General features: G+C 44.2%; 2 protein-coding genes, 2 long non-coding RNA genes and 1 pseudogene across 16 annotated transcripts; 2 read left to right on the top strand and 3 right to left on the bottom strand.

The window, feature by feature from the left end:
• Positions 1-31,536: 31,536 nt before the first annotated feature.
• On the top strand, positions 31,537-32,249 carry LOC100430618 (small ribosomal subunit protein uS11 pseudogene; annotated as a pseudogene).
• Positions 32,250-57,833: 25,584 nt separating this feature from the next.
• LOC144333701 (uncharacterized) lies at positions 57,834-75,172 on the bottom strand. Of its 2 annotated transcripts, XR_013402643.1 has the most exons (3): positions 65,940-75,172; positions 64,868-64,965; positions 63,251-64,257 (listed from the first exon to the last, which is right to left on the bottom strand). It is a non-coding gene; the product is annotated as an uncharacterized LOC144333701 (long non-coding RNA). The 2 variants fall into 2 exon arrangements; XR_013402642.1 differs by having other exon boundaries at positions 57,834-64,965.
• Positions 75,173-146,156: 70,984 nt separating this feature from the next.
• On the top strand, positions 146,157-147,287 carry LOC144333698 (uncharacterized). Its single transcript, XR_013402635.1, has 2 exons — positions 146,157-146,223; positions 146,761-147,287. It is a non-coding gene; the product is annotated as an uncharacterized LOC144333698 (long non-coding RNA).
• Positions 147,288-163,877: 16,590 nt separating this feature from the next.
• Positions 163,878-212,275, bottom strand: BCL2L11 (BCL2 like 11). Of its 12 annotated transcripts, XR_013402630.1 has the most exons (6): positions 208,733-209,039; positions 207,794-207,930; positions 207,524-207,613; positions 182,193-182,296; positions 178,429-178,553; positions 163,878-168,212 (listed from the first exon to the last, which is right to left on the bottom strand). XR_013402630.1 is itself a non-coding variant. In XM_077958994.1 (5 exons), exons 2-5 carry the CDS (start codon positions 207,915-207,917, stop codon positions 168,114-168,116), a joined length of 417 nt encoding a protein of 138 aa, XP_077815120.1. In that variant the 5' UTR covers positions 207,918-207,930; positions 210,477-210,721; the 3' UTR covers positions 163,878-168,113. The 12 variants fall into 12 exon arrangements, 7 of the variants coding, with proteins under 7 accessions (XP_077815120.1, XP_014968606.1, XP_077815119.1 ...); XR_013402632.1 differs by lacking the exon at positions 208,733-209,039 and adding an exon at positions 210,477-210,721 and having other exon boundaries at positions 207,524-207,930; XR_013402633.1 differs by lacking the exons at positions 207,524-207,613; positions 208,733-209,039 and adding an exon at positions 210,477-210,721.
• Positions 212,276-213,654: 1,379 nt separating this feature from the next.
• Positions 213,655-288,011, bottom strand: LOC144333642 (acyl-coenzyme A oxidase-like protein). The gene is given in 6 exon segments (XM_077958760.1): positions 213,655-213,853; positions 213,855-213,995; positions 237,069-237,170; positions 282,702-282,772; positions 286,570-286,683; positions 287,873-288,011. Coding segments are annotated over 6 exon segments (627 nt in total). The 3' UTR covers positions 213,655-213,793.
• Positions 288,012-288,358: the final 347 nt, after the last annotated feature.

Genomic DNA, 288,358 nt, shown 5'->3' with positions numbered 1-288,358 from the left:
AAGACAGTCCAATTTAATTGGGAAAGTCTCCAGACTCAGCTGGAGCTACATAATCTGTTTCTCTAAGAAAGAATTTTTCTGTCCATAAACTCATTGTGTTAGTCCATTCTTGCATTGCTATAGAGAAATACCTGAGACTGGGTCATTTACAAAGGAAAGAGGTTTACTTGGCTTACAGTTCTGCAGGCTGTACAGCAAGCATAGTGACTTCTGCTTCCGGGGAGGCCTCAGGAAGCTTCCAATCATGGCAGAAAGCAAAGGAGAACAGGTGTCTTACACAGCAGGAGCGGGAGCAGGAGCAAGAGAGAGTGAGAGGGGAGGTGCTTCACACTTTTCAACAACCAGATCTCGAGAGAACTCGCTATCATGAGAACAACACCAAGAGGGTAGTGCTAAACTATTCATGAGAAATCCACCCCCATGATCCAACCACCTCCCATCAGGCCCCACCTCCAACACTAGGGACTACAATTTGACAAGAGATTTGCTGGGGATGCAAATCCAAACCCTATAACTCATTCTTTTCTTCCTTCAATCATTCAACCGACAATTGCTGAGCAACTTCTGTAGGTCAGGCACTGTGCTGGGGGCTGGGAACCAGTGGGAGTAAATCTTATGGGTCTCTGCCTTTGTGGAGATTCCAGAGTAGGGCTACCCAGATGTTCTTGCATTGTGCACAGTGCAGAGACAGGAGGCTCCGGGATATTCTGGCCTAGGCAACTCTAACCCTGAAAAATGAACAAGCCCATCACATTCTATTCATGTGTTTATAGTTTACCTGAAACCTCAGCTACTCCACAGAATCAGATCTCCCCGCAGCTGCCAAAAGTGTCCCAAGGGTTAGCACTGACCAGCTTGCTGGGTTTGGAGGAACCACAATGCACCTGGTGCAGCACTCTTCCTGCTAGCTGCTCTGAAGTGAGCTCCTACTGATTCTATTCAGTTGGACACTCACATTCAGTGAGTCCAGGAGTTTTTCATGCTTTGAGCATTTTTAAGAGTCTGCTATTTGCCCAATTTTGTGAGGGGCACTCAGGATGTATCAGTGGTTCAGGCTGACTTGGTTCCTGCACAGGGGAAGACCCACAAGACCAGTACCCAATGCAGGGATGGCATGGATGGTAGGGGAGGCTTGGAGGCCCTAACCCACTCTTGAAGGGATGACAGAAGCCTCCCAGGCTGGCATGGGAAGGATGAAAGGAGCAGACAGGCCAAGGTAGAGGGAAGTGAGTCCCAGTTTGAGCAAAGGGCTGGAGCAAGAGAGAGCCTGGTCTCAGCAAGGATCTGAAAGAACCTCAGGGCAGGGGCCAAGGGGTAAGGGTGGCAGGGCAGAGGCTGTGCCAGAAAAGGTGAGCCTCACTCATCCTAAACTCTGTTCTCGATTTGGGGTGGAAGTGTCCCTGGAAAGGCAGGTCAACAAAGGAAGGAGCATGAGCCAATTCTCACCACACCCCTTGTGCTTCAAGTCCTCTCTTGGGTCGGTTGGTGCCATACAGGGACCCACGCTTGAATGGACTTCCCTTCCCACCTTTCAAACCTCTCCTGTCACTGAGGGGGGTACACTACTGGAGCCTGGCAGAGGGAGCCTGTGCTCAGGGGTTATGCACAAACCTCACACCCATGTTTATAAGGCCTTTCCAAATGCTGGCCCAGTTGGTGGCACCAATCCTTGTCCTTCCATGTAGCCAATAGTGGGCTAGTTGGCAGGTGCATTGCAGGCGCTCAGGGCTGTAGACAATGCAGGCTTTAATCCCATGAGTGGGGTCAGTGCCAAGTCTAGAATTCAAGGATGACTCTTCACCCAACTGACACTCTTACCCAACAAACCAATGAGAACAACTTGAGATCTGGAGGCCCCGTACTTGGTATCTGTCCACTCTTGCATTTGAGTAAGGAAGTGGAGGTCACAGGCTCACATCATAAACTTTGTACTTTATTTGAAACACTTTTGTGGCTCTGTTGGTAGCTCCAACACCATACTTAAGCTTACTTCAAAATGGCTTATACATCTCTATTTTCCTTGAAGTACGCATACAGATAAAAAAAGATGGGGTGATTTTTTTTTTTTTTTTTTTTTTTTGAGATGAGGTCTCGCTCTGTCACCTAGGCTGGAGTGCAGTGGCACAATCTCAGCTCACTGCACCCTCTGCCTCCCGGGTTCAAGCAATTCTCCCACCTCAGCCTCCCAAGTAGCTGGGAATACAGGGGCATGCCACCACACCTGGCTAATTTTTGCATTTTTAGTAGAGATGGGGTTTCACCATGTTGGCCAGGCTGGTCCCAAACTCCTGACCTCAGGTGATCTGCCCGCCTCAGCCTCCCAAAGTGCTGTGATTACAAGCGTGAGCCACTGCACCCGGTCAAGATGGGGTAATTTTGATGTCCAGATACAAGTTGTCATTTACGATGACAGCTTTGATTGTCATTCTGTGAAGTCCTGCTGAATATTAAAAGCTTACAGAAAGCAGCTTTTCTCCCCAAGGCAAAAAAAGCCCTTCGATCTGTGGTGGGACTTTGCAAAAAGCTGAGCTGCCACTCAAACAAATAACTCCCTGCTAACTGCAAGTTTCTGTCTTGTTTATGGAGGGCCTGTTGAGAAGGCCCTCCAAACCCTTGGTTCCAGGGTCTGACGAGGGGAATCTGTCATCATTCATTGCAAACTCCATCTCCACCCACTGGGCTGAAGACCTGTCCAGGGATGGACCAAGAACTTCCTCTGGGGTGGCTGTGCTCATGGACGCTAATTTGATAATTTCCAACCTCCCTCATTACCAAGATCCCCTTCCTTCACCTGTGAACGCCAAATTCCATCTTCTTCTCTTCCCTTCTGTGTGACAGAGTGGGGAAAGATGGGAACTGAGGGAAAGCAGAGGAGAAACTCAGTCCCTTGAGAGACGGGAGCTGATGGGAAGGAGGTAGAAACTTGGTCCTTTAGCCAGGAGGCTCTGCAGGCTGATCTAAGGTGATTTCTTTCTTTTTGGAAAGCTCCTATTTCATGGAGTGAACAGGTCCAAGGACTGCTCTGGACCACTTGGTGATCCCATGGGCCGGAGTGGGGGTACAGGACCCCAAATTAAGTGTGTGGAGGGGACTCTGAAGCAGGTGTGAAAACCAGGAGAGGCGGGAGGAAAGACAAGGGCAGTGCGTCAAGACCACAGAAGCGGGCCCGACTGGCCTTCCCACACAGTTACTTGAACTGAGCTCTCTATAAGTACACATGTGCACACACCAAGAATAAGCTGGACAAATGGCAGCAGAAAGAGAAAGAACAAAAAAGAGAGTTGGCGAATACATCCATAATCACTAACGCAGCCCTGGAAAGAAAAGCAAAAAGAAAAGGCAAACACCGTGGTGTGCAGCTCTTATTGTCTAATAAAATAAAATATACCAATTCTTTGGAGAATTTATTTTTTCTGGAAATAAATTCTTGGAAGAATTTATGCGACAGAACACCCCAGGGGAACATCCTTGTGTTGGGAAGGAGGCCACCTCGTCTGGCGGCCTCAGGCATTCCGATGATGCAGGGGAGGGGCCCAGGCAGCTGTGCTGGTCCGAGGGGCTCCAGGGAGAATGAGCTGTATCCTTGGCCAGAGGATGTTGCACGTCCTCTGGGGGGATATGATGGGAGAATGATGGGGGGAGTTGGGGATATGCCCCCCAGGGATTACAAGTGGAGGCTGGGGACTAGCACGGTCAGTTCATTGTCGACTATGTCCTGCCCCAGAGACAGGGCACAAGCCCATCCTTAGGGACCCACATGAAGAGGGGAGGCAGGAAGATTCAGGCATGCTCTCTGGCCTAGACTGGCTGAAGGAGGGAGATTTTAATGGTTGGCATAGGTGGTGAGGGGTCCACCAAAGGTAGGAGCGCATCCCTGGGGCTCTGGGAGGAAGAAGCATCAGGACTGCAGCTCCGGCCTCTTCAGGCTCAGGGTCCTAGGGTAGAACAAGGCTGGAAAAGTGGTGCACAGAGGAAAGAAAGAAAGATGGGAAGGGAGAATGGACAGGGAGGAAGGAAGGGAAGGAGGAAGAGGAAACAGAGGGAGAAAGACATGGAAAGCTGAGAGGACAGAGGGAAAGGCAGAAGGTAAAGGAGGCACGGCCAAGGCTGTAAGGAGGAGTTCTGCTTTTATTCTGCTGTCTGGCTTCATGCCATTGCATGGCGCCCTGTAAAATAAAGATGGTACCTCCCAGGGCTATTGGTTTTTATCTTAGAGGACCCTGCGGGGAGATGTGGAAAGCTGTTCAAGTTGCAAGCCTTGGGAGCTGACTTTCATGATGATTGCCGTCTAGGGCTGTTCAAAGTTAAGATGACAGATTGGCAGAGTGCAGGAAGGTGAGAGAGTGTTGGGGAAGTTGTCCATACAGGGGACCATGTAGGGTTTTGTTGGGAAGATAGACCTGGGTGGAAGTGAGACTGGTGGGTACCACAGATGATTCTAACTCCTGCACCTTCCCTTGTCCTTCCAACAAATGCATCACGCATGTAACACAGTCATAAAAGCTTGCAGGGAGGAGAAAAGAGAGATATAAATAGACCAAGGGAGACAGGGTGGAAGGCCTTGCTGTGGACAGTGAGGGAAGGAGGTCCTGCCTCTCAGCCACTGCCCTCAAGGCTGCTTGAAGCTCCCATTCTGAGATGCCCACCTGGCTGAGAGGCTGCTGCTTCTCTGTTCCCCAACTTCTCCATCTGCTGGTGCAGCTCGGCCTTGCTGTGCTAGGGGGGAACCCACTGGGAGGGTCTTGGCATCCCCAAACGGGGCCGTCCTGCTCAGACATTGGGTGGATGTGGAGGGAGCTCAGCCCTTATTCCTCCCCAAACTCAAGTCTCCAGGACAGCAAGTCTCCCCACTCCACCAGGAGAGAGACAAGGAGAGCTAGGCAGCTGCCTCCACCAAGCCTTCTCCCAACCACGGTCCTTCACTTCTACCAGGACAGGACAGCCCAGCCTCCCAGGTCCCGGGAGGACTCAGCATGACCAAGGCCACCCAAGAGGAACCACCAGCCTATCCCTGAAAAAGCAAAGACACTTTGGGAAACAGAAGAGTGTCTTAAAAGATATCAACTTTGACTCAGAGATTTCAAGAAGACGCTCTATCCAAAAACCAAAGAAGAAGTGTCAAAGCTGTGGTAAATGTTTGAAAGAACAGCCACCTTGATCACATTTTGAGTAAATTGTGAATTCCCTCTCCCTGGCTCTTCCTCATTCTTCTGTATCCTCCCCATTTCTTTACTGAATTTATAGCAGACTGAATTTGGAAGTGGATTTGAATGTTTAAATATATGAGACACTCTTTGTTACTTTGGAATGTGTAAGGTATTAATATTCTTACATTTTGATTTTTTAAAGGTTCACAGAAAACTGCAAGTTTCATCAGGAAAAAAGTTATCTAGTTCTATTCAAAATAACATCTTACGGAAACTTTCAGGGTTTCACCAGACAAAATGTCCCAGGCTTTGGTTTTGCAGTTGGTGTCTACAGCTGAGCATAGTCCTTGAAGTAATCATGACTCAGGTTATTCAAAATAAACCCTTCAAGAATTGCAAACTCTCCTCTCAGCGCATGCCCTGTGACCTCCATGTCCCTCCATTACATCTGCTCAGAGTAAGGCCTAATGCAACTGACTCATGGGGGAACCACAGGCAGCAAATGGCCAGAGTTCATACAGAGGGATGAGTGCACTTCACCTGCAATGTGACTCAGCAGGCCAACAGATGCTATCAGGGAAGAGCACTAAAAATCAAAGGGTGGCTCGCTGCATCTCGGCATCTGTCCGTGAGAAACATGATGCCGTGGTTATTTTGTGATTTTGGTGGTAGGCTGCTGGTCAGGTGTCTCCAAGCAAGTTGGTCAAAATGGAAACAGTTGTTTCTTTGAGCAGGCAGGGGTCAAGGCTGGTCTGGAAAAGGCCTAGGCAGCTGCACCCTCTTGAGCCACTGGCCAGCACCTGTGCCCTGTTTGGGGCTTTCCTCTGCCCCCAGGAGACCCTTCTCCATGCGGGTGCTGCGTGGCACCAGGCATGAGTCTGAAGCTCCTTCTGCCACAAGCACCCTCATTATTTGTGATTGTGCAAAAAGGGAAGTCTCTGCCAAGAAACTAACCAAATGTTAGTGCCTGTTCTCAGGACTTCCCATAACCCTGCTCTGCTTGGATTCCTTTCACCCACTTTGAAAGCAGCCAAAGGGTTAAGTCATCCTAGGTGCATCTCAAAGCATCTCAAAGCAGGGCTGTGAGCAGCAGGAGTTTGAGCTTTGTTGCAGTTGCAAGTTGAGTGTGAGAAAAGACATTCAGGCACAGCTTATCTTTGAATACACACACAGGAGTATCAGGAGCAGTTAGAGATAAACAGCTGGCTAATAAGCGTGTGTAAAGATGCTCAACGTCATTGGTCATTAGGGACAGGCAAATCAAAACCACAGTGAGACTCTGCTTGACTCCCATTAGGATAGCAGCAATACAAAACAAACAAAACAGAAGATAATTAGTGTGGATGAGGATGTGGAAAAATTGGAAACTTCAGATATTGCCGTTGAGAATGGAAAATGGTACAGCTGTTTTGGAAAACAGTTTAATATTTCCTTAAAAAGTTGAACAGAGAATTAGCACATGACCCAGCAATTCCATTTTAATGTTTGGACTCCAAAGAATTTAATGTTTAATGTTTGGACTCCAAGGACTCCGACAGAGACTAGTATGCCAATATTTATTGCAGCATTATTCACAATAGCTAAAAAAGTGTAAACAACTCAAGTGTCTGTTGGCAGATGAACAAAGTGTGGTAGGTACACACAATGGAATACTATTCAGCCATAAAAAAGAATCAAGTTCTTATATATGCTACAACGTGGATGAACCTTGAAAACATGCTAAGTGAAATAAGCCAGGTACAAAAGGACAAATATTGTATAAAAACACTTATATAAGGTACCTAGATTAGTCAAATTGGTTGAGACAGAAACTAGAATCGAGGTTGCCAGGGGCTGGGGAGAAGGGAGGATGGGGGGAGTTATTGGTTAACGGGTACAGAGTTTCAGTTTGAGGTGATGAAAAACATTTTGGAAATAGTGGTGCTGGTTGTACAACATTGTGAATGTACTTAATGCCACTGCATTGTATACTTAAAATAAATGGGTTAGGGGCATTTATGGATTTTCCTTTCATAGTAGGTCACTAAGAACATGGTGGGAGGAGAAGCCACTGCTTTTGTAGACCCCAACTACCCCAGAGCTTCATTCCTCACCAGGATGAATGACAGGATTCTGGACTAGAGCCACCTTGCCTGAGCCACCAGGGCATCCGGGGGATCCCTGTAAGCAGGGTCAGGGTGAGCACCCAGGTTCCACAGGGCTCTGTCCTGGGCAGGCCAGCAGATGCAGTGATTGCAGATCCTCCTTGTACAAATGGAACAGGCACGTGCATTTGCAGCACACCCAGAACTCCTGGTCACTAGTGTACTTTGAAGGATCAGTTGTCTCCCAGGCAGGGAAGGTCCCCCAGATATAAAATACTCACCCATTTAGAGGAATGACAACAGCAAAGGAAACTATATTCTGCTAATTTACTGGTAAGAGAGGAAAAACTCTGTCATGCATACACAGACAGGGGCTCTGCCAAAAGAGAGAGGCAGCAGATACAGATATTAGCAAATGACTGTCCTCTCCAGAAGAAACACACCGGCCAGGAACCGCCCTCACACCTGTAATCCCAGCACTCTGGGAGGCCAGGTGGTAGGATGGCTTCAGATCAAGAGTTTGAGACCAGCCTGGGCAACATGGCAGACTCCGTCTCTACAAAAAATGAAAAAAAAAAAAAAAGAAAAAAAAATAGCTCAGTGTGGTGGCACACACCTGTAGTCCCAGATATTCCAGGGGCTAACCAGGAGGATCTCTTGAGCCCAGGAGATGGAGGCTGCAGTGAGCTATGATCCTACCATTACGCTCCAGCCAGGGCAACAAAGCAAGACCCCATCTCTTTTAAAAAAAAAAAAAAGAATGAAAAAATGAAAAGAAAAAAGAAACACACCATTTCACCTGCTTGAAGGCCAGTGCTTCTCTTTGTTGTGCCCCATGACACTATACCCAGGCCACTGCCAGGGACCCTGGGGCGCTTATAGTGGCTTACTGAAGGCTAGACAGTATCCCTTGGCAGTTCCAGTTAGGATTTTATCATCATGAGAAAGAGGCGTCAGCTCGCTCAATGGAGCAAACTGGAAGGTAATGAGGGGCTCAGGGAACTTGTCCTGGGAAGGCAGGAAGCACAATCCTGTCTCATGGCAGAGGCCATCAGTCCAGGGTCCCAGCTGGACCTGCTGACCCTCTGTCCCTGTCTCACTCATTGAAGATGCCGCCCCTTGGGTGGGGGCCTGTGAGCCAGGGTTACGTCACCTACCCTACCCTGTGTGACCACAGGCAAGGATAGACAGGATTTCACTTCCTAGACTTCCACGATGGAGGCCAGGCACTAAGATTATTCTGCCACCGACACCAAACACAGTGGGGGAAAAGCCATCCCCAAAAGGAAACTGGGGGCCAATAGGCAGGGGTGGATGTGGGGCACCCCAAAAACCAACACACAGCCACCGACCCCATCAGCTATGATTTACATCCATGCCCCTCCTGGACCAAATCCCACTGCCCTGGGCATCAACGGGCAGGGCCCACACAGGCTTCATCGATGTCTCCTATCCAGGAAGCGGAGGGTCTGTTTGTGCATCTGGAATAGCTGGTGCCTAGTAGAAAGTCAGTGCGGTTTTGGCTTTGGCAGAGCAGCCCAGGCTCTCTCTGCATTCCCACAAATCGAGGCAGCTCTGCTATGTTACTCTCATGGTTTTGGCAGCTTTGGCTGCAGGTCCTCCTGAGGCCGGGAGACCGCTGGGGCATATCAGTTGTTGGGGGCTGTGCTTCCCCAGGGCAGACGCATGGAGAGGCTCTGGGGCAGAGTGACCTCGGAAGTTCGGTGATGTCACCCCTTCTCATGCAGCTAATCACTGGGTCAGGAAACGACTCTCCTGGCATGAACCTGTTCCTGGTCTTAGCAACCTGCACATTGTGCTGGTGCCAGGTCAAAGGCAGGGCAGGAAGCCAAGGGATGGGGCAGGCCTGGGGGGCAGAGAAGGGCAGGTAGGTGGTATGTGGGAGGCAGGTGAGGGTGGAACATGTGTATTTACCCAGGCAAGGGTCCGGCCAGGCTCGCAATCAGGAGAGGGAGAGAAGAGGCTGACTCCAAGCCAAACCCTTCACTGAAGGAAATGCACCAACATTCAGAGGGTTCTTGTTTAGTAGATGAACAAGCAGCCAAGCATTGGCTTTCCCCAAGGCAGGGACATAAGGCCGGTGAGCAGCTGAGCCAGGATTTGAACAGGAGTTTTGAACAGCAGTCCCCCTTGGTGAGGCAGAACCAGATGAGGATATGAATGGGGATGGGTTAGGATGCTAAGGAAGGGTGGGCTTGCTTGCAATGGGGAGAGGCCTTACTGAGAATGAAGAATTGAGGGTGGGGATTGCTCCCCCAGGGGGAATGGTTTCAGCTGCCTGAGTTTTTATCTCACCCCTTCTTACCTTCTCCTGCAATGACTGACCAACTTCCACTTCAAAGAGATCTTTGATTATGACTCCATGATATCAGTAAGCCTTCAAGTCAGTGAATTTACCTTCTAATGGTGATTGGAACTCAAAGCCAGTTCACAGCTTGACCTGCATACATCAAGCAGGAGGGTGACTATCAGATGTGTCATCATGCGGGAGGAGAATTTGTTCAAGTAGGGAGAGAGGACCTCAGGAATGGGCCTCTTGAACGTCTGTAGGTGCCTGAGGCTGGAAGCCACACCTGGCCTCTGGCCTTCAGGACAATCCTCAAGAAGGGATTAGGATGAGCCCACCTGGTTCTCAGTTGACTGATTGGTTAAAAAATGTGAACACCAAATATGAATTTGCTTTGTTTTTATCAATTGATTCTATTTGGGGTGGGGGAGAAGGAGAAACATCTTAAAAGTTAAAATAAAAACCTAGTGCTACATTGCCAATTTGAAGATGAAGTAATAAAGAACTATCCTGGGAGGGAGAATCATTTCTGATGAGGTTAACATTACAAACAAAGCGTTATGCATTTTTAACTCTCAGTGGTTAATATTGGGAAAGTGTCTGGTGGTCCTTGGGGTTTAGAGTGCTGTCTGAAACCTAGAGCTGCCTGGTTGTGGCCAGTTTTTGTTTTTAACCACGAATTAAGCTTGGATCATTCAGAACAGACTGACTAACTCATCAGGGAAGCAAACTCCACACGCCCAGAGTAGTCTTGAGTCTTCAGTCCTGGGTCTCAGCTTCATTCTGTGTTTCTCAGGCACTCACACCCCCGTGGGGTTGGTTCTCCAAACAAGCCCTTAGGGAAACCAGACCAGATGTAGGGATTAAAGATCCCGAATTTCAGCAAAGTTAAATAATAATAATAGACATAAAACAACCAACCAACACCAAAAGACGTAGGTGTGAACTGTGCTAATCCCAGCAGTGGAGAGGAAAAGACCTTTGGTGATGGCCCTGATGGATGGAGGACAATGGAATGCTCTAAACACAAGGCCTCAGGGAGCAACCTAGGTCGTCCTCATCAGAGCCTGCTCTAGTTTGGGATCCAGCAGGAACCTCAAGAGCCTCCTTCACTTTGGGGGAGATGACCGAGACTCAGAGCCCCCAAGCACACCTGGGGACAGTCCCCACTCTTCCCTGTGGTGGATCTGGGGCATTTCTATACTGCTGTTTGGGAGAGCATCCCAGATCTAGTGCCCTGGCTGGGGTGGATGAAGCCAGGGCACTCTGGCTGGTGGAGGCAGGAGAGGAGGCCAGCCAGGCCCCGAATGACCCCGCATTGATGGGATGGAGAACGGACCCTTTCTTTCAAGGTGCTCAAATGCCCCACATCACTTCTGTGAAAACCCAAACACAGGAACCACCCCTCTCAGCCGCTACAGGCCAGAAATGAAAATTACTGCAATCCCCAGGGGCCTGGGAAGACCTCTGCTGACATTCCCTCTGACCACTGTGACGGTGCCCCCTTGGGCTGCCTCCCCCACCGCCTATGAAGAGCGTTCCGGCCCCAGGCTCCCAGCGCCTGCTCCCCTGCCCCCATCACTCCACGCCCCAGGGACCTAAAGTAGAAAAGCTTAGTTTTCTCCCTGTTTGGGTGCAGTTGGGATGATTTTTAATACATTCCTTTTTGCTCTTCATCAACTTCAAATGTCTCAAGATGTCCTGAGGGCAAAAGAGCTGATTTAGCTCTCAGATTAGAAGACAGTGGCCTAACGCCTCACTCATTTTGAAATACTGACATTAACGGGGAAAATTACTCAAGCTCTCCTGTTACTTCCTGTGCTTAATTAAGTGGCTCTGCAGGTGACTCACTCCCTTATTTTTCAGAATGACATCAGACTTATTTTCCATTTTAATAGCCTGGTTACTTCATTGATTTTTTTAAAAATCCAATTTCACTTTCTAGTGAGATTTCTTTATCTGATTTTTTTCTCCACACTAGGAAATGCTAGGAAACTCTCATAGTGGTAAAACTTCAACTTATGAATGCCTCAATTTTTTTTTTTTGAGTCCAGAGCCCCAAATCAGAATTTAAAGAAGAAATTAGAGGTGTAATCTTTATTTGCTAATTACCTAAGTAATTTCACAAAGTGTTGGAGTTGTTAATATTATTAACTCTTCCTGAGAAGAGGCCCCCGGGGCCACCAAATGTGTACTTTGTCTTTGAGGTGGGTCTGTGTCCCTGCAAGAAGCCACATCTGGCTCTCAGCACCCTCCACACCCACAGAAATGCCTCCACCTGTGTCACTTTCTCCATCCATTTGAGAAGGAGGATTCCAAACTCAAGCTTGTTTTGAGCTCATCCAGTATGCATCGGGTGGTGATAACATGTATTAATCTGGAGGTCATTTTTTCTTGCAGTTTGGTAAATTCTGTTGTCTGAAGGGAGACATGAGAATTGCTCATATACTATGCTTTGCACTCATAGGTTTGTGAAGCAGCAGATGCAAAGGTTTCACATGGTGCTTGGCATTTATTTATTGTTTATTTTTGTTTTGGTTTTGGTTTGTTTGTTGGGTGTCTGGGCTGGCGAGGTGAACTTCATTTTCTGCTTTATCTGAGGGGTTTTCCTCCATTCAGCCCTGACTCAGTTTCCCCATAGGAGCCACACCGGTGAGGGCAGGGAGAGGGTGCTGGTTCTGAGTCAACTTTGCATGGAAGGCCCAGCAGACCATGCTCATTACTTAGAGCCAGCGTCATTGGGAAACTCCGGCACAGACCTGCTAGACAGCTCCCCATGGTGCCCTAGCCTTCTCTCCCGACAGGAGTGGCCAGGACAGGGAGCAGAAGGTGACTGCTGTACTGCCCAGAGCTCTTCCCTCCGGAGGCTCAGCGAAACTAGAGAAACTCAGTGGACACACTACAAGACTTCAGAGATAGTTTTAGTAAATCCAGGAAGAATCAAAGATATAAAATATGCAGTAGGCTCTCACTAAATGTTAATTTTCTTCCTTTTTTAATATTTGCATTGTGATAGTTAAATTAACGACTGCACAACTGGAAGAATACACACCCTAATGATTTTTTCCCTATAATAAAGGTGTCCACTATTTTCTGTCTACCTTCTTGAATGTCCTGCTTCCTCTAAAGAACTGAGAAGACTGATTCGACACTAACATCCATTTGAAGAAAAGCTACATCATGATAAAATTTGGCGTGGGCTATTCTTTCAAAAAGTTCTTTCTGAACCATCAACTGTGACCATAAATTGCACTAGGCAGGAGGTGGTGCTGGAGGGACAAAGAAATGCCAGCCAGTCACTGCACTGGAGTTGCCAGCGATCACACGGGAAGGTCACTAGTCCAGAGAGATGGGTAGGACAGAGACGGGAGCACATCAGAGGAGCCCAGACGCTAGTGCACGGGTTAAGTAGTCTCTTACACATCTGGTTAAGATCACCTCAAATTGCTGTGGGGCTCCATAGCTCTCTACAGCCCAGTTCCAAGCTTCTGCTCTCACTGGATTAGTGTCACGGAGACATGGTCCTCTGCATTAGCTGGGCTCTCTATCTTGGGTGACATCAAACCTAGAGATGGACTCTAGCCCCTCACTGATAACCTCATAAAAACTCAGTTTCAGATTTTTTGTGTGTGGATGGAACAGACTTTACCGAATGGTGGGTGAATGGTGGGTGAATGGTGGGTAAGGGGGTACCTGGTATTAAGTGAATAAATATGGGGGGAGTTAGTCGCAGGACTTCACATTGAGATTTAGAGTCTGGCGTCTTTGTTCTTGGAAGTCTTCAGCTCCTGCCCGATCCCTGAGGATCTTCCCCTGGACGACTGATCTTGTATCATCGCCCTCCCTCCCCGAGGGAGCAACACAGAGTGGCCCGGGTGCACTCTCATGACGCCTCCGTTAATCCCCCCGGCTCAGGGAACTTCCAGCCCTGCCCACAGCAGTGGATGCCTTCAGTGCATCTCAGTCTTCCACCCCCAAAAGCTGTGGGGATGGTGGTGGGGGATCTCTGTGCGGGATCACCCCTTTCCTAATACCCCTTGTCCCAGGAGATGGGAGGATGGAGACATGGCCATTGTGGGAATGAGGTGGCAGGCTTCTCAGGACATGAGCTGTGTTGCTCTGCCTCCTTGGGCCTCATGGCCCCTGTTCTCCCTGCTGAAGTCGATGTTCTGGCGGACCAGACTGTCCCTTGGCCCAGTTCCTGGAATACCAAGTAATTAGGTCATCATCAGGGCAGCGGAGGCCAGCCTCTGATATTCTGCAGCATCTTACTCGCTCTTGGGGCCTCTGTCTAATGGGGCCACATTGCCCTTTCTTTGCACAGCTGGCTTTGTGCTTGCTACTAATTGTTTTTTAAACTGAGCAATCCATTGTTTAGAGATCACACATAAGTGGGAAATTATAAAGAAAAACAAGTGGATGGCCGACATAAAAATCAGGATGGTTGCTGGCCCTGGTGAGGAAGGGAGGAAGACACCATGTGGGAGAAGCACAGGACCCTTTTGTAAGATGCTGGTTTTTTTGTTTTATTTTGTTTTGTTTAGCATTGGATGTGGATACTCAAATGTTCTTCTTATGATTATTCTTTAAACTGTTCAGCTACATTTTATACAGTCTTCTGTATGTGTGATGCATTTTATAATATGAGTGGTATATTTCACAATCAAAATCACTTTTAAGAAGCTCTTTTGCCATGGCTAACTCTAGTTTGCCATTTCCCCGGGGCCGGCCAGCCTGTCGGAGCAAGGGGGGGACCCGAATCTGCCCCTGGCACTGTCTCTCCTGCCCTCCATGACATGCTCAGGTCACATCCTGTCCTGCTTTCCATTGCCTGTGGCCATTATCACTTGCCAACATTCTGAACATCCCACTGCCTTCAACCCTCCCCACTTGTTCAGCACAATATGGAAACTGAAAAAAAAAAAAAAAAAAAAACATGAGTTGCAGAGATCCCTGCTTCCAGAGGGAATCCATCTCCATTGTGAGTCTGTTCGGAAAGGCAGGAGTGCTTTCTGATGTAGGGCGCTTATCACTTTAGCACACAGAGGGCTGCGTAATGGCCTAGAAAGAGCCTGAGCTTTGGAATCACAGAGCCTGGGTCTGCTCAGCTCTATCCCTTATGGGCGGTGTGGAAGGTTCTTCCCTCCCTGCTTTCCCTGACTAGGCTTAACTTCCCCCTGAGCCCAGGACCCTTGTTACTCTTGTGCCCCAACCTTCAAGTCATCTTTCCACCACCTTCCTTCTGCAGCTTTCTCAGGTCATCCGCCCCATGGAGGTCCCCGTTCAGTCCTACCTTGGCCTTGCCTTTCCCCCGCCTGTAACCTTGGTGAACTTTTCACAAGAGTCTACGCAGTCTTCTTGTAAGCAGATTAATGCCAAGGAAAAGTCTTGGTGAATGCATGTCCCACCTACCACCTCCAACCTTACACAACTGGCTGGGGCAGTGGGTGCCAAGAATACCTCATGGCCCTTCGGACCCTGAACCTGCTATGGGTCCCACTGGCCAGACACGTGCTTTCTCTTTGGAAGTGCTTGTCTCAAACGTAGACACATTGAACCAAACCAATGGGTGTGGGCTATTGGAAGGGGTGCACAGATTCATTTGTTGGTTGCAGCAAATGCTTGGTTTGGCAAATGCTTGAGGGCCTTCTGGCTGGAATTGCTCCCCTGCATGTCTGCGGATGTCTCGTGAGGATCTCAGCTCAGGTAGGAGAGGACAGGGGCTATTGGTCAAGCTTTCCCAGGCCACCCCATTCCCTTCTTCCATGCAAGGCAGCATGGTATGAATGCTTCAGATGGGCCTGGGTGCAAATCCTGCCCTTGTCGCTTTCTCACTGTGTGATCTAGGGGAAGTTGCTCAGCCTGTCTGAGCCTCAGTTTCTTGAAGCGTCAAATGAGGATGGCAATCTCTGTTTCTCAGGGTAAGCAAGGAGCTTAAATGAGAAAATTGAGGTAACCCGTGGGCACAGCACAGGGCACTTTGTGAGCAATCAGTAGGCGTGGCTCCTTTCTCCTCCCCTCTGCCTTTCTCTCCCCGCTTACCCCTGTAAAGTAGCTTCACCTCTCAGAAAGCAGCCAAGATTGTCCAGTGTCCCCCTCATTCCCAAGACCCCCACTGGCCCCTCACCCAGTGGCCTCTCAGGGAACTCCCCCGTCCTCAGAAGTCCTATCCCAGCAGAGATGGAATCCACGTAGCTGGCCCTTTCTTCCACACGACCCTGCCAGCGCAACCCTTCCCCGTATGATTACAATTTGTTTCTGGTTGTTTACCATGAGAAACTCACTGAAGCAACGAAGGCTTCCTAGGTGCTTCTGAAGAAGCAAGGTAAATTTTAGAACTTTGGTTTAAAAAAAGTGCTGCTCTGTGCAGAGAAGCCCGAGGAGAGAGCCCCGATGGTAAGGAAGCACAGGGACCCAGCTGCAGGGCTGGTGGAGGGCTCCTTTTGCAGACCCCTGAGCTTGGAGCACAGATGGGCAGCACACAGGTGAAATGTGATCGTCTATGGGGCTGTGTTTTCTGCGCCAGGAAGAAAGAGTCAACGACTTAATTATTTGGTCATGGTTTTGTACAAAGCCTGAGAGGAGGAAAAAGGTTCCTTTTTGAATAATAGACAGGAATTACAGCCTGAAGGGAGCTTGCTCAGGGTGGGCGGGGCTGCGGCTGTCCCATTGACATCAGAGAGGTGCTGCTGTCTCGAAGCCTCCGCCCTCCTCTGACTGGCTCCTGGCCCCAGCTCCTGCACTACTGTGGCCTTTTGGCTCAGGCACATCCTTCCTGGAGACTGGAACTCATCCCCCGACATCACCTTCACAGCCAGGGGGCCACCCAGGCAACGCAAGCCTCCATCTGGGGAGGCCAGCCATCTCCAGGAAAGTTGGGGACCAAGAGAATCGTGTGACTTTAGACTCTTGGTAGATGCTGCCTGACCCTGGGCTGCCTGGGGCACTGCATCCCTGGTGCCTGGCACTGTGCCTGGCACACAGTAGGGTTATTGTCTCTGAGTAGCTGGCTGAGTGTAAGTCAGAGCTGGGAGGCACTGTGGGCTTTCAAAGTCAAGGTCACGTGGCTCATTAGGGACAGTGCTTGAAACATTTCAGTGGGGATTCGCCATTCAGTCAATAGATTTTGGGTAAGCATGTATTATGTGCCTGCCACTGTGTTAGGAGCTAAGAGTACAGTCAGGAACAAAAGAGCATTCAGTGTACTCCAGACAGATGTTAAACAAACACATAGAAGCCAAATTATGTACAGTGCTAAGAGGAATGGCATCCAGGCCAGGGCAGGGTTCTCCCAGGTGGTGGCATTTTCGGATGAGTAGCACTGGCCACGTGGAGAAGTGAGAAGAGGGTCTCAGGCGAGGGAGGGAGCAGCTTGTGCAAAGGCCCTGGGGAGGCCTGCACTGCAGGAACTGGGGAAAGGGAAGTGTGGTAAGAGGTGAGCAGGAGAAGGACCTGATGGTGAGGATATCACAGTCTGATTTTCATTTTTTAAAGGACACTTTGGCTCCTGCAAATGTGGGAGGGGAGAAGAGGGGCATGGGTGGGTCCATGGGTGATGACTGCAGGGGATAGTGGCTTGTGGTGCCCTGTCACTCACCAGATCAGTGACTGTGGCAAACAACTGGCCTCCCCAGCCTCAGCTTCCTCCATGTGACTTGGGGACACATGCTTCACAGCACTGTTGTGGGGTGTATATTCTTGCAAGGGGCTGATGCTGGGAGGGAACCAACACTGCCACTCTTCCCACGCACACCATCCTATGCTCTTCCCATGCACACCATCCTACGCTCTTCCCATGCACACCATCCTATGCTCTTCCCACGCACACCATCCTATGCTCTTCCCATGCACACCATCCTATACTCTTCCCATGCACACCTTCCTATATTCTTCCCATGTACACCATCCTATGCTCTTCCCACGCACATCATCCTATGCTCTTCCCATGCACACTATCCTATACTCTTCCCATGCACACCATCCTATGCTCTTCCCATGCACACCATCCTACGCTCTTCCCACGCACACCATCCTATATTCTTCCCACGCACACCATCCTATGCTCTTCCCATGCACACCATCCTATGCTCTTCCCACACACACCATCCTACGCTCTTCCCACGCACACCATCCTATATTCTTCCCACGCACACCATCCTACGCTCTTCCCACGCACACCATCCTATGCTCTTCCCACGCACACCATCCTTTGCTCTTCCCATGCACACCTTCCTATACTCTTCCCATGCACACCTTCCTATACTCTTCCCACACACACCATCCTATGCGCTTCCGACGCACACCATCCTATACTCTTCCCATGCACACCATCCTATATTCTTCCCATGCACACCATCCTATGCTCTTCCCATGCACACCATCCTATGCTCTTCCCACGCACACCATCCTACGCTCTTCCCATGCACACCATCCTACACTCTTCCCATGCACACCATCCTATGCTCTTCCCATGCACATCATCCTATGCTCTTCCCATGCACACCATCCTATGCTCTTCCCATGCACACCATCCTATGCTCTTCCCATGCACACCATCCTATACTCTTCCCATGCACACCATCCTATGCTCTTCCCATGCACACCATCCTACACTCTTCCCATGAACACCATCCTATGCTTCCAGTGGGAATATTCACAACCTGGGAAAGCTAGACTTTACACACTGGCTTTTCTTCTTGTTTTAAGGTAGAGAGAAATTCTTAATTGTAATGTGGTCACGTGTGTCAGCCTTTTGTCCCTTGGTTTGTGCTTTTTGAGTCTTCCCCAAGAAGTCCCTCCTTCTCACCATGTGATCATAAAGGTGTTCTCTCCTGACTGGAAAGTTTCACTTTTCTACTTAGGTCCTTGAGCCATCTGGAATTTGTGTCTGATTCTGTGAAGTCCAGCTCTCCTACTGCCTGGCTGGGAGATTTGGAGCAAGTCGGGCTCCCTGTGTCCCCAGCTAACAGATGAGAAGATTAATTAGGCCATCTGTGCAGCGTCTTCGTCACCTACAGGTGCAAACATTCAGTATTCCTTGCTGCAGCCTGTGACCAGGGTGATAGTCCAGTTGGCGTGATAATAAAATAATCCCACCGACTTCCATGCTGCAAAAACGCAGCCACACTGACACAGTATTGGCTGTCCTCCCCAGCTCTCTTCCAGAAACAAAACAAAGCACCCCAGAGCGGGTTTCCCAAGGCCCACTCATGGCCAGAACTTTGCTTTAAATCATTCCCCTTTGACAGTTTAGTTTTAACTGTACTGCATGTACCCAAACCAAGGATGGGAGGAGAAGCCTCAGTAACTAGAATTGTTATTAAACCATATATTCAACTCCACTGGCATTTCTGGAAACCTCTACCTAAAGGACGTTTAACTTGTCTATTAAAATATTTCAGACTTGCCCTGAAGGAGGCTCCAAGAAGTGCCACAACTTTGCAGGTTAGTGACCACCCAGATGGAAATGTGTCTCTGGAAGCAAGTGGCTGGTGTTAGAAACACACACACACACACACACACACACTCCCATAAAATCCGGTCTTCAGTGTTCACTCTGATTATTATAATAATCACTCAGGATGTGAGACTCTGTATTTAGTCAGTTCTCTAAGTAGGACCCAGCCCTGCTGTAAGAGCACATGGGAGGGATCTGTGAAGACCCCATAGAGGAGGGAGAGCCTGACTGAGGGGAGCCAGCCTTCACAGGGGTCCCGGTGGGGATGCAGGCAAGAAACTCAGCCCAAGCTCATCTAAGGTGGAAGGTATGCATCTGAGCAAGATACAGGGGCAGGGAGGGGTGGTGTCCTACAGTTCTCAAGGGCCTGAGGAGACCAGGAGCAAAGGTGTCTGCCCATCAGGTCCCCAGGTCCTACCAAGGCAGAGACCAGCTGGTCTCTCTGTCCCAGTAGAAAATTCCTCTGGAGAGGGAATCGGATTGGCTTGAGATCTGTGATTAATTTTATGTGTCAACTTAACTGGGCCATCAAGTCCCCAGATATTTGGTTAAACATTATTCTAAACAGGAGGCCGGTACAGTTGCTCACGCCTGTCATCCCAGGACTTTGGGAGGCCGAGATGGGCAGATCACAAGGTCAAGAGTTCAAGACCAGCCTGGCCAACACGGTGAAAACCCGTCTCTACTAAAAATATAAAAATTAGCTGGGCGTGGTGGCGGGTGCCTGTAGTCCCAGCTACTCGGGAGGCTGAGGCAGGAGAATGGCATGAACCCGGGAGGCAGAGCTTGCAGTGAGCCGAGATTGTGCCACTGCACTCCAGCCTGGGTGACAGAGCAAGACTCTGTCTCAATAAATAAATAAATAAATAAATAAATAAATAAATAAATAAAGGTTTTCTGGATGAGATTGCCATTTGAATGGTAATGGTCTGGGTCAAGCAGATTGCTACTGTGGCAGGCCTCATCTGATCAGTAGAGGCTTGCGTACAGCAAAAAGGCTGAACTTCCTGAGGACGAGAGGGAACTCCCCTCTGCCTGACTGCCTTTGAACAGGGACGCTGGTTCTTCCTGGGTCAGGAGCCTGCTGGCCTTAGAACAGGAGCTACACCATTGGCTCTTCTGGGCTCAGGACTTTGGACTCAAACAAAGGCCTGTGTAAGAACTGATGTCGAGAACTGATCAGTTCTCCTGGGTCTCCAGCTCTCTGGCTGTAGGTCTTGGAACTTGTCAGCCTCTGTAATCACATGAGCCAATTAACGCACATCCTACTCTTCTCTCAGCTCCGTTTCTCTGGGGGACCCTGACTAATCCAAGGTCCCACAGAACACAGGTGACTCCACGAGGCTCACCTCTGTGGGTGGGAGAGGCAGTTCCCAGACAAGGGAACATCATGAGGGGGGCAGACACCCAAAGAGGCCTACAGCGGCCATTTCACTCCAGGAGCAGCGCACCGCGCAGCAGGGCCCTGAGCCCCTCTGACCAGCGGTCATGGGAAGGGGCTGCATCCCAGATATGTGATGATAGCCCATCCCAAGGCCAGCTCAGAAAATGCTAGGATTTGCCTTTACCCCTGGTGGGATCATGTGTGTGAGGGGAGCAAGTGGGAAGGAGACTTTGGACCCCAGGCCCTGTCCATCAGCCACCCCATGGCTGAGGGGTCACCCCCATAAGCTCTTGAATGCCAGCCTGAGGCAGTCTGGGGAGACTTTGTGATGCGGACAGAGCCCCTCCTTCAGGGAAGTTTCTAGACTGGGCTGTGCGCTTGGAGCCACTGTGCTGGGCACAGTCTCCACCATTTGACCATGGGCTCTCCACCGTGTGCTCCTGCCTTAGAACCAGCCTCCTTCTCTGTAAGTGGAGATGGCCCTGGTGGCCCAGGTATGATGGGCCCCAATCAATGACACCTTCTCCCATCCACCTCTGAGCTAGCGGGGAAATAAGACACAAGAGTGAGGCAGGAAAAGACCAAAGCAGGAACAGCCAGGACCCCTCCCAGTCCTCAGGGAGCCCCTCGGCCCCTCGCCACTTTCAAGGCCAGGGATGAAATAAGTTTGTTTGTTTCCAGATAAAGGTTTATTTCTTTCTGCTTAATTATTTTTCAAAAATTTGATTTTATTGTGCTAAGAACACTTACCATGCGATGTCCCCTCTTAGCAGATTTCTAGGGGCACAATACAGTCTTGTTAACCGTAGGCAGGTGCCATGCTTCATGGCCGGTCCCCAGGGCTTATTCATCTCACTGCGCTGAAACTTGAGCCCCTTTGAGCAGCAGCACCTCAGTCCCCTCCCCCAGCCCCTGGCAGGACCGTTCTCCTGTCTGTTTCTACGAGTTTCACCATTTTATTTACAGCATGTTGGTGGAATCAAACAGTATTTTGTGTCTGGCTTCTTCACTTAGCACCATGTCCTCCAGGTAGATCGATGTTGTGGCATGTGTCAGAGTTTCCTTCCTTTTTGAGGCTGAATAATATTCCATTGCATGGATACAGCACATTTTCTTTATCCAGTCATCTGTCGGTGGACATGCAGGTTGCTTGCACTTCTTGGCTATTGTAAATAGACTTGTAGGAGCATAAGGATGCTGACTGTTTTGGATAAATGCCCAGAAATGGGGTTGCTGGATCATATGGTCGTTATCTTTTTAAGTTGTAATACATTTCATCTCTCACTCCGGCCATGTCTGAGCTTCTCCCTTGATAGAGGTAGAAAGTTCCAGAGAGGCCCAGGCAGGACCAGCAGTGAGAAGGTCTGAGCCTCCTTACCAGGGTATTTCTCTCCCATGGGCTGCCTCTCACTAACTGCACAGCTGAACCACATGTCCCTTCCCAGGGCTGCTGTGCATCACACACTCACACCCACAACTCGCTCCATGTGTGTGGGGTCGAAGAGTGATCCTGTATCTATATCCATCCAGAACCTCAGAGTGTGACCCTACTTGGAAATAGGGTCTTTGCAGGTGTAACTCATTAAGACAAGGTCATATTCTTCATACTGGATGGCCATAGTACATCAATGCCTAGTGTTCTTATGAAAGGAGAAAACGGCAGGGCCAGGTAGCTCACACCTGCAATCCCAGCAACTTGGGAGGCTGAGGTGGGAGACTTGCTTGAGGCCAGGCGTGCGAGACCAGTCGGGGCAACATAGCAAGACACCATCTCTAAAACAATTTTAAAAATTAAAAAATTGGCTGGTGGCACATGCGTATAATCCCAGCTACTGGGGAGGCTGAAGCAGGAGGATTGCTGGAGGCCAACTGGAGCTGCAGTGAGTCATGATCACACTGCTGCCCTTCAGCCTGGGCTGCAGAGCAAGACCGTGTCTCTATAAATAAATAAATAAATGTTTTAAAAAGAGAGCTAGGGTCTGTCTCTTCTCTTCTCTCTCTCTCTCTCTCTCACACACACACACACACACACACACACACACACACACACAGAGGAGGGGATGTGGTGTGGAGACAGAGGCAGAGATTGGAGTGACGCAGCCACTCCAAAGAGTGCCAAGGATTGCAGGCAACCACCAGATTCAGGAGGAGGCAAGGAAGGACCCGCCCCTGCAGGTTTCAGAGGGACTGTGACCCTGCCGCCATCTTGATCTTGCACTTGGAGCCTCCATAGCTGAGACAGAGTAAATGTCTGTTGTTGTTAGCCACTCAGTTGGTGGGCATTTGTTACTGCAGTCCTGGGAAACCAATGAGCCGTCCACTCACTCATACACAGCCTACTTATATTTTACTGGTGCTTTCTGCTAACTCTTCTCCTTTCCATCTACATATTTCTTCCTTCCAGAGCTCCCTCACCTCCCTCAAGAGGGGCTCTGTGGCCAGGAAACTTTTAATGAGATCTGGAAAAAGTGTTACTTGCACATTAAATCCATTATTTTGTGAATATTATTGCTTAAGACAAGCTGAAGTTTAAAAATGAGTGCTTTCAAGTTGATCGGAAGAAAAATACCAAGTCAATGGGGTGCATGGTGACACATGAGTTGCTGAAATTTGGGAAACACTGGAATGGAAGACACAGCATTGATTCAGGGTCTGTAATCCTGGGTCCAAATTCTGCTTTCCCTACTGGCGCTGGGACACACAGGCATTGTTGAAGTGCTGGACCCCAGATTTCTCTTCTGTAAAATGGAATCACAGGGTCTAAATTGGAGGCTTTCTCTGAAGGATGAGAACAAAGGTAGACTGAGAATGTTCCTATCATGGTGCCCGGCGTGAGCAGATTCTCAGCAGATGGGTCTGGCCGCAATCCGCTGAGGGCTCTCCTGCAGTACCAGCAGGGATCCTAGTCATTGTCCCCATCACTCCTGTCTGTCTTCATCCAGAACCTTGTCTGGATCCTGGGAGGAAGCAAACATCTTCTGATGGGAATGTGAGGCCCTGCCAGGTTGCAGAAGCAACTGGAAAAGGCCAGGTGTCCCTGCCCACTTTGTGGGCACCTCATGATAAATGATGGCTCTCATTAGCCCTAACTCCTCGGGTACCTTCCTACCCGGCGCCATTATGCTGGGACTACCCTCTCACTCTGGGAGCTTCACGATAAACCTGTCTTGGCTTATCCTGGATGCCTGTCAGCTCCTGGCAGGGTGCAGGCCGCAGGGATACCTTTTGCATCATGAGATTGTGCAACTTGGGAGGCTGAGGTGGGAGGCACGCTTGAGGCCAGGAGTGTCCTGGCAAGTTCTGGCAAGTTCACGGAAAGTTCTGGCAAGTAGGCAGGCCAGCCTCTTGCTTAGACGGTGCTAAAAGGATTCTTCTTCATCATCTGCCAGTAAGGAAAGTGGCCATCTTGTTCAGAGGATGGAGTGCGGCATCCACACAGCTACCGGCATGAACTTGGTGAGTGGAGGCCACCTACATTCTAGAGCCACAGGGTCCCTGGAGCTATTGGCTTCTTGCCTGAATGCTTCCAGGTTTCCCAGTTTCTGGAAGCCCTGGTTGCAGTGTGCCCTTGTGTGGCACCCAGCACGTCTGGAAGGGCAGCCCGTGGGTGTGAGTCTTGGAGAGTGAACATCCCTATAAGGACTGACTCGTGACCCCGACTTTATCACCAAGGGGCCTCTGCAGAGACAGGTCCTCAAATCAAGAGCCAGGCAAAACTGCATAGAGAGAGGTTCTGGGGGTACACTGGAAGGAGTGGACGATGGTCAACTGTCCCCACTCATTTCATGAGGATTCTCCACCTCCCACAGCCCCTGGCATGGGGAGTGCAATGTAACACAAAAAAGAGAAGGCAGTGAGCAGGACCCCCTCTTCCTGCAGCCCCAGCTGGGCCACCTGCACCAGTCTCTATGCATCTGGGGTTGGGGTAGGTGGGTTCTGGCTGGTTTATGGAGAGCCTGCTCCTCCATGAGGCCCGTATCTGCTATTTTTCCACGGCATCAGCATGAGAGGTTTCTGGTTTTATGTATGTATTTTCTGGCTCTGGCTCCTGGTCTGCATTTGTATGCACAAGAAGGCATAAAAGAGTTAGAGCACTGGGTTTCCAGAGACATGTGTCTGGCAGCATTCAGGAAAATAACATTATAGCCTAGGAATCCCATCACACACATGTGCACACATGCCCACACGCAGGATCATGGTATGTTGGCAGGAGTGCAGTTCATGCCCATGAAGGAAATGGAAAACACTTGTTGGAGAGAAAACCCATCTGCTGGCATACTATTCCCATCACAGGAGAGGCAGAGCCTATGATTGGTGCCTCACTGAATCACAGGATGTGTTTTATTTTATCCCCACATTATGATGGAGGGCCATGGCTGCTGGCTATGTCTATTTCTTGTGCACAATATAGACCACAAGAGAGAATAAAATAATCTCAAAACTACAATGTGGAAAAAGCCTGCCAGCTAGAAAGGTGGAGAAGCTATCTCCAGGAGCCAAGAAAATCTCTTCAAGAAAAAATAAAAAAAGTAACCCACTTTACTTTTTCTCCAAACTGACAAATTTGACTTGTCAGATGTAAGTTCAACTTGTGGACAATCCACTCAAGACTGATAATCGCCATAGTAACTGCTGTGTCACATGATCACACAGAAGCCTAGAGACGGGGAGAGCGGCTTTCCAGGCCACTTTTCTTCTGGTAAATTCTGTGATGTCAGCCTAATTAGCAGGAATGGAATCAGGACCTTGGTTGAAGTAATTGGCAGCCATTCTTTTAAAAAGAACAAAGGTATTTTAGCACCTTCTCTTCCTATTTATGGGGCTTGTGCCAGGACCAGGAGGGCTCTGGTGTGGAGTCTCCCTCACCCTTCTTCCTAATTGGCCAAGCTCCAAGCAGTGCCTCTAAGTTGTGGTTCTTTGTAGAACCATGTCTGGAGAAAAACTCGAATTCATCCCCTGAAGTTTTCAAAATATCAGAAACTTGTGAGAGAGGGGGCCAGGAATACATTTCAGAGCTATCCCAATTCTTCTTTTTAATTAGTATTGTAAATTTCAACTTCTTTCATTTCCAACTGCTTCTCCCTGCAAAATAAAGGTATCATGTCTTTAAAGCTCTCCATCCATGACGTTTTGTTCGTATACTAGACAATGCCATTCCCTTCCCAAGGCACATCTCTTTTAGTTGGGTTTAATTTGAGATGCCTCTTGCCTGCTAAAAACATTGGTGACTTGCCCCAGCAAGGAGGTGACAGGGCCACTTGTCCACGTTGGTCCCCTCCAGTGGGGCTGAGTGGTCACCACCTTCAATGGCTGTATTTCACAGGAAGAGAACTGCCTTCTTCACCGCCGGGCATCAGCCTGTGGAAATCTGTGCCCAGACAGCTCAGGTGGCAGCTTATCCAAGTCCCCAGCACCCAGCTTTGTCTGCCCCAGGACAATTGCCCCATTGTCTTCAGGCTAATGAAGTTTCTGGTCAAAACAATGATTTCAAACATCTCTTGAGCCTCTCTGCCCTCCATCTGGAACAGACAAGTACACCAATCCCTTCAAACCTGCCTCCTCCAAGTGCATTCTGTAGAGTTAGTGCATGGGGGTGCATTTTAATCAACCATGTTGGCCAATGCTACCTACCTGGAGTGAGCCCAACCCCCAACTAAACTGTGAGCTGTGGAAATGAACACACGCCAGCCAAGTGAGGAGCAAAGCCTATTGATTCAGAACTTGTGCTAGTGACGGAGTTGGCCATCATCCCTTGTGTTTTGGCAGAAACTCAGAGGGAAGCAGGGGAGTGGGAAAGCCTCAAAGAGGAAAGAAAGGAAGGCTTCGGGTGTGCCCTGAGTGGAGGGTGTTGGCCTGGGGAAAATGAAGGTGGCTACAAGAAATGGGACCTCCCGTGTGATTGGTTAGGGAGCACGTTTGGCTTTCTTCCATTGGTCCTAAGTTGGAAGTGGTGACAAAAACCTAGGGAATCAGGCCAGGCGTGGTGGCTCACGCCTGTAATCCCAGCACTTTGAGGGGCTAAGGTGGGCAGATCACTTGAGGTCAGGAGTTTGAGACCAGCCTGGCCAACATGGTGAAACCCCGTCTCTACTAAATATACAAAAAATTAGCCAGGCATGGTGGTGCGCACTTGTAATCCCAGCTACTTGAGAGACTGAGGTGGCAGAGTCGCTCGAACCTGGGAGGCAGAGGTTGCAGTGAGCTGAGATTGAGCCACTGCACTCCAGCCTGGGGGACAGAGCGAGACTCCATCTCAAAACAAAAACAAAACAAAACAAAAATACCTAGGGAATCAATCAGTTATTAATCGAGTCCTAGAATTTTGGGTCTGATTGCTATAGGAGCTGTCGTTTGGCTTCTGGGCTGATTCCTACAGACTGTGGGTCAGAGTTCTGTCTTTCTACATGGTCTTGACATTGTCTGTCTGTATGTTGACTCTCTCATTGTGTACAGGCTGTCTTCTCCCAGCCTGCTTAAAATTAATAAGAGTTTGAACAGACAAGTATGCGGAGGGAACATCATCATTTGTACAAATAGCCTCAGATGGAAATTCTGCATGCCTTTGAAAGAAAGTTTGAGAGGTAGACCTCAACAGCTTCCTCGGCCCAGCTGAAGTCTCTCTCCCTGAAGGCACATGCACCTTTCTGAGCCATTGCTGGGAATTCAGGATTGTGTGCTGGAGGCCAACATTGGGTATCCTGAGTGGAAGCCATGAACTGGGGCAAGTCCTCCTGGTACACACACACCCAGCTTCTTTTTCCTCCCTCTTCTGCCCTATCCCAGGGAGCCCTCTTTGCACCAGCCCACCCACTGGCCAAACTTCAGGGTCTTGTCTTCATACTTACTGCTTTTTTCTAAGGGAAAAGTTATGGAGAAGGCAGTCAAGGTTCATTTATTTTTAACCAGGAGACAATGCCCCCAAACAAGAACTGAGTCCCTAGTTATGGAATGTCAGACACCTTGCAGCAGGTGGTGGTTCTGAAACACCCGGATCCAGATGGCAGCCAACTCCACCCACATGTCAGGCGGGTGACTGCATTTCCAGACATATTCCTTGTTTAGATGAGGAGATTCTGCCCCCACTAACATTCCTTCAAGTAGCAAAATGATGCTAGATCTTTCCAGAGGTCACAGACTGAAGGCTTGGGGGCTACAGTCTGGAATGTGTTTTGCTTGGCACACATGCATTTTAAGTTGTTTAATGAACTATCAAGATGTAAAGATCAGGAGCTGACCTTTCATGTTAAAAAGAAAATCTATATTTTCCAACTACTCTTGGAAAATGGGATGCTCTGGCAGCACTTGGACATCTTCCCACCTGCAGATGCTCAGCAGAATGACAGCTGCCCTGCAGAGAGGAAGCACCTGTTCCCTTCCTTACCACTCTCCTCGTCTGGCCTGCAGTTTCCTCCTGTGTGTCACAGTTATGGACTGATTGCTTGTGTCCTGCCAAATTCATATGTAGAAATCCTAACCCCCAAGGTGATCATATTAGGAGATGAGGCCTTTGGGAGGTGATGAGGTCACAAGGGTGGGGCCCTCATGACTGGGATTAGCACCCTTCTGAAAGAGACCCCAGAGAGCTCTCTCACTCTCTTTCCACCACGCAAGAAAATGAGACGTTGAAGTCTTCAACCTGGAAGAGGGTCCCTGCCAGAACCTGGCCATGCTGGGACCTGATCTTGGACTTTGAGAACTGTGAGAAGTAATTTTCAGTTGTTTACAAGTCATCCCATCAATGGTATTCCACTATGGCAGTCCAAACTGACTAGGCCACTCACCTTCTTGGCCCAGTGGGCATTTGATCCAGAATAACTCATTACTGTCTGAGGAAAGCCCCACCATCTCTTTTCCCAGAAGTTTTTGTTTCTGGTGGCTTCATGGGGGGATTCCAGGCACAGTAGGGCCAAGCGATGGGTATAGAGCGACACTACACCTTTGACTTGGCTTCCTGGGGACTTAGATGGATAGGTGTGTTTCCTAGGAGCCGTCTTTCCTGTCCTCACCCCTTTTCCCATGAGAAATGCCTCCTCTTGCCTCAGAAACAAAGGAAGGGGTCAGTTTCTGCCAATGTCTGCTCAGCCCAGAGCGAATGTCTGAGAGATTCAATGTGAATGTGCCGGTTGCCTGCTGCAGATCAGGCTTGGTAGGTGTTGGTAGGTGGTTAAGGTTGAGTTTCAGCATCAAGTATGAGTTGTTACTGCTCAGGGTCTCAGTTTTCTCATCTGTAAAATGGGAAGATTCCTAGCTCTCAAATTTATAAGGCTCCACTGGTCATGTGTAAAATGTGGCAATTAGGGAATACTGTTGGCTGTTAACTATATTCACCAGGACAGGCTGGTTATGCTCTGGTAAAAAATAAACTCAGACTCAGTGTCTGCACCCAGCACACATTTATCTCTTGTGCATGCTATATGGCCATCTTGACTCAGCAAGGTTCTATTCTGTGTCACTTTACTTAGGAGGGTTGGATGGAAGAATCCCCCACAGTAGTGCTGTCAGTCTCTATGGCAGGGGAAAGGGGGCATGGTGTATCAAGCCTTGGGCTTGAAGGTCTATTCCCAGAAGAGACATCATTACCGCAACTCACATTTCATTGGCCAAAGTGAGTCACAAGCCAAGTTTAACTTCAAGGAGTGTGGCCCCAAGCCTCTGATTCTAAGTGCCACTGTCTTAAGGCATTTGAGCTCCTGTAACAAAATACTATAAGCTGGGTGACTTATCAACAAGAGAAATTATTTCTCCCAGTTCTGGAGGCTGGAAAGTCTAAGACCAAGGTACTGGCAAATTTGGTGTCTAATGAGAACCTATTTCCTGGTTTATAGATGGTGCCTTCTTGCTGTATCGTTACGTGGTGGAAGGGGCAGACAGACTCTCTGGGGCCTCTTTTATAAGGGCACTGATCCCATTAATGACAGCTCTGCCTTTATGACCTAATCACCTTCCAGGGCCCCCACCTCCTAATGCCCTCACTGGGGGCTAGGTTTCTCCATATGAAGTCTGGGGGGACACAAATGTTCAGACCATGGCAGCGCTCTCTTCCCTCACAGCATGGCTGGCTCTCCAACTACAATAGCATGCCCCATGGCTCACTTCCAGGGAGACTGTCTGGAGAGGTTTGTCCTAAGAGATAGAAGAATGCATCCCGCCTCAAGTTTTAGTTCCACAGGTTCACCCAACAGGGAGGTAATAGTTACACATTCTTAATGAAAAGACCCAAAAGCCCAAAACATCCTGTACTGCAGCATATAAAGCATCTTCTTCAGACCTGGTCCAAGACTACTCTGGGATTTTTGGGTCAGAAGAGAGCCAGAGCCTATTCAGCATGCTGTTTGACTCTGGTCCCAGCAGCCACCGCCATGTTAACAGGATGAGCAGGGCTTCCTTCAACTCAGGGTTCCCATGAAATTAAAAAGAATTCTCACCTTGACTTGGGATTGGGATTGTTGAACACTATTGATACTTCTTCCAAGGTCTCACAAGAGTTTGCCTCCTCTCATCGCAATGTGAAGACCTCTGTGGGGGAACAATTCATGGGTTCTTGGGGTCTTATAGGGGATGACAGAGAAGTGTCACCCCCACCCAACAGCCTGACTCAGTCTACTCCTCAGGAGGAACAGAAAGTGGTCTCCCTAGTGCCATGAAACCCCAAAAAGTGTCAACCAGTATTAAAGGCCTGCCTGATATACAACCCTCAAATGCAACACAGTGTCCATCTGAGGCCACTCTAAAGAAGGCCAGGAAAGGTTTGCTAAGAAGGCTGTGCTGTTAAAAACAGAAAAAAAAGACCCTTACCCCATTGCTCTGTGCCTGGTGGCTATAGGGAAATTATTTCACAAAAAAAGAAAGGGAAAAATAATTTTCAAAAATGATTTAAGAAATGCTGTCAAAGATAGCAAAGAACAAAGAACAGAGCCCTCAAAGAACAGGGCCCAGGACAGGATAAGCACTCAATAACATACAACACTGTAGTGCTGTTGAGTGCTAGCTGTTGTTGAATGCTAGCTGTTGTTGAGTGCTAGCTGTTGAGTGCTTGTTGCTGAGTGCTAACTGTTGTTGAGTGCTAGCTGCTGAGTGCTAGCTGTTGTTGAGTGCTTGTTGTTGAGTGCTAGCTGTTGTTGAGTGCTTGTTGTTGAGTGCTAGCTGTTGTTGAGTGCTTGTCCTGCCTGGGCCCTGTTCTTAGCCTTTGAGGTACATTTCTCCATTTAACTTCCACAATAGCCCTGTTAGGCAGCTAGTATTATTTCTGTTTTACAGATAAAGTTTGGTTTTAGCTCAGAGTGGTTCTGAATCTTATAAAAAGAAAAAAAACATCCCCAGGAACTGAATCAGCTCCAAAATAGCTCCATCTTAGGCTAAATATGGGATGTGACAAAGCCACCATCAAGCTAGGCCCCCTGTCCTGACAGCTTCCCACCCCTTCCCTGCCCCCCTCACCCTGCTTTCCAGGGAGGGGTGGGCATCCTCTCAGTCCCATAATCTGTGCCAGGCCCTCATATGAGGACTTGACAGGATTCAGCAGAGATGCAGGCCTCTGCTCTGCTGATCTCTTTGCATATAGTAATTTAATGAAGCCAGAAACTGCATAGAGCTAGTAATGGCACAACCAAGCAGCTTAAACTTTGAGCCACTAAACCATGCTGCCTCCTATTGTAATACGATTATATTATAACACAAGTTCAAGAGACCACCCACTGCTTTCTTTATTGGATCCTTCCAATAAAGTGCCGTGCTAGTAGCACAATTCCCCACGGACATAGAAAATAACTATTCTAAAATAAATCCGAGGGCACACCCAGCCACAAAGTGGGAGGTGTATTATACAAATGCAACCAGGGCCCCTGGATCTGGCAGCTAGACCCACAGCAACAGCCTGTGTTTTTTCAGGGCTAAGAATGCACGGCTCCGACACGGAGAGCCTCTGAGCTGCCACAAACTCATCAACACCTCCCTATTAAAGGCCATTCTGACCACCCTTGGTGTTGAGTTTTCCTCGGAGAGTAGTTGAGAGCTAAGGTAGGGTGGAGAGCCAAGAGGAGGCAGGGAGAGCCAGAGATGGCAGCTGGCAACAGGACACAGAAAGAAAAGGGACTTCAAAGACAGATCTAAGAATTCACAGGGCTTTTTGGTGCAGAGTCTGGAGATGATGCACAGAAATGATACCTTGAAAGGGGAAGGAAAAGAAGGAAGAACAGGTCATCAGCCCTGGAGCTCAGGAGGCTGAAGGAGAGAATGTATTTGACATCTATCATATCTTTGCATCCTTCAGTGACACATTTGTCCATGTCACTGATCTTTCTGGCAAAAAAAAAAAAAAAATGTGCTGTGTGACTGGTGGGATGAAGGTAAAGGCTGGTCAGATGAATCCTCTCCACATGCTGCCACGCTGGCCACCCAGGATGTGGTCTATGTGGTCTAGAGGTGCAAGGAGCCAGGCATCACTGCCCTACATCAAACTCCAGGCCACAGAAGGAAATAGGACTGAGATCCCTGGACCTGGAGCCCGCTTAGGTATGAAGATCAGGTGCATTGAGGATGTCATTCCCATCTCCTCCAACAGCACCTGCAGGAACAGGGGTTGCCATGGTCGCCATCTGTGAACAAGACTCCTCAAAATGTTTTCTGTTAATAAATTGCCTTCATGTAAACTAAAAAAAAAAGAGAGAGAGAGAGAGAGAGATAATTGACACAAAATGACGCCCAGTCTTGGTCTGCATGGTGAAGGGCCCAGGACTGATGGGCCGGCGCTCATTTGCATAATGCAACACCAGGGAGAGTCCTGTCACTTGCCCTCCTGAGTCCTGAAGAAAACCCTTCACTCCAATTCCCTGTGCATTGCTTCTAAAGGCAGAAAATGTGTACAGTTCTAGAATTACGGTCACATAAAATGCTAGAAGAATAATGTGCTTTATTTAAGTGCTTAGAGGTTCCCCCTGAAGTTTGTGTTACCTGGAAGTTGGCGTCAGGGAAACACCTCATGGGCCTTCTCTCAAGGATAAATGAGATGCAGGGACAAGGAAGGGAGAAAGGTCATTTTAACATTTTATTCACAGTCCCTGGGATTCTTTGGAGAGCACCTTAGGGATGTTCTTAACCTGAGTCCTCTTACTAAGTGTAATCACACAGTCTGCCAGGCTGGTATTAGTAACCCTACTTTGCAGCTGAGGCAACTACAAGAGATGACCTTTCCGGGCTGGTGGAGTGGAATTCGTCACGTACTACATGCAGTCATGTACTGCAGTGACCAGTCCAGGTCCAATTTCTTTGACGGTATCATTGACGGGGTAACAGGGGAGAGGCAAGTGCAAGAGGAGAAATGGGGTGAAAACCCATTACAGGGAAGCTTGAGCTGGGGCAGGATCGGGGAGCCAGGGTATGGGGCATGGTTGGGACTGAAATCCTTGTTAACACTGGCTTTAGCAAAAGAAATGGGCACCACCATCCCAGAGGACTTCCAGAAGATTCCTCTCTTCCCCACAGCTGGGCACAGAGCCTTACCTCCCCTGCACCCTGGCCCCGTCTCCCTATTTGGCAAGACTCCCGTGTCATCTGCTCTTCTCGACTTCAGCTCCCTCTTGGCACTGGAAATACTAAGGGAACCCAGCAGTCACACAGGATTCTAGGAATTTCTCCTTTCCAACTTCCTGAACTGGTTTTCAAATTCACCTCAGAGGTCCCTTTAAAAATCATGTTCCAAGGCTGGGCACAGTGGCTCATGCCTGTAATCCCAGCACTTTGGGAGGTCGAGGCAGGAGGACCTCCTGAGCCCAGGAGTTCAAGACCAGCCTGGGCAACATAGTGAGACCATGTCTCTACAAAAAATAAAAGATTTATCCTGGTGTGGTGATGTGTGCCACTGCACTCCAGCCTGGATGACAATGACAGACCTACTTCAAAAAACCCACGCTCCACACTATCAGGGGGTCTGCCATCCACAGATTCCAGACAGGGGGTTCCATCGGCCAGGCAGGAACGGCATGGGCAATGTCAGTAGCCTGCACATCAGATTAGCTTCTCTGAGGTCACAAAGTCACCTGGAAGTGGGGAATCCATGAGGGCCAGGCCCTCCACAGGAGGACACCTTCCCTCCCCAGGCACCAGCCTCCCTGACATGGTTCCCTCCTCTCAGCCCTGGCCCACATGTTCCTGCCGAGGTAACATGTCCCCTGACTCCATGTTAGAAAACCATAAAGCCCCCAAGAGACATTTCTAACAATCATCTAAATATTGACTTTCACTTTATAAAACGTATAAAACATAAAGAACACTTGGAACAGCCCAGTTTTAATGCCACCAACTTTTGTTTTCCAAAGAACAATTGGTAGACTTGGGCCCGAGGGGAGCAGAGCCCCGACTCTCAGACAAGGAGCCTCAACAGCGATTCCGTATCTTCGAGGCGGCAGAGGTTTTTGGTGAGCTTGTGTCATTTCTAAACACGGTGGTGAAGATGGGATCCTCTTCATTTTGCAAATGAGAAAATGGAAGAGCCCGAGGGGAAAAGGGCCTCTCTCAAGGTGCCATGGTGAGAAGGAGGCAGAAGGAAGAGGACCTCACCCTTGCCTTGATTCCACTGACTGGTGTTTATCGCGCCATGAGTGTCTTCAGGGAGCAGTCGTTCCCACACTGGAATGTTGACATGAGGAGCAAATGTGATGCCATCATGTAATTCCAGTGGTGGCTGGTCATCCCCTGCAAGGCTGAAATGACCCTCTCTGTTTCAATGCTAAGGAAGCAGCAGCTTTCCTCCCACTCCCACACAGGACGTGTGCAGCATCTTCAAGTCCCTGCCTCGCGTTTCTAGGCCCGTAGTGGGCTCTCCATGGTCAGGGAGTGGATCTTCCAGTTAGGTATTTTTCTGAAGCAACTGTCATTCTTTGCTTTTTGGAGCAAGACAGATTTTTAAAATCCTCTGGGAGAGCAAGAGGGTTGGCCAGAAAAGGCATGAAGAGTGGGAGAAGGGTGCATTGTGGACCCGTCTGAGCGTAGGAGTGTCCCGATAACCAGGAGACTGAGGAGCAGCATCCGCTGTCCGCCTCAGTGTTCTAAATGTATGAAACCTAGCAAGGTAATTGCATGGGAATAACACACTGTGAATGTTATGTGGGATTTGAAATTGTCATCTCAAGAGTGACCGGGGGGAGGGAGGAAGGGTGAACTCTTTCAGTCTAAAAGCTATGTTTTAAAAGGGAGGGTTAGACTAGGTTTGTTTTCTGCAGTGCATTTCCTCTGCAAAAAGGGATTTTTTTTCCTACTTTTTCTGCTGGTGGACATTTCCCTTGGGGGAGCCTGGCCAATGAAAGGTCACTCAGAGATCAGTCACTCTCAGGGATGCCAGGAGAGCCGGGCAGACACATGTCCTAGTTTTCCCGGGAGCAGACTGAGTGAACCATAGGAGGGTCTGTCTGATGTTTATCTTGGCAGAATTCTCAAATGAGTTAGCAAATAGTGGCTGGAGATAAACTGAAACTTTGAGCAACCTCTGGACTGACTCTGATTACCCTCCACACCGCACCTGCGCAGGGAGGAGAGACCAGAAAGCCAGTAGCAAACAGTACACTTTTCCAAGAATCAGAGAGGAAGGAGTTGCTGATGCCCTGCCGCAAAAACAACCTCAAAATTCCCCTGAATACAGACCCATGGGAGCTGGGGTCAAGGTGGCCTTGCACTTCACCGAGGAGGTGTCATCACCAAACGCGCTGGACATTGGCTACCTATGGAAGAAAGATTAAGGACTGAAAGAAAATAGTGGCGAACATGCTTATGACATGGAGGTAGGAAAGGGAAGACCTTGAGCAAGACACAAATCACAAAAGCAAATAGAGAAAGAGTGATGTCTACCTTCAACAAAATGTGAGACTTCTGATTCAAAATCAGAAACCTCTATAAGCTAAGATAAAAGACAAGCAACAGAGTTGGAGAAGATATTTCTAAGATATTTGTATGTGTGCATATGTATATGTATGTGTGTAATGTGCTTATACATATACATATAGATAAATGCGTATGTATACACATGAATTCTGGATTGTTATCTAGGCTCTATGAAGATCTCCTATCTATTAATAAGAAAAAAGACCAAGATCAACAACCTCATAGACAAATCGATAAGGAAGATGACCAGCTAGTTCACAGAAAAGAAAATGCAAATGGGAGTGGGAGGGCCCAGAGGAACTCTTGCTTTATCTAAATGGTTTTCTGCAGTGTATTTCCTCTGCAAAAAGGGATTTTATCTAAATTGTGTTGATTACGAGAGCATACACTTACATTAATTTTATAAGTAAAAAAAGAGAAAAAGTACCTGAAGATTAAACGCAAGCAATGTGATGTGTTAATTTGCCAACACACGGGAAGGGAGCTCTGAGCCTGTAAAATATGAGCCCTTTTGTGTGAAACTGAGCAGATGAGGAGAAGTTTCAACAGTCCTAGAGAAGAGGATGGCAGGGGACAGAGAGCCAGGGGACAGGGCAGGGAGGATCTAGGAGGGCACCCAGCCAAGTGGCTCACTGCAGCTGGTGTAGGGCTTAGCTATACCCTGGGGCTGCGTGCTTAGCACAGTGTGGTCAGATGAAGGTGGCAGGGACTCTCCATTTGAGTCAAAGTGACAAGCAGAGCCCCAAGTCCCTGGGAAGGATGAAATCCAAATTTAATTCCCTTCTGAGCAACATTCTACAATCCGTGCTTCATTTAGATATCTGTAAGCCTAAAAGAGCTGGAAAAAACATTTTATTTCCCCTTCCAATGTACAATTTCTAAGACATTTGAATTATCGATGCTGAAGTTTCATTGAGAATGGGCTGAGTGTCCTGTTTTCAGCCTGAAAACAAAGCCTCAGCCACAGTCTTCATCTCATCCTCTTTTTGTTTATTTTCTTTTTAAAAATTTCCCCCATTTCTTTGTTCTTTAACAAAGAGTTGTGTGCATCTTCTGAGCTCCAAGTGCTGCACTGGCTTCCGGGAGACAATGGCAACCCAGGCCCTGACCTCATGGCGTGACCGAAGGGAGGGTCTCAGCCAGGAACGTGAGGGACACCAGGAAGAGGACATCGGTGGGCAATGGGGTCTTCCTTGCGGGGGGCAGGTGGGTGTGTGTGGTGTGCTTTCCTAGCAGCCCACGGCCGCTGGCAGGGGCCACTGCGGGCAGACCGGTGGTCCAAATTTATGCCGGCAAAAAGCAAATCCTGATGCCTTCCCAATCATGGTTCCTTCAAAGGCTTCAGGGTTTCTTGGGAAGGGAAAAGAACATTAGTTGAGCTTCTGCGGTGTGCTGGGACTGTGCTAGGAAGTTTTACAGATGCTAGTTCATTTAGATTGGATATGCCTCCTGGAACAGTGTGCTGTCCCTTATGGAAAATCAAAACAGTCATTGCATTTCTGTGGTGTTCACAAGGAGCCTCACTTCTGGGCTCAGGCAGGCTGAGGAGTTCCAGGGCTGAGGATCAGACTTGGTGACTGAGCAGGAACTGTCATCCTTTTTCTCTTTTGAGATATGAAATTTGCTCCACATCTCAGAAGAGTGTGTGCCTCCATCCCACACTTGGGACAAGCACTATTGTTCTTTTTTTAAAAATCTGTAGAACATATTAAACGCTCTGCTTTCGTCACGGGTTAAATCACGCTGGGGCAGCAGGCTTGTGGTGTAAGAGCGGTGCTCTGTGCGTCCACTAGGGCTCCCCTGTCGTTCCAGTTGGTCTCCTTGCCACGCCCCAGCTCGCTGCCCCCAGGCTGTCTTGGAGAGACACGTTTGTGTTTTGTAATAGAGCATGTCATGCACTATTATATGGAGATATTGTATAAAGGAGCCCACACGACACAAGGAAACCAGGAGAAATCAGTCCTAGAAATCCCCAAAGCTTGGAAGCAGGGACATGCAAGCGAGGTACAGCGTGTGCTATCAAGTGGCAAGGTCCTTCCGGTCAGAAAGCCGCTGTTGTCATCGGTTTACCAGGTGCTGGGATTAAGCACATCTACCACTTAGAAAATAATATAAATAAGAACCACGGTCCAAATCCAACATGGGTCTCCCAAATTCTCTAAAATGTGGAAGTTCACAGATCTTACTCTCTCTGTCCTTTCTCTCGCTTCGAGGAAGTTGGGCTCCTGGGCACTGTCTCCTCAATCACGCCCAGTACCTGTGTACAGGTGCCTCCCCTTCTCTCTGGAGCATCGGGACTGGATGGATTGGGAACAGAATGGAGCTTTGATTGATCCTCTTGTCCGCACTTGTGCCTTTCTACTCCCTGTGGTGGAGGGTGTCAGTTTAGTCTCCCTGTCTTCTCCTGGGGTCCCTCCAGCTCCTGAATCCAATCCTGCTCTTCCCCTGCATATTCTGAGTGGCCTGCACACTCTGGGCTCTGTCTCCTTGACCCCTGGAACACCACCTGTTTGGTTCTTAATAATCCGGAGCCTTCCCACCTGGTAGTAGCACTGACATCATCCTCTTCATCCACTGGAAGCTTCCAGATCCTGGCCCCCCAACTCATTCTCTCCCCACATGGCTTCTGCAGAAACACAACAACGTGTACTGCTTATACCATTCTTGCACCACTGTGTGCCAAATGGCTGGCCCAGAGGATGACTGAGTAGGAGGTCAATGTATGCTAGGGGAGGTGTCGAAGGAGAAAATTTCCAAGAGAGTGGGAACCCAAGGAAGGCTTCTCAGAGGAGCTGGAACACATTGGGGCCTGAAGGAAGTGGACATTTCGATGAGCATAAAGACTGCGGGGGTGGGGGGTCCAATCTTTTGGTTTCACTGGGCCACACTGGAAGAAGAAGTGCCTTGAGCCACACATCGAATGCACTAACACTAATGATAGCTGATGAACAACAACAAAAATCATCGCAAAAAGTCTCATAATGCTTTAAAAAAGTTTATGAATTTATGTTGAGCCACATTCAAAGCTGTCCTGGGCCACATGCAGCCTGCAGGCCGTGGGTTGGACAGGCTTGAGCTAAAGCAGATGTGTTCTGAGCTGGAGAGAAGGCCAGCCCCATGGTTCATCATTCGTGGTATCACCAACCAGTGACATTTGGAACAGTTGGTGGGTGCAGGCCCTGGGAAGGGCAATAGTAAGAAAAAGCTTAGAAAAGAAAAGGAGGAGGAAGAGGGGAGTTGCGGATCGTGGAGGGCCTTGAAAGTGAGACTGAGGGTTTGGACCTTACCACTTGGGCATACTACCAAACAGGAACCCCTGTCACTGTAATTTCTGATGATTCCATCTTCCGTCTTTGGGAATAACAATGGCATAGTCAACTATTCCGCTACAAAAAGAGTCCTTAGGTTCTTTAACCATGTGGGACATCTTGTTTTGGCATCCACGCTAGTTCTGTTATAGCCAAAGCTGGGGGTGTTGGGGAATGTCACATGCTTCAGGGGTATCTGTGTAGTGTGCATTTTACCCCGCTGAGCTCACAACTTTAATGTGTGAAGGTGATCCTCCAGTTAAGGAGGACAGAGTTGGTGCCCCTGCCTGTACTATCCTACGAGAGCTTTCTGCTTTCTGTGTCACTCTGTGGGTTCCCCATGGACCCCTGTAGTATTTGCCTAATACTTTGGAACCAACAATAATAACTTATGAAATCTTTATTTCAAACACAGCTTGAATTTCATCCATTTTCATCTTACCCAAAGGGACAGATTCTCTAGTCCTCAATCTGGATGGTCAGAACGGAGAAATCCCCTTACCTCCAAACACAGGCCTTTTATTTTGTAACCACTGTCTGTCTGCTTTTCTGTTTTGGAGTCTCCCGGGGTGATGGTGCCGCCAGATAAAAGTTGTAATGAGAGAGGGAGAGTGGGAGGGAGAGTCCGGTGACAAGGCAGGGCGGAAGGTAAGCAGAGACCTTCTCCAATCAGAAGTCTTGAAGTCAGGGCACGCAGTAGGTCTGCAGAATGACTCAGAACCAGCCTATGAATGCTGTCTATTCATGGGTCCAGGCTTTTGTTAAAGTCTGGGCCTGCATTTTAAAGAGGGAGTCGGGGAACTGGCTGGACTGGTCTGACAACTAAGGAGTGGTGAACACTTCCCCCAGGCTAGTACTCAGGTGGATGAAGTCATCGATATTTTCTGGGCAGTCCTAATCTGTGATTAACTTTTATCTCTGCTGTGAAATAGCAGCCTTCTTTTCAGCCTGCTAACAATAAGTTAACCTGGCTGTCCGGCTGGGGGATATTTTATGCAGAGGCATATTTGAGAAGCCATGTGGGACTCCTGCCCTGGAGAGAGCCCAGAGTGGAGGGAGGGGTCTGTGTGGTGGGGGGAGTCTTCCCAGCAATGGTCCTTGTGATTCCAGCATACACTGATGTCCTGACTTCAAACTCAGCTTACCCAAAGCAAATGTCCACTTTCTTCCATATTCCCTTCTTGTTTAAGGCCTCACCACTGACCAGGAAGTCTTGATAGAATCATCTAGAAATTCTTAAGTCCTACCTCATCCAACCTTGTCTTGACTCCTGCAGTGAGCACAGCTGCCCTCCCCTTCGCTTCTCTATGCCCTCACCTTTTCAGGAGCCTCTTAATTTCTCAGTCCACATCATCTCTCAGACCGCCAAAGCCAGAGTTATTTTTCTAAAAGACATTTGTTCCCATTGTTCCTCTGACTAAAGTTCCTACTATGGGACACTTGCCCTTGGCACTCACGGACCTTGTAGTCAGGCTGAGAACCTCAGGTTCTCAAACTCAAGACCATGGGGAATGTAACAGGTGAATCAGGCAGGTGAAGTCCAGGACTCTTTTTGGTCTATATTTTGTTTACTCAGTTTTGATGGAGACAAGCATACCAGAAAATTCACATTTCTCTTAACTCTAGCAGTAGACAAACAACAGAGCAAGCAGGATGTGACCATTTATACAGGCCTAACTGTTGGGGGAGGCAGTAGGGAGTGGTGGAGACCAGGGACAGGACTAGGGCTAGGGCAAGGCTAGGAAGGTGCCCAGGATGCATGTTTTAAGGAAGCACTCACTCTTGGGGCTTTGCAAGTACAAGGCTAGCACTGGGAGGTGAGTGCCTCCTTAAAGTTGGCTCCTTGGGCCTTGTTTGCCTAACCTAGTCGGGCCTTGGTGAAGACAGTGGAGAAATGGAGCATGGACCTGCCCAAAGGGATGGCTGCTGATCAGCTTCATCCAGCTGTTGACAAAGGCAACACCATGGCCCCAATTTTGCCAAGTCTTTTCAAACATTCTGTGGGTGCTTCCATCATAGCTCTTATCACCTGGCAAGGGAGCTGTCTCCACAGGTAACCTTCTCACTAAGTGGGGGTGTGTGAGGCCAAGGAGCTTTGGTCATTCCCCTGTGTGATACCAGCAGTGAGCACAGAGTAGGTGCCCTGCAATGTCAGGCAAACAAACAAACAAAAAAAGACTTTGGAAACAGAGTTATGTTATGGAACTAGGATGGGTCTTGAGTTAGCCTCACTCTTTATCCAAGGAATGGTTGTTCAGGGCCAGTGGCTCAGCCCTAGGAGCACTGACTGCTTCAAGACAGCAGCCTGCTCTGGGATGCCAGGGATAGTCCACTCCTGATGGCAGACTCCACTCTTCACGGGGCTCACTCCCTTACTCATTAGGTCACAGAGTAATAGAAAAAGGCAGGAAAGATGAAAAAAAGAGAATTTAAAAACAAAACACAGCCAGGTGTGGTGGCTCACACCCGTAATCCCAGCACTTTGGAGGCCGAGGCAGGCAGGTCACCTGAGGTCAGGAGTTCGAGACCAGCCTGGCCAACGTGAAGAAACCCTGTCTCTACTAAAAATGCAAAAATTAGCTGGGCGTGGTGGCAAGCACTTGTAATCCCAGCTACCAGGGAGGCTGAGGCAGGAGAATCACTTAAACCCAGGAGGTGGAGGTTGCGGTGAGCTGAGATTGTGCCACTGCACTCCAGCCTGGGTGACAGAGTGAGAGTCTGTCTCAAAACAAAACCAAAAAAATACCCCAAAAAACCCAAAACACATGGTAGCAAAATAATAACAAACTGAAGTATGTCTGTAATGACAGCCAATGGAAACTTACCTACTCCAAGACAGAAAATGATCAGATTAGATTTCTAAAAAGTCCAGATACATCTTGCTTCCAAGATACCATCTAAGATGAAATCACACAGAAAGGCTGAAAATAAAGGAACGGAAAACTATACACTATTTAAATGCTAGCAATAGCAGACAGATTATAATAGGGGAGAGACTACATAATAATCAAGGCACCAACCCACTCAGAAGCTGTCACAGGCCTAAATGCATATGTGTCTAACACACACACACCTCAAAATATAGTGAGCAAATTGGCAGAACTGCAAGTCTAAGATTTCAACCCATTTAACTTTATCAAAAGTTGATAAATCAAGCAATTTAAAAAGTACTAGGTTATGAAAGATTTGAAAAACAAAAGTAACAAGCATTATCTAATGGGTGTGTGCGTGTGTAAAACTTTGCGGCCAAAGATAAATGGTCATCATAGATCATTTAAAAACAGATGGTGATACATAGATTATTTAAAATTTTGACCACATACTAGGTCGCAAAGAACACAACAAATACCTAGAATCATCAAAATAACACAGATCATATTCTCTGAACACAACCCAATTAAATTAGAAGTCAATACTAAAATACAGTCTCAAACTCATGTATGTGGGAACTCAAAAATTCACTCCCTAGTAACTAATAGGCTGAAGAAGAAATTACAACAGAAATGTATTTGAAATAGACTGAATAATAAAGCATTATGAATCAAAGATGTGAATAGCAACGAAATGGATATCTAGAGGGGCCGAGTTGGTGGCTCATGCCTGTAATCCCAGCACTTTGGGAGGCAGAGGCAGGCAGATCACTTGAGCCCAGGAGTTTGAGACCAGCCTGGGCAACATGGCAAAACCCTGTTTCTACAAAAAATTAGCCGGGTGTGGTGGTGAGTGCCTGTGGTCCCAGCTACTTGGGAGACTGAGCTCGGAGGATTGCTTGATCCCAAGAGGTAGAGGTTGCAGTGAGCCATTATCATGCCATTACACTCCAGCCTGGGTCACAGAGTGAGACCTTGTTGGGGAAAAAAAAAAAAAAAAAAAAAAAAATATATATATATATATATATATATATATATATATATATATATGGGTAAATTTATAGCCTGACATGAATTTATTTCAAAATCATGAGAGGTTTAAGCGAGCTGAGTGCTCAAAATAGCGATTGTAAGGAACTTCCTTGATGTGATAAAGGTTATCTATCAAAAGTGTATAGTAAATGTTATAATTAATGATGAAACTTTGGAAGCATGCCCATCAGTATCAGTAACAAGACAAGGATGTCCATTGTCAATATGTCCATTCATCAGTATCCTGGAAACCATACTGAGGGCAATGAAACAAGCGAAAGAAATAGGAGAATAAGAATTTAGAATGAAGCAAGAATATTTCTATCTGCAGGAAATATGATAATCTGCATAGAAAATTCAAGAGAATTTTCTAATAAACTATTCAAATGAAAATAGAGTCCAACAATATATATATACACAAAATTGGGTACAATTTATATGTATTACTTATAACCAATTAGGAAATATAACAGGAGAATGAGTCTTATATTTCAACTAAAGCTATAAGATCTTTCTGCATACATTAAACAAAATATGTGCACATTGCTTGGTTTTGATTTTTCTTCATTCATTTGGTTGGTTTTAGAGGAAACTTGGAAATACAGCTGAGGGTCATAAAAGAAAATATGAGTGAGTGGAGTGATTCACCATGTTCTTAAATGGAAAAGCTAGTGTTGATTTAATAAAGATGTCAGGCCTGGCGCTGTGGCTTACGCCTGTAATCCCAGCACTTTGGGAGGCCGAGGAGGGTGGATCACGAGACCAGGAGTTCAAGACCAGCCTGGCCAACATAGTGAAACCCCGTCTCTACTAAAAATACAAAAAATTAGCTGGGCATGGTGGCAGGCGCCTGTATAATCCCAGCTACTCGGGAGGTTGAGGCAGGAGAATTGCTTGTACCCGGGAGGTGGAGGTTGCAGCGAGCGAAGATCGCGCCATTGCACTCCAGCTAGGCGACAGTGCAAGACTCCATCTCAAGAAAAAAAGAAAGAAAGAAAGAAAGAAGATGTCAATATCATCTCCTAATTGTTCTTTAAATTCAATACAGTTCTATCCAAAATCTTGAAGGGAATTTTTGTGTGTGTGAAATTTGACAAGCTGATAATCATCAAGACTAATTATACATTTATAATAATTAACATAGTATAATATTGATATATAGATAATGAATAGATCAATAGAAAATTAGAGAACTCAGAAACTCACCTGTGCATCTGTGGAAATTTCATATATAACAGAGGCGTCATTACAGATCAGTAAAAAGAAGGGGTGGACTCATTCAAGAAATAACTTAGGAAAAATAGGTTATCCATACAAGAGTAATAAAATTAGATCCTTATATCAACACATATGTAAAAACAAATCCTTGGTTGATTAAATACCTAAGTGTAAAAAACAACAACTTCAAATAATTTAGAAGAAGATGGCCGGGCGCGGTGGCTCAAGCCTGTAATCCCAGCACTTTGGGAGGCCGAGGCAGGCGGATCACGAGGTCAGGAGATCGAGACCATCCTGGCTAACACGGTGAAACCCCGTCTCTACTAAAAAAAAATACAAAAAACTAGCCGGGCGAGGTGGCGGGCGCCTGTAGTCCCAGCTATTCGGGAGGCTGAGGCAGGAGAATGGCGTAAACCCGGGAGGCGGAGCTTGCAGTGAGCTGAGATCCGGCCACTGCACTCCAGCCCAGGCGACAGAGCGAGACTCCGTCTCAAAAAAAAAAAAAAAAAAAAAAAAAAAAAAAAGAAGAAGATATAGAAGACTATCTTTAAGAACTCAGAGTAAGAAATTATTTTCTTCAACTATATACAAAAAGACCCTTAATGCAAAAATTAATAGACTATTTGGTTTAGTAAGTAGGGTTGTATTTTAAAGTTTTTTAATTGTTCATAAAAAAATGTTAAATGTCAAGCCAGAAACCAATATTTGCAATGCAGTCATATAACTGACAAAGGCCAGAATCCAGAATACATGAACACTGGCAAGTCAATGAGAAAAAACAAATAGCACAATGGAAAAAATGACCAAAAGACATGAACAAGTTACAGATGAAGGCAGCTCAAAGGGCAAATGAGCATTTGACTAGAAGATTACCTCTTAGTAATCAGAGAAATAAGCAAACAAAAAAGTATGCCACCTGTGTATTAGGGTTCTCCAGTGAAATAAAATGAATAGGATTTACATGTATATAAAAAGAGATTTATTTTAAGGAATTAACTTCCATGATAATGAAATTCAATATTTCCTCCATGATTATGGAAGCTGGTAAGTTCAAAATCTACATGCTGGGCTGGCAGGCTGGAGACCCAGAGTGAAGCCAGTGCTACAGCTCAAGTCAAAAGGTCATCAGGCTGAAGACCCCAGGAAGAGCTGATGTTGCAGATGAAGTCCCAAGAACAGTTTGCTGGAGAATTTCCTCTTGTTCAGGGAGCTCAGCCTTTTACTCTATTCAGGCCTTTAACTCACTGGAAGAAGCCCACTCAGGCTCTGGAGGGCAATCTGCTTTACTGAAAGACCACCAATATCAATGTAAATCCTCATCAGAAACACCCTCACAGAAACATCCTGGCCAAGCTGACACTAAAAATCAACTACAGAACCTCCAACACATCAGACTGGCCAAAATGTTTGTCTGCCACTACCAAGTGTTGACACAAAAGGCAAGCATAAGAAACTCATACTGGGCTGGTGAGGATGTAGAGCATGAATGTAGACTGGAGAACCTGTCACACATGTGCACAAATATTCACTGCATCATTGTCTGTAGTGAAAAATTGAAAAGGAACTGAAAAACAATCAGTAGAAAATAGACAATTCTGATAAGGTTCATATGACAGAGTATTATACAGCAGTTAAAGGAGTTAGAGCAACAGGTATCTGCATGGATAAATCTAAAAACAATCATGAGTTTTGGGAAGATAGATTCAACAGGACAGATTTCCATAAAATTGAAAACTTACAAACCAATACTTTATATTACTTAGGAATGAATACTGTAGGAAAATCTAAAACACAGGCTTGAGATTAATACACAGTAAATTTAAGGTTGTGGCATTTCTGAGGAGTAGGGAAAGGGAATGAGATCAAGGAGGCCTTCAGCTGTGTCTGTAATGTTTTATGTATTTTTTCTAAAGGCTTGAAACAAATATGGCAAAATATTAAGATCTGATAAAGCCACGTGGACATATGACATTTGTTATATTTCTCTCTATCCTTATTCATGTGTTTAAATAATTCTCCAAAAGCAGTGTACTGAGAGTTCAGCCTGTCTCCTGAGACATTCTAGGAAGTTATGTGCAGGAGTGGAGAATGATTCTTTGGAAGAGTTAAGTGTCCTAAATGCCAGCCAGGCTGTGACCCCAGGACAGAAGGAGAGTGGGGGGGGTCCTTCTTGCTTGCTAGTGACATTCTGCACCAACCAGCACTGCAGGAGCCCCAGGATGACAAGGAAGGAGAAAACACAGGGGGTGACAGATGCAGTGGACCCCTATGTGGTACATTGGGTGGTGGAGGCTGGGTGTAAAGCACATGATGGGTGCAGGGAGACCAGCTGTGGAGGCTTTGGGTACTGTGATAATGACCATCCAGTGTGGCTGTACTTTTCTCTAGAAGAGGGTTGGCCTACATCCACTCCAGTGGATCCACATTCCCTCCCAAAAGACCAATAGAGAGTGAAAGATTTGAGTCACCTGTGTGGGTGGCCCTCAAGACCCCAGCAATGAAAACCCAAAGGAGTATCACAGTGTTTTCTGGCAAGAATTGGCCACTGCTTAATTGTCTTTGTCTGATTTTTCCTAGCAACCTTGTCTTTGACCTCGCCTGGCATCCTGTGTGGTCATGAGCCACAGAGATGGAAAAGGCAACGTGGTAGAGGCAAGAGGAGGCAGGAGGTGGAAAAGAAGGACTATCAGGTGATGAGTTCTGCCATCTCTTACCCTGAGTTTAGCTGTGCTTTGTTTATAAAAAGTACTGTTTTACAAAAAGTATTTGATGGTACAAAATATTATCAACATCATTCTTAGATGGTTTAAGAAGTAAGAAAAGGATCGTGGTGGTAGCAGGAAATAAGACAGAAATTTTCCATGGGGGCTGCAGGTCTGAAGGCACTGGCAGGTACTGCAGGGGGCTTCAAGCAGGGTCACTTGATAGGGCCAAAAATCAGTAATGTCTACGCTCATCTCCAACCTCTGCTGAAGGAAGAGGAAATGTTTTGAAGTATTTAGATGCATTTTTTTAGGTGCGTTGTTTTTGTTGAATTTGGACATGAAGCCAGCCACAGCCAGCTGTCTCTCCCGTTCCGGTGGGAAGGGGACCATGTGAAGCACCCAAGATGTGAACCAGGACTCAGTTCACGTTTGGGGACCCTGATAGCCTCCTCAGATGCCCCTGCAGAAATCCAGATTGACCCCTGAGGCTGAGCTTTACTCTCTGCAGGGATGATTTCCATTCAGTCTGGGATGGGCCGGGGAAACCGCTGCTCACCCAAAGTGAATTTAAGGGTTCCCAACAGCAATTTATCAACATTTTCATTGTAAAGCACAGTGAGAGCAGTGAATTCTGTCCATTTTGTGAGCAGCAATTCTGGATAAGGCGGGAGCCCCACTGCATTCAGAGCAGCTCTGGGAATGAGGGAGGAAGAGACAACAAAAGGAACAGGAGCCTTCCAATAAGCCCAGACGTTAGACCTAAGCCTTGTCCCTGTCATAGCCTAGTCATTATTGATTAAAGGGTGGACATCAGATAGACCCGAGAGGAACAGCCCCACCAATGTCCAGAGCAATGAGGCCCTCACTCTGCCCTCACCTCTACCAGTGTCAGTTCTGGGGAATTTCTGAAACACCATGAATGCAGAGGTGTGACTCAGCAGGAATCACAGGTTGTCAGATGACAAAGCAGTTGGTATTAATAAATTGCTTTGAGTCTGGAAACAAAGAAAGTGGCCTTTTGGCCGGTAGTTAAGGACAAGTGAGAGTCTTCAGGTCTTTCCCAACAGATGGGGTGAGCCAGAGAAGTGATAGAAAGCCAGCTAATGAGACATTTGCCACGTGCCATGGGGCCAGAGGGATGCTGAACCTAAATAAGAAAAATGTGTGAAGCACCCAGGATGCGTGCCGGAGCTCGGTTCACATTTGGAGAAGCCACTCCATAGCCTCCTCAAATGCCCCAGCAGAAACCCAGATGGGAATTCCCCAGCGCTTCCCCCTCAGGTTCCAGAGCCTTCCACCGAAGTGGCAGTAGACAGAGGGAGCTTCTCTCTCCCCACCTACGTTCCCTCTTGCTTTGGTCCTGGCCTCAGTTTCACCAATATCTAGAGGCTACCAGTCCCTAGAAGTCAGGGGGAGCTGGGACTTTCAACAGTAATACCTCCATGTGCCATTAGTTCAATCTGTAGATTGAAATTGTTTTAGAATGAGATATCAAACATATTTTAATCAAAAGACCTCTGTAACAACCACATGTGCTCTGCATCAAAAGTCTGTCTTGGGCCAGGCATGGGGCTATGGGCTCCGGCATATGTTATCTCATGGAATGGCCTCTTACCTAGGTAATTTACCACCATTTTTACAGATGAGGAAACTGAGGCTCAGACAGGTGGCAACTTTTAATCCAAATCACACAGCAAAGTAAGTGCAAAGCCAAATTTTATCCAAAGCTGTACTGTACTGTACTGTATGGCAATAGAAGGGAATATCCACTTTGAGTGTGAAAATACTGAGGTTACATATAAGTATTTAAACTGAATCATGCATTTGCATGAAAATAGAAATTGTGTTTCCTACACTTTTATACGCCTTGAAAGTGCGTCACTAGAAAAAGAACTTAGGAAAATGAGCAGGTGGATATTTGGTACAGTCCCCAGTAGAGGGGCAAAGAGGTCCCTGTCTTGGCTCTGATAAGAGTTTTAAGGGAACAGAGTTCAGGAGGACACCAAGGCCTGACAGCTTTGCAAGTACTCTTCATTTGGCCAGGAACCATGTCACATTTCGTTTTGATTTATTTGGCCTTCCTCTCTCTAACTGATCCAAGCTTTATTAGGCTGTGCTCAGAGAATCCTCAACCTGCTTTCTACTTTGGGAACTTATTTACAAGTTATTTTCATGTCATCTGAGGGTTATTCAGCTCATTGTTCTTCAACATCTTGACACATCAAAAACGGCTCACCCCCAGCCCTAGTCTCGCGTCCTTTCTCTGTCACTAGATTTTGGCTGTGTGAACGCATAGACACCGCTGAATTCTTTGATACTTCAGTAGGACAATAACAGAGGCTGTGGTGTCTCCTGCCCTTTCCCTGGTTTTGGTCAAGAGGAATGAAAGACTACAGAAAGGTGTGGAAGAAATGCACACAATCAAAACTGTAAGGTTATTCAAGAAAATCTATGGTTTTAAAGCCAGAAAGAACTGATTCAAATCATGGTTTCATCACTTCGTACTTAGAAACTCTGAGGTTGTTACTAACCTCCCTAAGCCTCTGTTTCCTCCTCTGCAAATGGCAACAGTAATACCTGTGCAGAAGGGTTCCTGGGGTTCCTGAGGCCCCATGCACTGTGGCCACATACTGCTGCACAAGGGCCTGCCAGCCAGCTCACAGCCATTACAGCTGCGCTCATTCCCTTCCCCTCTGGTGGCCCTCCAGGATACTTAAAAATATAATAATAATAATAATAATAATAATAATAATAATAATAGTATTTGGACAAGAAAAACAAACAAATAAAATAATCCACAAATGCCCAAATACCACTGCCTGAGATTCTGATCTTATTCAGGTGGACAGCAATAGATTTGGAAGTTTCCTGGGTGATGCTATGGTGCTGCTGGGTGGAGCCCGTTGCTAACTAAAGCTGGACCGGGAGGCTAGAGCAAGCTGAGCGGCTCAGCACTGGGGTTGCCCCATGCCCCTGCTCCAAACATATAACTCCATTTGGCTCTCCCTCCCTTTTTCCCTTCTTTCCTATTTGAGACAGGGTCTTATTCTGTCCCCCAGGCTGAAGTGCAGTGGCATGATCATGGCTCACTGCAGCCTCCACCTCCCAAGGACTACCAGTGCATGCCACGATGCCCGGCTAATTTTTGTATTTTTAGTAGAGATGGGGTTTTGCCATGTTTCCCAGGCTGGTCTTGAACTCCTGGGCTCAAGTGAACCGCCCACCTCAGCCTTCTGAGTAGCTGGGACTATAGGTACCCATTACCATGCCCAGCTAATTTTTGTATTTTTTGTAGAGGCGGAGTTTCGCCATGTTGCCCAGGCTGGTCTTGAACTCCTGAACTCAAGGGATCCACCTGCCTCAACCTCCCAAAGTGATGGGATTATAGGCGTCAGCCACCGCACCCGGCCCATTTTCTTTCTTGTTTTTTTAAAATTTCCTTTGAGACAGTTCCACTCTGTTGTCCAGACTGAAGTACAGTGGTGTGATCATAGCTCACTGTAACCTTGAACTCCTGGCCTAAAATGATCCTCCTGCCTCAGCCTCCTAAAGCATGGGAATACAGGCATGAGTCCCCATGCCTGGCCTGGCCTTCAGTTTCTCTGCTGTAACACTGGATTGTCCTAGAAATCCTTTTCCGAATTTCTCACCCATGATATCTGCACCTTTCTCATCTTCACCAGAATCACCTTGTCTTAACTCCTTAACTCTTCCTGCTTCTTGCCAGGCTAAGAAGCTATATTAGTTATCTATTGCTGTGTAACATGTCATCCTAAAACATGGCAGCTTAAAACAACAGATGTGTGTTATCTCACACTTTCTGTGAGTCAGGAATATGGACACGGCTTAGCTGAGTGCTTGTAACTCAAGACTGCTCATGAGGCTGCAGTCAAGCTGTCACCTGGGGCTTTGGTCCTATCTGAAGGTTTACTGGCATGGGGGCGTCTGTTTCAAAGCTCACTCATGTGGTTCTGTCCTTCCCCACCTGGGCATCTCCACAGCCTGCCTTGTGACATGTGGCTGGTTACCCCGGGGTCTTGTGACTCTAGAGAGAGTAAGACAGAGCACCCAAAATGGAAGCCACAGTGCTTTTTATAACCTGTGAAGATGTAACATCTCAATACTTCTGCCCTATTCTAGTCATAGAAGCAAGTTACTAAGACTGGTCCACACTCACAGGGAAAGGATGACATGAGGGTGAGGATACAGGGAGGGTGGGGGGTCATCGGGGCCCATCTTAAAGGCTGCCTTCCACAGAATCCCTAATTATTTCTCTGAAAGTAAAAGGAAGAGAGAGAGACACCATATTCTACATTTCTGCTTACCTCCGTGGTGGGGCTGATGTGCGTGGTTTTCATGGCTTAAAAAATGCACTCCATCTCACTGGGGGTTTCCCAAATGGTCATGTGAAGAGAGGAATTGCTCCCCAGAACCTCTGGGTCACCTCATTTGGCTGATGCTTTTCCTTCCTCTCCACAGACGTGCTCTGGGTAGAGGGAATGAAGCCTTCAGGGTGGACCCTGGAGGGCTCTCCCAGAGGCTTCTATCTGAACCAGTGGGCTTAAAAATGAGCAGGGAGGACCTTCACGAAAAACACTGTCAAGTACTGTCTCAGTTTGCTCCAGCTGCTGTAACAGAATACCATAGACTGGGTAGCTTGGGAGCAATAGAAATCAATGTCTTGCAGTTCTGGAGTCTGGGAAGTCCAAATTGAGGTGCTGGCAGATTCTGTGTCTGGTGAGGGCCCACTTCCTGGTTCACAGACAGCTGGCTCCTCGCTGTGTCCTCACCTGAAGGAAGGGGCAAGGCAGCTCTTTAGTGTCTCTTTTACAATGGTACTAATCTTATGTGTGAAGGCGCCACTGTCATGACCCAAGCACCTCCCAAAGGTCCCACCTCCAGGTACACTGGGGATTAGGCTTCAACACATGAACTTGACGGGGATCACAAACATTTGGTCTATAGCAAACACCCAACATAGACCAAGCCCCATGCTTCTCTGGGCTTGGGGGCGCTGGGATACCAAGGTAAATTGGGCCTGGGCTCTATGGCAAGCTGGTGTGATGGTTGAGAGAAGGTCTAAGAGGTCAATAAGGGGTTCTCGCCTGGCACGGTGGCTCATGCCTGTAATCCTTGCACTTTGGGAGGCTGAGGTCGGAGGATCATGAGGTCAGGAGTTTGAGACCAGCCTGGCCAACATGGTGAAACCCTGTCGCTACTAAAAATACAAAAAAGTAGCCAGGCATGGTGGCACACACCTGTAATTTCAGCACTTTGGGAGGCCAAGATGGGTGGATCATGAGGTCAGGAGTTCGAGACCAGCCTGGCCAACATGGCGAAGCCCCGTCTCTACTGAAAATACAAAAAAGTAGCTGGGCATGCTGGCACATGCCTGTAATCCCAGCTACTCGGGGGGCTGAGGCAGAAGAATTGCTTGAACTCAGGAGGTGGAGGTTGCAGTGAGCCGATCATGCCACTGCACTCCAGCCTGGATGACAGAGTGAGATTCCGTCTCAAAAAATAAAACAAAATAAAATAATAAAATAAGGGGTTCTCATCCTAGTGCTATTCTCAGCTGAGTGACTTTGGGAGAGTGACTTGACCGTCATGAGCCTCAATGTTCAAAGGATCTTTATGATTGTGTCTGTGAAGCCCTCTGAGTCACCTCTGAGTCTGAACATCCATCTAGGTGCTCCATCAGCAGTGGGTATTCCCAGTGCTATTGCAGAGAAACCCTCTAAACCCACCTCTCAAACTGGGCCAGCCTGGAGACTGACCCAGTGGGTCTGGGTGCTGACTTGAGCACACATGTACCCCGGCTCCTCAGGAGACTGTCATGCACCCCAGTGGCTGGGAACCACTGGTCTAGAGAGTGAGCTGTATCAAGGAGCAGTGGCATGTGGGAAAGTGAGCAGGTGCAGGTGCAGGTGGACACTGGGCCAAAGTGAGGCATGTCTGGATTCAGGGCCTCATTGGCCAACTCTCCTAGGACCTAAGAAGGGAAAGGAGCCTAAATAGAGGGGCCAATTTTTTTTTCTTTCCAACTTTTATTTTAGGTTCAAGGGGTATGTGTGCAGGTTTGTTACATGGGTACATTGCATATCACAGGGTTTTGGTATATAAATAATTTCGTCACCTAGGTAATCAGAATAATACCCAATAGGTAGTTTTTCAGTCCTCACCCTCCTCCCATCTTTCCCTCAGCAGCAGTCCCCAGTGTCCTCTGCTCCCATCTTTATGTCCATATCTGCTCAATGTTGAGCTCCCACTTATAAGTGAGAACATGCAGTATTTGGTTTTCTGTTCCTGCATCAATTTTTTTAGGATAATGATCTCCAGCTCTATCCATGTTGCTGTAATGGACATGGTTTCATTCCTTTCTATGGCTGCACAGTATTCCATGGTGTATATGTACCACGTTTTCTTTACCCAGTCCACCATTGACGGGCATCTAGGTTGACTCCATGTCTTAGCTATTGTGAACAGTGCTGTGATGAATATACGCATGTGTGTGTCTTTACGGTATCACATTTTGTATTCCTTTGGGCATATACCCAGTATATGGGATTGCTAGGTCAAATGGTAGTTCTAGTTTAAGTTATTTGAGAATTCTCCAGACAGCTTTCCACAGTGGCTGAACTAACTTACATTCTCACCAGCAGTGTAGAAGCATTGAAGGGCCAGTTTTAAATCCTAGTCCCTTCCTGATGCTTTATTCATGCTTTATTCCTGCCTCCTGTCACCCATCTCAGGAATGATTCACCCAGTCCCTTGCTCCTGGTTGGAAAAACCTTTTAAGGAAAAGTCGCTAATCTGGATTCATCTACACGTAATTTCACCCATAGAAAGTCTCTTGCTTTTCACAGCCATTTGCTACCCACCCTCCACTTCCCCCCACCCCTCAGACTTCATGCTCGAGTCCTGTTTGCCAAATGGTGGGATCCTGTTGTGTCACCTCAGTCCCCTCTGAGGGGCAGTCGGCTGGCTGGAGCAGGAGGCTGCTCAATCCCACGCTGCAGGCTCCCGCACAAGGTCAGATGTGCAGGCCTTCGTGAAGTGAGCGTTGAGGGTGGCGTCATCCTGAAGGTTAACGCTGTAGCGGGGAGAGTGTGGGGTTGCAGGCCCCTCTCCCTCCTGGTGCAGTAACTATCTTGGGTAATTCTTTTATCCTCTTTTAGAAAATTTTTACATCCACAAATCAGAAAAGGAATGAGAATCCAACAAAGTAATACATGTGGAAGAACTCAGGAAACAGTGTCGTTCCATAACAACAATCAACACGGAGCCTCTGCTAAGTGTCAGGCCACATTCTGAGCACAGCAGAGACAGGAGTGAGCGAAGCCACCACAGAGTTCACATTGGAAAAATGAAACAAATGAGTGACGAGTGTCACATGGGGTAACAAGCACGGTAGGGGAGACAGAATCAGGAGAGTGTGTTTAATAGTAAGAGGTTTGGGAAGGAAGCCGGCCCAGACCTGAGTGAAATGAGCCATGCTTGTGCCTGGGGAAAGCAGGTGCCAGCAGGAGGAACAGCAAGCCCAGTCTCCTGAGGTGGGGGACATGGGGCATGGCAACAGGCTGCACAGGAGCTCTGCTCTGGAACACGTGATCCAGGCACAACCAAGAGCGTTGGTGGCACCGCTTGAACGCTTGCAGCCAGCTCATGACAGCATTTAAAGTGTCTTTGCTGATTGGTTGGAAACAAGATGTAAAAATTGCTCAGTGAGAAGGTGATATAGACCACCAGCCTAACTCCAGTCCTCCTCGGGCTTCACCCCCCGCCTCCCAGCTCATGTCCCTCACAGCAAACTTCTCACTGCTCCTCAATTTCTCTCCAGCCCCAGTTCCTCTGCTGAATACCCTCCTGCCCCATCATTGTCCCTGTTTTCTAAGAACCAGCTCAAACATCGCCACCTCTATGGAGAGTCCCTCCTCCTGGGGTTCACCCAGGAAACTCCACCCAGTCCTTCTCGCACCCTGGGAACATTCCTCCATTGTAATCCTCACTGCCCTGGGCCCCTGGGATGCACTCAAGGACCTGTCTATCATCCGTATAGTGTGACAACATCTATTTATTGTTTCCGTACCCTGTTTGGGCAAGGAAGCAGGAGGTGAGATTCCTTGGATGAAGAAGAGGTGAGTCCCCCTGTGATGTGAGCCAGTGAATGGTTGTTGTCAGCTCAGAGTCATTCCAAAATACTCCTAATACATTTCTGTTTTGATTGTATCTTTATGAATTAGTGGTGATGTTTATGCCATTGCAGAAAAAAAAAAAAAAAGAATGATGCTCCGTTTCACAGCTTTCAGAGCTGGTTTCACACACACTTGAATGGTCCAGCTATTTCTGACAGCTACAAAACACAGGTGCACGCACCACCTTGCCTTCTGGGAAGCTGTAGGAGACACGTTACCTCTCGACAGGATAAACAGCCACACACTAGAGGGTAAAGGCAGGGCGAGCTTCACCCCAGCACCTCCTAACCTGGCACAGGCTTGACCACATGCTACTTCAATGACTTCTTTTTGAGATCAAACACCTGCCCAGCACCCCAGTCTCCTGCCTTCTTGCTTGGAGCCTGCATCTCAGCTTCCTCAGCAGCAATGAAAAAGGAAGCCAACCCCGACCTGTAGAAATAGTGTATTTCCTCAATTCCAAGGCACACAATTGTTCAAATTTTAATTATTGTGAAATCAGGATGTGTCTTACAATTAGTCGGTACACTATATGTGTACTGACTTTTTTCTTTCATTTTTGTTCACCCCCTACGAACTGTTCTTAAAACAATGGTGTGTCGTACAATTGATGACATCTTAGAATCAAAGAAAATAGTAGTTAAAATCAAGGGGTGGCAATTTAAGGTCCACCCATGTCAGACTTCTCAAAGTCATTGTGAAACTATGTTTTGTTCTGGTGTGTGTGAACCCAGAGAGACTGGATTCCTAGATCTCTGAGGCCTCCTGGCCAAGCCAGGCGCATGGGGAGACAAAGGGTGAAGCATGGTCCCTACCGACTTGCTGGTCCTGCCAGCTCTGCCACTGGCTTTGTGATTTTCATTCCTGAATTCATAGAGATGGCTGCCAGCAACGAGAGGTAATCTCAGGACACACAGGCCTGGGCTAGGCCTTGGAATATTCCGGAAGTCAGTGGCCACAGTTGTATCAAGCCAGACGGGACACATATGGGAATACAATTACAGCAAAGCCGGCAAGGCTCGGTGAGGGGCAGAGGGCCCGGCCACATGAGGAACCAGCGCCGTGAGCAGGCCCAGGTCTGGGTGCTGGCTGTGTGTCCTGCACAGCCACATCTCCCAGAGTGCATTTGTCACCATCCACTCCAGATGCCCCTCGAACAAATGAATTTCACAGTCGCAAAGGGCTGAAAAATGCTCTGTGACCTGGCACCCCCTTGGGGAACCACAGTGCATTAAAGGCTCTGAGAAGTCCTGCAGTAAAGAAACCTGATGAGTTTTTGTTTAAGTTAATGCTTTCCAAACTTATTTGATCGCAGAATCCTTTTATTCCAGTAACGCTTTTTACAATCTTAAGATGTGGGCCGGGCGCGGTGGCTCAAGCCTGTAATCCCAGCACTTTGGGAGGCCGAGGCGGGCGGATCACAAGGTCAGGAGATCGAGACCACTGTGAAACCCCGTCTCTACTAAAAATACAAAAAATTAGCTGGGCGCGGTGGCGGGCGCCTGTAGTCCCAGCTACTCAGGAGGCTGAGGCAGGAGAATGGCGGGAACCCGGGAGGCGGAGCTTGCAGTGAGCCGAGATCGCGCCACTGCACTCCAGCCTGGGCAACAGCGTGAGACTCCATCTCAAAAAAAAAAAAAAAAAAAAAAAAAAGATGTGAATTTTCTGCAGAACAGCCACTTGGGAACAGGCCTGTCTTGTGCAGAAATATGAGGGACTGGGAGCCAATTTCGTCGCTCCCTCAGTTGATTATGAAAGATGAAAACCTAGAGTGGAGACATAAATAGACTCTCTCTGGGGTCCCAAAACATGGCCCTGGCTATGGACATACTGGGGAGTGGGGGGATCCACTTGCCTGCTGGCCTCTTTTGGGCAGTCAGTATTGGTTGCCCAGGTATCCCCAGGGCAGTAGCTGCAGCACTGGCCTGATGGGTGTGCAAGCCAGCTGGTGTGTCCAGCATGGTCTTGGCACACTTGGTTGTTTTGGAAAGGTCTTTTCTTGAACAGGAACTTGCATACTCAAAAACAACAGCAAAACACAAGGCCACACTCACCCCCGAGGGTAGGTCCGTAGCTCCTCCTGCACACCCAGGAAAGATCCTGTGGAAACAGAGTACCGGAGGATATGGGATAGGAGACAACAGAGAGGAGGGCTGCTTCCTGAATTTGGGAAACACAGCTGCTACTTCAGGCCCTCCAGATACTTGAAAGAAAAAATGATGGAAAGCAGTAGCTGAGAATTAAGTTCTTGGTGACCACTGGCTGTATGCAGTACAAATAGGACTAGAAAGTACTACAAAGAATGCAAATCCGTCTGCTGCGCCCAGCAACTTCCAATTGGTGAAAGGCTATGTCCCTGGAGAGGTAATAACTGCCACTGCAAGAAATTCCTGGGGTCCAATCCTGAATTCTTCTCTCAACAGCAAGATTCTGGGAAAGGGAATCTAGGTTGTTCATGGAAATTCAATGGAAGAATTAAGGCAATTAAATTTTAAGTTTTGCAGGGCTGATCGACAAGAGAAGAAGGGAATCATAGGCAATGAGCACAACTAAAACGAAGGCACAGAAGCAGGACGGTCAGGCTTTGCTCAGAGAATAACTAAAATGAGAGAAATGAGCGGGCGCGCCAGGGTCCTGGGAGACAGTGGGAGGTGGGTCACAGACAGCAGGCTGAGGAGTTTGGATTTGCTCATAGAGAAGTATCTTAAACGAACAGATTCCATGTCAGGTGAGGTCTCTTGGCTTCAAGAAGCTGGCAGTCAGGAGGGAGCGATCAGATGCTGTGTGGGAGTTGACAGCATCTGGGGGAAAGAGGGAGGATGTGGGCAATGAGGAGTTTTTCAGTGGGTGGTGTGATTGTCTGAGGGAAGGCCATGAGCAGACAGAACTGAGGCAGGGAGTGGGAAGCCCACATGTCAGGCCCTGGGGTTGGGTCAGGAGAGGTGGTCAAGGAGGGAAAGGAAGGAGAGAAGACAAGGAGAAAGGAAGGGAAGAGGGAGACACCTCCCTTCTCACTGGTGTCAGGGTTCTGATTGTGACTGGGCTTTGCATAGAGCAGGTGCAACCCGCACATGATATTTTGCCTGAAAATGTGTTTTTCTGACGTGCACAGTAATTTTCAAAAGCAGGAAAACTTTATATAGATATCCAGATTTCTCTAGATAAATGGAAAGGCCTGACCTTCCTGGACCTGCGCCTGGCAGTGCCACCTGGAGCTGGTCGCAGCTGCTCCCGCAACTCCTGGACTGGGCGCTTCAGTTGGCTGTGGTCCCCACCCTTCCTACTGCCTCACACCCAGGCCGCTCCACTCACATCCACTGACACCCTCTGCCTGGCCCCAAGGACACTGAAGTTTGCAACCTAGATGCAGATTATGTGCACGCAGGGCTGCCATTCACAGGAGGGAGATGGTCAGTTGGGGAGGAGGGTGCTGAAATCCAGCTTGCATGCATGCCCATGTTCTCTGTATGTCCCAGGGAAGGAGGTCCCTTCTGTATTTGCACAAAGACATCATACAGGCTGAAAATGGCCCTGCCCGCAAATTCTTCCGAAGGTGTGTCTTCTCCATTGGTCACAATGCGCTGTGCAGCCCATGAGAATAAGACCAACTCAGGGGAGCTGAGAGCGAGAGGAGACTGCATTCTCAGACACAATTGTCCAGACACTTCCTTTAAAAACTACATGCCGATGCCCAGTAATGCTCAGCCTTGGAAAACAGTGAGTGTCTCATCAAGCCATTTAAAGCAGGGAGAACATTTTAATTGGTTGCAAGGGCAGGTGTAATTATTTACAGCATACAGAGGTTTTCCTTTTGAACCTCGCAGCAATCACGTGCAGTGGCAATTTTTCTTTCCCTATTTTGCAGATGAGGAAATGGAAGCTTACAGAGGTTAAGTGATTGGCCTCAGGCCATTGCATTTAATACTACTAATAATATTAACAGCCATAGTTCACCCTGGGCAGGCCTGAGTATCTCACAAACATTCGCTCATTTACTCCTCACCCCGTGAGAGCACTGATGCTACTTTTTCCTCTCTCCCAGAAGAAGACAGAAGCCTAGGAGAGTCTGGGCAGACTCCAAAGCCCGTATTTCTAGTCCCAACATGAGACACCCCCATTGGCCCACACCTAAAGGCAAATCAGTCAACTAAAATCCAGGTCTTCAGTCTAGAATCTGTCACTCTTATTCCTGCATAATTTTTAACACTGGACTCACGGTGCCTTGAGCTGAAATGGTTCATGCAGGATATATCAAAAATCTGAGCATTAACCAGAGTGTTTGTAATGACAAGGAATCTGTGCCTTTTCTATGAGACACACCAGCTCTGTGTTTGACTCTGGTCAGTGTAGGCGTTAACTTCTGATCTGAATCAGCCATACCTGGGTTCCAGCCTCGCCCTGCAACCCACCACTGGTGTGGTCTTGGACCCATCACCTGCCTCTCAAGGCCTCATCTTCTCCCTCTGCGACAAGGGCACAACCACAGCCCCAGTGTCATGGCAACACATGGGTCAGGCTCAGGTGTGGAGCTTGGCAATCAGCTGACGATGGCAGGGAGGCTCTGCTTCCTGTCCCAGGCAGAGGGGATGGCACAACCTATGAGTAATGCAGGTTTGAGTGCTGAACCAGTTCAGAGCAAGGCTGGGAGGACCTGCGGCAGGGATGCAGGGGGTGGCTCCTTCAACTTGTCTGCAGCACAGCCACACATGCCACCAGTGTGGGGAGGGAGCCCCTGGTCACTTTCTGCTGGGGAGCAGAATCACTGAGGAAGGGCCCAACGCCAATGGGGAAGAGGCCTCCCCCACAACCCTGGGCCTCCTGCCCACTCAAGCCACTTAAAAATCCATACCGTGCCCACAAGCCTTTCTAGTCTCCATGTCTCAGGAAGGCCCAAGGCAGTAGGTGGAGGTGGGCACATGACAGGGCTTTCTCATTGCCTTCAAACAATGCCATGTGCTGGGCCATGTGTTCTGCTCTTCTAGAAGCTTCTGTGTCCCAGGCCAGGTGGGTGCTCATTGTGTTCCCTCTGTCTCTGGGATCCCCTCCTGCTCAGGATTTAGGGGGATTGGGAGCCCTGTGCCCACCTGCCAGCTCCCATTTACTCACACCACCCTGCAGGCTGGAGGCTTAGCCACTTCCCAGGAGGATCCTAGAAAGGATATTGGTCGCCCAGCTGTTGAACCTGCTCCAGCATCCTTGAGGGCCTTGAAAATCTATTTTAGGCTGGGCACCTATAATCCCAGAAATATGGGAGGCCAAGACGGGTGGATCACCTGAGATCAGGAGTTCAAGATCAGCCTGGCCAACATGGTGAAACCCCCTCTCTACTAAAAATATGAAACTAGCCAGACATGTTGGCGCATGCCTATAATCCCAGCTACTCAAGAGGTTGAGGCAGGAGAATTGCTTGAACCCAGGAGGCAGAGGTTGCAGTGAGCATGAGCCGAGATTGCGCCATTGCACTCCAGCCTGGGCAATAGAGCGAGACTCCATCTCAGAAAAAAAGAAAATCTTAAAAAAGAAAGAATGCCGCTGTCATGCAGAAATACCTCTGACAAACATGAGGCCAGCTAAGCTGGGGTGGGGGCCGGGTGGCAGCCTCTGAGGAGGCCTCTGCAGTCCTGGGTGGATGGCTTGGGTACAGCCTGTGAATATGAGAAGCCCTTGGCCGCTGCACATGGCTCAGTTCCCACCATCATGCGTCAGACACTGGAAGATAGTAGTTGGAGCTGCTGGACAGAGCTGTTTTTTCTCAACCAGACAGTATCCAGGTGCCTGTCCCTAGGCAGAAGGAGAGGTGCCACCACCGGCTACCATGATAAGGAGCCAGCTCAGAGCACCTTTGTTGGGGGCCTGAGGAGATGAGGTGGTATGGGGATAGGATTCTGGAGGACCCCGCTGGAACAGGTAGAAGGACAAGAATAACTCCCCATTGGGACTGGAGGAGAGGAAGGCACATGGTGGCCCTTGGCAGGGTGGAATAGGGCCATAGATAAAAGGAAAGAGGAGAAAAGGACAGATATTGGGGAGAGTGAGAGGGAAGGGAGGGGAGGAGAAGGGAGGAGGACACCTCCAGATCTGGCATGGCACAAGTCTCCTCAGAAAGGATGAGTGCAAGATGTGGGAGGAAGAGAAGGACGTGAGGGTCTCCAAAGTCTGCTCAAATTTTCAGGTGCAAATGACCTCCCATCAAAATAGCCCCAGTCTGAGTTCTGCAGAGGCTGAGAGCCAGCTCAAGGGCATGGAGTTTCTGAAGCCAGAAGGGACCTTGATAAACACGAAAGCCTGAGGCCTGAGGAAGTTAAAGTGATGTGCTCAAAATAACCCAGCCAAAAGGGGACACAGCCTGGATCCACACAATTGATGGTGCTCTATCCACTACACCATGAAAGGAGGGTCCAAACATGGTAAAGATGGATGGCAGACTGGCAACCAGTGCTCTCTCCATGACAGCACCATCCTCACCCTCCTCCCGTATTAGCTAAAACCCACACACGATACCGGCGTTTGATAGTCTCTTATCTCCAATGAATGTTAATTTTACAACCTGGCACGCTTTAGATGGTAGAGTAATAAAGCAGAATTTATGCATCCAAACAAAGGCCTCCAGTACTGCACACCTTTGTTTAGCAATTGCATTCACGTTTAGTAATTGTTTTCTGAGTAATCCATTCATCATTCATTTATTCCTATGCCAGCCAGACTCTGGTATTGGCAACTTAAAAATAAACACAACAGAGCTCCCACTGTATAATTGCTAAACACAATGACAGCTATAATTGAGGCACTGCAGGAAGGTCGGGGAGCCCAGGAGGGCGGAGCTGCTGCTGCCTGCTGAGCTGGGAGGGTTGGTGGCACCCCTTGCCCTGGGTTGCCATAGCAGATATCATAATCAATTATGGCCGTCTTTCGTGAGGAACCTGGATCTTTCCCAAGGAATCGGTGAGAAGTTTCAGCTCACATACCATCTCCAATTTGCCATCCCTGGGATGTTAGCTGAATCCTCTCCTTTTACATTGAGGAGACTGAGGGCCAGAGAGTTCGATGCAGGGCCTAGTTTAGACTCCAGACCAGCTGCCAGGAGAGATGAGGGCCTGGTGGAGACCGGCCAGCAAGTGGTCATGCTGCCTGCTGCAGACCCCACTTCACACTCTCATGCCACCCCCTTGGGTTGACTGATAAAATTATGCTCACGAGAGCAGTGCTCTGATTTCTACGAGATACTGTAGAAAATAACTTTTTTCTTTTTGTATTATTTTTTATTGCATGATACATATTCATTTCAGAAAAACTAGAAAATACAGCTACATTGGAAGGGAAAATTGAAGTCACTCATAATCTAACCACGGCTATTTACATTTATACCTTGTTGGATATATTTTCAATATCTTTCTAGGCATTTTTCTCTCTGCTTATGTGCCTGTGGTGTTATGATACATATGCATAGGTTTTCATTCGTGGTTCCTGGCTCATCACTCCCACAGTCCTTGTTATAATGTTGGGAGCGTTAGGCCTCAGGAGACAACATCTCTGTCTCTGACTTTTTCCTGTTCTCCTTTCTCCTGCCCAAGGCAGGACTCTAATCTGATTGTGGACCAAAAGACCCTCATTTCAGAGTAGGTCCTGTCCCATGCCCTAAAGGAAGAAATACTGCACAGAAAGGCTAGGAAAAGTCTGAACAGACAGGTCTTGCTGGGTTTAGATTATTTTCTTTTTTTCCAATCACATTTCTACATGGTTGTCAGTCATGCCATGTAATGAAACCTCCATAAAAGCCCAAGAGGGGCCAGGTGTGTTGGCTCACACCAGTAATCCCGACACTTCGGGAGGCCAAGGTGGGTGGATCACTTGAGCCCAGGAGTTCAAGACCAACCTGGGCAACATGGCAAAACCCCATCTCTACCAAAATAAATACAAAAATTAGCTGGGCATGATGGCTTTTGCCTGTGGTCGCAGCTGCTCAGGAGGATCGCTTGAGCCTGAGAGGTGGGGGTTGCAGTGAGCTGAGATCATGCCACTGCACTCTAGCCTGAGTGACAGAGCAAGAAAAAGGAAGGAAGAAAGAAAGAAAGAGAGAGAGAGAAAGACAAAGACAAAGAGAAAGAGAAAGAGAAAGAAAAGGAAAAGAAAAGAAATTAGAAAGAAAGGACAGGACAGGAAAGGAAAGGAGGAAGAAGGGAAGGAAGGAAAGAAAAAGAAAGAAAGAGACAGGAAAAGAAAAAAGAAAAGGAAAGGAAGGGAAAAGAAGGAAAGAAGAAGGAAAGAGGAAGGAAGGAAGGAAGGAAGGAAGGAGGGAAGGAAGGAAGGAAGGAGGGAAGGAAGGAAGGAAGGAAGGAAGGAAGGAAGGAAGGAAGGAAGGAAGGAAGGAAGGAAGGAAGGGAAGGAAGGAAGGGAAGGAAAGAGAGAAAACCCAAGAGGACAGTGTTCAGAGAGCTGAGCACGTGGAGACTGACAGGAAGTTGAAGTCATCCATGTGCCGAGTAGGTGGCTGCTCCAGCTCCATGGGACCGGACTCTTCCAGACCTTGCCCTGTGTATCTCTTTATCTGGCTGTTTATTTATATCCTTTAAAATATCTTTCCTAACAAACCTGTAAATGTTAAGAGTTTTCCCAAGTTCTGTGACCCACTCTAGCAAATGGAACCCAATGAGGGAGTCTTGGGAACCCCAACTTGAAGTGGGTCAGTCAGAAGTTCCAAAAACCTGGACTTGAGACTGGTGGAAAGTGGGGGGCAGTCTTGTGGGACTGAGTTCTTAAGTCGTGAGATCTGATGCTATCTCCTGATAGGCAGTGACGGAACGGAATCGGAGGACACTCAGCTGCTGTCCGTTGTTTGGTGTGTGGGGAAAACCCCACACATTTGGTCACAGAAGTCTTCTTCTGTTGATGATTGCTGTTGCGGTGTGAGAGCAGAGGAAAAACATGATTTGAGAGGTTTTCCCAAAACATAGTAATCGGAGTAATCCATCCACCTTGTGAGTGTGCATACGTGCTTATGTATGTGCATATGGGATTACATAAATATGGCTCACATGTGTATGATCGTATTTGCACACTCCCTTGTCCACTTACTTATATATCAAAGTTTCCTTCGTAATGTCTGCTCTGTGTCACTATGTACCCTCCCCTGTCCTCCATTCCCCGCACCAAGAGTATTATGAGTATTGAATGCCATGTGGGCAGTTTCCCCAGGCAATGAGGGGGTGGGCCTGGCAAATGCAGGCCATGTAGAATGCTGCAGGGCAGGAGACGGGTGAGCCAAGGGAGCCGAGAGTTCCAGATAACAGAGTGCACAGCAGATGCCATGGCCCGTGTCCAGCAACCAGGAGAAACAGAACTGCTGAGCTCAGAATAGGCCAAGGCCGCGTCTGCTAGCAGGGAGCGAGGGCACAGCCTGCTGTCTGGCCTCTTCTGCCCCGTCCCTCCACTGGGACATGGCCCAGCTGAGAAAGGGCTGCCAGGCAGCAAGTCAAGCGTGGGGCGGGAGAGGACAACGTTTTACGCAAGAGTGGATTCTCGGAGCCTCTGCACTCTCCGTCAGGGCTGCTGGCATGGAGAACACAAAGAAACCATCATCTAGGACTTGATTGAACTACTGGACTTACCAGAAGAGCCCAATGTGAAGCAAAGAGGTCCAGAGAAAAAAGCATTCTAGTGACATTTTTATATATTTAAAAACTGGAATAAAGAAAACATAATTAGATTGGGAGGCCGAGACGGGCGGATCACAAGGTCAGGAGATCGAGACCATCGTGGCTAGCACGGTGAAACCCCGTCTCTACTAAAAAATACAAAAAACTAGCCGGGTGAGGTGGCGGGCACCTGTAGTCCCAGCTACTCGGGAGGCTGAGGCAGAAGAATGGCGTAAACCCGAGAGGCGGAGCTTGCAGTGAGCTGAGATCCGGCCACTGCGCTCCAGCCTGGGCGACAGAGCGAGACTCCGTCTCAAAAAAAAAAAAAAAAAAAAAACATAATTAGAACACTGAGATCCCACTGTCTATGAAAAATGGGCCCAGCCCTGCTGACAACCAACACGCCTCACCTCACACCTTCCTCTCCGCCTTCGTTCTGGCCTTGAGCCGTGAGCCAACCATGCACATCTTACCACCTGGCGAGAACCTCAAACTCTCCTCCCGCCCACCCCCAGCAAGCCCCACGTTCCAAAGGCTTGCCTGAGAGACCTGCCCACCTCCTTGGCAGTTCTGGCCTCCAGCGCCCTGCCAGGTGAGTGACTTCTCTGTCCTGTGTAGCATTTGGTACAGGTATGTACTGCATGTATAACACTTACCATACTGGCTTGGGTTTGTGACACACCTTCAAGGGAATCCCTGGAGAGCAGAAAGTTTGTCCTATTCATGTTTTGCCCACCTTGTTCCTGAAGAATACCTGGCACATTGCAAGGGATCAGCAATATTTCCAACCAAACCATAAACTTCTCCATCTCCCCTTGAAGCCTTCTCGATAACTTTCCCAGGAACTCCCAGAAACAACAATGGCTGCCACTCACTGAGAGTTTCCTATGCGTTAGGCCCTGTGCCAAGCCTTGGCATCCACGTGTCACTTAAACTTCAGGTAGACTGTCAGATTTAGCAAAAATAATAATAAATAATAATTTAGGATATCCGGTCAGATTTGAATCTCACATAAGCAACGAATAACATTTTAGTATAAGTATGTCCCACACAACTTTTATATCAGGAATCCTATGTTTTATCTGGCAATCCTGGCCCCAGGGCAACCCTATGTGAGAAACTTGTAGGTCCATTTTACATGTGAAGGAACTGAGGCTCAAAGAGGCTAAACAACTTTCCCACGGTAACATCTGAGATGGAATGGCAGGCACCTGACTTCAGAGCCCCCCAACATGGCCTTTGCGTGTCTGGGAGATGGAGCTCCAGGTGGAACTGGTTAAGGGGGTGAATCCATTGGCTGGGAGATGTCATGAGTTTGAGACTGTACTGGGAGCACCTGGCACATGGTGGCCATCAACCAATTTTTAATCTCTCTCTCCCTTCTTCCCCTGCATCAAATTGGAAATTTCCTTGAGACCCTGCACGCAGAGGGTCCTCTACACACATGTTGAGCCTGCCACTCTCGTAGGAAAGCAGGAGGAAGAAGGATGATGTTGGAGAAGATCCCTGCCATGTGATTTATTGTGACAGTCTGAGGCCTCAGACAGCTCAGAGCAAAGAGACCTGGAATGCAGCCACAGACCCCTGGAAGAGACTTTACAGGTGTCACGTTGGAGAGTGGAGAGTGAGGGAGACGGTCTCAAAGAACAGGAGCAGAGATTATCAGAGACACCACAAACTTGAAAAGTCAGGATGGGTAGGACTTGGGGAGAGAAAAAAAAATCTTACCTTTACAATAGCCTTAAGGACCACAAATTTAAGGGCTTTCCACAGGCTTTAGGACAGAGTCAAGGAAGGGCTTGCTGGTCAACCCTTTCAACAGAAACTGTGCCCGTGGTCTCCCTGCTGCAGGCAGCGATGGTGGCGTCAGTGTCTGCTCTTCTCCGGCTCCCTCCATGCCTCTGAAAACGTGGAAGTGCTTTTACCCGTCCAGAAGGAGGGGCAGCTGAAGGAAGGAGGAAAGAGGGTGGTCCAGCGCAGGCGCAGACTGTTTGGAACCTTCTGCTCTGTCTGCGGGTTTGTGATGGTTGAATGGGCTGGCACGGGCGTCTAAGGCAAGGAACTGCAAGGGAGGCTGCAGCCTGCCCTCGTGACCCAGCACACGTCAGATGGCCAGAGTGGGAATAGGTTGGAGATTTGCCTTTGAACATAACTGAAAGGATATGAGCAGGGATGAGAGAAGTTCTTTCTATAAAAATCTAAAAACCAAAGGGCCAAACTGATCAACTTGCAAAACGGGAAGGACTGACAAAAATCTCAGGAAATCACCAAGGTCATGGGGGAAGATCATGAGAAAAATGTATGTGAGGCTCCCACCCTAGCCCTGCCACCACACAGTGTTGGCCCTGACTGCCACTCACCTGGGTCCCCCCTGGACTGCAAGCACCTGGCAGGAACTGGGCTTTATTACTGGAACAGTAGGGGGTCCTAGCCCCTAGCACAGCACGAGGAGAATATATAGCAATAAATGTCACCTCATCCTGCAAAGTCCTGCTCAAGGGCCAGCCCCCATATCCCCAGCTAGAAGCCACCTCTCCTTCTGCAACATTCTACTGCGGCTCTCCATCTCTCTTGGGACTGGAAGTGAGAAGCATTTTTAACGGTGGTTCACAAGGGCTTGGTGCAGATGGAAAACAGAGAGTAGGTGAGTTGGAGAGGATGGCACAGACTGAACCCCAGACAAGAAGGATGTCTGGGGACTCAGCCCTGGTCTGTTAGCAGTTACGGGTCCCCGGAATAGGAAAGCAATGCAGAAGGGTCACTCTATCCCAGGCCCCAGCAGCTGTCCACCTGCTTCTTCATTTGTCTTTCCTCCCAGATCCACATCCTCACCTCACATCAGGAAGGCCCGGTGCTCACTTTTACCCACCATCCTCCTCCTCCCCGTTGGGCCAGCAGCTCTGACTGCTGCACAGGGTCCCTCCCATATGCCAGGCACTCTGCTGGCTGCAGAGCAGCTCAACCTGCAGGGCGGTCAGGACAGACAGAATCTTTGCTTTTTCTTTTCATCTGATCAGGGGCTTCTGTCTGATCGGAATTAGGTATCTGGGCTGTCCCAGGCGATGCACAGCCGCCACTGGGCTCTCCTCTCAAGGATTAACCCTTTCCAGGTGGCCACAATGGTGGCGGCAGCCAAGCGCTCACCTCCACATAAGCCTTCCCTCTTCTGTCCAAACCAAATCCACTCTCAGGAAAGGATCTGGAACTAAGTGGAGCTAAGGAGTAATAAATAGAGACAGTTCACTAGGATCTTGTGTGGAGCAGGAAATCAAAGTTGGGGACTGCATCACACTGCTGCAATCCCTATTAAACATTTGCTGTTCAAAGTTCTTTCTTAATGGCCTGCTGGAATTTTTTTTATCATTCTTCCTCTCTGGCCTGTCTTTCAGCAGCAGCACCAGCCTCCCCAGCTTCTCCCATCTCCTCCTGGACTTTCTCATAGCTGTAGGCTTCCATGTTCTCAACCTCTATTATTCAGAGGAGTTCACCTCAGTCACATCTGCGCCAGAGCTCTGATGACCCACTTATCAGCCACGCAAAGGAACCTGCCATGAACAAGGTGTCCGTCACTGAGGATCCTGTACCCCTCTGCCATAAAGTCAGTGTCCTGGCTGCCAACCACCAGGCAGAACCTACTAGATTTCTTTAAAATAGATACTGGGGCTTCCTTCCTCAATCATGGTCAAGGCCTAAGCTTCCTTCTCAAAGGCAGGCAGTCCTGGGTTTTATGGCAAGAATTGCTTCCTATTTGCAAGGTGCTCTGGAGAAGGGCTGAGCGTGGAGGGCCATATGTGCAGGACTTTAGGATTTTAGCTGAGCTGCCTTTTCTTGCAGTTTAAGAAGAAAACAGCCAGCTGTTCCCTCCTTGTAATAAATGTCTCTGCATATTTGAAGACAGTAGTTAGGTCATTCTTGAGCTTTCTCATCTTCCAACTAAACAATGGTGGCCCCTGTAACCTTTCCTTGGCAAATTGTAAGGACCATATGCAGAGGAAAAGCAGAACAAAACCATCTGATGGGGAAGGCCTCCTATCTCTAACCGAGTGTCTGTTTTGAAATGCGGTCTGCACTCCAGTCTTTAATTACATGTAAATTCAGTAGCTTCAAGTGTCTGAGCCAGTGGGAGACCAGGTGCTGCTCATCAGGCCCCTTGGATGTGCTCATGCTGCAAGCCTGGGTGATAGCGTTTGGCAGACGCTAGGATTTCTTCTCTTCGGATTCATTTTGGGGCAGGAAAAGGGGCATCCCTGAGTGACCCAGGAGCACAGTCAGCTGACACTTCCTCCCCAGGTTCCCTGAAGGTAGGATAGGCCCCAAGAGCCTCCAGAGAGCCAGTGGCCTGCTGGAAAGGCTGCTCTCGGCCTCCACAGAAGCCAGCAAGAGTGGCTTCCAGATGTCCTGGTGGAGGCTGGCAGCCTCACTCTGCAGCCAGCGTCTCCCAGGGGAGGCTTCCTGCTGCTGTTAACTCAGAGACAGAGGCTCTGCTCTGAGCACCTGCCCTCGGTGGGGGTGTTCTGATCACATCGACTTCTTTCCCATGGTTCTTTCCAGGCTTCTTTCCCACATTTACAGTGTGTTATCTTGGGAGACCCAATGTGTTAGTCTGTTTGTGTTGCTGGGAATACCTGAGTCTGGGTAATTCTTAAAGAAAAGAGGTTTATTTGGCTTGTAGTTCTGCAGGCTATAGAAGAAGCATGGTGCCGGGCACGGTGGCTCATGCCTGTAATCCTAGCACTTTGGGAGGCCGAGGCGGGTGGATCACAAGGTCTCGAGTTCAAGATCAACCTGGCCAAGATGGCAAAACCCCATCTCTACCAAAAATACAAAAACTTAGCCAGGCTTGGTGATGGGCACCTGTAATTCCAGCTACTCAGGAGGCTGAAGCAGAGAATTGCTTGAATCTGGGAGGTGAGCCAGGATCATGCCACTGCACTCCAGCCTGGGCAACAGAGCAAGACTGCATCTCAAAAAAAAAAAAAAAAAAAAGAAGAAGAAGAAGAAGCATGGCCATGATGGCCATGGCACTGGTATCTGCTTCTGGTAAGGACTCAGGAAGATCTCAGTCATGACCAGTCATGGTCAAAGGGGAGCAGGCTTGTCACATGTGAGAGAGAGAGCAACAGAGAGAAAGATGGAGGTACCAGATTAAAAATCTAATCTTGCAGGAACAAGTAGAGCAAGACTCCGTATCGTGGGGAGGGCACCAGGCCCTTCATGAGGGATCCTCCCCCATGACCTAAACACCTCACACCAGGGCCCACCTCCAACGCTGGGGATCCCATTTCAATATGAGATTTGGAGGGAACGAACATGCAAACTGTATCATCCAAGGTCAGTGCATTTCTCTGTCCTCCAGTTTTGCCTGCCATGAGCAGCTTTCCCATGAGCCAGCTGTCCTTTTGGTCTCCAGGGTCACTTTCCTCCTTCAGTGCCAAGTGTTTGGACTTTAGGCTGAGCTTCAGGATTGTGGAGTCACAGAACAAGCTCATATAAGTGTGTAAGCAAGGCAGCAAATTTTTTAAAATAAAGAAAAAGTTATTTAGACAGTGCCAGTCATTCTGTGTGTCACCCTAGCTACACCCGAGGGTGGATGTGGAGTGGAGGGTAGAGGAGTGTGCATCCCTCACTCTATCTGCTCCTGTCCTTTCTGCACACTGCTCAGGCCAGGAGCACCTGGATTTGCCCCAGTGGGAATCACCTTTTTATTTATTTTTATTTTTATTTGAGTCCGAGTCTCGCCCTGTCACCCAGACTGGAGTGCAGTGGTACGATCTTGGCTCACTGCAACCTCCGCCTCCCGGGCTCAAGCGATTCTCCTGGTTCAGCCTCCTGAGTAGCTGAGGTTACAGGCATACATCACCACGCTCAGCTAATTTTTGTATTTTTAGTACAGATGGGCTTTCACCATGTTGGTCAGGCTGGTCTTGAACTCCTGACCTCGTGATTTGCCCACCTCAGCCTCCCAAAGTGCTGAGATTACATGGTGGCATGAGCCACCATGCCTGGCGTCGACTCACCTTTGAGGAGACACAATTTTGGCCAAAATAGCTCTTAAGCACAAGTGTTCAACAGGTGCCCAACCAAAGGGAAAGCAACCTTTTCCAACAGTGAAGAAGAAATTGGTTGTGTCTGCTTTTTAACAGCAAGAGGGTGAGTCTCAAACATGATGCCTCCATTAAGGTGTTCAGGAATTTCAACTACATGAAAAACGTGCCTTGGGAATGACTTCAGAACTTAACCCTCCAGGGAGAGATGCCTCTACTCTATGGCCCCTGGCCTGGTCTCAGATTGGATCATAAGCTCCCTCGTTTTTGTATCCCCATGCCCAAAACCGTGCCTGGCACTTAAGGGCCCATAATACATATTTTTGGCTTTGTTGAATAGTTTGATCATTAGTGATGCGAAGTCCCAACTGCATATTTACAGATATTCATGTGTGCACTACTTTATGGGTCATATGGGTGAGAAGTAGGAACTCAAGGAGAATAAATCATACTTTCCTATCCCAAAATGCTTATAAAGCCACCAAGAAGACAAGACATAGACACATCAAATATAAATAAAATACAAAAGGATGTCCCCTGACATGCCAGATACGTATTCACAGAAACAAAGTTCCTCTTGCCAAATTCCTGTTGTCTAAAGCAATTTTTCCTAAAACATATTCTCCAGAATACCAGTTTCTAGGGTGCCAGTGTGAGGAAAAGCTTTGATGGTCAGATGAGTTCAGGGCTGGGTTAGGCTGATTTCTTTACCAGAGGGTTTCTTCAAGACTTAAAGAAATCTGTATTGAGATATAAATTGTATAGCATAAAGTTCACCTACTTTAACTAAACAACTCGTGGCTTTTAGTATAGAGTTGTGCAGCCATCCCCACAATGTCACTGCAGAACATTTCCATCACCACCCAAAACACCTCATGCTGTTTGCAGCCATTTCCCATCCCCTTCCTTCCTAGCCCCTGACAACCACTAATTTACCTTCTGCCTCTATAGATTTGCCTATTCTGGACATTTCACAGAGATGGAATCATTTACTGTGTGACCTTCTGCAATCAGCTTCTTTCATTCAACTTAATGTTTTCAAGGTTCATCCACATTGTTACATGTGTGCACTGATGGACATTTGGGTTGTTTCCACTTTTTGGCTATCATAAATAACATTCTTATAAACGTTCATGAGCAAATTTTATTTGACCATATGTTTTCAGTTCTCTTGGGTCTATACAGAGGAGTAGAATTGCTGGGTCATATGGTAATTCTACATCTAGCTTTTAGAGGAACTCTCAGACTCTTTTCCAAAGCAGGTGCACTATTTTGCTTTCCCTCCAGCAGTGTACATGAGTTCCAATTTCCCTACATTCTCACCAACCCTTATTATTGTCTGTCTTTTTGTTATAGCCATCCCAGTGGGCGTGAAGCAGTACCTAATTGTAATTTTGATTTTTGTTTCCCTGATGACTAATTGTTTTGAGCATCTTTTCATGGGTTCAGGGCCTTTGATATGTTGATTTTTTTCACATATCCTCAAAAGGGGACACAGTCAGCAGCAGTTCCTAAATGCATTGGACCAAGCCAAACTTGCAAAAGCAGTTCCTGGAATGCAAGCCCATACCCAAAAGCTGGGAAACATTGGCCCAAAACCAGCCTGTGCTGGAAATGTGAGTTTGGTGAATATCCTTAGGTCATTACTTCTGCAAGTTTTGCTCAAAGGAAGGGAATCTGAACTCTCCACTCTTGTACAAAAAGATAATAATAATAATAACTTTACTCCAAGATATAGCACCCTGGCATGATGAATATTTTGAATTAAAGGCCCTGGGAGAGAAGCAGATGCTGGAAAAGGCTTTTGGCTATCTGTATAAAGACTGGACCCACCAAGGACAGCAATTGTTCTCCATCTGTTCCCTGAAATCTCGTACCTGGATGGACCTTTTCACAAGATAATGTCAGTCTCTCAGGCTCATTAAAATTCCAAAGGGAATCATTTACAGGTTAGTTTCTGTCCCCCTGGGTCTATTCATTCTCACTAATACTCATTTATTGCCCCTAACAAGAATTACTTACATTCCCCGTGTCCTCCTCTCTCTCCTATGAGGCCTTGTGGAAGGTCACCATGTGCCTTTACACTCACTGCCCCTCCTTTCCCTACTGCTTACCTGCCCCACAAGCCAGTAGTGGCCGCTCCTCTGAGCCCTGTGAGAAGTCTTAAAAGTTTTATCCTCAGTATAATTCAAATGTGTTCCTTTCTCCAATACCCAAAATCATGGTATGGGATTATTTTTTCAGTAGGGAGACAAATAAAAAGGAGGCCATTCGGGTCTTCTATATTTTAAGACCACAATCTTGACTGAACCTATAGGTGACCCAGTGTGCATAAGCTGCTATTTCCTGTCCTCCTAGTCATCTGTGTGTAGAATCAAAGACACCCACCACTTTAGTACCTCTCATTTGTCACTTTTCAACACTTCCTGGCAGGCAGTTAGCATAACTGGTCCTGCTGGGTGATCCAGACCACACTCTGCAACTCTGCAACTCTTTCTTCTGAGCCAGGCTCCCTACTGTTTTCTCATTCTCAAGGCAGGGGAAGACCTCAAAGGGTTCTTGCATCCCAGTCTCACTGCCCAAAGGGGCACAAGGCCCTCCAGGATGTGGGGACAGGCACTCTGGGGCAAGCCGGTGTTGTCCAGAATATCACCAGGATGGATTTTGTGCCTTACAGGGTCGGTATTATACAATGGAGTCATGCATAGTCAGTAGGTTTGGGGGGAAAGCTATATATATTTACGAGGGGAGCCAATTACATAAGCAATGGGTAAACATACATGTAACACATCCCATGTTCACTTAGGGGCAGGATTTTAGCATTAAAATGAGGTGGAATTTGGCTCTTTACATGAAAAGGTGAGCTATCAGACACAAAGGCAGTTTGTGCACAATCTGTCCAAGAGGACTTGAGGGCTACAGCTGCTCATCTGGAAAGAATGCTTATAAGACCAATCCTCTGTCCAACCAGAGTTAGGAGGGCTCTGACAATTTGCCTGATTAGCTCTACTGTTGGGAGTTTAGCAAGGGTGTGGTTTTTCTTGTAACCATAGGAATTTAGGGAGTTGCCATGCCAGCCAAGTCCTAAACTCTGGGTTCATAGGTAACTTTTGTTTCCCTAACCTTAGGATCTGTCTTAGTTGGTAAAGGGGTGTCTATTTTGGTTTCTCAGATCACACTAGGAACCTCTCAAGTTCTGTATTCTTATTAAAAAGCTAATTATAAAGCTTTACAATTTACTTTGTGATTACTGTAGCTTATTATAAAGCAACTGTAATCAGTAGGATTGGTGTTAAGATAGGTACACAGATGGGTAGAAAAGAATTGAGAATCCAGAAATAGACTCATATTTACATGGTCAATTTATTTTTGACAAAGGCACCAAAGAAATTTAGTATAGAAAGTATAATCTTCATCGAATGATGCTGGAAAAATTGAGTAACTATATGAAAAAAAAAGAAAAGAAAAAAAAGGAAAGAAAGAAAAAAGTGAAAAAGAATCTCCACCTCCATCATTACTTCATACCATATAAAAAATTAACTCAGAATAGATCATAGACATAAATGTAAGAGCTAAAACTGTAAAACTCCTAAAAGAAAACAGGAGAAAATAGAGAAAATGTTGGTGATCTTGGTTTTGGCAGTGATCTGTTAAATTCAATAGGTAAAACACAAATTAGAAATAATCTATTGACTGAACCTCATAAAAATAAAGCATAAACTTTTGTTCTTCAAAAGACATTTAGGAAAATGAAAAGGAAAGCCCCAGACTGAGGTAAAATGTTTGCAAAACATATATATAATAAAGGTTTTGTATCCAGAATTTATAAAGAAGTTAAGAAGACAAGCAACATACTTTTTTTTAAGTTTCAAAAGATCTGAAAAAGACATCTCACCAAGTAGTTTGTAGGACTGGCAAATAAGCAAACAAGAAGAGGCCCACACCTTTAGTCATTAGAGAAATGAAAATTACAACCACAGAGAGGTACTAAACACCAACTTGAATGGATGAAATTGAAAAGTCTGACCATATCAAGTGTTTGCAAGGATGTGGAACCAACAGGAACTCTCATTCACAGCTAGTGGGAATGGAAAATGGTTTGACCATGCTGAAAAGTATTTTGTTGTTTTTTTTTAAAGTTAAAAATATATCTACCATATGACTCAGTCATTCCACACTTGGTTATTTACACCCCACAAAAAATGAAAGCATATATTCACACAAAGGCTTTTAAACAAGTGTTCATAATAGCTTTATTTGTAATTGCCAAAAACTGAAAATCACCCAGTCGTACCCCAGCAGGTGAATGGATAAACCAATTTTGACAGAGTCATATAATGGAATGCTAACCAATAATTTAAAACAGGAAAAATTGATACCTATAACAGCATTATTGAATCTCAATAGAATGATGCTGAATAAAAGAATATGGACAAAGAAAGAGTATTTACTATATGATTTTAGTTGCATAAAATTCTAGGAAGTCTACTAATCTACAGTAACAGCAAGCAGATCAGTAATTGCCTATGGGGGGAAGGAGTTGGACAGCGGCAGGGGAAGGGTTAAAGTCACATTTTATTTTTAAAGCATTCAGCATGTATTTTGGGCTGCAAAATAGCACAAGGAAACTCTTGGGTGTGATGGACATGTTCATTAGTTAATTGTTATGATAGTTTCAGAGATATAAACATAAAACTTCTCAAATACACACTTCAATTATGTACAATTTATTATGTGGTCATTATACTTCAATAAAACTGTCACGGAAGAACAACCCTTATCTTCTAGAGATACATGCTGAAGATACATGCTGAATGTCTCACGAATAAAATTATCTAAGAACTGAAATTGGCTTCAAGGTAAAGCAGGAGTGGGTGAGAAGTGTGTGTGATATGGATGCAAGGGTGATATAGAAGATTGGCATCAAGTGACAGAAGTAGATGGTACATTCATTTTTATATATGCTTGAAATACTACATTACAAAATACCAATAGAAAATCTGAGTCTAACCCTAAGAATGCAGTACATCCCTACCGTCATGTTTCTTTCTTTAGAGTTGAGGAGAAGCCTGTTTACTTTGGTCAGAAACCTCATTAGGCTTTATTTAGTTCAATAAAAATGTGTATAGGTGAAATAGTTCATACGAATTCATTACAATTGGTGTATCAATTAATTAAATAATATTAATAATACGAATTAATTAAAATTAGTTAATAATCCAAGCAAGTCTTTTGGTAGCCTGCATTTTATCAAAGAAGGGATCCATGGCAAAGGCTGGGAAGGGACTTTTAACAGAGGAGCATGAGTTCCATGGCAGAGTTGCCCCTCAAGTAATGCTTTGTAGATTAGTACAGCACCTGTGCATCAAAGTAGTGAAAAGATTATGAAATGTGAATAAGGAGATAGAAGGTGGACCTTGAAGTCCTCCTGGGTACCCATTTCCCCAAGAGTGAGCAACATTATTCTTCATTCCCATACTCCTACAGGATCAATGTTGCAGCCACAGTAGGTGGAAAATTCTAAGTCTGCTAACAATTAGGAGCATGTCCCTCTAATGAAAGGGCCTGTTCATGCAATTTTCTTGATGTTTGATGAACTCTGCCACATTATATCCTCAGAAGACTTTACTACCTGAGAGGGTTTGATGCTAACTGCTGAGTAAAAGCATCCAGTGCTGATCACCCAGAGGAGGGAGTGGGGATACATGTCCACTACAGCCCAGACTTTAGAGTCCGCAAAAGCAGTCAAAGAATGGTGGTCAGAAAAGATGTATGAGTCACTTGACTGACCACTTAAATCCAAAGGAATTTGTTTATATGGACCAATCATTTTAGTAAGATGGTGCGTTATGTGCCTTTATAATTTAATATTTTAATTTTATTTAGACAATATTGGAAAAGATAATGCAATCTGATGATCTCAGCAAAATTCTCTCCTCTATAAAAGTAATGAGAAAAGTGACAAAAATAATCAGAACCAACTTTTTAGAATTCTGGAAATTTACCAAAGTGTTGCAGCCATCCAAGGATTGTTTACTCAAGCAAAACAACTGAATTTCACTAAGAATAGTGAGGTTTGTGACATTTTAACTTTCCCCATTCCTATCACCCTCTCTCCAGCTTCATGGTAGCCTTGAAAACCAGCAGCCCCCAGTCATAGAGTAAACCTGTCTAGTAGTTCTCTGAAAGATCCCACTTGCAAGGCTGTCTTTGTTTAATCTGACTTGGAGTTTGCCCAGTGTGAAAAGCCATTTCTTCAGGGGCATTTGTTTAAAACATTTAGAGGCAATTGTTTAACTTCACAGATGCTAGAGATAGTGGATAATAGTTGCAACAAACAACAGGCTAATTGAAAAACTTAAAGTGAAAACTGGAGAATGGATGTTCATAGAGGCTTTGAAAATCTCTGACATATTCTGGGAAATCTGGAAGGCCATGAGCAGGAGTAAGAAAGGCTTTGCACATGCACAGAGCTGTGTGCAGGCTCAGAAAAGATCTTAGAAGTTCCTAAGCCCTCATCTACGGCACCCTTAAAGTTCTGGACAAGAAGATATTGTCAAAATCTAAGTTTAAGGTGGAATTGTCAACTGCTTGGATGAGTGTGGAAGACATTCCCCAACATGCATGTAGAGCACCTCAGCAAAAACTTGGAGATGTAAACCAAAAAGAAAAATCTAAGTCCCCCTACCCCAACCATCTGAATGGACCCCTCCTCTGTGTCAAGGGCATTCCAAAGTTAACCTGAAAAAGAAGTTCAGGCCGTGATGGGAAGGCAGAGTTGGACAAACCTGGTAGTACCCTCCTCCCTTTTGGAGTTACTAACAGAACAGACTCTAAATCTGATAAGAAACATTTTCAATCTAGTCTGTCTGAAGCCTGCTACCTGGAGGCTTCATCTGCGTGACAAAATCTTGGTGTCCACAACCCCTTATCATAACCCAGACATTCCTTTCTGTTGATAGTAACTCTTTCAACCAATTACCAATCAGAAAACCTTTGAATCCACCTGTGATATGGAAACCCCCACTTCTACTTGTCCCACCTTCCTGGACCGAACCAATATACATCTTCCATGTATTGACTGATGCCTTATATCTCCCTGAAATATGTAACACCAAGTTGTTACCCAACTACTTTGGGCGCATGTTCTCAGGATCTCCTGAGTGCTGTGTCATGGGCCATTGGTCATTCATATTTGGCTCAGAATAAATCTCTTCAAATATTGTACATAGTATGACTCTTTTTCATTGACAGAGACTTACTGGTTCCCGATCCTTAAAAAAATTTCTCTGCAATCATTAGATGACCATTGAGCTAACAAAGCAGAGACATCAGTGGCTACACAGGACAAAGAATACAGACTTATAACAGAATTATATCAGAAAAGTTACTAAAAAACAAAAACACCAACAAACTGTGAAAACAACATAACCTGAGGAGTGGAGAAAGTATCTGATTTTTTAAAGTTGCCACATTACATGATATTTTAATGTCTAGTTTTAACAGAAAATTACAAGACATGTAAAGAAGCAAGAAAATATGTCTCATACACAGGACAAAAACCAATGAATAGAAACTGCTCCAGAGGAAGCCCAGACATAAAACTTATTAGAAAAAGTCTTCAAATTTAGTTCAAAGGGTTAAAGAAAACCATGTCTAAATAATTAAAGTATGAAAATGGTGTTTCATCTAACACAGAGTATCAGTAAAGAGATAGAAATGATTAAAAAGAATCAAATAGGAATGCTAGAGTTAAATAGATAACTAAAAACAAAATTTTAAGAGGGGCCCAACAGCAGATTTGATCAGGTGGAAGATATAATCAGCAATCTTGAACATAGTTCATTTGAGATTATCCAGACTGAGAAACAGAAAGAAAAAAAATAATGAAGAAAAATGAACAGAACCTCAGAAACCTGTAGATCTCTATGAAACATATTAACATATGCATAATGGGGAGTCTCAGAAGGAGCATAAAAAGAGAAAGGTGATAAAAATATGTGAAGAATTAATGTCTGTAAACTTAACAAATTGTATGTAAAACATTAAACTATACAACCAAAAAAAAAATGGACTTTAAGTAAGATACACTCAAAAATATCCACACCTAGACACATCATTATTAAAATATCAAAAGTCAAAGACAAAGAGAATCTTGAAAGCAGTAGGAGAGAAGTGACTCATCCCACAGAAGCAATCCTCAATAACAACAGCTGACTTCTCGCAGGAAACCAAGTTAGCAGGATGGCATACTGGTGTTGGTTACAATGTGGCATTTGCTAATATTGTGCTTGTCTCCTGAAACTCTTATAGAATTGAGGCATTGAGCTTGTTTTGTTTGTGTGTTCATTTGTTTGTTGGCATGGTAGAGATTTTCATACAAAAAGCCACTTATAAGGAGCTTCCTTAGGTCTGTCTCTCTTCTCTGCAGCCTTGCTGCTGTTGTTCCTGTTGGTGCTTCTACATGAAGGGTCCTCAACTGTCTCATTCTCTGGTTTTGAAGTTAGTAGGACATACACCTTAAGCAGTTTTCTCAGTGGGTTTTCCAGGCATTTCACAGTGATGGTCCTTGTAAGCCCTGACATCATTGGTGCCGGTAGCACGTAGGCATGACAGGTCACTTTTCCCAGTAGAGCAGACCAGGCTCCACAGGAGAGAAATCCAGGAGTTCCTCACTTGGACAGGGGTCATGGAAAGTGACAGAGTCAAAGACGCTATGGGGTTTTAAGTCTGGAGAAGCAGAATCAACTGGGGAGGTTCTGGATGTTATCAGAACCAACTTCACTGCTTTCAGCAGTTTGTAGAGAGGATTGAATGAAAAAATGCAGTCATGCACCAAACATACTTAGAACAGGTGCTATTCAAGAAATGTTTGCCTTAGCAATGAGAGGATGGAGCAGAACAGCTGTTTATAAAAGAGAAGGCCCATCGAGGAAACTATTTTACAGAAACCACAGAGGTCATCTGGCCTGGGATTAAGGGATTGCTGATTTTCTAGGGGAACTATTGAGAATGCAGCAAGGAGTCCACTGGGAAGAAATCAACAGTGTGGCAGCTGCAATAAGGGCCCAGTTGAGGCCAGAGAATCACGGTGAACTCTGCTTATCGACAAGTGGTTCTCGGAACTCTGCTGTTCTCACCCTTCAAATGGAAATAATTATACTACCTATCTCATAAGATCATTGTACTACCATTTGTAAATGCTGAGTGCTTTGCCTGACACAAGATGTTAACTCAATAAATGATGGTGGTGGTGGTAATGGTGATGGTGGTGGTGGTGGTGGCAGTGATGGTGTTGGTGGCAGTGATGGTGGTGGTGGCAGTGATGGTGGTGGTCATGATGATGGTAGCGGTGGTGGTGGTGGTGATGGTGGTAATGGTGGTGGTGGTGGTGATGGTGGTGGTGATGGTGATGGTGATGGTGGCGATAGTGGTGGTGGTGGTAATGGTGGTGATGGTGGTGGTGGTGATGGTGGTGGTGGTGGTGATGCTGGTGATGATGGTGGTGATTGTGGTGATGGTGATGGTGATGATGGTGGTGGTGGTGGTGGTGATGGTGGTGGTGGTGGTGATGGTGGTGGTGGTGAAGGTGGTGGTGGTGATAATGGTGGTGGTGGTGGTGATGGTGGTGGTGGTGAAGGTGGTGGTGGTGATGGTGGTGGTGATGGTGGTGGTGGTGGTGGTGGTGATGGTGATGCTGGTGGTGATTTGGTGGTGGTGGTGATGGTGGTGGTGGTGGTGATGATGATGGTGGTGATGGTGTGGTGATGATGATGGTGGTGATGGTGGTGATGGTGGTGGTGGTGGTGGTGGTAAAGGTGGTGGTGGTGATGGTGATGTGGTGATGTGGTGGTGGTGGTGGCGGTGATGGTGGTGGTGGTGGCAGTGATGGTGGTGGTGGTGATGATGATGGTGGTGATGGTGATGATGATGATGGTGGTGTTGGTGGTGATGGTGGTGTTGGTGGTGATGGTGATGAAGGTGGTGGTGGTGATGGTGGTGGTGGTGGTGGTGATGGTGGTGGTGGTGAAGGTGGTGGTGATGGTGGTGGTGTTGGTGGTGGTGGTGGTGAAGGTGGTGGTGGTGATGGTGGTGGTGGTGAAGGTGGTGGTGGTGAAGGTGATGGTGGTGGTGATGGTGGTGGTGGTGATGGTGGTGGTGATTTGGTGGTGGTGGCAGTGATGGTGATGGTGGTGGTGATTTGGTGGTGGTGCTGATGGTGGTGGTGGCGGTGATGGTGGTGGTGGTGGTGGTAGTGATGATGGTGAAGATGATGGCAGTGGTGGTGGTGATGATAATAGTGGAGGCGATGTCTCAAGGGAGATTTTATGAGACTCCTATAGGGTAGAACCCACTCTGAGAGAACTGACCTCAATTAAGCTTGATTCCAGTAAAAACCAAGGCTAGACACCTAAGCTTCAGAGGGACAGAGAAGCTACTCTAAGTAAGAGAGGACAGGGAGTTGATTTTCCTGGGTGAGGATGGAGATTCTAGTGGGAAGAGGGTCAGAAACGAGGCCTCAAAAGACAAAGAACTTTGGGAAAAAAGAAAAATTATTCAGTGGGGAATTACTTTTCCATCTTTGGAATGTGCGACGTTAACCCCTTTCATGGTCTCTTTACATTATCTTCTGTAAAGTCTGTGCTTCTCACTAATGGCTTTGGAAAAGTGTACCTTTTTGGTTATCTTCAAGAGGGATTGAGTTCTGTATTGAGTGTGGCATGTGACTAAAAACAGACTGACCCCATGCATGCAGGATGCAGAAAAAAAGGCACAGCTGACACCCAGGATGTATTATTATTATTACTGTGACACAGTGAATCTAAAAGAGGGATCAGTGGATGAGGGACAGGAGATGCAACTAAGAGCTAAGAGTGTGGTTCGTGAGACAGTGAAAGAGCTGAGTGACTCAACCCTAAAGGGAATTGTATCAGGGAGAAGAAAGATGATTTAAACTTCCAAGAAAGGCAGAGGATTACAGACAAGTTAAGCCAGTGTTGAGGGTCTTGAGCGAAACAGCAGCAGACAGTGCACTGTCGTGGTGGAGGTTGGTGTTTGTGCCTGAGAACCTTGCTCTTCAGTCAGGAGTGTATGACCTTGGACTTGGGTTAGGATTTGGACTTGAGTTAGGTGTTGGGTTAGTGTGCAGTTTGCACTTCTTTTGTGTGTGTGAGTGATGGTCTGGGAGACAGACCAAATTTCTTAGGCTCTAGCAGCAGGAATATTCCTTGTGCTCTAATGACATAAGGTAACTTGATTCTCGTGTCTGAAGTATCAGTTAGAGAAAAATAGATTAGAAAAGAGTTCAGAGGTAGCAAACACAGGCAAGGCTTGTTCAGTCAAGCTTGCATTTCAGTACAAAAAGGATTTATTTGAATGCCTACTGTGTGCTTAGCACTATACCTTCGTCTCCAAGTTAGAAACACAAGACTGCTTTCATCTCATTAGCAAACACGTTATAAGTGCCTTTTGTATGTTTGGTTCTACATGCTGAAAATTGTCCCAGATGCCCGGAATGTGACTTTTCTTCTTCCCTTTACCTCCTTGCAACTGCCCTCAATATGAAAGCCTATTTATAATTCATTCAACATTAATTTTACTGAAAAAGCATTTGGTTTAGCCAAAACAAACATCAGACTCCGTATACTTTTTTCAGTCTGAGAGTGGAAAATCAAAACTGACCTTGTGTCATGATTTACTGTATCTCCTCATCCCAGCCCCACAGGCCCATAAAGAAGAGAATCTGGTGACTGTTTTTTCTCAACAGTACCATGACTTCATAATCTGAACTATATCCAATAATACTGATAGGATGGTTTTAAACTATATTGCCTTTAATTTTGTTTTATCAAGGAGGCTATGAAGTCCCTGCTAGTCTTTCCACTTTGGGAAGTGAAGCCTGTGTTCTTTGTAATAGGCTCTCAATTGTTGCTAGTGCCACGGATGCAATTTTCACCTTTTAAGCTCATTTAAATATCAACACTTCTCTACCTGCCTCTTGCTGAACAGAGTATTTTTGCACTTTTCAAGAGTTAAATTGAGGGATGCAGTGGCTCACACCTGCAATCCCAGCACTTTGGGAGGCCAAGGTGGGTGAATTACTTGAGCCCAGGAGTTCAAGATCAGCCTGGCCAACATGGCGAAACCAGTCTCTACTAAAATATATATGTATACAAAAATCAGCCAAGCGCAGTGGTGCATGCCTGTGGTCCTGGCTGCTTGGGAGGCTGAGGCCGGAGGGTCAGTTGAGCCCAGGAGGCAGAGGCTGCAGTGAGCCGGGATCACACCTCTGCACTCCAGCCTGGGTAACAGAGCTAGACCCTGTCTCAAAACAAAACAATAACAACAACAACAACAAACTTAAAAAAATAGTTAAATTGAGGACTAAAATTTCAGATGCTTTTAGTGCTGCACAGTCACCTATGAACAGGGCCTCTTTTAGATTAACGTTGTATCCACATGTATTAATGTGCTGTATTAGGTGGGCCCACTTAAATCTCTTTTGTCCCCCAGTTGGTGTTTTCTGCCTCCACTGATACAAAATGGCTCTCCCAGGACGGGGACACCCTCAAAGCTCAGCTTCTCACAGGGGCCTTTGCCTCTCTCAGGGGAGCTTGGAGAATGGGGGAATGGACCCTCATGGGACAGAGTGGAAAAAGGGTCTGTCTTGTGCCAAAAACAGACACTTATATGACTATATGGGGAATGGGTGCTGTACAACATGCCTGACTCTTGGATTGATTTTTCTAGAACCAAGGAGTAGAGGTGGAGCACCGACCCTATTCCAGCTGGGGCTCCAAATTCCTGTCTGTAGGATGGCCTCTGCCCGAGGTCAGAAAGGAGGAGCACCATGAGGTTCGGGACCATCTTCTGCACACCGGCTACCAAGACTAGGAGGCTATTCTATGCTCTGTCCATCCTCACTGTTTAACCAGAAAGGGCGTGCCTGAGCCTACAGCAGGGGCTGATGGCACCTACAGGTTAGAAAGAGATGGGGTCCATGAGGGTCCTATGTCCAGGGACTGAAAACAATCCCATGGCCCCAGAGACAAAATTACAGCTCAAGTCACCATGTTCACAACTCTAATGTCAACACAAGGCTCCCTCAATCGCCTGGCTGTAAAATAGGTGGATAGTTGTGGTTGGAGATTCAGTGGCCAAGCATGAGTCAGTCCCAGGTAAGGTGATCAACCATCCCAGTTTGCCTGGACAGAGAAATTTCCCAGGAAACTTTGGGTTTTAAAGCCAGGAAAGTCCCAGGTAAGCAAGGCTGAGTTGATCACCCTGGCAGGGAACTGATTCATTCAATTCTGGATAATTGAATAAAGTCCACATCCTCACCAGGAACATTCTACTGGATGATAATTAGTTCCTTCTAGTTTTGCCTGTTTCTCTTCCAGGACCTGGGTTCATGGGATCACTACCTTATCAACTCTCCCCACACCCAGGCCCTGGCTCTCATCCCTACATTGCCCTCTACCCCTTCCTCCACAGGCAGGCCAGAAAGGAGACCCAGGCAGGACAGCCCACGTCTTCGGCTGCACTGGTTAGGGCATCATGCCTGCTCCACACCACATCTTTATTCAAAGTATTGTATTTGCAAACAAAAATGAAGTCCCACAAATGCGGGACTCCACCTGACTCTAAAAAAGAAAATAAATCACAAGTGTATTTTAAAAGTTACATTTAAGATTAGCAAACTGCAATGAAATGACTGATACTTTATCCAGAAAGCAACAGACATTCTTTTCTCAGTTGTGCTTCTTTGTTAAAGCATCTTGCCTCCCAGAGGTATAATGCGATCCCCAGGAGCAAACACTAAAGTGCACTAGAGTAATACCTTTCAAGCGCGGTGGGTGTGGTTCCAGCAGGATTCTAATTATGGCAGAAAAACAGCAACTATGACCACCAAACCAATCAAAATGATGTGAAACGCAATTTCTTTTTTTTTTTTTTTTTTTTTTTTGAGACGGAGTCTCGCTCTGTCGCCCAGGCTGGAGTGCAGTGGCGCGATCTCGGCTCACTGCGAGCTCCGCCTCCCGGGTTCACGCCATTCTCCTGCCTCAGCCTCCCGAGTAGCTGGGACTACAGGCGCCCGCCACCGCGCCCAGCTAATTTTTTCTATTTTTAGTAGCAACGGGATTTCACCGTGGTCTCGATCTCCTGACCTTGCGATCTCCCCGCCTCGGCCTCCCAAAGTGCTGGGATTACAGGCGTGAGCCACCGCGCCCGGCCCAAAACGCAATTTCTTAATTTCAGTCTCAAACTGTGCCTGGGCCAATGTGTGTGAAAGTCTGATGTCCGTGTGGATTCAAATCCTGATTCACTCAGGCATGGTACTTAGCATTCTAAGCCTCAGTTTCCTCATCTGTAAAATGACATTTCTATCTCACACAGGCAGTTAGCCGTGGCCTGATATGCAGAAAGTGCTCAGCTGCTGTGACTCTTTACCCTTCCTGTGAGATGCCTTCTTTAACCCCACAGATGTGTATCATATGATGGCCAAGGCAGTTTCATGAATCATGGCATCTCAAGGGAGCTGGAGCAGATAAGGAGGAGATGGAGGTCCCAGGAAGGGCTGTGATCTGCCTGGGGTCCCACAGTGGGAAACAGGAATAAGCTCTCCAGACTCCCTATCCAGTGCTCTTTCCACTACAACTGGCTGTCAGTCTCCCATAGGACAAGAAAAAACAGTCAAAAAGGAAATTGAAGGGATGTTTGTTTTTATCCCTGTTCTTTCCTTGGTTCTATCTGTTCTGTTTTGGGTATTTTGTTTGTTTGTTTGTTTTTATTTGTATACTTTTTTTTTTTTTAATGAAGCTTCCATCATGTAGGAGTAAGGTGTAGAAATCTGAGTCGGTGGCTGCCCTAGTATAAGACCGTAGCCTTCATTTTGGTGAGCAACAACATAATTTCTGCTCTGAGTCCCATTTTCTTGCAGTGGAAGCTTAATCTCAGAGTATCAAAATCATTGCATCTGAGCGTGGGCCTGCCCACATCACGGGAGGAGGAGAAGGATGAGTAGATGATGTTTCATGGAGAGGACCTGCCAGTATCCCCCATCCCTGGCCTTCATCTTTCTCATCTACCCTCAACCACAGAACCCTGGGAGGAGGCTCCCTCGGTGGCTCCTGTGCTCTCGCAGGCCCTGTGAACGTATATGCTTCCTGGTGGGAAGAGCAAGGGAGCCTCTGGTGGAAAGCAGCCCAAGGGTCCAAAAACCACACAGCCTTGCATTAGGGCCCCCAGGGAGGGGGAAGACCAAGGTCGTGCTTTTGAACCTGGATGCCAGAAGAGAACAGCTGTGGGGAAAAGCACGTCTGGAACCAAGAAAAACATGTTTACCAAGGACCATTCCTCACACCAGCTGCAGGGAGGGTCAGGAAAGCCACAGGCTGCACTGCAGTTGCGACCTTGCATGTGGACGCAAGGCTCAGAAGGTTCCTCAAAGACCCTAACATGTTCCCAGAGTCAGGCTGGGTCCATTCAAACATCCACCCACCCTGGCCAAACTCACTACACCTGACTTCCCTGTCTCATGAGTTAGAGAAATAGTACAGATTCTGGGTGATACTGGGCAGGTGGGAGGGAATGGGATAGGAAGGAGAGAGAGAGAGCAAGAGTGAAGGCTGTTTGGGTTTTTGTCTATAACATATGTATATACACTCACCAAGTCCATTATTTAAAACCTCTTTCATGGTTTCAATTTCCTGTGGACCACTTTTCATGTCCATTTTAAGTTCCTTGAAGGCGAGGAGATACATGTGTATCTGCCAGCTTCACTGTGCCTTATCTCTTAGGCAATCAATAAATATTAGTAAATAAATCAAAGGATGCCTGATACTCTAAAAATGTCTTATTATTTTTAGGTGATTTGAGCAAAGCACACGCACTGTGTTTGCATCTGGGAACCACATTTTTAATTTAAAAAAGTTATTTGTAGGCCGGACACAGTGGCTTACGCCTGTGATTCCAGCACTTTGGGAAGCCCAGGTGGGCGGATCACTTCAGGCCAGCAGTTTGAGACCAGCCTGGCCAACATGGCAAAACCCTGTCTCTACTAAAAATACGAGAATTAGCCAGGCGTGGTGGTGCATCTCTGTAATCCCAGCTACTGGGGAGGCTGAGGCATGAGAATCTCTTGAACTGCTCCTTTTTATTGCTGAGTGATATTCCATTCTATGAAGCTCAGTTTGCTTATCCTTTCTCCTGTTGATGAACATCTGATGTTTCCAGTTTTCCTCTCGGTGATTCTTCTTGTAAACATAATTTTCATTTCTCTTGGGAAAAACCCCAGGAGTGGAACTGCTGAGGGGGTAGGTGTTTGTATAGCTTTATAAGAAGTTACCACATCCTTACTAAAATTTAAGTTAAAAGTGTAGAAGTATCTCAATGTGGTTTTAATTTTTATCTCCCTGATGAGTAATGATAAGTATCTCTTCATATCCCTAATGGCTATTTGAGTATCTTTTTTGTGAACTGTCTATGCAAACTGTTTCATTCATTTCTGATTGATTGTTTATCTTTTTACTATTTAGTTAAGAGAGTTCTTTATAAACCCGGGATTTCAATCCTTTTTCAGATGTTTTGTAAATATTTTCTCCTCATCTATGGCTTGCCTATTTATTTTCTTAATGGTATCGCTTATCAGCAGAAGCTTTTAATTTTGACAGGGACAAATTTTTTCATTTTCTGTTGTTTATTGCTTTCTGTGGCCTGTTTGTCTATCAAACATTTGCCTATCTCCAGGTTATGAAGATATTCTCCTATATTTTCTCTAAAAGTTTTATGATTTTATATTTAACTCTGAAATAATTTAGAATTAATTTTTGTATATGATGTGAGAAATAAGTTAAAGTTTTCTTTGTTCGTGTGTTTCCATCTGAACATCCAGTTAGTACAGCACCATTTCTTGAAAAGACTTTTCTTCCTCCATAGATTGCTTTGGTACCTTTGGCAAACAAATGACCATGTAACCATGGGCCTGTTTCCAGCTCTCTTGTTAGATCCACTGATCTATTTGTCAATCCCTATGCCAGTAACATACTGTCTTGATTATAAAACCAACAATGTTGGTATTATAATGTTTTAAACTCATGTAGTTTGAGCACTCCAGATTTATTTTCCTATTTCAAGATTGTTATAGATACACTAGATTCTTTGCATGTCTATATAAATTTTAGAATCAATTTGTAAATTTCTACAACAGATGTCTGCTAGCATTATTACTGGGATTGCAATAACTCTGCAGATCAATTTGCGGAGAATTGACACCTCAGCAACATTGAGTCTTCCAATCTGCAAACATGATACTCTGTGTGTGTGTGTGTGTGTGTGTGTGTGTGTGTGTGTGTGTGTCTTCTTTAATTTCTTTCAATAATGGTTTAGTTTTCAACATAGAGATCTTGTCCATCTTTTGTTGTTTATTCATGAGTATTTTATGTTTTTTGAAGATACTGTAAATAAAATTGTTTTTCTAATTTCATTTCTCAAATTCTTGCTGCTGATATAGAAAAGTATAATTGATATTTTAATATTAACCTTGTATCCTGTGACTTTGTTCGATTGATGTATTAGTTCTAATACTTGTTTCTTGCATTTCTTAAGATTTTCCACATAAACAATCACATCATGTGAAGAGTGAGTTGTAATTCTTCTTTTTAAAATCGTTATGCCTTTACTTTTTTTTTTTTACTTACACTATTGCAATAGTTAAGACTACCTAAAATAAGTTGGTAAGTGTTCTTGCCTCCTCTGTTTTTGAAAGAGTTTGTGAAATAATGATACTATTATATTTCTTCCTTAAATGTTTTACAGGACTAATGAGATAACCTTGACCAAACTTTTCTTTGTGGAAGATTTTACAAAATAATACATTTTGGTTGGACACAGTGGCGCATGCCTGTAATCCCAGCACTTTGGGAGGCTGAGGTGGGCAGATCTCTTGAGCTCAGGAATTCGAGATCAGCCTGGCACAACATGATAAAACCCTGTCTCTACAAAAAATACAAAACTTAGCCAGGCATGGTGGCTTGCACCTCTCACCTACTTGGGAGGCTGAGGTGGGAGAATCACTTGAGCCCGGGAGGTCGAGGCTGCAGTGACTGGAACAACACCTTAGCACTTACACCTGAGCAACAGATCAAGACCCTGTCTCAAAAAATAAATTAATTAATTTAATTAAATTCAATAGCCTCTCATACATGAGTTATGGTACATTGTGTTTTTCAAGGAATTTGTCTATTTCATCTAAGTTGTCTATTTTGTTAGCATAATGTTTTTATGCTTTTAAAAAATGCTTGTAGCATTTTCAGTGATAACTCCTCTTTCATTCTGATATTGATTATTTGTATTCTCTCTCTTTTTCTTAATTAGTCTACTTAGAGTTGATCTTTTCAGAGAACAGACTTTTGGCTTTGTTAATTTTCTCTATTCTTTGTTGTTATCTCATTTATTTCTGTTATTATATATAGAATTTCTTTCCTTTCTACTTACTTTGGGTTTTCTTTCCTTTTCTTGTATTTTTCCCCTCCCTTCCATTCTCCCTCCTTTCCTCCTTTCTCCCTTCCTTCCTTTCTTACTTTTTTTCTTCTTTCTTTCTTCCCTCATTTTAGACTCTTAAGGTGGAAACTTAGGTTATGGATTTTAGAGCTTTGCTCTTTCCAATGTAAGTATGTAAAACTCTAAATTTCCTTCTAAACATTGCTTTAATTAGAGCTCATAAATTTTCATATGTAACATTTTCATTTTCATTCTGCTCAAAAGCTTTTCTAATTTTCTTTGTGATTTTTTCTTTAATTCATGGTTTGTTTGTTTGTTTTAAATAAGTGAGTTGTTTGACTGTAAACATGTGGAGTCTTCTTAGATATCTTATTGTTACTGATTTCTAACTTAATTCCATTGTGGTCAGAGAAAATGCTCTGTAGGATTTCAGTTCTTTCCAACTTATCAAGACTTATTTGATGGATTAACATATGCTTTACCTTGAGAAAAGCTCCATGTGCACCTGAGAAGAAGGTATATTTTGCAATGATTGGGTGTAGTTTTCTATAAATATTAATTAAGTCAAGATGATGGTGATATTATATAGATCATTTATATCTGTACTGATTTTAGGCCTAGTTTTTCTATCAACAGTCATTGAGAGATGTTCAAATTTCCAACTATGATTGTGGGATTGTCTACTTCTTTTAATTCTGTCATTTTTGCTTCATATATTTTGAAGCTCTGTTACTAGGCCTATATACATTTATGATTATAATGTCTTCTGATGAATTAATTCTTAATTCTTACCATTATAACATATCCCACTCTACGTCTGGCAACACTCTTATTTTGAATTTAATGTCATCTGATAATAATACAGCCACTTCAACAGTCTTATATTCTTATACTCTTCTCATGGTATTTCTTTTTCTATTTATTTCCTCTTAATATATCTGTTTCTTTCTGTTTAAAAAGCATCCCTTAAAGAAAGCTTTTTTATCCATTTTGACAATCTTTGTTTTTAATTGGAGTTTTTAGTCCATAAGCATTTAAAGGAATTATTGACACATTTGGACATATGTCTTTCATTTTACCATTTGTTTTCTGACTACATCCCCTCTAATTTCTGTTCCTTTATTCTTTTTCTGCTTTCTTTTCAACATATTATAACATATTTTAGAATTATTTCTTAATTTACCTATTTCTAGCTATACTTATTTACCTCCTTTTTTTTTTTTTTTTTTTTTTTTTTTTTTTTTTTTTTTGAGACAAAGTATCACTCTGTCACCCAGGCTGGAATGCGAGGAGATGATCTCAGCTCGTTGCAACCTCCACCTCCTGGGTTCAAGCAATTCTCCTGTCTCAGCCTCCCAAGTAGCTGGGATTACAGGTGCACGCCACCATGCCCAGCTAATTTTATGTACTTTAGTAAGGGCAGAGTTTCACCGTGTTGCCCAGGTTGGTCTCAAACTCCTGAGCTCAGGCAATCTACCCGCCTCGTCCTCCCAAAGTGCTAGGATTACAGGCATGGGCCACCGTGCCCAGCCACTTCTTTGCTTTTTAAATTGATTGTGTAGAGATTATAATGCATTTCCCTTACTTTTCACAACCTATTAAAATTTGTGCCACTTGGCCGGGCATGGTGGCTCACACCTGTAATCCCAGTACTTTGGGAGGTCGAGGCGGGCAGATCACAAGGTCAGGAGATTGAGACCATCCTGGCTAACACAGTGAAACCCTGTCTCTACTAAAAAAAAAAACACAAAACATTAGCCGGGTGTGGTGGCGGGCACCTGTAGTCCCAGCTACTCAGGAGGCTGAGGCAGGAGAATGGCGTGAACCTGGGAGGCGGAGCTTGCAGTGAGCCAAGATGGCACCACTGCACTTCAGCCTGGGTGACAGAGTGAAACTCTGTCTCAAAAAAAAAAAAAAAAAAGAAAAGAAAGATTGTGCCACTTATGTAATGTAGAAACCTTGCAGTTACATAAAACCACCCATCCCTAATCACTCTTTATACCGTAATTTTCATAGGCATCACACCTAAGTGACAAACCCCATAAGACACAAATTTTGCTTTAAACAATCATACGTATTTTCAATAAATTAAGAGAAAAAGTGCCAGTCTTTTCTATTTGTCTAGAAATTCACTATTTCCAACAGTATCATTTCCCTTCAGGAAATACTAAAGGAATTTCCTTTAGTATTTCTTATAATACAGGTCTACTGGTGATGAATTCTCTTAGCCTTCTGACATGTCTTTATTTTGCCTTCATTCTTGAAGGATAATTTTGCTGTATGTAGAATTCTGGGTTGACATTTCCTTTTTGGCACATTAAAGATGTTGTTTCACTATCTTTTGGCCTCCCTTGTTTATCAGAAATCAGCAAATATTGCTTCTTTGTTCCACGTGATGTCCCATTTTTATTTAGTTGATTTCCATCTTTTTTCCCTTATTTATGAATTCAGCAGTATAACTATGATGTCTCCAGGTATTACTCTGGTTGGAGTATGATGAGCTTCTTGAATCAAAAGTTTTATGCCTTTCATCACATTTGGGAATTTATTTCTGCTCCATTTACTCTCTTCCTTCCTAGAAGTAAGAGTACGAATTACTAGAATAACTAGAACTCCAATTACTCCTATGTTAGACATTTTAATATTTTTGAACCAGTCCTTGAAACTGTTCAATTTTTTCTCTGCCATTTTTCTCTCTTTTCTTTAGATTCGATCATTTTCATTTGACCCCTTTTCAAGTTCATGGATTCTTCCCTATGTTGTCTCTATTCTGCTAGAGGATGAATTTTTATTTCAGATATTTTACATTTTAGTCTAGAATTTTTATTTGGTTGCTTTTTATAGCTTGTATTTTTCTGACGAAATTTTACAACTTTTTATTCATTAGGAGTATCTTTTCCTTTACATGACTGAACGTAGTTAAAATCCTTACCTGCTAATTCTAACATCTGGGTCATCTGCCATTGTCTTTTTGTAAGTGTTGACTCTCCTCCACAATCTGCCTGCTTTATTTGACTCCAAATAGTTGTCCTATGTGCAAGTGTGTGTGTGTGTGTGTGTGTGTTCAAACTCTTAAATGTCTCAGCAAAGGGTGGCTAATCTGATGGTGAGATCCTGAAAAAGAGAGAACAAATACTTTCATCCTGCTTTATTTAACCCATGAAGGTGCAGGAAGAGATTGACTTCATTCTCTGTAGAGGGCCTAGCTGGCTCTGTGGCACAATGGACACAATGCATTGTCTATAGGAGGCCTTGTGTACATACACATGTGCACTCACACATGGGGCAGAGCCCATAATCTTTGCTGACAACAGCATGCGGTGTATAAATCTCTGTAGCTCAGACCCAGAACCTGAAAAATTTAGACCTAACATCATTTTGACCCAGTAAGAATGTTAGCTGGAAATTAGTTTATAGCCCAGGAGCTATTTTTTAAAGATCTGTAGGCTTACTAGCCATGACAGTAATGATGATGAAAATGACATCGTCATCACCAATAGCTGCTGCCATCTATTGATCCCATAACATGGGATCATATGTTATCTCTGTCCTCACAACAATCCATTTCACAGATGAAGAAACAGACTCAGTAAGCATGTGATCACTTCTCACAACTAATGGAGCCAGGATTCTGTCCTTACGGCTCCAGAGACTTCTTTTTTTTCCCCACTGTACCACAACACTCACCAGGACTGGAGTGCCATCTATGACCTCATTGCATAATGGATGGCTTGTCCTCAAATGGGCCCAGGTATATGTACATGCATACTTATGTCTATAGGGGAGAGGGGAAATTGATCCACTTTCCTCCACTCTAACTCCAGATCTCAGCTGCCAAGTGGAAACTCCATTCTCACACCACAGCTACAGCACTGGGGGAAAGCGAAGGAAATAACTGAAGAGTAAGGAATTGGGCGAGGCTTTGAGGTCTGGATGTGACAGGTAGTTTGCGCGTAGTTGGAATGCAGTAACATTGGTCCACAAGGTTTGTCAGAAACTCTGATTATTTTGGAAGGTACCAAGGTTTTGTCCTCTTCAGATATCATGAAAACAGGAAATTCTGTAAACATGGCCACTGAAGGGCTAGCTCATTTCTTGGAAAAGGAATTTCTGGAGAGTTCTCAGAGCATATAAATAGCAGGGCCATAAAGACAAAGGTAACCATTCAAGGAATGGAGAAGTGTATTCTCAAAAATTACACGCCAAGCCAGAGCTGTGGTTCAGAAAGGGGGTTTTATGTTGTTTCTGTTGTTGTTTCGGTTTTGGCCTCAGAAAGGATGCGCGGCCCTGCTGTAAACAACCTCTCAGCACTGGGAAGGGTGTGCCTACAAGGCTGGTGTAGACGTCCAGAGCCTAGCCTATATAGGAAGGTCCAGAGACCCACAGAGAGGCCTGCATTTGACAGAGAAGCATTTCTTTCTAGAAGAGGGCACCTGGGAGATATTTCCAGAGAGCTTGTTGTGACTTGTCATGTAGCTCTTCCCCCATGTTTTCTGCAGGGAGGTACCAGGCACCTTTGAGCAACCAAGGACCCAAGACTTGAGATAGACACTAATCGCAGCTGGACACTCTCAATGCTGAGGATGTAGATGTGCAAACCAATGGAGGGAGGCCTAGTACTACCAGGAGCCATTGAAGAAGAAATCTTCAGATCCTACCAGGCCCATAGCTGTTGCCTTTGTGGGCTCCTGGGTTAATTTCCACGTATCAGTGGCCCATCCTATGACATCCTCACTGCATGCCATACTCCCAGCGATGTTCTGTGGACAGCCATTATTTCCAGTAATTGCTAAGGGGAGCCAGTCTCCAAAGAGTAATGAATCAGAGGTGTTCCTTGGAATGTCTTACACTAGGACTTCGTTGATCCCACAGGCTCCTTTCCAGATGAGCTGACCCTAATCTCTGGGAAGCTGGATCTGGAGGAACAATGGGATGGGATTTGCAGTGACCCTTCCCGCCCTTCTTGAGCAGCTTGTGAACCAGAAGATGGGCCTGGAGAGAAAGCCTCATTTGGGGAAGTGCAGTAGTCGAAGTTCTTTATTTTGAAAATGGAGAACAACCCTCCTCATAATCCTGTCTCCCTTTCCCCCTTTCCAACTAGAATATCAGTTCCCCTGAACATGAGTCAGTCACATGTCAAGGAAAACTGGCTGATGATGAAGAAATCACTAGAGGGCAAACTTTGTCCTTCCAGCTGTGGGTCTCTGAACTATAGAGCCAGCAGATCCCCCAGTGTAGGGACTGGGCCTTCCTCGCCCATTGAATGCTTTCTATACATGAAGACTTGGAGCTCTTTACAGATGACAGTAGCCAGTGAGGAAGATAAAAGAAAAGGAAAGACCCAAAATGTGGGTTTGCCACTCTTTGTTGCCAGCACCATGAGGATAGTCACTCTGCCTTCTTTCCACCACCTCCAACTTCACACACACACCCAAACTCTGGTCCCACAGAGCCCGTTTGGTAACTGCCTGACTGCCCGCCTTGAAACCAGATGGTCATGAACCTGTCACCAAGTCACCTGAAGATCTTCCACTGCAACCTGTGTGGCATCTGCCATAGGGACCATGGGACATGATTGAAGACCCACTCCAATGCAGTTGATAAAGGGGTGGGTCTGCACTGAAGTTAGGTGCACCAGGGCCTGGGCCAAGGGTGGGCTGGGTCCGTCATGTGTGTAGTGGTCTTCTTCAGAGTAGCAGCTGATTCAGAAGGATTCCAGAGAACTGCACAGACAAGGTCTAGTCAGGTATCTTGGACATTTTCTATTTCTAGATTAGAGAATATAGCATATGCTGATTTTAATATAACTGCATATGTGACTTTTTCAATGAGAAAAATTTTAAGTGATGTTATAAACAATTTTTGGCATATAGAGAGAATAGTCAAGTATCTGTTTAACTAGCAACATAGTTACTCGTGCATATTTAAAATACTACATAAGTATGGCCTGGTACAGTAACTCATGCCTGTAATCCTAGCACTTTGGGAGGCCGAGCTCAGTTTGAGACTTTGGACAACATGGTGAAACCCTGACTCTACTAAAATACAAAAATGTAGCCAGGTGTGGTGGTGGGTGCCTGTAGTCCAATCTACTTGGGAAGTTGAGGTGCAAGAATTGCCTGAACCTGAGAGGCAGAGGTTGCAGTGACCTGAGATTGTGTCACTGCACTCCAGCCTGGGTGACAGAACAAGACTATGTCTCAAAAAATGAAATAAAAAATAAAATAAAATAAAATAGGCCCTGTGCCACGGTTCACGCCTGTAATTCCAGCACTTTGGGCAGCTGAGGCGGGCAGACCACCTGAGGTCAGGAGTTCAAGACCAGCTTGACCAACATGGTGAAACCCCATCTATACTAAATACAAAAAATTAGGCCGGGAGCGGTGGCTCAAGCCTGTAATCCCAGCACTTTGGGAGGCCGAGACGGGCAGATCACGAGGTCAGGAGATCGAGACCATCCTGGCTAACACTGTGAAACCCCGTGTCTACTAAGAAATACAAAAAACTAGCCAGGCGAGGTGGCAGGCGCCTATAGTCCCAGCTACTCGGGAGGCTGAGGCAGGAGAATGGCGTAAACCCGGGAGGCGGAGCTTGCAGTGAGCTGAAATCTGGCCACTGCACTCCAGCCTGGGCGACAGAGCGAGATTCCGCCTCAAAAAATGAATGAATAAATAAATAAATAAATAAATAAATAAATAAATAAATAAAATTAGCCAGGTGTGGTGATGCATGCCTGTAGTCCCAGCTACTTGGGAGGCTGAGGCAGGAAAATTGACTTGAACCTGGGAGGCAGAGGTTGCAGTGAGCCGAGATTATGCCACTGCACTCCAGCCTGGGTGACAGAGCAAAACTTCATCTCAGACAATAAAATAAAATAAAATAAAATAAAATAAAATAAAATAAAATAAAATAAAATAAAATAAAATAAAACTACCTGAGTTTGGAAACGTTGCTTTTTCCCACATTACTCACCTCCTTTACAGCACCAGCATCTTTGTTGACACAAGATCTCTTTTTAATTATGTCACAGTTTGTTGATGAATACGTCACCTTTGCTTCAGTTAAATCAAGTAGGATGCAGTGACTCCAAGTCTGAGGGGTACTTCCCAGGAAGAGCAACCCCCCACAGCCATTTGCAGAGCATCGGAGTAAGTTTTACCTTCATCCCTTAGATGTGAATTTGTTATCCTCACTGTGACAATCCCTTATCGCATGGCTTTTAGAAGGATTCTCAAAAAGCTAGACTCTCACATTCAACCTTGCAATTGCCTGGCTGGGTGTTACGTTTCTTTGCCTCCTATTAGAGACCCTGTCAGCATCCAAAACTAGCACTGTTTGAGGACGTTGGAGTCAATGGTTGTTTCCCAGATAGAACTTTGTGTGTCCAAATAAATGGTTCAAAATCATCAAGCGAATAAATACTCTGGAATAAGAGAAGCCTCGTGAGGATTTGACTCTAAACTGGCTTCCTCTGTTCTGCAGTAAGAGGTTAGGAATAAAACCAAACGTTGCCTGAAGTTCAGATATACTCAAAAGCAATGAGGTGTGGCTCAGGTGTGCACTGGCAAGGTCACCATGAAGTTCAGCCAGAGCCTTTGCAAGCCTGGGCCTGAGAAGACAGACTCCTTAGATCCAGAAGGGCCAGTGGAGCTGGGCTGGCCTGCTTGCCACTCACAGGCGGAGACTCTGCCAGCAGAAGGGACACTGCTGTCAGAGCTGGTGAACCGCGGACCACATGGCTGAGGCCCAACCCCAGGTCTCCTGACTCAAAACCTCTTCCCAGGGCTTGTCCTCCTCCCTAAATATATGTGCCCCAAATTGTCACCAGATCTCAGGAAAGCACTGGCTTTGTCTGGGATAAACACCAACTCCACAGCACACCCAGTCATTACCAGATTGGCAGTTGTTGTCTAGGTCTTGTGGCTTCTTGGGGTTTTCTCGGGTGTCTCTCTCCCAAATCTTTCCCCTTTCCTTTGATTATATTCACATAAACATTGAGTTTTATAGCCCTCAAGCTCTCTTAAGCATAACACACTTTGTCCCTCTCTGTTTCCCTATGCAGTTGCCCCTCCCTCTGCTGTCAGAGGCCCATCCAGCTGCTCCAGCCCTGTAGCTCCAGTGTCTCCTCCTCTCTCTTCCCCCTACTCTTTTTCTGGAAAGATCTATCTGAGGGTCCTGAAGGAGGAGACTCGAGGTTGTTCTCTTGGACAAAGAGGTCTGGGTGGATGACATAATTCACTTTACGTCTTAGAAAAATAACCTTGTGGCTCTTGGCTCTCTTGGGCTCTCATTTTGGTTGCCTAAGGGCTCTAGGCAGAGGGCCAGGGAGCCCAGCCCCAGCCTAGAGACTTGCAGGGCTCAGAGAGCTGCAGTGTTGGGGCGTCCGCTGTGCCTGCCGTCCCCCCTTGCCACAGACTCTACCTGCAGAACTTCACAGCTGAGAGGCTGGCCCCGAGCTTCCCCTTCATGCCTCCCAAAGCTTGCGATTGCTTAATTATACGCTGCTGCATACCAATTTCCATTTTCTCTCCTAGTGTGTTTTGACTGATAACTTTGACTTACCCTCCTGATGCCAGAAACTGTGTTAGCTACTGCTCTGGCAGCAGGAAAAGGCCGGTTCCAGGGAAGGTTGAATGCTTATTGTTCTGGATTATTTTGAGGGAAAAAAAAAAAAAAGAGGTACCTTGAAGAAAGATGAAGACAAAATATGGAAGGGTGCTGAATTTGCAAAAAGCCTAAGGGGAAAAAACTCAAATGTCCATCAGGAGTGGAATGAGTAAACAAATCATGGCATGTTCACACAATGGAATACTACCTACCAATAAACAGGAATGAACTGCAGATGCACACAGAAACATGGGTGAATCCACTAGGCACCATGATGTGTAGAATAAAGCAGACTCGGCCAGGCGTGGTGGCTCATGCCTGAAATCTCCACGCTGGGAGGCCAAGGTGGGTGGATCACTTGAGGTCAGGAGTTCAAGACTAGCCTGGCCAAGATGATGAAACTCTGTCTCTACTAAAAATACAAAAATCAGTTGGGTGTGGTGGCGCACGCCTGTAATCCCAGCTGCTCGGGAGGCTGAGGCAGAAAATTGCTAGAACCCAGGAGGTGGAGGTTGCAGTGAGCCAAGATCGCACCGCTGCACTCCAGCCTGGGTGACAGAGTGAGAATCTGTCTCAAAAAAAAAAAAAAAAAAAAAGCAGGCTCAAAAGAAGACATACTACATGGTTCCATTTATATGAAGTTTTAGAACAGGCAGAAATAATCCATGTGGATAGGGGTCAGAGCAGTCGTTATTGAAGAGCAAGGGAAAATGTGGATTGGCTGGGGAGGGACACAGAGGCACTTCTGGGAGTAGCCTGCATCTCATGCACAGTGGCCATCACACCTATGTATGTGTGCAAAAATTCACCCAGCTCTTAATATTTATGCACTTTACTGTATGCATGTGATGTAGTTTGGATGTTGCCCCCTCCAAATCTCATTCTGCAATGTGACCCCCAACGTTGGAGGTGGGGCCTAGTGGGAAGTGTTTGGGTCATGGAGGCGGATCCCTCAGGAATGGCTTGGTGCCCTCTCTGCAGTGATGAGTGAGTCCTCACTCTATTAGTTCATGCTAGAACTGTTTGTTTAAGAGAGTGGCACTCCTCCCACCGCTCTTCTTCCTCCTCCTCTTCTCCTCTCACCTTGTGACGTGCCTACTCTCCCTTTGCCTTCTGCCTTAAGTGGAAGCTTCCTGAGGCTTTACCAGATGCAGATGCTGGTGCCATGCTTTTTGTACAGCCTGCAGAACCATCAGCCAAATATACATATTTCCTTTATAAATTGCCCATTCTCGGGTATTCCTTCGTAGCAAAACAAAACAGACTAATATGGCATGTTAGACCTCAATAAAAACCTTATAAAAATAGATAAAGTCAATGAGGAGTCAGTGGAAGAGGATCCAAGGCTCAGAAAGAGAAGGAGGTATATGAGAAGCTGAGGGAAGCAAGGGAGAGCATTTCAATAACAGGGAGACATGGTGGACCAATGTAGAGAGACTCTTGGATTGGGTAACTGAGAGATTCTGTACTGACAGAAAAACTTCAACAAGATAGCTTCAACTTGAAGAAAGAGCAAGGTTAAGGGAGATTCTGGAGGCTGATTTTCTTGTTCTTGTGGTTTAAGTCTTGGAGGTGCCTGAAGATGTCTACAACTGGAAGAAAAGAAGCCACTGGAGCGGAAGGTGGGGAGGATAAAGTTTGGAGCAAGATTCTCAAGGAAGCAACAAGATCCTAAGGCAAGTAAATCTGAGTTTAGTTGGGAAAAGGAGGATCATTAGAAGACCAGGAGGGAAAGAAAAGGTGGTAGCGAGGCGTCTAGCCACTCTGTATGGAGCGTTTCTGAGGTTGCTACCAGCACAGGGTGAGCACACTGCTCCGTGGGAGGGATATGAGACCTTGAATACAGGAGTTGCTGTTGGGAATGTGAAATTTTTTCAACAAGAGGTCAGTACTGAAAGTGATAGAGGCCCGGAACTATAACCCGCTACACAACCAGGAATTCCCATTTTGACCAGTTACTAGCCAGGTTTGGGAACCCAAGGATTAATGCAGAGAAGGTGAGCGTGTACAGGTATTCCTCCGGGTTGGGGATTAACAATGCAGATTTGACAAAAAGTTGACAATTCTTGGAAAGTAAATATGTCTCTCAGAAGGACCCGTAATGACGGAAAATGATGGCTTAATATTTGTAACATTAAAGTCCCAAGAGGAGAGGATAATGAGTGAGGAGCTGAAAAATGTTTGAAAAAATTATGATTAAAAATATTTCTGAATTTGGCAAAACACATAGACTTGTAGATTTGAGAAGCTCAGAGAATCCCAAACAGAATAAGCTCAAAGAGATTCTCACTTAAGAGACATCATAAGGAAACTACTGAAAACTAGAAACAAAGGAATTATCTTGAAAGCAGCAATGAAAAATGACATTGTTTATAAAATTACAATTATTTAAAGGGTGTAGATTTCTCATCAGAAACCATAGAGGCCAGGTCAGGCACTGTGGTGTAGGCTGTAATCCCAGCACTTTGGGAGGCCCAGGTGGGTGAATCACTTGAGGTCAGGAGTTCAAGACCAGCCTGGGCAAAACCTGGGCAAAACCCTGTCTCTACTAAAAAATATGAAACTTAGCCAGACGCTGTGGTATGTGCCTGTAGTCCCAGCTACTCAGGAAGCTGAGGCAGGAGAATTGCTTGAACCTGGGAGGCAGAGGTTGCAGTGAGCCAAGATTGCGCCACTGCACTCCAGCCCAGGCGACAGAGCATAGAAGCCAGAATGCAATAGAACATTTCAAAAAACCTTGTTTTGAAAAAATTAAGTTTCATAATGTCTCGTGTTCACTTTCTCTGATTTTCCCTAGTGATTAACATCTTACCTAACTATAGTATAATATCAAAACCAGGAAATCCATATTGGTACAATGTATGTGTGTGCATGTGTGTATGAAGTTCTATGCCGTTTTTATCACAGATGTAGACTGATGCACGTTCAGCCACAATCAAGATACAGAACTGTGCCATCACAACAAAGTTCTCCCTCATGTTATCCCTTTAAAGTCACACCCACTGCTCTCCCATGACCCCATCCATCACTAACCCCTGGCAACCATTACTCTGGTCTCCAGTTCTACAATTTTGTAATATTGAGCATTTTACATAAATGGAATTATACAATATGTGACCTATTGAGAATGGATTTTTTTTCCTTCAATATAGTGCCCTTGAGATCCATCCAAGTTGTATGTATCAATAATTTGTTTCTTTGTATTATTGAGTAGTATTCCACAGTATGGATACACCACAGTTTGTTTAACCATTCTTCTATTGTAGGATATTTTGGTTGTTTCTAGGTTTGAGTTATTACATATAAAGCTGCCATGAAGAATCATATACAGGTTTTTGTGTGAACATGTTTCTATTTCTCTGAAATAAATGTCCAAGAATATAATTGCTAGATCATATGAAAAGTGTATCCTAGTGCTATAGTGTGAATTTTGTGTCACCCCCAAAAATTTATATGTTGAAACCTAATCCCCAATGTGATGGCGTTAGGAGATTGGGCCCTAGGGAGTTAATTAGATCTTATGGGCAAGGCCTTTATAAATGGGATTAGTGCCCTGAAGAAAGAGGTCCTAGAGAGTTGCCTTTCGTCCTCCACCATGTGAGGATACAGCGAAAAGGTGCCATCTGTGAACCAGGAAACCAGCCCTCATCAGATACTAAACCTGCCAGTGCCTTAATCTCAGACTGCCTATCCCCCAGAACTGTAAGAAATAGATGTTTCTGGTTCAAGCCACCCAGTTTATGGTATTTTGTCATAGCAGCTCAAATGGAGTAAGACACTCCTAAGAAACTGCCCAACTACTTCCCAAAGTGGTTGTACCATTTTACATTCTCACCAGCAACATAGACCTAATTTCTTAGCATCTGAGTCAACATTTGACATAGATCCTATTTTAAATTTTATTTTTGCTGCTCTGATAGGAGGGTGGTGATATATAATAAGAGTCTTATTTCACATTTCCTTAGTGGGCAGTGGTGTTGAACATCTTTTCATATGCTTATTTTCCATCTTTGGTAAAATGTCTTTTCATGTCTTTTGTCCAATATCTAATTAGACTGTTTATTTGTTATTGATGAGCTTTAATAGTTCTTTGAATAAATTCTGCATATGAGTCCTTTATTGACTATCAGATATCAGAATTATTTGGAAATACTTTCTCCTAATCTGTACCTTGTTTTTGCATCATCTTAGGATATTTTACCAGCAAATGTTTTTAATTTTTATAAAGTCCAATTTATCAATTTTCAGTTTATACAACATGTTTTGGTGCCAAGTCTAGCCTAGTAGGAGCTCCTGAAAATGTTGTCCTGTTTTTTCCTGAAAGCTTTATAGTTTTACATTTTACATTTAAGTCTGTGATCCATTTTGAGTTTTGTTTTGCTTTTTTTTTATTTGTAATGTGTTAGGTATAAAGTACCTTTTTTTGTAAGCCCACACTTCCCTAGTTACTCAAGCACTGTTTGTTGAAAAGCCCATTCTTTATCCATTTTGGATCTTCATCAAAAATCATTTGGTCATATTTTTCTGGGTCTCTTTTTGGATTCTTTGTCTGTTCCACCGATCTGTGTGTCCAATCCTCTGCCAATACCAAACTGTCTTGATCACTGTTGCTAAGTAGAAAGCCTTGGCCTTGAGTAGACTGGTTCTTCTCCCTTATTCTCCTTTTTTTAGAATTGCTTAGGCTAGTTTCGTTCTTTTGACTTTTCATATAAATTTGAGAATAACCTTATCTACAGAAAAGGTTGCTGGTATTTTAATGCAAATCTTGTTAAAACTTTGTATGAATATAGGGAGAATTGTTGTCTTCCAATCTATGAATGTGATGGGTGTCTCTATTTATTTCAATTGCCTTTGATTTCTTTCATCAGCATTGCGTAGTTTAGGCATGTAAACCCCTCAACTACATGTTTTGCTAGATTTGCACCTAAGTATTTGTTTTCTTTTTTTCTGTGTGATTGCAAATGGTATTGCATTTTTAATTTGGGTTTCCATATGTTTGTAGCTAGTATATAGAAATACAACTAATTTTATGTTGATCTTATGACTTTGCTGAGCTTATATTAATTCTAGGAGTTTTTTGGTAGATTCCTTGGGATTTTCCACACACCTTTATGTAATCTGCAGATAGCAATAGTTTTAATTCTTTTCCGTCCTGCATGTCTTTTATTTCTCTTTCTTGTCTTATTGCACTCGCTAGAATTTACAGTACTATGTTAAACAGCCTTGCCTTATTCACGATCTTAGGGAGAAAGCATTACATTTTTCATCACTAAGTACGATATTGTAGATGTTTTTATCAAGTTGAGGAAGTTTCCTTCAGCTCCAAATTTTTTAGAGTTTTCATCATGAATGAGTATTGAATTTTGTGTTTGTCGTTTTTGCAGCAATTGAAATAATGATGTGATTTTTCTTCTTTAGGCCTGTTAATATGATGGATTACATTGATTGATTTTAGAATATTAAACCAGCCTTGTATTCCTGGGATAAACCCCACTTGGTCATGTTATATAATTATTTTTTATATTAAAGAATTCTATTTGTTAATATTTTTCTTACAGATTTTTATGTCTATATTCAGAAGGGACATTGGACTATAATTTTCATTTTTATACTGTCCTTTCCTAGTTTTAGCATCAGGGTAATACTGATCTCATAAAATGAATTAGGAGATGATCTTTCCTTCCTCTACTATTTTCTGGATTACACTGTATAAAATTGGTGTTAATTGTTCTGTAAACATTTGGTATAATTCTCCAGCAAAACCCCCTGAACCTATAAATTTCTTCCTATGGCTTTTAAAAATTATAAATTAATTTTTCTTAATAGTTATAAGGCTATTCAAATGATCTATTTCATTTTAGATAAATTGTGGAAGTTTGTGCTTTTCAAGCAATTGGTCCATTTCATCTAAGTTGTCAAATTTACGTATCTAGAGTTATTCATAGTATTTTCTTATTAACTTTTTGATGCCTGCAGGGTCTTTAGTGATATCCCCTGATTCCTGATGTTGGCAATTTATATGTTCTTTTCTTCTTTGTCACTCTTGCTACAGGTTAGTCAACTTCATTGACCTTTTCAAGGACTAGCTTTTGTTTTGTGGATTTTCTCTATTGTTTCTTTGTTTTCATTTTCACTGCTCTCTGTTCAATCTTTTTATTTCCTTCTGCTTGCATTGGGTTTATTTTGCTCTTCTTTTTCTAGTGTCTTGAGGCCAGAGCTTAGCTTATTGATTTGAAGAATTTCCTCTTTAAACCATGGGTTACTTAGAAATGTGTTGTTTAATTTGCAGGTATCTGAGATTCTCCTGCTATGTTTCTGTTACTGATTTCTTGTTTGATTCCACTGTGGTCCAAGAACACACTCTGTATAATTTCAATTATTTTACCTTTGTCAAGGCTTGTTTTACAGCCCAAGATATACTGTATCCTGGTGTATGGTCTTCGGGCACATGAAAAGAATGTGTGTTCTGCAGGTTTTGCGTAGAGTGTTCTAGAAATGTCAATTAGACCCTGTTGGTTGATGATGTTGTTGAGTTCTTCCTCATCCTTGCTGATTTTCTACTTGGTTTTATATCATTTGTAGAGAAATGGTAGCAAAATGTCCAATGATAATTATGAATTTGTCTATTTTTCCTCTCAGTTCCGTTGGCTTTTACTGCACATATTTTGGGTGCCTCCTCCTTGTGGGGGGCAGCCCAAACTCCCTGTGTGTTCTCCATTCACACTGCATGGAGGAGGGTCAGCAGCTCGTTATCTCCAGGCAGGAGCAAAAGTCTCATCCAGAGTCTGCACTTGGCCTTCCTGACACTACCCGGGGAGCTGGGGTTGGGAGGCTGAGGTCCCTAGTCTGGCTGTCTTCTTCTCTATATCTTTCAGAGTCTTCTTATGTTTGTTTTATACAATACCTTAGTTGTACTTAGTGAGAAGAATAAGGAAAAATATATCTACTCCATCTTTCCAGAAGCAAAAGTCTCAAAGCATTGAACTTTAAAAATCACTAATTGATCCAGTTTAGCTGTGCTACTGTGAATGGTGACCAGGGTTGGCTGGTGCCTACCTTTCAGAGGTGACACACTAGAGAGGAGTGCACAGGACACCAACTGCAGTGTGGTGGGGTGCATCTCAAGAGTAGGTTGGACGCTGGGCCCTGCATACGAGAGGTGTTCACTGGGCTCACGGGGTAGAGGAGCCAGATCTGTGAGGCCTGGAGGGTCCCACGAGGTGCCTAGACTTCAGCCTGAGAGCAGAGGAGGTCATATATGGGTCATAGCTGAAGTACGGGTCAGAAACAGATGTTAGTAATGTCACTGCATTCAATGCATTGCCCACTGGGTTGGCCCCAGTTGCATCCCCAGACTGCTCAAAGCAGGAGGGAGCCACAGGAATTGAATGTGTAGAATGTGTGGTGCTGGCTTAATGCTCCCGTGCTAGCAATTTTTTTTCTTTTTTTTTTTTTTTTTTTAGAAAGGGTATCACTCACTCTGTTGCCCAGACTGGAGTACAGTGGCACGATCTTGACTCACTGCAACCTCCGCCTCCTGGGTTCAAGCGATTCTTGTGCCTCAGCCTCCCCAGTAACTGGGACTACAGGCATGCACCATCGTGCTCAGCTAATTTTTGTATTTTTTGGTAGAGACAGGGTTTCATCATGTTGGCTAGGCTGGTCTCAAACTCCTGACCTCAAGAACATTTGCTAAAAGTCACACTCTCACAGTCACCGATTGCCTAAAAGCCACTATGTTAAAAATCAATTTGCAAAATGACAATTTCACAAATTCCCAAATCACTAAAAACTTCTTTATAGTAATTATTTACAAAATGTGTAAGAATATGTGTTTCATAGAAAGTTTCGAAATCTGTTAATGATTTTTTCCCAACATTTTGGCCTTTGGTTATATTTAGTTGAGATGTTGCACTTTTAGTTTCTCTACCACTGTTTTCTATCAGATTTATAGGCATGTGGTTCATGTTTCAAAAGCTGACTACTCCTCAGTAGTTACTATAAAGGTTTTGGCAATTCATGAGGCTTTTCATATTCTAACCTTTGGTTTTCAGAAAAGATGGTTTTGCCCTTCAAGTGCAATTTTACACCAATTTTCATCATCTTTTTTTTTTCCAAAGTGGTTTGGCAGTCAGACAAATAAAAGTTTTTTCTGCATGTTAATTTTCACATATCCATGACAACTTCCCCAATGACAAAATCCAAAAGTGGGAACTATAGTCCAATTTAGACACCAGTCTAAAATTGGAATTGACAATAAATGCGGTTGAGGGAAAACCCATCTATTGACACCAAAAAAATATTGTGTGTTTGAGAAGTGTCCCGCTCCTGAAATATAGAAACCCACATGAAATTGACATTTACCAGGGATGGAATGAGAAATCCACAGCAAAACAGCTGATGAAAACGTACCTGATACTTGGACACTAAACTGCTAAATATAAGTGAAATAGAAAACCAAAGCTGGGGGGGAGGGAATCGGGAATCCTCAGTGTTTTAAACACCAGAGCACACAAATTGTGATAATTGTAAAAGTATTTAACCAAAGCAACTTTTGGGTGAATTCCAGAGATCACTTCTCACGGAAATTAATCTTTTAGAAAATTAATTTTCAGCAAATTGTTTTTCAATTAATTGACTTTTGGAAATAGTGATTGGTAATTTGCCAAAATTACCAAATCACCTGCACCCAGTCACCTGCAGGGCTTGATGCTGCCTCCAGGGCAGATGGGGAGCATCTGAAAGCTGGAAAGGAACTTGAGTGTGTGGGGTGGGGGATGCTGTCCTCCAGCTGTGGGAGGAAAGACGGAAGGAGCAGCACGAAGACAGAAGAAACCGACCCATTTCTTCAACCTTTCTATTTTTCCTGGGTTTTTCCCTCTGTAACCAAGAATCAGGTACCTGGAGCCCCAAACCTGCCAGCCTCCCTCCTGATATAGCCAATGAAATGGACAGACCCTCCTCGCCGTCAGGGGGAAATAGACACTCAGTTACCCCTGCACTGACTGAAGCAGAATTCTCTTTCTCGTTCATATTCTAATTCTTATGACTATTTTCTTCTTTTTTCCACACATTGATCTAAACCTTTGTCCCTAATAAAGACCTCCAAACTCTACTCACACAAAAGTGACTGGGCATAACTGACGGTTACTGGGCGTTGATGTTACCTGGCTGAGCAGGTAACTGCAAATGGAATCTTAGTCATCCCCAGTCTGCCAAGCCATACCTGGCTGCCCTGAGAAGTTCTTCGCATGACCTCTCTTCTTCCACACATGCTCAGGTCCTCTCCTCTCCCTTTTGAGCTCTACCTCCTTTCTGCTCACTCCTCCTCCCTCCCACTGGTTCCCCTTCAATCCTCCTGTTGTTCTCTTGTACAACGCCTGTTACTCTGTCCTGCCCTCTATTTCCATGTGTTGATGGAGAAAACTCACTTTCCAGAGACTTGCAAGCTTAAAAAGACGCAAAAGAAACTATGCCACTCCCTTGAGACGGAAAAGCCTGCTGCATTTCTGTAAACTGCAATTTAAAGCAATCCTCTATGCTTTACATGTGCTAAAGTCCCCCATCTTGACAAAACCTCTCTCTTGACCACATTTCCCCTCTCATCCCACCTTCCTTTCACAACCAATCTTCCTGAACCAGCTACTGATACTTGCTGCCTCTTCTTTGTCCCAACCAGTGGACACTTCTGGTCTTTTTCTTACTTAAACTTCCTGTAATGTTTGACCCAGTAGACACTTCTTCCAGAAACCCTTTTTTGGTCCACCTGCTCTGGCCAGGATTTCTCGTCTTCTTTGTACTGTCCTTCTCTCCTGTTACCATCTTAGAGGTCAGGGATCCCAGCTGTGGCCTTGGGACTCACCTCTTCTATACAGGCCCTAGGTGGTCCCACTCAGTGATAGACTCAGCCATGGGTTTAACCACACGTTGCCTTGCAGTCTTGGGTCCTTGTCCTGGGCTTGCGCCACTCAGGACACACTCGAATGTCTCCTGGATGTCCAGAATACAGCATCTGCAAAACTGAACTTGTCCTCTTTCCCCCAAATGTGTGTCCACTGCTTGAACCAGGAGACTGGATTATCATCTTAAATCCTCCCTTTCCCACCACCACCAAATCCAAGCTGGGGAGCCCCTCTTCTTTACTGCCCCTGAAAACCACACTGTCCTCCCACACCCCATGGATCCTGCTTGAGCCCAGGCACTCATCACTTCTTCACTGGGGTATGACCATTCCCCTGGCCTTCCTATCTTCCCATCTGTGCCCAACGTGGATGCCAAGGGGATCTGTCCTAAATGCAAAGTTAGCCATGCCTGCTAACTCCCGCCTCTGGCTTGCCTGAAATCTTTCAGGAAGCTGAGAGCTTTTAAGACAACGTTTTGAGAACACAGGACCTTTTGCAATTTTATGTCTTCTGTTTTCTGGAGTCCCCAAATTCAGTTCAGGCTTCATGGCTTCTGGGAAACTTGGCTTGACCTCATCTTTTCTATGCGTTCTGTGCCTAGCTAGTAAAATTCTTAGCTGACATTACATTGATCACGAACTTTGTTGCCTGTGAGTTCCCAGAGGGCAGGCCAAGTCTGACTTGGCTTTGCTGCAAAGTCTAGCACATGATGGACATTCAATAAAGTTTTGATAGAGAGAAAAGCAAAATCTCAGACTTCTCAGCTTATGATGACCCCGTGAAGAGCTTAAATGTGTGTGTGGTGTGGAGAGAGATAGGCAGCCCCACAGTGAGCCCCAGAAGCCCAAGGAAGCCATAGTGTGGCCAAGCAACTTTTCAGGCAAAGGCTGTCAGCAGGAGGGTGCGAACCTTCCTCCTGATAGGGGAAGTTGTAATTTTTATTATTCTACCTCCCTGGGACTCTGTTCAAGGAGGCTGCTGCCAGGGAAAGGGAAGGTGGGCCTGTGGGGAGGGTCTGTTTTGCCATGAACATTCTCAGGAGGGTGGTTGAACAGCAAAAAAATGCCACAGATATGTTGATTGAGCATACAAAACGGATGGCTCTGCCTCAGGACAGAGGGCATATTTTGTATGCCAAGACCTTTCCTTCTGCCTCATCATGCTTGACTTAGTGACACTCTGGTCCCCACCTGGCTCACCTTCTCAGCACTGATGGGCCAGGTATGGTGGTGTGGCAGTTGAGAAGGATGAATGGTTTAGAGCCTTCTTGAGTCAGGCCACCAGTCCTTGTGGGGCTTCGCCACTGTGTCGCTCCTCAAATTCTACTGACCTGTGACCAGACACAGTCCAGGCAGGCCAGATTCTTTCCTACCCACTGGGCATTCCAGGTATAGATGATGTCACTGAGAGGGCAGCCAAGCAGGAGGTAGCACCTGGTGCCCAAGTCTAGCCCAACAGGCCAACTTCTGTTGACAAGGAAAGTTGGTGTCTAATTCACTGTGACCGAACGGAACTCTTGCCAAGTCCCTTTTCAGAAAGGGGGAAGCCACTTCAGAATAAAAATACAGCTGGCTCTACAAAATATGGTGTGCCTGGCATCAATGGCACAGGTGACAAGCTTGCAAAAGCTCTATGAACAATAACTTTCCACAGTATAGAAACCAAAGGGAAAGACAGCAGAGCACTTAGCTGGCTTATACCCATGCTGGTATAACTGGTCTATGAAAACTATTCAACAACCGTGTTAGGAATCAAATTGAAATGAATATCAATGAAGAACCATCTTTTGCCCTGATACATTAACGAAAATTAACATTTCCATTGCAATTCCCAGTGCTGGGAAGGATATGGTAAAACTGCTATCTTCTCAGATTGCTCTTGACAGTATGCATTTGTAGTCTCCCATGGAGAGCAATTTATCATGATGTGTTAAGAATTGCAAGAGGGTTCTTAACCCTCTCTACAAAAAAAAAAATCCGAAATATGAAGGAAAGTATCACTTGAGTGTTAATTGTCATTTTGATAGGTGTATGCAGTGCTAAAATTACCGTTCATTATAAATGTTTTAATGTTGTGTTATGCATGTAAATGATGACTATTGTTCATGTAGCAACATGGAGATATGCTTTTGACAAGAGCAGGGCACAACATTGTGTGCATATAACCATGACAACCTTCACAAGAAAGAGAAGCCCAGTCAAACCCACCAAAATGATAAGTGTGGCTGTATTTGGGTGTGGGGGTGAGTGGGTGTTACTTTTTCTTTTTCAAATTTAGTGTAATATGATATTACAATGAAAACCTCTTTTTGAGGCTTGAGGGTGCCAAGCAGAGATGTAAGGTGCAAGTGAGAATACTCTCCAGGTAGCAGTGAGGAGCCAGCTGGGACTGGACTTTGCTTTATTTTGGACAGGGCAAGGGTGGAAGCTGGGCATGGAAGCAAAGGGCCCTTACTTCCCAGCATGGAAGAGACAAGTTAATCTTTTTTTTTTTTTTTTTTGAAATACAGTTTCACTCTTGTCACCCAAGCTTGAGTGCAGTGGTGCGATCTTGGTTCACTGCAACCTCTGCCTCCCAGGTTCAAGTGGTTCTCCTGCCTCAGCCTCCTGAGTAGCTGGGATTACAGGCATGCGCCACCATACTCAGCTAATTTTTGTGTTTTTAATAGAGACAGGGTTTCGCCATGTTGGTCAGGCTGGTGTTGAACTCCTGACCTCAGGTGATCTGCCCACCTCGGCCTCCGAAAGTGCTGGAATTATAGGCATAAGCCACTGTGCCCGGCCAGAAGAGACAAGCTAATCTTAATTGGGAGAAATTTGGAAACCTCATAGAGGGCTCTTTGGGAAGCCTTCGGGCTCTAAAATGAGCAATCTCTAAAGAGTCTGTCAGGGCCCATGAGGACTCCAGGGGGACTTGAGAAGAAGTAAGATCAACTCTGGAGGCTCCAAGGTGCTGAGGAGGAAAGAGGCCAAGGAATAAGATGGAGGCTAGGAGAGTGGCTTAAAGGCTCCCACGGACAGATGACAGTCACAGTGCTTGGGCTTGGGGGAACTGGAAAACGGATTCTGGTCTTCCAGCGGGAGAGAGGTAGAGTGTGGCTCTGGGGATGTGTTCATGATTTTGTCCTCAGAGAGCAAGCTTGAGTTGAAAGAGTCACTGGGACAGGCATATTGAGTACACACGTGGCACAGAGCTACATATCAGGATTTCATTTAGTAAGAGCTAGCTGAAAAACGGATGGATGAACAAGTGGATGCATGAGGCTTTATGCCAAGCGTTGGGGTGAGGTAACATGGTCTCAATTGGCTCCAACACTGTCCAATCATAATTCTCTGTTCATCATGAGCCACTGCAACTAGCTCTTAGAAATGTTGAGATCTGTTTTCTTAAATAATTCCTGCTGAGAACATTTGTCAGTCAACCAGAAGGCTTGTACGAAGATACCGTGAGCTTCTTACAGTTAAGCCTTATAGGATAAAAAAAGAAGCCCAAGACAGAGTTCTGTTCTACAAAGGGCACACATCTATTCCCCTGTCCCCACACAAGTTTCTCCTCCTTGAGTTTTGTCTAATATTCTGTTAGGGCCAATGCTACAAAATCAGGGGCATCATATGTGAAATGAGCACAATGAATAATTGGTGAGGACAACAGAGAAGAGTCAATTTACGATGCGAGAAACGAACCTGACTGTAAATCAGGTGAAGGCAAATATCTTCTAGAGTTAAAAGCAGACAAGAAAATATGCAAAATTAAGGGGAAACCACTTCATCTTCATGACGTGTGCACCACACTCTCATTTGCACTGGGAGTGACGTGAACTCACCAGTTTATTTGCAAATGGACAAAGAGGAACCTGAAACACTTTCATTACCTTAAAAGAGAAATTTGCCGGCTAAAAGGAATGCTCCCCTGAAAGCTCATAATCTTAGTCAGCCTCTTCTATGTTCCCCAGGCCACTGCTTTGCTGAGTCATTCTACTATGCGGCCCCTCAGACACAAAGCCCGGCGGCCACCTGCCCACAGAGTCACAGAGGGTCAGCCAACTGCAAGCTCGGAACTTCAGGATCTTGCTTTTTGGGTTATTTTCACTACTGTAACTTTTTTGTCCTTAGGTAAAAGGATAATAATTGTGTAAAATTATGTCCTTAGGTTAAAAAGATCATGCCAGATGTTCAAATATGGATAAAATTAGCATGATCTTGGAATCTGAACAGAAAAGAAGCTGCTTTTAGCTGTTTTCAACTGTTTTTAGCTTTTCTGTCTAAACAGCTGTTTATTCTGTTTCACAAACTCTCTTAGCGGAATATTTAGGCAAAAAAGAAGAAAAAGAAGTTGCAGAATAATAGGTCTAATATAATCCCAGTTCTAGTCACGCATAAAAAAGTCTGAATGGTTTACAAAACCATTGAGAATGGTGATATAAGGGCTGTGACTATAGAGGAATCTCATTTTCTAAATTTTGTTTTTCTCCAATGTGTGAGAACTGGGATTACAGTATACCTATTATTGTGCAAAATGAATCATTAGTTTTTATGTATTACTCTTGCAATTAAAACTAACAAACATTGGATTTGAGAGATGACCAGGCACTAGGATACACTTTGCATGGGAAGTTTTCCTAGTGGAGAAATATCTTCTTAGTTAAAGTGTTTATACTCTCTTCTATAATCATTTAGTCTCATTTCCTTCTTGTTTTGGTTTTTCCTACAGATGAAGAAAGTGGTCAGCATCTTCTCCAGATCAGAAAAATTGCATTTGTTTTCCCTTTTTATTGTGAAGTTTCAAACATATACAAAGTTAGCAGAAATTATTAAATGATTGCCTCTTGGCCTTTTGGCTAAGCTCAAGGGTAAAAAATTATTAAATGAGCAATTAAAAACACTTTTGAAACAAAATAAAAAATAAAAAATCTAAGTAAAGGAATATAAGATATTGAATAAATAATGAGCTAAAAATTATAAACCTAAAAAAATACAGTAACTGAAATACTCAACAGATAGCCTCAAAAGTGGTTTGGAGCAACAAAGAGTGAATCCTCAAACTTAAAGACAGATAATTAGAAATTTCTCAGTGTAAACAATATAGAGAAAACAGGCTAGAAAAAAAATGGTTTGAGAGATCTATGGATGATAACAAAAAATCTAGCTTTTGTATCATCAGGGTCCTAGAAGTAAGGAGAAAAACTGTTCAACTGAAAAAAATAATCAAATAAATAATGGCTAAAATGTCCCCAAATTTGACAAAAGATATTAAACCCACGGATTCAAAAAGAATAAAGTAGAATAAATCCCAAATAGGATAAATTCAAAGAAATCCATACCAAGACAAATCATATTCAAATTTCTGAAAACTAAAGATGGAAAAAGGTCTTAAGAGAGGTTAAGAAGAAACACTACATTACTTGTAAAACTTAAGCCAGAAAGAAGTGGCACAGCATTTTATAAGTAGTGATTAAAAAAAAAAAGGTCAATTCTGAATGCTCTATCTAGTAAGACTGTTCCTGGTATATCAGTTTAATTCTGATGCTTGCTGTGTCTTCAAGCTTTTTTTTTTTTTTTTTTTTGTCTTTTAGCGTGCCTTGTAATTGTTTTTTAATAGCCAGATATGAGATACTGGATAAAAGGAACTGCAGAAAGTAGGTCTTTAGTAATGTGGTAGTGAGGTGTTGATGGCAGCAGCGCTGCCATCGTGCCAGCTGCAGCAGAGAGTCACAGCTGGGGCTCCACACTCCTAGGAGCCTGGAAGCCGGGACAAGCTGGAGACCCGCCCTTCTGAGTTGGTGCAGCAGCGCCCCAGGTGCCGATGCAGCCGCCCAAACCACGGCTGTCGACCCAGGCCTCCCACTTTATGGAACAGGCAGCATCCTCACCCTCCTGGGTGCAGCTGCAGCTGCAGACCCAGGCCTCCTGCTCCATGGAGCAGGCAGGAATCCTGCCTTCCTGAGTAAGGCTGCAGCCGCTCAAGCTGTGGCTGCCGATCAGAGCCTCCCTGTGCTCCTGCAGGTGCCAAGAGCAGGGAGGATCCCTGCCCGTTCTGGTGCAGGTGCAACCACCAGATCCGCAGGTGTAGACCTGGGCCTCTGCTACACCAAGCCAGCAGGAGCCAAGGAGAAGCAGGAACTCCACCCCTTCTGAGTTGGCAGGACGGGAGCTCCGGGTGCAGCTGCAACCACCTTCCCCGGTGCAAGACCCAGGTGTCTCTGCAACCTACACCCTTAGGGGCCAAGGAAGGCCCCCTGACCCCAGTACCCGCAAGCCCACAGGTGTCTTCTCCAGCTGCCTGGCCTCTCACTGCTCCCGGCACAGGCTCCCATATCACAGCAGGGTTGGAGCCAAGCTCGGGTGCTATCACAGTTTGGCACAGTCTGCACACACTCGGATCAGTGCTGGCAAGCCAGTGCCCTGCTGCCCCAGCCCCCTCCAGAATTTGGGTACCAATGAGAGTAGCAGGGAAAGCAGAGGGGAGCTCTGAGGACTGCTCGGTGCTGGCCTGCAGGTGCCTCTTGGTGCCAACAGCCAGGGGGCCAGGGACAGCAGAAGGCAGACAGGCTCCTGGGTGGAAGTGGATGGGTTGTCAGTAAGATCCCACCCTCAGGCAAGGGAGGGCCTGAAGGCTGGGGTCAGGCTGCCAGACCAGCAGAATGGAGTGGGGACTTGTGGTGCCTTTTTGGGACCGCCCATGGCCCTCCATGAACCAATCAGCAGGCACTTCCTCCCTCTGAGGTCCAAAAAAGCCCCAGACTCAGTCAGAGCAGGGCAGAGGACGTAAGACGGAGGACAGATGGCCCACTGCAGAGAGGAACTACCCTCTCTTCTGAGAGCTTCAGAGACCTGCAGAGACACAGGGACTACCAGCTTCAGAGAGAAGCAACTTTCTCTAGGGCCTCCTTTCTGGTGAGAGCAGCAGATGTCAGGATGATGACCAGTAGCAGACAGGTGCTACCCTCTCCAGGGCCTCCTCTCTGCTTGAGAGCTGAGCACTCAATGGGAAGATCTGCTTACAGAGAAGATGATCTGCCTACAGAGAGGAGCTACCCACTGAGGGTTTCCTCTGAGCTGTTCTAACACTTAGTAAAGCTCTTCTTTGTCTTGTTTACCCTTCACTTGTTTGCACACCTCATTCTTCTAGATGCAAGACAAGAACTAAGGCAAAGATGCCACCAGCCGCAGAGGTTTCTGGCCAGAAAATCAGTACCCCAAAGATCCTGTAACAGTGTGGGAAGGAGCAAAGTGTTCTATAGTTTTATATCTCAGTCTTTTAGCGAGCCTGTGTCTCTAAACTGTGAACTTCAAACAGTGCTTCTCAATCCCCCAACATTCCCCTTAGGTGGGACAAGATGTCTAGAATGAACTGAAGTTGAGTATTTCTCTTCCCCTATGTAGAAGGCAAAGGCATGCTGGAGTATGCTATTTCCTTTCTTCCAGGTTGGTTAGGCTCTGATAAAATCCCAATAGTTTAGGCTCTGGTAAAGTAATTTACCTTGAGGCCAGGCCTTTTTGACTAGAAGAGGATGCTCTGACTTACTTCAAATAGTTGCTCCTCCCTCTCCTCACCAGAAGTACAAGATTTTTTTTTTTTCTTTTTTTCTGATATTTACTGTGAGAACCTAGTTGAACTCCTGAAACCAGAACTCCCAAAAGTGTGGGGCCCTCCTTTGAATGGGTCCCTCTGGAGTGTTTAACTCTCATACTTTCTCTGAATGCCCAGCAATTCATCAATTACAGTTCAGATTTTTCTACCCCATACTGGTTCCCACAAAGGTTTCTGCTCATGGGTTTCTGCTCCAGTAAGTTGTGATTCTAAGTATTTTCTTGTCAATCTTTCCAATTTAAGGGGCAGTGAACCTCACTTCTCTGATGGGTCTAAGAAGAGTTATTAATTAATCAGTTTGTTCAGGCTTTTATTTGTTGTTAGGATGTAGTGACAACTTCCAAGCTCCTTACATACTGGATTGCAAACCAGAAGTCAAACTATTCTTTAGAAATGAAGGAAAAGTAAAGTCATTTTCAGATGACAGGAAACTAGAAGAATATGTCACCAGAAGACTTGCCCTTAAGGAATGACTAAAGCAAGTGCTCAAAACAGAAAGGAAATAATAACAAAAGACTTCAGGACCTCAGGAAGAAAGAAAGAAAAGTGGATATGACCATAAAATATAATGAATTGTTTAAACAAAAGTAGTAACAATGTAGCATGATGTTAACATATATGTAAGTAAAATGAATGACAACAATAATATAAAGGTCAGAAGGGGAGAAATGGAAGTATACTGTTGTAAGCTTCTTATGCTGTATGCGAACTGGTATAATATCATTTGAAGGTAGGCTATAATAAGTTAAAGATGTGTTCTGTTAACCCTAAGAACTATGAAAATAACACAATAACAGAGTTATAGCAAATAAGACAACAAAAGATATAAAGTTGTATCATAAAAATAGTCTGAAAAAAGTCAGAGAAAAAAGAGCAAAAACATATGGGATAAATTGAAGAAAAAACAGTAAGATGACAGGAATTAAACCTAACAACATCAATAACTACATTAAATGTAAATGGCCTAAACAACAGCAGTAAAAGCAATTTGTCAAATCAGATTTTTTAAAATGCTAATCCAACTATGTGCTTTTTATCAACAAAAAAAAAATGCTCTTTAAAAGTAAAGACATAACTATGATAAAGAAAAGGATGGGAAAAAGATACAATGTAAACACTAACAAAGAATCTAGATTGGCTATATTAATATAAAAGTGGATTTCAAGCAAAGAATATTATTGAGCATAAAGAAGAACATTTAAAAATGTTAAAGGGATCAATTTGTCAAGACCATAATAATCCTAAAGGTTTATGCACCTAATAACAGAACTCCAAAGTACATAAAACAGAAATTGATAAAACTATAAGGAGAAATTAACAAATACAGATACATATTAGATATTTTAATACCTCTCTCTCAATAATTGATAGAATGAGTAAACAAAAAGATCACCAAGGATATAGATGACTTGAACAACACTACTAATAAAATGTACCTACCTGGCATTTATAGAACATGTCATGCAGAAATAGCAGAATACACATTGTTTACAAGAGCACGTGAAACATTTTTCCAGATATATTCTATATTCTGAGCCATAAACAATGCATAATAAATTTAAAAGGATTCAAGTTAAACAAAGTATGTTTTCTGAACAATCTGGAATTAAAATAGAAATCATTAGCAGAAATCTATCTGGAAAATTCCCAAAGGTTTGGAAACAAAGTAACATATTTGTCAATAATCAGGGGTAAAATAAGAAATCAAAAGGAAAATTAGAAAATATCTTGAAAAATAATCAAATGAGAACACAATACAGCAACACTAGCGGAATGCCACTTCAGCAATATGTAGAAGGAAATATATAGCACTAGATTTCTACTTTAGAAAAAATAAAAGATCTGAAGCCAATGACTTCATCTTCCACTTCAAAAATTAGAAAAGAAGAACAAATTGAGCCAAAGCAAGCATTAAAAGGAAAATAATAAAGATCAGAATGAAAAATCAAGAAAATAGAAGACAGAAAACAATAGAAAAAAATCAATAAAACCAAAAGCTAGTTCTTCAAATAGATCAATAAAATTTAAAAACCTCTAGGTACATTGATTTAAAAAACTACTTAAGACACAAATTAATCAATATTAGGAATTATAGAGGTAAGATCACTCAGATTCTACAGATATTAAAAGGATAATAAGGAAGTATTATGAACTTTATGCCTATACATTTTTAAACTTAGATAAAATGGATAAATTCCTAGCGAGGCACAACCTACCAGAGCCCACTCAAAAAGAAATAAAGAACCTGGACAATCCTCTATTTATGGAATAAATTGAATGTTTAGTTTAAAATGTATGCATGAAGAAAATTACAGGTTGACATGGCTTCACTAGTGAACTCTACCAAACATTAAGAGAAGAAAGAATAACAATCCTTACAAACGTTTTCTGAAAATTAAAGAGACGAGAATAATTCCAAATTATTTCATGAACCTATTATTTCTCTGATTGTAAAGCGAAACAAAGAAAACTACAGATGAATAACTAACTCTCATGAACATAAATGCAACATTTCTAAAGAAATTTAGCAAATCTAATCCAACAATATGTAAAAAGGATAAAACATGGTGAACAAGAAGGGTTTATCCCGGGAATGCATTGATTGGTTTTGATATTCAAAACCTAATCAATGTAAATCACTAACACTACAAATAAAAGCAATATGATCATCTAAATAGATGTAGAAAAAAAAGTTTGAAAAAACCCAACACCCATTCCTGATTAAAAATGATTAGAAAACTAGGAACAGAAGAGCATTTCTTCCACCAATTGAACAATTGAAGGGTAGCTATGAAAAACCTACAGCTAATATCATATTTCATGATAAAAGATGGAATTTTCTTACACTAAATTCAAGAACCAGGGAAAAGTGTCTGCGCTCACCACTCTATTTAACAGTGCTGGAAATATCAGCCAGCAAAACAGACCAAGAAAAATAAATAAATGAAATAGACTGGAAAGATTCATAGTTGGCACAATCATGTATATACAAAATCCTCAGGAATGTACACTTTAAATACTAGAATTCAAAAGTAAGTTTAGCAACTGTATTAGTTAGTTTTCATGCTGCTGATAAACACATACCTGAGACTGGACAATTTACAAAAGAAAGAGGTTTATTGGACTTATAGTTCCACATGGCTGAGGAGGCCTCAAAATCATGGCGGAAGGCAAGGAGGAGCAAGTCCCATCTTACGTGGATGGCAACAGGCAAAGAGAGAGCTTGTGCAGAGAAACTCCTGTTTTTAAAACCATCAGATCTCGTGACACCCATCCACTGTCAGGAGAACAGCATAGGAAAGACCCACCCCCATGATTGTCTCCCACAAGGTCCCTCCCACACCATGTGGGAATTATGGGAGCTACAAGATGAGATTTGTGTGGGGACACAGAGCCAAACCACATCAGCAACAGGTCAGAACACAGAAAAAATGTAAAATATCACTGTATTTCTATGTATTAGTAGTGAACTGTCAGATGTTAAAATTCAATTTCTTACAATGGCATCAAAAATATGAAATACTGGCCAGGTGTGACAGCTCACGCCTGTAATCCCAATGCTTTGGAAGGCTGAGGTGGGTGGATCACTTTGAGGCCAGGAGTTCAAGACCATCCTGGGCAACATGGCAAAACCTCGTCTCTAATAAAAATACAAAAAATTAGCTGGGCACGATGGCCTGCGCCTGTAATCTCAGCTACTTGAGAGGCTGAGACACAAGAATCACTTGAACCCAGGAGGCAGAGTTTGCAGTGAGCCGAGATCACACCACCGCACTCCAGCCTGGGGAACAAACTGAGACTCTGTCTCAAAAACAAAAACAAAAACAAAACTTATGGGTAAATCTGACAAAATATGTGTAAGACCTATACACTAAAAATTACAAAACATTGCTGATATAAATTAAAGAAGACCTAAATAATCGGAGAGATATACTTTGTTTAAAGGTCAGAAGACTCGGTATTGCTAAAATGAGAACTCTTCCCAATGCAGTGCTAATCAAATTCTAGCAGGCTCTTTGTAGAAATTGAAAAGCAGATTTGAAATTCATATGGAAGTGCAAAAAAAACCCAAAAGAGCCAATATAACTTTGAAAAAGAGAAAAGTTGAAGTTCTAAAACTATCTGCTTTCAAGATTTATTATAAAGCTACAGGTGATCAAAATATTCTAGTACTAGTAGCAAGATAGAGGAAAAGATCAATGAACCAAATAGAAAGTCCAGAAATAGACACACACACTCAAAAATATGGACAACTGATTTTGGACAATAGTGCAAAAGCAATTCAATGAAGAAAGGATAGCCTTTTCAACAAACAGTACTGGAAAAGTTAGATTCCTGTATGCAGAAACAGACAAAAACAATGAAATTGAATGCAAATGTGCATCATATAAAAAGAAGTGATTCAAATGGATTGCGGATCTCAATGAAAAATCTAAAACTATAAACCTTTAGAAGAAAGCATAAAAGAAAATCTTAATGACCTTGGGTAAGGCAGAGTTTTTAGATATGACACCAAATACACAATCCATAAAAAATAAATTGATAAATTAGACTTTATCAAAATTTTCATTCTTTGAGAGATACTATGAAGAAATTGAAAAAGTAAGCCACAGATTGGGAGAAGATGTTTGCCAAGAATGCATCTTATAATGCACTTATACCCAGAATATATGAAGAATAGTTAGAACTCAATAATAAGAAAATAGCCCCATTAAAAATAAAATAGAGAAAGGATTTCAACAGACATTTCCCCAAAGAAGATATATGGATGGCAGTAAGCACATGAAAAGATGTCAGCATCATTAGGGAAGTTCAAATTAAAACAACCATGTGATACTGCTACATATATTTTAGAATTGCTAAAATTAAGAAGACTGACCATATGGGGTGAGGATATGGAGGAAATGAAATTCTCATACAATGCTATTGGTAATGCAAAATCAAACAACCACTTTGAAAAACAGATTAGAGTTTTGTAAAAAGTTAAACATGCACCTACCACATGTCCCAGCCTCTCAATTCTACCAGAAAAGAAAGCAGATATCCATACAGAGACTTGCACACAAATGTTCATGGTACCTTTATTGGTAAATAGCCCCAAACTGGAAACAACTACAAAGTTCATCAACAGATGAATGGATAAACAAATTGTTGTATATCCATACAATGGACTATTACTCAATAAAAAAGAGAAAAAAGAAAATAATAATAATAGATAATCATAACATGGATGAATCTCAAAAATAATTATATTGAGTAAAAGAAACCAGTCAAAAAAGACTATATACTGTTTATTCCATTTTAATAACACTATAGAAAATGAAAATCTTTGGTGATATAAAACAAACTAGTAGTGAGGAAGAGAGGCCTGGGAGGGAAATTACAAAGGTACGTGAAGCAACTTTTGGGAGTGATAGAAATATTTACTATATTGATTGTTATGATGGTTTCATGGACATACACATATACAAAAACATGTTCTACACTTCAGATATGTGGAATTTTTGTAGGTTACTTACACAGCAATAAGTCTGCTCAAAAAAGTAAGTCAAGCAATGGAGGGTACCAAGATTTTACTTGCATATGACTGTTCTCTATCTAGCCTGCAAACAGGTGCACACAAAAGCTACATCTTTAACTGGAGCTTGCCAGGCAACACCTCTGCAACATTATGCAAATCACTGTGAGAAAGAGACAATAATTATGTTAAAAACCACCAAAATATGTTTGTTTCCACACACTTTTTTTTTTAATTCCCAGATCTGGGCTGTCTACAGTATGTGCCTGCCAGTTAACTTAACTTGGGGCTTTTCACTTTGGTTTAAAGAATCTGAAATTGAGCTCTGCCCAAGTTAAGTGCATGTGGTGATTCATGTGCATGGAAAGTACCTTGGGCTGACCACAAACTAGAGTTCCCTACAACTACATCAATGTCAAAACTAACCGCTGTCTCCTAGGTTGTTTGTTTAAAAAAAATCCCATGGTCTTCAATTTGATCATTTAAAAATAATCTACAAGGTATACTTCTTTTCTGTTCTTGTTATTTCCTAACTTTTAAGGTTTCTATTTTTGCACCCTGTAGATCTTATTCTCACTAGAGAATAATTTCTACATTATGCTCAGGCTCTTCTGAGCTGTGAAGGGGCCCAGATTTAGGGGCTGTTCTTGACATCCTGAATGTGCCAGGACAAGTTGTTAAGGTGGTCCTGCCAGGACACAGCCATCAAAAGCAGCAATCTGCTTCTTGCCAGAAAATCTTGTGCCTCTGCAGAGCCTTTTCCAGAATGAACCACACCATGCTGAGGTAGGGTAGAAGGGACAGGACACCAATAGGCCTGGGTGTTCTAGGACAATAGGCCTAGAACTTCTCATCAGCTCCTGTTTCTTTTTATCTCTAGAAAGAGAGAAAGAGACCACCTACTGCATTTCTGTTCCTTGCTGAAAAGGACACTCTGTCAGAGAATCTTCTAGCAAACTTCAAAGAGCAAAATCACCCTTTGTTATGGATAAAGTCCAGAGAGCTTCAGCAGCTAACATTCCCTGGACAGGGTACAGCAAGGATTTGAACCTAGGCCAGTCTGGCCAGAACATCCACAAGCTTTCCTTAACTCAGTGGGCTATCTCCCCAAGACTAGGCCACTACTGCTTTGTAATCACCTTTGTAGCCACCAGTGGATTTTGCTCATCAGTATTTTCCAGGTAATTGATACTTTAGATGTTCAGCTGCAAGACGTATGCAGTTTTCATTGACATCTTTTGGAGAAACTGACAAACCTAGACTTGACTTAATGCATTTGGGACCTTCCAAGATGTTATATAACTCTAGATAGAAGGCTGGGCCTCCACAATGTCAGGAACGTTGCATTCTTATTTCGCCATAGATAAACCCATTTGTCCACAAAGTCAAGGAGTCAGGCAGAGGCTCTTGCCATAGGGCTTTTTAGGATGGAGTAACACGCTTGGACTTCGCTCTGTGACAGGGTTTTGCATAGGGAGTGGTATGACCAGATCCCTCAAGAAAGAAAGCTTAGAGACCAGGCCAGAGTCCACTGCAGTAGCCCAGTCAAGAGAGGATGGTGACTTGAACTTTAGTAGAGCCAGTTAAAATGAAAGAAATTGACACATTCAGAAATGGTTTTAGAGGTAGAGTCAAACTGGACCTGATAAAGAACTAGAGAAATGGAGTGAGGATAAAGAGAAGAACCGTGACTGAGTCGGAAGATTTTGTCTTGAGAAACTTAAGAACTCAAGACAGAGTAAAATAAAATCACGTGGGAAAAATCTCCCACTTTGTTTTGGACAACTTTGAAGTGAAATGCCTGTTAAGTCTAAGTGGGGTAGGCCATGGCGTACATGAGTGCAGGCTCAGGATGGATGCAGCCATCAGTTGTGAGCAAATAGAACTTAAAGCCAGGAGAGAAGAAGGGGTCACTAAGAGAGACAGTGTGGCATAGAGAAGAAAAGAGGTGGGAGATGACCCCTGGGCAGAAAAGTCCTTAGAGCAGAGGCAACAGGCATGACCAAGAAGACTAAGAAAGAACATTCAGTACAGCAGAAGGAGAGCAAAGAGTGTGTGGTGTCCTAGAAGCAAAGAGAATAAAGGGCTTCAGGAAGGGGCAGTCGAGTGTGTCAAATAAGATAAAGACAGACAAGTCCCCTGGATTGGGTAGGAATAAATAACAGCAGGCTGTCATACAAATGGTTCCATCTACACCGTCTAAAAGAATATTGTTTATTCTCCATACATTTAATAAACACCTGCCATATGTCAGGTATCCTTTCAAGCACTGAAATGCAGAGATTCATAAAACATGGTCTCTGCTCTGGAGGAGCTCACAGTGGTGAGAAGGAAACAGGCAATAGCGAGTGTTTTCATTGCATTTTTGACCCCATTGACCTTGCAACAGCCCCATGCATCAGTTATTGCCATTATACCATTTTACCAATAAGGAAACTGTGACAGGGAGGGGTCAAGCACCTTGGGTATTTGACAGCAAAACCAAGTCTTGGTGGTAACATAAAATTTCCAAGTAGTAATTCACAAAGGTGACTGGGAAATGGAAATGACCAGAAATCTTTGCACTATGAGAACAAGTTCATCTGAAATACAGATGGACTTAGGATGACGCTGATACCTTCTTGTCCAGGTGGTATAGCTCCAGACCAAATGTCTGCTGCCACCTACCCAACAACTTGTTGGGTAAAAATGGCTACCCCTATAGTCAAATGATTTTTGACAAAGGTGCCAAACAGTTAGATGGGAAAAAGGAAGTTCTTTTCAATAAATGTTGCTGGAGCAACTAGATATCCATATAGAGAAAAAATCTTGACCACCTACCTCACACCAAACACTAATATTAACTCGAGATGGATCATAAACCTAAGTCTGAAAACTAATAGTAAAGTTCTTCCGGAAGAGAACATGGGAGAATGTCTTCATGATGTTCAGGTAGCAAAGATATTTTAAGACACAAAGATGCAATAAGCATAAAATTTGTAAAGAGGTGACTGAGGCTTCATCAAAATTGAAATTTATGTTTGTTAAAAGACATCATGAATAAAGGGAAAAGGGCAGCCACAGACCAGGAGAAACTCTTTACTGTACATATACCTAACTGAAGCTCAAATTCAGATTATATGAAGAACTCCTTCATACTGATACCCAGGGTCTTGATTGCATGCCCCTAAATCAATGGATTCTTCCTTTTTGAAATGAATTCCTGCAAGGATCCAGCCTTTGTGAAGCCATGTAAGTAGAGGCAGAAGTAGTTTCAGCTTTGGAAAGGGCCACTCTGCTGGGGAGAGTGTCCCTGACTGGCCGAGAGAAGATGTTCTTGCAGTCAGTGCTGATTCCAGGGGGATATAGAATTTGGGGCCTGGGAATTTTTAAAAATGAAAGCCAGTTAATAGTTTTATTTTACTTTTAACATGACAGACAGGAGAACAACCAGGAGGACTCCAGGCTTACCCTGACATTTTTGTCAAGTATTTTAGGGTTCTCCAGAGAGCCAGAATCAAAAGATGTGTGTATATACAGTCATGTGTTGCTTAACAACAGGGATACATTCTGCGAAACGTGTCCTTAGGCAATTTCATCGTTGCGGAAATATCATAGGGTGTATTTGCACACACCTAGATGGCATAGCCTACCACACACCTGGACTATGTGGTATAGCCTGTCACTCCTAGGCTTTGTACAGCATGCTACTATACTGAATACTGTAGGCAGTTATAACTCAATGGTAGGTATATATGTCTATGTAGACATGTCTAACATAGAAAAGGTACAGTAACAATACAGTATAAAGAGTAAACATTGCACACTTGTATAGGGCACTTCCAGTCAATGGAGCTTGTAGAACTGGAAGTTGCTCTGGGTGAGTCCGTGAGTGACGGGGACATTACACTGTGCACTTAACGCTACGCTAAATTTAAAAAAAAATTTTTTTAAATAAGTTAGCCTTAGCTTACTCTTTTTTACTTCATAAACTTTAAACTTCTTTTTAACACTTTAACTCTTTTGTAATAACACTTAGCTTAAAACAAAAACACACTGTAAAGCTCTACAAAAAGCTTGTCTTTCTCTATATCCCTATTCTGTAAGTTTTTTTCTATTTAAAATTTTTTTCTTCTTAATTTTTAAACTTTTTTGTTGAAGACTAAGACACAAACACACATTAGCATAGGCCTACACAGGGTCAGGATCGTCAATATCAGTATCTTCCACCTCCACATTTCATCCCACTGGAAGGTCTTCAGGGATAATAACATGCATGGGGCTGTCATCTCCTGTGATAGCAATGCCTTTTTCTGGAACATGGCCTGAAGGACCTGACTGAGGATCTTCTTGAGGAGGTGTCGCTCTTTTCAGAAATATGTCCATAGCAGTTTTCTTGGTTCTTTCTTTTTTTCATCACAGATATGTTTGTAAGCAGATAATGCAACATGAACATTCCTCTCTATTAATAAAAACCTTTCAGTGGTCACTTTCAAACTTCAGAGGTCACTTTCAAACTTTTTAAAGAAAAAAAAACTTTTTAAAGAAAAACAAGCAAAAGCTTCTGCCAAATGCTTCACTGTGAATTTTCTCAGGGGTTTCTTCTTTTCTTCTCCTGCAGTTTCTTTTCTCTTGCCTCTTCTTCAGCTATGGGTTCTGGTTCCAGTTCCAAAAACTCATTAGTCAGTTTCTCAGGAACCATTGTTTGCTGTCTCAACCACAGCCTTGTTGGGTAATATGTTGTCCTGTGACATTACGATGGCTATGAAATCACTAGGTGATAGGAATTTTGTTATATAATAATATATATTATATTATATATAATTATATATAATACATAATGTAATATATTATATATAATATATAATAAATAATGTTATATATTATATATAATATATAATAATGTATATAATATATAATTATGTAATATATAATATATATCATATATATTATATATTTATATTATATATAATGTAATATATTATATAATAATATATAATAATATATTACATTATAATGACATATAATATATAATATATGATGATATATTATGACATATATATGATTATATATTAAATGACATATAATATATAATATATGATTATATATTTCATGACATATAATATATAATATATGATTATATATTTCATGACATATAATATACAATATATGATTATATATTTCATGACATAATATATAATATGATTATATATTATATGACATAATATATAATATATATTAAAGGACATATATCATTATATATTATAATGACATATATACATCATATATAATGACATATAATATATAATGACATATAATATATAATATATCATATATTATATAGAATATATTATATATAATAATATATAATATAATTATATTATATATTATAATATATAATAATACATTATATTACTCTATTATAATCTCATGAGACCACCATTATATATGTGATCTATTATTGACCAAAACTTTGTTATGCAGTGTGTGACTGTATATATAGGTATATGAAGAAGTTGATATTAAGGAATTGGTTCACATAATTATGGAGGCTGACAAGTCCAAAATCTGCAGGTTGGGCTGGCAACCTGGAGACCCAGGAAGAGTCAATGTTGCAGTTCAAGCCTGAAGGCCATAGGCTGCCGAATCCACTCTTGCTTAGTCTTTTGTTTTATTCAGTCTTTCAACTGATTGGATGAGGTCCATCCTCATTATGAGGGTGATCTGCTTTACTCAAAGCCCATCCATTTAAATGTAAAAATCTCATCCAAGAACACCTACAGAAACGTCTGGAATAATGTTTGGCCACATGTCTAGACACTGTAGCCCAGCCAAAATGATGCTTAAAATGAACCATCACACCAATTGTGCTAGTGACCCGTACCTACCAAGGCGAGACATGATCAGAGACTGAGCAATTTTCACAGTTTGGACACAGCTATGAGCAACACAGCAGTGATTCAGCAAGTTCACAATAGTTTTACCAGGCAGCCAATTGAAGCAGATGGCAGTTATTAGGAAAGACACTTCTCATTTTTGTGAGATGTGCTCCTGTGGCTGAAAGATTGTGTGAATGAGGTAGATTGAGGGAAGAGCCAATTGATTTAGACTGCTGCAATCAAGACAACTGGATAGTCTAGTGATGCCAGCTCAGAAAAAGAACAGTAAAGTATAGTGAAAACAAAATTCTATTTAACCTGGTTCTAGCAGAGCACCAGCAAGTAAGGGAAAAAAAAAAAAAAAAAACCACAGCTGCAAAGAAAACTCAAGATGCCCCATAGAGAGGGTACTTTGGGATCTGATGCATGCTTGCTGATGGCACCCATCCGTCCTGTGTCTGCAGGACACCTAGCAGTGTTCCTCACCTGCACTGTAGGTGTCTAATGCATGCTAAGTAAAAGTGATATTAAGAGCTGCTTGCCAAATTCCATTTCACATTGTATCTCAGAATTTCTTTTAGTTTTTCTAGAAATGTAACTACTATAATGGACCTTAAAAAGGCACAAATGGGGCCAGGTGCTGTGGCTCACACCTGTAATCCCAGCGTTTTGGGAGGCCGAGGTGGGTGGATCACTTGAGGTCAGAAGTTTGAGACCAGCCTAGTGAACACGAAGAAATCCTGTCTAAAACTACAAAAATTAGCTGGAGTTGGTGGTAGGCACCTGTAATCCCAGCTACTCAGGAGGCTGAGGAAGGAGAATCACTTGAACCTGGGAGGCAGAGGCTGAAGTGAGCTGAGATCACACTAATGCACTCCAGCCTGGGCAACAGAGAGAGACTCCATCTCAAAAAAAAAAAAAAAAAAAAGCACAAACAGTATTCTGTATCTGAAAATTGTTTGGATTAACTTTTGATCTTTTGCCTGGTTAAAGAATTAAAATTCTTATCTCAGATCATGCTTAAACTATACCTTATTTCTTCTCATCACAATAGAATAAATTAGTGTCATTTCTGATACTTGATTGCCTCAAGGATATTTTAACACAATTTTGTTTCTTGTCTTTTGTACCACTCATTTGAAAACTTATGGTCTTAATGCAAATAATCTGATAGTAATAAAAGTATAACCCCTAGTAATTTCCATATTGCTGCCTCGAGAAAAGTTAAAGACATCCCAATTTATTCTGGCAAGAAAAAAATTTTTAATAAGCAAAAGCCTTGTCTGACCAAGTGCTTCACAAAAGAGGATATCTAACTGGCCAATAAGCAGATGAAAATGTTCTCAAACCATTATTTATCAAGGAAATGTAAATTAAAACCACAACAAGATACCATAACACACGCACTTAAGTGTCTAAAAAGACTGACAATACCAAATGTTGGCAAGTAGACAGAGCAAATGGAGCTCTCACTGCTGGTAGAAATGCAAAATGATATAGTGACATTGGACAAATGTTTGGGATTTTCTAGCAAAATTAAACACTCACCTCTCAGATCACCCAGGAATTCTACCCCTAGGTTTTTATCAAGTAGAAGTAAGTGCAAATATCCATCAAAATACTCATAAGCTTTATTTGTAATAGCTAAAAACAGACACAACTCAAATACCTATTAAATGTTTATCCAGACACAATCCAAATACAATACAGTCATGCTCTGCACAATCATGGTCCCATGAAATTATAATGGAATGAAAACTTCCTATCACCCAAGTGCACACTGTTTATAAAGTCTACAGTGGTGTACAATAACATCCTAGGCTTTCACATTCACTCACCACTCACTCACTGACTCACCAGAGCAACTTCCAGTCCTGCAAGCTCCATTCATGGTAAGTGCCCTGTACAAGCGTACCATTTTTATCTTTTATACCATATTTTTACCGTACCTTTTTAAATTTTTAGGTATGTTTAGATACACGAATACTTACCATTGTGTTACAATTGCCAACAGTAGTCAGTACAATAACATGTGGCAAATGTTTGCAGCCCAGGAGCAGTAGGCCATACAGCCTGGGTGTGCAGTAGGCTGCAAAATGTAGAATTGTGTAAGTACACTCTATGATGTTCACACAACACAAAATTACCAAATGATGCATTTCTCAGAATGTGTCCACATCATAATGTGACGTGGGACTGTCACTGTCTAGACATACAATGAAAAACTACTCAGCAACGAAAAAGAACAAACTGCTGACACACAAACTTGGATGAATCTCAAAAACATTCTGGGTGAAAGAAACTACTCAAAAAGAATGTTTACTGTGTGATTCTATTTTTGTGTTTAAGAGCAGGTAAAATTAACCTGTGATGATAGACGTCAGAGTTATGGTTACCCCTGAGGAGGGGAGTTTACGAGATGGGACAGGAGGGGACTCTCTCCTTCTCTAGGGTGACAGAAATGCTCTGGATCCTAGAGTGGGTGATGGTTGCATGGGGTCATATAAAAATAAAACTTGCTTTTTACATACAGATTTTATTCTATGTAACATATATCTCAATTTTTAAACTGCAGAACCAAATAAAGATGGAGAGCAGGGAGCTGTGCTTTTTCCATTTTTCTCCCAGGTGCCGGAAATGAGCACTTCTGGAGGGGCTGAGGCTACAGGAGGTTAGAGAACTCCTGCAGGTCCAAAGACATCTTAGAACCAAGCTCTGGCTGGTCTTCTCTCCAGCAGCTGGGAGGAGGGCCTCTCTCCACTTGACAGAGCAGCCCAGCCCCAGCTTGGCAGCCTACAAGCGAAAACAGCTTCTCTGTAGAAAGTTCTAGAACATCCACCCCCTCTTTCACAGTGTGGCTGGCTTCCTCCATCAGCCTCTACAGGTGTCAGAAGGCATCAATAGCACCCTAACCACAGCCCAAGGGACTCTCCATGCCTAGCCATAATTCAGCGGCACCAGGGTGACCCCTCAGTGGAGAGGCAGGCTTTCTTTGAGACTCTGAACATGGAACCAGGACCACTTGCCCCTGCCGTTCTTTCCAGGCAGACTGGGAGACAGTGGCATTGGGGACCATTCTTTCTTGGGCTACTCTGGGCCGGGCATCTAATAAAATGCTCTCTTTCCCATCCACTGATTCCTTAAGCCCCAGTGTAAGTCAGGTTTCTCACCCCAAGTGGAGGGGTCATCACACTAGGGGGCTGGGTTCCTGGGTTCAGATCCCTCCTTTCTTCCTCTGTCTTCTCCCCTATCTCTTCAGCTGTACTTTCTCCTGTGCTCACTGTATTCTCTAGATTCCTTTCTTGCCTCATCCTTACACTCTTGAGTTCAGAATAACTCCTGAACTTCTCTCTCCCAGGGTTCACACCAGTTGCCCAAAAAGAACTGTAATTGGGCCACTCCAGGACCAATCACCGTGGCAGGGGTATAGACTCTCTGATTGGCCAGCCAGGTGATGGGATCACCCTTGGCTGACAGTCCCACTGCCTGCAGCCAGGGAAGAACAGAGTCAAAAAGAAAGCAAAGCTACACATGCAGAGAGGTTACCAGTGTCCATCCAGACGCCCACTTCACAGACAGGCAGCCAAGGGCCGGGGCCCAGCTCTCGTAGCCCAAAGTGGTAGAACGGAGCTTTGAGACCAGCTGCCTGTCAGGGGTCAGGGTGCAGGAAGCGGAAACCCCCAGAAGCCTGTCTGTGTCTACAGGTGTCAGAAGGCATCTCAGTCGGCCTCCCACTTTCACATACGGGGACGAGCCCCGTGCTCTACAGCTTGTGGCACTCTCTCTCCACCGGGCCAGAAGCCACGGAGCAGACAGAGTCCCAGTTCTGACTCCTCCCGCTCTCCACAACCCACACTGCTATCACTGGCAGTCACAGTAGGAGGGTTTCTCTCTGTGCAAACAATGATACTGATCTGGCTCTTGCTAAAGTCAGGGGCAGACGTTCCCTTCTGGAGGGGCTGCACAGGAAGGATTTCCCTGCTGTGAGGGAAACACGGGGCTGGGAGAGGAGCCCTGACATCACACACAGGCCTCTGCTTGTCTTCACTCTCTGGAAAATAGAAGTTAGGGGCCAGGGAGGGGAGTGGGGAAAACAAGAGGTGTTCTCCCTGGGCTTGGGAAATTGGGCCTGGGAGGGGACCCCTTGAGACAGCACCCGGCTGCCCTGGGACTTATGGCAAAAAGCAGGTAGCTGCCTTTTCTTTTATACCCTGCCCTCGGGCCTCAGCTGCCAGTGCCTGTCTAGCGGTGTGACAGGGTCTTTTCCTCCCATTCTAAGTCCTGCAGAAGCGCCCAAGCTTCTGAGGACATCCCCAACACGATTCCTATTCCTGGTGGGTGACACGCAGGAGAGGGTCCGTGCTACAGGGACTGTGGAAGGAAGCAGTTTGGAGAAAGACTCATGAAAGCGATGACTCCTGAGCTGGGATGTGAAAGATAAATAGGAGTTTTCCACGTGGTGGGGCTTGGGGGCAGAGCATTCCAGACAGCTGGATTAGTAATGTCATCAGGTGTGGTCCTGGGAATTGCTGGCTCTTTGCTATGTGGGAGATAAAGGTGAGTCCTCCAGTGGAGAGAAGAAAGGAGAGGAGGCAGGTGGCTGACCCGGCAGGGCCCCCGGGCCCTGCTACTCCCCATGTCTGAGTCCGTCTCCGTGACTCTGCCGTTTCCCACCATCGAGATCACTGTTAGCCTAACACTGTTCTTCAGACCAACGGAGAAGTAAATCCATTTAATTCCACTATCAAAAATGAAAAACCATGTGACTTGTCCAAAAAGAAGATGGCCACAAAAAACAAAATGTCACTATTAAAATAAACAGCATCCACTTGTATGCCACCGAAAGACTCCTGATGTGCCACACACCGTATTTTGAGAAACTGCCATGGGCGACAAGGAGCCAAGAAAGGATTTTCAGCAAGGGAATCATGTGATCAGATTTGTGCTTTAAAAAGACCAGTCTGATGAGAAGCGATCAAGGGGCTGGAAGAGGGCCAGGCCAGAGGAGAGAGCAGTTCATCAGTTGTCTATTTTTACGAACCCTGTACAGAGTTGCTCTTTTTTATTTAGTTGTCCTTGAAACTAAATTCCACATAAAACTAAATCTGGCATTCCCTTCTAGAAGCAGCTCAGTATCACTAGCAACCTAGGAATGGTGGAAATGGCCATTTGGTGCAAAGGACCATTTGGTTATGAGTGGCCGGCTTGAGTCCCAACTGGCCCTCACGTTCCTCACTTTGAGGGGTGAATTTCGAATCTGGGCTTCTGGTATCTCTGGGTGTAGAAGCAAGCAAAATCCTCCCTCCTCTCTTTTCAGGTCTGAACTCATCCAGAGGGAAGTGGAGATGGTGTTGGCTGTGGTTATCTTTCCTCCACTCGAGGGACTGAAGCTAGGCTGTCCCGTGGCACCGGGCTCGTAGCTGGCCGTGGGCATGTCAAGTTCTTGTATTGTCTCCAGCAGTAGCCGAGGAGCGACGGCCCTGTGTGCAGGCCCGAAAGCCAGGGTAACTCCCAGATTTCTTTTCTGAGGTGGCTAATTTTATGTGTCAGCTTGGCTAGGCCATGGTACCCAGCTGTTGGGTCAAACACCAGTCTCCGTGTTTCTGTGAGGCATTTTTTAGATGTCATTAACGTTGAAATCAACAGACTTTGAGTAAAGCAGAGCAGATTACCCATCATAACATGGGTGGGCCTCATTCCATCAGTTGAAGGCCTGAAGAGAAAAGACTGAGGTCCCCCGAGGAAGTCAGAATTCTCCTCCAGACTACAGCATAGAAATACTGCTCAAGTGTTTTAGATTTAGGATCTAAGACGGCAGCATTAACTCCTGCCAGAAGTTCTAGCCTGTCAGCCTGCTCTGCAGATTTCAGGTTCTCTCTCTCTGTCTCTTTCTCTCTCCATCCTATTAGTCCTATTTCGCTGGAGAATCCTGATTCATACAATTGCTGTAACCTGGGGCAAGCCACAGCACTGAGTGTTTTATTGTCGGAGTTGTTTTTAATCTATTGCCACCATCCCCAAATGTAGTGGTTAAAAACAACAGTTGACTGGGCGCAGTGGCTCACGCCTGTAATCCCAGCACTTTGGGAGGCCAAGGCGGGCGGATCAGGAGGTCAGGAGATCTAGACCATCCTGGCTAACACAGTGAAACCCCATCTCTACTAAAAATACAAAAACAAACAAAAAAAAATAGCTGGGCGTGGTGGTGGGTGCCTGTAGTCCCAGCTACTCAGGAAGCTGAAGTGGGAGAATGGTGTGAACCTGGGAGGTGGAGCTTGCAGTGAGCCAAGATTGCGCCACAGCACTCCAGCCTGGGCGACAGAGCGAGACTCCATCTCAAAGAAACAAAAAACAAAAAACAGTCATTTTATTACTTCTGTGGGTTGACTGCTTGGCAGGTTTCCATTTCCACGTGACACTGGTGACATTAGCAGGGGCTACAGTCATTTGGGGTTCAACAGGGCTGGAGCCTCCAAGCAGTCTCCCCTGATGTGGCTGGCATTCAGTGCTACCTCCTGGCTGGAACCCTGACTCGTGCTGGGGCTGTCACCACGGTGCCTAGGTTCTCTTCCACATGCCTCTGTATGTGACCCAGACTTCTTGTAGCATGGAGACTGGGGCCCAAGGGAAGGAAGGAAGCAGAAGCCGCCAGTTAACACTTAAGGCCTTGGCTCAGAAGTCCCAGAGTATAATTCTATAGGATTTTCTTGGGCAGAGCAGTCCCAGGGCCAGCTCAGACTCAGGCGAGAGGCAGGGGTGGGCATGGGGTAGATGCCACCTCTCAGTGAGTGGTGGCAAGTGTGTAGAGGATAGAATGAAGGGACGGCGACCATCTTTGGAAATTCTCAACCACACCAAATAGATTTCCCTTTTTGCCTTGAGAAATCCAGTGATACATAAACATCATTACGTTATTCATGTCAATTTGGGAATAAATGTGTTAATTTGCAATGTAGTCTCTGTCCACTTCCCAAGAGGATACGTAGTAGCTTTTAATGAATGTATTACAGAAATAGTATTGTTTCCATCAAAATAAAAAATGATTAAAGGCCATGCAGAGGCAGGAGAAAAACATAGCATATCTTTAAGCTTGATGAAAGTAGTTTCTGCCATTGTGTTTCCAGCTCACCAAGCTCCTGTATCTATTGGAAAATGGAAGTCCAGCCTTACCAGCTTGTGAGCCTTGTCTGAAAGGAGCCAGGGCTTGCCAATGGAACCACCTCCATGAGCTACAACTGCTGTTATCATTAACACCATTATGTCTATTTTTTGAGAGAGACGAACTTTTCATGGTGTTACATTTTGGGAAAAAAAAAAAAAGACTGGGTGAACAGTCAGGTAGGAAAGCAGCGGAACAAACAGTCCCTTAAATTCTGATCATGTAGGACATTCTTCTTTGCCCTGGGCCTGGGAAAATGCAGCATGTTCCAGAGCAAAAGTCCTAATGAGGGAACTAAACCAGTGGGACCTAAACCAATGTCCTGGCTCACTGAGGACCCATTAGAACCAAATCTCTGGGTGTGGACAGGCTCCCATACTTTTCAAAAATTCCCCCGATGACTAGTGAACAACCGGGGGTAAGAACCAGTGGCTCAGAGGAATAAGCACCCAGTTGTATGTATGAGCTCGCTAAGCTGGCTCAGGTCTATGTTGAATTCTCTGCTAGGCAGATCCTCATACGAAATGGCAGAGATGGTTCTTACTGAACAACAGGTGACAACTCCAGACTCTGCCGGAAGTTTCAGGCTCTGGGTTCCAGGACAATGCATGGCACTCAGTCCAGCATTGCAGGTGGAAGAGCGACAGTGAAAAGACCGAAGTCAATTAAAATGTGTTAACCAAAACAGGAAACACGAGTGAGGTGATTGAGAGTGTGTTTAACTTAGATGTGTGATTTTATCAATCCTTTCATTGTTCAAAAACCCTTATTTTTTAAAGATATTTTCAAAACAAGTCCAAACCTTACTTTTCATTCCAAATTCGCGTTCCGTCTATACTTGCATTTGGGGAAAGATTGAAACAAAACACAAATACTTTGTAGCAATGTTGGAGTGTCATGTTCTTTGCAGAGGGACAGGAAAAAAAAGGGATTTTTTTTTCTTATCAAGAGATGCTGTTTCCTCAAGAAGAAAGGGCATCAGTCCAAGGCACTTGTTTGCTCAAAAAGATTATTAAAGAACAAGCATATTTTGTCTGTGGTGACAACAGGATCTGCCCCTACTAGTAAACTCACAGCATCAGTACGCAGGCAGTGTGATGCATTTTCAAAGGTCCCCACCTTTCCAGATCCAACAGGGCTCTTGTGCACATATTCAGTGTTTCTATGGCAAATCCCCTGTGTATGAAAATTAGACCCTTCCAAAAAACAAATTTACTAGTCAATAACCATCATCACCTTTTTTTTTTGGTCACATGAAATTTGGGAACAAAATTAAAGGGCTCTTGATGGAAATCAACCTCTCTTTCTGGAGAAAGCTGTCAGGTATACTTAATAAGTCTCTGTGAAGTGACCTGGTTGAATATGCTGGTTTTCCATTACATAAATGCCATACACTCATGAAAACATTGCTGAAACATATTTGAGAACATGGAAAGATGATCACTGTAGAATTCTGAGTGGAAAAGAAGTGTATTATGAAAAGTAGGCAGTGCAATGATCCCATTTTGCTTATCTAGCTAGCTAGCCATCTGCCTTAGTCCATTTGAGCTGCTATGACAAAATACCTCAGACTGGGGAATTTATAAACCATAGAAATGTATTGCTCGCAGTTCTGGAACTTGAGAAGTCCAAGATCAGGGTGTGGGCAGATCCAGTGTCTGGTGAAGGCTGCCTCTGCTTCATAGATGGCACCTCTTGCTACACCCTCACATGGTGGAAGGTGTGAACAGCTAGCTCCCTCACACATCTTTTGGAAAGTGATGAATCCCGTTTGTGAGGGCTCTGCCCTCATGGCTTCCTCACCTATTGGCAATTAAATTTCAAGGTATGAATCTTGGGGGTACCCATTCAAACCATAGCACTAGCTACCTATTTGTTGACCTACATACATACATGCATACGCAATACCTTTAAAGAGATAGAGCAAAATGTCCAGAGTGGCGATCTCTGTTTTATTTCCTTTTTTTGTTTGTTTGCTTGTATTTATTTTCTAGGTTTCAAATAACAGGTGTGTGAATTCTTAGGCTAAAAATTTAAAAAAGACGACAAGAGATATTGAAGGAGCTAAGATCCAGGGGAATAAACCAGCTAGTACATCTGCCCTACTGCCATTTGAAATTGCAGCCTCTCCGGCAGGCCATGCCACAGGAAGGGCCACTTGCTCCCACACCCACCCCAAGCACAGATGTGAGAGGGTTCGGCAGGACCCATCCTACTGGCTCTAATGATTAACCACAGTTACGGAGAATATTCTTGATGTTTTTGAGACTCAATTTCTGGAGAGGAAGCACAGCTATAGAATTGGCAGGTTCAGAACTGGACACTGGTGTGCGTGGTCCACTCAAGCTAGGAGATCAAGGATCCTCCAACTTACATCCAGGCAGGACAGAACTGGCCACCCTGGCAAGGTAGCCCTTAGTGGCCCTGAAAACAGACATCTTTCACCATTTAGCTTTTATCTGGGGGGGAGTTGGTTTCTGGGAAGGCATCGATGTGGCTTTCTGGAGATTGACAGGGTTGTACGGTGCTCCTCACACCCTGGCACCTCGGTCAGTGCCCAACCCAGACTTCCCCAAGTTCTGCCTGACTTTCCTGTACACAGACAGGGTGGGCAGTGCCCAATAATCAGGGACTGGGGGCCTAGGGTTCTGGGCCCCATGAGGGATGTCAGGCAATGCAAGCCTGTACTTCATCACCTGCGAAAAGGATCTCCTGAAGCCTGGGTAGCAGTCAGCTGTATGAATTAAATGTGTGCATGGAAATTGCCTGAGTGCCCTGTCCCTACTATTGTCAAGCCACGTGGTTGCTAGAGTACAGAAAAAATATATATATTAGGTAATTTCCTCAGGAGTGGGGATTTTTATGTTTTGCTCACTGCGTCCTAGTGCCTAGAATGCTACCTGACACAGAATAAGCATCCTGTAAACGCATCCATCATTGAGCGCATAAATGAATGAAGGAATGAAAATTGCTAGAAATCAAATAAGCCCACGTAACAACACCATATTATCATTTTGTATTTTAAGCCACCAAAAAATCCCAGCTTGTTGGTTTTTTGCAGTAAGCGGTGTTTTGTACTTACAAAATACAAAAAGTCCTGGTGAAGAATACCTAGGTATCTGCCACGTATCTACTATTGATGGCAACATATATCAATGTAGCTCTTTTGGAAAGCAATTTAGTAATGGAGTCATTTAAAGGTTCCTACTCAGTAATTCTAGTTCTGTAACTTTATGTTAAACAAACAGTCCAGAAAAAGGAAAACGTCACATGCAGAAAATGTTCATTGAAAAATAATAATGAATAAATGAATGCAGTCCTAGTGGATGGGCGAATAACTTCTGTTTATTGAGGCCTGTGTAACAGGGTGGCAAAGTAGGGAGTAAAAAAGGCAGTAAGTGTCAGTATATAAGGAGTCCAACCGTAAAATATAGTTTTGGGAAAAGCCTGGAAGGATAGAGAGTTTATGTATTTTTTTCCTCTAATTTTTGTCATCGCATTCTTTTTAACCCAAAAGAACTCAACCAAATCAGACTGGCATACATTAGGCCATGCCTACTTAAGAAGCTAGGTTTTCAAATCACAGCAGGGTAGATGTGCTAGCTGGCTTATTGCCCTAGGAATCTTGGCTCCTTCAATATTTCGTCTTTTTTTTTTTTTTTTTTTTGCCTTACATAAATAAGAATTCACACACATCTTATCCTGTAGGCATAGGTATGGCAGTTGTACAAGGCACTCAGGCATGTACATGGTTCCCAAGGGAGGGATCTGCCATCACCACCCACCCTCCCAGCTCTGGGAGGACCCTCAGCCTCCAGGTTTCATGCCACTGGACAGGGCAGTTTTAAGGCAGACTTGGCCATGGGGCCACCATCCTTGAGTATCAATTACAACTGTAGGGTCACCATCTGGCCACAGATTGGATAATATCGCCAGAAATAATTCTTTGGACTTTGGCACAGCAGGTATTGATTGAACAATCTCTGACTTTGGTCCAATAAGCATTTTGACTGGCTTTGGATGGTGAAACCAGGAATGTATCAGGACACACTTCCTTCCAACGGCAGCAGGGCAGTATCCAGTTTACCTACAAGGGGTATCAGCTTATCAAAATGTAAGGACAGCCCCCTGCAGAGAGCCTCTGATTCTTGCTGATTCAGCACAAAAGTGTGGTTCTTAATCTTGCTGAAATCACCTGGGAAGCTTTAAAAATCATTGATCCCTGACTCCCCCTCCCAGGCACTCTGTGTTAAATGGTTTGCTGAACAGTCCAGGGCATTGGAAATGTTTAAAGCTCCCCAAATGGTTTATATGAGCAGCTAAGGATGATCTACCATCTTATGGTATCAGTGGCAGAGATCTGTATTGAGCACACTCAGATTGAGCCCATAGATGGTCATAATCTCTGTGCAGAGCCACAAGGGTAAGGGGCCCCAAGGTTAGGGCTTATAGAGACTGAGAGGCTGGGTGCAGTGGGGCTCTCCATCACTCATTGGCACTGCAACCTTGGCCCAGTGGCATACTCCTTCTGAGCCTCTACTTCCCCATCTGAAAAGTGGGGATGGTGATCACCTTGCCAACTTCACAGGGCTGTTCAGAATATAATAAGACAGTGCAAAAGGAGGTGGGCACCTCAGGAGGTGAGAGCACAGCTGTTCTCATGGATTGTCTGGGCATCCTGAAAGAATAGCAGCACTTTGAATTCACAGAGCCATGTCTACACCCCCACTACTCTTCATAGACCTGATGGAGAGCTACACACCTGGCTTATCTAGTAAGCAACTTAGATACCCAGTGAATTAGTGGGTCTTCAATTTGCAGAAAATAGGAAATGGAGGAAATGGAAATAGGGCAGATGTTGATGCCAAACTCTCCCAAGATCTCCACTGAAGGACTGTCTTAGTCAGTTTGGGATGCTATAACAAAAATATCATAGACTGAGTGACTTAAGCAACAAACATTTATTTCTCACAGTTCTGGAAGCTGAGGAGTCCGAGATCAAGGTGCTAGCAGCCTTGGAGGTCCTCTTCCTGGTTCATGGTCAGCTGTCTTCTCACTGTGTCCTCACATGGCAGAAGAGGCAAGAGTGAGCTCTGGGCCTCTTTGATCAGGGCATTAATCCCATTCATGAGGGCTCCAGCCTCATGACCTAATCACCTCCCAAAGGCCCCACCTCCAATACCATCACCTGGGGGTTAGGATTTCAACACAGGAATTTATGGGGACACACAAATATTTAGACAGTGACAGAGCTAATTCAGGTATATTTAGCAAGAATGTAGGCCCATCCTTAGAAGAGAATTTGACCCGTTTAGCAGTAAAATTATCTCCTTTAGAGGGCAAAGAAGCAGAAATCAGTAAGATCTCTGAGACCTACCAAAGAAGAAAGCTCCAGACTCAAGACAATGCAGGGAAACTACCAGGGACCAGAATCTGGGGCCTGTATCTTAAAGAGGAGATAAATTCACAAATACTCAGCATCCTCAAGTGAGCTTCTCACTCCCTGATGGCCCTGACAGTCACAGAGAGATTCCAGGGAAAAGGAATCTTCATTCGGTCACTTAAGCTGAAGAGCAAAGCAGTGAGCACATCACAATTTTTTTTTTTTTTTTTTTTTTTGAGACGGAGTCTCGCTCTGTCACCCAGGCTGGAGTGCAGTGGCCAGATCTCAGCTCACTGCAAGCTCCGCCTCCCGGGTTTACGTCATTCTCCTGCCTCAGCCTCCTGAGTAGCTGGGACTACAGGCGCCCGCCACCTCGCCCAGCTAGTTTTTTGTATTTTTTAGTAGAGACGGGGTTTCACCGTGTTAGCCAGGATAGTCTCGATCTCCTGACCTCGTGATCCACCTGTCTCGGCCTCCCAAAGTGCTGGGATTACAGGCTTGAGCCACCGCGCCCGGTCACACATCACATTTTAGGAAATGTGTAACAGTTGCTGGCCACACACATACTGATTTCTTCCCCTACCCCTGCTGTGGGACTGAGGTTTCATAGCTGACTAAAATGAACTGGAGAATAACATCCCTGTCTCTGGTTTGGCCTGGAAGGGACTGGCCCTTGGCATTGTGTGGATGACAACCACTGGAGGAGGCTTCTTGCTTCCTGGTTCAGCTATGGAAGTGGCTGTAGATCAAGCCCATGCCGAGGGCATGCGGTGGGCAGCCCACCCCTCTGCCTACCCTCTCTTCTGCCTGTCTACTGCAAGCAATCTCAAGGTTGTCCTTGGGTTCTGTCTTGTGTTAAACACACACTCACACACACACACACCTCTCTCTTTTTAAAGATGTGTGTGGTAACCATAGAAACTGTCTTTTGCACACATTTGTGTTTTGGAAAAATATCCCTCCTGTGTGTGTGTCTGGCTTATGTTGTCTCCACTGAATTGTGGGCTCCTGGAGGGAAGGGATCTGTGTCTTGGAGGGGAGTCTGAGAGAGGCTCCTGCCCTCCCTCTGCAAGCAGGGCCAAAGCTCTGGCTTCGTTAGAGCCAAGGCTCAAGGAACCTACAAGAGGTAGCCAAAACTAGACACCCCACCCATCTACCCAGCTTTGTAAGGTGTGAGCTGAGATTCTGGTGCAGCAACTCTAATCCTTGTCACAGCATCCTGATTTCACCACCACCATTATCTCCATTTTAAAGATGGGGAAACTGAGGCACAGGGTGTCTAAGCAACAAGCCAAGGTGCCACAGTTACTAAAAGTGCAGGACCCAGGATATAAACCCCGGCCATCGGCACCTGAGCCCACAGTTGTAATCACTCTACCAGGCTGCTGTGCTCCTAGATGGGGTGGGGTTTCTGGGGGTCTCTAGCCTGGCTGGCCCAGCATTCCCTGGGAGATTTGACATGCAGATGTCCACACACACCCCTGCCGAATCAGGATCTGAGGAGACTTGATTCCTAGGAATCTCTAGCTGATTCAATGTGGCAGGCCACACAAAAGTATCTAGCATCCTTAGGACTAAAACTGGATTATAGTTTCTGCATGGACCTGCCTGGACACAGACATGTTCCTGAAAAGACCTGGGTATACAGCAATTGTGGCCTGTGAGTCAAAGCCCAAAGCTGCTACGGGAGCCAGTTCTGGAAAGATCTCTCCAACAGCTGTTTACAGAGCCCCAGGGCTCCCCAAGAGGCATCTTTGCCTCAAAGCACTTGGCTCTTCCATCCAACACACTTGAATCAAGCCTTTTCTTTTTTCTTTTTGGTTTTGAGACGTAGTCTTACTTTGTCACCTAGGCTGGAGCGCAATGATGCAATCTCAGCTCACTGCAACCTCCGCTTCCTGGGTTCAAGCGATTCTCCTGCCCCAGCTTTCTGGGATTACAGGCATGCGCCGCCATGCCCGGCTAATTTTTGTATTTTTAGTAGAGATGGAGTTTCACCATATTGGCCAGATTGGTCTCAAACTCCTAAACTCAGGTAATCCGCCCACCTCGGCCTCCCAAAGTGCTGGGATTACAGGCGTGAGCCACCACACCCAGCTTGTATTGAGCCTTTTCTATGGGCTAGGCAAACTGGCATGGTGTGTGCTCAACATGCAGAAGACAGGCAGCTCTCCGGTTGTGCATGGAGCTCCCAGCACAGTGCCCAGCCCGTGGGATGGAGCAGAGCAGCCAGGCTGCTGACTGCCTGGAGAGAACACCTACGACAAGCCTGGCGGGAAGTCTGGCAGACCCGCAAACCCTGTTTGCCTCATGCATAAAATGCATGGGATGATAATAATAAAGGCTGCCTGGTCTGCTTTACCAAGTGGGAGGGAAATTGGCCAGTTTGGCCATCAACACTAGACACTCTCCATATACTGAGTGATTTGCCACCACTCACTTCACCTACCTGGTGGTCCTGAGGGGAAGAGATTTTCATCTCCATTCGATGAAGAAGGATGCTAAGGAGTAAATGCAGACCTGAGATTCATACCCAACTCTGCAGATTGTAAGCAATTTTCACTGTGATGATCAAAGTGAAAGAGTGGAATGAGGACAACAGTGACAATATTGGAGGCCTGCACTGTGGGACCCACGGCAGGAGGGCACAGGCCTCTGGGATCTGGGTTAAAGGCCCTGGGGCCTGGGCTGGAGGGGGAGAAGTTAGTGAGATGGAAGTCAGAACAGGTTTGCAAAGGGTAGGGCTGGCCTGGGGAGCCCATGGCCCATGTACACTGGTGCAATGGTGATAATGAGGATGATCATTTTTAAAAAGAATACCACCTCCGTACTTAAAAGCACGGGGAAAACGTATCAGCCAAGATGACTGCAGTAAGATCTCCTATCCCAACACTCCTCCCAAACAGAGGTTGGGTTTAGTGTCCATCCTTGAATCTGGGTGGACCTGCAAGTATGGCAGAAGTGACCCTCTGTGACTTCTGAGGCCAGGTTATGAAAGGCAATGCAGCTTCTTCCTGGTCCTATTGGGACACTCCCATTTGGAACCCATCCACCATGCTGTGAGGAAGCTCAGGCCACACGGAGAGACCATATGGAGGTGTGCCAGCCAACAGCCCCAGCTGAGATCTCACCACCAGACAACATCGACCACTATTCACCACCATCCCTGTCGGTACAGAAGCCTTCAGGTGACTCCAGCCTAGCCTGACCACAACTACAAAAAGGACCGTGAGTGGCCCTTCCAAGCTCAGTCAGCCCCCAGAACTATGAGAGCTAATAAAAAAGGATTGGTGTTAAGGTTTAAGCTACTAAGTTGTAGTGGCTCATTATACATCAATAGATCACTAGAAGAGAAAAATCCATTTTAATTGGGGCTTAGGCGAAAATGAAGTGCCTGGGCCAGGTAACAATTAATTTTCTCACTTTCAGTACTATAACAATTTCTAGAAGCTCAGTAACTATTTCTTTTTTTTTTTTTTTTTTTTTTTTTTTTTTGAGACGGAGTCTCGCTGTGTCTCCCAGGCTGGAGTGCAGTGGCGTGATCTCGGCTCACTGCAAGCTCCGCCTCCTGGGTTCACTCCATTCTCCCGCCTCAGCCTCCCAAGTAGCTGGGACTACAGGCGCCCGCCACCACGCCCTGCTAGTTTTTTGTATTTTTAGTAGAGACGGGGTTTCACCATGTTAGCCAGGATAGTCTCGATCTCCTGACCTCATGATCCACCCACCTAGGCCTCCCAAAGTGCTGGGATTACAGGCTTGAGCCACCGCGCCCGGCCAGCTCAGTAACTATTTCTAACATTTTATATTTATTTTTGTTGGGTTTGGAAGAAAAGTAAATACAATTTTTTTTTTTTTTTTTTTTGCAAGGAGAGAGGAGGTAGGTTTGGTCTTGTCTTAAGTTCAATGCAGACATACCTCACAGATAACATCTTGGTTCTTTTTGACAAAGATGGATAGCCCAGACATTGAAGAGGTATGTGCAAGGGTGAGTGAGTGTGTGTATGTTTTTACTTTTAGTGATCAGAGTTTTCAAGGAAGGAGGAAGAAATAATACAATTTCAATCCCCCACCCTCCTACCCCTACACTCTGTAGAATCTGCAGTTCCCATGGAGGCCCCAGATTTTTGTGTGCAATTTGATGGTGTCCAGAGGTTGCCCTGGCTGCACACTCTGCCTCCCAGGCTGGGGGACTTGCTAGGGGCTTGGGCTCTGACTCTACAGCCCCAGAGCATCCCCGAAGCCCCCTCCCTTCCTTCGAGCAAAAGGCAAATCCTTGGCTCTGTCGTCAAAGCCCATGTGGGCCGGTTCAGGCTGCACCCACAGGGCCTACTGTCTCCCTTTCTTAGTCTCTCCTTGTCGTGAGCTTTCCTTTTTCTTCCTCCCTTCCTTTGTAGCCCTGTCTCTGCCTGTCTCATTTGGGAAGAAATTCTCAGATGACATAAGTGCATCCTCAGAGGGAGCAGCTGTTGGTTTCTCGATCCAGGGCCCTTTTGCCTGCAGACTTTTAAATTAGGTTCTTAGCTGTCCTTTGCATTTGTCCTGCATGGCTAAGACAGGAGAGGCCAGGCATATTCGAAAGATTGGGCAATGGGCGACCACTGCGTCCAATGTAAGTGAGAATGACCGCCAATACAGGCGGAAGGAGGGTTTCAGTCTTGGTGGTTGGGGAAGGGTCTTAAGAAGCTTGTCCATTCTCATGAGGTTGACTCAGCCCCTAAGGAGGAAAAGGAGGAAAAGGTCAAAAGCAGGGCCTTCAAGATAGGCTCCCCTCCCCTCAGTGGGCCAGTCCCCATGAGGATGAACATGGAGTCTCTACTGGGACATGGAGGGAGACCAGGCACCCTCACCAGTCAGGCACCTGACTGGGATATGTCACCATCACCAAGTGCTGGCCCTGCCTAGGCTGCCTCAGATGGGAGCAGGAGGGAGCTGTGCTCCGTTCTCTTGACAAGTCTTCAGCAGGATGGTCCTTAAGACCTAAAAGGCTGCATACTCTCCCCCACTCTGATCTGGACACCCAGGAAGGCCTGTGTTCCACGGAACTACACAGTGGTCTGGGGAGGCAACCAACTCTTGTTGAGACTTTTCCTTGAATCTAGTCATGGTCTTAATGCTATAGTCAAGAGAAGACCAGTCCTGGGCCCCGGTGTCTTCCTGGTGATCATTGGTTGACTTGCTGAATTAGCATGTTCCCACTCAAGCAGCGGCCAGGGGGAGCCCGGGATGCAGAGAGGGTGTGAGAGGGCGTGAGAGAGGGTACTTGTGGGAGAAAGTTAGTGTTTATGATTCTCTCAACTCACACAGTCTCACTGATGATCCACATTTTACAAGGGGGAAAACTGAAGCTCGGGGAGCGACTTGCTCAGTCACATGGCTGAGAAGGGACAGGATCAAACCTGTGTCTGCCCCCCCAACCCGTGCTCATCCCTCTACACCACACATACTTGACACATTGCAGGAGATTCGTAAACACGATTGATAAATATGAATGGATGAATGAACGAATGGAAGAACAAAGCAACCAACCACATGAACTTGAGCTGGACCCTAAGGGATGAGCAGGCTTTAAGCAGGTGGAAAGGTCAAGGCAGCACATTCCAGGCTGGGCAGATGAGATGACTCAGAGGGAACTATGCTAGGTTGGAGGGAAAAGGGCTGGCCAGAGCCTTGGGCCAGGAAAACGCCTCGGGGCAGGGGGGAGCTGTGCTCCACGGAGTTTGCACAACATGGCCCTGGGAAGCGTCTTCCTTCAACACGTCTGCAGTCTGCATGGGTGGCCTCCCAGGCTGGCACTGCACAGTGTTCCCTGGAAATGGAACTGAACAGGTAAAGGAGAGCTCATGCTCACCTGGTACCTATCCCCTATGGCTGGGCAGCCAGGGGAGGCTTGCCTTTTTGAAAGAGGCTAAGAATGGAGTAACTAGTCAGCAAGGAGTTTGGAGTCATCATCATCATCATCATGGCCATCTTTATCAGTGCCATCTCCTCTTACATCATCACTGTCAACATTCCACACTAAAGCTTAGTGGCTGGGCACGGGGCCTGGACTTCTAACCTAGCTCCATCACTCACTGACTATATGAGCTTGGGCACGTTTTAAACTTGCCTGAGCCTCACTCACCTCCTCTCTAAAATGGGATAATTAAAAAAGATGATACATAAAAAGTTCTCAGTATCTTGTCTGGCACACGGCATCAGTGTAATATAGCCATTGTTCTTACTGCTGTTGTTTTCCTCATTAATGAGCCTTTCAGGTGAGCTTTGGGTTATTACCATAGAATCTGATTTACTTTTCACATGAGGAAAGGGAAGCTCTATGAGTCTCCCCCGCCCCCACTGTGCCTGCCTCTCTCACTCTTCCCCAGGGGCAGAACCCAGAGCCTCTCCCTTCCTGCAAGCTCAGCTGGGACTCACTCCAACAGACTGCCACTTTATGGTTTGTTTGTTTGCTCCTAAAGACATAAAACCCAAGCTTATCAAACAAAAGTCACACTTAGCCCTGTCGTCTTGAGAGGTAAATTCCACCATTATCTCTGCACTTCAGCCCCCACACAGAACACTTAGTTCCCCAGGGAGCGGGCGACATGCTTCAAGGTCGACCTTTGGCACCCACTCACCCTTTCGGCCATGTGCCCAGTCACGAGGCAAGTGGCATAGGAGAGTCAGCTAGGGAGGAGCCCAGAGACACTGCCCACCAGCCAAGAGCCTCGGGTCAGTTGTTAAACGTTAGAGTCCTCCTCTGTGAAATCCCCTGAACAATGGAGCTTCCACCAGCTGATTTGTGACAATAATTAATCCAATGATCTGAGAGAACATTGAACTCAGTGCTTGGCATTTGAGAAGTGCTCAGCGTCCACACATTACAGCCAACAGAAAGGAGTCGCTTTGTGTTCTCCGGGTCAGGCAAAAGATTGTTCAACCTGAACATTCGAATTGGGGACGGTTCTAGAGAGACCTAGAAGATGGGGGTGAAGGTGGAGGGGGTTGAATACTAACAGAAAAAGAAAAGGGGTTTGAGGCTTACAAATAAAGATCAAGGAGAGGTCAGCTCCCATAAATTTTATAGAAAGCCCTGCCAGAGTTCTGATAGCTTCAGCCAAAATTCTCAAAAATTCTCAACTACCTCTTGCATCATAGCCTCTCAGAGGAAAGGAAGTCTTTGCCAGACTTGGAGGTGGGGTCCTAGTTCACTTGGCATCTTTGCCCAAGCTACAGGCTAAGGACTGCAGCGAAGAGAAAGCATAAGAAGTAACAGCCTCCAACTTTTTGGAACTTCAATGTGGTGTGGTAGCCACAAGGATTATCCACCAATGTTTCCATTGCTTCTGCTTCTGACCACATCATAGTATTGCACTCACTACTTCCCACCTCTCCTCACCTTTCAGGTTAGGTGTGGCCATGTGATTGCTCTAGCCTGTAAAATGTGAGCAGAAGAGGCATGAAGAACTTGGTGAGTGCTTCTAAGAGCTGGTGCAGAATTTCCCACATTCCCTTCTTCCTGCCCTGATGCCTGGTAATGCTCCAGATGGCAGAGGCTCTGTCGGTCAATATCTTCGAAAGAGGATGATGGGGCACAGAGACTCCCACCAAACCACGGTTGGCTTGTGATATGAGGCCTTGCCCTTTGCCCTGATCATGCCCACCACTTGGCCACTGAGAGCTGGGTTGGTTTGTTCCTGCAGTGCAACCTAACTCACCCTGAGAATCCAGCAAGGCAATGCCAGTGCAGGGGAGAAAAGAAGAGTCCTGAGACACAAGATGATAAGGAAACATTCGAGGAGTGAAGGGTCTGCAGAAGGGCTGAGTAAGAGTTCCTGGAGGAGGGCTGGGGCTGGGCCTTGAAGCCAGCAGGATTTGGAGGGTGGCAGGGAATGGAGATAGCCAGAGGTGGGGAGTGAGTGGAAGGCGCAGGTGTCTCGAAAGACTTCTGAATGCCTGAAAAGAAGGTGCCAGCAGAGAGGCTGATATCAGTTTTCTTCTTCTATAGGCTAGATGCACGTGAGGAGCAAGTTCAAGTCAGACTCAATGTCATTTCACCATGATTGGGGCAGAGTGGCACCGGGCCTGGTGGGATCAGAAGGCAGGACACAGTGGACAGCTGGATTGCCCCTTTCTAAATCCAGCTTTCTTCATCTAGGAAGCCTTCTTGGACCCTCCCACCCAGAGGGCCCTCTCCTCTGACCCTCCCACCCAGAGGGCCCTCTCCTCTGACCCTCCCACCCAGAGGGCCCTCTCCTACCCTGAACTCCTCCAGAATTCTGTCTGCTGAAAGAAGGCATATGGAGTGTGAGAAGACAGCAGGGCTCTGAAGTCAGACCGATGTGGTTTAAATCTTGGTTTCGTCTTCGATCATCTGATCATTAATTCAACATCTGTAGCATGCCAGGCACTGTTCTATATCCTGAAGATGTGTTCATCTGCAAGACCTGGGTGTTCTTGGATCCTATATGCAAGTGAGGGAGAGAGAGACAGTCAATAACAACAATAACAAGGCCAAACATGCAAAAAAGAAAATAAGTTGTGATGTTGGAAATTAAGAAAATAACCAAGGGGCTGAGATAAAGAATACCAGAAGGACCTACTTTAGATGAGGTTGATGACTGCCTGCCTCTTTGAATGGGCAGCATTTAAAATTGCGATGTACAAGGAGGAAGAATAGCTACTATATAAATAAAAGGGAAGAGCATTCTCGGCAAGAGAAAAATGACAGGCACAAGACTGCTAAGTGGGAAGGGTAGGAAAGGGCTTGGGTGGGGCAAAGTTGAAACTGAAGGAAGAGGAGTGTCTCTGGAGAGTACCCTGAGCTGAGGGTGGAGGGTAGGGCTGTGCTTTCCAGGCTATTTTAGGAGATAGATTTAAGATGGATTTTAGAGTGCAAAAACCAGCAAGACTTTCTGGTGGTTTAGGTAAAGGGAGAAGAGGACGCACTCAAGAAGAAAGAGTCAAGTCACCTGGGGTGGGGATGCCATGCCCTTTACTGGAATGGCAAAGGTGGAGTTGGGAGGATGGAAAGTCTGCTCTGAATGTGTTAGTTTGGAGATATCTGAGATCTCCAGGTGGAAATGGCAGCAGGCAATAGGATCCACAAGTCAGAAGGAAGCTCAAAGAAGTCCAGGTTGGGGATATAGATTTGGGATGACAGCCTAAGAATAGTATTTAAATCCATGGAATTTCATGAACTCATCTGTGAAGTGAAGAAAAAGGACCCAAGAGGGCCTAAGGAAGACCAAGGAGGAGTCAGAAAAAGGAGGAGGACCTGCAAAGGAGGACCAGCCAGTGAAGAGCGAGGAGAGCCTGGAGAACAGAATGTGGTAGAAACAGAGAGAGGCAAGAGTTTGCAGAAAGAGGGGTCAATATTGTCACAGGACTAAGATGAAGTCCAAGAGTGGGGCTGGGCCTGGCCGGTTGGAGTCACTGGTGACCTTGACTGAGCAGTCTCAGTACTGGGGAGCAGAGTTAGCCTTCAGTGGGCCCAGGAGTGCATGGGAGTTAAGAGATGGAGGCTGCGAACAAATTATATTCTTTGGAGAAATTTGACTCCAAAAGAAAATAGAGGGATTGGGAAGCAGTTGTCAAGGGGAGGGGCTGGAGGTAGATGAATTGCAAGTGAGAGGAGTATGTCTGGGTGCTGATTGGACTTGCCTAGAAAAACCAAGAGACTGGTGAGAGAGCCACAGAGGGACAATGAGAGCAATAAGTTCCCAAGGAGCTGAAGAGGATGAATTCAGAGCACAGGTGGAGGGACTTTCTCCATCAGCACAGGGAGAAGCAGAATAGAGGAGCAGTCAGGATGGGTCCTAATCTAGTATTGGGAAGAAGAAAGTTGAGCGAAGTAATGGGGGGGAAGGGTCCCTTGGAAGCAGAGGGAGAGAGCAGGGTGGAAGGGAAGGTGAGAGGACAAAGAGAAGTAAAATTGTCATTTGGGAGTGGGCAGTGGCCTACTAGAGAGAGCGGTGGGGTTGCCTGGCAGTCTTGAGGGCAAGTGCATGAGCCAAGATCATGAATTTAGAGCAACATTGGCCAGCCCTATTGTGTGATTATCTCCAGGAAGAGGCAACAGCTCTGGAGCAGGTGTGGAGACAGCGGATGGGAGGGTTCATTCAGGGTTGGGATTTTGCCAAGGGGCTGTGACAAAGGACAGAGAGGCAGAGTTGCTGAGAAAATTCACACTGGAATAATGATGAGGAACCATGGAGCAGAGGCTGGACGAAGAAGGAAGGAAGAGGAGCTGGGAAGGAGGCTCAAGAAGGAGGGGAGGGGAGTCACTACATTGAAAATCTCAAGGAAGCCAAGAAACTGAGGTGAGGCAGTGGAGAATCTTGACCTGCAGGGCTGGGAGGATGGGGAGAGGTGTTTGGAATCCAGATTTGAGGATGGGATGGTCCAGGTGTGACTGCAGGAATGGGCACCTGAGGAGCCCAGGAGGGAGAGACCTCTGTGGTGCTGCCTGGTCTGTCTGACTGGCTGTGAATGCCACCAGGGATGGCATGATGATGACATCAGGAGGTGGAGGTGAAGACTCTGACCAGGAGGTGACAATGCTGTCTTTGACCAGCTCTATGAGCCAGGCAAGTCACCCGTGGTCACAGCAGGCTCTGGAGCACCCCTGCCTAGGTTCGGCCACTTTCTAGGAGTGTGACCCTGGAGGCTTACTTCCCCTCTCTGCACTTTGATATCTTTACCTGTAAAAATGGGGGAATAATTTACACATGCCTCTTAAAGTTGTTTGAAGACTAATGGAAATAATTCAGGCAAAGCACCCAAAACAGCGCCATAAGTGTTAAATGTCACCTTTTGTAGTGAGTTAAACTGTGGCACCCTGAAAGACTGCCCCACATCCAGTACCCTGAACCTGTAAAGGTAACATTTTGGGGGTTAAGGATCTTTTATATATATATATAAAGAGTGAGAGAGTCTCACTTTGTCCCCCAGGCTAGAGTCTAGTGGTGCAATCTCAGCTCATTGCAACCTCCACCTCCTGGGTTCAAGCGATTCTTGTGCTTCAGCCTCTCGAGTAGCTGGGATTACAGGCATGTGCCACCACACCCAGCAAATGTTTGCCATTTTAGTAGAGATGGGGTTTCACCATGTTGGCCAGGCTGGTATCGAACTCGTGACCTCAAATGATCCACCCACCTCGGCCTCCCCAAGTGCTGGGTTAAGGATCTTAAGATGACATCATCTTGGATTGTCTTAGTGGGCTTAAATTCAATGACAAGTGTTCTTATAAGAAACAGGAGAGGACACAGAGACAAAATGACCCCATACACACTCGCGCACACACACACCCCACAGAAGAGAATGCCACGGGAGAATGGAGGAAGAGATTGGAGTGATGCAGCCACAAGCCAAGGAATTCCTGGACTCACCAGAAGCTGGAAGTGGCAAAGAAGGACTCGCCACAAAGCAGCCTTTGGAGGGAGTATGGCCTGCCGACACCTTGACTGTGAATTTCAAGTCTCTAAAACTGTGAACAAATACATTTTTGTTGTCTTAAGCCACTAAATTTGTGATAACTTGTGATGGCAGCTGTAGGAAATTGAAATAGCCCTCATGTGCCTGGGCCTCAATAATCTTCACCTTTGGAGGCTGACATGGGCACTGAGGAACAAGCTGCATGAAAACTGCATGTATAAGGAAAGTGACTAATAAATATCAGGCATCCCTCCCAACATCCATTACACGGGCATGAGTACACACAGACCTTCACACACATGCGCGCACACAGACCTTCACACACACGTGCATTCTTTTGGCCTAAATGTTGCTTTGGGCTGCTGGCTACTATTGTCTTATTTGCACCCCTTGCTCAGCAGAGTTGGGATGCAGTCGGACACTGCTACCAGCCATCAGAGATATGTGGATGGCACAAATACATGGGTGTATATGAAATGTGAGAGGGCAAGTGTCCAGAGTGGCCACCAACATCAGACATAATAATGTCAGGGAATTGGGGGGCATGTCTTCAGACCTCCTGTGGTCCCTTGTGGGACCATGTGAGGGACAAGGTTCCCCTTTTGCTGGCCACAGGCTCAGCTGGGCCCTTCACAGGTGCTGAAGAAGTCCAGCACAGAGGTGCAGGAGAGAAGCCAGGCCTCTTTGGAGCTCAGCAGCTCAGCATCTTCAGACAGCTAGACTCAGTCATCAGAACTAAACTCACAGACCAGACTCTGGGAGGTTGAGGCGGGAGGATTGCTTGAGCCCAGGAGTTCTAGGACTAGCCTGGACAATACAGTGAGACCCCATCTCTACAAAACTTTTTTAAAAAAATTATCTGTGCATGGTGGCACACGCCTGTAGTTCAATCTACTTGGGAGGCTGAGGTGGGAGTATTGCATGAGCCTGAGAGGCAGAGGCTGCAGTGAGTTGAGGTCACACCACTGCACTCCAGCCTTGGTAATAGAGCGAGACCCTGTCTCAAAAAAAAAAAAAAAAGAACTAAACTCACAGAGAGTGGCTGGAATGGGGAAGAGGCAGCCAAGAAGAGTAGGTGGCTCAGGCTGATCAACTGAGGTCAATGTCCTGTCAGTTTCAAATGCTAAGTCCTTGAGAAGCTGCTCTCTGCTAAGCAGTGATCACCGCTCTCCTCTGGGTCAGGGTCTTCCTCCCTCGCTGAGTTGTGGGAAATGGGAATCACACATTCAGGATGCTCTCCCTGGGCAAGGCTTGCATCCACTTTGGGTATTTTTCAACTGAAAATCATGGCAGGTTTAGGGAGAATAACTTTAGGTCCCAGAAAACATGACATAGAAGGTTCTTGGCGTTTGGGAACACTGGTAGAGTTCTATCTCCCTGAAACTGGAGTTTTATTTGATATTTCTTGGAATGAAACCAGTTAGCTTATTTTATATCGTCCTTCAGTTCTTCAAAGGGTTCAGAATCAGACCAAAAAAAACAACAACAACAACAACAACAACAAAACCCACCCATAAATAATCTAAAAAAAGGTTGTACTTTATCTTGACTTGCTGTTCCCCTCCCCAGCTCTTTATAATAAGGTCTATTTATGGACCCTGAGAAGCAATTACAGGAGAAAAAAAATGTAATCTTAGTTCAGTTTTATAACAATGAAAGTGGGTTTTTTTCCTGCCTTGTGGATTATTTTTAAGTCAGTGTGGTATTGTTTACATAAGTCACAACTCACTGAGTCCAAAGTCCTTCGGATAGTACATCCGCCTTATGCGGTTAAAAAAGGGGGATCTGCAGGCAGGAATGTGTTTATTTAATCCACATGGGGCTCCTTTCCCATTGCTTAGGACTCCATGGGTATTACCTCTGGATCCGGCCGTTCCTCCTCCCCAGACCATGAGTAATCTGCCACGCTGGCCACACATGGGGTTTTGGTCACGGGGGTGAGTGTAGTCCCTCACACCTCAGGCAGTCTGTCTGTCTATCTGTCTGTCTGCCTAAACCTTCCCAGCCTCGCTAGGTAGGTCAGTCCTGTGGGTTGGACCAGGTTGAGGCAACAGGGATGTGACCTGTGATGACTGTGAGAGCCTGGTTCCATTGAGAAAGAGCGCCCAGAGGCCTCTTCCCAGGCACTATCGGAAAACAGCTACTGTGACCCAGGGCTGCCCTGGCCTGCTGGTAGGCAAGGACTTTACGCCTGATTTCCTCTGGAGGGAAGTTTTGAGCAACTTCTGTCTGGGTGCTGCCCATCGGTGCACTGTGAAAGGCCATATGTGACAGGGTCCCATGGAGGGATGCTATCAGGGGTCTGGAGGGAGATGGGAAGCATCTCTCATTCCTACCCAACTTAGTACTTCTTTACCTTGTCCAGGCTGCTAGCGTAGCCACATTCTTCCAGAAGCAAGAGCTGTGTCATCCCACAGACATTCCCTGAGCAGCTACTATGTGTCAATGCTAGGGTTGTGAGGATGGCATTCACACAGCCCTTGTTCTCATGGAGCACATAGTCCAGGCCTTGCCAACCACAGGACCCCCAGAGATTGGGACCTGAATCCTTCCCTATCATTCCATAGCCACTCCCAGGTCTAGTAATCCTAGGTTCTAGCACACATTAGAGCTGGGTCTCCCAGAGTGTTCGCAAAGCCTGCTGCCCAGATAATAAGACTGAAGGTGGGATTGAGTGGGTGACCAGGGAAGGCACCGCTGGAAAGTAACATTTAAGCACAGCCCTGACTGCTGAAGAGGCCAGCCCTGTAGCTATCGAGAGAAGAGCCATTTAGAAAAAGGCGGGCAGCTGCAGCCTTAGGCGGGAGAGAGCTTGGGTTGTTCTAAGAAACGGCGTATGGCATACTCCGTGAAAGAGCCCATAATATTGACATTTATTTCTCCAAAGTGTCATTTTTTTATGACTCATGAAGACTTCTGTTTTATACCAGCCACCAAGTTTAGAAGCAACTAAATTGTCCGAAATGCACACGCCACCCAGAGAGCCAGTGACAGTGCGTTCATTAAGACATGATGAGTCATTTTCTTCAGGGGAACTTATTTACCAGAATCCTGGCAGTGCTATGGCTCTGGGCAGCAGCTTTTAAAAAGGAAAGGAGAAATACTGGCCCCAGGGCCCAAACAGGTGGGATGAGGAAGGAGGAGGGGGCTACCATGAGGCAAAAAGGGAGCTCTAAAAGGGAGAGCCATTTTGCCAAAGGGCTGGCTGGACCTGCTGTTTAAAAGAGGTCTGTCGGCCGGGCGCGGTGGCTCAAGCCTGTAATCCCAGCACTTTGGGAGGCCGAGACGGGCGGATCACGAGGTCGGGAGATCGAGACCATCCTGGTTAACACGGTGAAACCCCGTCTCTACTAAAAAATACAAAAAACTAGCCGGGCGAGGTGGCGGGCGCCTGTAGTCCCAGCTACTCGGGAGGCTGAGGCAGGAGAATGGCGTGAACCCGGGAGGCGGAGCTTGCAGTGAGCTGAGATCCGGCCACTGCACTCCAGCCTGGGTGACAGAGCGAGACTCCGTCTCAAAAAAAAAAAAAAAAAAAAAAAAAAAAGAGGTCTGTCATTTGAATAGGTTCCGTGTTCTCACTACTCTTTTGAAAGTGGCAAACAGGCCAGTCATGGTGGCTCAGGCCTGTAATCCCAGCACTTTGGGAGGCCAAGGTGGGCAGATCATGAGGTCAGGAGTTCAAGTCTGACCAACATGGTGACACCCCGTCTCTACTAAAAATACAAAAATTAGTTAGGCATGGTTTCTCACACCTGTAATCCCGGCAGCTCGAGAGGCTGAGGCAGGAGAATTGCTTGAACCCAGGAAGCAGAGGTTGCAGTGAGCCGAGATCACGCTGCTACTGTACTCCAGACTGGGCGACAGAGTGAGACTCTGTCTCAAAAAAAAAAAAAAAGAAAAGAAAAGAAAGAAAGAAAGTGGCAAACAGTATATACATATGATGAAGGTCAAGAGGCCAAGAAAAAATTGGGCTTTCATAGAAGACGATTTCCCTGAGTCCTCGTCAGACATTTAGTTGCCACACACCCATCCAACAACTGTGTGTTGAGTGCCTACTAGGTGCCAGGCACCACTAGATCCAGCTGAGTCAGAGGGACACTGGCTAATGCTTGCAGCCCCACAGGCAGAGAGACACAGTTTAAAATATTATTAAGATCTTCCAGCAGGGAAGAGAGCATTTACCTATAGGCCCTCAGAAGGCCATCCCCAGAGCTTGGTGACTGGACTCGGAATCAGGCTGAGAGTTACCTGGGAGGAGCCACTGTTCTGAGCCTCACTGGCTGGGGCAGGGACACAGAGTCTGGCCCTGGGGTGGACTTGGAGGGGGCAAGGGTGGGCCTGTAGAGGCTCCCATGGAGGCCATTTCTCCACAGTATTGAGCAATCAGAAGTGGAAGTTCCCCTGGAAGAGCTTGGTGTCTAACTGGCGGCAGTGTGCATTGTGGTCTGTTCCCCAGTACAAATCATCGTTTTCCCTCCTCAGTGCCCACACCTGAATGTGCTCTCTCAGAGCCTGCCCCTGTGTGTCCTCCTGTCCTTGTTTTTCAGGGGACGACGATGACACTTTTCCCATGATTACGAGATCCCCCTGACACTCCACACTCTCCTGAGCTATGGAAGGCCAGGCTCAAGCACAGGATGACCCACTCGTGTTCACTGCCTGCGTCACCCACAGATTCGGTTCCACCTCTAGCCCTCCTGGGGTGCACGCTACGGTTCTGCCTCCCGACTCTGACCTCGCTGAGTTCTTTGGGTTTGTCAATAGAAGCCTCTGACTCACCTGATGGTGACGGGGCTCTCCCCAGGCTCACAACCTGGGGCCACCTCACCTCCCCTCTGCCATGGCCTTGGCCTCGGCCTTGGGCCCTACAGCTCACTTTGTCCTCCATTCACCTTGAATTTGGCTGGAGGCATGGATGCCTGTGCCAGGGAAAATTGGCAAAGGGAAACAAAGAAGATAACTGATCATTTTGCAACTACAACAGAAATTGAAACAGACAGAAAGCACCTTGCTGACTGCTGTCCTTCAGAGCATTCTCCCTGGGGAGCATTTTTGGACCCAGTGCTGCTGTGGCTGCCCCATCACTGCTGGAGTCATCCCTGGTAGTTTTGAGCAAGCTGTCATTCAGTGGCTCCCAAGCCCAGCTGCACACTGGAGTCATTTAGGGAGCCTTAAAAAAATATGACACTGCACCCCCACCACAGACTCAGAGAGGTGGGCCTCTGGTATGGGTATTTTGTAAAATCCCCTGGGGGAGTCTAACATCCTCCAGGGTTGAGGACCTCCCTCCTTTGCCCTGTCTGGCCTGTGTTCATAGATGCTCCATAGGGGCCACTGGGCCATCATCCACCTCTCAGGCTCAAGGCCCTGTTTCCCTGGCTTATGAGAGTGCTTCATTAAAGCAAATGTCTAAATATTCATGCTCCAGGCTTTCTCCAAGCAGCCAGTGGGTACAGTCCACCTTCCTGGAGTTTCTTTCCAAAAACTCAACTTAAAAAAAAGTCCTTTAAAATGAATTGACAGCCCTTTGTTTCTAGATAACCCCTGAGTTGAGTTCGTGGTTCAGCAAAACGGAACTCTCCATTCACTCTTCCTCCATCCCAGCCCCTCCCCAACCGATCCCACCTCCCACTCCTGCTTCTATTCTCAGGAAGCGCCACCCCCACTAATTGCTATGACCCAAATCATCCTTTAGAATCCTTGATTCCTTCTGTTCCCTCACCTTCCACATCAGGAAGTCCTCCCTCCTCTTCCTCCAAAGCTGGTCTCCCCACTGTTCACATCCCAGTTCTCCCGGGGTGAACTCCTGACTTCTGCTCCCGACCACAATCCGGGCACAGCCACAGTCCAGGCACAGCTCTTAATTTTTTAACTTTTTATTTGAAATAATTTCAGACACACAAAAAGTTTGCAAAATAGCAGAGACACTTTCCTAATAGCCTTTACCCAGATTACCCAGATGTTACCATTTTGCCACATTTTGCTTTATCCTTCTCCCTTCCAACTGCCACCGTCCCATCCTGCCCCACACACATGTAAGCACATCACATTTTTTCCTGAACATTGAGAGTAAATTACATGTTGCCCCTTGCCCCTAAATACTTCAGTGTGTATCTCCTAAAAATGAGGACATCCTCTTACATAACCAGAGTTCAGTGATTAAAATCAGGAAATTAACATGAATGCAGTATTAACAGCTACATATTTCCTTCAGATGTGACCACTTGCCCCAATCATGTCTTTTATAGCGATGGAAAATTCCAGATAGTATATTGCATTCAGTCACCATGTCCCCTTGGTCTCCTGTAATCTAGAGTTTCTATCAGATTATGTTGTTCCTGTGACAAGAGCCCTCCACTGTCCTGGGAATGTAGGGTCAGCCCTCTCTTGGGCATGCCCCCTCGCCCTGCAGCCTGGCCTAATTCTCAAGCCCATCTCCCCCATCCATGGCTCCCTCCCTCGCATGTCCCCAATGCAGCCCCGTCCTCCCCACTTGCTGTGCTGGGCTTCACATCTCTGGTGGCTCTGTCTGGACCACTCTTCTCTGGCTGCTTCTGATCACCCTGAGGTCTCAGAGGAGAGGCCTTGCTTTCTCTGGTCCCACCACCACATTCTGCCTTGTTTATTTCCTGCACCTTTGACTGTCTTGGTCGCTGGTTCCCCTGCGTGTTATCTTACACCTCCCACCTCAACTGAACATGAGCCCCATGAGGGCAGCGGGTTGCCCTTGCTAATTCCTGAGCACGTAGAATGAATTGTGCCTGATACATAATAGAGGCTCAATGAACCATTGCTGAGTGAGTGACTACATGAATGAATGCAGTCTTTTAGACTATTTGGGTTAGAGACAATAGAATCCTTTCGCCAACACTTAAATGAGAAAGAGATTCTATAGGCACTGATTGAAGAGAACAAGCAATTTTTTCCCCTTCAGAAAGACTTTCAAAATGTCATCCAATGCCCGAGGAAACTGAGTCACCACTCTTCTCTTTCAAGGGTCCAGAATTTGAAGTAATAGAATTGATTTACTTTTTAAGAAAATATACCAGATCTTCTACAGTCAGGGATTTTTGTAGCAGGCGTCTTTGCAGAAATAAGTGACACATATTGGCCTGAAGGTCACGGTTGAGTAACACTGGGAAGAGTTTCTGACTGAGTCAGAGACTCCTTGGCACCTACTCCATGAGCGGAGATGGCTCCCTTTCCTGTTAGAAGGGCCTTGAGGGACCTCTCAGCGCCCGTGGAGGACCTACCCATGATGAGGTTAGAGGTCTGGATCCCCAGCCTGTCCCTGAAGGGCCTCCAGGCTCAGGCCCACAGAGCAGGGGGCATGTCAGGAGGTCAGGGGTGAGCCTGGGCAGGCAGGACCAAGCTGCTCTCACTTAAAATTGGGAAGGTTCTGCATCTTCACTGGGGAGACAAATCAGTCCTCGGCTGTAGAAACGTGTAAAGTTGGCTGTGCAAGCTATGTGCTTCTCTGTGTGTACTTGTACCTCAATTCTTTTTTTTATAAAGGAAAGAAGAAAATCGGAGGAGCTCCAGCTCTTTGAAAGCAAACAGCAGCTCCTGGGGATGATGGCCTGTCTGAGTGCCCGGGGAGTCCAGTCCTGCCCGCTCTCTGTAGGTTTCACTGCAAAGTGGGGTCCACGGGGAACTCAAAGATCTGAACCCCAAGTCCTGCCCTCCACTGGTGCCCTAGGGAAGGTGTGCACCAGATTGAGACAAGCAAAAGGAACATGTGCACCCAGCTGAGGCTGCGGCTCAGGCGCAGTGTAGAGGCACAGGCAGTATGTGCCTGGCAGGTGGGGGTAAGAGGTTGAGGGCTCGGGAGACTCTGGGTTCAGAACAATTCTCTGCTGCAGGTCTGGAGAGAAAAGATTTCAAGAACCAGACATGAATGGGTGTGAGAGGGTTCTGTTCCTGATGGACACTGACTAGCTCCTTCCCACCCAACCTCACTCTAGGCTCCTGGCTGGGGAGCCCACTCCCGGGGGGGGCTTCTGACCCCTTTACTCCATTACTCTAGAACTGCGATGCCCCCATTAAAATGCCCTTAAATCCCAACAAAGGCCTGGGGAGCTGCTTCGCCCTAATGGCAGAGTGAGGATGGGGCAGTGGGCAGCAGGGGGGCCCACACCCTCCATCACACAGAGGTCACACCCGTCAGGGGTCTGCGTGGCAATTAGCAGGCTCAGGCAAAAACAAGGACTCTTGGGACAGCCCACATGTCCAGAGGAGGCCCTCCCGTTAGGTCAAAAGAGTCCATGCAGGACTAGGACCCCACAGCAAGAAGAGCCACTGGCAAAGCTGAAATGCCCTGGTGGCTGGAGATGCAAGTGAGACCTGGGCCTGTGTGTGCACATTCTTACAGCGGATCTGGACCAGGTCAAGGAGTCATGAGTCCCCAGAGTGCTGGCAGCTATGCAGAGGCAAGGCTGAAGGACAGGCATCCTGTCTGGGGCAGACCCTGGCTGGCTGGTCTCAGCCCCCTGTTCCTGCTCCTGGTCCAATGGGCCCTGCAAGGCAGCAGGTGAGTGGTCAGATGTCCATGCTTTGGCAGAGCCACACTGCCTGGCCTCACATTCTCACTCTGCCATTGAGGAGCTTGATGCCCTTGGGCAAGTGGCTTAACCACCTCGTGACTTGGTTTTCCTGTCTGGACACTTGGGGTAGTAATAGCAGCTGCCTCAAAGGGCTGTTGTTCTGAGATGAAAATGGATTATGAGATGCTTTGAACCGCGCTTCACACGTAGCAAGTACCTAGGTTAGCCGTCATTATAGGCATCGTTATAGGGGACCCTGAGATGAAGGGGAAGTGGGTGAGACACCCCATGGAGCCGTAGGCCCACCACTCTCACTTCTCTAAGCTCCTGAAACAGCTCTTTCCCTGGGAATTGCGCTAGAGAATTTTACTGTGGTCTTTTCGCTTACTGATTGTGAGACCTTGAAGAACACGGCCTGTTTACCATGCCCTGGTTTTATGCATTTTGATATTCTCTTGTGTGTCTAGTATATGGTGGGACCTTAATACTCAGATTAAGATTTTAGGAAAATGACCACCTAAAATATATTTGTAATGGGATTGCATAAGCTCTCTGATATCTGCAATGAAACATGACATCTTGATGGTGTCTTTTAAGAGTGGTGGGCCAAGTTTGATCTTGTTTAGCGATTAGATAAAGGGTTATTGTAAGGACTAACTCTTCCCAAATCTACTGTATGGAGCCTGAGTGGTTATTATAATCATGCCTTCCTGGGTCCTTTTCTGTAATACACATAATCATTCTATAACATGCCCAGAAATAAAGGCCTTCAACATTCTATAATATATCTTCTCCTTGGTAATACAGTCTTCTAAGGACTTAGGGGTTGCCTCAGGAAAGATAAGAGTTTCCAGGAAAAAAAAAAATACACACACACACACAGAAAACAGCAAGTGGTAGAATTTACCCAAAAAGATTAGAGACCACCTTTTGCCTCGCTATTTCCCATCTCCTAACACCCCATTCTGGTCTCGCCAGGGGAGATTTTCACTATGAGCCCATCACCCCACACCTTCTAATTCATCTTGCTTAAAGAGACTTCATCCAACCTTTGTATTCGGTCCTTCTGACAGGTAGGAATGAGTCACCGCTTTGGCTCCCAGTGACAGAAACCAGCCCTGGCCAATTTAGCACAAGGAGAACATGCTGGAAGGTGGGCGCCTATTGCATAGTCCAGCAGGCAGCTCAGAGAAGGGACCCCAGGGTGCTGGTGGCTGGGGCCGGTTACTGTGGCCAAAAACACAAACATGCTCTGCAGCTTCAAGGACGCTGCCCTCCAAATGGCCCCTCCTTGCCTTGCTTGCTCCAGAGTCAAAGTGCTGGGAAGAGCGTTTTATCACCCAAGCATTAGGCCACGGGCCTGCCCTCGGGCAGGGAGAGAAAGCTTCAGAGGTGCCGTGGGGCAGTGGGAGGCAGGCACACAAAGGGGAACTGTGGTGGAGATAAGGCCTGGATGCGAGGCATCCTCCCTTCTTTCCCAGAAAAAGCAAATAGGAAATGTGCAGGATTGGTAGGAAGAAAAATCAAGTGTACTAAAAGCATCCAAAACCAAACGTAATCGATGGATAAAAATATTATACATCTTGGAAAACTGGAAAAATGGCAATTCTTCCCTAAATCAAGAGTCATTGTAATCCTAAATGAGACTTCCAAAGAACTTTCTGAAAAGCTTCAACTAATTCTAAGATGCACATAAAAACAGTGTAAAAGAGCCACGATGATTTTGAAAAATAAAGACAAGAAATTCAAAACAGATGATAAAACTTTCGTAATTAAAATAATGTAGATTAAACAAAAGGATCAATGAAAAAGGCAAGAGTTGAGATATAGAACCGTATGTATGAGAATTTGGTATATTGTCAAAGGATCAATTTAGGCTGGTGGACAAAAAGACAACAGTGCTGGCTGTCTGTGGGGTAAAAATGGTTACATCATATCCTCTCATAGAAAGGAAGAGTTAACCAGAGTTGTAAAAATCAAAGTAATGCTTCAAAATATTTGAATATGTAACCTGTATATAGGATTATACTTGGATGCCTGGGATATCCAAGCCTAATCCTATATAAGGGTTAGATATCTAAGTCTAATTCTAAATGCAGGTTATTTCAAATATTTTAAAGCATTTGAAATATTTATTAGTATTAATAATATTTATATTATATAAAAATGTATTATATATAAATTTTATAAATTATAGTATATAATATAAATTATATTAGCTTTATAAAATATAAATCGTTATATAATTATATAAATAATATAATTATTAAATTTAAGTTATATAAATTATATAATTATATAAGTCATATATGTAATTAAAAGTGTACATTTAGCACATGCATGTACATACATGTACATACAGGCCACCACCACTACTGAAAGTATTATGCTAAATAAAAATCAATAAAGCAAAATGTAAATAATGTATTAGAGAGGACAGAACATAGAAATGGGCAGCCTCATTTGATAAAGTTTGTTTTGTGGATATGTTAATCCCTACATGTCAATTTGACATCTAGAAGAAAATACAAACCAGACAAAAACGTCATTGTTTCTGATTAATGCGTCTTGGGTAATGTCTGTATTTGAGTTTGAGAAAAGATGGGTTGTGGGTCATCCTCAGAATTACTAAATTAGGAGAAAATTCAGTACAATACAATGACACAGAATCTAATGAACTAAAAATTCCTTTCATTTTGCTATGTACAATTTGCATTTGTATATTTAAAATTAAAATCAATTAAATGAATTCATTCTCACCATGCAAATACTAAAAAATAGAGGAAAAAAACCAGCATTCAATAAAATATAAGAGCAATAGTAAAAAAAAAAAAAAAATTGTCAGACTCACACTGTGGATCACTAAAAAAATCAATTCCAGGTGGATTAAGGTGAAAAAAAAAAAAAGCCCAAACTGTACTGGTTATATGAATAAAACATAAGAAAATATATTTAAAACTTTGGCATACAGAAGTTGTCTTAAACAAGATACAAAATACAGAAACCTAAGCAAGATTGATAAATCTGACTTCTAAGATGACAACTTCTACATAAACTACACCACAAGCAATTAAAAAACATGCAGCAGACTAAAAACATATGTTCGCAGAAAAAGACTCATGTGCTTTGTATGAGAGTATTCACAGCAGATTTATTCATCATAGCCCCAAACTGGTAAGAACTCAGGTGTTCATTAATAAGACAATAGACAAAAGCTTGGTTTGTTCACACAATAGACTACGACTCAGTAATGAAAAGGAAGAAATTACTGATAATTGTAACGTGGATCTCATATTCTGAGCAAAAGAAACCAGACACAACACAAAAGACCATATACTGTATGGTTCCATTAATATGAAGTTCAGGAAGAGGTAAAACTAATTTATGATGGAAAAGAACCTCAGAACAGAAGTTACCGATGGGGGCAGGAGAGGAGGGATTACCTGGAAAGGAGGTAACTTTCTGGAAGTTACGGTAGTATTCTTTATCTTGACAAGGATTTGAGAGACAGCTGTATCCTTGGTCAAAATTTAGCAAATGCACACATAGGATTTGTATGTTTTACTTTATGCGAATTTTATCTTTGGAGAAAAAATTATAAAAAAATTAATGAACTCTAAATGATGCTGAAGTATTTGGGGATGAGTACTGGTGACTACAACTTACTTTGAAATGCACCAAAAAATAAGCCGGATTAATAGATGAATACATTATAATGCAAAAGTAGTAAAAGTAGAAGCTAGGTAGTGAGTGCATGGGTGTTCTCTGTAAAACTCTTTTGACTTTTCTGAATATTTGAAAGTTTTCATAATAAAAGGTTGGGGAAAAAAGGCAACAGATTGAAGGAAAAGTATTTCCAACATACAAGAGATTTTTTTGTCCAGAATGTATAAAGAGCTAATCATCAATAGAAAAAATACTCAACCCAAAATTAGCAAAAGCTTTTAGAAAAACAGGCAAATGCCACCAATGCCTGAAAAGATCATCCTACTGCACTGATAGAAAAATTCAAATAAGCACCACTTGCTCCTCACCCAGCAGGCAGACACCAGCTCACTCATGTCTGACAGCACTGGGGGTAGGTGGGTGTTCTTACGTGCTGCCAGGGGCCGTGTGAAGTGGAGCTGCCACTTTGACAGTGTCTTCCAGGGTCTGTTGAGGCTGATCTGCCACCTCCCTGTACCACAAGAGGGGATACCCATGAGCAAACTCTATGCCTGTGCTCTAGCGCTTGCTGCAGTAGTTAGCATGAAGTGGAGTCACTATGGAAAGATATGTGACCTATTGCTAAGTCAGAACCATATATAGAGCTATGGGACTCACAGAAAAGCAAAATTGCTGTGTAAGTACACACACACATACACACACACACACACTGCAGATTAAGGGTCCGGAAAAATGCAAACTCCTACCTCAATGAGGAGGTAGGATTAAGACAGAACAATTTGATGTGAAACAAATACAATTTGAAATAAATATTCAAGACCATATTCGTGTATTGCTCACCTGATTGAAAGCATTAACAGATTATTAGTCTAAAACAAAGCTGAGTCTGTCCTTCACTTTCCCAGCACTATAGGGTAAAGTGCCAAATTAAGTACTTACTTATTAGGATTTTATCACCTGTATCCCCAAACCAGGCTTTAATTTCTTTCACTCATTCCTAAGGCAATTCCCATCCACCCTGCATGACAGGAGCTGGGAACTTACTGGTTCCTGGTCATTTCACACCCAGGGTCTAGGCATGTTTGGGTGACCCCTTGGACTCTGAGCAGGTGCTGCAGACAAGCACTTTCTACTATGGGGTGAATGGGGTAAGATGGCAGGGCACCTGCCCTATCACTCATCAGGAGTTGGCTTCTGGTACACTTCCCTGCCCCCACAATTCCCCACCCAAGTGCTGAGTCATATCTGACTGTGCAGGCAGAATACTTTGCTAGCAGTCGCACCAGCCACATCAAAACTTTAAAGACTGGTTTGCTTTTAAATGTACTGAACAGATTCGTCTTCAAGCAAAAATATATGAGCTACACACGGCTACATTTTATGACTGGTAACAGCAGATGTGTGGGCATGTACATGTTCATATATAATTTCAGCTGTTTCTCTGACATTTTGTGCAAACAAATCAAACAGCTCACCAAAACTAGTTGTAAGTTTTATTTTTATAAAATTAACATAAAAGATTCTTTAAAAATCTGCAGTTATTTACAGCAGTATTGCACAAGTAAAGTGGCAATTACCCTGTCAAAATTCATCAGTGCAAAACACAAGTAAGCCAGGGAAACTGCAATACAAATGCTACATATGCTGGGTCCTAGAAAACAGGTTAGTGATGGATCAGTATACAAACAGATCAGTGCTATTTATAAGTGGGTACCTGAAGAGTTCTGATACAGTAACTAGTGGTCACAGAATCTGAACATAAAACATGAGAGAGCTTCTATGGTCCGAAATTCCCAAATAAAAGTAGTCAAGTTACTTAGCTGGGAGCTTGAGGATGCTTCTTACACACAATGCTGTTTAAAGTAGACCCCACGTTCCCCCCGCCCTCCACATGTGAGTACACACACACAGGAACCAGGATAAATCAGCAGGGATGGCAGAACCACCTGCATGGAACCACCATGAAGTCTCCTTAAAGCTTCCACGAGCTTTCACATCTTGACACCCAGTCCAGTGGGGCCCCAACCTCCCCTGAAGGAGATGGAGAATCAGGAGGGCATTGACCTGAAGAAGCAGACTGACCAAATGCGGTGACCAAATGGGTGGGGTGTGGGGAGGGCTGTACAGTTAATTAAAATTAGCTCCTGAAGACAATTTAGTCCAGCCTCAAGCACAGGAAGTCGCACAGCAGGTGGGGGAAAACCCAACCACTCACAGTTGTCCACAAGGGGTTAGTGGCCGGAGGTGGTCCTGAGGCAGGAGCCACCTGTCCCACCCGTCCCCTGGTCTTGCCCGGCCCTAGCCCTGAACAACTGCAATGCAGCACCTCCGGAAGTGGCACATTTTAACTTTTTTCTAAACACTGAGTTGTCAGGGATACATTTTCAGTAGAAAAATCTTTCCCACCTGCTAATACTTTGGTTTTTTTGTTTTCCTAAAGATAAAGCCTGGAGTCAGCAAAATTTGCTTGCATGAGAAGCTAGCTGCTTTGGAACAAACAGAAGGTTGCTGGGTATTTCTTGGAGTAGAATTTTGTAGCCTGCCAGACTGAGTTTCTCACTGGCATCAAACACACACTTCATCATAAGGGCGGCAAAGCCCAAGAATTGAAACCCACTTGACTGGAAATACCAGGACCCAAAGCTGGAGAGCCACCCTGGAGGACCATGTGGTCTGCAATGAGCTCTCCAGTCACCCCCTACACCTCTCAGGAGGTAACTTCATGGAATGGCAGGGGTGTGGGAGCCAGGGATGTTAATACTTTTCAGAAATTAAGACATTAAATAAGCAGAAAATAAATATACAATATTTCTACAAGTTACAGCATTATGAAACAGTAGGACACATCACACAGAAAAAGAATCTACAATATTTACAATCCTTGATTCCGAAGAAGTTTAGAAAAACAGTGATTTTTTTACTCATTTATGCTGTACAAAATTTTACAAGAAAGGTAAAGGAAACACAATTGCACACAGACATTTGGCTCAGTTGATAAGTAAAATATGACCTACTAATCTAATAAATACTCACAATATATACATTAAGAAGGGGAACGGCAGACAACTGTATTCCACTATATTTTTTAATCAGAAGGAATTTTAAACTTGATTTCTCCACAACCCCCACCCCCAACATTCTTCATCAACTGGTTTCTGGGAAGGACATCTGAAGAATCACTCATGAAGCTATTTTGTGTGTGTTTATTGTGTTTCTGTGTTAAGTCACAGGACACTTTTTACAAACCTCACATGGGGGGAGGTTGTCAAGGCACAAAACCTGCATTAAGTTTCCAAAAAGGGGATTTAATTATTTTTTCTACAAAAACGTGTTTTAAAAAAGGTAAAAACGTATACCCACGGGAGGCATACTTTCTGCAGAGGAATCTTGATAACCAGATACATACAGTACAGAGCCATCCAGTCATCGCTTTAAGTTCTGGTGCCAACAGCCTGTTCTTTAATACTCCTACAATTCATAGAATCTCTAATTTCCTCAGGAACTGTTTCCACATCCAGCCTGGAGGCCACCAGGCCAGAGGAGAAACGTGCTCGTGTGTTGAACACAGCCCCTGGGCAGCGCAGGACAGGGCCCCCGGTGCCCGGCCCAGGGCTGCACCCAGTGTGTGCTCCCAGGGGCTGCAGAGCTGAGGAAACAGAGTAAAGTGCTCTAGTCAGGAGACTGGCACATGAGTACAGGGATTCTGGGAGGGGGCGCCCAGAACCAAATACATCTTTGGTGTGTGTGTGTGTGTCCAGCAGGCCCGCGGCTGCAATCCTACCACCGCTTATAACCGTGGGCTTTGTGTAACCCTACAAATGGGCTCGAGACACATTAGGGAACAAGTTGAGCTCCAACACAGCTTTAAAAATAAGTCAAAGTCCCAAGGAGATTCTTGGGGAAACGAAATTATTTAAAGAAAGAATATTTGGAATTAAATCATCTCCATCTAAAGGAAAAAGTGAATATGCAATACATATATATATATATATGTGTGTGTGTGTGTGTGTATGTGTGTATATATATATATTTTAAATTATGAAGATACAAGTGTTTAGATTTTTCCACCTAATTTAAATAATGTGAACATTCTGGCTCTTCTATTGGGCAAAACACTAGTTGCTGGCACTGCTGATTCATTTGAAGATTTACTTATTTCTTTTAAAAGCTGTTTAATGATTGGAGTTTTCAAAAATTTTAAGAGTTACAGAGTTCACAAAATTGTCTTCCCTCCTCAATTTCACTGCTCCCTAACCTGACTCTTTCCTGTGTCTCCCTGGGTGTCTGCTGCCTCTGAAACGACTGACCAGTGTGTGGTTTCCTTCCATTGCACTCACAAGGAGCAGGCACAGAGAAAGAGCACCCTCACTACAGGGCTGGGGGCACGAGTGGCCTGACAATATCCAACTGTCCTGGAAGAACGAAAAACACAGACTTCTGCCTAGAAGAATTCTTCTATGGTGCTGGTGGAAGTGGGATGAAGCCTATGTTTCAAAGTGAATTTAAAGGAGTGGGGCCAGTGGACTGAATGCAGGAGGACTAAAATGCAGGAGGCCAAGCAAATGGCCATCAGAAGCCCTGTCCCAGGCCTGTGCCCATTCCCATGAAGGCGTGAGCTGGATGCTGCAGCTGGACTCTGCTGTAATGGACACGGTGGCCCTCTGGGACCTGATGCTGACAGTGCATCCTGTGAACATGGGAAAACCTGCAACCAGAAAAGCCAGCAGCACAAAGGGGCGTAGCACTTAGGTCTGTTGCTATTACTGCTATTGCCTCTTCAGAATACTTCCCAATAACATACTCATCAAAATGGAATGAAAACCAACACCAAATGCTTCCCAGTTAATAACAGATCACTCGAACTGTGCAAGATACAGGCGGATATTAACTCTTGTTCTGACTCAGTTTCACTTTATCATGAAAATACACTGGATCAAATCTATGAATCTGAGTCCAGACTGGAGATACATCACAAAAAGTGATGAGGAAAGACGGAAAAATAGTCTGAAATTTTGCCACAGATGCAACTGAATTTATAAAGGTACGTAAATATTTACAAATGGGACTGGCATATCAATGCAGGTGACAACAGACCCTCTGCCCTTTTAATCAGTTCCATTTCAAAAGAACTCTTTTGGTATTAATAAAAATAATTTTAAAAGGTCAAAGAGGCAATAGTAGGGAAGGGAGGGAGTATATCACACCTCTCCCTGTTTAAAAATTCTGTAATCTCTAAAAATAAACTAAGGCAGCTTTTTAAGTTAGCTGGCTCAGTTTCCACTGCAGGCTTTACATAATCCTCTGAGAATAGGCCATAGGTTCTTAAAATTTTAATACAAAAATTATTCACAATTGATTAAAAAGTTTCCATTTCCTTTTTGAAAAACCTTATTAAAGGTGATGGGGAAAACACACTGCATGTAAACACCATTCTTACACAAAATCCTGTTCCAAAAAACCATGGTTTGTACATTAAAAAGCAAAGAATGCTCCCTCCTTTACATTCACAAGAAACTTCCATTAGAAATTCTGCTGTGTGGTGATGAACAGAAAGGTCAAGTTCCCATCCAGCTCGGTGTCTTCTGAACACGTCACCTGCCCCTCCACCAGAGAACCGCTGGCTGCATGATAATGGCACCAGGAGACCGCGGTGCTGGGGCTTGTTGGTTCGAACAAGCAAAATGTCTGCACGTCTCTCGGCTCCGCAAAGAACCTGTCAATGCATTCTCCACACCAGGCGGACAATGTAACGCAACAGTCGTAAGATAACCATTTGTGGGTGGTCTTCGGCTGCTTGGTAATTATTCAAAAATACCTGAAACAACAAAAGGAAAGCTTCTTAGTTTCTCCCTAATTTGGGAGTGGGGAGGGGAGGGAGCCCATATTTAAGTGAACAACCAATCCCAGCTTAAACACTATGAAAGGCACCTCTTCACGAGCACTGTATCACAAAGCACGATTCCTCCCTGAGACTGTGAAGAAAACTTGTTTTCATTTCCCTGCAAAGGGGAAGACATCCCTACATAAAGGGCAGGCATACCAATGATTTACTCCTTAAAATAGAAAAAAAAAAAAAAAAAAAAAAAAGCACCCAAAAGAATGTTTGAAAAACTCAAAGAGGAGGTAAAGCAACTATCTTACCACCCAAGTTAATTGACATTCAAATATGCTGCAGATTCCCTCAGGGGTGAATTTCTGGTAGCTGTAATTTATTTGAGAAACCAGTGATGTGGAGTAATCTGCCCTAAGAAGCTAAGCAAAGTCGTGCAGTGATGCACCACTGTGCCTCTGGCTGCTTGGCTACGATAAACACTGGGACCCAGAGGGGTGCCCATGGTCACAGACACAGGCACTGTCAACCCCCATCCTCCTACCCTCTCGGTGTGCGGAGGAAAGAGCAATCCAGAACATAAAAAGCCTCTGTGCCAGTGACCAGCCTATGTTTGTTACAAGCTGAGGAACTGTTCAAAAGGAAATCACCAGCTTATTCAATGCTTTCAGGGTCCTCAGGTCTTCCACAGCGCCCACTTTCAGGTTCTAATCCATCTTGTGGGTAAGTGCAAGGTATAAATTCAAAGTTGCCAAAGGCGGCGGCAACACAACACATCAACCTCAACGCCATGAGCTACCAACCTGGTTCGCCATTCAAGTCTGAAATCTGCCCTGGACATTTCTTAATGACTAATCCACACGAGACTGGGCTACGTGACTGTCTCTCCACAAACTCCCTTCTCACTGAGTGGGGGATGCCTCCAACACACCACCGCGGGAACCACCGGCCATGAATCAGGCTGAGACAACTGTCCCCTCAGACCCCGAACAGCCCCCACAGACACCAGCTGCAGCTGCAGCTCCACTGTTTACACAAGCTCTGCCTCGCTTGTTTGACAGAATGGGATTGTGATAAGGCCAGGGCATTTCCCCTTTTCCTTCCATAACAAGATTGGAGGAAATCAGCTTTATGTAAGCGATTCCTGTAGAGGCACTCTGTAACCACAGTCTGTGATTTTTATCTGTTTTACACACAAGATTGCTTTGTTTTGATTTAACTTTCAAAATTACTTTGCTGCCTGTGTGTGAGAATAATTTAGGGGAAGGTTAATTTTAGTGTAGACTAATATTAATAGGTTGAAAGAAACTTATTCAAAATAAAACCACAACTTACTAAAATGAAGAAAGTGTATGCTATGATGGGCTAAGTAATCAATCCAGGCAGGGAAGTTTTGTGCCAACCTGCTGTCATTGCCATGCTCGGTGTGGCCAGAACATGGGGCTGACTGGGTGTCCACAGTCAACAGGACACCAATGAGGGGGCTGTGTCAACGTGAAGGGCAGACTCCAACTGCTGACACTTGCTAAGTTTCATATTCCAGCACTGGCAGCGTCCAAGGGAAGAAATCTTCTGTCCACTCTTGGAGGACAGCAGGAGGCTGTGACCAAGCTTAAGTAGAAGTCACCTCACGAGAGAATCTTTCCAAGTTTTTAGAGTTCCGCTTTCATCTCAAATGTAAAAGGATATGGGGTGTTCAAAGACATGCTGGACAGGGTGGGGAAAATGCAGGAAATTTTGGCAAAAGTTACACCCAATCTCTGACTCGTGAGAAGATGCTAAAGCATCGCAGTCTGCAAGGGTGCGGGGATGCCTGCCCTCTCAGACGGCGGGCATGACAACATGGCACACGCTTTTAAGTTGACAAGCAATTGCTTTTGGACGACATTCAACAGAGGAAGCCATTACCACGGATTCAAAGAGCTGTGCCAGCCCAGAAAGCATTTGACAGCTGGCACGGCCGGCTGGAGCTGCTGTTGGCTTGAAGCGTATGCCCGTACTGCAAAAGACAGCTGGAGGATGGGCAGCCCCTACCTCTGCAGACTGGCTGCCCTCTTAATACCTGCAGCCATAAAAATTACTGCGGCTTATGGTCAGGGCCTGGTGACACTAAACTGGGGCAAGTGGCCAAAAGCTGCAGTGGGGCGAAGACGCAGAACTAAGACTGACGGCTCAGTGCTGCTCAAAGCGCCAACAGCTTCAGCCAGCTCCAGTGAAATCTCCCTGCGATCTAGATACGTGAGGAGTGGCTGCTACAATTCAGCTCCTAAACCAGGGCCTTTGGTTTTGGGGTGGTGTAAGGGGTCAGGAGGGAGTTTGAAGCGATTAGAGAAAGCCCCCCAAGATGGCATGCACTGGTGAAAGGTCAAAGTAAGGGCACACCCAGAGGCTTCTGGCCAGGGTAGCATATCCAAAATGGAATTGGAAAGTCAGGACTAAAAATGACAATCTCTGTATTGTTGGGGAGCTGCCAGTTAAAAGCAAGTATGACTGAGCCAGGAGCTGTCACTTGCAGTATGAGTGGTCCCTCGCATCTAATGTGGGCTAAGACAATAAACACACCCATAAAGGAGCATCAGCAGCCATGCCTGGACTGTCTTCCTGAGAGCTGCTCTGTCTGCAGAGCTGGCCTCCCGCCTAGAGTCCAGTAAGTCTGCGTCTGCTATAGTGGTTCTTAATCAGGTGGAAGCGACATCTGTGTATCACAAGTGCATTTAAGTTCTGCCACTCCTAAACTGGGTAATATAAAAAAGACACACTGTCTTTCCTGATTAAAAGCGTTTTTTTAAAAAACTATTAAAATAAATACAAACAGGGAAGATGCTCCACTCCCTCCTGAAACTTCTGGGTGTCCTCCTCTTTATGGGCTGAACTGTAAACTGTGTCCCCTCAATTCATCTGTTGCCGTTCTAACCCCCCAGACCTCAGACTGTGACTGTAAGTGGAGACAGGGTCATCAATAAGGTGATTAAGTTAAAATGAGGTCACTGTGGGGTGGGCTCTAATCCAAGGTGTTCTTAGACAATCAGGACACAGAAACCCACCGGGGTAGACCATGTGAAGACACGGGATGACGGCATCTACAGGTCTGGAGGCTAAGTCTGCACCAAGATCACAGACTTTCAGCCTCCAGAACTGAGAACAATAAATTCCTGTTGTGTGAGCCACGCAGTCTCTGGAACTCTGCACGGCAGCCCTAACTGACTAATACACCCTTTCACTGATGCTTATCCATAATTCTCAGTCTGTCACCCTTTAAGTGAAAACAATCCTTCTTACAGGGTTGGATAACTCTGTTTTAGTATAAATTGCAAAAATACTTTAGGAAGATATAGTAACTCATTTGGGTGAAGAAGATTATTTTTAAAGACCAAATTGGCTAGTAAGTTACAATTGAAGTGACCATATATTACAGTTCTCTCCTCTCTCACTCTTTCTCTACCCAGACACACATACACACAATCACAAGTGCACGAAGAGGAGGGCCCCCACCCAGTTAGGTACTGTAATCTTCATAGTCTAAATCAAGAGCTATATGAGGACTGGGTTACCTGGAGGTAACTGCCTTTTGTGGCCATCCCATGTGTCCAGAAGGTGACTCCTTCAACATTCACAACCTTGTATGTCCCGCCAAGAACCAGTTCCTGACAGCCCCTGCTCCTCTCAGGGCAAGGGGCTCCAGTGGCCTTGATGCTGACCGGCATCAGGTGGGGGCCCAACTTCAAGGCACGTGTCTGTGTACCCACTAGGTCTGGTGGTAATAGCTGTGTCGCCAGCACAAAATAGTAAACAAGATAATAAAGTAAGGACAATACAGAGGCAAATAAGATGAGAGGGAGAAAAAACCTGGCCAGAGAGGAAGTCGGGGAGCCAGGGCAGGAAGGCACGAGGGTGAATCCCCACATCGAGCCCCAAAGGAAGAGGAGAATTTCTTGGAAGGACAAGAGGAGAATGGGCAGTGCAGGTGGAGAGAGAAGCTGGGCAAAGGCAGCAAGGCCAACAGGCAGAAGGGGCCAGCAGTTCAGTAAAGATAATCTAAGTAGTGGATAAATATTTATCATAAGCCAGAAGGAAAAATTATGCCAAGTTGCAGGATTGCTCCTCCATAGACTGTGCCCTCTAAGTGTAAAGGCATAGGATTCTGTCTCTACAAGTTTCCTCAGCATAGACTTAGGCAGTCTTTCTCTGAAGACATGAACAATGCCCTTTGAGATGGTGTCGAGCATTCGACAGGGAATTCCTAAATAGCTCTTCACACGTCCCCATGACACCAGATGGCACAAGCTCATCTGGGTGGCAACTGGGGAGGAGCTGAGCCACAGGAATGCCGTAGCGTGGGGTTCCTGCTGCCTTGCCAGGGGCTGGCACTGCCACTGCAGCGAGGAACATTGAGTGCAGGGCAGGAGCATCTTCAATTTACACTTGAGACGACCAATCAAGTGTCAGGGAATTTAATGACATTCTAATGCCAAAATAATCACAGAACAACACTCTCTTGCTCAGTCCAGGGAAGCAGATGCTTGGAAAAGAAAAGAGGCCCTGGCTCCAGGGAACTGGTCAGGTTGAACACCAGACACCTATAGAACGCAGCTTTGGATTCAGCTTCACTCCCTAACAGTGACAGGAGTCAATCCTTTGAAAAACTGCGTAGGGCACTCCAGGCCTTTGGACTTCGTGTGCCCAAGCTTGGGGATGGAAGAATTGCCATGGCCACCACAAATGAAATAACCTAGCCCACGCTTTTCAGTCCCCACAACAACCGTGAGTGCCAGGGGAGCATTCCCTGCTGTTTTGCAGCCAGTGACTACAGAGTTGGTCAAGCAAGTGACTCAAAGGGTGGTGCAAGACAGTGGCAGGACAGGATGGGTACTCTTGGTCCACATGAAGATGGAATGCCAGAAGCAGGACAGAAGTTAAACGAGGGCTTTCAGGCCAGCACCTTCCCTCTTTGCATGCCCTGTCCCTGTGCCTGTGCCTGTGCTGGGAAAGGCCCGTTGCTCCTCAGACCTGAAGGGGGCCTTGTTTCAGGCTAAGCTGAGGTCACAGAGGTTCTGGAGTGAGAACTGAGAATCACTAAATGATTTCCACAATGCAGCTCAGAATACAGCCCACTCATCCACACTCCAAAGGCAGGGTTGACACCCACTGGGCCAAAGGACTCAGTAAGTACATCACTGACCTAGAAATAGCATCGCTCAAGGGGGGACTTAAATTAAAAAAGCACAAATGTGCATAACACAATTTAAAAAAAGGCTGAGATCAGACATGACATCAAGGAGTTATCCTGGGAACCAGGGGTGAGATGTGCCGTAAGACAGCCACAGTTAAGAGTTTCCTGGCAGTCAAAGCAACAAGGGAAAAACAATTTCGTCGTCATATCAAAGCAAGCTCAATTCCTAATTCTAAGAGGCATTCAAAAACAAGGTATACCTATACGACTCTGAGATGCAGAGGAATTTAACTTACTCAAAAACTTGTTTCTTTCAGAATTTCAACACTAAATGCATAGGGTGTCCTGAAAGTTATTTTTTATATGTAAGTATTTATACATACACTATATATTATTATATATTATATATAATATATAATAGGAGGCTGAATTTTGGACTGTGAGACCAGGAGGGACAGAGGGAATCTCTGTTCCAGGCTCCGGCAACTGAGGGAGCAGTCTCTCTCTGGTCGGTGTCTGATCCCCATAGGCTGCAGAAGAGAGGGCCTGGGATGGACATCCAGGAGGCTGGGAATACCCAGGGGCTGTCACGGCATCTTTAGGGCCACTGAGGTGGCAGGGTGGGACAGAGGACTAGGAGTCGCCCCCCGGTTCTGTTAGAACTACCACCCCACTACCCGTTCATAACCCAGCAGTCTAAACAGCATTTTAACTGGCAACCGAGTGACACAGAGGTCAGAGAGAAAAAGGCCCAGCACGTAGTCAGCATCATGTGGAGCTCTTCAGGAAGATCCGGTCTCTCTCCACTTTCAGACCAACCACCACAGTCAAACGGCAGCTGAGCTGGTATTTCAGCGCTGGTTCCACATGCATGTTGTTTTCAGGTGTCAGAGGAGATTGCTACAATACTGCCCAACACCAAATCCACTTTCTGTTCATCACCAAGGCAACAGGGATATTTGCATAGCTTGTGCCTACTGCACTTTGATGTCACCACAGCTGGGGAAAGGGCACTGGGAAGTTCCCTCCCAGATGCATGGTACCTTCACCCCAAACCAGTAGAGCACTCTCCTCCAGTGCTGCAAAGCTATGGGTGCTGCAGCTGATTTGCTATGGTGACAATGTGGTCTTCAGAAGTCAGATAAAAACTACATTTGCATAAGCCAAACTTTTATCCTATTTTTGACACACTATTTCAAAGAAATTATGATAGTTAAGGCTTCTTGTGAGACAAATCTCTTCTCCAGTGAATGTTGGGGTGAGGCTGTGCACTGAGGCTCTTCAGGCAGCGCAGCACAGCCCTCCACTTGGTAGGTCTCTAGCCTGTCAGACTCCAGACCTGGTGCTGGCTAAAGTGGGGAATGACTCCCGCCTGCCACTTCGGAAGTCGTCACTGTTCTATGGCCAACCACAGAGAAGACACAGATTGTTTTGACATCTGTGTGAGGCACCAGTAGTTGGAATATTAGATTCAGAGAAGAAACACACTGTTCCAAAATGTTCCAGCCTCAGAAAAAAGCTAAGTGAGATGTAATATAGTTTAACCACAACTAAAACCTCTCCACTGTGTTTCAGGTGGTACAAGTCTAGTGAAGGATGATACGAGAAGCTTATTAGTTTTGAGCGTCTGCAGCAGGGCCAAGTCTTAGTTTGTGTGCATCTTCATTTCCTCCTCAAGAGATTAAAAAAAAAAACAAAACCCCAGTTAGACCTCCCGAAGTCCCCTTCCAGGCACCTGCATCTCCTTCCTCATGGTTACGTGTTCATGGCCTCGATCCAGAGCAGCCAGGCAGCCCTGCAGGTGTAGGCACCTGCCAAACAGATGAGCACTCACACGTGGTGCAAACAAGCACAACTCCTCTAGCCCAATGCCCACCCAGCCATTTAAGCACACACCAGTGCCTCAGCCTCATCTCACATTTGCCTACACCCAGACACAGCATGTGCAGTAGGGTCAACCACACAACTCGTTTAAAAAGCAGTTCCAGAGTATTTAAAAGATAAGACAGGTGAACAGAGTTCCTGGCATCTCCCTTTCTAAACGCCAAAGACCCACTGAAAAATGTTTCAATTACAGTTCAAAGTGAGAGGAAACAGAATTATGATAATAGATGATAATACGAATTTTCTAGCTCCATCTCTAAATGTTCTTACTTAATCTTCACTATATGCCTAAGGGATAGACCAGGAAATGGGCCTCCTAAAGGTTAAGGGTGGAGCCAGGGTTCTAGGTCTGACCCCAAAGTCCCCACGCTTCATGTTTTCCTACGAGATCACACTCTGGCTTCAACAAGTAACAGAACATGCTTGTTTGGAAAACCAGCAATCCATAGTCCACACAATCCCAGCCACATGTGCTCCCGAAAGTCTGAGGGAAGAACCAAGGAGCTCATCACCTCTGGCCATTGTACTTGTGGGATGGAAATGGGGTGGTCTAAGACAGGCAAGGAAGGCTCCTAAACCCAAACACTGAGCTGCCTCCTCCAGCTCTAAGGAAAACTCTTGCTGAACCTGAAAACTGTGCCACTGATCAACGGCAGGTACATGAGGAGCTTATCTAAGCTTATCTAAGCTCCTCATGACTGCCTTTGTTATGAAAACTGGCATTCTATAAACTCATGTGAGTGAAGTGTGGGGCAACCTATCATTGTATGAGTTAGGTCTAATTTGAACTTAATATCTGATGTGCAGATTTCCATGATTCTTTTCACAGCCAGTAACAGAAAGCAACTTCTTTTGTTAAACTCCAACATTCAATTAATGAAGACCTCCAAAGTACGCTGAGACCACACATTTGGGTTTGTGTTCAGTTTGTGCAATTACCAACAAGCAGGCTAAACTTTAGTCCTTGCCTTTGTACATAATTCACAGAAGAATGACTACCATTTATAAAAACAAGAATGAGATAGCACTGGGGATTTCACTTCTCAAGAAGGAGAGCATATAAGTATTTCAAATTCATATATAGTATAGGAAAATGCTAATGTAATGACATATTAAATTCTTTCCATCAAAATCAGTCTGCAAGCCACCTTCTCAACTCTACTTTGTCTGATTCAGGGCTAGATTTTGGTCTACGTGTACTTCAATCAATTCATGTCTGCACATGCCCTGGACAGAGTAGGAAGTAGGCAGTGTAAACAAAAGATCACTGTTTCTTGTGATCAAACAGTGAAAGGGTTTTCATTCACTGCTGGCCTCATCTGGAGAGCAGCTTCATGTGCTGCTGTCCACTGCAGCAGACCACCAGGACATGCCCAGGTCACAGTTAGCCAAGAGCAGTGTTCCTGCACATGGAGTGACTTGAGCTGGACAACCTGACTGCGAAGAACCTAGAAGCCACAGAAGGAAAACAACTCCAGCTTCAGTATTACGGGTGGTGGAGGGGAAAGAAGGAGGCATGTTGGTTGCAGAACGGCTCCAGTTATTCCAAGAGCAAGCATTTTTACATTCTAAGGGCTTTGGATCGCAGCCCCGGCCCATGGTCAAGACTCCCACCCAAGTAGACACTACCCTTCCAGTACCTCTGTTCCACATCTACAGAGGATCGCAATCTATCCTTGCTGGCACTGCGTCCAGCAGATGAACCGGCACATGCACTCACACAGTTTGGGTGATGAAAGAAACTGGCAACAGCTACTGAAGAACAGTCTGGCTGTCTTGGGCTGACACACTCACGAGGGAGAGAAGGTGCAGGCTGCAGAAATACAAACACTGCACCACTCAGGTAAAGGCAAGCTGCTCACTTTCTCACAAATTCCAAAATAAAGATTTAGCTTCTCAGAGAACCTCTCTTCCCTCCATGCCCACTAACATCCCTGTGCTACCTAGCCTTTACCAACAGCCTCCCTACTCTCCACTAGGAGTCTCAAAGCTTGGAGTCTTAGAGAGCGCCCCGCACAGCAGACCTGCATAGGAAGAGCTGTGAGCGTCAGTGGCCCTCTGGCCATAGTTCATTCAGCAACAAATGCCTTTTAAGAGCTCCATGACCTTCACAGCCCCTGGGCTTTGTCCCACAACTGGTTCTCCCTGTGCCTGCACTACTGGTGCCTCCTGCCAAATCTTTAAGAATCTGAGCATCAAAATAAACATTGAGAGTAACGCATTGTAGCCCATTGAATAAAACAGGAATCCATGAATCCAAGTTGGTATACTAAATAATTATATGAGAGAGAAAGGAAAGCTCTTCGTCCTTTACAAGCTCTGTCATATTACAAATGGAAAAGTACTAACTTCACAGCGGAAGACACCACCTTGGATCAAAGTGAACCTCATCAGTAACAGGACAAATGGACATCATGTGCCTCCTGTTGTGCCACACTAAGGACACATCACCTCTGGAGTGCTCCTGTCAGAAATGCAAAATTTGAGTCTCATCATGCAGAAATATCAGATAAATCAAATTCAGGGAGTCTGTAAATTACAACTGCCCTGATCCTTCAAAAATGTCACTGTCATAAAAGACAAAGACAGAGGATGGTTCCAAATTAATGGAGCCAGAGGTAAGACACTTGAATTCAATGCATGATCCTACATTGGCTCTTGGGCCAGAAAATACATTTTTTCTTTTTTTTTTTTTTTCCTGAGAAGGGCACTGTTGGGACAAGTGGTAACATTTGAATAAGGTCCACAGATCAGATAATAGTTCTGTAAAACTATTTGTGAATTTTGATAATTACACTGTGGTTACACAAGGGATTACTCTTATTTTTGGGAAATACATACTGAAGTATTTTTAGTGTAGAAAAAGCAGTATCATGTCTGTAGTTTATTCTGAAATAAACTGTACACGTGTACAAAGTGGGAAAACATGAAAACAAATGGGGCAGATATAAAAGGGTGGTTCTTTGTGTCATTCTTGCAACATTTTTGTAAGTCTGAAATTATTTCAAAATGAAGTTACCAAAATCCACTGTAGTAGTAAAACTCCGACTGAATAGAGGGGCCAGGCCGTTCAGCCCAGCAGGGTCAGCTGGGAATGACACTGCATCGGGAGAGAAGAGGGGACATGCACTGGGACTTTGCGCTCACCTGTGCCTCTCTCACCTCCTCCTTCAAGGATTCAGCCTCCACAGCTCCGTCTCAAACGCTTCCCCACTGCCCTTAAGTGGACTGAATACATGACAACTACACGACAACTTCCTCTATTTCTCTAACTGGAAAAACGGGAAAATATCCTGTCAGGCTTCGCAAGGCTCATGGCAATAAAAGACTAACACTTTAGACAAGGCATTGTAATAGCATTAAGCAAATAAAGACAGTCAGTATTTAAAAGGTTAATATCCATCCGAAAGCAGCGCAGTGAGGTACACTGCTTGCCAAGAGAGGATAATTCCCTTGTGAAGACAGCAGGTAATTTGAATTCATTATTTCCCAAAACGGCCTCCCATTACCTTCCCAGATTTCTGCCCCCAATATTTAACAATGGACCATTAAGTGTGATTCCAGACAATGGACTGTTTTTAATCTAACAAGTATCAAGACGGGTGTCTGTGGCTTTGAAGATCACTGTGTCACTATCCAGAGTATTATCCAGTGTTTTGAACTATTTTTTTTTTTTTTTTAGACGGAGTTTCACTGGACTACAATGGCGCAATCTCAGTTCACTGCAACCTCCGTCTCCTGGGTTCAAGCGATTCTCCTGCCTCAGCCTCCCGAGTAGCTGGGATTACAGGCGCCCACCACCACGCCCAGCTAATTTTTTGTATTTTTAGTAGAGACAGGGCTTCACCATCTTGGCCAGGCTGGTCTTGAACTCCTGACCTCAGGTGATCCACCCACCTCGGCCTCCCAAAGTGCTGGGATTACAGGTGTGAGCCACTGTGCCCAGCCTTGTGTTATGAGCTATTTATAAAATCTGAATATATTTATCTTTGTTTTAGAAAAATTGCGTTATAACCTAGAATCTATCCCTACTCCTGCCCCCCAATATCCCAGCCTACTAAGAAAGCTAAAGTCCTTTAATTATTTGTGACTGTATTTTTGCACTAATATTTTTAAGATATGCAAAAGAATATGCACAATGACAAAACCTTGTAAATACTGCAATCAGACAAATTTCTTTTACCAAAAGCATGGGAACAATAGGTTGCTTCTTACTGGAAACACAGACATGACCATCTTAAACTGTGAAATGACATTGGGAGAAGAGGAGGGGAGGCAGGCTATGAACCTGTTAAGGTGCTGCTATCACATCCTCAACAGAGAGGCAAGGTAACAAAGACAACCCAGCAGCCTAGGTTTCATTTGCATGTGACTCAAACTACTTCCCACCTTGACAGCTTCACAAGAGGATGGCTGGGGACTGGGATGCACTCCAGTCCCCACACCAGCCTTAGCCCATGTCTTGTCACTGACCACTCATGGCAGCCATGGAGGTGCATTCACCAGGTGCATCTGGGCAGGCCCACAAGAAAGCCTTGTGGAGTCATGCATTCATATTGCATGGTTTAAAGAGAAACTTGTATAATATCCTTGAACACATCCAGCTCTGTAGTCAAAATCTCTAACAGAATCCTTGAGAATGTGCGAGCTTATCTCAGTACCCAGAGCTCCTGGCAGCAGGGGGACATGTGGGCGCCAGGCAAGGCCTACTGCCGCGGTTCTCTCTCAGGCAGCCCCATCTAGGGCAGATCCTGCCCCGAGAGTGTCTACAAAGCCCCGTCCAGATGGGAAGGAGACAGGCCCAGGGGATGGTCAGTTCACTGCCTAGGTTCAGAGATGTCTCCATACCCACCAGAAATGATCTATCCTGTTGGATTCTAGACACAATCCCAGAATTGGGACTTGAGTGTATTCACCTACCCTCTTAAAGGGACTCATGTCCTCCCCACTTCCATCCTGAATACACTGTGGTCCCACTTCTCACCAGTTCTTCCTAGTCAACCAAGAGACAGCCACGTCCAGTCACACACAGGAACACCAAAATCTCTTTAGGTAAACCAAGGCAGAGGAACTGGAGGGAATGGTTACTTCAGTGACAAGTTATAAAACCAACCAAACTTCCAAAAAAACTACATTTCAGATTTAGGCTGGAAAGGAACGTATGTTCTGTGAACTGGCTTATGTCAGGTGGAGGATGCCAGGAGTTCTGCCAACTAAAGACAGTATTTTAAGAAATTCTTAAGTCCATCAATGTCACACTTCCCATTTCACAACAGAATCATCACTACAGCACGCTCCTCAAACACCCCCACAGAAAGGTAGGAAGATCCGATGTGTGTTTGAAAACATCCTTGACTCTTACAGAAATTCCATACTGAAGAACTGAAAGTGTCCTTTGTAATGGAAAATGTCTATTTGTCTAAAAGAAGCCTAAAAAACATTGTATAAAGGCAGAAAAATAATAATTCAAAGGTAAAATCCATTTACTTAGCAACAATGAACTAAGCATGACCTCCCCTAGAAGAGAAAACAGATTAAAAAAAAAACTTTAAGAGGTACTTATATGAAACAACAATGTCCAGGAAAAAAAAAAATAGAGCTAGAAGAGAAGGGGTAAGAATAAATGATATTAACAACTATAACATTTTCCACAAAATAAGAATTAGTGTCTTCCTTTTGGATAAATCAACTGAATTAACACCTTTATATGAGGTGTTTAAAACTTTGTGAACAAGTAAATACCCTATATCACACTTTTGCTAGTGCAACCTTTGCTAGGTTGCTAGTGCAACCTTTTAGAACACCCAGTCACAGGTGTTCTCAACAGTACTAACTCCTGGAGTCAAGATCTACACATTTAAAAACCTCCCCCACGTGGCCGGGCGCAGAGGCTCAGGCCTGTAATCCCAGCACTTTGGGAGGCCGAGGCAGGCAGATCATGAAGTCAGGAAATCGAGACCATCCTGGCCAACATGGTGAAACCCCGTCTCAACTAAAAATACAAAACTAGCTGGGTGTGGCTGCGGGCACCTGTAATCCCAGCTACTCAAAGGCTGAGGCAGGAAAATTGCTTGAACCTGGGAGGCGGAGGTTGCAGTGAGCTGAGATTGCGCCACTGCACTTAAGCCTGGTGACAGAGCAAGACTCTGTCTCAAAAACAAACAAAAGTCTCCCATGTGAAAAAGGTGTCCAAATGGTCACCTATATTGCCCCCAGGTAAAACAAACAAAAAAACACTGCTTCTACTAACTACAGATGATGATACAGGCTAAAATTTTTTTAAAAATCAAGAACATAGCTCAAAATAAGTGGCAGTCAATTATCCATAATATAAAGTTTTTATAGCTCAAATTACAGGCTATTGATGAGTGGCCTCCTAATACATTTCAACAATTAAATGTCCAAAGACAACAGGGCTCTGCAAGGGCAATGGCTCCATGCTCTTACTCAGTTCACCCTGCAAATTGCAGGAGAGCCTTTTACATGAGTGCTGGGATCGCTCCCATGCGCTAAGTGACAAAAGATGTTGTTTAAAAATTACCTTTAACTTTGACCTAAAACGCACAAGGGGAGTACAGAAACACACTACATCGATTGAAACCTATGTTAATAATATTTAGGTGAGACTATCTCAAAGTCTATAAATAATCCCTATTTTAGCATTGTTTTAAAGTCTGCTCATAAAATTCCTTTGCTGCCTCCTACTGTATTATTTAAGCGCCATTACTTAAACTCAATCATAAAACAAATGAAAAATGGGAAAGGAGAAACAATGAAAGGTCACAACTAGGCAACAGTATTCATTTCCAGAATTAGCATGTAGTTATAACAAGTCACTTTGTCTTTTTTAAAAAATACGGTGTGGAAGGGGAGGGCGTGGGCAGAAAAGGGGGTTAAGAAAACATCATTACCCTCCTTGCATAGTAAGCGTTAAACTCGTCTCCGATTCGCCGCAACTCTTGGGCGATCCGTATCTCCGGGCGCATATCTGCAGGTTCAGCCTGCCTCCTGGAAGCTGCATCAGAACAAACAAAACAAAAATCACACTGTGGTCCATGGATCACTGGGAAAGTTCCAAAGATAAGTCTCCAAAGGCAAGCCCATCTCACACACTCTTTCACGTTTCTGGGAGCTCCCTGACTTCAAGAACTACAGCCATGTATTAAAGGTTAGAGTGGCACAGTCGTCTACATAACTCTGGTTAAAGAATACGAGATATAGAATAAAATTTCCTTTTTCAAAACTGGAGATTCAGAATTGCTGAATTCATTCCGACCCATTCATACAGACTTCCATTTCAAGAAGCTACTCACAAGAAAATGGAAAATCCTGCCAAAGAAATAGGCTTGAAACATAATTATAACAGAACAATTTAGTTTTTCAGTAAAATAATCATTCTGATCTTATTACAAGGTAAAAATTCCTATATAACTTTCAAACATTATCTAAAAATATGAGGTGAAATGGCTGTCCCATTCAAAGCCAAATAAGCGAAACCCCGAGAAACCTGAACGAGTTGGTTTCTATGAAAGCAGGTACGATGATACAGACAGCTGTCTTCAGAAGGGCTACCCCAGGGCCAAAGGAAAGCATAATTGCATGTTTTGTCTCAATATTAATGCATCCAATCAAGATGAGCTCAAGTCTGCAAACACCACATGGAGAGAAAAAATGTTTTTGGGTCTAAGAGCAAAGGCATTTCTGAAAGGAGAAGAGAGAGGAGGACTGCCCTTTCATTAAGCTGTCACTAACATTCACACCCAGTACATTCATCTGTGTACTAATGAAACCATTAAAAGCCATGTGACAGCCAAAATTGAAGGAGAACAAAAATGTGAGTTGTCAAAAGATCCCATTATGCATTAGGAAGATTATATTCTCCATGTGCCACCAGGAAAGCATTACACTCAGAGGCTAACAGTTCAGTAACGTGTACAGGAAACGAGATAAAATTCTTGGATTTCCACCACTATTCACATGTAACTTACGCTAACTTACTGTAAAAACGGGCACACCGTACTCACAATTAAACACACGTATTACGTTTTCACCAGAACAAAATATGTAAAAACCTATGATAATAGGATTTTGCAATAATAAGGAACATAACTTCCTGTTTTTTTTGTTTTTGTAAAAGGCCGGTAAAACTGACACTGATTCAGAGCTCTATAAAAGCACTTAAAAGTGAACACTTTGAAGAGTTTTTGCCAATTCTTCTAAAATCTCTTGCCTCATCTTCTCTGACCCCAGCCCCTTCCCAAGTGAATTTAACAATAATCCCACAAAGGGAGGAACTGCTGTAGGAAGCCCTGGTGGAGAAGCACGAAGGCTGATGAACAGGAAACTTTTAGGATGTCAGGCATGGCCTCTGAATACAGCCAATCATACAAAATTTACTTTGATTGTACCTGTGTCACACAAATGCTTCTAACAAATCTGTAAAAAGTCTTAAAATTAGTTTTTGAACTAAACTGGGAGAAAACAAAATCTCTGGGTACATGGGATACCAGGTGATGCTGATGTCATAGTTCCTTTCCCTGGGCTTACCGCCCTTTAAAGAGCTACTCTTTTTAAGTGTTCATTCCCTGATTTAGAAGCTTTTAACAAGTCAGTTTACCCTTAGGGGAAGAAGAAAAGTGTGTTTTGTTTGGGCACCCACTGCACAAGGGTCTCATGCAATCCTCCTAAAGGAGATGCGCCTACCCATACGCACAAATGAATGGCCAGCCAGCAAGACACCATCACTCACCTCTCCTGAGCTTCAAGCTCCACCTGTTTCTCTCTACACATGACTGACAGAGAAAACTGCCTTCAACCCCGGAGTCAGAAGTGAAGAAAACACCAATTATCAAAAGGATATCTGTGAACTACAGATTGATGTTTTATAAAGTTGGCAGACTGGTAAAAATTGCAGGCCAAGTTACCAATACTTAATACATCAATGATATTCACAAATCCACTCAACAAACACAAACACTCACATGCCTGACATTGTTCTAGGAGGTGCTCTGGGTACAGCAACAACAGAGGCCATGCCCTGCTCCCACAGGGCTTACCTCCTTGTGGATTAACCGCTTGATTTCAACTAACTGCTAAATTTCTTTGGGACAAGGAGACATATATTATACTTTTTATAAGACAAAACAAAAATAACTCCCCCCATCAATTTCCCCCAACTCGTAAATAAAGTCCACTGGATTCTCTTTAACACCTTGGCTTGTGTCTGTGGTTTAGAAGCTTCCACGGCTTGTGCTTGGGCTGGCAATTGCAAACACCACCAAATACCATCAAAGGGGCAGTCTCTGTCAGAAGCCAACCTATCAAAACTAGCACTTAGTGAATACATTCAACATAGCCAGCAGGTAGGAGCTTTTAACAAGTTAGCCAATTTCAACTTATTCATCTTAAGAGATAAATGCCCTGCTGGCTTTGGCAGAAGCAAATAAGCAAATGGCCTGTTTCTTGTACAAAAAGAAAAGTTCAGTAGTTAACATTAATTAGCCTAAATAAATTCATGGATATAAACACATCCCTAAGCTCTGGCAGGGAGAAATGGAGGGTGTGTGTGTGTATGTGAGATATAGGAGGCTGTACTGTTACAAGTCCCTAAGCAACTCTGATGCAGATGGTTTCCCAACCAGACCCTCGTGGGCAAAAGGTAAGAAACCATGGCAATGCCCTGGAGCCCTGAGACATTATCTTTAGCATTTCAGAGTTAGGAGAGTTGTATTAACCAAAGATAATGGTTTAGAGACTAGGCTTATACTGGAATTGCATATACTGGAATCGGCAACAGCTACAGATTACTAAGACAGCTATCAACTGTACTTAGGTGTCGTTTTAAAAAGTTATTATGGAAATAGATACTATAAATTCACTTTGCAAAAAAGACTGATCTGTGTTGCAAAAAAGACTGATCTGTGGGGGCTACTCTAACTAGCACCTATCACTTTTTTTTTTTTTTAAAAAAAGCCAGTGTTTTTTCGAGAAGCAAATATAGTTATTTCTTGAATCTATAAACCTAAAAGTAATGGCAAACATCCTGCAATAAAACTTAGCTAGTATGCACACAGTAGCACATGGCTATGAAGACTACATGACAAAAACACTTATTTTGACTACTTTAGACCTATTTCTAGATTTTAAAAGGGTAGTTTTAATCTGTTAATACAGTGCAACATAAAGTTCAATTATTTCTTAAGTGACAAAATACCTTCTGTGGGGACAGAGGAAGCCTCTCTTTAACTTCATGACTAATTTAATGTTAGTGAGTCTCACACCACATGACATCCACCAGAACAAATGAATGGGGTCTGGAAGCCCCACAGTGGCACTGATCAGCGCGAGAATTAAGTTTTTTATTTCCTTTAGCATCGGTTTGCTTTGCCACCACGATGGCAAAGGGATCGACTGGAATGGTCTTCCAAAAGTGTGCCTGGAGCCCATGGGGTTTGGGATACAGAAATCTCCAAACGCACGTTGCTCCACCCTCACTCCTAGAATCTTACCTGGATACTCAACCCAATTCCTCCCATCCTAACATATTCGAGCTATCAAAAAGATAGCTTAGGTTGACATTTCTAGTTTATGAGGAAAGTAAGTACCAAGCATAAATATTTTATTTTGCTATCTGCAATGTGTCTGACTGTCATAAATGTTGATACCTGGTCAATAAAATGGCTTTATTTGAAATGAAAGCTCTTACTCCGTAGGAAGATCAAATTTTTAACTTGGCAATTTTATGTGAACATAAAAAATTCTTCGAAGGGGAAATTCTGATGAGGTGCATTTTTACCCACAGAAAAGGTAGTTTCAGCATTTATGAAAGTACTTCACTCCATAAACCCGGCACTAATTTTTTTTTTTTTTAAAGCACAATAAAATATAAAGTGCTCTCAAGGTAAAGCAGCTCCAAAGCCGCCATCTGCAGCAAAAGCTCCAATCCTGCAAGCAGCAGACTCAGGCAGAGGGGACTTCCGAGGCAGGTCCATGTTTTCTTTCTCTTTACTTGTTTAAAAATAAAAACCCACTAATCAAAACTTTTATAATGCAATGTGTCAGATACAAGCAATTTTTGCCAAAAGTGTGCCCGCGGAATCTTCAGACTTCTTAGAAATCATGTTTTGAAGTCCAGAACTTACTGGTAACATTATTTCCTATGGGAACATACCATGAAGCATTCTTAATCCATTTCTGGAGGAGTGGGGAGGGCGTTTTCCAACACCAAGGAACCTCAGTTGTACTCAAAGATGCATGTTTCTTAACAAACTATTCTGGCTCAGCAACAGACTACTTTTAAACTCAAAGTAATTTAAAATCTTAAAAGTTCAACAACTGAAAAATTAATACCGTGGTTAAGTGGTTGATAGTGAAATCAGGCTGGGGCTTTCACAAAGGACTTTCTGTAGCGCCAGCAGCCACGGCAGGAAATTTATTTTTTTTTAAAGAGAGATTGTCAATTCATAATGAGCTCTGTATCAGTCAGGCTAAACTTTGATTTCTCTTTAATGTCCAAGAGCTTCTACTCCAAAAGCCTCTACCCCAGTGCTCCAAGGAAATGAAGTCACATCATGACATTCTCTCTCCAAAACCCAGTCGTTCTCTGTGACGATGCCATAAAGTGACATCTAATGACTCAGGTGTGTGTACTGGGCGGCAGGGGCATGCCACACACAAGCATCCTCAACTGCGCCTCAGTCTGGGAACGAGGTTGGTGCGACCCTCATTTCCGAGGGACAGCTGCTGTTTTAGTTCCCGTCTTATCATTACTGGAGTTTCAAGTGTAGTACCAGAAACCAAATTAAAACTCACAGGAACGCTTCACTCTGTACTGTTTCCAGATGTTCAGATATCTACAAACACTCGAGTAGAATCAAGATTAGATTTTCAAGTAATCGGCGTGAATTAAGCTTTGAATCGATAGTCAACTCAGAACTGAGAGAGGATTTTACACACATAATAGAACATACTTTGTCAAAAAGTGCACATTCTGTCTGGCACTTGTGGGAAACAGCCAGGCACAGCCGGGGACTGCAGGGCTGTGAGGAGAAAGAAGGCCTGTCCTTCAGACATTGCAGGGCTGTCCACCTTTACTCTCTGGACAGATTCTGCTTTAACCACCAAAAGCAATTAAGGATCCTGTAAAGGGCCATTTCTTTGTGGAGTCTGAAACTAGCTTTTAACCAATTCCAAGAGCTACTCCAAAAATGTTTAGAGGCGACATTGCCTCTGTCTGCAGGTGGGCTCTCTGAAGCTGACATTCATTTAGAGAAATAAAAATTCCACGATGTTTATTCAACTTTGTAAGTCTCCTTCTTTAAATATCTTCAGAAATCTCTTTCTAAATTCAGAGTTGTCCAAAGCTTACAAGAGGAGGGATGCAAGAGACCAGCCCACTAATGTTTCCTTATGAGACTCACCTGTGTGATGGAACTGTTTCTAGTCCCAGTTAGCTATAAGGCAAAGGACAGCAACTGCCATCAGCATTTGCGGTAAATGCTATCAGAATAACGGTTGAAATCCTCAACTCTGATGGTTCTCGGAAATAAAATAAGCAAGAAACCAACGACACACACACACCTCCCTCCAGGTCTATTTCTCACTTGTATCATTTTATTTTTTGGCAATCCCAATCAATTCCGCTGAGCCACTCGATGAAAATAAAAGTTATGAGAAATAAAGTGACAGGATTAGTACTCAAAGTTTCCTCAATCTGTCTCCCTGGAACACATTTGTGTCAAAAGCCTGGGCAGTCACATGAATTCAAGATGGTGTTTCAAAAACAGCTGCTGGAATAAAATACTATCAATAATAAAGTTTATGAGATGAGGCCAGTGTTTTCATACTTATTCTTTCAACGTGCACTGCCCACTGCCTTTATGGGGCTATGGTCAAAAGAAACAGCTTTCATCAATTTCCACCCTGACCATTTGGAAACTGACAGTAAACCAAGGCTGTGAAGTTGGACAGAAGTCTGGAAACTACTGTTCATGAGATTTTTTCCCTCTTTCACTATTATCTGTCCCTTATAATAAAAACACAAGTCTAAAGACATTAAGATTAATGTGTTATGCCTTTTTACTCATTTCTCATTCAACATCAGAAGAACTAATTATCCATGTCACCAGAGCTGTCCCCGACACACATATTAACATATTTACTAGCAGCTGGAGACAAGCCAGGAACAAACCCAGACTGAGCTGTGTGTGATTTCTATATTCAAGGACATCCCCAGCTGAGTCATGACAGAAGCCCAGCATCTTGCACCATGTGGGAGACCTGGGCAGGGGCCCTCTAAGACTCCCAGCCTGTGTGTCCGCTTCCTGGGACAGATCCACATTTCCTAAGGCACTGCTGTGCTCGCTGAAGAACACCGAGTGCTACAAAGTTATTCCTCATAGGGAACTGAAATGTTCCCTTCTAAGCCCCACCTCAATCTTGATTCCACCCCTGTGACTATCAAGGAAATCTATGATCCCTCTCAATCACCACCCTGCTTTTCGTCAGTGAACCTGTGCCAAATCTGGTCCTAAACCAGTTCTTTCCATGTGCCTTTTATGACATCCCCTGGGAAGCCCCTTGACCACCTGGCCCCGCCTTGGTGTGCTCCTGAAATCGCTGCTCTGAATAGTGTGTGACAGTGTTCTGCCCTCGGTGTTCTGCTGGGGAAGGACACAGGACACTGAATACTGCTACTGCTCCTTAGTTTTTCTACACCAACCTTCGTTCCAGTCTGTCTCTGGGACAGCTGCAGCTCCATTTCTATAGCTTTAGATTACTTTCAGGGGATTAAAAGTGTCTGACCTGTGCCATTTTATTCTGAAAAACAAAAATAATCCCAAAACTAAGGACAGCCAAAAGAAGACCAACCCTGAACTTACTTTAGTGCAAAAACACAAACCCCTATATTTCTTCTACTGACAACGTAAACTATCCAATTTATTTCCCCATAAGAAAACTATATACAATGGTTCACTTAAGACCATTCTTTAGAATTAAAATGGTTAATTTGAAGTTACTGTAAGTTGTTTCCAGCCAAAAAACCAGATCTGGGCAACAGGGGAGGGAGATGAGAATTTAAACTAAAAATATAAGAATTTCTGATGACACAATCAGTGTGGCTTCCTCTATGAAATTTAAAACCAGTAGCAGGAAACTGGTGATTAACATCTTTTCTCCTAAACTCACATTAAGGTCTCCAGTATTCCTGTTTTCACCTCCATGATAAGAAAGACCAAGACTCAGGTCAAAAATAAGAGCAAAAACAGAATCCTAAAAAGCTACCCCTTCGGCAGTTTTTAAAACAAAAATGGAAAAAGCCTATCAATTTTATGTACACGGTTAAAACTTACAATGGTGATATACAAAGTGAAGTACAACTTAACACAGGTATGATTGCTGATAACACACTGTAGAGCTGAGACATAACGAAAGCTTCTCACTTAAAGTCACAAAAGGCAGCTGCTTCTTTTTATCCCACTTTGAATAAAAAGGAAAGCGTTTCACCTTGATTATGCTAACCACTCGAGCGGCCACTGAACTTCCCTATGAAGGGCAATTCCGAGGGAGGATCCAGTGGCCTCATCTGTAAACCACAAAAATGTTGCATAAATAAATTGTGCCATGTCTTCCCAGACAGATGACTTTTTTTTTCACAGAAGGAAAAGAACGGGAGGTAAAGTCTTCCTTAGCACAAGTGCAAGTTAAGGATGTATAGAATTCTGTGCTGAAAGACTGTGTTCTGGTGCTTTTGAAGGTCTTCCATGTGTTTGGGTTCACGCATTCCTCCTCCTCCTCCTCCCCGATGCCCCCACTTTCCAGGGCAAACACAGCTGCTACCCAGTGAGTCTGTATCCTAGACGAGAAACACACTGTGTGATACAGATAGAATTGAGATTGTTCTGGCCGGGTGCAGTGGCTCACACCCGTAATCCTAGCACTTTGGGAGACTGAGGCGGGCAGATCACTTGAGGTCAGGAGTTCGAGACCAGCCTGGCCAACATGGTGAAAACGCGTCTCTACTAAAAAAATACAAAAATTCACCAGGCGTGGTGGCACCTGCTTCTAATCCCAGCTACTCAGGAGGCTGAGGCAGGAGAATCGCGTGAACCTGGGAGGCGGAAGTTGTAGTGAGCTGAGATCGCGCCATTGCACTCCAGCTTGGGCGACAAGAGCAAAACTCCGTCTTAAAAACAAAAAACCAAAAAAAACACAAGAATCGGGATTGTTCTAACTCAATGTAGGCCAGTTCCCCTTAGGCACCAACTCCCCACACTGCTGTGACCACTGCGGAAGGGCCATGGCCCTAACACTGAGATTTCCAGGCAGGCTGAGGCATTTGCCCCAGGGTTGTTAACAGCCCTATGGGAGGACCAAGGCTGGGCTGGGTCACCTGCTGGAACCTCCCACTCCACACCTTACACTAGAGGAGCAGAGGAACGCAAAGATGAGTCAACACCGTGTACAGTGTATGCCAGGCTTTCTTTGCAGAGGACAGAGTTCTAAGCTCCAAATGAGCACACTAGTGAAATATAAGTGAAAAGAGAAGGAACTGCTGGCACTCATATATTGCATTAAATGCCAATGAGAGTATCTTTAAATCAACAAATATTGCACTCATGCTATGTATCAAACTTTTTCTTAAGTTGGTAAGTTGCTTTGACTAATTTAGTAGAATTTATGCTCAAGTATCAGTAAAAATGAGGTGTAAACTCACACATATACTAACATTGTATCTATTCAGAATTCACTACTAGACTACTTCAGGTTAACGCCTTTTTCAAGGGACCAAATAACAGACAAATCAACAAGAAAATACACTTTTAGTCTTTTCTCCACCACACTTAATCCCACAGAAAAGTAACTCACTCAACAAATGAGGTTGTTGAGCTTGGCTCACCTCAAACACCTTCGCAGATGCACGTGCCTAGGAGAAAATCAGATTCCATCCACTTAAGCCGCCTACTTTAAAAAAAAGTATCCAACCACTCCTTAAGTCTTCTATAAATTGCTAATAGTAAAATGTTTTAGGAACTGGAATGGGAAGCATGTTATGACCCAGTAATACAATATATTTTGGGGAGAAAAGGCCCTAGGGTAATTCAAATAGCTGAAATCCTTACATTGAACGTGTTTCCATTTAACACACACACTCTTATCAGCTTGAAATGATTTTTTTTTTTTTAATTTTAGCTTCAAAACCATTTCACTCCTAAGAAAGGGAAGTCCAAACTAAACCAAGCATTATGTACTGTGCAGAGGGCAGTCTGTCAGCACCAAAGACCCAAGTTCAACCTGAGGCTGCAACACTAAGCACAGCCCAGACTCATGTCCAAATCCCCAAGTTCGGTTTCCTCACTCTGCAAGCAATGTCAAGTCCCCACTGCAAGGTTTGCAGACACAGCACTTGCAGTCGACTGGCTGGCAATGACTGTGAGCGCAGATGTGTGACTGAAAGGGAGACGTGCTCCATGGGAAGCCCTCACTCCTGCCTCGTGGTCCACACAGAAAGGCAGAACAGGAGAGCTGCATGCCAGCAGCCCTGTCTCAGGGCTATTTCTCGCCACACCTGTCTTCGCAAACCACAACTCTACTCACAAATCATGTGGATCTGGTCCAAGGCAGAGAAGAGAAAATACAAAGCACATTTTGGTTTCCCAGAGGACATTGGGGGAAACAAATTCATTCTAAGCAAATACTTAAAACCACGAAGGCCTGGCCTCTTACAAACGGGTTAAACTGGGTAAACGTTGTTTATACTGACTGTTTACTTCTGCTACCTCATAGTGTGTGAAAAAAGGTTACCAAGAAGGATCCATAACTCACTCACTTAGAAATACCAAAATTTTGATTATCAATGGCCAATAGTCTGTTTAACTGCCTTCTCACTAAAGGAGTTTAATTACCTCAGGGAAAAGAAGGAAAAAGCAGTTGTAGAAGTCTTGATTTCATTCACACAATGAACACTCCTAAGGTTAAATCAACGAGCAACCAATGTACCCCTTATTCTGGGAAAAAGTACTAAGTTTGGATTGCAAGAAAAAGTACTTGAGTCTATGTCTCACGTCTCAAGACACATTTTGAATTATAGTCAAGTTTCTGCCAAATCAAATGGGCCGTCTCCAGCAGGTGTCCCCAACTCAGCCCCAATTCAGAGAGAGCTGGGGTGCGGCGGGTTTCCAGATGTCTCTCCATGATTTACCCAAGAAGCTGAGGTTCCTCTCAGGTGATGTTCGGTTCACTGGCAGGTTAGCGGTGATTCAGACCTCCTCTTCCCAACCCCTCCAGGCCAGTTTCTAGAAAAGATGTTCTTTTTTGCTTGCTTGTTTGTTCTGGGACCCAGGAGATTAGAATTGTAGTAGCATTTCCAGATGAATTCACTTCCCTAGAAGTTTCCTATACTCCTGGAACGACAACTCCTTTCCACGGAAAGCAGTACAGAGTACTTCATTACAGTCATGCTCACTAACCTGCCAGGGCTGAGGGCTCACTGAGGGGCAAGGGAAGACTGCTGTGTGAGTTTCCACCAGGCGCCTTCTGTCGATTTGCTTATGGAAAAACTCCCCATGACCCTCAGAGGTGAGCGCTATGAACTCACTTGATGGCTGAGGAAGCTGAAGCTCAGACAGACTCACTGCTCCACCCAGGTTCCATGCAGGGTGGGCAGGACTGGACCCAAAACCTGCTCCAGACCCAAGGGCAGCCTGTGGGGAAGACAGCTACCAAGAGCAACCTGCCAGTACCGAATCTCATGATCCTGCCCGATGGAGATGTTCCCTGAGAGATTACTCACTTTGCAAAAAACAAAAAGGCAGACCCCAAAAGAGTAAATTAGGGGGCAAATGTTCACCCGGAGTACTTTCGGTGATGGTATGGGACCAAAGCTTGATCAGCCTGGACAAAATGTTTACCAATGCAAAAGACATAACGGTTAACACTGAATCACACAAACAAGGTACGCATGCCCAGTGACAGGCTGCTGGGAACACCAAAGACAAAGATTAAAATTATAAAGAGCCAAAGTTTTAATAAGTATTATTTACTAAATTTGTTCTGATTATAAACATAATACTAGTTATGACAACTGCATACGTACACAAAGGCACACAGAAAAGACGACCTGTGGCCAGGAGCAGTGGCTCACACCTATAATCTCAGCACTTTGGGAGGCCGAGGCGGGCACATCACTTGAGGTCACGAGTTCGAGAACAGCCTGGCTAACATAGTGAAACCCCATCTCTACTAAAAATACAAAAATTAGCCGGGTGTGGTGGTGGGCGCCTGTAATCCCAGCTACTCGGAAGGCTGAGGCAGGACAATCACTTGAACCCGGGAGGTGGAGGGTGCAGTGAGCTGAGATCATGGCACCGCATTCCACCCTGGGTGAGAGAAAAAGGGAGAAAAGACCACCTGTAACCAGAATACAACGATACCCACTAGTGACAGTTTAATGTATTCTTATATTTTTGACATGCCAATGAACTTCTTTAATACTAAACTAGACTATCATAAATAATCTTGCAGTTTTTTAAAACTTAACTTTAGGCAAACAGGCATTTCCCCTATGCCATTATTCTTAACACCAGGAAGACAGCACCAGTCTGCCAAATAAAAAAGGGCAGAATAATGTAGATTCTCCCCTTCCATTAGAGGACCAACGATAGTCGTTTGGCTGTATAAACAATGCTGTGATGAACCCCCTTGCATGTATGTTTCTGCTAGCATTTCCTGAAAAAAAAAAAGGAAATGCTACGTATTCTGCTCTGTACCTGCAGTGCAGGGTCTGAGAGATGTGGGTGGCACAGAGCTTACATCCAGCACAGGACCAAGCCTGTGAGGTCTCCAAGGACAGGTGTTTGGCTTCTGTCCACAGTGTGATGAGACTTGCAGAGAAGGAAGGCAGTCTGAGGTCAGATGTTCCACCACAAGTCTCAGCCATTGACTGAGCAGGGACCAGAAGTGGATTAGGCTAGAAATGTCATCACATGAGGAATACATTGAGAGACTGAGGCTGGCCTAACAAAGAAGGAATGGAGACAACTTAATTCTGGTGTGGGAGGTGGAGACGGGTAGGGAGAGGTGGTGGTTCAAAGCAAGTCCTGTGACAGGCAGGATGACCACAGACATGGGGTATGTGGAGACTGGGCCAATGATCAGATTTAATGGTTTTAAAGTAGGTCAAGCAGCAAGGCATCAGAATGTACAGCATTCAACTGGCAATTAGGTGTACATCTCTAAACCTACCACAAGTACCCTAAATATAAAACAAGTCAGAATCTTTAGTAAGAAGTCCCCCCTAAGGCATGTAAAATCGGACTTGGGTTACCCAGACATTTTCAGGAGTGATGTTTGAAAGCAGCACAGAGCACGCCCTATGGGCACACCACGAGAGTCACACACAGTAGAGTTACAGCAATAGATACTATGGTTATCATCTGAAAAAGGTGGCCTGGATCACGGCTAAATCTCTTTCCATCGTTGTAAGTCTGTTATTCCATATAGAGAGTAAAAAGAAAGAGGGAAAGAAGTAACTTCTAAAATTCAGAGTAGTCTTTGCAGTCAGAGCCAATTGATACTGCTATGGTATGAATATTACATCCCCCCAAAACTCTCGCTGAAACCTAACCTTGAAGGTGATGGGTGTTAGGAGGTGGGGCCATTGGAAAGGGATTAGAGATCTCACAAAAGAGACCCCAGAGAAACCCTCACCCTTTTTATCACTCGAGGACACAGCTCGAAGGTGCCGTCTAAGTGGCCCTCACCCCACACACCAAACCTGTTTTCGTCTTGGACTTATCGCCCTCCAGAATTGTGAGAAATAAACTTCTGTTGTTTATAAGCCACCCAGTCTCAGGTATTCCTTCAGAGCAGCTCAAAGGGACTAAGACAAATAGTCACCATCAACACTTAAAGGAAGCTGTAGATCTCTAGTTCCACTAAGGCGGAGAAGCCATCTCCCCAGGTCCTTCCTCTCCCAACTGAAGACCTGAGACAGAACCCCAGACAACCCTAGACAGAACACAACGAGCAGGCCCAGGAAAACTGAAGTGGGAAATAGGACGGGCTGCTGGGGACCTCAGGACTTGAGGGATGACGGACAGGGAGTATGCCATTTTCCTCACTCCCATGTATCCTGGACAGCATGCTGCAGAAGAAACCTCCGACTGGGCCTCTCCAAGAGGCGTAGATAACAGCTCCATGGGAGGCCTCTTCTCCATTGCCAAGGGACTGAAAAGAGGGTGACCTAACAACAGAAAACCACTTCATGATTTCTGCCCTACTCCAGCCAAATAGCAATGGGAAAACCACAACACCCCTGGCAGCAGCTCCATAGCACAGCATGGCCAGAGTGGGGAGTTGATCTTCCAGCCCATCCCCAGCCCAGGGGACGCAAGGGGTGCTCTGATTCCACCACCAGATGGTGTCAGCAGGCCGATCTCCCGGATCCTGCCCGGCAGAAGCAGGCAGAGGTGATCCGGCTGCCTTGCCAGAGCAGTGTTAGTAGGACAGTTATCTAACTCCCCTCCCAGGGTAACATTAGTGGGGCTAAGCAGTGAGCAGTGAGCTAAGCCTCCACCTCTACGAAACAGCAAGGTGTGGGCACAAGGTGGGATTAGTTAGTTGACATGATATTACATACACCCACTGAACCAGACAGTGCAAAACAAGGTTCATGGGCCCACCGGCTCTCCCAGCCCTAGCCTTGGGTATCTGGGCACCCAGTGGGTACTGAGTCTCCACCCTATCTGACTAATTAAAGAGAACAAAAGAGAACTCCCCGACCCAGCATCAAAGAGGGAGAATCAGGTAATGGAAAGTGGGCCTGGCTGGCATGTTGTACCCGACTCCCCCACCCCTGGTGGTGGTGGGGGGGGCAGAGGGAAGCTGAGTTCTGGCCTCTACTCTGCAGAAACAAGGTGTGAGGCAGCCCTCTACGGTCTCCCTGCTTCCTGGTGTCAGCAGTGGCTGAGGGAGCCAAGCTTACACACCTCCCCCAACAACTGGACACAATAAAGCAGTGTGCACCGGGGCCCCTATTTTGCTTGGAAAGTACCAGCAAGGCCAAGGAGGAATCTGAACTTCCAACTTACCTAGTAGAAACAGGCAGAAATCATAGAATTGAAAAATATAATTAAACGTAAGTTTAAAAATCAGTGAATATGAGGCAAAATCAATAGAATTTACTCAATCTGAAGAGAGAGAAAATATACTGGAAAAAAATGAACAGTCTCAGGGACTTACAAGACTAACAAAAGCACTAACATTCTTATCATCAGAGTTCCAAAGGAGAGGAAGGGACTGGAAAAGTATTTGAAGACATAATGGCTGAAAACTTCCCAAACCTGGCATAAAACATGAAACTCCAGATTCAAGATGCTGAGTGCACCCTAAAAAGCATAAACCCAAAGAAACCCATGACAAGACACATCACAATTAAACTTCTTAATATAAAAGACAAAGAATCTTGAAAGCAGCCACACAGGAATGACACACAACTTAGTTGAGAACACCAATTCAAATGACAAGGGATTTCTCATCTAAAACCATAGAGGCCAGAAGAAAGTGGCATGTTTTCCAAGTACTGAAAGATACATCAACGGTGAATTCTATCTTCAGTGAAGATATCCTTCTGGACTGAAGGGGAAATAAAGACATTCCTGGAAGGAGAACTCAGAGGAGTTGTTACTAACAGACCTATCATTAAATAACTAAGGAAGTTCTCTAAACGGAAAGGAAATGACAAAAGAAGAAAGCTTAGAATTTCAGAAAGGAAAGAACATTGGAAGGGGAAACATGGGAGTGACCATTAGTAGACCAACAGTACTTTCTTAAATCATATTTGATGATTGAAGCAAAAATCACACCACCAACTCATTCAGTGCTCAATGTACGTGGAGGAAACTCAGACAATTATATTTGAAAAATGGGGCTAAACGAGCCTAAAGAAAAGTAAGGTTTCTATTCTTCAGCTCCCGTCATAGAATGCTGTGACCATTGATACCAGCAGACTTAGAATATATATTCCACACATACACTGTAATACCTGGAACAACCACTAAAATGATACAGAGCACTATATTTTAAAACGCCACAAACAAATCAAAATGAAATCCTAGAAAATGTTTGCATAACCCACAGGAAGGTTAAAAAACAAAAAAAGAAACAAAGAACAGAGGAAACAGAAGACAAATAATAAAAAGGCATTTAGACTTATATATCTTATGTTAAATGTAAATGGTCTAGACCATGTAAGAGACAGATTTGGCAGACCAGATAAAACAGGTTCATCTAAAGACATGCCATATATAAAAAACTTACCTCAAATACAACACATGCAGACTGAAAGTGAAAGGATGGAAAAAGGTAATACTATGTTAACATTAATACATTAATGTTAAAAAAGCAGAAGTGCTACCAATACCAAATAAAGTACATTTTACAGCAATGATAGAAGATTGGATCCAACATGAAGACATTTTAAATGTGTAAACTCCAAACAACAGCACCTCAAAAGACATGAAGCAAACTCTGATAGAGCTGAAAGGAAACAGCTGGAGATTTCAGCACCACATTCTCAGCAACTGACAGAACAAGACAGTAAAATCAGCAAGGAGAGACAAGAACTGAACAACACAACCAACCAATAAGATCTGAATGATGTATATATAACGAACACTCTACCCAACAGCAGCAGAATACAGATTTTTTTTCAAGTACCCATGCAGCATGGATCAGTCACCAGAAGACCATATCCTGGGCTATAAAACAAATCTCGACACATTTGTAAAACTGAAATAGTATCAATTTGCTCTCTGACCATAATAGAATCAGAAAGAAAACAGTAACAGAAAACAGGACAGTCTCCACAGATTTGGGAAAAAAACACACTTCTAAATAACCTAGGGTCAAAGAGGAGGTCTCAAAGGAAATTTAAAAATATATAGAGAGAACTCAATGAAAATGAAAACACAACATACCAAAACACATGGGATGCAGCTAGGTAGTGGTGAAAAGCAAACTTCTAGCGCTGAATAAATGCTTACATTAGAAAAGGGAAAGGGTTAGGTAAGACTCCACCACCTCTGGTCCTGAGACATGGCCCCTGGGTTTGTGGATGGCAGTTCCAAGGTGAATGGACAGCATGCTGTTTGGAAGGCTGCCGTTCTAATTGAAGAAAATCATTTTGCTTTTGAGTTGTTTATAGCTTATAATTGAGTAAAGCATACTTTCGTAAGCAAAATTTACCTTTCTCTCTGAGTTCTCCAAAATTTGGAAACTACTCATGAGTATTCTTATTTTATGGCAATATAGTTATTTGCATAAGTTCAGTAAGAATCTGTTTTCTTTTGTAACAGTCACCAAAATAGACCATATCCTGAGCTACAAAACAAACCTTGACACATTTAAAAGAACTAAAATTGTACAGAGTATGTTCTATATGCAATTGGACACATGGGTTGTTTTACCAAGGCTTTAACTGAATGGAATATTTTCAGATATGACCAGACTGCTTTAAAGAATAAAAAGCCCCTTGAAAAGACAGGCCTGGTACCTGTCTACACAGCTCCCTTACAAGGTTCCTGACCTTCGATAAGCAAAGAATGTCATTTTCCGACAGGCCCAGGAACCTCAAGATACTTTGGGACCTCGAGGAGAACGGAATTCACCCGATTTGTAGGTATTACAAGCAATGTTTGGCGGCAAATTTTCAGCTTGGCTTTGCCTGGAGGCTTCTAAAAGTCCAATCTGAGATTTCTTATGAAAAAATTCCAGCAAAGCCAACTTAAAAAGAGCCTACATGGCCAATCACTTTTCTTGCTGCACTTTAGGCAAATAATCAGGCTAAGTATAATGAGACTAACATGTATTTTGCAAATAAACTGGTCCTTGATAGGAATGGGGAAACTGGAGAGAAAAAAATATGCTCCAAAGAAAACTATAATACCTGTTATCAGATTCTAGCCCTAACCATTATTTTTGAGTTTTCATTACTTGCCTACAATTCAAACTGCATCCTGAATTATTTCCTAGCTACAAGTCTCTAAAGAACTGAGTTCTAATTTTCTTCATGTTCTTTTTCATTATAATCCTTGTGTGGATATTAACAGTATTTATCTCGTTTTGCTTCTTCCGAGAAAACCAGAATCAAGGCATTCTGAGGACTGCAAATGATTAGTCAAAGCCTGAGAATCTCCCTCATTTGGAATCCCACTGTGCCCAATCTATTTTTCCATTGCCAAGGCACTACTGGTAAAGCTATACAAAGTGAAGCACACCCACTAAAGGCTCAGGGACCATGGCAGGAGAGCAAGGCACATGAGACTGTAAAAGCCAGACTGGGGGCTGGAGTGTGGAGGCCAAACAACTCCATCTTGGATGCTAATCTGCTGTGTTGACTTCTGATTAACCCTGGTTTTGGGAATGCCTCCAAGATTTCTATTTTATCTACTGTTCCTTGGGTACGGGCATGTACTTACCATCAATCCTGTCCTTAGTTTCATATTATCTTACCATAAATCCTGCCCTTAAGCAACTGTCCTATACATCCCTTCTGAAGCATATACACCCTTTCCCTATGGCACATAAGCCCTGGGTCTGGAGGGTAACCATGCAGGGATCTACCATCTCATCTTGAGGCTGCCCGAGATAGTGTTTCTGTTTGTAAATACGTATTAAATGTTTCCTTCTGAGAAAACAGTAAGAAGAAAAGAGAGGAGGAAAGGTCTCAAAACACTATTCCAAGTTTCCATCTCAAGAAACTAGGAAAAGAACCTACCTAGCACAAAGCAAGCACGAGGAAATAATAAACAATAAAATTAATAATAAGAAAGTAGAGAAAAACCAGTGGAACAAAAAACTGGTTTAAAAAAAATCAAAACTGATAAACTTTTAGAAAGACTGATAGAGATTAAAAAAACACAAATTACCAGTATCAGAAATGAAGCAGGAGTTACCACAACAGATCCTGCATCCATTAAAAATATGGGAGTACTACAAATGCTTTTCACATTCATAAATTCAACAACTTAGAAGAAATGGACCAATTCCTCAAAAGCTACAAACTATCAAAACTCAACTGAGAAGAAACAGACAACCTGAACAGTCCTACAAAAACTAAGAAAAAAATAAATATATAATCTAAATGCCCCCTGCCACCCCCCCAAAAAATATCCTGGCCTAGATGGTTTCACTACAGAATTCTACATTGAGAGAAGAATCAATATCAATTTTACACAATCTCTTCCTGAAAATAAAAGAGGGAACCCTTCCTAACTAAGGTCCTGATATAAAAACCAGACAGTCTTAAAACAACAGACACCTCTCAAGAACTTAGGCGCAAATACTCTAAACAAAATATCAACAAATTCAATCCAGCAGTGCATGAAAAGAATTACAGACCCTGCCCAGGCAGGATTTGTCTCAGACATCCAAGAGAGACTTAACGTTGCAAATCAATGGAATGCCCCATATCAACAGGTTAACATAAATTAACATCAGGGGCTCACATCAACGGATACAGAAACATTTTACAAAACCTAACACCATCTATTTATGACAAAAACTCTCAGCATTCTGGGAATACAGGTTAAAACTTTCTCATTCTTTTTAAGAGCACTCATATAAAACCTACACTTAGCATCATATTTAATGATTAAAAACAGAAAGCTTTCCCCCTAAGACTGGGGATAGGGTATGGACGTTTGCTCTCACCACTCCCAGTCAACACAAACACGAGAAGTTCTAGCTAGTGCAACCGGGCAAGAAAATGAATTACACAGATCAGAAAGAAGATATAAAACTGTCCCTATTTGCACATCACATAACTATACAGATCTCCCAGGAAATCTATGAAAAACTCTTGGAATTAAGGAGTTCAGCAAACTACACAACAGAAGACCAACACACAAAAATCAATTGTATTTCTATATACTAAAACTGAACACACAGATGCTAAAAGTAGGCCCAGGCATGGTGGCTCAGGCCTGTAATCCCAGCACTTCGGGAGGCCAAGGCGGGCCAATCACTTGAGGTCAGGAGTTCGAGACCAGCCTGGCCAACGTGGCGAAACCCATCTCTACTAAAAATACAAAAATTAGCTGGGTGTGGTGGTGCGTGCCTGTAATCCCAGCTACTTGGGAGGCTGAGGCAGGAGAACCGCTTGAACTTGGGAGTTGGAGGTTGCAGTGAGCCAAGATAGTACCAGTGCACTCCAGCTTGGGCAACAGAGTGAGACTGTCTCAAAAACAAACAAACACACACAAAAACGAGAAGTAAAAGTACAATAAATACTTCTAATCCTCCCTGAGTTCCAGCTGTGCCAGGGCCTTGCCAGAACATGCAAACACAGTGTCCTTCAACAGGTGAATAGTTAAGCAAACTGTGGTGCATCATCTATGGAATACTATTCAGCAATAAAAAACAAGGCACTATTGTTACGCAACATCTCTGATTAATTTCAAGGGAATTATGCTGAGTGAAAAAAGCCAATCTCAAAAGGTTACATTCAGTATGATTATACTTATACAGCATCCTTGAAATGACAAAAGTACAGATATGTAGATCAGATGAGTGGTTATCAGGGGCAAGGAAGAGACAAAAAGGTGGCTGTGGCTATAAAAAGGTATCATGAGAAATCCTTGTGGTGGAGTTGCTCTGTAACTTGACTGTGGTGTTGGCCATACAAACCTACACATTTGATAAAACTGAATAGAAGTAAACACTCACAGACACATGAAATGGACTGCATGTGAAACTGATGAAATCTCAATACGGTAGATGGATTCTGTTAATGTAAAATTGCTGGTTGTGACAGCATACTATAATTCGGCAAGATGTTACCACTACAGGAAACTGGGTGAATGGCATATACGATTTCTTTGCATTATTTCCTATAAATGTATGGGAATCTATAATTATCTGAAAAAAAATTGTTTTAAGATGCAAATTTAAAATTGGGTAACTAACAATTAATGTGTTTGGAACTGGTAAAGCAGAATATCGTTCTCTTCTAGCACTTTCTCTTCCCACTTAGGACCTAAAAAGTTTCCTTATTTCTCTTGGTGTCAAAGAAGCGACTATGGGGTTTCAGAAACAGAGCTGGGACTCCCTCAAAGACACCTCTATTGCGAGGCTCCAGGCAGCCTGGAGGTGCTGAGGAAGCATGTGCTCTACCATCTACTTTTTGAAGTCCAAATATACCATGGAGTTTAAAGAGGTAAAACAAAACTCCATATTTGCCTGGAGAATGCCGCTGTTTACAATGCTCATTTAATGTTTAAAATGCTCACAAGATTCGGCTGATCACTTTCATTCTCTTAGGTCAACCAAATAACCCAAGGAGTAAGCTTCTTGGAAGTGATGTGCCCTGAGTGGGAAAAGTCAAGTCTTGCTTGCTAGAGCAGCACTGCACACTCCAGCTCCTCTATCTGTGAGGCCAGCCTGTTGAGATGATACAGAACACCAGCCACAGATCGAATTTTGCATTTTTCTAGTAGCCACGTTTAAAAAGGTAGAAAGAAACAGAGAAAGTCAATATTAAAATACATTTTATTTAATCACCGATGAGCATGATGCTCAAGGAAGAGGGAGAGAGGTGGCTGTGCTTATAAAAAGGTATCATGAGAAATCCTTGTGGTTGAGTTGTTCTGTATCTTGACTGTGGTGGTGGCCATACAAATCTAAGCCAGTAAATATAAATCCAAACCACAATGAACTATCACCTATATCCTCTAGGATGACTACTGTTAAAATAAAAAAAAAAAGTGTTGGTGAGTATGTGGAGACATTGGAACCCTTGTGCCCTGTTGGTGGGAATGTAAAATGGCACAGCCTCTATGGAGAACAGCATGATGGTTCCCCCAAAAATTAAAAATAGAATTACCATATGATCTGGCAATTCCACTTCCAAGTATATATCCAAAAAACTTCAAAGCAGAACCCCCAAAAGATATTTGCATACCTGTGTTCATAGCAGCACTACTCACAACAGCCAAAAAGCGGAAGCAACCCAAGTGTCCCTGATAACTGAATGGATCCACGAAATATGTGATATACACACACTGGAACAACCTTCAGCCTTAAAAAGGAAGGAAATTCTGACATTCTGCAAGATAAATAAACCCTGATGACATTATGCTAAGTGAAATAAGCTCGTTATAGAAGGGCAAATACTGTATAAATTTCACTGATATAAGGTACCTGAAGTTGTCAAATTGATAACAGAAAATAGAATGATGGTTGTCAGAAGCTGGGGGGAGGGAGAAATGGGGAGTTATTTAATGAGTACGGAGTTTCTGTTTTACAAGGTGAAGAAGTTTTGGAGATTGGCTGCACAACAAAATGAGTGACCTGAACACTACTGAACAGTACACTTAGAAATAAATCGTTTAGGTGGTAAATTTTATGCTTTGTGTTTTTTTAACTGCAATACAAGTTTATATTACATTTAACCTATATATTTAAAATACCATTTCAACATGTAACCCATATGAAAACAATTAAACTATTTTGCATTCTTTTTTATTTCCTCAAAATCCAGTGTGTATCAACACTGACAGCACAACTCAGTTCAGACTAGTCCTATGTCAAGTGCTTAATGCTGTGCGTGGCTTCCCTGCTGTGCAGTGCTGAGCTAGACCTTAGCTATCACCACTATGTGGCAATCCTTACAGCTAGATCCAGGTAATTAAAAACATTTTGGCGGAGCAGAGGTCAGGATCTTTTTCTTGCTACCTGCCTTCTTAAACTATTTGTCCTCAGTTAAAAACTGCTCCTTGGAAAGGCTAACAGGCAGAGGTGGATTGACCCGCAACATCTCCTGGGCTTCTCCTCTTTGTCAGGCACTCGCTAGCATCTGCAGGACATTATTCCCCGCCCAGGGAGCTCACAAACTAAAGGAGGGGTCAGACAATTACCAGCTATAAGAGAAGTACCCACAAGACACTGAGGAAAAAAAAAAGAAGAAGAAAGCCATTAACTCCCATCTGTGAATTCCGATGTGCCAGGGAACAAGTATAAAATTGAAGACATTTACTAACATGACACTAGGGAGCATTCCTCCATATCCTAACTTTTCTCAACTCTTATTTTCAATCGTACCGACTACACTTTAGTGCACTGACTACGCTTTAATTTGCATTAAAAACACATATGGCATAAAACACTCATCCAAAAAGGCACTCAGTAAACCGACACATGTGAGTGATTTTGATAAAAATAATCAGTTATTCACTAAGGTATCATTTCTCAAGTTAATCCTCCCAGAGTGTAAGGAGACTAAAATTGAGGAAAAGTGAAAAAACTGCATCTGTTGCCCAACAGATAAATATATTCCTTGATTCCTTGAATCTGTCTTCAGAAAAATCAGAGACATAAAGGAAAATATGAAAATAGTATTAATACACGTAATTACTATACATTCCTCACAGGACTTTACTTTCTCATTAGAACAAAGATGCAAAAACAAAACTTCAAGACACACTGATGTCTAACCCAAGTTGCTGAGCAAAAAACTGCTTTGTGGCTAAAGGAGCCCCTGGCTAAGGCGAACCTCTTTTTAACCTCACATTTGTGTTCCACTAGTTCAAACCAATCATAATGACTTCTTTGTGAAAAATGTATTTTGCAATAAATTATCAAAAGCTTCATTGAAGAACTTCATGGATAGGGTTGAGTAAAGAATACTAAACAATGTCAAGAGAACCACTTATGAACTCAGCATTATTTCAGTGGTCTTCAGGCATGAACTAAGACTGTAGAATGTCCACAGAAAATTATGGACTACACAAATTGCAAATTTTATGCTTCAATTTAAGAAACTCACATCTGGCTAAGTTCTTTCCTCCCCCAACCACAACTCATCCTCTTCCAAAACAAATCTCCCAAAAACTTAACACTGAAAATTTACCTCGGGACATTAACTTTAAACCAAACTCCTTGTAACTTCTCAGTTAATCCTATGCATTAAACTCCATCACACCATCTACTGAAATGTAGCTAGTACTATAAAATTATACCTCAGGATCCACTACTTTACTTCACAGGTATAACCATTAACTGTGCATAATTATTTAGATTATGATCTTTGAAGCCCTATATCTTTCATCTCAAGTAACAGTGCTTAACTTATAATTAGCTTGTAAAATAGTATTTATCACCAAAAAAAGCATTCATGCCTGTCTTTACATTAAAAAATATACTATCTCACCCACTATTCCCAGTTCCAGGGAAGGAGAAACTATTTCCATGCATTAACCTACCATCTACAGAGACCAATGTATGCATTTTGCTTGAAAGGGACCTGGTTAGAGAAAATAGCTCAATAACCACAAGTGTGAAGCTTTTGTTGTGAAAGTGTGAAAAGCTAATAGCTTCCAGAAGGTCTTTAAAGTACATGTGTTTCAGGATACACACCATAAAGCCCTTTTTAACTCATTTAGTAAGCAAGGATGTTATAGTAAGCAAGAATGATCACATATATGGGGGAGCATTTTCATGAGTAGAACAAAAACTATAAGCACCAAGAACTTCTAAGGCCGAAATGAGTTCACGAGTAGTAGTAACAGCAATAATAAAACTTCCAGCTCCTTTCCCTAAGGAGGGGCCCTAAAAAAGTACCTCCTGGCATTTGGCAGGAGATGTGCAGCCAACATGTGTAGCTGCTGGGATGTTTGTCATTTCTGCCCACCACTTCACAGGTGTGCCCAACCTCTGACAAGTGACCACCACTCTGAGGTTCTTTCCAATTCTGTAACGTGGGCAAACACCTGCCCGATTTACCTCACTGAAGCCTATGAAAACAGAGCTAGATGGTATTTAGAAATGTCATTTTGTTCCAGTGTCTACTTTGATGGGTTTGTTATGTTAGCCTTCATCATGAAGTACAATAATAGACTCTGTACTGGATTTCCTAATTGATAACTTTACCGACTTACTTCTATCTTGCTCATGAATGGCAAGCTAATCTCGACGAATGGTCAATGTGATTGACTCCTGATCAAGACATGAACCTTTTCCATTGGTGGGCAACAGCAAGTTGATCAACACAGACTCAGACCCTCACGAGGGTTACCCAAAGTATGCACCCAAAGTCACATGCTGGAGGTTCAAGGGCCACATCAAGTCTGCAGATGTTTCTTTTCAGCTTGTACAATGTTTTCAAAATCTAAATTAGCTGTCAATGTTGAAACAGGGTATCTGGCATCAATTTTGCATTCCTGGGTTATCTTGCAATATAGGAAAAACCCACCCTGAGACCACATGTCCTCACAGCCACAATTAGGCATGGCCCAAACATAGAAGGGGCAAATACTCTCCAATTCACCAGTCTCCACCAGCTCAGTTCCTTCCATGATTTTGCTGCGGGCCTCTGTGGTATTTATGTTAGCCACTCTTGGTTCAAACCCTACAACTGCCTTTAACCCCTGAAATAAAAACCGACAACCTAATCTGATTAGCACTATGTCCAAACCCTCTGAGCAAGAAGTGTACAGAGGAATTTAAGCAGAAAACAAACCATTTTCATGGTTCTATGTTGGTACTGCTTTCACGAACTCGTTCATTTTTTTAAAAGTGCCGTTTTCAAAAATGATTGTCATCTTTTTTTACACTTTTGATTATTAAGCTATTTTCTGTAAACGATGAGTTCCCTTTCAAGCAAAATGTCATTACTATGTAAAGCCTGGTGGTTAAAACATGTCGTGGTAACACACTTTTGCTTAATGAAGGCAGACCTGAGAGCTAATGTTTGGACCTCAACTCATCACTGCCACAAAAGTTAGTAACTTTGTAAAAATGTTGGCTTGGGCCATGCGTGGTGGCTCACGTCTGTAATCCCAGCACTTTGGGAGGCTGAGACAGACAGATTACAAGGTCAGGAGATTGAGACTATCATGGCTAACACAGTGAAACCCCATCTCTACCAAAAATACAAAAAATTAGCTGGGCGTGGTGGCACGTGCCTGTAGTCCCAGCTACTCGGGAGACTGAGGCAAGAGAATTGCTTGAACCCGGGAGGTGGAGGTTGCAGTGAGCTGAGATTGCACTACTGCACTCCAGCCTGGGCGACAGAGCAAGACGCGTCTCAAAAAAAGTTGGTTGATAGTTTGACACATCCTCCATTCCCATCAAAACGTAGAATAAATCAGTTATGGGATTTTAAAAGGGGATTTAAAATGCCACACACAGTCTTCAAGCAGATTCAACCATCCACACGTCAACTGCCTCTTACCCAGGCATTGCTTACCCATTGCACTGAGATAGTGGTTGAAGGCCTGGCAAGGAGGACTTGGGGTTTGTGTTGATTTGTCACAACTCATGGGTGCTGGGCTCCTGTCTGTGTCAAAAGAGAAATACCCACTGGAGGATCGAGACAGCAGGGAGGATCTTCTCATAAAGATGAAAAGCGGGGATCTGGTAGCAAAAGGGCCAGGGCTGGCCGGTGGGGCCAGCGGGCCCTGAGGGCTGCCGTGGGGGCAGCTGTCCCCTTCACCTCCGTGATTGCCTTCGGGATTACCTTGTGGCTCTGTCTGTAGGGAGGTAGGGGCCCCAGGTCTGAGCTGGGGAGGCCTCTCCGCAGGCTGCAATTGTCTACCTTCTCGGTCACACTCAGAACTTACATCAGAAGGTTGCTTTGCCATTTGGTCTTTTTTTCTGCAAGTAAAACAAAAACTAAGATTATTTTAAGCAAAAAAAAAAAAAAGAATAAATCAGCTCTTAGGGTTAATCCCAAATACTTTATGTTCTATACTTTTCCGACAATCTCCCAAATAAAAAAATTGCACATAAAATAATAAAGGTATAATTTTTTTTTGGTAGAAGGTGGGATTAAACTTCGTACCCCCAAACAAAATACAGTAACAATGTCAACAGCTTGCGGAACTGGTGCACACACACGCGCGTTTCCAGAAAAGTAGTTAATCTGAAGTCTATTCGCGTGTGCTCTTTGCCCAGGACGGACTTGGATAAGTCAGAAACTCCCAGCGGCTCTGACTTCCCGGCGTTAGGTAGGACGCTGGAGCATAGGAGCGGGCGCAGACGCAGCGATTGCAGGCGGCTGGCCGCGTTCCCTGCTCCGGCCCCATTGTTTGCCGAAAATGCTGAGGGCAGCAAGTCTGGGGAAGGTTTGGCAGCGGCCGTCAGTCGTAGTAAGTGCGTCACAATAGAGTTTGTAACTCCAGCGCGGCTCGGCCCGGCTCTGGCGCTCTCTCCGCCCGTGGTCCCTCCCTCCCGCGGTTCCTCCCTCCCGCTCCCGTACCGCGCGCCGCACCGAACCAGACAGAACTTCTCTGAGGTGCAGCGGCACCGTTAGGTGCACACCCCTAATTGGAGGGGGGGGGGGAAGAAGCCAACCCCTGCAAAGTCTCCAACTAGGTCCGCAGCCTAGGCGACACCGGTGCGCACCCCCTTCATCCCACAGACCCTCCCCTCAGAAGGCAATCAAGCCGAAACTCACGTCCGCGCCTTCCCTTCAGAGCGTAGCGTCCGGGCCCGCGCCCGGGCCCCGGGGCGTCTGGCCCGCGCTCTTCGCCGACCCGGCGCCCCCTGACCGTCACCACGAAGGCAGCGCAGGAAACAAAGCTCTGGACTTGGGTTCAGAGTACCCGGCGCAGCGCACAGCCCGCGCCTACCCGCCAGCCCGCCGCCGCACTCCGCCGGGCAGCCGAGGGCTCCGCACGCCGCGCCTCTGGCCCGCGCTGCCCCGGCCGCAGCCGCCGGGAACATCCTCCGCCTCCTCCCGCTCCTCCCCTTGCGCTCTGCGCCCGCCGCCGCCGCCGGCACCGCCGACCTCCCCGCGCCGCTGGCGCCGGGTGCCCGCGCTCCCAATTGGTCCGCGCGCGGTCGCTCCGCGCCGCAGCCAATCGGCAGCCGCGGTGGGGGCGGCGCCTACGGGTCAGGCCGCCAAAGGCGAGGCGATTGTTGACAAACTCGCCTCCGAGCGCAGCTAGGGCAGTGGTCGTGGGGGCGGCGGCAGCTTCGCCGGAGGATTTGGGGATCGGCTGGCCCGACTACTTTGCCCATCCCTGTGCTCCTTCCAGACACAAGCCTTAGCAGCTCACGCCGCACTGGACAGCCAGTCACCTGAAGACAAAGCAGGGCTTGCGCCGCGCCCGGACCCGCAGGGCCATCGCCAGGCCCAGTCCTTCTCGCCACTTGTCCTTGTTTTGGCCCGTCGGGGGCAGACCCCAACGGCCGTCACCGCCCTGACTGCGGCAATTATTCTCCTCCAACAACTTCCTCTCTCTTTCTCCTGGTGCGCCGCAGACACGAGTCAAAGCCGAAGAGCCACCCCTGGCCACGGACGCGCACGTCCGCGACCATCGAGTAAATCCACATCCTCCGCCCTGGCGTCCGTCGGGCCCTCCACCAGCAGCGCCAACCCTGGGGCAACAGGTCCCAGAGGGCACGGCGCCGCTAGCCTGCACCACGAACCGGGTCGGGTGTGCTCGGGCACGCGTGAGCCGCTAAGATAGCCTGGCCCCAGGGACCGCGCAGGTTCTGCTGGCCGCGGCTAGTCCCCTGCGCGGTCCAGGTGGTCAGGGGAGGACCTAGATCTCTCGCTGTCAGTGGATCGTGTGGATGGCACTGTCCGCAAGACTCCTGCAGAGCAAGCAGGGGCCCCAGGTACGCTTGAGAAACCGAATGCAACAGCGGCCCCGAAACCTTGGCCTGAATGAGTAAAAGGAAAAGCCCTGTCTCGTCAGTTAAATCACCACCGCAGTTCCGCAAATCCTCCGCAACAGGCCCGCGCGCCCAAAAAAACCAAGACGCGAAACACGCTCTCACTGCGCGGCCGCTACCGTTGGGGCGCCGGAGCCGGCGGCGAGACTTTCCGGCTGGGCGCAAAGCCGGGTACTACGAGCCGGTCCTCAGCTCCCAGGCCGGTGCCGAAAAGCACGCGCTGCCTCTCCTCCTCCCCGGACGTGCGACCCTTCCCCAGGCCCGCGCGAAGCATCCCGGCCCAAGCCACTTGGCCAAGAGCCCGCAGGCTCCGCGCGAACGACCTTTCTCTAAAGAGAACCTGCCCGAGGGAACCCGACCCACATGGATCCCCACCTCCCGCCGGCGACAAGCGGGGCCGATGCTAGCGTCTCCGCTCGCACGTGCACGGGAAGCGGGCAGTAGGTGGTGGCGTTCGGGCTCCAGCGCTAGTCTTACATCGGTGCCAGGCCCGCACCGCGGGATTTGGAGGTATTTACCTTGCGTTTTTCAGTCCGAGAGTCAGAGTTAGACATTTGGGGGAACAAGGGCCAAGGGAAGGGCGCCGAGGCGGTGGCGGCGGGAACTCAGCAAACCGAATACCCCGATGATGCGATCGCAGTGTGGCAGGGTTCGCAGGGTGACTGCAAGAATCGACTGGTGGCAGTGGCGGCGGCGGCGGCGGCAGCGGGCTGGACGCAGACCTCCAACAAACTGCAGACCCGGCGGCGGCGCAGAGCGAAGTGAAACCTGCGCTGCCTTGCAGCCCAGCTCTGGCTGGCGGCCCCGCTCCTGCGCCCAATCACTGCGGACCCCGCCCCCGCTAGGTCCCGCCCCGGCGCGCGGGCTGGCAAGCTCCGCCTCCTCGGCGCCTAGGCCGCCGGCGCGTGCAGGCTCGGACAGGTAAAGGCGGGGGTGGCCCCGTTGGGTTGCCTCCCGCGCGCGCCGCCGTCCCTGGCGTGTTTACCGGAGTGACTCTGCCTGCTGGCGGCCATGTGCGCGCCCATCCCCCACCCCGAAGTGTACCCTGGCCTCCCGCTCACCTCCCCCAACCCTGTGGCGGCCGCGGCGTGCGCGGCACAGAGGGGGCGCTCCGGTCACAGCCTCCGCTGGCCGGGCCCGCTGTGGAAAGTCTCAGGAGGTGCCCTGCGCCCTCACTGTGCCCTGAGTTTCTAAGCCGCTCTGGGGCAGGCGCGGGGACTGGGTCGGTCGTCGGGAAGGCGCGGGGCGAGGTCTTTGAGCTCGCCCGCTCTGAGGGTCCCTGGCGCCGGGCGAGACGCGGATCAGCTGGCTGCGCATCTTCCTCGCCCCAGCCTCTCGCGGGACTCAGGCACGCCCCTCCTGCCACCCCGCAGGGGCTCTCCAGCTTTTCTTCCGCGCCCAGTCTCCCTAAGAGACAGAGCCCGTGGGGGCAGGACGTGCCCAGAAAATGGCCAGGCGCGGTCCCAGTGGGCGTCTTCACCGCCTCCTGGGTGAGGGCGGGAGGCATGTCAGCAGAGCAGGTAAAATAGGGAAATGAAAAAGGCACTCAGAAAAAAAAAAATCCTTTTAGGAAAAACAAACACAAAAAACCGAGGTGAGTGGCGGCCTCCAAGTGAGAGAACGTTGCGCACTACATTCGGCTAGGACCCCCAAGATTTGCTGGGCTCGCAGATTACCTCGTAGGAGCTGTCCCTGGACGGGATGAGGCCAGTGAAGGCAGAACGGCTGAGTTCGGGACGCGGTGTGGGAGCGCAAAATACCCTGTTCCTCCTCCCCGCGCGGTCCCCCCCCCACCCATTCCCTTTCCTCCTTGGAGTCGGCGGCACCACACTCTCTGCCTCCCAGGAGACCAAACTCCACGCCGCCTCTCCAGTCCTCAGAGTCTGCACCCGGCTCTGCTCTCCCAACGCGTGGCTGGTGCCCCCAACCCCGGCCCTCCTGTCTGCTCCTCGCGCGCCTCAGTTCCCCAGCCCTGGCTTCTAGATCACGGCAGCGGGGATGTGGGAGGTGGATCGGGAAATGGAGCATCCCGAAGGTGAGGTCAGGCTAGATGGATTAAGAAAACTCTGTAAAGGGACCACCCTACCCACCAGCGCAGCCAGCGGGGAGAAGGAAGGGGCCTTGTCGTAGAGCAGCAAGTGAGGAGGTGCTGTCCTGCCGTCCGGCCACTTGGATCAGTTTTTAAATTCATAAGCGCTTCTGTAACGTCAGTGGGACACAGCACAACCTCAGGCCAAAGTCTCAGCGCATTTTCGGGTGAATTCTGAGCGAGGTGCAGGAGGCCTTGCGTTCCCGGAGTCGCTGGAGGACGCGCGTCGGGCCCCGCCCAGTTATTTCGCTGCAAGAGGGAAAAGGCACGGGCGTGGACACGGCTAAGTAGACTCGGAGGCCAGAGATCTGTCCTAACGGGGCCTCGAAGTTCCTACTGCGGGCGAACTTTGCTCTTCGGCCGTCCGGCGTCGCAACTGGGGAGAAGCAACGCGACCTGCCGTTTGGGCTGAGAGCCTGAAGGTAGCCGAACGCCGCAATGCTCCGCGCTCCCCGCGGGGTCGGGCGACTCAGACAGGGACCGGAAAAGAACCACGCAGAAGAAAGCCCTATTTCTTGTCGTCTGTTCCTGTGCAGCCTTGCAGCCTTGCAGCTTCGCCGCCCCCGCGTCGCTCGCTCTCGCGACCCTGTGAACACTTTGAAAAACAAGAGAGTCGGGGGGAAGCAACGGGCTAAGTGCTCCTATTTGGGGCACTAAAAGGAAGCTGGCCAGAGGTGGCGGGTTCATATGTCCCCCGAGACCCAGGCCGCGTCAGGGGCCTCGAGCCCTTGCAGCCTTCTCCCGCGGCGTCGGGAGGTCCTCCCGGAACTGGGCCAGAGCGCAGAGAACGCAGAGACGGGCCCATGGGTTTTAGGTCACCTCCCTCGCAGTGGACGCGGGCAGAGCGGTGCCAAGAGACGTGGAGGGAGGGAGAAGGGAGGATGATTTGGACTGAAAGAAACAAGAATGAAGTCGGGCAGCTGGGATCTGAGAAATGGGAAATCCATGGCCCTTGCCCGGGACCACAGGCGGTGCCGTCGTCTCGCCTAGTTCCGAAATTGCCCAGGCCCGCCTCCCCGCCGTCTGCAAGCAGCGAGAATGACTTCCACATCGCTTAATTTCTTTATTAAACTTTTCACCTATGCTCTTCTAAAGGACAGATTACAGCGTCAGATGGTAAAAATGTTTTCCGCGCCTTGTCTTGCTGTACGGAAACCGCCGGCCTGGAAGGACATGCCGAGTTCTTGTTTTGCCGAGAGCAAAACTCTAGGCTCTCATTTCCTTCTCCCAGTCCGTGCGTTTCCTTACAGAGCCCCAGAGCGTCTGATTCACTGAAAAAGCATCACTTGCTGAACCGAACCTTTTTGCCCGCTCACGGAAAGAGTGGAGCTTTTTTCTTTTGTCTAAGAGTGTTTGCTTTTTTTTTTTTCTTTCACTCGGCACCACAGTTTTTCTAAATCACTGGGAATGTGAGTCACCGCTAACAGCAGGAGACCTTTGGCGGCACCCGGCTGTGGGGCGCGCTCGCAGCGGGGAGCCCACCCTGATTGTCTAGGGGATCGGGCACAGAAGTTGGGAGAGGTTGCAGTCAGGCCAGGCTGGATTTCAGGGAAAGGGCACAGAGATCCAGCGCACTAGGCGACCGTCTTGATCTGTTTTCTAGCAGCCAGCGGCGCGCCTCGCCAGCCTCGGCGGGACCTTCGCTTTGCCACCAAAATCCCCCCGGCCTCGGCCACAGCTCCGGGCGTCAGTGGAGCGAGCGTCGTGGCAGCTGCAGGCGGGTCACCACACTTCCCGCCACACCCGTTAGAGCTTGGCTCCCAGCTTGGGCCGCTGGGAGCGCGCCCCTTCCCGTGGCAGCGGCTGGCAGCGGTGCAGGGTAGAAAGCCCACGCGAACCGCGGGTTGGAGATTCCGGCGATTGGTGCGTGGAGGTTGGTGTGTGGAATGTTAAAGGCGGGGATCACCCTCAGGGCATCATCCTTCACCGAGTCGCACACATCCAGCAACTGCAAAACACGACACAATGGGACAGGTCAGATGTTGGCACACTTACAAGCCGTTAGTGCCAGCGGCTTTCCGCCCACCCCCAAGCACCCGCACACACAGCGGCCCCGGAAACTAGTTTCCCTTTGGATTCTCCTGTGGAAACTGTTGGCCATGAATAACCCTCGGAAGCCTTTTTTATTTTAGACATTCCCAACTCTGACACCTAGCCTAGTGGAAACCCAGGCTTTTTCTGTAAGGGGGTGGGCGTGGACGTGGGGGCGGCTTTGCCCCCAAATTAGCCGGGAACTCGAGACCAAGGTCTGAGAATTTATTAATGTTCCCTCCTTGGTCCTTCCCTCCCTAGTCCTTCCCTCCGCTCCTCTCTCTTTTCCTCCTCTGCCGTCCCCACCTCTCCACCTCTGGAGTGCCTGGGGTGCCACCCTCTGGCGCGCAGAGGCAACTGAACAGGAAGAGTCTCAGAACAGGTGAACCAGTAGAGACCTGCTCCAGTCTCCCCAGACTAGCGCCTTCGGACCTGGCTGGCAGTAGGCCATGATTCTTGAAATTCAGTACAGTGAGACGGCGGACCAATGCTAGCCATCTTCCACCTGCCTGCTGCGGAAAATCCATCTGCTGTTAACGCCAATGCCAAGGAACGCCGCGGATGCCCTTGGTGGTTCTGGCAGCCACTGGAAGGCAGGGATAAGACATTCCCAGCGGATAGGAGAGGGAGATGTAAGCCAGTGGTTTGGAAGCTGCACTGGTGTATTTTTATTTCATTTTCCATGGCTTAGGTGCCAGTGTATTTTTTTTTTTTTCAGGAAAAATAGCTACCAAAATAATAAGATTGTTTTTCTAAAACTACACAAGGGCAGACGGACAGCTTTCCTTTCTTCTAATCTACTACACATTGTACTCCATTTTTCAAGTTTTCAGCCAGTGGCAAATTTGTTTCACTCCCCATATCACAGTAAATCCCTAGGTTTTCATGGCTTATTTTTACAGGTTTAACAACATCACTTACACCAGCCCCGCCTTTGCCCTCACAGGGTGGTCATCTCTGAGCCGCACTGATGTTGTTAAGATCAGTTTCCTTTGCAGCAGTCCAAAATGCCATTTCAGGTTTTCAGAGCATTTCAGGTTTTCAGTGAGGTCCCAAGAAGGAAGGTGGTGGAAATAGGGGCTGGGGGACAAATAGAAGGTAGGGATATGGTGGGGAAAGAGCATGAATTGTAATAGTCCAACAATACATCTTCCCTGAAAATGTGCTCTATTATTACATCAGTAATTTCTAATGAAAAACTTCATTCTTCACACACTGTGGTTAAGCATCATCAAATCAGTACTGAAAAGACCTTTGATCATATTTTCAAGATGCACTAAAATGAACTTTCACTGACCAAGATTTCAAAGTTTGTAATTAATACTCTTGACAAATCCCTGACTAATCTGTCAACTCTCAATGTCTTTAACCACACAGTTCAAAACCATGAGGTGGCGTACACAGCCCCTAAAGTTTCCACATATTGTCATATGATTATTCAAGATAATTTTCCCTTTGGGCTTGCATTATGAAACTCAACCAACTTTGGTAATATATTCACCGGTGGGGGAAATACAATGATTTGAATGAGTGTAAAATAGAGTATGGGTTTTGTCTGTCTAGTGCCAAATACAGAACTTAGGGCCAGAAGTAGGAATTAAAGGAGGCAGATTTCAATATAAAGAAAACTTTTTAAAAATAAACTTAAAAAGGAACCCAGTGGCTGGTGAAAAGGAGGGTTTCTTGACTCATAAGTGTTCAGAGAGTGTCCTCTCCAATGGCACCCTAGAGAGGAACAATGAACTGGCCGTGAAGAGGAGTTGACCGCCAAGATTCTTTCTAAATCTAAAGTTCTGGGGCAGTCTAAAATACTTTAGCCTTCTCCATTCTTCATAGACTGCAACAGAAACCCCAGAATGATTATTGTCTCGATGGATGGATCCAGCATCATTCCTGTTAGTTATTGTTTGATTCTGATTCCAGATACCCACCAACCTCTGTTCCTGGCTGTCAAGATGATAATAATAACTACTATCCTTTCACTCACAAAGTGTGTGCTGGATTCCTACCCAGTGTAAGGTACAATTCTGGACTTTAGAGGTTTAATGGTACACACTGCAGGAACAGGTCTCACATCATGAAGCTGTTGAGGTATTTTAAAAACTTTAAAAAATATATGATCTCTTTAATACAAAATGAACTTGAGTAGATAATATAGCATTGATTATTACACAGTTACAGTATTTTTATTACCAGGGAGTATTTTTATAGGGGGCTAAGCAGTGTATTATTAAAGTTTAGTTTTGTTACCAAACATGCTTCCATACTATAAGCATAAAAGTTGCACATACTGTAGGAGTCCTGTGCCCTTCCAGTTTATGACCCATTTATGCTAGACAAAGTACTTCAAGCTTACCCATATCTTTACAAAGAAAATTCACCAGCTTTTGAAAAAGAAATGAATAGGTGTACTTTAAAAATAAAAGAGCATGAACAAGTTATAGGTTGTTGCAAAAAAAATTTTTTTAAGGTCAAACCTAAACATGGGCACTATTGCTCTACAAGCAATAAGAACGTACAATCCACTGGGAATAGCCAGTGAGTGGAATTTGAGAATATCTGCTTTAAAGAAAGCAGAAGCACTCAGCCCTCAAGGGATGATACTGTGTTTGACTATATTAATATGTATATTTGGGAGTGAGGGAAAAATCGTAACATCAGTTTGGCTTCCCACCTCCATCTAGTTGCAGTACTCAATTTATTTTTCTGCTCTTTTTGACTCTCCCTATAGTTTCCTTATTTCAGTTGGGAGAGTAGGATGGCAAGGATGGGCAGTGACTAAGCTTTGCAGTCCTCTGACCAAACCATATTTTCCCAGCATGGCATGGTGTTAGTCCTACAATAGATGTTCAAGGTGGGAAGTGCCGAGTGCACTTGCAGGAAAGCCCCAGCTATTCCTAGGACCCCATGCAGAAGGTTTTCCTGCCTCTTCCCATATGCCTCACCCCTGTTCTCAGCATAAGATGACCACATGCTGTTTTATGTGAAAAATCCTTTACCCCAATTTGAAATGTCTCTTCATTAGCCCCTTTCTTATCTGGCTACCTTGGTAGAGTCTTTTTCTCCATCCCTTTAATCTTGGATGAGTTATGACTTGCTTTGCCAATAGAATATGGGGAACATGTCACTGTGTGATTTCCAGAGCTTAGGCCTTAAGAAGCTTTGAACCCCCCATTATCACTCTCCTATAACCCTGAGAATACCTGCTGTGCAGAAGCCCAGTCTAGCCTGCTGGAGGACAAAGGGCCATGTAGAGATGGACCAAGGTGCCTTGGCCAACAGCCAGCACCCACTGCCAGATATGGGAGAGAGGCCATCTTGGACATCCTAGTCCTGTAGAACTCAGATGACTGCAGCCACAGGAGTGATCCTAGGTAAGACTAGCCAAATAACTGTCCAGGCTGCCTGCCTACAGAATTAGTATCCATCATAATCACTGGTTAATGCACAGAAATAGAAACTTTTAACCTGACTAAGCAAAACAACAAATAAACTTGCTATAAGACATCAATTCCACCTCCTTTCCAAAAAGAATCTCTATGCAGCCAACTCTTACTTTCTAAGGGATTGTTAGATATTGGCGAGCCATTAATGTAATTTCCTGTCCATTATTTTTCAGTTGACTTCATTTTAGGTTAACTAGATGTTGAGCTAGAAACTTTACAGGAAGGGGAACCTTAATTAATCAAAAAACATCTTTTAATCTAAAAGATGTGATGAGGGAATAAGATTAAAGTTGTTGGTAAAATGAGGTTCTGTGCTACTTGTGGCTGTCATTTATCACCTTTGCTTCTGCTGTGACACACAACTGGCATTCTGGCAGGTGCCTCTGGCCACCTTTATTCCAGGCTTGTCCCGTCCAACCGTAGTCCCCAATCAACAATTCATAGCTTGCTACTCCAGCCTTTGCCAAGGATCCATCTCTGCTGTGCAGTATCTGTGCTTTCCACATTCCATCCCGGAGGGCCAGGCAGGTAAAGGCAATGAGGTACAGAAGGGAGCTACTTAGCTGTCTTTGACTTGTCAGTCTGCTGTATCTCCAGCATCTTTATAACAGTGTTATGTAGCAACATATGGCACTTTACATATGCAACCAAGGTCTTCTGTGTTCTACCCCATGCTGACATTTCCTGGACACCTACTGTGTGCCAGATTACAGAGGAGGGCTTTATGTTCACTGTCTTATTCGGTACTCATAACAGCTCTATCAGGTATCAACCCATTTTACAGATGAGAAAACCAAGGCTTAAATTGTCACATACCTTGTAACTGATGCAACTAGACTTTTAATCCAGGGCTTTTTTTTTTCCTAAAACCTTGTCTACCCTTTTGCCTCCATCTTTTCCCCCATTGCCTCACTGCTTCCAGTTGCTGGAGGATATGGGGTGCTGCACTGAGGAAATGCCTCCACTACTGTGGCAGACGTGTGATCCTTGACGTTCTTCCTCAGTCAGAATCTGTATTGTGTGTGTGCCTAGTGTGGAGAACATGGATCTGCCCAGCCACACTGGCTCAGATTCTCTGAGAGGACTAAGGCAGTAATGGGGCCCAGGAGCACTCTATGAGGTTGCCACCAGAGGAAGGCGCCAAAGATATCGGCTTCAGAGCCAGCTACCATGTGAAAAGACCAACTTGATGACCTGGAAAGACCTTTTCCTTCAGAAGGACAAGGCTTCAACTCTGTTCTGCAGATTCTCCTTCAGTAAATTGGGAGTGCTCTTCCACACTGGTCAATAGGCCCTCCCTGCTCCTTTGGATCACCACCTTAAGTCAAACACAATTCAGGTGCCTTCAAAAGAGCAGCACATGGACTGGCAAATCGTGACTGGTGAAAATGGGCACAATCAAGTAGTTAACCTGCACCTATTCTCACTTTTTGCAGACTTCCAAACTCGCTGAATGCAGAGGCCTTGGCCTGACTTATCTCCTCCTCACTCACTCATCCTGAAGAATTGCTTTCCCTTTAGACAAACATTCTGTAAAGGATAAGATGGTAGGTCTGTGACAGCTAGTTTCCCATCTTAGTCCTTATGCCTGACTAAGCAGTCAATGAGAGAAAAATAAACCTGAAACACTCACACGAGGCATTATCTCACAGCGTGTGCTGTGATTCTACTTCTCTCAATTTACCCAACAACTACTAGAAAGGGGAACTCCATTCCTGTTTTCATTGCCCACTGGCTGGCTCCTCCAGGGAGGGTCAGACCTTAGCCTGCTGGGTCTCCTGGTCCCGGGAACACATACATTCTCATTGGTTTTCTCTGCAACCAAGTTTCTTTAGCAGAAAATGACATTCCACGGGTCTATTAAATAATCAGGACTCCAGCTTAATATTTTCTCTGAATCAATTTAAATTATATTTTATGTTGATTTGTTCTTCAGTTGATAAACAATATGTAGCATAATCTGAAATGTTAGAATAGAGAAATTGCCTTTCTTACCAAGCAACAACAAAATCACTTTTGTTTAGCCTCACTAAATAATTAAACTTGAAGAAAATTTACCTTTAAAATGTCCTTTCTATTGCAATTTTCTTCAACTAAAGAGTGCACAATGTGGCTGTTTACTAAGTATTATTGACAATGTCCACTTCGGTAGAGAAAAAGGGCTTTGAACTCTGGCATTGCCACTTCCAAGCCATACTACCTTCCTTATCTCTAAGATGGAAGGATTTAGTGAACTTGGCACAGGTTGATTATTTATAAATATTATTGTTATTATCATGGGTTCTCTAATTAGTAATAAATACAATTTCTTTCTAACTCTGGCATTTCCATGACAAAGTTTGCTTAATCATCATTACCTAAAACAAGAATGCTAAGACAGAGGCATCAACATTAACCACTTAATAAGAACTTCTGACATTTATTCATACTGCTACTGATTCATAAGAAGAAAAGTTTAAAAAGAAGACAAGTGCATATACCTTTCCCTTTAGAATACAGGAAACCATATAAAAGTTTTGGCAATGGAATTAAAGTAACCACAATGCTGCTCGTAGTAGCATTTTCTACGGCAAAGGCATTTACATGAAACAAGAAAGAATATTCAATTAGGTAGTTATAATAAAGCTAGAGTATTAGCTGCACACTTCTCATATGAAAAATATGGCATCACAGTGGCTCATGCCTGTAATTTCAGCATTTTGGGAGGCCGAGAAGGGTGGATTGCTTGAGCTCAGGAGTTCAAGACAAGTCTGGGCAACGTGGTGAAACCCCATCTCTACAAAAAATACAAAAATTAGCCAGGAGTGGTGGCTCATGCCTATAGTCCCAGCTACTCGGGAGGCTGAAGCAGGAGGATTGCTTGAGCCCAGGAGGTGGAGGTTGCAGTAAGCCAAGATCATGCCACTGCACTCCAACCTGGGTGACAGAGTGAGATCCTGTCTCAGAAAAACAAACAAACAAAAAATCTTAATCAACTCATAGTTTAGTCTTGTAAGTACATACCCAAAGAAATGTAAACACACCCAAGAAGGAATAATCTTCAGTCAAAAATTTTCAAGAGGCAAAATCCCCACAAACTGCCAAAACTAAAAATACAATAAGAGTCCAAAGTTATTATGGAGAAATTCTGTGTAAGTGGGTCCTGGAATATTCAACTTCATTGTCCCAAATGATCTGAAAAGCAACTGGGAGGCCTCCTAGTTAAAATGTAGATAGATTCAAGAGATTTTTGCTCCATGGTTACAAACTGAAGAATCTGAACAAAGTAAAAATCAGATGTTTTATGGGGCTACTGAAAAACACTATACATAAGAAAGTAACATTAATGAAGTGATTTCGGAGAGATGAGCTCTTTCTCGGTAAGCCAACATCCACAAAAGCTTCCACATATGGGGTAGGTGCCGGTTTTGGGGACAGGTGGACAGAAGAATGGGCCTAACAGAGATGGAGACACTTTGAAGGGATGAGAAAAATGGCCAGATGGACTGGAATTGTGAAGAACTTCTAGCAGAAAAACAAACACTTGGCCTAGCGATTCTTTACCCTCAACCCAGAATTTTGTTAGGAAAGCAGCAGCTCATGGAAGCTGAAAAGCAGAGGAAATTTGCATGGTCCCATGCATCCTTGTGGTACATAGACTTTGGAGCTGCGCTGGAGTTCAACCCAAAGGTGAAGCAAAGATATCTGAAACTGTAGTTCACCATTTTCACAGCTCAAACTCTGAAAGAATAAAAAGGGTAGTGTGGTGGGGTGGGTGGACTAAGCACAGTGAACTCAAAGTAAAGCAGCTTCTGCTCAACCTGACTCTAGGAGGAATCTTAATGGCCAGTCCCTGACCCTAACCACCAGACAAAAGAAAGGAAAATAAACAAAAGAAAGTAAAATCTGTTATAGACAATGTTTGAAGTACAATAATAAGTTATTAGGCCGCAAAGCAGCAGGAAAATGTGACCCCAAATCTAAAGAAAGCACAATCAGTGAAAGCAGACTTAGAGATGACCAGTTACTGGAATTAACAAAGATTTAAAAACAACTGTTATAAATGTGTTCAAGAATTTACAAGGAGAAGGCCAGGGACGGTGGCTCATGCTTGTAATTCCAGCACTTTGGGAAGCTGAGGCAGGTGGATTGCTTGAAGCCGGGAGTTCGAGACCAGCCTGGCCAACATAGTGAAACCCTGTCTCTACTAAAAATACAAAAATTAGCCAGGCATAGTGGTGCATGTCTGTAATCCCAGCTACTTGGGAGGCTGAGATACAAGAATTGCTTGAATCTGGGAGGCAGAAGTTGCAGTGAGCCAAGATCATGCCACTGTACTCCAGCCTGCGTGAAAGAGCGAGACGCTGTCTCAAAAAGAAAAAAAAAAATTAGAAGGAGAAAAATGGATGTAATTGATTAACATCGGATATTTTATGAGATAAATGTAACTCCTAAGAAAGAATGAAAGGAAAATTCTAGATCTGAAAAATGGGATAATTGAGATAAAAATTCACTGATGAGTTTAACAGCAGAGTGAGTATTGAGGAACAAAAATCAATAATCTTGAAAACAGACTCATGGAAACTATTCCAAATGAGGCAAAGAGAAAAAAACTGAACAGGTCATCAGTACCGTGTGGGAATATATTGGCAATCTAACATACATGCCATTGGAATCTCAGAAGTCAGAAAGAATGAGACATAAAATACTTGAAGATATAATGGTTGAAATGTTTCTAAATTTTATATAATAAAACATCTTCCACAAAAATATTCCTGTCAATCTTATTCATAACATCAGTCCATAAACACCTTAAATGTCCATTAACAGGAGAATAAACATTTTTTTTTCAATACAAACTGTGTTAATGAAAGAAAAGAGAAGTGAGTCTTAAGTCTTCAGTTATTTTTTCTTCCCACAGATGAGTGTAAGTAACACTGCACCTTAATACCTATGGAATGATGTAGCTGAGGTCAGCTGGAGGTAGCAAGGCCAGTTCCTAGAGACTCTGATTAGGTGAGTTCTAGAGAAATGAGCGTTTGGGACGAGAGAGGGGCTGGGCCTATACAATGAAATACTGCTCAGCAAAAATAAATAAATTAATTTAAGAAAGGAATGAATCATCAAATATCTCAGAAACATTATACTGAGCAAAAGAAACATACATCTATCTGCTTCCATTCCTATGAAGCCCTGGAGCAGGCAAACTGAGCTCTTATAATAAGGTTAGAAACTCAGGGGTCAGGGTGAGGAATTGATGGAAAAGTGTCTGAGATAAATTTATTGGGTGATGGGCACTTTCTGTAACGTGACTGAGATCTACATTATACAGCCTGCTATTTGTCAAAACTCGCTGAACTGCACCATTAAGATTTGTGCACTTCGGCCGGGTGTGGTGGCTTACGCCTGTAATCCCAGCACTTTGGGAGGCCAAGGCGGGTGGTATCACCTGAGGTCAGGAGTTCTAGACCAGCCTGGCCAATATGGAGAAACCCCATCTCTACTAAAATACAAAAATTAGCCAGGCGTGGTGGCACATGCCTGTAATCCCCACTACTTGGGAGGCTGAGGCAGGAGAATCGCTTGAACCTGGGAGGCAGAGGTTGACGTGAGCCGAGATCGTGCCATTGCACTCCAGCCTGGGCAGCAAGAGTGAAACTCCGTCTCAAAAAATATATATATACACACTTCAATGTATATAAATAGACCTCTAATTTTAAAATTAAAAGAAAAATAAAGGGAAGCAAAGCAATTTGGGGGGAACCAACATGAAATTGCCAACTTTTCTCTTTTGTCAAATAAGGATAACAAAAAATAACTGTCTATGATTATTATTTTATTTAAAGGGTAACTTTCAGCACCTAAAATATAGGGAGAATATAATAATATAATCTCTTAATGAAAACTTATCTTGGCCGGGCGCGGTGGCTCAAGCCTGTAATCCCAGCACTTTGGGAGGCCGAGGCGGGTGGATCACGAGGTCAGGAGATCGAGACCATCCTGGCTAACATGGTGAAACCCTGTCTCTACTAAAAATACAAAAAAAAAACTAGCCGGGCGCGGTGGCGGGCGCCTGTAGTCCCAGCTACTCGGAGGCTGAGCCGGGAGAATGGCGTGAACCCGGGAGGCGGAGCTTGCAGTGAGCCGAGATCGCGCCACTGCACTCCAGCCTGGGCGACAGAGCGAGACTCCGTCTCAAAAAAAAAAAAAAAAAAAAAAAAAAAAGAAAACTTATGAAAAACCCGATACATTTTGTTTTCCTAATTTTGCCATAGAAAGGTCAACTCTTCCCCTAGGAAAATTCCTGGCTTAGACTTATTCAAGATTGAATGGTTCTCAAGCCAGCAAAGATTAGAAAGGGTTCTCTACGTAAAGTGAAGTAAGTATTGCTGCTGGAAGAAACAGTTAAAGGCAGACTTCTTATCATGAGGACAGAGGGATTGGGGTGGTTCTAGTGAAATGGGGCTCAAAAAATGAAGTTCCATGGAGAACACTGATCTGGGGCCAAATGAACTCAGAAAGCTCTCCAGTCATTTCAGATACCATTTTCTGTTCTCAAAAACTGTAGTCAAAGGCCAGACATGGTGGCTCACACTTGTAATCCTAGCACTTTGGGAGGCTGAGATGGGCGGATCACATGAGGTCAGGAGTTCGAGACCAGCCTGAACAACATGAAGAAACCCTATCTCTACTAAAAATACAAAATTAGCTGGGCATGGAGGCACATGCCCGTAATCCCAGCTACTTGGGAGGCTGAGGCAGGAGAATCGCTTGAATCCGGGAGATGGAGGTTGCGGCAAGCCGAGATCATGCCATTGCACTCCAGCCTGGGCAACAAGAGCAAAAACTCCATCTCAAACAACAACAACACAACAACAACAAGAACAACAACAACAACTGTAGTCAAAGTCACTTTTCCCTATTTCTCCTACTAAGTACAACTGAATCCTTGGATATTATATATAAAGCAAATCTTAGAAGACTCTGAAGGGTGAAGAGAAATCAGGCTATCTAGGAAGCATAGGATTCAAGGAATGACACAGTGGTGAATTCCTTGCATTTTCTTTTTGCCTCATATATCCCACACCGGAGCTAAACAAAGCTGGCAACCTGGAACCACCAACAGATGTACACAAAAATCCTAACAAAAGCCTAGTTTGAACAAACTGTGCATTCCATGCCCCCCACCCCTGCTATGGCTCTAAAGGCTAAATGGGGGAGCTTACTCTTACAGCCACAACATGCTGTAGTGAGGTGCCCACCATGGTGTCAGTGGATACCACATGGGGAGCTGGTACCTCCACCTCCACCTGGCAGTAGAGAGGCATCCTTCCCTTTACCAGATGGGGTGCTGTCACAGAAGGCCTAGTGGGAATCAAGACTTTGTCATCACATGGCGGTAACAAAGTCACTGCCAGTGTCAGTAAAGGCCCCTTAGGGAACAGTAATGTGGCTTTCCTGCTCTTCCCATCAGTGAGATGTCTGTGGAGGCCTAGTTAGTAACTAAAACTCCCACTTCCACCCAGAAGTAAGAAGGAGTCCCCAGCCCTTTGGATGTCAATAGAGACTAAGTAGAGAACCTAGACTACTATCCCTATAAGGCAGTAATGAGGTGATGCACCCCCTTTTCCTCACTGGAACAGTGTTAGAGGAAACCAGCTAAAACAGAAGATTTAAGTAAGATCCAGAGTTTCATAATTTAATATCCAAAATGTTCATGTTTCAATAAAAAGTCACTCCATATCAAGAACTAGGAAGATGTCAAACTGGGTAAAAAAAGACAATCAATAGATGTCAATGCCAACATGACAGAGATGGTGGGATTATCTGACAAAGTTTTTAAAGCAGTCATTATAAAACTGCTTCAGTGAGCAATTATAAACACACTTGAAATCAATGAAAAAAATAAAGTTTCAGCAAAGAAACAGAAAATCTTAGCAATGGAAAAGGAAATACAAAGGAGCCCAAATAGAAATTTTAGAACTGAAAACTACAATGACCCAAATTAAAAACTCAGTGGATGGTTTTGACAGCAAAATGGAGGGGACAGTGGAAAGAATTGGTGAACTGAAAGATGGCACAATAAAATTACTGAATCTCAATAATAGACAGAAAATGGACTGAAAATATAATGAACAGAGCATCAGGAACCTGTGTAATTATTTTTAAAAAATGATTTAACCTAAGTGTCATCAGTGTTCTGAAAAGAGAAGAGGAAGTGGGCTGGGCAGAAAAGTATTTGAAACAATAGCTGAAAACGCCCCAAATTTGGCAAAAGAGATAAACCACCTCAAACAGGATCAATCCAAATAAATTTATTCAAAGGCACATCGTAAATAGTTTTTAATCTTAAAAGCAAAGAAAGAGAAATAACATTTTACTTACAAGGGAGAAAAGAACAATTGGCAGCAGATTTTCATTAGAAACCATGGAAGCCAGAAATGTGTTCAGGTGCTAAAAGAAAAGAATTGTCAACACAGAATCTTTTATCCAGTGAAATACTGTCCCTAGTTGCAGATTACATGTTTGTCTATATGGCAAATTCCAAGGAATCTATAAGAACTTCTAGATTTAACAAGTTGAGCAAGATGATAGGATAAAAGATCAACATATAAAAATAGTTTTATTTCCATATAATAGTAATGGATATGCAGACACTAAAATTAAATATGCAGTACCATTTACAATCATAGATGTAATCCAATGAAACATGTATAAGACTAGGACTTGTGTGCTGAACACAGTAAAACGCTGATGAAATAAATCAGTGTAGATCTAGGTAAGTAGAGAGACATACCATATTCATAGACTGGAGGATTCAGCATAGTAAGATATAATTTCTCCTCAAATTAACTTACAGGTTTAATGCAATACCTGTCAAAATCCCAGAAAGATTTGTCGTAAATATAGGCAAGATCACCCTAAAATTTCTATAAAAAGGCAAAGGAATTAGAATAGCTAAAGTGATTCTGTAAAATAATAAAGAGGTGGAATCAAACTACCATATTTCAAGACTTATGTAACTATAGTAATTAAGACTATGTGGTATTGGTGAAGGGATAGACACATAGATATATAGATCAAGTAGGAAAATGCAGAAATAGAACCATACAAATATGACCAATTAATTTTTAAAGGTGTTAAAGCAATTTAACATGGGAAATACAGCCTTTTCAACTACTAGTATTGGAGCAATTGGACATTGGTGCACCGAAAAACCAACAAGCAAAAAGGAATCTCAACCTGTTTCCTACCTTATATAAAAAGTAACTAAAAATGGATCATGGCTCAATGAAAAATGTAAAAGTATAAAACTTTTAGATAAAGCCCACAGTATAATATCTTCAGGATCTAGGAATAGGTGAAAAGTTTTTAGACTCGACAGTAAAAGTACATTACAGTCCATAAAAGGAAAAATTGATAAATTAGACTTGATTAAGTTAAAAACTTTTACTCTATTAAAGACCATATTAAAAGAATAAGAAGGCAAGCTATAAATTAGGAGAAAATATTTGCAAGCTACATATCTGACAAAGGATTAGTATCTAGAACATATAAACAGTTTTTAAAAAATAACAATCCAATTAGAAATGGGCAAATGAAGTGAACAAACTTTTCAACAAAGAGAACATACAGATGGCATATAAGCATATGAAAAGATACTCAACATCATTAGCCATTAAGTAAATGCAAACCAAAGCTACAATGAAATATACTACATACATATGAGAATGGCTAATATAGAAAGTAATGACAATACCAAATGCTAGTGAGGATGTGAAGAGACTGGATCACTTCTACACTGATGGTGGGAATGTAACATGTTAACAGCCACTCTAAAAAATGTTTGGCAATTTCTTAAAAATGTCAACATGCACCTACCATGCGACCCAGCAATAGAACCCCTGAACATCTGCTACAGAGAAATTAAAACCTATATTCACACAAAATCCTGTATGGGAAAATGAAATTTATTTTATTTATTCTATTCCTAAATGTCAGAAACTAAAAACAATCCACATATCCTTCAATGTGTGACTGGTTCAACAGACAGCAGTCCATCTGTAGTGTGGAATACTACTTAGAAATAAAAAGGACGAGACCATTGATATGTGCGACAACCTGGATGAATCTTCAGAAAATTACGCTGGATGAAAAAAGCCAATTCCAAAGGTTGCATATTGTGTGATTTCATTTATACAACATTCCCGAAATGACAAAATTATAAAAATGGAGAACAGCTTAGTAGTCACCTGAGATTAAAGAGAGGGTAAAGGAAGGGAAGAGGGTGTGGCTATAAGAGCCACAAGTGGTGACAAAAATGCTCTGTATCTTCACTGTATCAATGTCATTGTATAAAAATCCTGGGTGCCAGATTGTAAAACCATAGTTGTACAAGATGTTGCCAATGGGGGAAACTAAGTAAAGGGACACGAAATCTCTGCACTATTGCATGTGAATTTATGGTTCTCTCAAAAAAGACCCTCATTAAAAAACAACCAAAACAATCACAGAATAACTTTCAAGTTAGGTTTTAACAAAAATGTTTTATATAAGCAGCAGGAGATTATTTTTTCTATTTCCTTTTATGCTTTTTAGGTGAAGCATAATAGGTATATAGCAGCTTGCTAAATTATCACAAGATGAACTCATCCATGGAAGTGTTATGCAGATTAATAGAACACCTGTATCCCCAAAGTCCCGAAAAAATCATACACTTGAACTGGACATTTTTACTTATGTTGTCTCAGCAACAGCCAATTAGGTTAACGGAATCAATGCCTAGTGGTTCAAGGCCACAATCTGTGATGTGAATGACTAGCTGTCCACGAAAGGAAGATGCAAAGAGTCCTTAATTTCCTTCCATAGACGTATCAGCTCTCACAAGTTAAGTCCTGTCCCTTCTCTGTGTCTTAACATGCGGTCACCCCTAAGCGCTTTTTTTTTTTTTTCCTCTCTCTCTCAGACAGAGTCTAGCTCTGTCGCCCAGGCTGGAATGTAGTGGCATGATCTTCATTCACTGCAACCCCCATTTCCCGGGTTCAAGCAATTCTCATGCCTCAGCCTCCCTAGTAGCTGGGATTACAGGTGCATGCCACCACCTGTAATGCCTGGCTAATTTTTCATGTTTTCTTTAGTAGAGATGGGTCTCACTATGTTGGCCAGGCTGGTCTTGAACTCCTGGCCTCAAGTGATCCGCCTGCCTCAGCCTCCCAAAGGGCTGGGATTACAGGCATGAGCCACAGCGCTCGGCCCCTGTGTGCTATCTTTTAATGGTTACTAAGTACCAAATACTTTGAGTCCCCCAGAGAAGGGAAGAGAAGTGAAATGGAACAGGCCACAGCAATGGCTCATCTGCAAAATAAAAGGGAAAAGGTAACTTACCATCAGAAAAATGAAAAGCAACTACAAACACATTTTACACTATAAAAGTTATTATTTCTAGCTAGAATATTAATTTATACAAAAATAGATATAGTAGGGGTCATTTCTGTTTCAAGTTCAGTAATTTATTTAAATTCCCTGGAATCATAGTAAAATCCACTTTCTTAACCACACTACTGGAATCTGATTGGACTCAGATGAGTCTCATCTCCTGAGAGGTCCTTTTTTTGTGCAACACGGCTCTTCTTAGGTGCAAGTTTCACCAGTCAGAAATTCTCACTGTGCATCCTGGACCGAGGGTATGAACCCAAAGACACTCATGGAGAAGGGCACCCAATTTCCCAGCACTTTAAGCATCTCCCCAAGGAGACCAGGATAATGCAGCTGCCAGAGAAACTCAGAGGCTGGAGCTCAGCAAAACAATTTGCCCTCTCTTGTGCTTATTAGTTACCCTTGAATGAAGAAAATAGAATGATCCCAGCTCAGTCTCCGGATACACAAGGCTGTACTGTGAGGCATAGCAAGAGGGTTGACCAGGTGGCTGCCATGAGGAAACTGGGATTGCAGGGGGTGACCTCAGGGTCCCTTTTACTGGCCAAACTGAAGAAACCAAATCCCATTTAGATTTTCTTAACCTGACTTGAATGGCCTGCATTTATAGGTTCAACAGTGTATTTTATACCACTGAGGAGCATGCAAGGTCAGGAGTAGAAGGAAAGGGGTAGGAAAAAGAGAGATTTTCCCATCTCTTAGCAGGACACTGTTTGTACTAATATTTTCCCTATTTCCCTGTTTTAGAGTCTTTTGCACTGGTAGGAGAAGGTGGAGCAGGAGACACCTACATTCTACTTGGTCCGTGCTGTCTCCAAGAGGTGAACCAGGAGTCCTACAGATGTGAAGCTAGGTTAAAACCACTTCTGGGGATGCTTTCAAATCAAAGAGGATTTAAAAATTTGACCCCCAGTTGCATTTCCGGTGTGACCACTCCATTTCAATGTCATGTCAATAACATCCTCAACTCACTGACCACAGCCAGGGAGAGGCTGTCCCTTCCCACCCTGGCAGAGTAGGTCCCTGTGCTTACACCCCACACCAGCTTCAGTCAGGATGACACAGCCAGGGGTTCTCACTGCCTTGAAGCCAATTCAGATGGGCCTTACTGGGTGGGGTGGGTGGGGTGAATGGGGTGGAAGTGAGGGAAACAGAGGTTTTTTTTTTCCCCCTCAAATTCATTATAGAGAAAAGCAAAAGTCTACGGGTAGGAGGTGAGTGACCAAGAAACCCCATCTCTCTTCCCCACTCCAATGAATGCTTTCAATATGCTGTGCCTAAACCTTAGTTCATGATACATTCAGTTCTAGCGTCTGAACATGTCTCTTGATCCAGGTGGTCTGGGGAATGAGAAATAGAAGGATGGGAAAGCTGAGTTTTCATTAAAAGAAACATTCACTGTGGCATAGAAAACAACCAACACCACATTTGTAGGAAGTTCAGGGCACATGTACCGTTTTCTAAGCCCAGCGGGTGTGCGTGTGGGGTATTTGTTTTTCTTGAAGTTCAGATCTGAGAAGGGCTAATATCCCAGCACCATCTTTCCAGCTTAGAACTCTCTCCTAATTTTTTTTCTGTGTTCTTTAATCCCAAGCAGTAACTGCATTTATACTTTATGCTTAGATTAAAAGAGTCAACGAGTGTAATCCATCTTCTACATTCAAAGGAGCCAAGCAGCATCCTGGCTTTGGGGCCTGGTGTCTACCACACTTCTGCACATTCTTACTCCAAGCCACGTCTCCTGAGAATAAAGCAAGATGCCATTGGCAATGTCTACTCAGAACTACTTGAATGACTCATCAATCAACGGGCTTGAATGCTCTTCTTCCTCTACGATTCAACCGTTTGACTGACTGAACTGAAACTAAAACCCAGGCCCTAGTGGTCATTTTAGACTTGAGCAGATACAGTCAGAATCTCAATCACATGTCATCAACAGGCTCTCCTTGGCCTCCTTATTGCAGCTGGGCTCCTGAGCAGCAATCCCTGACTCAGGGAGAAAACGAATGCCTCCTTTCAGTAGGGCAGATGAAGGCTACTGGCTGCTGCAACTGCTCCTGTGTCCACTTAAGAACAAGGGTGCAAACAGGATTCAGGATTTTACAAACAGGATTGTGCTTGTGCTGATGAATCTGGGCTTCACCTAGCACATCAGGGAAACACGAAAATGAAAACAGCCTTAGAGGCATGGGAGAAAGCCTCAGGTGCACTAAGGTGCCAACAGAAACAATGCATCTCGGAGTTGACAGTTATGACTCAAATAGGACATTAAGGCAACGTTCGGGTGAAAGTAGCAGCTATGGGTGTAAATATGATCAAATACGGGGGAGGTGTCCAGATTTCTTGGACATGGTTACAATCAGTATTTATTTTCTCTCTTAGTGAATGAGTTTTTGCTTTTTCAACACTGCTAATTTTACAGGCAATTCACTATGGCCCCTGGGAGGTGGAGTGACCTTCCTCCCTGCTGTGCGTGAGTTACACAGCCCGCCTCACTTCCCCGCAGGTCCTTCATCACCTGCATGCTCACATGATTCCATTATTTGAGCTCATGGCAGGAAATAGAACCTGATTCAACATTTTGCTAAGTATTATTTTCACCACACTGAATAGGGTCCTTTTTTGATCTGCAACCCACAGCTGGGCTGTGGTTCTCTCAACACACATAGACTGAAAAGCTTCCTCCTGCATTGATTTCTCAGCGTGGGCTGACCACATGTTCACAAGTACTTGTTCTTTTCCATACGTCCGAATGCAGGCAGGCGCTGGCAGAGCAGGACAGCTGTGCCCTGGAGTTCAGGGAGCAAAATAAGGCTACCGTAACTTCAGTCAACTTCAAGGGATGGCGTAAAGATAAAGTAAGAGATTAATAGGCAAATAGTCATTTGCATCAAAATTCTCCACTTTAAGAAGCTGAGATCTTTGCTTTATTTTATTTTTTAAAAAGCAAAACGAAGTCGGTTTTAATGGAGATACACAATTGTTAACTGTTGGGTCATTTTGAAAGGCTTTCTTCCTTAAAATGAGCCTCAGCTGATAGCTACTCACTAATGCTGATAATTATCTGAAGCAAAATAAATACAAATGTCTGGGTTAATGAAGACTGAAACAGGATAATGCCTGGACACTAAATTTTCCAAGAACAAAGAACACAATTGTTCTCTACATACCCCTGCAAAAATGCTTAATGGCCAGGACACAGGAATCTTGTGTATTTAGAGACCTTGTTAGGATGGAGCCCCGGGGCACCACCACTGGCCTTCGAGCCAAGGTCTCACAGAGAGGGCAGCAAGGGGGAGCAGCTCATCCTCCTCCCCAGCCCGGGAGACACTAGGACAGCAGTGGAGTGGAGTCCGAAACTTGCCATAGAAGCCCCAGCTTACCATTTGCTCACTAAGCAGCAAGTCAACCTCAGTTTCCCAGTGCCTACAGGGGAGTAACAGCTGTTCACACCAAAGGGTGCTTGTGAGGATGATATGAGAATGAATATGGACCTGCTCTGACAACACTGAAGTTCCAGACAAAAGAATGGGCGTTAGTTATCTAATTTGAAGGACTGGGGGGGATTGGAATTTTAAAAATAAACCTCAACCCAACTCCTTCTCTTGTGGGGCCTCAGGTGAACAACTGGGCACTTGGGCTACCTTCTGAATATGTGGATGGATTTTGCCACTTTGGGGAAGCGTGTGAACTCCTCAGGGCGTCTAGTGCCCTATAGTCCTGCCAAGGGAACAAGCAGGACTACAAATAGGTGATGCCTGGAGCTTAACCCACCTCCATTTGGGATTCGGAGTTCTGGTTTCTGTGTTCAGCTAGACTCTTGGACAGTCATTTCAGTCATTTAATGTCTCTCTTTCTTAGTTTTACTCATTTGTTGAATGGGGATTATATTAGCCTTACTTTCCTTGAAGATCCTAATGAGAATGAAATAATTTTTAAGTATATATATATATGCATTTCTAATTGCCATTAGACTGGAGTGTCAGTGTAAGTCCTGGGTGTTCTGGAAAGTTTTATTTATTTAGAAACAGTTTGGGCTGATTGCCATCTCCCTATGCTAACTTTTTGCTGTTTTTAGCAAACTTTTTATTTTGGAATACTTTCAGATTTACAGAAATGTTTCAAAGATAACAAGATTTCTCATATGCCCTTCACCCAGTTTCCCCATAACTAGGGCTCATTGTAAAAACTAGGAAACCAATATTAATGCATTACTAATAACTAAACGATAGACTTTATTCAGATTTTTCCAGTTTTTCTCCTCATAGAAACTCATATACTTCTGTCCTAGGATTCAATGCAGCATACTGCATTGTATTTAGTCATCATGTCTCCTGAGTGTCTTCTGCACTGTGATGGCTTCAGTGTTTTCTCGTCTTTCATGCATCGTCAGTTTTGATGGGTACTAGGCAGGTATTATGGACAAGCTTGGCAAATCCACAGTTTCAACATATAAAAAATAAAATACAATATTGAATATATCTTTGGGGAACAGGAAATGAAAAAGTGACACGTATGACATAAAAAATTTCTTTTTTCCTGTAATCCCAGCACTTTGGGAGGCTGAAGGGGGCAGATCACGAGGTCAGGAGTTCAAGACCAGCCTGGCCAACATGATGAAACCCCATCTCTGCTAAAATACAAAAATTAGCTGGGCATGATGGCACGTGCCTATAATCCCAGCTACTCGGGAGGCTGAAGCAGGAGAATGGCTTGAACGGGGACCCGGGAGGCAGAGGTTGCTGTGAGCTAAGATCAGGCCACTGCACTCCAGCCTGGGCTACAGAGCAAGACTCTGTCTCAAAATAATAATAATAACATAACAATAATTTTAAAAATAAAAATTCTAACAATTGGAATTAAAAACTAGGGGGATGAAGTAACCAGAATGTTAGATGCATCTGAAGAAAGAATCAGTAACTGTGGAGAGCTATCATGTGAAAACACCTGGACCCATGACAGTAATACCAGTCAGCCCAGTCTCTTCTAATCTTCTCTGCAAGCACACTCTCTTTGCAAGCACACTCTCTTTGCAAGCACACTCTCTTTGCAAGCACACTTTCATGTAGCACTTTCAATTGACCAAGGGTCCCAGATATTTTTTGTGAAGAATGGCTGCAAATCATTTCTCTAAAGCCTTGAGATCCCTGCAAAGAGTTATGGTGGCAGTGGGAAAGGAAGGATTTGTGCCAGCTCCACTATCCTCTCCCCTTTGGGGATACCAGCAAACGGGATGAGTGCTCAGGGTTGGCAGCTCAGCGATGTGACAAAGAAGGCTTTGAGATGTCCTATAGCCCTACAGATAAAGCTTGTTCCACAGTGGCTGGCTCCTGCCTGCTTATCTCCCAGGCTGTTAAGAGGATCCAGTAAGTGAGAAGTGTGGAAAGCATGTGGCACTGTAAGAATACAAAAGCAGGCCGGGTGTGGTGGATCATGCCTGTAATCCCAGCACTTTGGGAGGCCAAGACTGGCGGATCACTTGAGTCCAGGAGTTGAAGACCAGCCTGGCCAACATGGTGAAACCCAATCTCTGCTAAGAACACAAAAATTAGCCAGGCATGGTGGCGGGTGCCTGTAATCCCAGCTACTCAGGAAGCTGAGACAAGAGAATCACTTGAGCCTGGGAGGCCGAGGTTGCACTGAGCTGAGATCATGCCACTGCACTCCAGCCTGGGTGACAAAGCAAGACTCCATCTCAAAAAAAAAAAAAAAAAAAATACAAAAGCACTTCAATGTTTTATATGAAAGTTCATTTCCTTCACTAAATATTCCTTTGATATATTGTATATTGTTTATCTAATTCTGTGTCACTGAAACACCTGGTGGCACAGATTTAAAATCTTCCCTTATGTAGTTTTTTTTGTTTGTTTGTTTCTAATTAAAAAGTATTCTTCCATCTTCCCAAAGTGGGCACTCTCTTTGTGGGAAATAGTCTTCAAAGATAGCTGCCATCAATTCTTTCCTTCCCAGCGTGTACACGTACTCCTCACATCAAGCGGTTAAGTGTCTCCTCCAGCTCTGAATCTGTGCTGGCACTGTGACTTCCTTTGACTGATAGAATTCAGTGGAAGTAACACTGTTAGTTCTTGGCCTATCCTTTAAGAAGACTGGCATCTTCTACTTTCTCCTTCCTGGAAGCCATCAAATAAAACATTCGACCACCTGAAACTACCCTACTGTGAACAGGCCCAAACTAGGCTACATGGAAGGAGACAATTGCCCATCTATTCCTGTCATCCTAGCTGAGGTGCCAGCCATAAGAGTGAAGAAGTCATTTTGAACCCCTAACCCCAGCAGCCACCACATGGAGCAGAAGAACTGTCTGTTAATAGCTGAACTCTGTCTAGAGTGCAAAATCATGAGAAATGATGTTGTGGCTTGAATGTGTCCCCCAAAGTTTATGTGTTGAAAACTTAATCCCCAATGCAACAGTGATGAGAGAGATGACATTTAGAAGGTGAATAGGCCATGAGGGCTCTGCCCTCGTGAATGGATTAATGCTGTTATCTCAGGAGTGTTTCCTAATAAAACGATAAGTTCAACCCCTCCCTTCCTTCTCTCTTGCTTTCACGCTCTCTTGCTCTTCCCTTCCATGGGATGGTGCTACACGTAGGCCCTTGCCAGACGTGGTCCCCTCGACCTTGGACTTTCCATCTTCCAGCACTGTAAGCAATGCATGTCTTTTCCTTATAAATTACCCAGTCTATGGTATTCTGTTACAGCAGCAAAAAATGGACCAAGACAAATAATACGTGGTGGTTGTTTTAAGTCATAAGTTTGGAGTCATTTGTTATATAGAAATACATTACTGTAGCATCATTACATATACTTTTCTCTGTTTTCCTGAAAAGGAAAAAGGTTCTTCCAGGTTCTCCAGGGTCCACTGTAGTCTGATTCCTGAAGACTTCTCCAGGTTTGCCTTTAGACAGGTAAAGTCTGTATTATTTATTAATATGTCTAAGTACTCCATTTCTATGGTCTTCCTCCCTTTATCAACCCTGTCTGAAGTTTCAACTGCATTTTCCCCTCTCAACTGGGCCACCACCTCTTAATTTTCTATTCTTCAAGGTCTAGCATAAGAATGGCATTTATTCCTAAGACATCTGTTCTGTCAACTCTGAATTTATTCTTATGGCCAAGTTCATTTGAAAACCTCCATGCCCCTGTGAGAGTATTTGTGTGTGTGTGTGTGTGTGTGTGTGTGTGTTTTGCTGTTGTTGTTGTTGTTGTTGTTTTGTTTTGTTTTGAGATGGAGTCTCACTCTGTAGCCCAAATTGGAGTGCAGTGGCACGATCTCTGCTCACTGCAACCTCCAACTCCGGGGCTCAAGCAATTCTCGTGCCTCAGCCTCCCGAGTAGCTGGGACTACAGGCACATGCCCAGCTAATTTTTTTGTATTTTGGTAGAGACAGGGTTTCACCATTTTGTCCAAGGTGGAGTCGAACTCCTGAGCTCAGGAGATCTGCTCGCCTCAGCCTCCCAAAGTGCTGGGATTACAGGCATGAGCCACCATACCTGGCCAGTATTTATGTTTTTAAAGTTGGTTTTGTGTCCTTGGATATGATCTCCCTTTATGTGGAGACTGAGTCTTACACCTGTTTGTGTTTCAGCATCTCTCCTGCAGAAAGGACGTAATCAGAAATGTGTTTTACTGATGAGTATGCTGTTTCACATTCTTTTTCTTTGCAGTAGCATTTTAGTGGTGAATACCGGCCTCACCTTCTTTTTCAGGTGCTCCATAGCTATTGTATTGAATTCCCCATGGCTACCACTGACATAAAAATACCCCGGGTCTTTCTTCTTAATATGAACAATGTATTAATAGGCTTTGATAAGAAGCAGAAAAGAAATCATTAATACTTTTTTTTTTTTGCCACGACAAGGAAAACACTTTGACACCTTCCTCTCTTTTTCATTTAGAAAGCTCATGTACAATGAGTCATTCCCTTGTCACCTAAACTCTGAAGTGTAATACGATCATGATAGGCAGTGAAAACATATATGTGAAGTCCCAGAGGCATAAAAATCCATGAGTGGAAACCGATAGAAGATTGGCAGGACTGTTTACTAAGAAAGCAAAGAGACCAGGCTGATGTACAAAGTGTTTTTCTGTACCCCAGGGACCTTACCTGATTCCTGATCCTCAGGCTGGCCACGGGAGTCAAGTATTTATGTTCTAAATACCAGGCCCGCTCCTGAAAAACCAACTTGGTTCCATACAACAGACAAAACTAAGGAGTGGGGGAAAACAAAAGAAATGGACAAATAGCAATATATTAGAAAACACAAAATCTAAGGAGGTGAAAGAGAAATAACATAATATTACATTTCATAAAATCATAAAAGTTAATACTTTCCTAATGTAAAATGGCCATGTTTTGGATGTGCAGTATAGGTTTCTTTTTTTAAAAAAGTTCTATGAAAAATTTAAAGCATATACAAAAGTAGAACAAATAGTATAATGAACTCCCATGTATCCTTCCCCAAAACTGAAGAAATTTTAATTCACAACCAATCTTATTTCATATATAACTTACCTGGTTCTCCTCTACCCCAAGTTATTTAGGAGCAAAGTCCATACAGCAAAGTCCACATGAAAGATACTCTAAAAGTACATCCTGAATAATAATATCTTGATATTTTCCATTGAGCATGATTTGGGTAAACTTTCACAAAAGAATAGCAATCCTCATTTACATTTTGTTTCAATATGTTTTTTCCTATTACGTTTCTGAAACCTACACACAGAGCTTCTGCATCACATCATGGGTACCAAGCAAAAATAAATGAGTTTCCCTGTAGGAAGAAGTCACTTTTTATTTAACTGTTTATTCACATAACTCTTAATATTCAATAATTCCAAAATCACACAAAAATAGAGAGCATAGTATGGGCCTCATGTCTCCATCACCCATATCCACTCACCACAAATCTTGTTTTGACTCTGCTCCCACCTATTCCCCCTCTCTGTATCACTGCAAAGCAGACCTCAGTCATATCATTTCATCCACAAACATCTCACTGTGTATCTCAAAAAGATAATGACTCCTTAGAAGTAAGATAGCCTCAAAACCAAACCAAGCAAAAACAAAACCCTCTTATTCTGAGTCAAATAGAAATGATCGTCCCACCAGAAGACAATTTGCCTTCTATGGCTTATCAGACTCAGAAGTCATGCGGTTCACAGTCACGCAGACCCTGTGGTCTCCTCGTTCTTTTCTTGAGGTTCTAGCGTGTCCTTGGATCAGCATCATTATGAGGAGCCTCAACTATTCAATCTTCCCAGAAAGTGTCACTGTGTGGCTGAGCAGCTTATTTATGAAAGATATTTCAGATTAATTTCAGCTCTTTTATGAAATTGCCAAAGTCTGGACAGTAGTTGCTTGGCCAGATTAAGTGCCCTTTGGCTCTTTTACATGACACCAATAAAGATGTTAGCTGACCCTTCAGACATAGTGTGAGCAACTGAGACTATGAACTGCAATTCATACTGAAGACACAAATTCTTATAAAAATAATAAATCATATAAATTATGTGGTTAAGCCAAATCATGAGTCTCTAGATGAACTTCTTATGTGCTACAAAAATATTTGCTGTGAGTTTCTAGGTGCAGAAATTTAATCCTCATCACTCAGGGATACAAAAATATAAGATCAGTGACAAGAAATCCGGAGCTCTAGAAGTGTAAGAGTTCTTAGAAATAATCTAGTCCATCTTGTTACTCAGTCCAGAATCCTGTATCAGCCAGGGTTCAACCAAGAAACAGATGATACGTTCACATTAGTATAATCTAAGAAGTATTTAAATAGGATGGACAAGATGTAGGAGATCCCTAAGAGATAGTGCAGTACCTGGAGCTAGTAACTGGAGCTGTTACCACCTTCTAGGCTTAGAGGGTAGAGGGCAGGGAGTGGCTGCTGGATCCTGGAAGAAAAAGCTATGTAAACAGGAACATTTTAAGAGGAGCTGTGACCCTCATCCAAGAAAAACAGCAATCCCAAGGTGACCCCATGGTGAGGCAAGCAGGGAACAGAGGGATTCTAACTCCACTCTCTTCCCCGCTCTTTAATGTCTAGCTATTCTCAGCTAACAAGGGATATGCAGGACCTCTTCAAAGACTCCAAACCACTGCTCTAGCTGTTATCTAAACCAAAGTAGATCCAAAGGGCGAGGATTCCACGGATGCAGGCCATGTAGGTCAACTTCCTAGATCCACACGGGGTAGAGAAGAGTGGTGAGCAGAGCTACAGAGGCAAATGGAAGACATCTATCACAAGTCCCATCTCTAACACCCCTGACAAAGGGTCATTCAGCGTCTTGTCCAATCCCATCTGATCCAAGCCAAAGCCTGCTTGATCACATGGAGCTCCCAACAAGCCACTAACTGGCTGGCATTCCCAGGCTGTTCCCAAATGATGGTTTTCCCCAGGCTCACACCATGCATCCTGGCTATGTCTGCTCTTCCCTTCTTTGGACTCGAGAATTGCTCTCCTGTTGACAGTCTGTGGCTTTTTTGTACCTGATTCTCAGGGCCACTTTTTTGGCTTTAATCTTTTGCTTTCCTCCAGGAACACAGCTCAGACTCTCCTTGTGCTACCCCCTTTGCTTGTCCTGGTAAATAGGAGTCCTGGTTCTTGGCAGCTACCAGAACACCACAGCTAGGCACAGGTACCATCAGCCCAGCCTCAGTGCCCCAAACAGTACCTGAAATGTCTTTCCTTTTGTGTTCCAGAGATGGGAGCTCAGTGTGTTAAGAGGCATCCAGTTTCCTAATGAATCTCATTGTTGGAAGAGCCATTGTGTCTGAAGCCACTTCTCTATATGGAATATGAATTTATAGATTAACTGTGAGGAAGGGGATCTTGTCCTGCTCATCTTTATATGCCTAGGGTCTGGTAAAGGAGCTGACACACTGTGTGATATTAACTGAAACCCAATTTCGTATAACTCATAGCTATTGATGTTATAACTTCTGCTACCTAAGAAACCAAGCAGTAGTCTATGAAAGCTTCCAGACAATAGCCTTTAAAATATTTAAAGACATTTTTCACATCTTCACTTAGTCTCCCATCTTCAGGATGATCAGCCTCGATAGATTGTCAATCTCCTCTTAACACCTGGTTTCAACTCTTGGGCCACCTTGAAACTGGTGGCCTAGTCTGGATGGTTAATTCTCTTCTCCAAGGTGTCTTATAAAACTAAACGCAATATCCAGTTTTGTCTCATCACTATGGCGTCTGCAGCACCATTATTGCCCTAGTTTTGGATTCTACACTTTTACATGCAAAGCAAGGCAGAATGTGCTTTTATAGTTGGTATATAATATTTTTGAATAAATAAGTGAAAGAATACCATGCACATTTGGTTTATATCAAACATTTGATCATTTGACATTCCTAACTAAGCCTTTCCCCCCATAAACTATTTTCAACTAACCCATACATACATATATACATCCTTAAGGGAATGATTTTAATTTTAAATTTATTTTAAAGTCATCTTGTTGATATGGCCTACCTTGAACTCCCCAAGGAGTTCTTTATGAATTTTGGTTAAGTCACCTGATGTGTTGTGTCATTTACAAGTTTGTAAAGTCTTGTCAGCTGATAGGTCTACATCAGCTTAATTCAAGTTATCTGAAGCTTGATTCAAGCTCTCTGGAAACTTATTTAATGGAATATTCCCTGACTCTTCTTTCTCTAGTTGATCTATAGGAGATCATGAGAGTTTGGCAAAATGTTGGCCAAAATTGAGACACATCATCCATTTTTCCAACTTTCCTCTCTTTTCTTTTTTTTCTTTTTGAGATGGAGTCTCGCTCTGTCGTCAGGCTGGAGTGCAGTGGTGTGATCTCGGCTCACTACGACCTCCGCCTCCCTGGTTCAAGTGATTCTCCTTTCTCAGCCTCCTGAGTAGCTGGGCCTACAGGCTTGCACCACCATGCCCAGCTAATTTTTTATATTTTTAGTAGAGATGGGGTTTTACCATGTTGGCCAGGATGGTCTCAATCTCTTGACCTCGTGATCCACCTGCCTTGGCCTCCCAAAGTGCTGGGATTACAGGCGTGAGCCACCACACCTGGGCCCAAATTTTCTCTTCTAGTAACCTGATTAAGAAAGGACGTATAAGAAAGGAAGGATAAACCTTACTTAATTAATCTTTACTTATCCTTACCTAACTAGGCAGCCTTCTAGTGATGGTCCCTTTTCTATTTGTACATAAACTATCTGGAATAGTCTTTTGTAGAATTTTAACTTGGATTTATATTAATCTCAGATTCTATAGTTTCCCATATCTACTTTTTCTTGTTTTTGTTTTAACTTTTATTTTAGGTTCAGGGATATATGTGTGGGTATAGTTCAACTGATGTCATGGGGAGTCTGGTGTATAGATTATTTCATCACGCATGTACCAAGCCTAGTACCCCATAGTTATTTTTCCTGATCCTCTCCCTCTTCCCACCCTGTACCCTAAGGTTGGCCCCAGTGTCTGTTGTTCCCCTCTGTGTGTCCATGTGTTCTCATTATTTAGCTCCCACTTAAAAGTGAGAATAAGTAGAACTTGGTTTTCTGTTCCTATGCTGACTTGTTAAGGATAATGAACTCCAGCTCTATCCACGTTCCTGCAAAGGACATTATCTCATTTTTTCTTTTAAGGCTGCATAGTATATATACCACATTTTCTTTATGAAGCCTACCATTAATGGGCATTTCAGTTGATTGCATGTCTTTGCTATTGTGAATGGTGCTGCAGTGAACACATGCATGCATGTATCCTTATGGTAGAATGATTTATATTCCTTTGGGTATATGCCCAGTAGTGGGATTGCTGGGTTGAATGGTAATTCTGCTTTTAGTTCTTTGAGGAATTGCCACACTGCTTTCAGCAATGGTTGAACTAATTTACACTCCCACCAGCAGTATATAGGCGTCCCCTTTTTCTCTGCAACCTTGCCAGCATCTGTTATTTTTTGACTTTTTAATAATAGCCATTTTGACTGGTGTGAGATGGTTTCTTATTGTGGTTTTGATTTGCATTTTTCTAATGATTAGTGATATTGAGCATTTTTTCATATGCTTGTTGGCCACATGTATGTCTTCTTTTGAAGTGTCTCTTCATGTTCTTTGCCTACTCTTCAATGGGGTTGTTTGTTTTTGTCTTATAAATTTAAGTTCCGGCCGGGTGCGGTGGCTCAAGCCTGTAATCCCAGCACTTTGGGAGGCCGAGACGGGCGGATCACGAGGTCAGGAGATCGAGACCATCCTGGCTAACACAGTGAAACCCCGTCTCTACTAAAAAAAAAATACAAAAAAACTAGCCGGGCGAGGTGGCGGGTACCTGTAGTCCCAGCTACTTGGGAGGCTGAGGCAGGAGAATGGCGTAAACTCAGGAGGCAGAGCTTGCAGTGAGCCGAGATCCGGCCACTGCACTCCAGCCTGGGTGACAGAGCAAGACTCCGTCTCAAAAAAAAAAAAAAAGATAAATAAATAAATAAATTTAAGTTCCTTATAGATGTTGGATATTAGACCTTTGTCAGATGTACAGTTTGCAAATATTTTCTCCCATTCTGTAGGATGGTTGTTCACTCTGTTGATAGTTTCTTTTGCTGTGAAGAAACTCTTTAGTTTAATTAGATCCAATTTGTTAATTTTTGCTTCTGTTTTAATTGCTTTTGGCATCTTTGTAATGAAATCTTTGCCAGTTCCTACATCTGGAATGGTATTTCCCAGGTTATCATAGGTTTAGGTTTTACATTTAAGTCTTTGATCCACCTTGAGTTGATTTTTGTATATGGTATAAGGAAGGGGTCCAGTTTCAGTCTTTAGCATATGGCTAGTCAGTTATCCCAGCACCATTTACTGACTAGGGAGTCCTCTCCTCATTGCTTGCTTTGTTAGCTTTGTCAAAGATCAGATGGTGTGCTGCATTGTAGGTGTGCAGCATTATTTCTGGGCTCTCTATTCTGTACCATTGGTTTCTGTGTCAGTTTTTGTACCAGTACCATGATATTTTGATTACTGTATCTGTAATACAGTTTGAAGTTGAGTAATATGATACCTCCAGCTTTGTTCTTTTTGCTTAGGATTGCCTTGGCTATTTGGAATCTTTTTTGGTTCTGTATGAATTTTAAAAGAGCTTTTTCTAGTTCTGTGAAGGATGTCATTGATAGTTTGAGAGGAATAGCATTAAATCTGTAAATTGTTTTGGTCAGGATGGCCATTTTATCAATATTGATTCTTCCTATCCATAAGCATGGCATGTTTTTCCATTTGTTTGTGTCATCTCTGATTTCTTTGAGCAGTGTTTTATAATTTTCATCATAGAGATCTTTCACATTTCTGGTTATTTGTATTTCTAGGTATTTTCTTCTTTTTGTGTCAATTGTGAATGGGATTGCATTTCTGATTTGGCTCTGAACTTGGATTTTGTTGGTGTATCGGAATGCTACTGATTTTTATATGTTGATTTTGTATCCTGAAATTTGCTGAAGTTGTTTATTAGCTCAAGGAGCTTTTGGGTAGAGACCATAGGGTTTTTCTAGACATATGTTCATGTCGTCTGCAAACAGGAATAGTTTGACTTCCCTTCCTAGTTGGATACCTTTTATTTATTTATCTTGCCTCATAGCTCTGGCCAGGACTTACTATGTTAAGCAGGGGTAGTGAGAGAGGGGATCCTTGTCTTGTGCTGGTTTTCAAGGGGAATGCTTCCAGCTTTTGCCCATTCAGTATAATTTTGACTGTGGGTTTTTCATAGATGACTCTTATTATGTTCAAGTATGTTCCTTCAGTGGCTTTTATCAAAGATGTTCCATAAAATGCAACATTCCTTCATGTTAAAAACCCTCAATAAACCAACAACACACCCTCTGTACACCAACAATATCCAAGCTGAGAGCCAAATCAGGAATGCAATTCCATTCACATATATCTATCAAATTTCATCTGCATCTATTGAGATAATCATATGGTTTTTGTCTTTAGTTCTGTTTATGTGATGAATCACATTTATTAACTTGTGTATGTTGAACTAACCTAGCATCTCAAGGATAAAAACTACTTGATCATGGTGGATTAGCTTTTTACATACTGCTGGATTTGATTTGCTAGGATTTACTTGAGTATTTGTGCACCTACGTTCATCAAGGATATTGCCCTAAAGTTTTCTTTTTTTGTTGTGTCTCTGCCAGGCTTTGGTATCAGGATGATGCCAGCCTCATAGAATGAGTTGGGGAGGTGTCCCTTCTCAATGTTTTGAAATAGTTTCAGTAGTAATGATATCAGGTCTTCTTTGTATATCTGGTAGAATTTGGCTGTGAATCTGGTCCTGGGCTATTTTTGGTTGGTAGGCTATTTATTACTGATTCAATTTTGGAGCTCATTATTGGTCTGTTGAGGGATTCAGTTTCTTCCTAGTTTAGCCTTGGGAGGATGTATGTGTTTAGGAACTTATCCATTTCTTCCAGATTTCCTGGTTTGTGTGTATACAGAGATTCATAGGAGTCTCTGATGGTTATTTGTATTTCTGTGGAGTTGGTGGTAACATCCCCTTTGTCATTTCTAATTGTGTTTATTTGGACTTTCTTTTCTTTTTTATTAGTCTAGCTAGTGTTCTATTTATCTTATTAATTTTTTCAAAGAACCAACTTTTGGATTTGTTGATCTTTTGTTTTTTTTTTTTATGTCTCAATCTCCTTCAGTTCTGCTTTGATTTTGGTTATTCCTTGTCTTCTGCTAGTTTAGGGGTTGGCTTACTCTTGCTTCTTTAGTTCCTCTTATTGTAATGTTGGGTAATTAATTTCAGATCTTTCCAACTTTACGATGTGGGCATTTAGCGATAAAAATTTCCCTCTTAACACTACCTTACCTGTGTCCCAGAGATTCTGCTATATTGTATCTTTGTTCTCATTAGTATCAAAGAACTTCTTGATTTCTGCCTTAATTTCACTGTTTACTCAGAAGTCATTCAGAGCAGGTTGTTTAATTTCTATGTAATTATATGGTTTTAGCAATTTTCTTAGTCTTGATTTCTACTTTTATTGCTCTGTGGTCCAAGAGCACGGTTGGTATGATTTCAGTGTTTTTGAATTTGCTGAGTGTTGTTTTATATCCGACTGTGTGGTCAATTTTGGAGTATGTGCCATGTAGCAATGAGATGAAGGTATCTTCTGTTGTATTTGGGTGGGGAGTTATGTAGATGTCTATCAGGTCCATTTGATCCAGTGCTGAGTTCAGGTCCTGAATACTTTTGTTAATTTGCTGCCTCAATGATCTGTCTGTCATTGAGGTGCTGAAGCTTCCTACTATTATTGTGTGGGAATGTAAGTCTCTTCATAGGTCTCTAAGAACTTGCTTTATGAATCTGGGTGTTCCTGTGTGGGGTGCATATACATTTAGGGTAGTTACATCTTGTTGAATTGAATCCTTTACTATTGTGTAATGTCCTTCTTTGCCTTTAAAATCTTTGTTGGCTTAAAGTATGTTTTGTCTGAAATTAGGATTGCCACCTCTGCTTTTTTTCCCCGTTTTCCATTTGCTTGGTCGATTTTTCACCATCCCTTCATTTTGAGCCTATGGATGTCATTGCATATGAGACAGGTTTCTTGAAGACAGCATACTATTGGGTCTTGCTCTTTATCCAGTTGGCCACTCTGTGCCTTTTAATTGGGTCATTTAGCTCATTTACATTCAAGGTTAGTATTGATATGTGTGGATTTGATCCTGTCATTGTGTTGTTAGCTGTCTTTGAAAAGGTGGACATTTGCTTATTTATAATATTCTGGAATTTCTTTTGTCCTCCTTGGTTTGAAATCTCTGTCAATCACAAGTCCTTTCCAACTGAGAACAACATTCCTTCAGAGAGAAGATGAGAACATAATAGGAGATAATTCGCTTTGCTTTCTTTTTGCCACATATTAATACCAAATTTTTCTTGCCTAAACCAAGAGTCCATCTCTTCACATCTTGAATATAGCTAAAAATGGCCTTTTAAATTTGTATAAGATTATTTGTCAAGCCTCATGTTATGCTGGGGTTTGGCCCTACTGACATTTATTAAATGCTTTGTGTTTATATTTGGACAAATGTCTCCCCCACAATCGTTCCACTTCTCATTGTGTGTGTGTGTTTGTGTGTGTGTGTGTGTGTGTGTGTGTGTGTGTTCCTTAGACCTGTGTCCATAAGACAGTCCCTCTACTCCTACCCTGGTTTCTATAAGTATGTCTCAAATCATAACCTTTTTTATTGTATTGGAGAGATGGGATCTTGCCATCTTGCCCAGGCTGGTCTTGAACTCCTGGGCTCAAGCAATCCTTTCCCCTTGGCCTCCCAAAGTGTGGAGATTGCAGGTATGAGCCACCACTCCTGGCCCCAAATCACATTTTTTTTCTGGATGTATTGTCAGAATAATGTTTCTGTTTTTCTTCCTCACAAATCCATGTGCCTCTTTGAAATCTCTGTCTACAGAGTCTAATAGCTAATATTTATCAAACACCTACCATGTGTCAGATACTACAAGGTATTTTATATCCACCTCATTTAGTCCTCATAATAACTCTAAAAGCTAAAAGTTGTAGACCTGTGCAGGAAAGAGTTAACAGGTCTGGGCTGCTCAAATCTTGCACAAACCCAAAGTTTTCTGGACTGGCCCTTGCCTGGCTCTTGGGAGAGAGACTTTTGAACTCTTGTAGTATCTTTCCTGGTATGAGTGTGTTTGTATGCCTGGACCTTTGGGTCATGGTGCATCACTTTTACCTCTAGGGGAGTTGTGCGATATGGTCTGAGGAGCTGAGGTCAGTCACATGAGTGCTACATGCTTATGTGACTGATAAAAAAAAAAAAAAAAACCCTGGACTCCAAGGTTTGGGTGATCTGGTTGCCACCACCTTGCACATGTTGTCACACGTCATTGTTTGGAGAATTAAATGCTGTCTATAGACTCCACTGGAAGTGGACAATTGGAAGCTTGCTGATCTTTCCTGGACTTCACCCCCTGTACCTTTTCCCTTTGCTGATTTTAATCTGTATTTTTTTTTGCTGTAATAAACTATACCTATGAATATAACAGCCTATCTGCATCCTATGAGACCTTCTAGCAAATCCCTGAAACTGAGGATAGTCTTGGGGACCCCTGACACAGCCCCCATTTTACACATGAAGAAACAGAGGCATGAAGAAAGTTAAATGATAGAGCAAGAGTTGGAATTAATTCTTTTTTTTTTAATTATTATAATTTAAGTTCTGGGATACATGTGCAGAACATGCAGGTTTGTTACATAGGTATACATGTGCCATGGTGGTTTGCTGAACCCATCAACCCATCATCTACATTAGGTATTTCTCCTAATGCTATCCCTCCCCTAACCCCAACCCCCTGACAGGCCCCGATGTGTGATCTTCCCCTCCCTGTGTCCATGTGTGCTCATTGTTCAACTCCTACTTATGAGTGAGAACATGTGGTGTTTGGTTTTCTGTTCTTGTGTTAGTTTGCTGAGAATGATAGTTTCTAGCTTCATCCATGTCCCTGAAAAGCACATGAACTTACCCTTTTTTATGGCTACATGGTATTCCACGGTGTACATGTGCCACATTTTCTTTATCCAGTCTATCACTGGTGGGCATTTGGGTTGGTTCCAAGATTTTGCTATTGTGAACAGTGCTGCAATAAACATATGTGTGCATGTGTCTTTATAGTAGCATGATTTACAATCCTTTGGGTATATACCCACTAATGGGATTGCTGGATCAAATGGTAGATCCTTGGAATCTAGAACCAGAAATTGCCACAGTGTCTTCCACAATGGTTGAACTAATTTACACTTCCACCAACAGTGTAAAAGTGTTCCTATTTCTCCACATCCTTTCCAGCATCTGTCGTTTCCTGACTTTTTAATGAATGCCATTCTAACTGGCATGAGATGGTATCTCATTGTGGTTTTGATTTACATTTCTCTAATGACCAGTGATGATGAGCTTTTTTCATATGTTTGTTGGTCGCATAAATGTCTTCTTTTGAGAAATGTCTATTCATATCCTTCACCCACTTTTTGATGGGGTTGTTTGTTTGTTTTCTTGTAAATTTAAGTTCTTTGTAGATTCTGGATATTAGCCCTTTGTCAGAAGGATAGGTTGCAAAAATTTTCTCCCATTCTATAGGTCGCCTGTTCACTCTGATGATAGTTTCTTTTGTTGTGCCAAAGCTCTTTAGTTTAATTGGATCCCATTTGTCAATTTTGGCTTTTATTGCCATTGCTTTTGGTGTTTTAGTCATGAAGTCTTTGCCCATGCCTATGTCCTGAATGCTATTGCCTAGGTTGTCTTCTAGGATTTTTATGGTTTTAGGTCTTACATTTAAGTCTTTAATCTATCTTGAGTTAATTTTTGTATAGGTGTAAGGAAGGGGTCCAGTTTCAGTTTTCTGCATATGGCTAGTCAGTTTTCCTAACACCATTTATTGAATAGAGAATCCTTTCCCCATTGCTTGTTTTTGTCAGGTTTGTTAAAGATCAGATGGTTGTAGATGTACACATCTACATTATTTCCGAGGCCTCTGTTCTGTTCCATTGGTCTATATATCTGTTTTAGTACCAGTACCATGCTGTTTTGGTTACTGTAGCCTTGTAGTATAGTTTGAAGTCAGGTAATGTGATGCCTCCAGCTTTGTTCCTTTTGCTTAGAATTGTCTTGGATATACAGGCTCTTTTTTGGTTCCATATGAAATTTAAAGTAGCTTTTTCTAATTCCATGAAGAAAGTCAATGGTAGCTTGGTGAGGATGGCATTGAATCTATAAATTACTTTGGGCAGTATGGCCATTTTCATGATATTGATTCTTCCCATGAGCAGGAATGTTTTTTTTTGTGTCCTCTCTTATTTCCTTGAGCAGCAGCTTGTAGTTCTCCTTGAAGATGTCCTTCACATCCCTTGCAAGTTGTATTCCTAGGTATTTTATTCTCTTTGTAGCAATGTTAAATGGGAGTTCACTCGTGATTTGGCTCCCTGTTTGTATGTTATTGGTGTATAGGAACGTTTGTGATTTTTGCACATTGATTTTGTATCCTGAGACTTTGCTGAAGTTGCTTATCAGCTTAAGGAGATTTTGGGCTGAGACGATGGGGTTTTCTAAATATACAATCATGTCATCTGCAAACAGAGAGAAATTTACTTCCTCTCTTCCTATGTGAATACGCTCTATTCCTTTCTCTTGCCTGATTGCCCTGGCCAGAACTCCCAATACTATGTTGAATAGGAGTGATGAGAGAGGGCATCCTTGTCTTGTGCTGGTTTTCAAAGGGAATACTTCCAACTTTTGCCTATTCAGTATGATATTGGCTGTGGGTTTGTCATAAACAGCTCTTATTGTTTTGAGATACATTCCATCCATATCTAGTTTATTCAGAGTTTTTAGCATGAATGGGTGTTGAATTTTATTGAAGGCCTTTCTGTATCTATTGAGATAATCGTGATTTTTTCATTGGTTCTGTTTATGTGATGGATTATGTTTATTGATTTGTATATGTTGATCCAGCCTTGCATCCCAGGGATGAAACCGGCTTGATCTTGGTGGATAAGCTTTCGGATGTGCTGCTGGATTTGGTTTGCCAGTTTTTTATTGAGGATGTTCACATTGTTGTTCTTCAGGGATACTGGCCTGAAATCTTTTTTTCGTTGTTGTGTCTCTGCCAGGTTTTGGTATCAGGATGATGCTGGCCTCATAAAATGAGTTAGGGAGGATTCCCTCTTTTTTTATTATTTGGAATAGTTTCAGAAGGAACGGTATCAGCTCTTCTTTGTACCTCTGGTATAATTTGGCTGTGAATCCATCTGGTCCTGGGCTTTTTTTTTTTTGGTTGGTAGGCTATTAATTACTGCCTCAATTGCACAACTACATGGAAACAGAACAACCTGCTCCTGAATGACTACTGGGTAAATAAAGAGATTAAGGCAGAAATAATAAGTTCTTTGAAACCAATGAGAACAAAGACACAACATACCAGAGTATCTGGGACACAGCTAAAGCAGTGTTTAGAGGGAAATTTATAGCACTAAATGCCCACAGGAGAAAGCAGGAAAGATTTAAAATCAACACCTTAACATCACAATTAAAAGAACTAGAGAAGCAAGAGCAAACAAATTCAAAAGCTAGCAGAAGACAAGAAATAACTAAGATCAAAGCAGAGCTGAAGGAGATAGAGACATGAAAAATCCTTCAAAAAATCAATAAATCCAGGAGCTGGTTTTTTGAAAAGATTAACAAAATAGATCACTAGCCAGACTAATAAAGAAGAAAAGAGAGAAGACTCAAACAGACATAACAAAAAACGATAAAGGGGATATCCCCACTGATCCCACAGAAATACAAACTACCATCAGAGAATACTATAAACACCTCTATGCAAATAAACTGGAAAATGTAGAAGAAATGGATAAATTCTTGGACACATACACTCTCCCAAGACTAAACCAGGAAGAAGTCGAATCCCTGAATGGAATTAATTCTTTCAGAAATCAAAGATTTTTTTTTTTCTTTTTTTTTTTTTGGCCTACCACACTGTAGTACCTCCACTAATCAGAATTTTTTTAAAAAAAGATGACTCTCACTAAAGGTATAGGCTATGTATGGGCTCTGGTTCTGGGTAACATAGAGGAGATGACTTCCCCCATCTCTTTCACTGAATACAGCCATAATTCTGGACAGAGTGCATGGAGAAGCTACTTGTGGACTCTGAAAAATAAATAGTGGTGGGTAGATTAGGGAAGCAGATCAGAATTCAAAGTGCTGCAAAACTGGCAGTGAGTTTAACTCTTTATCCTCATGCTGCTCATGTCCCTGGAAGCATGTGCATGCAGCAGAGTGGGATAACTAAACCTCAGCTTTCTGGCTGGAGGATGAGGAGAGGAAGCCCCAGGGAACCAGAAAGTATCAGGATGGTCATGGAGAGGCAGGACTTGGGAAAGCAGCCCCATAAAGTTATTTACGAAATGTCGAATGCAGCCTGAGGCTTTCATGCATGGATTTTATGCTAATTAGCATACAAAAGACTTTGAACAGACATAGAAAGACAAATATTACATGTTCTCACTTATAAGTGGGAACTAAATAATGTATACACTAGGACACAGAATGTGGAATCAGGCAGTGGAGACTCAGAAGGGTGAGAGGCTAGGGGGGATAGATGATGAGAAAATACTTAATGGGTACAATGTACACTATTTGGGTGATGAATACCCTATGGAATACCCAAGGAATAACCCTAATATCCCTGAATTTACCACTAAGGAATATATGCATGTATTAACAAAATTGCACTGTACTCCATAAATTTATAAAAATTTTAAAAATAAATAAACAAATAAATATACAGCTTTTTAAAAAAGGCCTTAATAACTGAACTAGTAAACAGATGAGAATTCAGATGCCAGACTGGCCTGTGAGTGGTGCATACATGGAACATAGCTAAATAGTGCTGCAAAAGGTTTGAAGGCTAAACCAACATTGGAATCACAATCAACAGAAGGTGCATTGAAATTTGTAGCCCAAACATAACCAGGTACATTGCCTGCTAAAACAAAAACACCAGCATTCTCCATAGGTTTTAAACAACATCCAGAATCTCATAACATAATATTCAAAGGCCTAGGAAATAATTTAATAAAAATATAAAAATAAAGAATATAAAAATAAATATTTTTCAGCATATGAAGGAAAAGAAATGTAGCTTGCATGGAAACTGGCAATCAACAGATGCCAACAGCAAAATGACACAGATGTTAGAATTACCTGGCAAAAGCTTTAAAGTAGCCATTCTAAAAATTATCTAATGAACAATCACAAACCTTCTTGAAACAAATGGTAGAATAGTAAGTTTCAGTAAAGAAGTAGAAAATACAGGCTAAGTGTGGTGACTCACGCCTGTAATCCCAGCATTTTGTGGGGCTGAGGTGGACAGATCACTTGAGGTCAGGAGTTCAAGACCAGCCCGGCCAATACGGTGAAACCCCACCTCTACTTAGAATACAAAAATTGGCTGGGCATGGTGGTGGGCCCCTGTAATCCCAGCTACTTGGGAGGCTGAGGCATGAGAACTGCTTGGATATGGGAGGCAGAGGTTGCAGTGAGCTGACATCGTGCCATTGCACTTTAGCCTGGGCGGCAGAGTGAATCTACCTACTCATCTGACAAAGGGCTAATATCCAGAACCTACAAAGAACTCAAACAAATTTACAAGAAAAAAACAAACAACCCCATCAAAAAGTGGGCAAAGGATATGAACAGACAGTTCTCAAAAGAAGACATTCATATAGCCAACAGACACATGAAAAAATGCTCATCATCACTGGCCATCAGAGAAATGCAAATCAAAACCACAATGAGATACCATCTCACACCAGTTAGAATGGCAATCATTAAAAAGTCAGGGAACAACAGGTGCTGGAGAGGATGTGGAGAAACAGGAACACTTTTACACTGTTGGTGGGATTGTAAACTAATTCAACCATTATGGAAAACAGTATGGCGATTCCTCAAGGATCTAGAACTAGATGTACCATATGACCCAGCCATCCCATTAGTGGGTATATACCCAAAGGATTATAAATCATGCTGCTATAAAGACACATGCACACGTATGTTTATTGCGGCACTATTCACAATAGCAAAGACTTGGAATCAACCCAAATGTCCATCAGTGACAGACTGGATTAAGAAAATGTGGCACATATACACCATGGAATACTATGCAGCCATAAAAAAGGATGAGTTTGTGTCCTTTGTAGGGACATGGATGCAGCTGGAAACCATCATTCTCAGCAAACTATCGCAAGAACAGAAAACCAAACACCGCATGTTCTCACCCATAGGTGGGAACTGAACAATGAGATCACTTGGACTTGGGAAGGGGAACATCATACACTGGGGCCTGTCATGGGGAGGCGGTGGGGAGGGATTGCATTGGGAGTTATACCTGATGTAAATGATGAGTTGATGGGTGCTGACAAGTTGATGGGTGCAGCATGCCAACATGGCACAAGTATACATATGTAAGAAACCTGCACGTTATGCACATGTAGCCTAGAACTTAAAGTATAATAATAATAAAAAAAAAGGAAAAAAAAATAAAATACAAAAGAGAATCAAGTAGACATTTTAGAACTGAAAAATAAACTGATTAAAAGAAAAATGAGCTCCAAAGCAGAACTATGGAGACAGAGGAAAGACTGAATAAACTAAAAGATAGAATAATAGAAATTATCCTATCTGAACAACAGGGAGAAAATAGACTGGCAAAGAAAAAGAGAGCCTCAGGGACCTGTGGGACTGTAACAAAAAGTCTAACTTTCATGTCATTGGAATCATGGAAGGAGAGGAGAAAGAAGGCAGTACTTGAAGATATAATGGCAAAAGAATCCCTAAATTTGGCGAAAACCCACAAATGTGCAGGTTTCAGAAGTTTAATGAACCCCAAACAGGATAAACACAAATTTATGCCCAGACACATCATAATCAAATATCTGGAATCTAAAAACAAAGAAAAATTCTTGAAAGCAGATGAAGAAAAACTGATGCATTACCTCTAGGAGAAAAATAAGCTGAATAATTGAATTTCTCATCAGAAACTGTAGAGACCAGAAACGTTTTTCAAGTACTAAAGGTAACAACTGTCAATCCAGAATTATATATCGAGTCAATGATCGTTCAGAAATTAGGATGAGATTTAAAAAATTACCAATGAGAAAACAGAATTTGTTGCTAGCAAATCTGCTCAAAAAAAAAAAAAATTGCTAAAAGCAGTTTTTCAGTCAGAAGCAAAATGAAGGGAGGAAAAACGGAAATGGTAAATACAAATCAGGAATGAAGGAAGAGTAACGGAAAGGGTAAACATCTGAATAAATATGACAGACTATTTCCTCTCATAATTCTTTTAAAACATGTATAATGATTGAAAGCAAAATTTGAAAGCAAAATATTGTCTGATGTGGTTTCCAGGGAACGTAGATGTACTGATAAGATGTGTATGACAGAAAGAGGGGAGAGGAATACTATGGTGGTAAGGTTTCTACATTCTACTTGAAGAGATAAAATATTGATTCTAAGTAAATTATAAAGTTAAGTATACATATTGTAGTTCTTATAGCAACTATTAAACAGAAAAACACATATACAAAGAGATATAGTTAAAGTTCTTTTAAATGAAATTCTAAAGAATGTTCAAGTTAATTCAAAAGAAGGTATGTGTTGCAGGCTGAATGATAGCCATCCAAAGATATCAGATCCTAATTCCTGAAATCTGCAAATACTACTTTATAAGGGAAAAGGGCCTTTACAGGTGTAGTTAAGATTCTTAAAATGGAGAGATTATTCTGGATTATTCAGGTGGGTCCTAAATGCAATCACATGCATCTTTATAAGAGAGAGATTTCAGGCCGGGTGCGGTGGCTCACGCCTGTAATCCCAGCACTTTGGGAGGCCGAGGCGGGCGGATCACAAGGTCAGAAGATCGAGACCATCCTGGCTAACACAGTGAAACCCCGTCTCTACTAAAAATACAAAAAATTGAGCCAGGAGAATGGCGTGAACCCGGGAGGCGGAGTTTGCAGTGAGCCGACATCGTGCCACTGCACTCCAGCCTGGGCGATAGAGCAAGACTCCTCTCAAAAAAAAAAAAAAAAAAAGAGAGAGAGAGATTTCACAGACAGAAGAGGAGGAGGCAATGTGACCGCGGAAAGAGAGATTGGAATGAGTTGGCCACAGTCAAGGAATGCCAGCGGCAACCAGAACCTGAAAGAAGCAAGGAATGGATTCTTCTCTGAAGCCTCCAAAGGCAGCACAATCCTGCCAACACCTTGATTTTGTATCAGTGATACTGATTGCAGACTTCTGACCTCTAAAACTGTCAAAGAATAATTTTTTTGTTGTTTTACTTCACCAACCTTGCAGTAGTTTGTTACAGTAGCCATAGGAAACTAACACAACATGTAAGAGGAAATGGAGGAATGAAAAGAAGAGAAAACAGAAAACAAATAAAATGATAGACCTAATCCAAACACATCAATAATCACATTAAATGTAAACAGTTTAAAAATACTAATCAAGAGACAAATTTTAAGAATAAATGTTTTAAAAAAACATAAGTTGTGCACAAGAAAATAACTCCATATATAATGATAGATGTAAAATTAAAAGGACAAAAAAATATGCAAAGCAAAAACTAATCCAAAGAAGCCTGCAGTATTTACATTGATATCAGACAATGTAGACTTCAGAAAAAAGAAGACTTCCAGGAATAAAGAGGAAATTACATAATGATAAAAAAGGTTAATGAAACAAGAAGATGTAATAATGCTAAATGTGAATGCACACACAATGCTTTAAAATACATTAAGCAAAAATCAGACAGAATGGAAGGCTAAGTAGACAGATCCACAGGCATAGTTGAGTATGTCAACATTACTCTTTTGGTAATAGATAGAACTGAGATTATTAGTTGATAGACAGAATGCTGATTGACAGAAGATCAGCAAGGATACAAAGAACTGAAGAACATTATCAACCAACTAGATCTTCTTGACGTTATAACATTCTACTCAACAATAGCAAATACATATTTTTTTAAGGACAAATGAAATATCCACCAAGATAGACCATATCCTGGGTAACAAGACAAATTTTGACAATTAAAAAAATATAAACGTAAATTAGACAAGGTATCTTTTCTGATTACATTAGAAATAAATTTGAGATCAATAACATAAAGATAACAGGACAAATTCTAGACACTTAAAAATTAAACCCCACACTTCCATATATAATTCTATATATAATTCATGGGTCAAGGAGGAAGTCTCAAGGGCAATGAAAATGCAACATACAAATTGTTGTGGGGTGCAGGGAAAGTAGTGCTCAGAGGTAAACTTAGAGCATAAAATGCTTACAAGAGAAAAGAAGAAAGTCTAAAATCAATAATCTAAGTCTACCTCAAGAAACTGGAAAAATATGAGTAAAACTCAAAGCAACCGGAAGAAAATAAATAATACATATAAAAACAGAAATCAATAAAAATAGAAATATAAATAGAGAAAAATAAATGTAAAAGTAAAGCTTGTTCTTCAAAAAAATGATTAAGTTCTTACAAATTTACAAAGACAAAAATAGAAAAACACAAATTACTAAAATCAAAAATGAAAGAGTGGAAAGCAGTACAGTCTCACAGAAATCAAAAGGATAAAATAAAGCACCATGAACAACTTTACACACATAATTTGATAACAGCTGAAATGAAATAATTCCTTGAATATTTCATGTTACCAAGAGCCATACAAAATGAAATACGTAACAAGAATGGTCTTATTAAAGTTTAAAGAAATGTAATTCATAGTTAAAAGATTGTAAAAAAAAGAAATCTCTAGGCCTTGATTGTTTCACTGGTGAATTCTACCCAACATTTAAATAAAAAATAACACTGATTCTACACAATCTCTTCCAGGAAACAGAAGAGGAGGGAACCCTTCCCAGCTCATTTTATGAGGCCAGTGTTACTATGATACCAAAACTAGACAAAGATTGTACACGAAGAAAAAAAAACTACAGACCAAGATTTCTCAGGAACATAGATGCAAAAATCCCCTACAATATATTAGCAATGGAATTCAGCAATATATAAAAATAATAATACATCATGACCAAGTGGACTTTATCCTAGGAATGCAAGGCCAGTTGTATACTCAAAAATAAACCATTAGCTGGGTCATGCTTGTAGTCCCAGCACCTTGGGAGGCCAAGGTGAGTGGATCACTTGAACCCAGGAGTTTGAGACAAGCTGGGACAACATGGTGAAACCCTGTCTCTAAAAAAAAGTATAGAAATTAGCTAAGCATGGTGGCACACGCCCATAGTCCCAGGTACCCAGGGGGCTGAGGTGGAAGAATAACTTGAGCCCAGTGAGCTGTGATGGCACCACTGCACTCCAGCATGGGAGTCAGTATGAGACCTTGTTTCCAAAAAAAAAAAAAGAAAATAAAAAATACATCAAAACAAGACATTGTTATTTATCGTATTAACAACCTAAAAAAGAAAAAATAAAGCCCATAATCATATAAATTGATGCAGAAAAAGCATTTGGCAAAACTTAACATTAATTCCTAAGAGAGTAAAAAAAAATCTCTTAGGAAGCTAGGAATAGAAGGGAACTGTCTTATCCTGATTAAGGACAATTACAAGAGAAAAACACACATATACACAAAAACCTTGTAGAGAATATCATATCTAGTGACAAAAGGCTGAATACTTTCTGCCTAAGATCTGGAACAAAGTAAGGATGTCAATTCTCATCACTCTTATTCATCACATACTGAAAATCCTAGCCAATGCAACAAGGCAAGAAAAAGAAAACAAAGTCATGGAAATTGGAAAGGAAACAATAAAACTGTTGCTATTCACAGACGACATGCTTGCTTACATAGAAAAAAAAAAAAAAAAACCACAGTAAATGTCCCCCAACATGCCCTAAATCCTCTAGAACTTATAGTGAGCTTAGCAAGGTCACAGGATACAAGGTCAACATATTAAAACATTTATTATATTTGTAAATACTAGCAACATACAATTAGAAAGCAAAACTTAGAACAACATACCTTTTTACCACAGCTTCCCCCAAAATGAAATACTTAGTTATAAATCTACAAAAACATGTACATCATCCTTATGCTGAAAATAAAAAATTTGGATCAAAGGAATCAAAGAGGAACTAATAAAATGGATTAGAAGAGTCAACATAGTATATTTGTTAATTCTTCCCAAACGGATCCATAGATTTTTCATAATTCCAATCAAAATCACAAATTTTCTGTAGATAGAGACAAAATGATTCTAAAATTGGCATGTAAAATAAAACAATTTGCCAAAGATGAATAGTCAGAGGAATCATCTCATTTGATTTTAAGGCTTAGTATAAAGTTATACTAATCAATATATTGTGGTTGAGAAATATACACGTAGGTCAATGGGAACAAAACAGAAAAATCCAGAAATAGTTCTACACAAATATGTCCAAATAATTTTTCACAAAGATGCAAAAGGAATTCAATGAAGAAAGGATAGCATTTTCAACAGATGATGCTGAAACAATTTGATGTCACAATAGTCAAAAGATAAACAAATCTTGACCTGAACTTCACATCTTACAGACAAATCAAAATGAATTATAAATCTAAATGTAAAACATAAAACTTTTAAACTTTTAGAAAAATAATGAGATAAAACCTTCATGACTTGAGGTTTAACAAGCAGTTCTTAGGTTTGGCACCAAAAGCATAACTCATGAAAGAGAAAAATGGATAAATTGAATTTCATCAAAATAAAAAACTTTTCTCTGCAAATGACATGATAGGGAAATGAAAATACATACTATAGACTGGGAGAAAATATTTGCAAAAATCACATATCCAAATGAGAATTTGTATTTAAAACCTATAAAGAACTCTCAAAGCTCAACAGTAGGAAAACAAATGATCCAATTAAAAATGGGAAAATGATTTTATCAGGTTTCACTAAAGAGGATACATATGGCAAACAAGCACATCGGAAGACTGTCAACCGCATCAGCTACTGGGGAGATGCAAACTAAAACCACAATAAGATGCCTCTATATACCTATTGGAATGGCAAAAATAAAAAATACACAATATTGACTGTTGGCTAGGATGCTGAGTAACTGGATCTCTCATACATCAGGCACAAAAAGTTTCTTATAAAGTTATACGCTTGCCATATAATCCAGTAAATTCATTCCTGGGTATTTAACCAAGAGCAGTGGTTCTCAGGTGTGGATGATATTTGCATTTGTCAATGTCTGCAGACATTTTGGTTGCCACAGTTGGGAGAGTTCTACTGGCATCAGTAGGGGCCAGGGATATACTAAACATTTTGCAATGCACATGGCAGTTCCCTCACAACAAAGTATCTGGCCCCAGATGTCAAAGTTGGTAGTGCCAATGTTGAGGCAAGAAACTTTGTCCTTGAGAAATGGGGATTTATGTTCACATAATAATCTGTACATGAATACTTACAGCAGCTCTACTCACAATTGTCAAAAACTGGACACAACCCAAATGTCCTTCAAAGGGTGAATGGAAAAACAAACTCTGCTACATCCACACAACGGATCAGTACTCAGCAATGAAAATGATTCACTGTCGATGAATGCAACCACTTGGCTGAATCTCAAAGACATCATGCTGAGTGAATGAAGTCCATATCAAAAGTTTACAGATTGTATGATTACATTTATATGGAATTTTGTCAAAAAGACAAAATTATAGTGATGAAGAATAATAGATCATTGGTTACCAGGGGCTGCTGGAAGAGACAGAGAACAATTACAGAGCCATAGCACAAAGGATTATTTTAGGATGGTTAAATTATTCTGTTTACATATACATATATTTCATGCATCATCTTCTTATTTCTGGGCTCCCCCTTCTTTGCTATTACAAATTCCAGGCTGAAATGGCTGCATTCTCTAAGTGTCTATGTACTGAAACCTTGTCCAAGGATCTCCCTGTTCTTTCACTGAAAGTTACTCCTTCCCTTCCTGAGTTCCCACAGCTGTTTGTTTTCCTGTCTGTTACACATTCTGCCTGTTGGTGTAATTATTAGGCCATGTGACTTTCTCCCTGACCACAACACGATCACAAAGGCAGGAACTGTGGCTCATGTATCTTGGAGTTCCCCACAGTGCCTAGCCTGGCATCAGGGCTCAGTGTGCATTTGTGGAAATGAAAGCCTTGGTTCCCAGGAGCTCAAGCCCACTGGGACCAACAACAGAATGAAGGGAGGTTGCCTACAATTTATGACAAGCAGGCAGCCCATCTCCATGGCCTGAGCTGCATAATAAGCAGGAAAATGAAGCAAAAGGACTGAGTTGGCCCTCCAGTGTCAGAGAAGATGAACAAAGCTTATTAATGCACGGTAATACCAGCATGACATCAGAACAGCTTCCCCCAGCAACAACCCAGTTCTCTCACTGTGATGAAGTGCTCTGCCTACTGCTTCAGACTTTAGCCACTTGGGATCTGCATTATTGCTTTGTAAAATTGATGGGCAGTGGTACCATCTCCTAGTTTAAGGAATTTCTGTTAGCATTAGCGAAAAGCAATGGCTTCGCAATTTCTAAGGGCATTCCTTGCAATAGGAAAGTGAATAAAAATTGGGCCAGACTGGAACCATGTCCATCTCTAATCCCTGTGGCTCCCCTGCTCAGCCTCCTCCATGTCATCAGGAGCAGGTGTGAGCTCAGGTCTCCCAAGGTGAGGAAGTCTTATTTATACTTAACCCGAATGGGGCAAGAGGGGGGATGTTTATCTTAGTGAGTCTTTTTCTTTGATCCCCTAAGGAGGTTATTCAAGATCAAAGTCTCTTTTCCTTCCAAACTGCTTGGAGATGTTTCCCAATTTTTAAAATCCAACCTGCTCAATAGTCTTGTGTCTTAAAAACTATGCTTCTTTAGAAAGGTGACAGGCAGTGGCAGCTGGATCTTTCTGGCAGTCAACTGCTCCGGGGAGAGGAGGGTTGAGAATGAATCTGAGTTTTTCCTTCTAAGTTTTTGGATTTTCAGTAGCCCAAGATGGCTTTCTTCACCACCACGTTCTGGAGCAGAGGTGACTGGTTCTCTTCCTGAGGTTGGGGAGCTGAGTATCACAGTTAGACAACGGTGGGCCACGTGCTGGTGAAATGGATCAAACACACAGGCCACGAGGGAAAGCAGGAACAGGCCACAGACAGACCCAAGGCTCATGCTATTTTCTGCCTTACTGAAAAGATGAAACATAGCTGTATCCCGGCCTCTTCAAGTGGCAGGAAATGAAAAGTACAGAAAATCCATCCACAAGAAACAAAATCAACAAGCACAAAGGGAGACAGAGGGAAAGCTCTGGAGAAGGTAAGCAAATACATCTTTTTTTTTTTTTTTAAATGAGAGGGAGTCTCGCTCTGTCACCCAGGCTGAAGCGCAATGGCCAGATCTCAGCTCACTGCAAGCTCCGCCTCCCGGGTTCACGCCATTCTCCTGCCTCAGCCTCCCGAGTAGCTGGGACTACAGGCGCCTGCCACCTCACCCAGCTAGTTTTTTGTATTTTTTTTTTTTTTTTTTTTTTAGTAGAGACGGGGTTTCACCGTGTTAGCCAGGATGGTCTCGATCTCCTGACCTCGTGATCCGCCCGTCTCGGCCTCCCAAAGTGCTGGGATTACAGGCTTGAGCCACCGCACCCGGCCTTTTTTTAAAACTTTTATTTTAAGATCGGGGATACACATGCAGGTGTGCAATATAGGTAAACTTGTGTCACAGGGGTTTGTTGTGAAGATTATTTCATCGCCCAGGTACTAAGCTTAGTATCCAGTAGTTACTTTTTCTGTTCCTCTCCCCCCTCCTAGCCTCCACTTTCATGTAGGCCCCAGTGTCTGTTGTTCCCTTCTGTGTGTCCACGTGTTCTCATCATTTAGCTCCTACTTATAAGCGAGAGTATGTGGTATTTGGTTTCCTGTTACGGTATTTGCATTGGTTTGTTAAGGATAATGGTCTCCAGCTCCATCCATGTTCCGCAAAAGTCACGAGCTCATTCCTTTTTGTGGCTGTATAGTATACCATGATGTATATGTACCACATTTTCTTTATCCAGTCTACCATCAATGGGCATTTAAGTTGGATGATTCCATGTCTTTGCTATTGTGAATAGTGCTGCAATAAACATTTATGTGCATGTGCCTTGACGGTAGAATGATTTATACTCCTCTGGGTATATACCTAGTAATGGGTTTGCTGGGTCAAACGGTAGTTGTGGTTTTTAGCTCAAAGGCATCTTTTTACTGGCATGCTGAATACGCTTGGACAGAGAGGGGACTGGAGCCCTGCTGCTTCTGAGCCCTGAGGGCAGGCTGACGGACATGCTTCTTCTTCTCTTTGGGGGGGTTACAGGACTGGCTGCAGCACCTGTGGGTTACCATGCTTTGGCAAACCCACCATTGTGGTGTTGCAGTGCCTTTACCATGTCCAACGGGAAGGAGCAAATTCAAAAAGCACAGCTTTGCAAGCAGAGACAAGGTTATTCCCTTTGGGGTTTCTATATAACCTACTGTGTAGACTGGCTCAGAATCATACGTACCTCTTCTGCATGCAGAGAGGTGATTCATGGAGGAGCATATGGCCAGGCTCTTCTCCCTGACTTTTTTTAAAATCCAAAATTGGGTTGATTTCAACTCAACTTACTATCACCCCCAATTCCCCATCCGTCCTTGACTTTGGACTTAGTGTCTTTACTTCGAAGGTTAAAAGCTGTGTGTTATGGACTGAATTGTGTCCTTCCCAAATTCTTATGTTTAAGTCCCAGCCCCCAGTGGTGGTTTGAGGATAAGATTTTTAAAGAGATAAGTAAGTTAAAATGAGGCTGTTAGGGTGAAGCCCTAACCCAATATAACTGATTTCCTTATAAGAAGAGGGAGGCGGGGCGTGGTGGCCCATGCCTGTAATCCCAGCACTTTGGGAGGCTGAGGCAGGAGGATCACCTGAGGTCAGGAGTTCAAAACCAGCCTGGTCAACATGGTAAAACCCCATTTCCACTAAAAATACGAAAGTTAGCCAGATGTGATGGCGCATACCTGTAATCCCAGCTACTTGGGAGGCTGAGGCATGAGAATCACTTGAACATGGGAGGTGGAGTTTGCAGTGAGTCAAGATCCCACCACTGCAATCCAGCCTGGGCAACAGAGAGAGACTCTGTCTCAAAGAAAAAAAAAAAGAAAAAAGAAAAAGAAGAGGAAGACACACAAAGGATGTACATGCACAGAGAAAAGGACAGGACATAGCAAGAAGACGGCCATCTGCCGTATTTTGTTATAGCAACCTTAGCAAACAAATACACCATAGGGAGCACATTAGAATTCAGGAAGCAATGACCATGGAACATTTTCATTTCAGTGATCCACTTGTATTTCAGGAAAATCCAGATGAAATCTCTGTACCTCAAGCAACAGCCATATATACATGTATGTATGTATTCATCCACCATTCTATCCATCCTTGCTAATTTTTCCTGTATCATCAAATATGACAGCAGTGAGAGAAGGAAGGCCAGAATGAGCTGAGAAGAACCCTCTAAATCCTATGGGAAAGTAGAGGCAGCCTGCGTTAGTGGTGATGAGGTCAAAAAGAGGCTTCAGGGATTTATAGGTGAAAGAAACTCATCAGTGACCATCTGGATTAATTGTTGGGCAAGACTCCCTAGGGGCAGGAGGCAGAACTGGAAAAACCTGTTGAGTGTGGCCCACCCAGTAATAACTTGAAAAGCTTCCTCCTATCCACTGCAGCTGGACCGCAGGCCACAGAGCCTTGGGGGCCACGTGGATATAGATCAGAGCCTTCTCTGCATCTAAGAATCAGCCACTTCAGGCTCATCCCAAACCTCTGCAGAGCAGCTTAAGAGGTTTCATTGATGGACAACTTCAGGTGCTGAAATTTTAAGGCTCACCTGGGTTTCCTTTATACCTGTGTATCTAAGAACATTCAGCTAAATCTTGCTGACTTATTCGCCACAGCATACAAGGCCTTCTGTGACGGCCCCAGCCTCAGCCCCTCGATACCCCCAGGCCACTCCTGTACTCCAGTCATAGAAAACCATGTGGGAAGCTCCAGCACACACACCGTTTCTTCACTTAATGACTGCTGCACATGCTGTCCCTCAGCCTCCAACACTTTTTTCTCCTGCTTCCAACTCATCCTTCGAGATTCTGATCCATAGATGCCCTGGGAAGCTATCCCAGATGGCCTGGGAGGACAGCCCTCATCCGCCTCCTCTCAGTTTTCACTGTATAGGGGGTGGGTGGGGAGCCAAGAGCAGCTTCCATTTGTGGAGTATTTTTTAGGTGTCAGGCCCTGGGGACCCCATGATTCTTTATTCTCCCAACGGGCCAAGAGAGGAGCACAGGGCAGCATCATGGCACACAGGCTTCTCCCTCTCCCACCTCCATCTGGCCCCTGGCCACTGGGCTCTTATGACACCGAGGGCTTCTTTATCTTCCCCGCACTCCCAACTCACAGAGAGCTCCCTGAAAGCAGGGCCATTTGCCCCTCCCCTGGACTTCCCAGGGCCCTGGCGTATAACAGAGGCTCAAAAAATATTTGTCGAATGCACTGTTCTTTGATACTTTGGTTTGTTACTTTGATTCCATTGCTATGGAACTTTTAGATTTTCCATTTTTTCCAGCAACTTATATTTTCCTAAAGCAACCACCTGTTGCACCCAACATTTGAATTTTGGTTGTAAATAATGCTAGAGAATACTCTTCCATATTACTTATTAGTCTCTAGGAACGTGCATTTATCTCCACCTTTTTGTTTCTACTTCAGAGTATCTATGTTCTCTCACCTTCTTCTCTTGACTAAGCAAGTCAGTGATTTCTCTAGTTCATTATCTGCCCATTTATTTTCCAGAGAATTAGCTTGACTTACAAAAATCCAATCTACTGTTTTCTAATTTATTTATCTTTTTCATATTTATTTTTTTCATAGCACTTATAAAAATGCACCTTAAATTGGATACTTGATTCATCTTTTCTCAAAGTTTGAAGGTATGTTTTATTTTCTGCTTGGTTTACATTTCCATTATCATGATTTCTTAGCTATTTAGAATTTTATATTTTAATTTTTTCTTTGATCAAATTTGAGTTTCAAAAGACTGTCGAATTTGTAAATGACTAAGGTGGGTTTTTTTTTTTTGTTCTACTCTATTATTTCTAGTGTTACCTCATTGATGCAAAGGATGCCACTCAAGCTACTTTTACTTCGTGGAATTTACTGAGGTTTTCATTATAGATCAATATATGATCCATTTTTATAAGTTTTATGAGACTCTGTAAAGAAGATGCAGTATCTATTGTCAGGAACCAAATTCAATATATGTCTGTTACTCAACTTTATTCTTATCAAAGTTGTTTCATGGCTTGATGAGAGATGAGTTGAAATTCTCACAGAACTATGCAGTTTCTGGGATTTCTCTTGGATTTTCCTATAGTTGTGTCTTGTTTTATGTACAATTGTATTATTTCATATCATGCATAAAATGTATGAGAGTTAAGTCCCCATTAGAGACTATGACCTTTATACTATTGTGTCTTTTCTAGTTCAATAGTTTTTATTGTCTTGAATTCAACCCTGACTCAGTATTTAATATAATATCCCTGATTCTTTTGTTGTTGTTATTATTTACTTGATCATTCTTTGTTCCTTTGAACTTTTCTGAACCACTTTGTTTTCAGTGCATTTTTAAGCTTTTTTAGGTAATTAAATGAATTTTTCTATTTCAAGATAATTGTAGATTTACATGCAATTGTCAGAAATTATACAGAGATATGTTGGGTATCTTTTACCCAGTTTCGCCCAATGGTAACATCTTAAAAAACTATAGTACAACGTCACAACCAGCATATAGACGTTGATACAGTGAGATCCAGGACATATCCATCACCACACAGGTCCCTTATGTTGCCCTTTTACAGCTACACCTACTTCCTTCCTCTTTCTGCAAACATCTCCCCATCCTTACCACTGGCAGCCACTAATCTGCTATCTCGCTATGTAATTTTGTCATGTCAGGACTGGTATATCAACGGAATCATGATATGTAACCTTTTGGTATTTTTTTCTCCCACTCAGCAAAATTTTTTGGTGATTCCCTGTATGAATGTATCAATAGTACATTCTTTCTCATTGCAAAATAATATATATTTCATGGTATGAACATACCACAGTTTCCTTAATCATTCACCCATTAAAGGAAAATTGGGTTTGTTTCCAGATTTGTTGTTATCATGAACAAAGCAGCTGTGTACATTAATATACAAGTTTTTGTGTGAACACAGTTTTCATTTTTGGGGCGATAAATACCCAAGAGTGTAATTTCTGGGTTGCATGGTAAGCATGTATGTAGTCTTCTGAGAAGCTGCTATACTCTTTTCCAGAGTGGCTCTACCATTTTATATTCCCACCAGCAATGTATGAATGATCCAGTTTCTCTTCATCCTCACTTGCATTACGTGTCATCACTGTTGTTTAATTTAGCCATTCGGATAGGTCAATAGTGTTAGGGGGAAAGAGTTCATCTTATTGTGGTTTTAATTTGCATTTCCGTAATGGTTAATGGTGTTGAATGTCTTTTCATGCATTATTTGCCATCTCCAGCCTCATGAATAAAATGTCTGTTTGTATCTTTTGCCCTTTTCCTAATTGGATTTTTAAAAAACTGTTTACATTTGATTGTTTTTTGTATATTGTAGATACTACTCCTTAGTGTGATATGTGATTTACAAACATATCCCAGACTGTAGCTTGTCTTTTCAGCCTCTGAACATAGTGTTCCACAGAACAAATGCTTTTAATTTTGATGATGTCCTGCTTATCAGTTCTTCCTTTTATGAATCATGCTTTGGGTGTGAAGTCTAAGAACTCATCATCTAACCATAGTTGCCAAAGGTTTTCTTCTATATGTTTATTTCTAAAGTTTTTGCAGTGTTACATTTTATGTACATTTAAGTCCATGATCTATTTTGAGTTAAATTTTGTATAAAACGTGGAACTTAGATTAAGGTTCTTTAATTTTTCTTATTTTGCCTATGGATGTTCAGGTATTCCAGCACCATCTGTTGAAAAGACTATCGTACTTTATTGGAGCTGCTCTTGCCATTTCATAAAAAATCAGTTGGGCATGTTGGTATGGGTCTATTTCTGCACTCCCTATGTTTATCCATTGTTCTATGTGTGTATTCATCTGCCAATACCATACAGTCTTCATTACTATAGTTATACGCCTTAAAATTGGATAGACTGATTCCTCCCACTTTATTCTTTTCCAAAATTGTTTTAGCTATTCTAGTTCCTTTGCCTTTCCATATAAAGTTCAGTATAATTTTGTCTATAGCAATAAAAAAATTCTTGCTGAAATTTTGGTAAAAATTAGGTTAAACCTGTATATCAACATGGGGATAGATAAAATACCTTTACTATGCTGAATATTCCAATTGATGAATATGGTATATCTCTCCATTTTATAGCTCTACTTTGATTTGTTTCATTAGCATTCTGTAGTTTTTAGCATACAAGTCCTTTACATGTTCTGTTAGGTTTATACCTAAGTATTTCTAATTTTTTGAGAAATTGTACATGGTGTTTTTTGAAATTTTGGTTTCCAGGTGTCCGATACTAGTAAAGTCAGTCCTCCATATCCATGGATTCTGCATCCATGGATTCAATCAATCACAGATCAAAAATATTTGGGAAACAAAAGGATGGTTGTGTCTGTACTGAACATGTACAGTCTTTTCTCTTGTCATTATTCCCTAAACGATATAATATAACAACTACTTACATAACATTTACATTGTATTACATATTGTAAGTAATTTAGAGATGACAAAGTATGTATCTTTGGGCATAAGTTATATGCAAACACTACATAGTTTTATATAAGGGACTTGTGCATCCATAGATTTTGGTATCTGAGGGGTGATCCTGAAACCTATCCGCCACAGATACGTTGGGACAACTATATATAGAAATACAATGAATGAATGTTGACCTTGTATCTGCAACCTTGCTGAAGTCACTTATTAGTTCTAGGAATTCCTTTCCTTGCCTGCCTGCTTTCCTTCCTTCCTTTCTCTCTCTCTTTCTTTCTTTTCTTTCTCCTTCCCTTGCTTCATTCTTGTAGATTCCCTGGAATTTTCTACATAAACAATCATGTCATCTGTAAACCGGGCTATTTTTGTTTCCCTTTATTATCTAAAAGGATATGTCTTTTCCTTCTGTATCTTGTCTTATTGCACTGGCTAGAACTCCTAGTACTATATTGAATAGAAATAGTAAGACCAAACTTTGCCTTGTTTTTAATGTCGGGGGGAAAGTATTCAATCTTTCACCACTAAGTGTAATGTTAGCTATAGGATTTTTGTAGATACTCTTTTCCAAGTTGGGGAAGTTCCACTTTCTTCCTATTTGTCTAGGAGTTGTTATCATGAGTAAGTGTTGAATTCTGTCAAATGCTTTTTTCTGCACCAATTGGAATGATAATGTGATTTTTTTCTCTTTTGTCTGTTAATATGAAGAATTAGATTGGCTTACTTGTAAAAATTGAACCAGCCTTGCATCTTCAGAGCAAACCACACTTGGTCAGTGTATAATTCTTTTTATATATTGCTAAATTCTATCCGTTAATACTTTGTTAGGGATTTTTCTGTCTATGTTTACAAGGTATATTGGTCTGTAGTTCTTTTTTGTTCTGTCTTTGTCTGAGTTTGGTATCAGGAGAATATTAACATCGAAAAATGAACTGGTAAAAGTTTTCTCCTCTTCTACTTTCTGGAAAATATTGTGAAGAATTGATAGTAAATCTTCTCTAAATGTTTAGTAGAATTAACCAGTGAAAGTATCTGGGCCTGGAATTTTCTTTTTCTGAATTTTTAAAATTGTGAATTTAATTTACTCAATAGTTACAAGGTTATCCAAATTATCTCATGTTGAGAAAGTTGTGGTATTGTGTGTTTTCGAGTAATAGTCTATTGCATCTAAATTGTCAAATTGATGTGCATAGAATTTTTCTTAGTATTATCTTACTACCATTTTGATGTGTACAGAGTGTATACTAATATAATCTGTCTCACTCTGGTAACTTGCGTCTTCTTGTTAGTCTTGCCAGAGGGTTGTCACTTTTATTCATCTTTTAAAAGATCTAGCTCATTGTTTCATTGTTGTTCTTTATTATTTCTCTGTTTTCAATTTCATTGATTCTTGCTCCTGTCCTTATTATGTACTTACTTCTGCATTCTTTGAATTTATTTTGCTCTTTATATTTTCTAGATTCTTGAGGTGGGAGCTTAGGTCACTGGTTTGAAACTTTTCCGTTTCTTAAAATAAGCTGTGAGTTTCCCTCTCAGCACTGTTTTGGCTATGTTCCACCAATTTGACGTGTTGTATTTTCATTTTCATTCTGTTCAATGTATTTTTATTTCTTTTGAGGTTTTTAAATTTTTTGAGGTTTGCTTTATGTTCCATGTTATAGTCCATCTTGGTTTATGTTCTTGGGCACTTGAAAATAATGCATTCTGCTGTTGCTGGGTAAAGTGTTCCATAAATGTCCATAGATCCTATATGTTAATGGTGTTAAGTATTTTTATGTGTTTTGATTTTCTGTCTAGTTGTTCTGTCAATTGTTGAGAGAGGAGTGTTGAAGTCTCTAACTGAAATTGTAGATTTGTCTGTTTCTCTTTTTACTTGTGTCAGTTTTCATGTCACATATTTTGTAGCTCTCATGTTTGGTGCATACCTTTAGCATAGCCATATCTTCTTGGTGGATTGACACTTTTGTTAATGTAGAATGTCTTTCTCTGTCTCAATTATTTTCTTTGCTCTGATGTCACTTTATCTGATATTAATATAGCCACTCTTGCTATCTTTTAATTAATGTTTGCATGATGTGTTATTTTTGACCCTTTTGCTTTCAACCTATCTATATCACCCTATACATAGCATATAATTGGTTCATGTTTTTTTAATCCACTCTGACCATCTCTATCTTTAAATTTTTGCCTTTAAATTATTCAAAATTAATATAATTATTAATATACTAAGTTTAAGACTGTCCTTGTATTTCTTGTTTTCTGTTTGTTCTCCTTGTTTTTTCATTTATGTTTTTTCTTCCTTGGCTTACTGTGCATGACTTGGGCATTTTTTAGAGTTTTATTTTGGTTTATACATGGTGTTTTGGGGTGCATCTCCATGAGTAGTTTTTTAGTAGTTACTCCAGGTATTACATTTTGTATATATAACTTTTCATGGTCTACATGCATCAACAGTTTGAGTGAAGTGTGGAAAGTTGACCATCCTTTACATCCTATTGCCCTCCCTTGTTTATAATAGTCTAAAATGTTTTCTCTACATCTATTTAGAATCACATCAGTGTTATAATTTTCACTTCAATTATCCAACATAATTGAGAAAATTCAAAAGGAGAAGGAAAGCCAATTGAATTTACTATCTTTGTTTACCGAATTCTTTCTTCTTTCCTGATGTTTCTTGATTCCTTCTTTCATCATGTCCCTTCTGTTTAAAGAACTTCTTTCCACTTCGTTAGTGTACTTATTTTGGTAATCAAGCTAATCTGAGGATAGCTTGATTTCCTCCTAATTCCTAAAGGATATTTGTACTGGACATAGGTTTCTGGTTGACAGTTCCTTTTTTTCTAACACTTTAAAAATGTTGTATCACTTCCTTCTGACCTCTATGGTTTCTGATGAGAAATTTGCTGTCATTTGAATTGGTTTTCTCTTAGAGATAAGATATTGTTTCTCTCATTGCTTTTAAGACTTTCTTCATCTTTAGTTTTCAGAACTTTAATTATGATGTGTCTTGGTGTGAATTTCTTTGATGTATCCTATTGGTCATTCAGCTTCTTGAATCTATAGGTTTATGTGTTTTGTCAAATTGGGGGATTTTTCAATTATTATTTCTTTGAGTATTTTTTAACTCCATCTTCTTTTTTTATCTTTTCCTGGAACCCCAAATGATATAAATTTAGTTTTCGTTATAGTGCCACAGGTCCCTGAGCTCTGCTCTCTTTGTTTTTCACTCCATCTTCTTTCTGTTGTTCAGATTCAGTCATTTCTATTGTATCTTCCAGTTCACTTATTCTTTCCTCTGTTCTCTCCATTCTGCTGTTGAGCCCACCTACTGAGATTCTTATCTCAGCTGTTACATTTTTCAGTTCTAACATTCCCATTTGGTTGTTTATGTTTCCCATTTCTTTGCTGAGATTATTTTATTGGTGATATTTTTACTGTTTCATTTGTTTCAAGTATGTTCACTATTACTCACTGAAGCATTTTTATAATGACTGCTTTAAAACCTTTTCCAGATAGTTTTAACATCACTGTCATCTTGATGTTAGTGTCTATTGATGGCTTTTTTCATTCAGTTTGATGTTTTCCTGGTTCTTGGTATTGTGAGTGATTTTTGACTGAAAACTATGCATTTTGGTATTCTATGGTGATGAAACTCTGGATCTTATTTAAACCTTGTCTTAGGTATCATCCTGTGATGCTGCACTATCAGGGGAGGGTGACACACTGCAACCACCAAGGTTAGGAGATGCTCCTCATTGCTGTTGGGGTGGGGTGCTGGCTCCCACTAGGCCCCTGCTGATTCCACTCTGGTTGGGAAGGGTAGAGGTGCCTAATTTCTGCTCCACACATGGTCTCCATGGACACTACCAGGGGGTGGCCTCAATACTATTGGAGCCAGTGGTTAAAGTCTTGACTCTCCCCATTTCGCCTTCTCTGACACCACCACAGTGGGGAGGGGGCAGACTGACCTATTATTGCTGGGGGGAGGAAGAAGTCCAGGCTCACCAGGTGGTCTCCAGTGACACTGTAGTGAGGCAGGAGGGGAAGGGAGGCCTCGTTACTGCCAAGTGGAGATGAAAACCCCAGCTCCCGACTAGGCCTCCTCTGACACAACTGTAGTGATGAGGTTGCATAGACTCATTATAGCTTCATGAGTGTGGAGTCTGCACTCCCCACTGGGCCTTTCCTGGCATGGGTGAAGGTGGAGCCACAGATTTTTCTGTGCTGCCTGGCTAGAGGAGCCTTCTGCTTCCCCTACCCCTTCCCCTCTTCCTCCTTCTCCTTCTTCTCTTCCTCCTTCTCCTTCTTCTCTTTCTCCTTCTCCTTCTTCTCTTTCTCCTCTTCTTTCTTCTCCTCATTTTTCTCCTCCTCTCCTCCTTATCCTCCTCCTCATCTACCTCCTCTTCTTCTTCTCCTCTTCCTTTTTCTCCTCCTCTTCCTTCTCCTCCTCCTCCTCCTTCTTCTTCTACCCCTTCTTCTCTCTCTCTCTCTCTCTCTTTTTCTCCTTTGTGTGCATTAACTTTTTCCAGGTTGCCAGCTTCTTCAGCTCTAACTCTGGAATGTATGAGGCACAAACAAAATTCAGGGGGTTCCTGCTGTGTCATTCACTGGGTCCTGAGGTTCCTAGCTTGGTCTACTTTCTAGTTCTTACCTTTCAGAGTCTTTTATGTTTGTTCGAAATGTAATTTCCACTGTTTTTAGTTGGACTTAGCAGAAGGAATAGGGATGAGTATTCATCTTCCTGGGAAAAATGTGCATTTTTGAAATATATATTGTATGGTTGGGTATTATCTTTCATCCAATCTGAGAGCCTTTCACTTTTAACAGGAGGTTTGTCTCACTTACATAATAAATCTTAATCCTGATATTGAATGTTATGTTTTGTGTACTTTTAAAATGTTACACATTAATCAATTATCAATAGGCTGTTATTCGCTGTCCTTTCCATCAGGCAAGGGTTTCAGGAACACACCAAGTTGCCTTGTTCCCATCCCACCCCCAGTTTTTTACTATTATTATTATTTTACAGAGACGGAGTCTTGCTGTATTTGCCCAGGCTAGAGTACAGTGGTTCAGTCATACCTTAATGTAACCTCAAATTTCTAGGTTCAGGTGATTCTCCAGCCTCAACCTCCTGAATAACTAGAACTACAGGCATGTACCACCTTGCCTGGCTAATTTAGTTTTTAGAATTTTTTGTAGAGATCTATGTGGCCCAGGCTGGTCTTGAACTCCTGGCCTCAAGTGATCCTTCTGCCTCAGCCTCCCAAAGTGCTGGGATTACAGGCATGAGCCACTGCCCTGGCTTATCCTGTCGATTTTACAGTTCTAGAAGAGATAAAGGTGGAAAGATTTTCCCAAAGATGAAAACATTCCATCAGCAGACCTAAGAAGAGGAAGTGACTGGTTGACTGGGGCCTTCTTGGCGGCCATTTTTCTGACATTTCATCCAGAACTAATTTCCTCCTTCCTTTTTTTATCCTTCCCTTCCTTGCCTCTTGTGGACCAGGCATTTTCCTAGGTTCTGGGAGAGGAAGGGAGCAGATCAAACCACTATTTTTCTTTTTCCCCATCTCAAAGTTTTTATCTATGGTGCTTTGTGGGTTTCTTTTTTTCCAATAGACTTTTGAACATTGTGAAATTAGCCAAAAAGAAAGCAGCTAAAATTTAGTAAGGGCAAGAGGAATAGTTAAGCAGGTGCAGAGAGCAGAAATCTTCAAGTCTCTTAACATTTCCAGTTTTTAATCAGGGTGCAAATGTGGTTGGTTGTGGGCAGGGAGCTGCCTCAGTGTGACTGCTAGGCTTTGCTGCCTTCGTCAATCCATCCAGCGTGACTTCCCATATAACTTTAGTGTTTACATCCCCCTCACTGGGTGCTGAAAAGTCTGGGATCCCCCTAGACACCTGGTAATTCTGTTAATGTCTGCTAGTCTGGATCCATATCTCAGAAGCTCCCTGATGGAATTTCTCCATGCTCTTGGCAAGTCACAAAAGAGATGTCTCCTGGGAACTTTAGCATCTTGATCTCTATTTAAATGTTGAAGTGGTAAGTCTTGGCCAAGCCCTGTTCTCTCCTCCCGCTAACTTTAGTCTCCGAGGGCCAAATTTTGCTCTCAGTTTCCTGTATATGACTTCTACCAAATCCTTCTAATTTTCTTTTGTCTCTAGTGACTTCCTCTCCTGCTGTCCTGTCTTCTAAAGCAGTCTGAAATGAAATTTGCCCCCAGAGCTGTGCACAGAGGAAATGGGGAACAGATCATTCAAGAAGGAACACCCTACCCGCAAGCCCTGTGCTAGACTCGCATGGGTAGGCATCCCCAAAGTGTTGCACCCTCCACGCCTGGGCAGCTCACTGCTTTTCTGAACACCAGGATTTGTGCTTCCTAGCTGGTTCTCCACTTAGATATTTATTTAGATGCTTGACAATGAAGTATCAAGGAGCAGAGCAGGTGTAATGTCCTCATATACTGCTGCCATCTGTGCACTCCTATGCTCCTCTTAGGCGACCGGGCACATGTAGAGCTTGCTTCTGATGGCATTTGGATTGGAAATACATTGACCCATTTCTCCTGATAGCAGAAGTTTGTGGGGGAGCTAGGTGAAGTGTAAATGCACAGACAGCAGAGCAGATCTGTTTGTGGCAAGAGAGGGAGCCCCTCTGCCTTCCCAGTCCTAATCCCCTACCACCCCTCTCCCTCTCTACTCCTGGGCCCTGGCCTGGACACCATGCTTTCAGAACAATTCTAGAGCAACTATTAGCTGGTGATGGCTTCTGCTGCATTCCCTCCCAGAGACACCTAACTTTGACATTAACTACTGGAAGACCCGTAAAGTCTTCCAAGCCAAGGAAGGAATATTGAATGCTATAATTTCAAGACAGCTATAGGTCAGCTGGGGAAATGTGCACAGCAAGAATGGAAGCTTCTGGATACCCCTCCCCTGGGAAGGCAGCTGTCTGGGGCCCTTATTTTGGCAGTCAGCTCTCAAGGCATGCATCAGTGCACCTGAAACACTCTATAAATGGAAAACTCAGAACACAACGTGTCACATCGACACCACCAGTATGCACAGTGGAACCCACACAGTTAGTTAAATTTAATTTCCTGCAGAGACATGGGGACTTAGCTCAAATGTCACCTCCTCAGGGGAGTCTTCCCTAAACCCAGGTTGAGTTGAGTACCCAACTGAGTGCCCCACTAGCTTCCCAAATCCCTTCCCTGTCAGCACGTAGCCCATTCCAAGGTGCTGACGTGTCTGTCTCACCTATTTGTCAGGGAGTTATCTGAGGGTGAGGGTCACATTTTATGGATATTTGCAACCTCAGTGCCTAGCACAGTGCTGGATACATAGTAGACACTCTTAAATGTTTCTGAAGAGGGACCATGCCAGCTGTGTCCAGACAGCCACCAAAATGACCCTTCTGCTGACTTATTATGGAGCCTGGCATACTACAATAATTTTTTTTTTTTTTTTGAGACAGTCTCGCTCTGTTGCCCAGGCTGGAGTGCAGTGGTGCGATCTCAGCTCACTGCAACCTCTGCCTCCTGGGTTCAAGCAATTCTCCTGCCTCAGCCTCCCGAGTAGCTGGGACTACAGGCATGTGCCACCACACCCGGCTAATTTTTTGTATTTTTAGTAGAGACGGGGTTTCACCATGTTAGCCAGGATGGTCTCTGTCTCCTGATCTCGGGATCTGCCCACCTCGGCCTCCCAAAGTGCTGGGATTACAGGTGAGAGCCACTGCACCCGGCCTAAAATATATATATATATATATATATATTTGAGTTAAAAAGTTAGTCCTATGCCTCAAAGATCCCTTTCCAAAATTGAAGCTTCATTGGGAGGGATAATTGTTACCGATATTTTGGGGGGTTGGTTTGAGCTGAGCTTTGCAGAATACTTGACATAGGCTTGGCACTTGCAGAGGACCTCTAGGAGAGAAGAGAGTGAGGTGTCCCAGGTCTCAGTGGCATAGGAATGAGAGAAAACCATTGTTGCTGGAAGTGTAGGTCTGAAACCTGATTTCTATGTCACCAGTAGTTCTTCTCCCAACTTTTTTTTTTTAAATTATTTTTAGAGTTGGGGTCTTGCTCCGTCACACAGGCTGGAGGGCAATGGCATAAACATAGCTCACTGCCACCTTGAACTTCTGAGCTCAAACAACTCTCCTGCCTTAGCCTCCAAATTTTTTTCCTTATTAAATATAAAAACATTAGAATATACTCTTCAAGTGAGCCAGGTATTAGAAAAACACTACCTGACACACAATAGGGACTCAGTAAACATTTGTTGAACAACTTATTTTGGGAACACTGCCAGCCACACTCTTACTTCTTTCTGTGTGGCTCTAGATTGCAAGGAGAAGAGAAGGTGGAGGGAAAGGTAGAATGGGCCAGGGCTGGATTCCAAACCACAGCCCACCCACAACTCTTTATTTGCCACTCTTTATTGCCTGTGTTATGGGAACTCTGCCACTCTTTATCACCTGTGTTATGGGAATTCAGAGCAAGGACTGACACTATTCATCCTGGACTGGGTTTGGAAATGCAGTCATACCCCAGGAAAGAATCCCTTTTCTTCCATGTGGAGGCCCAACCCCATGCCCAGCCCCAGATGATTGAGTGGTGATGTGGGTACATGTGGTGCATGCATAGGGTGTGTGGCCACAACAGGCAGCCCCTGAGTGCCTCTGCTTGAGAGGCAGAGGGAAACCCTTGCTGGTCAGAGCCTAGGACTCTCTCAATGGCACGGGGCCAAGATGAGGTCCTTGGGCATGACAAGGGCCACCTGCAGAAGGAAGGACATCATGGTGTGCACAGCGTGTGATGGAAGGTGTGTGTAGTTAATTATTGGCGGCTAGGTTTGGTGCTTAAACTAGCTACCACCTACGAAGGTTGAGAAAAGGAAGAAAAAGCAGTTAGAATGCAGGAAAGAGGGAAAAACCCCACCTCACCCACTTAACAGGCTCAAACTGCTGCTGCTAGCCGCCTGTGAGGTGGGGACAGTCCCCTGCAAATGCCCTGCTTAGACACTTGGGTTGCCGTGGCGAGCACCTTATGAGACAAAGGCGTGAAGGCCTTCTCCGAGCACAAAGGCAGACAAAGGCACTTGCCCGGTCCTGCAGGACCAGTCCTCATGCTGGATACCGAATGGCTCAATTACTATGCCTTGGACCAAGGAAGGGGGTGGGTGAGGAGGAGAACTTTGGGAGAAGTGAAGCAGAAAGAATCTTTGTGACAATGACAATTTAAGAAACACTAGACAACCAGCTTGCTGGGGCGCTTCTAAACCTTCTGCGGGGAGGTGAAGCAGTGGAGCGGTCATGTGGAAAATTTCCTTTCTCCTCCATGCACAGTCATTCCCAAACTGAGGGAAAGGCATTGTTTTCCTCGTGAAAACCCTCATTCTGGACAAGATTCCATCAGGCTAGGAGAAAATGCCTTCACCTGGGAAGAAGTTGTATTCAGTAAGCGTAGAGGACTGAAGGGTTGAGTCATGTTGGTCTCTTGGAGATCTTTGGTTTCAAGGAGGATTCAAATGTGTCTGATTTCTTAAAATGTAATTAGACAGAGAAAGGGTTGCATCTGGCCAGACCATGGTGGCAGGGGACGTGGAGGGAGGCCTAGCGTCCCTCCTTCCACACGCTCCCAGGCTTCTCTATGTATTTGGGGGCAGCATTCATACTTGACTGGTTAGAAATCCTAAGGAAGCTTCCAGCAGCATTCAGCCCCCACACCTCCCATCCGTGGAGCCTTGCTGGGGAGCTGTCTCCGCAGGTTTGCTGTACCTGGGCTGCAGCTCTTGGCAGCTGTGCCCATCAACCCTGATGAGCCCCTGCACGTCCCACTGGGTAGACAGCAGCTATGAAAACTGTTCTACATGTCTGCTCAGATCAAGGTATCATCTGCTGCACCACCAGACAGCCTGCCCACTTCAGCCAGCCCTCCACCTAGAACAATAGGGAGCATGGTTGCTGCTGGTGTGTGACAGCCCTGCCAAAGGTTGCAACTTAGGAGCAGAGATTCAAGCCAGTGCTATAAATAAGCCAAGCTTTATTTTCCTACAAGCAGCTTGGTTTTACTACTGTTTGATGCTGTAAATGTGGTAGATATCAGATCCACCTACAGACAGGCCTGCCTTGAGCCTCCCATGGTGCTTCTAGCCAGGTGCCTTTGGCAGGGTGACCGAGCCAGGCCACAGCTGGGACTGTAGCATGGGGAATGTTCCAGGCACTCACTCAACATCACTAGAGCTGGCAAGGCTTGCTCTGAGCCAACCCTTGTTCTACTGTCTTGTTCCAGGTAGAACCCATCAGCCAAAGCTCCTTCAATACTAGCTCTTGTCTCCTGACCTGGTCAGAAGCATTTACCAGCAAGGGCCACTTTCCTCCGACCATTCTATGTAAATATTTTCCAGCTTTTCCGAGGGAGGCAGGGAGGCTCTGCAGGCGATGGCTTCAGGACGTTTTAGTCCCATCTAGGCCCCTGGCTGGGGCTGTTATCTCCCACCCAAATTGGAGGCAGCTGCTGCCAGATGTGTAAGAAACTCCCAGGTGTGCAGGAACAAAATGAGGAGGTGTGATCATTTACATTCAGTAAATGATGGTGCGAGCACAGACTGTCACCAAGAGATCTGTCTTCCTGCCAACTTCTACACTAAACAGAGGCTCTGATTTTTAAGAGGGGACAATCCTGTAGGGGACAGAGAGGGTCTGGACCAAGCACTGAGAAAGAGGCCTGCTAGGCAAAGTCAAACCATGTCATTGAGGGAGAGGCTTTGGCCTTGATTCAAAACTAGGCTGACCCAATGCCCTGGTTTGCCTGGGACAGTCATGGACTATGCCCGCCATCCAAGTTCTATTTTTAATGGTGCCCCTTTTACTCACACACACACAAAATCCATGTTTGGATGATAAGTTTTATGATTACCCTATTCCAAAGATGAGAAGGAATTAGGCTAGAAATGCATCCAGAGTGACATGTGGGACGTGGGGCCCCAAGAAAGTTCACTTGGCAGTGCCTAGAGGAAAGAGATGAGTGGTAGAAGGCCAGGTTGGTTCATTCTCAAGCATATTTAGAACTGCAGCCTTGTTGATAATTTTCACTCAGGACCTCGCAGAGTGTGATGCTAGAAGGGTCTTTGGGGTGGTCTAATTTACCTCCTCTCTTACTGGAAGAGGACATTAGGCTAAAAGAGATAAAAGTGACCTGCCCAAGGTTACACTCCAGTTGCTGGCAGAGTGGGGATAGAAACTTGTCCTTAAGGGGTCAGGTCCAAGTACTCTTTGCTGAGACAGGGGGAGATGGAGGACCCTGAAAGAGGCTGCAGAGGATGAACAGACACATGGAAGCTTCTGTGGCAGCTCCAGGGCAGGGAAGCATCCTAGACTACCCCACAGTTCCTAGATGGTGGGATGGGAGGACACATACTGGTGGGGTTTAGACTTGCTGAGCTTGCTTGAACGTGAGCTCAGGTGACACCTGGAGTCACAGGGGACTGCAGGTGGAGCCAAGGGCAAATGGGCTCTCCAAGGTAGTGACCGAGAGGGACCAAAGAGATTAACTGGCAAATAGGACTAAGAATCAGTGAAGAAACAGGTAGGTATGGAGATCAAACGCGAACAGGATCAAATGAGTAATTTATGGAATCTAAATATTGTTCTGTGGTTCAAATTGTAGTGAAATCTGAGAGGCAACTCCTGATAACAGCTACCTTACCCTTGGGTACCGTTTCCCTAGCCCCTTCTTGGGTCTGCAGTGGGGCACAAACCTTAAGCCAGTAACAGCTTCTACCTCTGCTTGGTAGCTGGGAAACTGAGTCACAGAGAAAGTGGCTTTCTCCTGTCTTACAGGATCCTCAGCAACAAGAGTGTGACTAACGAGCCTTGAGAGTGACTCCAGAAGCCTGCTACCACAGTACCCCTCGTGCTTCCACTGCAGTCACACCTCCTGTGTGTGCTCTCCTGTTGGTGAAGGGGTGGAGTGGTGGATTTTTCTATGAATTTGCTCGTCTGAGTGGGCCCCGCAGGAAGAAGCCCAGCATGAGAGTCTGGGGACCCTGGCTTTCTGGTCCTAGTTCTATTGCTGGCTGACTAGCTATGCAGTGGTGGCTAGTCACTTCTTTTCCTGTCCCTCCTGCTCTTCCTGGTTGTCAGATGAAGGTTCTGGCTTGTGCCATCTTCAAAATCTCAATGCTTTTGTCTTTGCAGGGGGATCTGACCTTGGTTCAGTCATCTACTTAGCTGTAAGTTCATCTCTTGCATCTTCTTGGCAGTCTCTCTATAGAGCATCTTCACAGGTTAGAGAAGATGGAGCTATGTGATTGAGGGAGGGGCTTTGGACTTGAGTCAAAATTAGGCTGCCTGGGGCAATCATGGACCATGCCTGCCATACAAGCTGCATTTTTAATGGTACCCCTTTAAATATTTGTCCTCAGGTCTCAATGACCTTTGACAATGTAGAATGCAACATTGGAACGTATGACAATGTAGGAATGCATGCAAAATATAATTTTTAAAAATATCAGCTGGGTGCAGTGGCTCATGCCTATAATCCCAGCACTTTGGGAGGCCGTGGCGGGTGGAACACTTGAGGTCAGGAGTCAAGACCAGCCTGACCAATACGGTGAAATCCCGTCTCTATTAAAAATACAAAAAATTAGCCAGGTGTGGTGGCAGACACCTGTAATCCCAATCAGTGGGGAGGCTGAGACAGAAGAATTTCTTGAACCCAGGAGGTGGAAGTTGCAGTGAGTTGAGATTGAGCCACTGCACTCCAGCTTGGGCGACAGAGTGAGACTCTGCCTCAAAACAAAACAAAACAAAATCATATTTGGCCCAGATCTACGTTTTTTGCCTCCCACAAGTTTTCATGAGGTTAAGTTAAATATGTCAATTATTGGCCGGGCGCTGTGGCTCACGCTCATAATCCCAGCACTTTGGGAGGCCAAGGCAGGCAGATCACGAGGTCAGGAGATTGAGACCATCCTGGCTAACATGGTGAAACCCCGTCTCTACTAAAAATACAAAAAATTAGCTGGGCGTGGTGGCGGGCCCCTGTAGTCCCAGCTACTCAGGAGGCTGAGGCAGGAGAATGGCGTGAACCTGGAAGGCGGAACTTGCAGGGAGCCGAGATCGCGCCACTGCACTCCAGCCTGGAAAACAGAGAAAGACTCCATCTCAAATTTAAAAAAGTGAATTTATTTCAGACAGCCTGCAAAGTGGATAGCTCACTAGAGCACACATACAATCACCTGCAGGCTGACTGTAGTCAAAATAATCTACTGTCACCCTGAATAGGTTTTCTCACATAACATCTACAAAAACCCGGCATACCGTTGTCACACCCACATGGTGCCTTCTGATATGTGACATTAGAAAACCTCAATCTCCTGAACAAAATCATAAAATAGTTTCAGTATATATGAACTCAGCACACGTTTTTTGTTCAGTGAAACTTCTTTCTTTGATGATGCCTGTTCAAATATTTGCAAATAATGAGAATACACCCACAGAAATCATCCTCTGTTGCTGAGGCCACACAATCGGCAGAAACCAACGGGTAAGACACAAAGGACTGAATGCCACTGGAGGTCACGCAAATTCCAGGAAACCTCAGGCCATCTTAGCCTTCCTCTCCCACCCCCAAGCTGTTAGTTTCTAACTGAATGTGCTACAGAAGCCAGCCAGAATACCATGAAAGTCAGCAAGAAGGTGAAATGGTGAGAGGAGGAGGGGCCTTTGGGTAGCATCTCTTTTCACCTCTCGCTCTAGATGTGAAGAAACTCAGAGGGGGCTGTGGCCTCTCAAGTCGGGGAGGCCATGAGGACCACTAGAAGCAGGCCTGGAGGTGTGGTCTCTGGGGCTGGGCTCCGTCGCTGCCCTCTCTACCCCAAAATGCCTCTGAGATGCCCACATAACATCCAGGGGATCCCAGGATTTCACCCCCTGAAAATGGGAAGGGATGGACAGTAGGGGAAGAATAAGAGAGAAACAAGAAGAAGCAGATGGTAGAAGAAAACACTGGGTGGAGGGAAGAAAGACCAGAGGCCGGTGAGCAGAGCAAAGAGGTGAGCATCCAGGGCCCAAAAGCTGCTTCAAGGTCACGGAAAGCCAGCCTGCATCTGAAAGGAAAGGTCCTTGCAGAACAGAACTTAAAGCAGGAAACAGAATTAAGCGTGGAAAACAAGAAAGGCCGATGTGCCTGAATCTGTATCACTCTAAATCAGTGTATCAGACGCCCAGAACTCTGACAAATCAGGGTTCCCAGACAAACCCAACACTTGGTATGGGCAACACTTCTTTATTATAAAACTAACATCACTGAAAGCTTTTTTTTTTTTTTTGAAGACCAAAAATATCACATCTTAGGCAAATGAGTTGAAAATCCCTCAGAGTGACACCCTATTTTTTTCCACCCATTTCTAAAGTCAGAGGACACCTGGTAAAGAAACTGGTTTTTAGGTAAAGAAATGCAATTCCTGGTGCACGCGGTTTCCTGGTGGTACAGCACTGAAGTGACATCATGGAAATATTTGTGTCTCAAGGTCAGTCTGCAGGGTTTCTGTGTGAAAGCATGAGTCTTAGTCAGTGGTGGGAAAGTGTGTGTGTGCACCTTTGCGATCTGCTGCTGTTTACTGCTCTCTGCTTCAAAGACAAAGTTTTAATTAAAGCCAGGTGGGCAGCTTGCCAGGATTTTCCACACTTTTGGCTCACCTAGGGATGCAGCCTAAGTGTAGGTTATACCATTTGGAAACGCCTCTGCTCCTGTCATTTGGAAGGAAATAAACCAATTGTTACTTGGCATGGGGGGCTGGGGGGAAGAAGTTTGTCTTCCACTCAAGGGCAAGGAATCCATGACATAAGATGCTCATTCTGGTGGTGAATATGAACGGTCTAGTTTGTGCAGCATTCATTACGGTGACAAAAGTAGGAAGCAGCAGACTGGGAACGTATGGAATCCTTTGTCTTAATTAAAAATAAAGTAGGAGCTATGGAATTTGGCCAAGCCTCATAAATCTGCTTAAAAAAAAAAAAAAGCATCAAGACTCTGTCGGATAAGTTTAAATAGAACCAACTGAGCCCTCTGGAGAGTTAAATAGATTCCCCACTCATGTGGACACCCGCTCTCCTGTCGCTTTCCCGCACTCTGCAGGCAGCAGTGGTGCTCATTAACCAGCAACCCTCCAATTCGCCTCTGACAAGCTTATCCCCCTGGAGCACACGATTCAGAGATGATAAATTTACTCCCGCTTGTAAAAATGAAACTCTCCTCGGGGCAATAAAAACGCTCTGAGCCTTTAGGAAATAAGTTCTTTATCTGATAACCTACCTTCATTAACAAAGTCTGGTCCTCTTGGTCAGGACAGCTCTTCACTGCCAGGGAGAACTGCTCTAAGGTAACTGGAAGGGAAGAAATGGAAATTGTGAATGACTTCACTTCCACCTCTGAGCCCTTCTGATATGAAGGAGGACACCGTGGTTAGACATAAATAGCATGCTGTCCGTCCTTCCTTGGTGACATGGCAGAGCTCCCCAACTGTCCCCTGCATGGGGCAGGGGCCCCCACACAGGGACTTCTCCACTCCATCAGATAGAATCATTACAGTAGAGTACAAGGCCATTCCCATCAGCAAAGGTCCTCCCTGAACTGCCAGGAGGTCCTGGGTTCAGCTTCCTTTTGGGCCATCTTGTCCCCAGAGATGACACTCTATCCCCGCTTCCTGGGACCTTCACTGAGAAGACTCCACCTGCCTTTGTAAATCTGACAGTGCTAATTTTTAAAATCTCAATCTTCCATCATGATTTCCATGGCTTTAATTCTTCTCTTGGTGTATGGCCCCGAGTGTTGACTGAAACCCCACAAACGCCCCCAAATATATGAAGTCCTCTTTCTCCAACCAACCTTCTCGAAGAGAATAGGGAAGAGAAACCCAAGAAGGTTTACGAAAAAAAAAAAGTTTTAATAATCCAATGAAATTGGCCATGAAAGCCCTAGAAATGTTAATCTAGAAAATTTACACAAATTACATTCCCCTTCTCATATTTATGGCCAGGTTCTCATCAAAGGCTCACTTATGTGGTCACCAATGTTTATTTTGGTTTAAGCCACAGACTGCCCTCCTGTAGGCTGTGTTGACTATATTGTTTCATGCTTGAAAATGCTCCCACAATTCTCTACCACCCTCAGATTTAAAACCACTTATTTGACGGGCATTAAGGCTTTTACTAAGTTAACCCATCTAGATTAGCCTTTGATTGCTATACTCAAAGCTGCATTCACTCTTTACCCACTATGACCCTTCATTGCTCTCTGCTGGGAACAGTTCTGCCTCTTGTCTTTGAGTAGCGCAAAACTCAGTCCTCCAGTTGAATATACCAAGCCCACCCGTCCAGCCAATAAAGCCACTGATTGCCCTCCGGTCCCATCCCAACCCCCAAAGATCCCACAAAGGTGGGCAGAGCTAAACTCAGCCTCAAGGCTGAGGGACAGTCTGATTCCAACGATTTGACCTCAAGCAGGCCTGGATGGCATGTCTACAAATACAGATATTTTCAAGAGAACTGTATCAGCAATAATGAATTTTCATCAAGAAAATATTGTCTGGGTAGGTTGTTTGTAGTTTTCAATGTTACTCTAAACTAGAATTCCTTAGACTGCTTTCACCTCTGACTAAATTACTCCATGCAATCTTGACTGCTATCAATTGTATCTGGTGCTGATTATCTCTTCCAAGTTTAAATTTTGCTCTTATCCAGTCAAGACATACTTGGGATCCATAGAGAGATCAGTGTTGCCTTCCACACGCTCTCCAATGCATATACCCACCCAGTCTTCAATTGGCTGAAGCCAGTGTTAATTATATAGAATCGTCAATTTAATCTTTTTTTAAAATTACCTTTGCCTATAAAAGGGGCTCAGCAGAAACTTGTACAGTGAGATAAGGGCCAAAGCTGTGATGAGTTTACACGAATGCTTTTGCTCTCACTCATTCAGAATACACCTGCCTGGGAAGGACCCTGGAGGTAAGACCTCTCTCCCCCAACTCCGTTCCTAGTTTTGGACTTTTGCTGTGACCTGATTTGGTGTGATAACATATTGATCTCTGACTACTGTCTGAGGATGGCTAAAGAATAATCTACAAATTCAGGTGGTGGGTTTTCTTTAGATCACCTTTTTAAGGTGGCTATTTTATGTGGTAAAGGTTTATGCTGTAACTTAGAATCTTACTTAGCGCAGGTCAGGGAAATCGAAACACTTGCTTCCTTAGAGAGCTACTGTACTGGATTCTCATCGATAGCTCTCTCTTCTCTGCGGTGACCCTGCGTTCATACTTCTCACTGCCTGTGCACTGGACTCCACTACGATACTTCTCGTTGTCATAGACATAGCACCCACTTCAAGTTACCTTGAATTCTGTACATCCAATCCAAGCCAGTCGACTTCCATACCAAGCCAGCACTTTCCAACTTTTTCCCATTTCTGTGGGACTGTCATCCTCCAGCCACCAGGCCACTGAGCCTGATTCTTTGATTTCTCCCTCAGGACCCCATGCCTGCTGACTCTTGTACGATGATGTCCCTTGGATGCACTCCTTTCCCACAGTAGCACCGCCACTTTGATTCCTGGAGAAATTCTCACTCGTTCCCAGCCTCCATGCCCACCACTGCCACCACTCTGAACCTGGCCCTGCTGGAGCCCTTTGCCTATGGCCTGCCTTCCTCCTCACCATGCCAGGCCTAGCCCCTCTTCCCCGTACAAACCACGCTGATGGCTCCTGACTCTCACTCATGCAGGGTTCCATCTTGGGCCATGCGCTCCCTCCCTGTCTCCTCAGGTTGTCCAAGATCCCACCTGATATGGTTTGGTTGTATCCCCACTCAAATCTCATCTTGAATTGTAGCTCCCATAATCTCCACATGTCGTGGGAAGGGACCCAGTGGGAGGTAATTGACCATAGGGGTGGTTATCCTCCATCCTGTTCTCATGATAGTGAGTTCTCATGAGATCTGATGGTTTTATAAGGGGCATTTCCCCCTTTTGTGTGGCACTTTTCCTTCCTGCCACCATGTGAAGAAGGATGTGTTTGCTTCCCCTTCTGCCATGATTGTAAGTTTCTTGACGCCTCCCCAACCTTGCAGAACTGTGAGTCAATTAAACCTCTTTCCTTTATAAATTACCCAGTCTTGGGTATGTCTTTATTAGCAGTGTGAGAAGGAGCTAATATGCCACCCTTCTTCAGGGCCAGCATGGGGAGTAGTCTCAACACAGGTTTGGCATCAGACAGACCTGACCTTAAACCTTCCCTCTGCCACTTCCAGCTGCGCATCCTTAGACAAGTCACACAGCCTTGCTGAGCCTCGCTTCCTCATCAGTGATGTGTGGAGCCCGGAGCCCACTTGCTGGAGCAGGTGTGAGGCTGTGTGTGAAGAAACGGTGCTGGCAGTGAGTCTGCACTCCATCTCAGGTTCCTGTACGAAGGTTTCTCTAAGTCTGCCCTGTTCCCTGTTTGATGTCTTGATGTGACACATGACACATGGGGTTTTTCTTTCCCAATCAGTCTCTAGTGTTTAGATGTCTGGGCTGCCCTGGCTTCAGAATAGGGTGCAGGAGATGAACTTGCATCCTATCCCAGACTCTGTCCTGTCCCCATGATGTCCAGCATGCCCACAGCCATGACTCCGTTTTGTGGAACTGGACTGAAGTGGACTTATAGGAACACAAGGCCACACTGCAGTCCAGTTCCCTTCATGGGCTGGCTGAGTTTTATTGGGCTAGCAGCCTACAGCCCTTTCTACACAGATGACAAAAACCAACCTTGAGAACAGAGGCCCAAGAAAAGCAGCATGCACCTATGTCTCGGTTTTTTCCTCCCACCCTAGATGTCAGTGTGACACAAGCTCCTATGCCAATGCAGGTTTCTCTCTCCCCTCACCCCACTCTTATTTCTACCAAATCCCAAAAGAGAAGAAGGGGTGAAAACCATTAGGTTTTCATAAAGACATACCCGAGACTGGGTAATTTATAAAGGAAAGAGGTTTAACTGACTCACAGTTCTGCAGGGTTGGGGAGGCCTCAGGAAACTTACAATCATGGCAGAAGGGGAAGCAAACACGTCCTTCACATGCCAGCAGGAAGCAGTGCTCAGCAAAAGGGGGAAAAGCCCCTTATAAAACCATCAGATCTCATGAGAACTCACTCACTATGAGAACAGTCTGTGCGGCCACTTCCCTGATAGCTGATTCACTGACAACTTGCAAGAGAAGCCTCATGACAAGTTGACATTTCATGACCCCTCCTTCTTCCTCCCCAACTTTTAAATAGGAGGAAAAAACCCTTAAAACGAAAGCATTTGTCGTATCTACTTTCTTCTACCTTTGTTGCTGATTCAAGGGGTTGACTTCCTAATGAAAATAAGATACGCAGCCAAACCAGTGCCAACAAAATGCAAGGTCTCACGGGGGCATGAGTCTCCCTAAGGGACTCTCAGCGGAATCACTTGCTTGCTTCAACATGCATTGTCTCAACTGCTCTTAAGTGTTCCAGTACCATTCATGTCAGTAGTGGGAGGCCGAGGCTTCCACCTGTCTGAGTTAAGTTCTCCTTGGTTGGACCTTTCCGCCTTTGTGTGACAAAAGAAGGGAGAACAAGAGACTTTTAGATAACAAGCAGCTCTGAGGTTGGGGATCAAGGAGAGGAAGCATAGGGAAATAAACACCTGATTCAAGTAAACAATGGTCATTTGGGAGAAAAAAATATGGAGCAGCATGAAACAGGTTTCCTCTTCTGTGCATCTGCTGCAATGATCGGCAGAAAATTATCTACAATGACCTCATCCCCTGCAGTCATTGCTGTAAGGTAGAACCTTACAAAATGGGAGATACCTAACACTCAAGGAAATGGTTGCACCTGGAATAAATTTCATTATAACATGCTGTTTCAAATAAGGGGGAAGATGAAGCAAAGCAAACCCACAATACCATTGTACTGATTTTGCTCTTGAAATATTGCTGGTCAGTTTGGGCACCTGCCGCTAAGTCAGCAGGTACACTTGACCCTGACCTATAACCTGCACCTGGGGCTGCAGCGCTCAGAAATCCTGTCTCAGAATGTTCTCTCAGCTTCTCTCTCAATCTTTGTGCCAGGGCCCTGGATAACAGGGGCTCTGCCCCTGGGGCTAAGCTTTAGAGGGCCCTGCCCATGGGGCTACGGGGACTGCCCACCTGGAACCTGCACCCACTCATCCAGGGACCAATACTCTCATTTCCTGACCTAAATACCTTAAGCCTCTTTGCTGCGATGTGTTGCTGCTGGGGAGCCACACAACTGCCGTGTCCACTCTAGACCCATGGGGTAGCCAAGAGGCAGCTGATTGCAGGTGTGTGGACAGAACTTGAATGCCTAGACCAGACGATCTGCACAGTGTGGGGTACAGCTGGAGGAGCAATGAGAGAGAGGTGGGCCAAGGAGCTGCTTCTCACCATGCTGCAGAGTTCACACACCTGCTAGGAGCCTGGGCATTCTAAATTCAAATCTGGCCTTCTGGATGAACAAAGCTACATTTTTCAGGGCAGTAGGGCAGAGGAGATTTTCTTCAGCAAGTTGTAAGCTTGCTTTGTAATTCTGCCCTGGGCCCCGCATGGGAGGGACAGGCTCCTTCCTGGTAGGGAAGGAAGACCTGGCACTAAAATACCAGGTTCACCCAGACCTCTTCAGCATCCAAGCCCTCTGTCCCTGGAAAGAGGAGATTGCACCAGCTGAGCTTCAGTCTGGTAGGGGAACATGGCTCTCATCTCAGATACCTATAGTGAAGATGAGGAAGCCAGCTTCCTCGTAGGGATGGCAGAAATATGGGGGCTGACACCTACCCCTCCATGGACAGTTCCCCTGGAGGAGTTTGATGGCTGAGCATTGCTGGGAACCAGGCACCCTTCTCCAGAGGCAGCGACCTCCCTCACTGAGGCTTCCCTGGCACCAGGAGTAGAGGG

The sequence above is a fragment of the Macaca mulatta genome, chromosome 13 (genome assembly GCF_049350105.2).
Source record: "Macaca mulatta isolate MMU2019108-1 chromosome 13, T2T-MMU8v2.0, whole genome shotgun sequence".
NCBI classification, from domain to species: Eukaryota; Metazoa; Chordata; class Mammalia; order Primates; family Cercopithecidae; genus Macaca; species Macaca mulatta.
The sequence above is the reverse complement of the archived record's forward strand: the minus strand, read 5'-3'. Positions and strand labels throughout refer to the sequence as shown.

Bases quoted from the DNA above. Each gene is read 5' to 3' on its own strand.
- BCL2L11 (XM_015113119.3), bottom strand. From the start codon at position 209,001: ATGTTCCCGGCGGCTGCGGCCGGGGCAGCGCGGGCCAGAGGCGCGGCG. The intron at 182,297-207,523 runs GTAAGCAATGCC...GTTCTGATGCAG, and splicing joins CCACTATCTCAGTGCAATGG to CTTCCAGGAGGCAGGCTGAA. The intron at 168,213-182,192 runs GTAATGATGTTT...TTGTTGTTTCAG, and splicing joins ACGCTTACTATGCAAGGAGG to GTATTTTTGAATAATTACCA.